The sequence below is a fragment of the Schistocerca cancellata genome, chromosome 7, assembly GCF_023864275.1.
Source record: "Schistocerca cancellata isolate TAMUIC-IGC-003103 chromosome 7, iqSchCanc2.1, whole genome shotgun sequence".
Lineage (NCBI taxonomy): Eukaryota > Metazoa > Arthropoda > Insecta > Orthoptera > Acrididae > Schistocerca > Schistocerca cancellata.
In genome coordinates, this window is record NC_064632.1 from 390075924 (window position 1) to 390364281 (window position 288358).

The 288358-nt window shown below is 42.8% G+C and overlaps 1 protein-coding gene across 1 annotated transcript; it reads right to left on the reverse strand.

Moving 5' to 3' along the window:
- Window positions 1–14231: 14231 nt before the first annotated feature.
- On the reverse strand, window positions 14232–232541 carry LOC126092144 (ATP-binding cassette subfamily G member 4). The gene is made up of 11 exons (XM_049907611.1): window positions 232290–232541; window positions 135378–135495; window positions 102677–102866; window positions 86138–86311; window positions 76864–77074; window positions 47113–47244; window positions 40679–40794; window positions 35638–35806; window positions 31684–31784; window positions 26914–27069; window positions 14232–16276 (listed from the first exon to the last, which is right to left on the reverse strand). The coding sequence occupies exons 1-11, from the start codon at window positions 232492–232494 to the stop codon at window positions 15932–15934; spliced, it is 1917 nt and encodes a 638-aa protein (XP_049763568.1). The 5' UTR covers window positions 232495–232541; the 3' UTR covers window positions 14232–15931.
- Window positions 232542–288358: the final 55817 nt, after the last annotated feature.

A 288358-nucleotide genomic window follows, 5' to 3' on the forward strand; every position in this document is an offset into this window, starting at 1 on the left:
GGGAAATTAAGGCTGGTAGGGAGGCCTTATGACAGACTTTTTATCTGTCGCTCTATTTGTGAAGGAAACAGGAAGGAGAAAGTGCTACAAGGTACCCTGCGACATGAAATTTATGGTGGCTTGCGCTGTATGTACCTGGATCCAGAGACAGTTGTAACAAAACTCACCTGGTCCTGCTTATATACGAAGGTGGTTTCGTATGTAGCCGGCAACCAACCCACCCAGACATATGTGGCACTTATTGATGTGCCACACTTGTATGACACTGTCTTGCCGTGAAGACACGGCTATATTTTTTAGTGTTCTACTCTCTTTTTGTGATGTGTCCATTAGGATAGTACGAAAACAACAGTACGGTTTGTCGCACAGCATGATTTCATAACCTGTACACTGTGGATGGCAGCTTTGTCCTGTCGAAAAATCCAGAGCACATATACGCGATCAAGGCAATAAAAAACTTCATTTCAGAAGCTTTCTTTTCACTGAATTAATTTACTGCTCTCCAGCCGACAATGGAAGGTATTTATAATGTTTCACCTTGCTTTCATTGTTTATCGTTTCTAAATATCATTAGAGAAGTATGCCTTCTCGGTTTTTTTAGTATAAGACATAGTTTCGAGATCCACTATGATCTCAACTAAAAAAAACAAACAGCGTACACGCTTTGTGAGATATTGTGACCATTTTCAATGCACTCAAAAACTGATATTATCTTGACCACAGTATTTATTATTTTTATGCTGCCTCACGTGTTTCACCCTTACGCCATTCTTAGAGGCCCAGGCCCAAAGTACCTTCAACACATTCTTAGATAAAACGAAACATGGAGATCAAGTATCTGGTCGGCATTGCTTGATGACATTTGAGTGAAAGGCCAAGAAGCGTAATGCAGACAGTGCTAGATTTGGAACTAATATAAGTTTCTGGGTCATCAAAAATATATTAAGCCGAAAATGATAGAACTGTATACAGTTTAGAGGCTACTAACTTCCACACTGAATATACAAGCAATGAACTCTGGAACCCCTTCAGAGAGTCTAAAATAATGTAAATGAAACTTTTTTCCTGGTCGATTCCCACTTTTTCCTGGACGTTGTAACAGTACATACTACAATGTACCCCACATTAAATGTATGATAGCCACACATTAAATAACAAGTTACAGTATCCGCTGTGGTGTCTTGTGATTGTCAACAGGCAGTATTTCCCGAGCGAATTCTGGCAAACAAATGGCGTCCGCCTGTGCATATTACCTGTGGTGTAAAGAACATTGGTCACTCTCTTTCTGTATACAGGCTTTCTAGAACTACACACGCAGCAGCAACATAAACAATGTGCTTTTTGAAGTGAAAAGAACAACAAGCGAGTGGAGGTTCTCAAACACATTGTAAGTAGGCTGTTTAGATTTTTATATGGGTAATGCCACGTAGCGCTCTGTATGAAAATCACTGGCTGTGCTGTGTGCAGTCTGTGGCTAGTTTGCATTGTTGCCTGCCATTGTTGTCATGAACTGCTATAGCTGGATGTGAACAGCGCGTAGCGTTGCGCAGTTGGAGGTGAGCCGCCAGCAGTGGTGGATGTGGGGAGAGAGATGGCGGAGTTTTGAAAAATGTCATGAACTGCTGTATATATTATGAATATTGAGGTAAATACAGTGTTTGTTCTCTATTAATATCTTTAATTTGCTAACTATCCCTATCAGTAGTTAGTGCCTTCAGTAGTTTGAATCTTTTATTTAGCTGGCAGTAGTGGCGCTCGCTGTATTGCTGTAGTTCCAGTAACGAAGATTTTTGTGAGGTAAGTGATTTGTGAAAGGTATAGGTTAAAGTTAGTCAAGGCCATTGTTTTGTAGGGATTATTGAAAGTCAGATTGCGTTGCGCTAAAATTATTGTGTGCCAGGTTAAGCACAGTCATGTACAATTGTTCTAAGTGGACGTTTCATATGTATAAGTTGTTCTAAGGGGACGTTTCATATGGCGACCCTGCCAGGATTCGAACCTGGAATCTTCTGATTTTTTCTTGTAGTTTGTGTATTTAGTGTAGCTTTTGTTTATTGCTAGTGCGTAATTGTAGAGAGAATCTCCTTTGTAGTTGCAGTCTTTCATTGTTGTACTGTAAAACAGTTGTGGCATGCATGTAGATTTGCACCAAGTATTTCGCAGCTGCAATTAACGAGATATTATTTTCGGTGCTATATTAATGTGTTCTCTTATTTTTGCTCTTCAAATTGTGTTTTTCTGTGTTATCGTGTGAAATATTGTCTCAATAATGGCGTGTGAAAAACGTAACACTCGGCTCCAAAGTAAACTGAGAAACGACAGTGAAGACGAAAGCAGTGTGTTAGCGCCACTGTGTAATGAGTTAACTAATGTTCAAAGTAGTAATTTGGTAACTGTGCATAGGGAAATGGAGCGGGCGTCAAACAATGGCATAGACAGTCAAACAGGTAGTGAACAGGGAAGCATTATCGATCGATCGGTCGGCAACAGCTCGCCTCAGGTATCCGAAATGATAGGACACAATTTTGCAGATTCAGGTTTTGCGTCCTCACCGTTTTCTCAAATAAGTCAAGACACATTTTCAGCTTGTCAAAATGTGAATGTTGCCGGTGCAAATGCACTGCTGAAAAGAGTAGAGGAACAGATTCCAGACACTAATGCATTGTTATTACAACTAATGCAACAAATGGAACAAAATCAGAGACAAACACAGCAACAGTTAGACACAATGGGACAAAATCTTCAAAAGTTAGACACAATGGAACAAAATCAGAGACAAACACAGCAAAAGCTTCAAAAGTTAGACACAATGGAACAATACCAGAGACAAACACAGCAAAAGCTTCAGAAGCTAGACACCACACTTGAACAAACACGTGAAGATTTAACTACTGAGTTACATAACATCGAATCGAAATGTCAAAAGGTCTGTAATGACGTAAAAACACAAATTTGTGAGCATTTCCAACCTATTTTTTCGCGTCATGAGAATGCGTTACAGAATCACGAAGCAGCCATAAAAGAACTGCAAACTATTGTTCATGAAAATCATGAGACCTTGCAAGCTAAAATGGACTCAGTTGCATCTACCGATTCGGTTACGCAACTTGCAAAAACTCAGGAAAACTTAAAGGACACAGTAGAAAGACACATGGAGGAAATTAGTTCATTATCAGAGAAAGTAGCCGAACTTTCGGATCAGGTCACTAACTTATCTACAAAGGTAGATGATGATCTGAATGACACAAGACCCGTAGCCTTCACTGACACAGAAGAGTATGAACAAATAAGAAAATTCAAACAAAATCAGAATCAAATTAATACGCAATACAAAAGAGAAATGCGGGAAGTACAAGATCAGCTGACACAGGTAATACAAGAATTACGTATTTCAGAGGACACTCGCGCCCCAATAAGGGAAGAGGGACATAGAAATACGGAACTAGACACTAACAATCACTCTGTAAGTACTGACAGGGATGACATCGACGGCATATTTGAAATTAATGAGTTAATTCAGAATAAAATTCAAACAATTGAGAATTGTAATGACACTGATAGGCAGGACCTTTTTGAGATTTTACAAGCACATTCCACAGTTTTTACTCACAAAACAGGAACAATCAAGGGATTTCAATACCAATTTCGTGTTCGTGAGCATACTAAATTTTGTGTTAGACCATACGTAATTCCGGCGCATTATAGGGACCGTGTTAGAACAGAAATACAATCTATGCTTGATGAGGGCATTATTGAGCCTGCAGTAAGCTCATACAACAATCCGTTACATGTTGTTGAGAAGAAAAATGGATCGATCAGACTTGTCTTAGATTCGAGACAAATTCCTGAAACAGACAGGCCGCAGACGATGGAAGAACTTCTTCAAAATTTTAATGGTGTAAAAGTGTTGTCTTCCATTGATCTCAGATCCAGCTTTTATCAGATCGAACTTCATCCAGAATGCAGAAAATACACAGCTTTCCTTTGTTTCGGCGTTTGTTATCAGTTTCGGAAACTTCCTTTTGGTTTGAACATTTCTTCGGCAGCATTCATTCGCGGGTTAAATTCCATATTACCCAAGTTCTTAAAACGTCACATCACCTTATATGTGGACGATATCCTAATAGCAGAAGCTTCATGGGAACAACATAACCGCATCCTCGACAGTTTGTTACGTATTTTTGCAGAATCTGGAATTACAGTTAACTTGGAAAAGTCTGAATTCGGTAGGACAAAGGTGAAGTTTTTGGGACATATTATTTCTTCTGAAGGCATTCAGCCGGATCCTGAAAAAGTTAGAAGCAATCAGAGCCATTCCAGTTCCATCCACAAAAAAACAAGTCCGCAGTTTTCTAGGTCTCGTAAATTTTTACCGTCGTTTTCTGAATATGCAAATTCTAGTTACACCAAAACTTTGTTCTCTCACTGGAAAAAATACTATTTGGAACTGGGACGAACAAGCACAGTTGGAATTCAATTCTTTGAAAGAAGCGTTACTTCACGCGCCAATACTAGCTCATCCAGATCTGTCACAAGATTTCTGCCTTAGCACGGATTCTTCTAAAGTCGGTCTTGGTGCCCATTTATTTCAAGAAGCCATAGAAAATGACACTACCATTCAGAAAACCATTGCTTTTGCTAGCCGAGTGCTAACAAAATCTGAAAAAAATTATTCCGTTACTGAATTAGAAGCTTTAGCTATCGTTTGGGCATTTAACAAATTCCGTTTCTTTCTTTCTGGTAAGCACGTAAAAGTATACAGTGATCATCGTGCATTACAATTTCTTATGTCTTCAAAATTAAATCATGACAGGCTAAAACGTTGGGCATTGTTTCTGCAAGAATTCCGCTTCACAATAGTCTACATTCCCGGCAAGGAGAACATTGTTGCGGACGCGCTGTCACGCGCACCGGCTGGGCTTGAGAAAAGTAACACAGAAGGCAACCTCGAGAAAAATTTCAGTATTCTTTACATTCAGAAAGTCGCCTTTGAAAACTTCATCACCACATCTTTAAAGGACATTGCTCATGAACAAGATAAAGATCCGATTTGGAAAGACATCAAAAGTAAATGGCATGAAAAGACACACACTCAGATTCGGCATTATTACCTGGTTAGAAACAACATACTGTTCAAACGCTGCACTGTTGATGACAAGCTATGGGTACTTTGCATTCCAGACGATTTTGTTAATAAGCTCATTTGGTACATTCATTTCAGCTACGCACATTTTGGTCCACGAAAATGTTATCATATTCTTCGAACGACTTGTTATTTTAACAATATGGAAAAGAGAATTCGAAGAGTCTTGTCTATTTGTAAACTTAGTCAAAAGGCGAAACCATCTACTGTCTCCCATCGTGCTCCGCTGTTTCCTATCATTCCTTCTAAATTAAAAGAATTTGCTGCTGTTGATCTCTTGGGACCGCTTGTCAGAACATCTAATGGATTTGCGTACGTTCTAGTCGCTGTTGAACTTACTTCAAAATTTGTTTCTTTCACTCCGTTACGTAAAGCCACTGGACGGTCTGTATCCAACGCCTTTGTTAAAAATTTCTTACGTGAAGTTGGACACGTTAGTAAAGTCATTTCAGATAACGGACCGCAATTCAGATCTGCTGTTTGGTCACGCATGCTTCGGAATCATAAAATCAAACCTGTTTTTATTTCATTGTATTCACCACATTGTAACCCGTCTGAACGGATTATGAAAGAAATCAATAAGCTTTGCAGACTTTATTGTCACAGAAAGCATCAGCATTGGGACAGATATTTACACTTATTTCAAAATGTGCTGAATGAAATGCCTCATGATTCCACTGCTTTACCACCTACTCTTGTACTGAAGAATGTAGAACCTCCGAACAGAATCAGAGAGCTTGTACCTTTCCCGAATACACGTAAACTTCGACACAAAGACATAATTGATTTGGCTCTTAAAAATATAAAATCTGCAGCAGACAAAAGGAGAAAACTAAACGGTAAAGCAAATGCAAAGAAATTATGTATTGGTCAGAAAGTTCTCATTAAAGCTAATTCATTGTCACATAAGAAGAAACACTTGAGTCACAAATTCTTTCTAGTTTACAATGGACCTTACAGAATCCGACGTATACCACATGATAATTGCGTTGAAGTTGAAACTCTGCGTACTAGGAAGAGTAAAGGTTTACACCACATTTCTCATGTAAAACCATTTATTGACAGATAATCTGCTTTTTAACTTAGTCTTTGCAATTTTCACTTCACGCTACTTGTACAATTTGTCACACTGAGAAACTGTTAACATGCAACTATGTTTTAAAGCTAACTAACCATCCAGTCAAGAACATAGGTAACTTAGACAAGTAATTGCGAATGCATTGTTAATGCGAACAGACGACACAGTGTGGTTATTTATACATTCCTCCTTGTTAGTTGCACGATTACGTAACGAATATACGGCTTACATACTTAGAACATATACCAGCACTGCTAATGAAATTTTCATGCAACATTTTGGTTTGCTTGAGAGTGGATTCTGGATTTGAGGTGCTTTCTGTGAAATGCCAGATGACACAGTGGTTAGTTTATGTGACAGCTACACGATTTTATCACGACGCTGCTAATGCGTGACAATTTACAATGTTGCTTTTGCGGTGTATCTGTTTTATATCTGCACAGTTTTTTCTGAATTCTTCTATAAAGTGAGACATGTTTTAGTGGTGACTTTTGTGGTATAGCTACAAGGAAACAGCCTTTTCTGTAGCACAACAATACGTTACAGCACAGTACTTTCTTCATCACGGCAATAAGCGTAATAAGTATGATATCTATACGCAAAGCATTTCACTTTGTTTATCATGAGGTAAGTACATTGACTTCTGCAGAACTTAGCTTTCGGAGGACAATAACTACGACACTTCCCAGAGATTATTTTACAGCAAGACGCACATTTAGCGCTACAGGACATTTATTCGAGTGATTAATTTTGTACTTAAAACATTTATTTTTAGAGATTTTTGAATTACAAAGAAAGTTTTTCGTGATACATTTTATTCCATTGCTGTAAGCTGTAACACCTGAAGGTATAATTACAATAATCCTCAGGGGGGTACACGTTTACTTTGTGTACCATGTGTCTGGCAAGCACAAGGAGCCCTAGCTAATATGGTATTTGCTTATACAATTTAACACATCGGTACCATATTTCTCTAACACATAAATTACACAGCTATCTGATCATTTAACAGAGAAACAAACATCTTTTTTACTACGTCAGTGACACATGTTTACGCAATTACAGAGTTGTATTACTTCACACTTAAGAAATTGTATTTTGTCTGTACTGTGTGAACTCTCCATATTTTTTCGGAACCATTGTGATACTATGAGAGCTTTGAATGATGTATTTGGTATGGGATCATGATTTTTAAAGAACGTTTGAGGTAGATGACACTTTTGACATGAGCAGAGAATTTTTTTAGATTCTGAAATTATTGCAGAAAGCTACGACGTTTTTGAGATTTGACTGAGGTGTTATGATGTTACTATTACGACGACGATGTGTATTATGCTGCTGAGGTATGTTTATGATCAATAAGCTAATGCTATATGAGTTATTTGATTATGCTACGTATCTCTTATGATGAAATATTGAAGAAGTGTTGACGAATAAGGTAAGGAATAATGAATAGAAGTTAGGGACTCTTGACTTGTGAAAAAGGATGTTGGAAACCGAGAATCGTACTTTAAGAGTTATGAAATGTGTGTAAATGCGTGAATGTATCACAATGCCGGCGAAAATTTTTTGGACACTGTTATATTCATAAGATTTTGATTCTACAGATTTGTAACGCAAATTCTTGACCTGTGAAGACTGTCACTGTAGCGGAAACTGCTGTCGTAAATATTTCCGTAAGAAAGTTAATTGACCACCTGCACGTGCGTCGTCGGGACACAGCTGTGTCAAACACCTGGAGAACAAGCCATTAGGGTGTGCCTTTCATCGCTAATGCGACACCCTCGTTACTTGAAAACATATGATTTTTGTAATGCGTTGTGGGCACACAGCTGTGTCAAACACCTGGAGAACAAGCCATTAGGGTGTGCCTTTCATCGCTAATGCGACACCCTCGTTACTTAAAAACATATGATTACTCGCACTTTGTGCTAATTATTGAAATGCTTATGAATTGATGGGAAATATTCGTACATCTGTACACCTGATTATGGCAAGTGTCTTTCTCCGAGAGTTGAGTGCTACTGACTTACGAAATGCCACATGACTATTGAATGATATTTTTATGCTTTGCTTTTCATAGTTGCTTATTTCATTTAATATCTGGTTTCCAGCTGTGTTGCAGCATTAGTTTTATAAAATAAACTTAGATGCATTTGCTAATGTGAACTCTTTCTGTCAACAGATCTATTAAATAATTATTTTATGATCCACATTCTTTAAAAAAGGAGCACTTGGAAAGGAAAGAACAATAAGAAGGAACTAGTAACAGTAACACATAATTTTCTTTTCAAGTACATGGTAATATTTTTTTACAATCAGTTGTTATGGTGCACCACTTTAATTACATAGACATTAAGATGTGAATAGACATTTACCTTGTCTGCATTGTTGTTTTTACTGTAATATTTTTTCTGCTTGAGCTATGTCATGTCTAGGTATAAGTTGCTGCTGTTTGCCAGGCATAGTGTTATTGAATTTGACTTTTGCTAATTTCTTAATGCTGCTTGCTTCGCAAATCTGCGTTTTTTTACATTGCTGTTTATATTAACTGTTTTATGTGATGCTGCATTGCCTCGTCCCTTAGTTTAGCATCTGAGCTCAGTAGATTTAAGTTAGCTTAAGAGGGGGTAGACTATATAAGAAACTGACTATGGAGAATAGGTAAAGAATGCAATGCGAAGTTATATGAAAAAGATTTGGGCCCAAATGAGTATTGTACAATCAGAAATAATTATTTTGAAAGAAATATGAATAGAATACAGGAAGGAGGTATAGATAGGACTTTTTGGGAATAATGATGAATGAAGGGCGATCTCCGAGAAGTAAAGAAAGTTTTGTTTGCAAAATACTGCAGTAAAACAAACCCTGTCCTTTCCTTTGGTGTTATCCCACTATATGTTTGTGTACCCTTGTGTATTTGTGTTTTTCCTGTCTTTGTGTGTTTAGCTGATGAGAGCTATCTTGTAGAATTTTTCTAGTACTCTGTTATTTTCTTTGTAAAGATGCTTAGACATTATTTATTCTGTTTTGTTTTAATGCTCATGTGTAAAGTTGACGTTTCAAAAGTGATTCTGATCTTTTATGTATGTACTCATGTCATAATGCCTGTAACATTGATGTATATGTTTATTTCTATTCTTTTGTAAAGCCTGTACTACAAATATTATCTGTATTGTTATGTTTTTAATTATGTATTTTGTACCTTTGTCATTGTATTCTTATGTTATAAAATTGTAATTGACAGCAGTTCATCAAATTAAGTAACTTGTAAGTTCCATCTCACTGCACACATTTCTGTTGGTCATAGTATATGGACAATATGTGAGAAGTAGGGACTGATAGTGTTTGCACGTGTGTTAATAATTCAGCAAGGGACTGGATAACAGCATTGCTGGTTCTAAAGACAATTCCAAAAACTTTGTGAGTGCACAAGTGGTGGTTATGGACTTGTTATATTAACTGCAAGACTCTTCACTGGTGATTGTGCACCCGCACAGTCGCAACAGATGGCTGCTGGCCATCTCTACAAGGACTACAGTGGGTCTGCATCTCTGGTGGCCCACCAATACCACAATCTCTACCAGGACTACAGTGGGCCTGTCCACACTTTCTACAAGGACTGCAGTGGGTCTGCACCTCTGGTGGCCCACCAATACCACAATCTCTACCAGGACTACAGTAGGTCTACTCTGTGATGACCTATCTACCAATCTTCTTCAAAATGTCGAATGACTCTGCTGTGGGTTTGCTCTGTTGTGGCCCATTACCTGTCTGCATGTCAAGAGTCAGCACTGTCTTTCCGTTGGAAGGACCACACTACTTCTTCAAGACTGCATGGAAATCCACTACTTCTGTGTGCAATTTTTTTTACTAATGAGACAATCTGAAAAAAACTGTAATTACTATTGTGATGAACGATCAGGACTGTCTTTATGGACTGTGAGAAAATTTTAGCTTTTGACCAACATTGTATCAATAAGTGTGTGCATTGGATATCTTTGTTAGTGTAATTATAAAAAATTTTCTCAAATCATTATTGGCCACTGGCCAAAAAAATTTGTAAAATTTTTTGTGGGGAGCATGGGGGCTATGTAAGTAGGCTGTTTAGATTTTTATATGGGTAATGCCACGTAGCGCTCTGTATGAAAATCACTGGCTGTGCTGTGTGCAGTCTGTGGCTAGTTTGCATTGTTGCCTGCCATTGTTGTCATGAACTGCTATAGCTGGATGTGAACAGCGCGTTGCGTTGCGCAGTTGGAGGTGAGCCGCCAGCAGTGGTGGATGTGGGGAGAGAGATGGCGGAGTTTTGAAAAATGTCATGAACTGCTGTATATATTATGAATATTGAGGTAAATACAGTGTTTGTTCTCTATTAATATCTTTAATTTGCTAACTATCCCTATCAGTAGTTAGTGCCTTCAGTAGTGTGAATCTTTTATTTAGCTGGCAGTAGTGGCGCTCGCTGTATTGCTGTAGTTCCAGTAACGAAGATTTTTGTGAGGTAAGTGATTTGTGAAAGGTATAGGTTAAAGTTAGTCAGGGCCATTGTTTTGTAGGGATTATTGAAAGTCAGATTGCGTTGCGCTAAAATTATTGTGTGCCAGGTTAAGCACAGTCATGTACAATTGTTCTAAGTGGACGTTTCATATGTATAAGTTGTTCTAAGGGGACGTTTCAACATGTATCGTGTTTCTGCGTGCATTCCTCCAACAGAGGAGCGTGCGAATCTGGACGGATACTTCGAAAATAACTGTAAGTACTTGCAAAATACAGCAGCGAAATATTTTCGCGCAGCAAACTTACGTTTGTAGATAAAATTACTTGTTAATTCGCCACGCAAATACATAGTAAGATCATAACCTAATGCACTGAGTTGCGACACATACTTCTGTGAAAATTGTTAATGTCTGGTAGATGGAACGATATTAGTGCCCCTAGCGGCGAGAAAGTCAGCAGTAACATTAATGTTTGTTTTTAATTATTTTTCTACTTAATTAACAAAATAGTTACTATATTTTTGCGTTACGAGCATTAATAAATTATTTAGAGGCATGAATGACCGTGGAATGTAAAAACAGTGAAATCTCACAGATTCAGTGGGAAACCTAAAACTTATTCGTGAAGAAATACTTTTGAGTATCCGTATAAATGCAGCTTACATATTTCATGCCTGAGAATGGTATACTTCTGTTGTTGTCTTTTCTTATTAAGACAAGTATTTTTCTTGAGACGTAACAATTTTGTATAAAGTCTAATGATTCAGGCATTTAAACTTCACTTGTCTTTGTATATATGTAATTACCTTTGCTTCAAAACCAAGTTTGTTTAAGATTCTTGCCGTTTGTGGATCTAATACAGCAGCTAATGTGGAATTGGTTTCCTCGACGTTTTATTGTCACATCTCTTTGATTTCTCTTTGAGCTTCAGTTGCGGTGGCTTATTTGGCACGTTACATAATGTAGGTACTGCATTCCATGCGAGTTTCTTATGTTCCACTTACAGTGATTTGACTGGAAGTGGAATGACCAAAAGTTCACTTTGATGGGTAGACATACGACGTCTTTCTGCAAAATGTCAGGTCTTCTGCTGTTTACCAGCCTTTTATTTTTTGTTCTTCAGTAAATATCTGCAGGTTACAACACAACAGTCAATAAACTGTCCTGTAATGTACCGTTGTGTACCTCCCAGGATCCTTTGGAAATTTAGGAACGACAAATGTGGCGTGAAATGGAGATAACCAAGTTTAGGGCTGTTATTAAGCTTTCTTCTTTGAAGAGTTGGACTGCCACACATGTCAAAATAGAATTGGATGAAGTTTACGCCGACTCTCCACCATCATTGAATACCAATTACTTTTGGATTAATGAATTTAAACGCAGTCTGAGAAGCACCAAAGCCGAAACACTCTCCGGTCGTCCACTTGAGATCACCACAGGGGAAACCATTCAAAAAGCTCGTGATATGGTAATAAAAGACCGACATATAAAAATTCGTGATATTACTTACATTGTAGGCATTTCTACTCAGCGAGTGTATGATACCCTGCACGAAGAATTTGCTGTGAAGAAGCTGTGTGCTCACAGTCGACTAAATCGCATCCGGCACAACATTTCAGCGCAGTGTCTGGTGACGTTCAATCGCAATCTGTAAGACTTCTGGCGTCGCTGATGAAACCTGGATCCATCACTACATGCCAAAGTCAAAACGGCAGTGAAAACAATGGGCGAAGGCTGGTGAAAGTGCACCAAAGGAGGCAAAGAAAATTATATCATCCAGCAATGTTATGGCTACTGTTTCGTGACATTCCCAGGGAATAATCCTCATAGATTACTTGGAAAAAGGCACAACCATAACTGGGTTCTATTATTCCTTATTGTTGGGTCGTTTGAAACTTGGCGTTGGCTTAAAAAATACGAAGATTACAGGAAAAAAGTCCTCTTTCACCAGAATATTGTACCAGCCGATACATCGGCCATAAAAATGGAGGAAGTGCATGAACTGGGCTTTGAATGTTTTCCTCTTTCATCTTATTTAGCCCAAAGTGAATTCTTCCAATCCCCTGATCTGAAACTTTGGCTGGCTGGGAAGATGTGTTTATCAAGTGAGAAAGTGATAGTAGAAATAAAGGAGCATTTTTCAGAGTTTGACGGAACTTATTTCTCCAATTTTATGAAAAAGCTGGACGACCTCTAGACAAAATATATTTTCTTCAAAGGAGACTGTGTCGAGATGATTTATTTATGAAACAAACATTTTTTTATACTTTTTTATCAGGCTTATCAAACCACCCTCGTATGGCCGTTCGCTGTGACCGAGTGGTTCTAGGCCCTTCAGTCCGGAACCGCGCTGCTGCTATGGTCGCAGGTTCGAATCCTGCTTCGGGCATCGATGTGTGTGATGTCCTTAGGTTAGGTAGGTTTAAGTAGTTCTAAGTCTAGGGGACTGATGATCTCAGATGTTAAGTCCCATAGTGCTCAGAGCCATTTGCACAATTTTTTGTATATAATGTAGTCTGTACTGTCCGATTGATTATTAGAGTATCATCTAAAAATTGTAAGTAAATCTGTCAAGAAGTACCCAACATTTTTGGTAAAAATGCTAAACAAAGACATATATGGGTACATAAGTAGATCTTATGTATCTATTTATGTAACATATATATTTGAAAAAGATGTAGCTATATATATAGTCTATGGCTGTCTGAATATTTATTAAAATCTCGTGTAAAATTTACTGATACAAGCGTAACATATTGTTACTCATAGGCCTGCCACAATTCTTCATTTCGTGGAAATATTAATCATAATTTTTTGTATGTTGAGAATTGAGTACAAAGAGTGAGTGAAGGAATCATTGACATGCTCTTCCTTTTAATTGGTATTGTCAGCTAATGGTTGGACGATTTTTTTTTGTATTTGTGTTTCATGTTTAGAATAATGTAAGAGTCTTAATCATAGCAATGCAATACTGAAAATATTTAAGAAATTCTTCTGAATAATGGGATATGTTCGGTATGTTAAAATGTACTCATCACCAATACCTAAAGAACGAGTTGAGTTGCTTGTGAAAACATATTTTTAGAAACATTTCTTGCAGCCACATAGTGGCTTCAGTTACATACTTCTTGAATTTAAAACAACAAAAGATGTATGTCATCTTTATCTCAGTCAGAAGCAGTAATATTCCATAGCTCTTATCATATTCATGTCATGTCTGTTAGCTACAAACGCTTATTACAGACGTGAATAACTATTCCTCACTATTTGTACTGTTTATAACAGCATAGGTTTCAGTTAAATAAAAGTGAATAAGTCTAAAAAAACACATATAGGAATGATATTTATTATTATGGAAGCAATGGAGGAAGGAAATTCCTCAGATTCCGAGTCTGCCAGACCTATCATGTACAGAACAATGTAACATTGTCAGGAGTTGGGAATGGGAGATGTGCAATAGGGAATTACTTAATAGTTTGATACTATTTTATGCAAAAATAATTATACAGAGTACTTTTTCATGTTATTATTTGATATAAATGAACTGCCCGGATCCTATTTACAGAGTGTTAAATACATAAAAAATTACTTAAAATATTATCACACAGTTCATTTTAACAAAAACGAAGTGAAGAGGAAACTACAAACGACAAAGTTCCAAGATTTTACAATCTGATTCTTTACAAGACATCTAGCCATCTTGTTTTTATCGACAAAATCCTAAATAATTTGGAAATTATTTCAAATCAGATTTTCTATGCTATGAGAGTTTTAATGAAATAATGTCATGTAAACCAGCTTCTTTGTTTAAGAGCGTTTGCACACTATTTTACAGCTTGTTTATTTTAGAACGTCAGGAATGATTTGTACTGCAGTCAGTCTCACAATATCTTCATATAAATGTCGAGGAAACTGAAAATACAGAACTTAACGGGACATACTACACAAATTGAGTAGCAACATTATTTGTCATGATTCACTGAACTTTAAGTAGTCTTGGCAGGCTCTTTTTAAATTCAACTTTGTGCACAACTCAGACACATTAAAGTGACGTTGTGTGAGTGCTCAAATACCTGTTTTCAGTAAAGTTTCCACATTTAACAAATTACGCCAATTGTTTGCTATGAAAACCATTAATAAGCGTTCATAGAGTTATGTTTGCTTGTGGTTGTAGTTTATTCCCGTAATTCCTAGAACACAACTGAATATCGTGGATGCAAGAATTTCACGTGTTCTTGCTTTTCTAACGGCAATGTCAAAACACAGTGAATTTTTTGTAATGCTCTTAAACATAGTTGCATTGATTTTGGGTATGTAAATGCTTAACATCATTTTATTTTGACAATTATGTCGAACTAGATACGCTCATTAATCAGTTTTAATCTCGAAACGCATTGCCTGACGTTTCTTACTACTTTCAAGAGAGGAAAAGGGACTTCTCGCATACCTCGTCGTTTTATTGTCTTTAGTACTCACTGACGCTATTTAACAGAGAAGTATTCTGATATAAACTTTTCTATCAGTCTATTATGATGGATGCTCCATCACAAATATACAGATAAATTCTCAGGTACATTTAAAATCTGACCGGAGTAGATAGTGATGTAGCTGTTCGATATATACAAAATACATCGAGTTGTACATTCTTCCGCTAGCATACACTTATGAATTACAAGAGAAAGTTAATTTTATGGATTATGAGAGAAAGTTAACTGACTATGCGTCACTGATCTCAGTAAAAAAATTGTAGTGTTTTTGCGTTTTCATTTACAGAAGTCCTCAGTTCCTAAGAGCATCTTATGTGAACAAAAGGATGTAATAAATAGTAGAAGACCAAAATAAAATGGTTTAAAATAGTATTGTAGAGATCCAATGCGCATTGTTGAAGAGGAGACGAAGTGGTAACAACAGTCTTATGCCACATTTTTTAAAACAAGCTTTCGTATGTGAGATTGTCCGAAACGCAAGATTTTATTTTTGGTATAGTTTTACGTATAGCAGCTAAAGAAATTTTAGGGTTTAAATTTGACTCAGATGGGTCGTAACACGAACGCGCTTGAACAGTAGTTATTCATTGTTGGCGTTAAGGCAACGTGTGTCATCTTTGCTGGTGCCGAACGCCGTTAACAGCGTTGCTTCGTAGGCGGCTGAGGTTGGTTTTCGAATGTGTCGCGGCGTCGCTGGCGGCGTGAGGAGCATGCGCGGTCCTCTTCACCGGACGGCGTAGAGCTTCCAGCGCAGCAGGAAGTAGGCGGCGACCCTTAGGGCCAGCAAGATGCCGCAGAGTGCGACGACGTCGACCCAGAACGGCGTCTGGCCCATGGCGATGGTGTCGAGGAAGACACTGGGGATGCGGTAGTGGCAGTAGAAAACGGAGCAGTCCAGCTTGGGCCGGTCCATGCCGTAGATGGCAGTCACGTAGCCCTCGAGCCCATAGCGCAGGTAGCTGATATATGAGCCCCAGTACAGGTATGGGGGCAGGTCTCGCAACGTCACACCGAAGCCCGCGAACATCATCATCGGCACCGACAGCGTCGGTCCCAGGAACGTGCCGTTCTGCAATAGTAAAGAGGAACGTTACATAGTGCGGGTAATTTTTTGGCAACAGAAAACGCTGATAAGCGCACCTATGAGAAATAACTGCGAAACCTCATTTCTCACAGTACTTTATTACAGATAACAGCGTCAACTGGGGCAAGTCTGAAGTTATTACACTACTGGCCATTAACATTGCTACACCACGAAGATGACGTGCTACAGACGCGAAATTTAACCGACTGGAAGAAGATGCAGTGATATGCAAATGATTAGATTTTCAGAGCATTCGCACAAGGTTGGCGCCGGTGGCAACACCTACAACGTGCTGACATGAGGAAAGTTTCCAACCGATTTCTCACACACGAACAGCAGTTGACCGGCGTTGCCTGGTGAAACGTTGTTGTGATTCCTCGTGTAAGGAGGAGAAATGCGTACCATCACGTTTCCGACTTTGATAAAGGTCGGATTGTAGCCTATCGCGATTGCGGTTTATCGTATCGCGACAGTGCTGCTCGCGTTGGTCGAGATCCAATGACTGTTAGCAGAATATGGAATCGGTGGGTTCAGGAGGGTAATACGGAACGCCGTGCTGGATCCCAACGGCCTCGTATCACTAGCAGTCGAGATGACAGGCATCTTATCCGCATGGTTGTAACGGATCGTGCAGCCACGTCTCGATCCATGAGTCAACAGATGGAGACGTCTGCAAGACAACAACCATCTGCACGAACAGTTCGACGACGTTTGCAGCAGCATGGACTATCAGCTCGGAGACCATGGCTGCGGTTACCCTTGACGCTGCATCACAGACAGTAGCGCCTGTGATGGTGTACTCAACGATGAACCAGGGTGCACGAATGGCAAAACGTCATTTTTTCGGATGAATCCAGGTTCTGCTTACAGCATCATGATGATTATTCCGTGTTTGGAGATATCGCGGTGAACGCACATTGGAAGCGTGTCTTCGTTATCGCCATATTGGCGTATCACCCGGCGTGATGGTATGGGGTGCCATTGGTTACACGTCTCGGTCACCTGTTGTTCGCATTGACGGCACTTTGAACGGTGGGCGTTACATTTTAGATGTGTTACGACCCTTGGCTCTACCCTTCATTCGATCCCTGCGAAATCCTACATTTCTGCAGGATAATGCACGACCGCATGTTGCAGGTCCTGTACGGGCCTTTCTGGATACAAAAAATGTTCGACTGCTGCTCTGGCCAGCACATTCTACAGATCTCTCACCAACTGAAAACGTCTGGTCAATGGTGGCCGAGCAACTGGCTCGTCACAATACGCCAGTCACTACTCTTGATGAACTGTGGTATCGTGTTGAAGCTGCACGGGCATTGTACCTGTACACGCCATCCAAGCTTTGTTTGACTCAATGCCCAGGCGTATCAAGGCCGTTATTACGGCCAGAGGTGGTTGTTGTGGGTACTGATTTCTCAGGATCTATGCACCGAAACTGCGTGAAAATGTAATCACATGTCAGTTTAGTATAATATATTTGTCCAATGAATACACGTTTATCATCTGCATTTCTTCTTGGTGCAGCAATTTTAATGGCCAGTAGTGTATTAATATCGTCTAGGAGGTCGTTAATATACACTAATGAAATAAATCGCAATACCAAAAATTAATTAATGTAGAGTAACGAAATTTTGAGATTTCTTTTATCTATGTAACATATCTAAGTGACTAACATTGCAAGATTACAGGTTAATGTAAGTGCGAGATAGCTCATTGCAAATGTGAGGTACTGGTACGTTAATAACCGTTGTAACCGCCAGGATGTTGAATACAAGCATGTAAACGTGCATGTATTGTGTTGTACAGATATCGGATGTAAGTTTGTGGGATGGAGTTCCACGTCTAGTGCACTTGGTCGGCCACTATAGGGACAGTTAATGCACTTTGTGGTAGGTGCTGGAGTTGTCGTCCGATGAGTGATCGATTGGAGACAGATCCGGTGATCGAGGAAACCAGGGTAGCCCGTCGACAAAGTGTAGAAAATGTTGGGTTACAACAGCGGTATGTGGGCGAACGTTATTGTGTTGGAAAACACCTCGTGGAACGCTGTTCAACAGTACAACAAGTCGAATTTCCAGACTGATGTACAGTTTTGCAGTCAGGGTGCGTTGGATAACCATGACAGTGCTCCTGCTGTCATACGAAGTCGTACCCCAAATCTTAACTCCAGGTGTAGGTCCAGCAGACAGGTTGGGTGCAAATAGGTTGGGTGCAGGGTCTCAACTGGCCTCCTGCTGACCAACTCTCTGCTATCACTGGCACCGAGGCAGAACCAGCGTTCATCAGAAGACACAACTGACCTCTACATCTACATCTACATTTATACTCGGCAAGCCACCCAACGGTGTGTGGCGGAGGGCACTTTACATGCCACTGTCATTACCTCCCTTTCCTGTTCCAGTCGCGTATGGCTCGCGGGAAGAACGACTGTCTGAAGGCCTCTGTGCGCGCTCTAATCTCTCTAATTTTACATTCGTGATCTCCTCCGGAGGTATAAGTAGGGGGAAGCAATATATTCGATACCTCATCCAGAAACGCACCCTCTCGAAACCTGGCGAGCAAGCTACACCGCGATGCAGAGTCTGCCACTTGAGTTTGTTAAACATCTCCGTAACGCTATCACGGTTACCAAACAACCCTGTGACGAAACGCGCCGCTCTTCTTTGAATCTTCTCTATCTCCTCCGTCAACCCGATCTGGCACGGATCCCACACTGATGAGCAATACTCAAGTATAAGTCGAACGAGTGTTTTGTAAGCCACCTCCTTTGTTGATGGACTACATTTTCTAAGGACTCTCCCAATGATCTCAACCTGGTACCCGCCTTACCAACAATTAATTTTATATGATCATTCCACTTCAAATCGTTCCGCACGCATACTCCCAGATATTTTACAGAAGTAACTGCTATCAGTGTTTGTTCCGCTATCATATAATCATACAATAAAGGATCCTTCTTCCTATGTATTCGCAATACATTACATTTGTCTATGTTAAGGGTCAGTTGCCACTCCCTGCACCAAGTGCCTATCCGCTGCAGATCTTCCTGCATTTCGCTACAATTTACTAATGCTGCAACTTCTCTGTATACTACAGCATCATCCGCGAAAAGCCGCATGGAACTTCCGACACTATCAACTAGGTCATTTATATATATTGTGAAAAGCAATGGTCCCATAACACTCCCCTGTGGCACACCAGAGGTTACTTTAACGTCTGTAGACGTCTCTCCGTTGATAACAACATGCTGTGTTCTGTTTGCTAAAAACTCTTCAATCCAGCCACACAGCTGGTCTGATATTCCGTAGGCTCTTACTTTGTTTATCAGGCGACAGTGCGGAACTGTATCGAACGCCTTCCGGAAGTCAAGAAAAATAGCATCTACCTGGGAGCCTGTATCTAATATTTTCTGGGTCTCATGAACAAATAAAGCGAGTTGGGTCTCACACGATCGCTGTTTCCGGAATCCATGTTGATTCCTACATAGTAGATTCTGAGTTTCCAAAAACGACATGATATTCGAGCAAAAAACATGTTCTAAAATTCTACAACAGATCGACGTCAGAGATATAGGTCTATAGTTTTGCGCATCTGCTCGACGACCCTTCTTGAAGACTGCGACTACCTGTGCTCTTTTCCAATCATTTGGAACCTTCCGTTCCTCTAGAGACATGCGGTACAAGGCTGTTCTCCAGTGAGCTCTCGCGTTGACACCACTCAAGTTGTAAATGACGGTGGTTTGGGCTCAGTGAAACGCACGATACAGGGGCTCTGCCTACAGGGCGTCTGCCTCTTCTCGGTAGAGCGACGTGGCCGCCCGCAGCCCGCTCTTCTTGCGACCGTACGTTCTCGTGGCCACCGCTGCCAGCAGTCGTGTACAGCGGTTACACTCCTGTCCAGTCTTTCTGCAGTATCGCAGATGGAACTTGCAGCTCCTCTTAGCCCTATTACACGACGCTAATGACCGTTATAGCACGTGTTTAAAGCAAACCTGACTTGCATTCTCATAGTCGCGTTACTTGGGCCACTCTTATGCGACTTGAGCGAAATCTGAATGGAAATCGTCTTTCAGATGTAGAAACACGCCTATCAGTTCTGTTTCCTTCATTGTATAATGGATGATCAAAAAATTTCCGTTTGAGGATGTTGCTGCAGCATTTATGCAACGAAGCGCGACTTCGATACGCGTAGTCCGATTCGCAGCCTGTGTGTTGAGACTGGTGAACCACCACTTGGCAGTGCAGACTCCATTCCAGGTTCTCCACTGGACCGACCTTTTAGAAATAGGCCACGAGCAACGGACCATTGGGGATTCGCCCGCGGTAGGACAGTGCTCTTGGTGCAGACGACATTTCTGTGCTTCATCGAGTTGAAGTCGTTCGCCGCTCTGGTTACTACGCATACGGAGGATTACAGGGTGGTCCAAAAGTCTGGAAACACCCTGATAAAATCCAAATGGAGCAGCAAACAAGGAAACAGAGTCCCTACACACGAGGAACGGGAAGGGGGAAACTTTGTAGGGTATGCCACCAACATGGCGGCCATCTTGAAAGCCGCCATCTTGGATTCAAAATTTCAAATGGGAATGTGCTCATCTGACATACCAGACAGATAGAGAATTTCACCAGAAAAACCATGCCGTTGTTATTTTAAACATAGCTTTATTCATTCTAGGGTTATAGCCAATTACTTCCGGCAGCAGTGGGACGCTCGGAAGCGTGAATATTACGTACTGAGAAGTCATAAAATGGAGTCTGAAACGGTGCAAAGTGACTATCCCATGCCTGATACGTTACATGTGTTTAACTGTTAGGTATAATTCACTCATGCTAACGTTTTAATCAACGGTTATCTGAGGTTATTGGATGAAGAAGTGTTTCCCTTGTTGTTAACGGAGGACGGACATTTCCGGAATTCTTCCATCATGTTGAGCCCCACCACATTATGGGCACAATGTGCGAGCATACCTCGCTGTGCAGTTCCCTCAAAAGTGGATTGGTCATAGGGAGTGGCTTCCACATTCACCAGATTTGACTCCGTTGGATTTTTATCTTTGGGGTCATGTCAAAGCAATGGTCTATTCTGTGAAAATACGGGATTTGCATCATCTAAAGCAGCGCATTGTTGATGCGTGTGGTCAAATTCAGCCAGATGTGTTGGTCAAAGTTCATCAGGACTGGGTTCGGAAGATAGCATTAACAAGCCAACATAATGGACAACATATCGGGCCATTCCTATGACTGTTGATGATCTCTCAGGACTGTGTAACTTCGGCGTAATGTCTCGTCGGCACATAACACACATGCTGCAGAGCGTCCCACCGCTGCCACATGTAACTGGCTATAACCCGAGAATGAATAACGCTATGTCTAAAATAACAACGGCATTGTTTTTCTTGTGAAATTATCTATCTGTTTGATATGTCACATGACCATATTCCTATTTGAAATTTTGGAGTTGAATCCAAGATGGCGGCTTTCTAGATGGCCGCCATGTTGGTGGCATTGCCTATAAAGTTTCCCCCTTCCCGTTCCTCGAGTGTAGGGACTCTGCTTCCTTGTTTGCTACTCCATTTGAATTTTATGAGGGTGTTTCCGGACTTTTGGACCACCCTGTATATTATATCTATCAGTGTGGAAGAAGATTTTTACTCCGGCCTCTTTTTTTAAATCGATCTGTTACAGAATTGTAGCCGAGCGCTACGACTGTGCGTTCGTTTACTCTGATGGGTCTAAAGTAGGATGAATCCTTAGGCTGTGCTGTGTTATTTCCTGACTGTGTCATCACGCTTCGCTTATGATACATTCACAATGTATGAAGCTGAATTATATGCGATCTTGAGGGCACTGGAGTAGACGCAAAGGCTTCCTGCTATCAAATTCCTCATACGCACCGACTCCCTAAGTGTTTTCAGGCTATCGATCACATGTATCCACTTCAAAAGTACCTTCAGGTGATTCAAGACACCCTTTTCCACTTACAGCGGCAGGGAGAGGAAGTGTCATTGCGGTGCTGGGGACCGCGGCACGAGGGCACTCACGGAATTGAAGTAGCTATACTGGTGTCCAAATTGAAAGCGAGGAACCACTATTTCCCTGTCTTGCCTCTAATTCACCGTACAATCATACAAACTGTCAACAGATGTCCGTATAATCGTTACCTGCAAGGAAAATGGCATCCCGATTAATGGACAAAAACGTCAACGATGACGTCAGGGCACCTATTAAACAGGGTAGTGTTTGCCGGGTAGTCCCACATCCTCAATCGCTGTGTATACAGTCATCGACGGTACAGAGTGGCACAAAGAAGGCGCCTACCAGACTCTCTGCGTGGATGGCCCAAAAAGAATGGAAGCAGGACAGTCGCAAACCGATGAGGCCTGATGGCTTAATGTGAATCGTTCTGTTGTTTCTCTGATGTGGCAAGAATTTAGAAAGACCGAAACAGTATCCCAAAGACCAGGGAGAGGCGGACCACGAGTGATATCAGAAAGAGAGGACCGCTATTTGGATGTAAGGGAACCATAATACCTCATTAGTACTGCATGGCAACTGGCATCTGACCTCGCACCAGCCACTGGATTTCTTGTATCGAGATAAATGTTGCCCAGAATGTTTCGGCAGAATGCCCTTTATTGTTAGGGACTTGCTGTATGTGTACCTCTGATGCGTCTTCACAGAAGGGAACGTCTATAGTGGACTCGTCAACATGCCACATGGGCGGTCGAACGTAGGGCCAAAATTCTTTCCAGAGATGAGTCCTGATTTGGTCTGGAGAGTGAGACTCGACGTATTCGCGTCTGGACGGACCCAAACATTATGGAAAGAGACCTATATCGACGAGGATCCCTAATGCTGTGGACAGGAATTATGCTGAGCACATGAACACCTCTTCATGAAATTGTATGGGTGAATCAGCAAGGCTTAACTGCTGCCAGGTACCGTGAGGAGATCTTGGGACCTCATGTGTGGTTGTGTGCGTGCCTAGACTTGGACGACAATGATCGACTTCATAGAGCAAGACCTGCTGATGTTTACTTGGAAACGGAGGATATTGCACGCATGGCGTGGCCTGCTCGCTCTCCCGATTTGAATCCCATAGAGCATGTCTGGTATGGACTAGGGAGTCACGTTGCATCATTGCAGCATCCACCAACCACTCTCCAAGACTTGTGACTAGCTCTGGAGGAAGAATGGGCGTTATTGTATCAACATGAGATTGACGATATTATTCACAGCATGCCCCGTCACTGTCAGGCCAGAGGTGGTAATACCCTGTACTTATTAGCGCTTTAACCAGCTGTCGGAATGTTTGTGCAAAACCGTTAAGCTGAAAAAAACGAAGAACATTTTTGTCTACCGTTATGCAAATTTCAGTTGTTTAATTTGTGTGTTCTTTACATTGTTTTTACTTTACTATCACCTGTTTATACTGTTCTGTGGCAAAATGAATAAACATTTCCAAAATTTCCATTTGGTGCTTTAATTTGGCACACCTGTGTATAATTCCTGAATGTGCTAACCCTGTCCATGGTGTCTGAAACAAAACATTCTGTGTCTGTGATAGGAGGAACTGTTAGAGTTGGAGGACAGAAGCTGAGACCCGTGAAACCAATGATACGGCCGTGGCGTTCCTCCTTCCGGCCTCTGCCCCGGGAACACTGTCCTCTGACCCATGGATTCCTCCTTCGACAGGAAGACCAACCGGTATGGAGTACTATGGTGTACAGGTTTCTACATGATACATTTTACGTGGATGTGTTTCATTCCAAGCCGCGAGGGCTGCAACCCATTTACTAGTTGACCCGCCCTCTATTTTAGGTGATAATGAATAGGGTGTGGTTCGTCTTTTAAGATTCTATGTGATGTCTGATTTTCTCAGTAGTGTCTTACATAGAAGGCTTTAACGAGTTTCTAGGGTGGTTATTTCATATTTTATTTTCCAATTGATCGTATAGGCTCATTTCCTTGCTCCGCTATTTTACACATTGGGCGGCTGTAGTCTGCGTATTTTACTCACACACTGCCTTGAGGCATACGTCTTTTGCTGTTTTGTGTTGCAGTGTGATTGAGAGAATGCCAAGATGGCTGTGAGTTATATTTTTTAATTTACATTTTGTAGCATTCTTCTCACAACCCGTAACCACACTTGTATTCTTTAAGTTGATTGCGGGCGCTGATGACGCCGCCGCTGAGTACCTATACATACCACCAACACGTATATGATCACCGACATCTAGGCAAAGAATTAGTGTATCATTAATGTATTTCCGACGTTCGTGTTTTAAGCGCGGGAAGCTGAACTACGGCACGGAAACGTGCACTAGGGCGAAATTATTGCCAAATGCGCCCAAACAGGACCAACCGGTAGATATCCATATGAGAATGAAGAATGAATGTGTAGCAGCATGTCTGTCGAAATGCACAACTATGGAATGGTGTGTCAAGTTCTGGGTGATGCAGCTTCACGATAACAAAACACGTCCCTGCATCGCAAATATCGGAACGCAGAAATTGAACCAACTCCAGTGGGAACACTCGAGCACCCATCCTATTATCCTGACCCATCCGCATGCAATTATCACCGCTCCGGTCTCTTAAAAAAGGCCTTGTAGGGTCAACGATTCCTGTCAGAGGAAGATGTGTAGCAGGCAGCAGGACACGGAGTTTTACCAAACGCTTATCTTCAACCTGTTGCGTCAATGAGATACTGCCTGAATGCTCAGGGTGATTTTTCCTGATTGGCATACCGATTCGGAACTGTATGGCCTTCGAACGGAAAGCTTTTGATATTGAACAGCAAGGGCCCCAACACACTTCCCTGGGGCACATTTGTAGACGACTCTCGGTCCAAGATAATACGCTGTTTCCTTCCTACCAAGGAATCCTTCATCTAGTCACAAATTTCGCTTGATATCCTTCACTATCGAACTTCCGATGATAAGCACACGTAGGCTTTTATTTGGATGTCGAGAAATACTGCATCAATCTGACTGTCTTGATCCGTAGCTTTCAGGATGCCAGGTAACAGTAGTGGGTTGAGTTCCACCATTTTGATGTTTTCGGAAATACATACTGGCTGGCATGAAGAAGGTCGAACTGATACCTCATTACATTTGAGCCCAGAATATCTTTTAACATTCAACAACTACAGATGTGAAGGATAGTAGACAGTAGTGTTGTGGATTCCTTCTACTGACCCTCTTATAGATGAATCTAACCTTCGCTGTTTCCCAATCAGTGGGCAAAGTTTTTGTTCGACGCATTGTAGGTATATTTGAGCCGATGTAGAATGAAACTGGGATTCGACCAGGCCCCGGAGCATTGTTCAGTTTTAAAGATTTCAGCCGTTTCTCAACGTCACTGGCCCTGATACATAATTGAAGTAGCGTGACAATTAAATTGAGACAATACCCATGGATTTTCCTTTATAAAGGGACATTTGATGACAGAGATAAGCATTTCTGCTTGTGCTTGGCTACACTCAGTTCTAGTTCCTCTCCCATCCATGAATGTCTGGACACTAACTTTGGTGCCATTAACAGTCTTCATACACAGTCCAATCACATTAACGTAATCGGTCCCTATGTTCGGCGTCATCGTCCAATAAGCACTAACAGACGACAGATGGCAGCGCTAGCAGTGGAGGGTACATGAAGCGTGTCGGGGGAAGCGGGAAACAATGCGTTCGGTGTCGTAATGCAGAAACGGAACGATTTATCTGACGACCAAAAGGGCATAGCGAACTTTACTGCTTGTGGGTCTCCTCAGTAGTCGCCTGGTTGATGCACCGATGCTCACTACTGTTCATCGACGATGAAGACTGGAATTTGTATTCCAGTACCGCAACTCAACATCGACTGAATGGGGAAGGGTGGCCTTTTCAGATGAATCACGTATTAAGATGGGTCCTTCCTAGAGGGCATTCCGTCGGTGATCTTGTCATTCTGGAAGCCACAATGGACCGACACCAGTATGCCTCTATCTATGGAGATCATGTCCACCCCTACATGCAATTTCTTTCTCCTCAGCACGATGGGACCTATCAGAAGCTCGCAGTGTATGTGCACTGCTCGAAGAGCACCAGAATACATGTACCGTACTACCCTGGCCACCAGACTCCCCATATGTAAACCCAATCAAGAATCTGTGGGACCATCTCAAACAGGCTCTGCGTGCCATGGGGCCTCAACCGTGAAACCTAGCCGGGCTAGTCATAGCACTGGAGTCGACATGGCTCCACATCCCTGTTGGTATCTTCCAGAATTGGCTCTCTACCTGCAATTCTCGCTCTGCAAAAGACGGTTATTGAGGCTTTTGACAGATGGTCACATTAAAGTTGCTGGACAGCGTATTAAGTGTACTATGACCAGAATTTTTTTGGACTTTATGAGAGATCATTCGATAACATTCTGCTAAGATAGCCGTTGACGTTTTCACGCATTCCTCTGTAAACATCCAAATGTTGTTCATTCGGCATCGCTCTCTACCTGTAGACCTTCCTTTTTTGTTATACGCCTATGGCGCAGTAATCTCTGTTCCTTTAGGTCTTTTTCATTTGCGTGATGTATCCAGCCACATACAAGTCACGTATCTCACTGACATCCGGCAGCTGACACTCACCACGACGCTGAAGACGGCGCCGATCATGAGACCAAAGCTCTGCGCGACGAAGACGACGAGCATGCTGATGGCGAAGAACATTCCGAATCGCTCCCACACTAGCGGCTGCGCGCTCATGAGGTATACCAGCACCGAGAAGATGGCACAGCACAGGACCTGTGGAAAGACTCCAGTCAGGATTCAGACATTCTCTTACTTCTTATATCTAACAAAGCACTCCGTAAATTAAATGTTTCGTGTCTGTGGAACAGGAATTCAAACGATAGTTCTGTACTCATATTTATCAAACTAAGAGGAACATGCATATAAATACACTCTATCATCAAAAGTATACGAACACTCATACGTAATGCAGAATCGAGCCCTAGATGTCACGAAATGCAGACTCACCAGTAGAGAAGTAGGTGGGCGTACTGGAGAAGCAGTAACGGTAGATAGGTCACTTGGAAGAGTCATTGGGTCTCACGTGAGTGGCAAATCCATCAGGGACATTTCATCCCTTCTAAAGCTGCCTAAATCGACTGTTGATGATGTGATTGTGAAGCTGAAACGCGAAGGAACATCCACAGCTAAAACACGACCCGACAGACCTCAGCTACCGACAGTCAGGAACCGTCGAGCCATAACAGCTATATGATACGTCAATGCCATTCTCTGATCGATAGTGCAACCATATCGGCGGCATATTGGCGAGACATTCGTCTTCATGGACGAATTCGCTCCCCCATCGTGCACATCTTGAGAATGACTTCTTCAGGATAGCGATATCGCTCGACTAGAGTGGTCAGCATGTTCTGCAGACATGAACCCTATCGAAAATGCCTGGGATGGATTGAAAATGGCTGTTTATGGACGACGTGACCCACCAACCACTCTGAGGGATCTACGCCGAATCGCCATTGAGGAGTGGGACAATCTGGATCAACAGTGCCTTGATGAACTTGTGGATAGTATGCCACGACGAATACAGGCATGCATCAATGCAAGAGGACGTGCTACTGGATATTAGAGGTACCGGTGTGTACAGCAATCTGGACCACCACCTCTGAAGGTCTCGCTATATGGTGGTACAACAACCAATGTGTGGCTTTCATGAGCAATAAAAAAGGCGGAAATGATGTTTATGTTGATCTCTATACTAATTATCTGTACATGTTCCGGATGTCTCGGAACCGAGGTGATGCAAAACTTTTTTTGATGTGTGTACTTAGCTATAGATATTAACAACAAGAGAAGCCCAAGAGACACGAGGAGCTGTCAACTAGGCGACATCATGCTTGTACGAAGGATTAGGACCCATATACAGACTTGCACCCGGAACACCCCCAAAACATATGCTAAAAACACTAAAGGAAAAGACAACCGCAACAAGACATGCTACACGGCAAATTAAGTTGGAAAGATAAAGTGGAAATTCACTGACGCACAAGCTACTAGCGAGGGAACCTCCCCATCGCACCCCCCTCAGATTTAGTTATAAGTTGGCACAGTGGATAGGCCTTGAAAAACTGAACACAGATCAACTGAGAAAACAGGAAGAAGTTATGTGGAACTGTGAAAAAATAAGCAAAATATGCAAACTGAGTAGTTCATGGGAAGATAAGCAATATCAAGGACTATATGACCTTAGGAGCGCTGTGGTCTCCTGGTAACGTGAGCAGCTGCGGAACGAAAGGTCCTTGGTTCTAATCCTCCATCGAGTGAAAATTTTAATTTTTTATTTTCAGTTTATGTGACAAACTCTTATGTTTTCATCACTTTTTTGGGAGTGATTATCACATCCACAAGAAAACCTAAATCGGGCAAGGTAGAAGAATCTTTTTACCCATTCGCCAAGTGTACAAGTTAGGTGGGTCGACAACATATTCCTGTCATGTGACGCACATGCCGTCACCAGTGTCGTATAGAATATATCAGATGTGTTTTCCTGTGGAGGAATCGGTTGACCTATGACCTTGCGACCAAATGTTTTCGGTTCCGATTGGAGAGGCACGTCCGTTCGTCTACTAATCGCACGGTTTTGCGATGCAGTCGCAAAACACAAACACTAAACTTATTACAGTGAACAGAGACGTCAATGAACGAACGGAAAGATAATAACTATGCAAAAATAAAGAAAGCAAAATTTTCACTCGTGGGAAGACTTGAACCAAGGATCTCTCCTTCAGCAGTTGCTCACGCTACCACGGGACCACGGCACTCCTCAGCCAATGTTCTCCTAGATGTTGCTTATATGGCCCATGGACTACTCACTTTGTAAATTTTGCTTATTTTTTCACAGTTCCATGCAACTTCTTCCTGTTTTCTCAATTGATCTGTGTTCAGTTTATCAAGGCCTATCCACTGAGCCAAGTTATAACTAAATCTGAGGGGGGTGCGATGGGGAGGTTCCCTTGTAGGCAGCTTATGTAAGGATACTTCGAGTACTTCCGGGAAGAAGCAGGTAAGATAAGTAAAGATGGAAACAATAGTCGTTGGAGAGAACAGGCAAGACAAAAGCACTGGGGTCAAGGATAACTGAAGGACCCTCCAACTTATCGAAAATCTAGTCTGTAATGTCACTTCATGTGTGTCCACAAAATATATAATTTGTGAATAATAAAACCACTTTAAATGTCCACAATGGACTATCATATTCTTTATACAAGATGTACTTTATCTCATCATGTATTGCATTAAGTTATTGGGTAGTTTCTGTTTCTGGCCATTGTCCAGTGCCTGTAATAGCAATACAACTCACTTTTGTATTACTTACAATTGCGTCAGTGATATGTGCTTCATATTTAAAAACTATTAAGACATACGTGGGAGAACGATCACACACACACACACACACACACAAACACACACGTCGAAAATCCGCGAGTATAGTCTTACTCAACACCACGTATTGCTTACAGGAACAGATTTTGTAATAAGTCATGTAACTAATATGCTCTTCACAGGCTACTAGTGAAATACGTGACGGAATGGAGGTCATATTGTGTAAACACTTCCACATCCTAGGTGGATATTTAAAACGGTTTTATCACTCAAAAAATATACTAATGATTAAGACAGGAATGTGAGATCCCGTAGAGCAAATGAAACTTGTGCTTAATGTTAAAGAAGTTAGTGTATCATCAATCAGCTTAATTCTACAGACAATGATGTACACTACTGGCCATTAAAATTGCTACACAACGAAGATGACGTGCTACAGATGATGCAGTGATATGCAAATGATTAGCTTTTCAGAGCATTCACACAAGGTAGGAGCTAATGGCGACACCCACAACGTGCTGACATGAGGAAAGTTTCCAACCGATTTCTCATACACAAACAGCAGTTGACCGGCGTTGCCTGGTGAAACGTTGTTGTGACGCCTCGTGTAAGGAGGAGAAATGCGTACCATCACGTTTCCGCCTTTGATAAAGGTCCGATTGTAACCTATCGCGATTGCGGTTTATCGTATCGCGACATTGCTGCTCGCGTTGGTCGAGATCCAATGACTGTTAGCAAAATATGGAATCGGTGGGTTCAGGAGGGTAATACGGAACGCCGTGCTGGATCCCAATGGCCTCGGATCTCTAGCAGTCGAGATGACAGGCATCTTATCCGCATGGCTGCAACGGATCGTGCAGCCACGTCTCGATCCCTGAGTCAACGGATGGGGACGTTCGCAAGACAACAACCATCTGCACGAACAGTTCGACGACGTTTGCAGCAGCATGGCTGCTGTTACCCTTGACGCTGCATCACAGACAGGAGCGCCGGCGATGGTGTACTCAACGACGAACCTGGGTGCACGAATGGCAAATCGTCATTTTTTCGGATGAATCCAGATTCTGTTTACAGCATCATAATGGTCGCATCCGTGTCTGGCGACATCGCTGTGAACGCACATTGGGAGCGTGTATTCGTCATCGCCATGCTGGTGTATCACCCGGCTTGATGTTATGGGGTGCCATCGTTTACACGTCTCGGTCACCTCTTGTTCGCATTGACCGCACTTCGAACAGTGGACGTTACATTTCAGATGTGTTACGACCCGTGGCTCTTCCCTTCATTCGATCCCTGAGAAACCCTACATTTCTGCAGGATAACGCACGACATAATGTTGCAGGTCCTGTACGTGCCTTTCTAGATGCAGAAACCGTTCGCCTGCTAACCTGGCCAGCACATTCTCCAGATCTCTCACCAACTGAAAACATCTGGTCAATGATGGCCGAGCAACTGGCTCGTCACAATACGCCAGTCACTACACTTGATGAACTGTGGTATCGTGTTGAAGCTGCATGGGCAGCTAGCTGTACCTGTACACGCCATCCAAGCTCTGTTTGACTCAATGCCCAGGCGTATCAAGGCCGTTATACGGCCAGAGGTGTGTGTTCTGGGTACTGATTTTTCAGGATCTACGCACCCAAATTGCGTGAAAATGTAATCACATGTCAGTTCTAGTATGATATATTTGTCCAATGAATACCCGTTTATCATCTGCATTTCTTCTTGGTGCAGCAATTGTAATAGCCAGTAGTGTAAATATAGCTGCTGTAACAGTGGTAACAACTATTTATGCTAACCGATGCAGGACAATTCATTCGGAACAGATTTTATTTTCGAAAAGTACGGTAGAAAACTCACAAGACATGTAAATAGTCATCAGGAGGGGAACACGTAAACACAATGTACGAATTTTATCCAAAAATACCTCTGGCTGAGCAGTAATGGGATGAATAACTCTTTGACAAGCGTATTATCAGTAATTGGTTTGACTGCTTATGTACTTACTGCGACAGGAATATCGACGATGGTTGTGGACACGTAATATGACTTGAGTGAGTACCACCGATTAAAATGTTCTTTCTTCAGAATATTCATTTCCATTGGAACTGAAAGAGAAACATCAAAGTTAGATACAGCTTAGGATGTCGTCATGTTTACAAATGTAGTAGATATGATACGATCGAAAGGCATTTCTTCGCTACTACTATGTAGCTATACACCTCTCTTCAGACTTATTTTAATAGTGTGTATATAAAGAGATGCATATTATTGAGGAATACAGGTTGTAGAGTTATTAGAGGAAATAAAAAAGAACACTTTTGTTACGTGACACAAACGTTACAGATGGATCGTTTACCCCAGCCACAATAACAATGTCTGGCAATTTGAAAATCCTGAGTTAATTCACGTGTTCCACCATCAAAAGAGATTCATCATTAAGTAGCCGAGTACCCGACGTTGCGCATGTACTCATATTCCAGTCTGCTATTAAGTCATCTCCTCCTCCCACCCCTCTCTGTCCAACTCCTCTTTTCTTCCTCTGTCCGCCTAATGTGTGTATCAAACTTGGCTGATATTTATCCAGGGGCTTAGATTCTACCCATGGCTTTTCCCGCGTACGCAAGCGTCACAGATGTCTAAGATATTTCACACATATACGAGGGTTGGAACTGTAATAGTGGCAACTATTTATTTACAGCTCGTACAAAATAGATACGAGTTTCAAAGTTTTACTGACCTTCAAAGTAGTCACCATCATTGCGTATAACTCTTTGCCAGCGATGTGGAAGTCGTAGGATACTCTTAGCGGTTCCATTTGTGTTCACAGTTCGAGCGGCGCGGTCTATTTCCCGACGATTTTGTAGCAGTTCTGAAGCGAACACTGTGAAGTGTTCCTTTCAGTTTAGAAATCGAGTTGAACTCACGAGAGCTTAAGACAGGGGAGTGCAATATGTGGTATAGCACTTAGCAGTCCCATCTGTCAAACAAATCAGTAATAGCTTGCGCTGTACGTGCTTGAGCATTGTCCTGCAAAATGATGGTCAGGTCCGGCAGAAGGTGTCATCACTTCTGTCTCTAAGCTGGTCGTAGGCTGTGTTCCAAAAATGTCCTCTTTGTATATGGTTCAAATGGCTCTGAGCACTATGGGACTTAACATCTGAGGTCATCAGTCGCCTAGAACTTAGAACTACTTATACCTAACTAACCTAAGGACATCACACACATCCATGCCCGAGGCAGGATTCTAACCTGCGACCGTAGCGGTCACGCGGTTCCAGACTGAAGCGCCTAGAACCGCTCGGCCACTGCGGCCGGTTCCCCGTTGTATATCAACGCCCGTCAGCAGCTGATGGTATTGACTTAATTGTAATTTCATTTAGAGTGAGGTGGCAAGTCATGGAACAGCGATATGCACGTATACAGATGGCGGTAGTATCGCATACACAAGGTATAAAAGGGCAGTGCATTCGCAGAGTTGTCATTTGTTCTCGAGTGCTTCAAGTTAAAAGGTTTCCGAAGTGATAATGGACGCACGACGCGAATTCACAGACTTTGAACGCGGAATGGTACTAGGTGCTAGGCGCACGGGACATTCAGTTTCGGAAATCGTTAGGGAATTCAATATTCCAAGATCAATAGTGTCAAGAATGTGCCGGGAAAACCAAATTTCAGGTATTGCCTTTCACGATAGACAACGCAGTGGTCGACGGCTTTCACTTGGTGACAGAGAGCAGCGACGTTTTCGTAAAGTTGTCAGTGCTAATAGCAAAACAACATTGCGTGAAATAACCCAAGAAATCAATGTGGAACATACGACGAAAGACCTTTTGCAGACATTCATGGATTTCATGTTCTCGAACGACGAACGCAAAGCCACTGGGCCACAATTGTTCGCGATTGATTTGAAGACCATTCTGGACGATTTGAGTGAAAGATTTGGCACCCATATCGCCCGACATCAAGACGTTAGTTCGTGCACAAATATCTGCACCAGCAACACTTTCGGAAATGTGGACACCTATAGAGGCAGAATGCCTTAATATTTTGCAGGGGACTTCCAACGACTTGTTAGGTTCATGCCAAGTCGAGTTGCTGCACTCCACTGGGAAAAAGTCTGTGTGATACGATATTACGAGGTGCATTCAAGTTCTAAGGCCTCCGTTTTTTTTTTCTCCGGACTGGAAAGAGATAGAAACATGCGCATTGTTTTAAAATGAGGCCGCGTTCATTGTCAATACGTCCCAGAGATGGCAGCACCGTATGGCAGATGGAATTTTACCGCCAGCGGCGAGAATGAGAACTGTTTTAAATACTTAAAATGGCGACGTTTTCCTTACTTGAGCAGCGTGCAATCATTCGTTTTCTGAATTTGTGTGGTGTGAAACCAATTGAAATTCATCGACAGTTGAAGGAGACATGTGGTGATGGAGTTGTGGATGTGTCGAAAGTGCGTTCGTGGGTGCGACAGTTTAATGAAGGCAGAACATCGTGTGACAACAAACCGAAACAACCTCGGGCTCACACAAGCCGGTCTGACGAGACGATCGAGAAAGTGGAGAGAATTGTTTTGGGGGATCGCCGAATGACTGTTGAACAGATCGCCTCCAGAGTTGGCATTTCTGTGGGTTCTGTGCACATAATCCTGCATGACGACCTGAAAATGCGAAAAGTGTCATCCAGGTGGGTGCTACGAATGCTGACGGACGACCACACGGCTGCCCGTGTGACATGTTGCCAAGCAATGTTGACGCGCAACGACAGCACGAATGGGACTATCTTTTCGTCGGTTGTGACAATGGATGAGACGTGGATGCCATTTTTCAATCCAGAAACAAAGCACCAGTCAGCTCAATGGAAGCACACAGATTCACCGCCACCAAAAAAATTTCGGGTAACCGGCAGTGCTGAAAAAATGATGGTGTCCATGTTCTGGGACAGCGAGGGCGTAATCCTTACCCATTGCGTTCCAAAGGGCACTACGGTAACAGGTGCATCCTACGAAAATGTTTTGAAGAACAAATTCCTTCCTGCACTGCAACAAAAACGTCCGGGAAGGGCTGCGCGTGTGCTGTTTCACCGAGACAACGCACCCGCAAATCGAGCTAACGTTACGCAACAGTTTCTTCGTGATAGCAACTTTGAAGTGATTCCTCATACTCCCTACTCACCTGACCTGGCTCCTAGTGACTTTCGGCTTTTTCCAACAATGAAAGACACTCTCCGTGGCCGCACATTCACCAGCTGTGCTGCTATTGCCCCAGCGATTTTCCAGTGGTCAAAACAGACTCCTAAAGAAGCCTTCGCCGCTGCCATGGGATCATGGCGTCAGCGTTGTGAAAAATGTGTACGTCTGCAGGGCGATTACGTCGAGAAGTAACGCCAGTTTCATCGATTTCGGGTGAGTAGTTAATTAGAAAAAAAATCGGAGGCCTTAGAACTTGAATGCACCTCGTAGGAGGTATCTCATTACTTTTTGTCGCCTCAGTGTGTGTTTCCTTCGTTTGTCCCTCTTTCCAAGAGTTATTAAGGAAGCAATTGAAATCAGATTAGCAACTGACACTTCAAATATAGGTGGAGTGTTTCGCTTAAATTCTGCTTGAATCCTGCTCACTCCCAGGGCATACACGAGACGGAGAGAACTAGTGCCACTAGCTCCCCCATTGGTTATTAATTTTTGGTATGGATAACTTCTAACATCGGTCATTTTTGACTGTGTGGTGGCACTAGTCATTTACGGTGTTTTTGTTGTCATTCTGCTTATGTCGTATTGTGGTTCTTGGTTAGGGTAGCCCACATGCCAAAGTTTTCAATTTTCCTGATCAGGGCTCTCTTATTTCATTTGTGCCTTGAAAATGGCGGTGTGTGTCGCATGTCGAAATATCGGAGTTAATAGAAAATGTCGCTTTGCTGCATTCCTATAAGTAGTTAAAAAATTTGAGTACAGAAGGCGTTACTCACAGGTGAGGATGGTGAGCATCATGGTGGTCATCATGTGGTGCATGAGGATGCCGAACAGCAGGTTGTAGTTGTCCAGGACGCGCGCGCCGTCGTCGCCGGCCTCGATGAACAGCACGCCCAGCATGATGCCGGTCAGGATGTTCACCAGCAGCCGCATGTGCGTCAGCGTCTGAAACCAACAACCAGCACTGGTACAGACCCAGCGTTCCCAGAGCTGAACGAAATGATCGTATGGCATTGATGGCCGGGAGTCCCTACCTGAAGAAGTTGTAGGTCTGTTCAGTTGATTCCACATTGGGCGACTTGCGTGTCGATGATGAAATAATGGTGAGGGCAACACATCACTCAGTACCCTACCGGAGAAAATCTCCGACACGGTCGGGAATCTATCCCGGGCCCACTGCGTCGCAGTTAAACTCGCTGACCACTCAGCTAAGGAGGTGGACATTCTAGAGTTGTTTTCCCCCTACAAAGTGACCTCAACGATGCAGTAATGTTCATATCAGCCAGTTACTGGCAGGGGGCATCAGTGAACATATTGCTCTTGAAGAGTAATGTCTCGTTCATTTAAATGCTTACGTCGATTCTTTAAGAGCTAAACTGTTATCGATTTATCAGTAACTTTTGATAACTCGTAATCAATTTAAAAGAGTTTTTGAAGACTTCAGATCAAATAATGCAGAAAGATTTCTAAAATCAGTGGCAGTGGGATCAAAACGACTATCCACGTTTGTGTGTGGAATGTATGAGTTTCCAGTATACTATCTGACTTTCGGAAAAACATCATCCACGCAGTTCTGAAGCCTGCAAGAGCCGACAAGTGGGAGAATTATCGCACAATCAGCTTACCAGCTCATACATTCAAGCTGCAAAAAAAGAACGATACACAGAAGAATGAAAAATAAAACTGGGGTTCTGTTACATGACGATCAGTTTGGCTTCAGGAAAAGTGAAGGAACCGGAGAGGCAGTTCTGACGCTTCGTTTGATAATGCAAGCAAGACTACAGAAAAATCATAACATCAGAATACCATTTGCTGACCTGGAGAAAGCGTTCAGCAATGTACAGTGGTGCAAGATGTCCGAAATCTGAGAAAAATAGGCTCATGCTGTAGGGAAACACAGGTTATGTGCAACATATGCAGGAGCCAAGAGGGGACAATAAGAGTGGAAGACCAAGAACGAAGCTCTCGCATTAAAGAGGTTGGAAGACAGGGATGTAGTCTTTCCCTTTAGTGTTCAGTCTCCACATAGAATAAGCAATGAAGGAAATAAAACAAAGATTTAAGGTGAAAGGATACCAATGATTATGTACGCTGATGACATTGCTATCTTCAGTGACAGTGAAGAAGAATTACGGGATCTACTGAATGGAAATGAAGAGCCTAATGCGTACAAAATATACTCTCAGAGTGAATCTAAGAAAGACGAAAATAATGAGAAGTTGCAGAAATGAGAACAACGATAAACTTAACATCACAATTGCTGATCAGGAAGTAGATGAAGTTAACGAATTGTGCTAAGTAGGCAGCAAAGTAACCCATGGCGTACGGACCATGGAGGACTTAAAAAAGAGACTAGCACTGGTAAAAAAGGCATTCCTGGCCAAAAGAAGACTACTAGCAGCAAACATAGCCTTAATATGAGGAAGAAACTTCTGAGAATGTACGTTTCGAGCTCAGAATTCTATGGTACTGACATATGAACTGCGGTAAAACCGAACTGAAGAAAATCGAAGTATTTGAGATATAGTGCTACGAACGAAAGTTAAAAATTAGGTGGACTATAAGATAAGGAATGAAGACGTTCTTAGGAGAATCGTAGAAGAAAGGAACAAATGGAAAACACTGGCAAGAAGAAGGGACAGGATGGTACGACATCTGTTGAAAATTAGGGAATGACTTCCACGGTACTGTAGGGAGCTGTAGAGGATAAAAGCTGCAGAGGATGACAGAGATTGGAATATATACAGCAAACAACTGAGGATTGAGGTTGCAAGTGCTACTCTGACAGTGACTTGAATAGTTTTGCATAGAAGAGCGTTTGTGGCGGGACTCATCAAACCAGTGACGAGACAAGGATAGCGATGACTCAAGAAATGCCCTGCTTTTTATGTGAGTGGGGCAACCGGGGAAAGGAACGGCACTGGAATGTAAATGTTTAGCCCCACTGGACTCATTTAACGCCTGAAAAAAAGATTTTGGTTCCATTATCACATACCAAACTGAGGTTAATGATGTTTTACAAGATGGATGCTGTACAAGTACCTTTCTATGATATCAGCCAGGAAATCGTGAAAGTTGTAGTTTGTTTGGTCCTCAGACTAAGAAATTTTTGAGTGTTCACTAATTCGAGAATACAATGAATCTTAGAGAACAAAATGCATTGACGATCTTTGGGACACCTACTGGAAACCCTCTACGGAATAAAAACGATTCAAGTTACAATAACGTGATTCAAATCGAATAAGAAAATTTCAAGATATTTTGTTGTAAAGTGAGTATAAAAGTGCGCGTCCTACACTCTGATATTAACTACTTATCTGAAAATCTGGGACGTTATGGAGCAAGCAGATTTTTTTCCACTAGGTCATTAAGGAGCTGTAAAACAGGCATCAACGCAGACGATATGAAAGCGTGGTGGCCGATTATTGCTGAATGTAAAAGAGGGACAGTAGAGATGACGGTCCTGCGAGGAAATCAAGAGAGAGGAAGTCTGAAAATTAAATGCATAAGAGTACTCATAATCTCGCATAGACTTTTGTAACATATGTAATGTATGCCAAAAATGTTAAACGGTAATTACAAAATATGATCTTCATTGAAATTTTGTTTACAATTGTGCTTTATTATGAGATCATATTTTGTGAAAAATCTCGACTTGATAGAACAAAATGAAAGTAATTTTCAGGATCAGCATTACAAATTTATTATTTTAGAGGAATCACCCGAGAAAACTTTAAAAATGCAGGCTTGTTTTGTTTATGAGCTACTCAAAATGAGTAATCTCTCGGAACAGATTTAGTCATTAAACAGTTAACGTCAGAATTAGACTGAAGTGGACTTTATCGTTAAACGATACAATCACACCGATTATACTCGATATACAAGAGTCGGGCACAATACGAGGGCTAACCGGAAGTAACTTTCGTTTTCATGTAGCAGAGGGAAGAGGACAATTAACACACTGACCTACGCAGTGGGAAACCTTAGAGCTAAGATAGCGAGGAAGGCCACACTGATTCCAGTTCGCCTATAAAAGCCGCTCAGATTGAAAGTCCATCCAAATGTGGACGCTTCCATAATACGGATTTGTTGGGCAAAAAATGTCAAAGGTATAGGACATTCATACTGAAATTTATGCTGTGTAAGGACAGAATGTATCGAGTGAAGACGTTCTTCATAATGGAGTCGTGGGTATAAGACATACCAAATGTCGTAAAATTTTGCGATCTGAGTATTTTGCATGACATTGTGAAGAAACGGTCTGGGTGATACAATTTGTCCGCTCATGGGGTTCCAAAGCTGCGGTGACGGGAAATTCAAAATCTGCCCAGCAAATACAGTAATCATTGGTTCAATGAAATGAGACGCTTGTCAACATCCACCCTTAAGTCCATTCTTGGTGCCAAGTAATATCCACGTCTTCGTTCACGTGAGGAAGTTACAAGGCTCCTAACGGTTTAACTGGAACGCAAATAAGAAAAAAGATTGGGCCAGCGCATTTGGCTACAAATGCTTAGGTAGTGGAACAATTCAAGGATCTAAAGGAATTTTGGACCACGCAATCTCTTTCCTAGATTTTGCATGATTTAATTACCATGTCTTCTCAAATATAAAGAAATTTGTGGCAGCAAAACGTTTTGAGTCTAATAAAGAACTACTGCTAGCCACATTATTTATATTTTGCAAAACTTTCTGAGTGGTACGTCAGGGATAGAATCTATCCATCGGAAAATGGACACAGGTTATTTGCCCAAAAGGTGACCAGTTGAAAAAATGAGTGCATTATTGACCCAGATAATGCAATATTTCGTTTCCTGGCCAAAATTTTTTGACCTAGTCCTCACAGGTCTGTCATCGACATAAATGAATTCTTTTGAAAATTTATGAGTTATTAACAATAAATTATCTCAGGGAATACATGTTTCTGTGGCTGTAGTTAGTAAGAATAACCTCTCATTGGGTGACACAAGACAATTGTTGAAGAGCACCTCGTACTGCAATAGTACCGTGTCTTCCACGTTGAAACTGAAAAAATTGAGTGTATTTTATGTGCCAGGAGGAAATATAAGATCTTTGAGTAAGAGTGTGATGAAACGGGAAACACTGTTGACTTTGGACGAAGGCGAGTACGTGCACATAGAGTGTGACACTTGGTTGGTGGACACAGAAGGAGGTAAAATGCGTACTTGTAATTTCAGAATTCGGAAATTTTTATTAAAAATCCTACATTTCAACTGTTCGTCGAATAGTTGGTTGTACCAAGAGTAGTAGTTTCTGCCAAACTGCAGTAAGTGAAGGGAGATATCTGAGTTGCAAGTTAAAAAGCTTAAATCAATAGTATTTAAACTGTTGTTGCAGAAATTTCACTCGCTTTAGAGCAATAATATCAAACGTCCCCGGCTAATATTACTGGTGTGACGTTTTGTATTCTCACAATGGTCTTACGAGAGTAAAGGTAAACCATGACTAAACGGTACCTGCAATTGGTTTCACTGTAAAGACTGTAATAAAAAAATAATGTTTAAAGTAACTCTCAGCTGTTAAGTTTATTTCAGTAACTTAGTGCTGTTGGTTATAATACAGTTAAACAACAATCAAGATATGGGCTACAGGATCCAACCATCTCGCGCTAATTTCTGCTGCTCATGAGCTATAAGTCTCACTACATCAACGAGTCTTCCAGGGAGAATGTCACGACCACAAACGTAAATTGCGTAAATGGGCAAAATGTTTTGAAGAGCTATGAAGTGAACGCCTAACCAGAGTATTATATTAAAATTGTAGTACTCTGCGTTTACCGAAGCTGAGAACACTTACCTGATCTCGTTTCACCTTGATAAAACCTCGTCGTAGCAGCACCTTCAGTTGATTCAACTGCGAAGTCTCCTGGAGATTTCGGGAGACCTTCTGGAAGCCGAGAGATTTCGATCTCGCTGTGGAAATCAAAGAGCAACATTTTGAGAATCAATGTATCACTGTTTTGCTTTCTATCTTATTACTTAAAGATGTTTAAAAATAAAGATAAACGCCTGGTGAGGAGAGTTTAATTATCAGAATGTTATCCGAAGATAATGCAGAAGAAAATGGAAAATTGTGTTTACTTCTTTCTTGAAAATCGGACAGTGAGTTATACAAAGCCTGTTTAGTTGCGCAAGGCATATGATTTTACGGTTTGAGCATCCGTAGCTCACGTATACAGTAGCAATATTTAATTAAAAGAATTATTAAAATATTCTAAAAATATTTTGGTAGCTGCATTAGCTGTTAGTAGTTGCCTTATTGCTGGATCATACACAGCCGATTTCACGATGATTTTATCGCAACATCAGGTGTATACATATAACTAATTTAACAACGATTCGTTAAAAATACACGGTCTACCAACCTTTGGATGGCATTCGAATTACCAGAGCCGCCTAAATTGGATGGTTACAGGATGAAACATAAAAAATTGTAGTGGGTAGCAGGTGCAGGCAATGCACATGTGCACTGGGAGCCGTGGGTATGGACCAGATATGAAAAACCAACAAATGCTCGCGAAAGCCACATGGTCGAGTCGTGACTATGCCTGAAGTAGGAAGGCAAGGCCACCAAATAGTCCAGGTGACGTAGTGTTAATGAAACATTTTTGATGTTTAATTTTACAACCATGCAATTTAGGCGGTTCTGGCAATTCGAACGCCATCCGAACGTTGGGAGACCGTGTATTCTTAACGAAACATTGTTAAATTGGTTGTACACCAGAGGGTGCGATAAAATCACTGCGAAACCGGTTGTGTATGATACTGTAATAAAGGATTTGCTAACAGCTAACGCAGCTACCAAAAGTTTTTAGAAGATTTTAAGATTTACTCAAAAAGTGTTTTAAAATATCAGCCAATGAGGTTTTCAAATGAACTGAACGAAGGCAGTAGGTACCTCATTCATTTTACAATCTCGACAAGAAAGGTATACCCTGTAGCAGCAGGTAAAGAAATTAAGCAAATTAAAAACATTTACAACACACAGAAGGATATTTTCTAATTTTTGTGAGTGTAACCCACCGCGGTAGTCCTACCGAGGAAAGGGACCCATAGTTAAACGTGGGATCCGAATAATGTGTTGTTTCTGGTGAAAATTCGCATAACTGAGAGGCGAAAGCTAGGTTAAAGACATACTCAGATATATCATCGTCCGAACGGGATTCGAGTGCACTTTACCACAAGACCACCAAACTGGCCCTCTTCACAACAAAGAATATACACAGAGACATTTGATAGAGAGTTGACACATGAAAATGGGATATACGCCCAAACAGTGAGCATGAAATAAATAAATAGAGTAAAAGACCAAATGAAACATTTGCTGTTTCTGAAATATTATATGGCTGCAATTAGCGCACACAAAATAGTAAATACTGAAGAAAGCTACCAATTTTAGTGGCCAGAGATCAGTTCTCGTCGTTGAGATATCTGGGCGTAGTGCGAAAAAACTCGCTACTTTTACACGTCCCTGAGAAAAAGGGGTCTTAACAATTGGACAGACAGACAGACGGACAACAAAGTTCATAAATTTGGACAATATGGGCCACAGGAATAACAGCGATCTGGTGATGCAACTGGGTTAAAAGAATTGTGTTGCCGCATGAGCATCCGACGAGCCACCAGCAGCAACCAGATGGTGCTCATTTTCTGAAGATGACTTCTACATGAAGTCGAAATAGGTCATTAATAAGATACTATTGCGTTCCAGGCTATTGTTTTAACCCAGGAAAGAGATCCAATAAGAATTCCGATTGAGGTATGGAACCCTAAAAATAGAAAGAAAGAGGAAAGGCTGCAATTTAGGCTGTGCTGTAGACGTCAATCACAAACGCTTTCAATAAGAAATCACTCGTTTCACCGATACCGGCTTCAGGTCACTGAAAAAACAACACTATGGAGTGAAGTGCTGCATACGTCTTATAATCTGCAAGCGGCTGATATCGGCCAAAACCGATAGTTTCTTATTAAAATCACGTGCGTCTGCGCCTGAAAACTGTTAAAAATTTGTTTACCTGTTTGCTATCAGCTTCAGGTACTTATCTGCGTACTATCGTTTTGGAGGACAGACACGATATCAATCAGGTGCATAACTTGGAAGGAATAGAGGCTACAAACTAAACTGCGAAATCTTGGATACCAATAAAATGGTTTTCGATGTCACATTGTCACAGACGGCAGGAAACAGCTAAAAATTGGATGACCAATGTAGCGAAGTAAACAATTTTAGAAGTGTTTTCGTACCTATTACATAATCTGTTCTCTCAAGTTGTTTACAAGCATGCTATCGTCTTTGACGGCCTTGGTATTAGATGCTGACTTCATAAGAAATATCAGGAGAGTGCAACTTTCACAATTTTTTTCCATTCTTAAATATAAGCGTGTTCTACAAAGCAATGACGAATTGATCCATTAATATCAAGTTAACATTTTAAACTCTAGGATAGAACTCCCTGGCTTTCACTTAGTAAAAGTGCAAGCTCTAAAGTCTGTTTGGAGTTCCAATCTAGAGACCGTCGTTTCACGGAGAGTAAGTGTTCCGTATAAGGAGAAAGTAACTGGAATTGGTACGTCTGAGTTGCTATGTGAGATGTCCAAGGATAACCAGTTCACAATAGAATTTTCTGGAAAAGCCAAGCGTTCAATTTGAAGCTTTGGTCACACACCCACACAGATCGAATTTGTATCAAATAACAGTATATATTCTACATATCAGAAGATATATAATTAAAAGTGCCCCACCAAGTTTTTCTCTGTATATGTGAAGTCTAATTTCACGAACTACTGTAGGGATTTTGGTACGATTTTCAGTAACAGACTGACTGGTTCACTAGGAGGGTTTGTGTGTTTAAATTTATTGCCTCTATTCCAAATTAGTCATCCAGATTTAGCTACCTAGTGATAGCCGGGCGATGCCGGGGTGGGTCGTTAGTGAGCAATGCATTTGAAATAACCGACAGGAAGCAATGGTTAAGTCAAATTCTCTTGTACAGTCTTCCTGCGAACACGATGGAGAAGCTTAAGTCGAGTTTGGACTATACGGTGAGGAACCTGTAGCAAATTAAAGCTTTCAGTCTGTTTGTGACGTGTGACACCAATGGCATCCGGAGAAGTGCAGGCTACAGCCGTCAGGTTGATAATGTAATATTTCTCTTTCGGAAGGCTTTCGGTAGAGATCAGCACTCTCGCACTGAGAACAATATATGAGCTTGCGATATATCTGACCAGCTTTTTGTCTGCATTCCGGACTTGATAGGAGAGAACACGTCGTTCTTAACGGGGCAAAGTCATCGGATGTAAAAATGACTTCGGGCGACCAGCGAGGGAGTGTTACAGTGTCTTTATAGTTCAAGATAGCAATCAGTGATCTGGTGGATAACGTCTGACGCTCTGTGAGGCTTTTTTCGAACAGTGTTGTTGCTTATAGAGACGTTGAGACACAAGAAACTATAGTGAAATGGAGGGTGAAGTTCCGAGGATCGACAATTGGTGCAGGTATAATCAGCTGATACTCAAGATCAATAAATGTAATTTATTATACGCGAGTAAGCGGAAAGACCCGTTATTTTGCGATTGAAGGATCAATAATTAAAGGCCAGAAACTGTAACAACAGTTAAACAACCAACATGCGTCTGAAAGTGCAATGGGTACGTAAAACTAGATGTAGTTCAAATGGCTCTGAGCACTATGGGACTTAAGAGCTGAGGCCGTCAGTCCCCTAGAACTTAGAACTACTTAAACCTAACTAACCTAAGGACATCACACACATCCATGCCCGAGGCAGGATTCGAACCTGCGACCGTAGGAGCCATGTTGTTCCAGACTGAAGCGCCTAGAACCGCTCGGCCACACCCGCCGGCTAGATGTAGCTGAAGCAGGTTCCATGAAGGGACACATTGGAATAACAGAGAGGTAATTCACCCATCGTAGAGACAGCTTACCAAATCCTCGTTCAACCGGTCCTTGAGTACTGCTCGTCAGTCTTTGACTCATACCACGTAGGACTTATGGAGAAAAATGAAACGATCCAAAGAAGAGTATCACGTTTCGTCACATGTTTGTCTGATAAGTGCAGGAGTGTCAAAGGAGACGCTTATCAAATTCCAGCAGCAGACATTAAAAGAGAGGCGTCGTGCATCAAGGTGACGTCTACTGATAAAATTTCGAGAATGTATATTCCAAGAGCTTTGGAAGACTTGAGATCAAATAAGGCAGAAGGGATGGGTAACGTTCCACCAAAATTTCTAAACTCATTGGGGGAAGGTGGCAACAAAACGATTATTCATGTTGATGTATAGAATGTATGAGACACCATATGACTTCCGGAGAAACGTCATTCACGCAACAGTGGACACGTGCGAGAATTATCGCACCAACAGCTGATGCATCCAATTTTCTGACAAGAATAATATACGAGAGGATGGAAAAGAAAATTGAGGCTTTGTTAGATGACGATCAGTTTGTGTTTAGGAAAGGTAAAGGCTCCAGACGGGCAGTTCTGACGTTGTGTTTGATAATGAAATAAAGACTAAAGTAGATGAAGTTAAGGAATTCTGCTACTTAGAAAAATAACCCATGACGGGCGGAGTAAGGAGGACATAAAAAACAGGGTAGCACTGGCAAAAAGGGCGGTCCTGACCAAGAGGAATCTACTAGCACCAAACGTAGGCCTTAATTTGAGGAAGACATTTCTGAGAATGTACATTTGGAACAAAGCACTGTGTATGGTAGTGAAACGGGGACAGTGGGAAAACCGAAACTGAAGAGAATCGAATCATTTGAGATGTGATGCTATAGATGATTGTTGAAAATTAGGTGGACTGGTAAGGTATGGAATGAGGAGGTTATCTGAAGAATCGACAGGGAAAGGGATATTTGGAAAACATTGACAAGAAGAAGGAACAGGACGGTACGACATCTGTTAGGACATCAGGGAATGGTTCAAATGGATCTGAGCACTATGGGGCTTAACATCTGAGGTCATCAGTCCCCTAGAATTTAGAACTACTTAAACCTAACTAAGGACATCACACACATCGATGCCCGAGGTGGAATTCGAACCTGCGACCGTAGCAGTCGCGCGGTTCCGGACTGAAGCGCCTAGAACCGCTCGGCCACCGCGGCCGGCCATCAGGGAATAACTTCCATGTACTAGAGAGAGATTTAGAGGATAAAAGCTGTAGAGGAAGACAGAGACTGGAATACACTCAGTAAATAATCGAGGACATAGACTGCAAGTGCTACTCTGAGGTGAAGAGGTTGCCACAGGAGAGGAAATGAGGAATTCGTGGCGGGTCGCATCAGACAACTCAGAAGACAGACGACTCAGAAAAAAAGAAAAAAAAGCTTTCCAATGAGAGTCAAGTAACATATTACTACCAAACACATCTAACAACGTTTATAGACAGTTTTTCTTCCCGAGTTTGCGAATGATACAGCCATAGGGGGCGGGGTAAGTACAAGAAGCGAAAATCTCATTTAAGAATCTTTGGAAGGGGACTCCCAGGCCGGTATTCGTCTTAAGACCAAGAAAGCCTCCAAGAAATCCATAATCTGCCTCGGGGATTGGGACTATTTTTATTTATTTCAGGGCAGTCAATTGTTTTGATTGTCAGAAAAAATTTAAGTTACGTGCATGCATTTTTATATACATGTGTGTGTATGTGCAATCATCTATTTGTCACTTTTTTATTTTTGCTCTTTCTATTCGTTGCCCCAAGGGGCAGAGCGAACTGTTTTACCTCAGAATAGCTGTTATTCATAAAGGTTCATTCAATAAATCGCCCGCAGCTCGTGGTCTTGCAATAGCGGTCTCGCTTCCCGCGCACGGGGTCCCGGGTTCGATTCCCGGCGGGGTCAGGGAATTTTCCTGCCTCGAGATGACTGGGTGTTGTTGTGTCGTCTTCATCATCATCATTCATCCCCATTACGGTCGGAGGAAGGCAATGGCAAACCACCTCCGCTAGGACCTTGCCCAGTATGGCGGTGCGGGTCTCCTGCATCGTCCCCTTCGCTACTCAGAGTATGGGACCTCATCATCATCATTCAATAAAACTGCTTCAGTACTAACAATCTACAGTAAGAGACAGGCAGGCTTTATGCTGTAGTTCCTCAGAAAACTGTTTTCATCATTAAATAATAGGTAAAGTTATCAAGATTTCAGTAATTTAGTCGGTGAAGCGTAACAGAGCCACGGAAGAACGATGTTGTACCTCAGTCCGTATACTTACACCTGCGCGGTGGTTTCTGGTAGGCCAAGGCCTCGGGTTCCGCAAACCACTGCAGAGTGCGGCCGTTCTCGGTGCCTTCCACCAACCTGTCGATTTTGTCCTCGCCGTAGTCACCGCACGCCAGTTCGATCACTGCAACACACACAACAGTAACCCTATAGTCATAGCAGCACAGGTGATCCAGCCATTCACCTTACTGTAAGATAATTATGCGTAATCGTTTAGGTACTGTATTGATCGTTCTTGGTTTTTAGGAAAGCTTTCGACGCTGTTGACACGTTACTTGCGAAAATTAAGGAAAGCTCTGTTAAAGGTGTACAACAGCATACGGCACACGTGACATTTAGCGCTCCTCGGAGACAACTACGAGGACCACATTTATTTTTTCTGTATACAAACAAAATATTTTTATCACGCACTCACTGTAATTACTATGTTTGTACACGATCTATAGTTGTATCCGGTCAGTCTAGCATTTCTAAATGTATTTAATAACAGTCTGTTTACAGCAGATCAAACAAATTTTATCTTAAGCCAAACCCACCCAAACTGCACTAAAGCATCATAAATACTCAAAGATTTCTATCATGTTTATGCTCCGCCCTTCCACTCATATTTTTATATCAGGGATACTCAAAAATGTTTTACCTAAGAGTGCATTCTAAAATATCATACAGCCAGCGAGCACCATTTATTTTTTGAAGCTAAATTTCTAGGTGGACACAAGCAATAATATAATAATATTTAAAATATTTAATACTTAACCATAATTTTACTATCTAAACATTCTTATGTAGAGTACGTAATTGTTTCATGCTACATACAGTAGCTAAGATGGTACAAAAATCCATTATAAGAAACTCAAATCTCAAAAGTCAGTGAGTTTTTTGGCACTGCATTTCGCTGGTCATTGCTTCGTAATTAGGAGATTGTGAAGTATCCCCGCCCGTAAGCCAGCATCAATAAGTTCATCAGTATGTTTGATACGTCTGACACGTGAATCAGAAAAAGACGTTACATGCTGCTCTTTTCAAGAACGAAAATTTGTTTCTGTTTTGTTTACTATATTCCAGAAGTGTTTCTTCTTCACTCTAAGTTCGGCTCACTGCAACAGAAAAGTCTTGTTTCTATAACTCAGTATTGACGCTTCTCAAGAAACCCTCCGTTGAGTATGGGAACGCAACTATTATAACAGGTTGTGCGTTAGATATTGGCATATTCCATACCATCACTTTTTTACTTAACCAAATTTAAGTATAAAATTTTATGGTGGTACGTTGTTGTTGTTGTTCTTGTAGTCTTCAGTCCGAAGACTGGTTTGACGCAGCTCTCCATGTTAGTCTATCCTGACGGAAGCGTCTTCATCTCTCCATAAGTACTACTACCTACATCTATTTGAACATGCTCTCGGTATTCAAGCGCTGGTCTCTCTCTACAATTTTTACCGCCAAACTTTCTTCCATTTCCAAACTGGCGATCCCTTTATGATTCACAATGGCCCTATCAACCGATACCTTCTTTTAATCCACAAGTATCTTTTTTCCTCGGATCGATTCAGTACCTCCTCGTTAGTTATCTGATCTACCCCTAAAATTTCAACAGTATTCTGTAAAACCACATTTCGGAAGATTCTTTCTTAACTACTTATCGTCCACGTTTAACTTTCGTACATGCCTACAATATATACCAATACCGTCAGAGAAGACTACTTAGCACTTAAATTTATATTTGATATTAACGAATATTTATTTTTTCGGAAACGTTTATCTTGCTATTGCCAGGCCCCATGATACAATGAAGTGACGAAAGTCATGGCATAACTCCTAATATGCTGTCGGACCTCCTTTTGTTCGTGGTTGTGCAGTAGCATGGACTCGACAAGTCGTTGGAAGTCTCTTGCAGAAATATTCAGCCATGCTAATTTTATTGCCGTCCCTAATTGCGAAAGTGTTGCCGGTGCAGCATCTTTTGCTCGAAATGACTTTTCGATTAATTCCATAAATGTTCGTCGGGATTCATGTCTGGCGACCTGGGTAGCCAAATCATTTGCTCGAATCGTTCAGAATATTCTTCAATTCAATCGCGAACAAGTGTGATCCGGTGACATGGTGCGTTGTCACTCATAAAAATTCCATCGTTGTTTGGGAGCATGAAGTCCATGAAGGGTTACGAATGGTCTTCAGGTTGTCGAACGTGACCATTTCCAATCAATGACAGGTTCGATTTGACCAGAGGACCCAGTCCATTCCATGTAAACACAGCCCACATCTTTGTGGAGCAACCGGTAGCTCGCACGGTGCCTTGTTGACAGCTTGGAGCCATGATTCCGTGGGATTTGCCACACACTCGAATCCTACCATCAGGTCTTACCAACTGAAATCGAAATTCGTCTGACCAGGCCACGGTTTTCCAGCCATCTAGGGTCCAACCGATATGGTCACAAGCCCAGGAAAGGCACTACAGGAGATGTCGTGCTGTTAGCAAAGGAACGCGCGTCGGTCGTCTGCTGCCATAGCCCATTAACGCCAAATTTCGCCGCACTGTCCTGATTGTTCGTTGTACGTCTCACATTGATTTCTGCGGTTATTTCACGCACTGCTGTTTGTCTAGTGGCACTTACAGCTCCACGTAAACGCCACTGCTCTCTGTCGCTAAGCGAAGCCCGTCGGCCACTGGATTGTCCGTGGTGAGAGATAATGCCTGAAATCCGGTACTCTCGACACACTCTTGACACTGTGGGTCTCCTAGTATTGAATTCTGTAACGAGTTCCTAAATCGAATGTCCTATGCGTCTAGCTCCAACTTCCATGCAGCTATCAAAATCTAATTCCCGTCGTGAGGCCATAATCACATCGGAAAAATTTCCACATCAATCATCTGAGCAAAAATGATATGTCTGCCAGTCCCATGAGTTTTGCCACTGTCTGCTTCGGGGATCATCAATTACTTTGCTGCCTAAACAGCAATACTCATATACTACTTTTATTTTTCATTTCCTAATCAAATCCTCTCAGCATCGCCTGATTTAATTCGATTGAATTCTGTTTCCCTCGTTTTAGTTTCGTTGATTTTCATCTTACAATCTCTTTCCAAGACGCTATCCATTCTGTTCGCCTGCTCTTGCAAATCCTTCGCTGTCTCTGACAGATGAAAATGCCATCGACAAACAATAATGTTTTTATTACTTATTCCTTGACTTTAATTCCGTTTCTAGCTTTGTCCTTAGTTTCCTTCACATCTTGCTCTACAGAATAACGTCAGGGATAGATCACAACCCTTTTGCAAAAGACTGCACTACCATTAATTAATTCTAAAAAAGGAAAATATTTGTTATAAATTTAAGAAGCTTTCACGCCACATCCATCTATACGTAATAAATCTGATTTCTGAAATACCATTTTTAAAAATAAGCTGTACACCAGGTGCTGTCGAAGTATTTTCAACATACCTAATTAAAATACCCAAAGGTTAATTGTTCAAAAATGGCTCTGAGCACTATGGGACTTAACATCTATGGTCATTAGTCCCCTAGAACTTAGAACTACTTAAACGTAACTAACCTAAGGACTTCACACAATACCCAGTCATCACGAGGCAGAGAAAATCCCTGACCCCGCCGGGAATCGAACCCGGGAACCCGGGCGTGGGAAGCGAGAACGCTACCGCACGACCACGAGCTGCGGACGGTTAATTGTTATTCTGATTATTCGTTCTCCGAATTTTTTTTAATGTTTTACATTGTAATTTTACGTTTTACATTCGGGTTTCTGTTTTGGTTTTTAGGTTACCTTTTCACATATATGTATTTTGTTACATGTTATTTTGTTTAAGTAAATCATTGTTATGATACAAAATCATTGCAATAATGATAATGTATAAAGAAATGCTTAACACACAACTTTTCTACACTATGCACATAAAACGAACGAAATTTCATCACATAATACGCACAAAGGACAACACAATATAAAACAAAATTCAGCAGGATTTGAAATTATGGCAGCTGACCGTCTGAATATCCTGATCACTACCAGGAATATGTCAGTACGATGGAAAACCTTGCCGTAGAGAATTACGTACTGGTGCCTGCTGTTTGATTATGTTGTTTCGCATGTGGAGATCAAAATCATGATCATTCAGTAGAACTAACCCAAAAATCGTCTTACAGAGTTCTTCCAACATCAAATAACATACGTCCCACGACTCTACCTATCCTGTCGAGCGTTTTGTGATCAACAGATGAACAAGTTCCATGTCCTCAGGTATAATGCTCGAAACGGTTGTTTCACATTTACCACATCAAGAATCTAAAAATAATACAGATTTTTCTACCGCACTGGGCAAGGAAATCTTCTGTTAACTATCTTTTGGCGTTGTCAGACGTTACTATACCAGATTCTGAAGCCGTCTCAAGAACAGATGGGGATTCAAAAAGTGATTCTCCAATTCTCGTTCCAAACTCTCCATTATTTTCTGCAGGTGGCAGGACAATCCGAGGAAACCGTTTTGAGTGTCGTACCTGAGGTCAAGTGGCTTGCTCAACTCGTGAAATCACAAAGCTCGACGACACAGGCTGAGCAATTGGACGTATACGATTTTCGATGTGGGAAGAACTTTGTGAGAAGATTTTTCAGATCTAGTTCTGAATCATTATAATATAGATCTGCACTTGAGAAACAATGTAACCAAGGTGCAGTCACTAGTACACAATAAATTATCTTCGCCAAGGTTTTCAGTTTACTGAAATATGCCTGGTAAAAATCAGTATATTTAGAGGATCAACTGCCATTTATAAAATACTGCTGAATTTTGTTTTATGGTCTATTGTCCCTCGTTGTAGTACGTGAAGTAATTTCCTTCATATTGTGTGCATGGTGTCAAAAACTTTATGAATAAGCATATCTTTTACAGATCATAATTACTGTAATGATTTTGTATCGTAATAATGGGTTACTTATTATTATCAACTACACTACTGGCATTAAACATTAAAATTGCTACATCACGAAGACGACGTGCTACAGACGCGAAATTTAACCGACAGGAAGAAGATGCTGTGATATGCAAATGATTAGCTTTTCAGAGCATTCACACAAGGTTGGCGCCGCTGGCGACACCTACAATGTGCTGACATGAGGAAAGTTTCCAACCGATTTCTCATACACAAAAAGCAGTTGACCGGCGTTGCCTGGCGAAACGCGGTTGTGATGCCTCGTGTAAGGAGGAGAAATGCGTACCATCACGTTTCTGAATTTGATAGAGATCGGATGGTAGCCTATCGCGATGGCGGTTTATCGTATCGCGACATTGCTGCTCGCGTTGGTCGAGATCCAATGAATGTTAGCAGAATATGGAATCGGTGGGTTCAGGAGGGTAATACGGAACGCCGAGCTGGGTCCCAACGGCCTCGTGTCACTAGCAGTCGAGATGACAGGCATCTTATCCGCATGGCTGTAACAGATCGTGCAGCCACGTCTAGATCCCTGAGTCAACATATGGGGACGTTTGCAAGACAACAACCATCTGCAAGAACAGTTCTACGACGTTTGCAGCAGCATGGACTATCAGCTCGAATGCACGAATGGGAAAACGTCATTTTTTCGGATGAATCCAGGTTCTGTTTACAGCATCACGATGGTGGCATCCGTGTTTGGCGACATCGCAGTGAACGTACATTGGAATCGTGTATTCGTCATCGCCATACTGGCGTATCACCCGGCGTGATGATATGGGGTGCCATTGGTTACACGCTCGGTCATCTCTTGTTCGCAATGATGACACTTTGAACAGTGTACGTTACATTTCTGGTGTGTTACGACCCGTGGCTCTACCCTTCATTCGATCCCTGCGAAACCCTACATTTCAGCAGGATAATGCACGACCGCATGTTGCAGGTCCTGTACGGGCCTTTCTGGATACAAAAAATGTTTGACTGCTGCCCTGGCCAGCACGTTCTCCAGATCTCTCACTAACTGAAAACGCCTGGTCATTGGCGGCCGAGCAACTGGCTCGTCACAATACGCCAGTCACTACTCTTGATGAACTATGGTATCGTGTTTAAGCTGCATGGGCAGCTGTACCTGTACACGCCGTCCAAGCTCTGTTTGAATCAATGCCCAGGCGTGTCAAGGCCGTTATTACGGCCAGAGGTGGTTGTTCTGGGTACTGATTTCTCAGGATCTATGCACCCAAATTGCGTGAAAATGCAATCACATGTCAGTTCTAGTATAATAGATTTGTCCAATGAATACCCGTTCATCATCTGCATTTCTTCTTGGTGTAGCAATTTTAATGGCCAGTAGTGTAATAAAATACACGTACGTGAATCTGTGAACTAAAAAATAGAAACAAAACAACGTAAAACGTAAAATAACACTTTTAAAAGATTAAACAACAAAAAGTAAAATAAATAATTAAAATAATTATGAACGTTTAGATATTTTAATTAGGTATGTTGAAAATACTCGATAGCACGTTGTTTACTGCTTATTTTCTAACAATGGTATTTCACAAAGCAACGTTATTACATACTGATGGATGTGGCGTGAAAGCAACAAAAAATGGTTCAAATGGCCTAAGCACTATGGGACTTAACATCTGAGGTCATCAGCCCCCTAGAACTTAGAACTACTTAAACCTAACTAACCTAAGGACATCACACACATCCATGCCCGAGGGATGATTCGAATCTGCGACCGTAGCAGCTGCACGGTTCCGGAATGAAGCGCCGAGAACCACTCGGCCACAGAGGCCGGCTTGAAAGCTTCTTTAATTTGTGTTGTAACAAAGGTTTGTATTTTTGTAGCTTAATTAAACGGGGGGCTATATTGTAAAATTTCAAATTATTGCAAAATTTTATTTTACAGTTTTCAAGAACGTTATTTATTTCATTTTAAACTTCTATGTGAAACACATTTTTTATGTATGATGGTTTCGAAGATATTCCTTCTAAACCTAATATTCCAAATTATCTTTCAGGCTGTGTTTTAACCCTGAAAAGTGAAATTGGCCAAAAAGGAAATAAATGCGTACTGCATTGTTTTGACCCCTCTACCTGCGGGCCAAATTCTGACACGACCGCCTACCTACACCTGGGACCCTTCTCTTTTCAGTGGGACCCGCCGGCCGGCGTTTCGCTCGTCGTTGCCAGATCCTGAGGTCAGTCCAGCAGAACTGGCGCCAGGTCGAGGAGAGCGCCGGTCGCCTTATCACTGACGTCACGAGGCGCCGGAAAAATAGCACGCGTTACGAAAGTTCGGACACGGACGTGCGTCACACCAAGCAAATAGCGACCTCGAATATTCTCCCAGATTCCTAATTAATCTGTTTGTCTCGCTATTAATATGCGTTTCATCCGCATAGGTTATCTCGACGGCCAACCGTATACGGAAGTTTTGGGTCATTCGCGGCACATACGTACACGTGGTGGCACCGTCACTCTTTCGGAACACTGCTTCATTTCCAAGGTACGATGCATAAGGTGCTCGTTTTCGCTCGATGACTCAGCCTTCCACCGCCTCCTTAGGCGAGGGGACTCCAGAAAGTAAGTTAAACATTACTACGGCACGCCAAGTAACTTTCATTTACTACAGAATCATGCTTCAAAGCGGAACAGATTAATTTCTAAATACACTTTTTTTAATTTTATTTTTTTTGAGTAATCAATCTTCTGATTGGTTTGTTGCGGACCGCAGTGGATGTCTTACCAGCGCTAACCTCATCTCAGAGTAGCGACTTGCACCCTGCGTCCTCAAATGTTGTTGGGTATTTTAAAATCTCTTCCTTCTACTATAGTTTTTATGCTTTACAGTTCCAGTGCGTACCATGGAGATTATTCTCGACGTCTTTCTTAACACATGTCCTATCATCCTGTCCCTTCTTCTTGTCAGTATTTTCCATATTTTCCTTACTTCGCCGATTCTGCGGAGAACCTCCTTATTCCTTACCTTATCAGTCCGCCTACACTCCTGGAAATGGAAAAAAGAACACATAGACACCGGTGTGTCAGACCCACCATACTTGCTCCGGACACTGCGAGAGGGCTGTACAAGCAATGATCACACGCACGGCACAGCGGACACACCAGGAACCGCGGTGTTGGCCGTCGAATGGCGCTAGCTGCGCAGCATTTGTGCACCGCCGCCGTCAGTGTCAGCCAGTTTGCCGTGGCATACGGAGCTCCATCGCAGTCTTTAACACTGGTAGCATGCCGCGACAGCGTGGACGTGAACCGTATGTGCAGTTGACGGACTTTGAGCGAGGGCGTATAGTGGGCATGCGGGAGGCCGGGTGGACGTACCGCCGAATTGCTCATCGCGTGGGGCGTGAGGTCTCCACAGTACATCGATGTTGTCGCCAGTGGTCGGCGGAAGGTGCACGTGCCCGTCGACCTGGGACCGGACCGCAGCGACGCACGGATGCACGCCAAGACCGTAGGATGCTATGCAGTGCCGTAGGGGACCGCACCGCCACTTCCCAGCAAATTAGGGACACTGTTGCTCCTGGGGTATCGGCGAGGACCATTCGCAACCGTCTCCATGAAGCTGGGCTACGGTCCCGCACACCGTTAGGCCGTCTTCCGCTCACGCCCCAACATCGTGCAGCCCGCCTCCAGTGGTGTCGCGACAGGCGTGAATGGAGGGACGAATGGAGACGTGTCGTCTTCAGCGATGAGAGTCGCTTCTGCCTTGGTGCCAATGATGGTCGTATGCGTGTTTGGCGCCGTGCAGGTGAGCGCCACAATCAGGACTGCATACGACCGAGGCACACAGGGCCAACACCCGGCTTCATGGTGTGGGGAGCGATCTCCTACACTGGCCGTACACCACTGGTGATCGTCGAGGGGACACTGAATAGTGCACGGTACATCCAAACCGTCATCGAACCCATCGTTCTACCATTCCTAGACCGCGCAAGGGAACTTGCTGTTCCAACAGGACAATGCAAGTCCGCATGTATCCCGTGCCACCCAACGTGCTCTAGAAGGTGTAAGTCAACTACCCTGGCCAGCAAGATCACCGGATCTGTCCCCCATGGAGCATGTTTGGGACTGGATGAAGCGTCGTCTCACGCGGTCTGCACGTCCAGCACGAACGCTGGTCCAACTGAGGCGCCAGGTGGAAATGGCATGGCAAGCCGTTCCACAGGACTACATCCAGCATCTCTACGATCGTCTCCATGGGAGAATAGCAGCCTGCATTGCTGCGAAAGGTGGATATACACTGTACTAGTGCCGACATTGTGCATGCTCTGTTGCCTGTGTCTATGTGCCTGTGGTTCTGTCAGTGTGATCATGTGATGTATCTGACCCCAGGAATGTGTCAATAAAGTTTCCCCTTCCTGGGACGATGAATTCACGGTGTTCTTATTTCAATTTCCAGGTGTGTAATTTCCAGCTTTCTTCTGTAGCAACCCATCTCAAATGTTTGGATTCTCCTCTGTTTCGCATTTCCTACAATCCATGTTTCACTACCGTGCAATGCTGTGCTCCACTGGTACAATTTCAGAAACTTTTCCGTAAAGTTAAGGCCTATGTATTTTGGCCAGGAATATCCTGTGCTCTCTTTGCTTCGACTGTCATGTGTTTCTTTCCTTTCAAGGTAGTGGAATTCTATCACTTAACTACTTCGTGGTCAGAAATTTTGATTCAGAATGAGATTTTCACTCTGCAACGGAGTGTGCGCTGATATGAAACTTCTTGGCAGATTAAAACTTTGTGCCCGACCGAGACTCGAACTCAGGACCTTTGCCTTTCGCGGGCAAGTGCTCTACCAACTTTTTTTTTTTTTTTTTTTTTTTACACTTTATCCATCTTTTTTTTTTTTTTTTTTTATACAAACGAAAAGAACAACATCCGCTAGGATTCTTGGAGATTCGAACCCGGGTTCTCCAAGTCGTAGCCAGTTACCTTGGCCGTTTTTTTTTATTTTTTTTATTTTTTTTTATTTTTTTTATTTTTTTTTATTTTTTATTTTTAAATTGTAAATGATGGAAAAAGGCGTCTTTCAGTTACGACAAACAAAATTAGAATGGACATCCATATCAACAACAGAACAAGAGTTCCTTCTAAACTATGAAATAGAATTTTGAAACCAATAGTGTGATGAGAGATAATAAAGAAAGAAAAATGTAACCAAATCCCGCACGCCATTCCATGTGCATGGCCCATCTGCATACAGATTCCATGTTCCAAATTGGTACAACATTTCTCAGCGTGTGGAGCCCCATGAAGGCGATCATCCTCTGCCCGGTACTCCCCAACTGTGAGGGGGGTTATCGAAGACACTGCGCAAATAGTTCGCAAATAGTTGTCGGTATCGGGGTGTACATTCAAGTGTGCTATGACTGTTCTGGAGAAATTGCCAGTAATCAAGCACCATCTTCTCATCATCTTGAAAGAGGTAGTATATGGACATGCCTTTAAACCATGTGAGAGCATGAGTCTTCGCAGGTGGGAAATAAGTATCCTCTGGACAAAGGAGGAGCCGTGGCTCAATTGTGCGAGGCGCGATACGTAGGTAGCAGGCGAGGATCTTCTGCACTAGCAGCCATACCTCTAACGCCGATCCACATGTTAAACGGTGTTCGTCAGTATCCACGAGGTGGCAATGTGGACAAAGGGGGGAATCCGCCATCCCAATAGCGTGCAGCCTTTGTCGTGTTACAACCTTCCCGTTCACCACCTGGTACCACGCGGCTCGTACCCGTGTGGGGAGGAACGACTTCTGGACCGCTCTCCACACTGCAGGCCATAGGGTCGTAGGGCTCTTCCTCTCAATCACATTGCGAGGGGTGGACCTTAGCAGCAGTCTGTAAAAGTCTCTCGCCTTGGGAGTGCGAGTGTTGGGAAGATCTGGGTGCACGTAACTATACTCAAGAATAAATGCCGAGAGGTGCGAGAGTGAGGGTGTAATGTGTGCAACCGTGACAGGTGGCATAAGAGACGCCGGCAGCAATTCCTCTAACAGACGACCCGTAAGGGAAGCATCTTGGTGGGTCCACAATTTCAGCATTGTGCACAAGTATAATGCTGTAGCCCTCGCTCGTACATTTATAAGTCCCAGTCCGCCATCAAGCGTAGGGAGGGTGAGTGTTTCGTAGCGGACTTTGAGTAGGTGTCCGGCGGTAAGGTAATATCCAAACGCTGCTTGCAGTCTGTGTGCCATCGCTGTCGATATCGGTAGGACCTGGGCCATGTGGATCATCTTAGTCGCCACGTGAAGGTTGAGGTATTCCACACGCTGCAGGAGGTCCGTCCGTCGAAGTAAGTTCCGGCGAACTTCTGTGCGTATTGCCTGTAGTAATCGTGCATAGTTCATGGCAGCCGTGCGGCGCACATCCTGTGTAAATGTTATGCCCAAGAACCGGATCTTGTTAACTAGTGGGAGTGGGGCTAAAGCGTCCTCCTGTAGACCTCTCCCAATGGGCATCGCTGCCGACTTGGCCACATTCATGCGGCTGCCCGCTGCCAAACCATAGCGATTGACCCATTGTATCACCGAGCGTACCTCGTCATCAGATCGGACAAGTAATAGAAGGTCATCAGCATATATTCGGCACTGAAAGGTATGATCCCTCAATGAAATGCCCGAGAGCCTGTTTTTCAACCCTCCGACAAGTGGTTCGAGTGCGATCGCGTAAAGAATCATGGAGAGTGGGCATCCTTGGCGAACTGACCGTCGGATCGGAAAGGGACCCGCAATCCGTCCATTCACCAGTACACGGGATGCAGCTCCACGGAAAAGGCGCTGAAAGATGTCGATAAAGTCAGGCGGGAAGCCCATGCGGGCCATTACGGACAGAAGGAACTTGTGGTGAACTCTGTCGAAGGCGTGGTCGAAATCAATGGAGATCAGAGCAGCTCGAAGGCGACAGGATGTGGCGATGGCTATTAATCCCTGCATTCACTGGTTGCCGTTTGCATGTTGGTCACTCCGCCCTGTGTCGTTTGCTCCATTGAGAGGAGCAGGGGCAGAACCTTCTTTATGCGGCTGGCGAGTAATCGGGCGAAGATTTTATAGTCCGAGTTAAGCATTGTAATGGGCCTGTAGTCCTCGACCGTCCGACCTCTGGAAGGCTTGTGTATCGGTATAAGGAGACCTTCCACGAATGCAGGTGGCACGTGGGAACCAGGGGTCATCAGTTCTTGGTACATGATGATCCATCGGGGCATCATGAGATGGCGGAAAGTACGATAAAACTCGAGCGGCAGTCCGTCTGGCCCGGGAGATTTGTTGCGTGCTCCCTTGTTAAGCGCGTCCTCGATGTCGTCTCGTGTAATTCCACCTAAAAGCGTCGCCGCTGCTGCATTGTCGAGGGTGTGCGACACATGCTGCAGTATGTCGTGATCGTCCGCTTCCTCGTCCTCTGTATTCACCTCGTCGTAAAACCGGCGATAGTGATCTGCGAAGGCTTCTGTAACCGCCGCCTGAGTCGTTACGACCCTACCACCTGGCAATACGAGGTCCGTGATCAGCTGCTGTCGGCGTCGGCGGCTGTCGAGCACGATGTGATGCATAGACGGGTTTTCTCCTTCCACTCGGTCTTGACGTCGCGATCGCACTACGACCCCCTCCAAACGTTTCCTCGTAAGAGACAATATTTTACCTTTAATTCGGCGGCTTTCCACTTGTCGGTTTGGAGATGGTGGTTGGCTGTCGAGTTCGCGAAGCATCGTGTAATAAAAGTCCAATGTGTGACGATGCCAAGCTGCGGTATCTTTTCCGAATTGAGTTAGCACACGCCGAAAAGCTGGTTTTGCACAGTCCACCCACCATGCTAGAGTCGATGGGTATCGAGGAAGACGACGTTCGCAATCCAGCCATGTGTTGGCGATAATCTGACGGCATTCCGGGGCTTGAAGATGTGCCACATTCAGCTTCCAGGGTCCTCGGCTGCGCCATATCCGCTGCTGTTGTAGAGTGAGTGTGCATATGAAAGCGCTATGATCGGAGAAGGCAAGCGGCCAACGTTCGGCGTCCAATACTCCCGGTGCTAGAGCTCGTGAGACATAAATGCGGTCTAGGCGACTGGCTGAGTGACTAGTAAGGTATGTCGGACCGGGACGGTCACCGTGCACTGTCTCCCACGTGTCGGTGAGAAGCAGGTCTCGAACCAGGAGCCGAAGTTCTTGACAAGTCGAGAAATGTGGGACTTGGTCTTTGGGGTGGAGCACACAGTTAAAATCGCCGCCGAAGATATATTGCTCGAAGCTGCTGATAAAGAGGGGGGCGATATCCTCCGAGTAGAACAGCGATCGTTCGCGGCGTTGGTCAGTTCCTGATGGAGCGTAAATGTTAATGATGCGCGTGCCCAGTGCTGTGATCGCCAGCCCCCTTCCTGACGGAAGGTAAGTCACTTCTTCGATGGCAATTCCGTCGCGCACTAGTATTGCCGTACCGCTGCCATTCCGGTCCGCCGGTGACACATATGTCACATAACCGTAGAAAACTGGGAGGGCCGCTATATATACTTCTTGCAACAGGGCAATGTCAACATCCGAAGAACGAAGCATCTCACGCAACAACTGGATCTTCACTGCCGTTCGTATCGTGTTGATGTTAAGCGTGGCGATACGATAAGCTTGTTGACGAACCGCAGGTGTTAAGTTATCCATTAAGATTGGATTGACCTATGACGCTTCTGACTGTATTGACACCTCCGCATCCCCCCAAACCTCACCTGCAGGCCGTTCTAGAGAGCCGGCGCCAACGCCGCGGGCCCTGTTGGCGTAACTTGCATGGTTCCGTCATCGTCGTGGTCATCCGCCCACGTCGGGGAACTGAAAGCAAGATCGGCTTCCCTAGCGTCCTTAGGACACGGCGCTGGCGCCTGCACTCCAGAAGCTGGTGGGCAGCAGCTGTCCTGCATCTCGGCATCCGATTGTGCCACTGTAGATATATGTGGTTGGTCCTCATTATCGTTCGATGGTGCCACACTGCAGCAAATGGCGGCTGCCTCTGTGGTAGCGTCGTCATTGAAGGTGGAATCGTCATCCTCTGGAGGCGGTGTCGCATCCCGTTCGGAAGTTGCTCTACGCCTCCGCTTCCGTCGCTTCGGAGAGCGTTGCTTCCTGGTGTGTTCTTCTGCGTCAGACGATGGCAAAGATTCACGACGTTCCGGCACAAAGGCAGCCGTAGGCACAATAAGCGAATCGACGGCCATGCTATCTTCCTGTATGTTGTTATCCGTCGACGGAGGCGGCGGCATCGGAGTTGAATCCGTAGCTTGTGGAACGGGTGTGGCATCATCGCCCTGTATTGGAGCATGGAGCCGCGACACAGCAGTGGATGTCGGCTGTCGTGGCGAAGTGGTAGCTGTCGTGAGGGCTGCTACATAAGTCACAGGAAGCAGCGTCGGCTGCGATGGCGGGTCCGCTTCAGCCGGCGGCAGTTGCGTGATTCGACGTTGCATACATTCTGATCGGAGGTGTCCCTCCTTCCCACAACCAGAGCAGGTCTTCGGTTGTCCATCGTAGATGACGATGGCACGGCAGCCACCGATAGTCAGATATGAAGGTACATGTCGTTTAAGTTCGATTCGGACCTGGCGGACGCCGTTCAGCACAGGATATGTCTGGAATTGCGTCCATTTTTCCGCAATATGATCATGGACCGTGCCGTAGGGGCGCAGCGCTGTCACGACGTCCTCCGCCGGTAGTTCGAAAGGAAGTTCGAAAATTCTGATCGTGCGAAGTCCCATGCCAGAATAATCGACGTGCACAGTCCCCACATTGCCATCAGCATGGCAGAAACGGAGGCCCTGTTTCGTGTCCCGAAGGATCCGTTCACATGTTGCGTCGTTGATGATCTTGACATATACGATACTACTCACAATGGACAAGTGAATGCCGAGAATGTCGCTCGCCGGGATTTTAACTTCTTCTCGTAGAAATCTTTCGACTTCGAGTGCTTTAGGCCGTGCAAATTCGTTGCGGAACGTAAATTTGAGCGTCGATTTTCTGTATTGGTGCGCCATAGTGATCTATATGCTGAGTACGGCACGCGCGAAACGGCCGAATGCTATGTAAACAACACGAGCGCTCGCTCCGCGGCAGGAACACAAACAGCGCGTCCTCACCGCAACACAGCCAAAGGCCAACTGCCAACTGAGCTAGCTAAGCACGACTCACGCCCCCTCCTCACAGAGCACTAGCCCCCAAAAAGGCAAAGGTCCAGAGTTCGAGTCTCGGTCCAGCACACAGTTTTAATCTGCCAGGAAGTTTCATATCAGCAATTTTGAAGTTAATTTTACTGTCAATTTCATTTCTGCTACTTTTCATTACTTTCGTATTTCTTCGATTTATCCTCATTCCATTTCTGGACCCATTAGACTGTTCATTTCAATCAGGAGATCCTGTAATTCTTCTTCACTTTCACTGGGAATAGCAATGTCATCACCGACTCTGATACATCAGATCCTCACCTTGAATTTTGATCCCACTCTTGAATCGTTTTGTTATTTCTGTAATTACTTATTCGGTGTATAGTTTGAGCAGTAGGGGCGGAACACTGCATTCCTGTCTTACATTTTTTTTTATCCGTGCTCTTCGTTCCTGGTCTACCACTCTTATTGCCCCCTCTTGGTTCTTGCACATATGATATACACTCCTGGAAATTGAAATAAGAACACCGTGAATTCATTGTCCCAGGAAGGGGAAACTTTATTGACACATTCCTGGGGTCAAATACATCACATGATCACACTGACAGAACCACAGGCACATAGACACAGGCAACAGAGCATGCACAATGTCGGCACTAGTACAGTGTGTATCCACCTTTCGCAGCAATGCAGGCTGCTATTCTCCCATGGAGACGATCGTAGAGATGCTGGATGTAGTCCTGTGGAACGGCTTGCCATGCCATTTCCACCTGGCGCCTCAGTTGGACCAGCGTTCGTGCTGGACGTGCAGACCGCGTGAGACGACGCTTCATCCAGTCCCAAACATGCTCAATGGGGGACAGATCCGGAGATCTTGCTGGCCAGGGTAGTTGACTTACACCTTCTAGAGCACGTTGGGTGGCACGGGATACATGCGGACGTGCATTGTCCTGTTGGAACAGCAAAGTTCCCTTGCCGGTCTAGGAATGGTAGAACGATGGGTTCGATGACGGTTTGGATGTACCGTGCACTATTCAGTGTACCCTCGACGATCACCAGTGGTGTACGGCCAGTGTAGGAGATCGCTCCCCACACCATGATGCCGGGTGTTGGCCCTGTGTGCCTCGGTCGTATGCAGTCCTGATTGTGGCGCTCACCTGCACGGCGCCAAACACGCATACGACCATCATTGGCGCCAAGGCAGAAGCGACTCTCATCGCTGAAGACGACACGTCTCCATTCGTCCCTCCATTCACGCCTGTCGTGACACCACTGGAGGCGGGCTGCACGATGTTGGGGCGTGAGCGGAAGACGGCCTAACGGTGTGCGGGACCGTAGCCCAACTTCATGGAGACGGTTGCGAATGGTCCTCGCCGATACCCCAGGAGCAACAGTGTCCCTAATTTGCTGGGAAGTGGCGGTGCGGTCCCCTACGGCACTGCGTAGGATCCTACGGTCTTGGCGTGCATCCGTGCGTCGCTGCGGTCCGGTCCCAGGTCGACGGGCACGTGCACCTTCCGCCGACCACTGGCGACAACATCGATGTACTGTGGAGACCTCACGCCCCACGTGTTGAGCAATTCGGCGGTACGTCCACCCGGCATCCCGCATGCCCACTATACGCCCTCGCTCAAAGTCCGTCAACTGCACATACGGTTCACGTCCACGCTGTCGCGGCATGCTACCAGTGTTAAAGACTGCGATGGAGCTCCGTATGCCACGGCAAACTGGCTGACACTGACGGCGGCGGTGCACAAATGCTGCGCAGCTAGCGCCATTCGACGGCCAACACCGCGGTTCCTGGTGTGTCCGCTGTGCCGTGCGTGTGATCATTGCTTGTACAGGCCTCTCGCAGTGTCCGGAGCAAGTATGGTGGGTCTGACCCACCGGTGTCAATGTGTTCTTTTTTCCATTTCCAGGAGTGTATTATCCGTGTTTTGCTATAGCTTACCCTTACTTGTCTCACCATTTTACATTGTCGAACGCTTTTTCCAGGTTGACAAATTTATTTTTCTTCAGTCTTGCTTCCATTATCTATCGCAAAGTCGGAACTGCCTCTCTGGTTTTTTTCCTTTTGTAAAGCAAAAACTGATATTCTTCTGACAGAGCCTCAATTTTCTTTTCCATTCCTCTGTATATTATTCTTGCCAGCAACTTGGATGCATGACATGTTAAGGCGACTGTTTGATAATTCTAGCGCTTACCTATCATTGCCATCTTCAGGATAATGTGGAGGATATTTTTCCGAAAGTCTGATTCTATGTCTCCAATCTCATAGATTCTACACACCACCTTAAACACTTGTTTGCTTGCCACTTCTCTCAATAAATTTCGAAATACCGAAGGAACATATGTTCCTTCCGCCTTATTTGGTCGCAAGTCTCCGGAAGCTCTATTAAACTCTGATCTCTAATATTGCGTCTCCTATATTATCCATCCCGAATTCCATTTCTTCTTCAGGAAATTTATATCCGTAGTACAGGAGTTCAGTGTGCTCTTCCCACTTGCCACTCTCTACTATGCGTTTAACAGTGGAATTACGGTTGCAGTCTTAGTGTTCACATCCTTGATTTTAATTTCACCGAAAGTTGTTTTGCTTCTTCTACTCGCTGAATCAGCTGCTTCGACGAACATTTCTTTTTCGATGTCTTCACACTTTCCGGCAGCTACAGTATTTCTCCATGGCTTCCTTGATTTATTTCATTTTTTGTGACTGTTCTTCTGTATTCCAGTCTTACTCTCAATTTTTTTTTACCCCTTCCATTCATTGATCAAGTAATTTACCTGTCGCCCAAGGTTTCTTCGCAGTTGCTTTCCTTGAACCTATCTTTCTCTGTCAGACTTCTGTGACTGCCATTTTCTGAGGCGTCCGTTGATCTTAAACCGAGCTGCCTATCGTGGTATTCTATATCACAGCGTGTACAGCTTCAGGTAACTTTATACGAATCTTATCTTTCCTCATTACTCCAGTATTCCACTTGTTTCTACAATGATTCCTCAGGAGAGTTCTCTTGAAATTCAGTTTATTCTTGAGCATTACTAAATCGCGGCTGGAGTTTGTATCTGCCCTGGTTACACCTTACAATCCGGTTACTGATACACGGGGAACGAACTCATCGATGAGCCGAAAAGTAATTACCTCTGCCGACCACGACGTAGACTCTCGCCTGGTGGCATTTCGAACAATGATGTGGTATCGAAAGTTCGCAAGCGGCTGAGTGACGACCGGGGAATCGTTCCAGCGTCGATACGGGCTGCAAATAGGGAAATCCACTGACATGGGCGACATTGATGAAGGCCAGACTGTTGCGACATGGCGCTTAGGAACAAGCATCTCGGAAAAGGCGAAGCTAATCGACTGTTCTCCTGCTGCTTTCGTAAGTATACGTGGTAAGTGGTTGAAAGATGGTGACACACGTGAAGGCAAGGAAGTGAAGGACGTTCGCGCCTCTTCACAGAATGTCGAGGTCAGAGGCTTACCCACCCTGTAAAGCGGAACAGGCAGCTATCGTAGCAGATGTGACGACAATGAACAATGGGCCTCCGCCTAGACGGCGCTGCGTGTTCCCATGTTGTCCGACCGACACCGTCAGCTGCTATTCCAACAGGTTCAAGATAATCGAGATAGGACCTCGGATCAGTGGAAGGGTGCTGCCTGGTCGAATGAATCATTGTTACAACACGTCGATGTATTGCTCGGATATGCTGTCATCTTGGCTAATGGCTGCTTGAAACATGCCCCGCACCATGCCGATGGTAAATATTTGACAGACTGTAGGGGCCTGATCTTGTCTTGTATTCACAGGACCACATTAGGCATCCCGTCTTCTAAAACGTGACGGAAGCATATATTTGTATAAATTATTTTTCTTGCACATAACGAGGCCAATTTATTTTTGCCGATGTTTTATCATTCATATCAGTAACTGGCATATCAACTTTTATCGGCCATCTGAAGAAGCCTTGGACGAAATGCGCATTATCTCCTTAAGACCATCTCCTCTTCTCCCCGCTATCTCTTCCTCATTCCTCTAAATCTTCTCTTCTCCCCTCCCTTTGCCCATCTCCTCCTTCTCCACTCTATCCATCTTTCCCTCTTCCCTTTCGGTGTCCATCTCCTTCTTTCCCCTCTATCTCCTCCTCACCTCTTTCTCTGTCCATTTTTTCCTCCCCTCTTTCTGTCCGTCTCCTACATCCCCCTCTGTCCATCTCATTCTCCTGCTGTCTAACTCCTCCTCTTTCCTTTGTCCGCCCATCTCCCCTTGCACCTCTGTCTGTCTGCTCGTTACCCCTCTGTCCATCACCCCTCTATCTCTTCCTCTCCCTCCACATCCACCTCACTCCCTCTAATCCAACTACTCCTCCCCGCTCTCTGTCTATCTGCTCCCTCCTCCTGTCTCTCTGTCCATTTTCTCCACCCCTTCCCTTTCCTTTCTATGTCCATCTCCTCTTTCATCCTTTTCCCTTTTCTCGACGCTACAACCCTCACTTCAATATGAGTTTTCTGGTTCTTGCCCACATATTATATCTTTCCAAGCACTTGTAAGTAGGCTGTTTATAATTTCTTATTGGCAACGTTACGTAGCGCTCTGTATGAAAATCACTGGCTGTGCTATGTGCAGCCTGTGGCTAGTTTGCATTGTTGTCTGCCATTGTAGTGTTGGGCAGCGGCAGCTGGATGTGAACAGCGCGTAGCGTTGCGCAGTTGGAGGTGAGCCGCCAGCAGTGGTGGATGTGGGGAGAGAGATGGCGGAGTTTTGTAATTTGTCATGAACTGCTATATATATTATGACTATTAAGGTAAATACATTGTTTGTTCTCTATTAATATCTTTCATTTGCTAACTATCCCTATCAGTAGTTAGTGCCTTCTGTAGTTTGAATCTTTTATTTAGCTGGCAGTAGTGGCGCTCGCTGTATTGCAGTAGTTCGAGTAATGAAGATTTTTGTGAGGTAAGTGATTTGTGAAAGGTATAGGTTAATGTTAGTCAGGGCCACTCTTTTGTAGGGATTTTTGAAAGTCAGATTGCGTTGCGCTAAAAATATTGTGTGTCAGTTTAAGCACAGTCTTGTATAAATGTTGAAAGGGGACGTTCCATATGGCGATTCCAGTATTCTTTACTGACGGATACCACATGATAATTGCGTTAGAGTTGAAACTCTGCGTACTAGGAAGAGTAAAGGTTTACACCACATTTCACATGTAAAACCGTTTATTGAAAGATAATCTGCTTTTTAACTTTGTCTTTGCCATAAAACGTTTCACTTCACATTTCTAGTATGCATTGTCACACTTAGAAACTGTTATCATGCTACAATGTTTGAAGTTAAATATCCAGTCAAGAACCAAGAGAATTAATTTAAATAGAAATTACGAATGCATTGTTATTGTGAACAGACGTCACAGTGTTATTGTGTGTGTGCATTCTTGCTTGTTAGTTGCACAATTACGTAACGACTATAAGGCTTGCATACTTAGGACATATACTGGTACTGCTAATGAGATTTTAATGCAACATTTTGGTTTACTTGAAAATACATTCTGAATTAAAGTACTTTCTGAGAGATACCAGATGACACAGTGGTTAGTTTATGTGACAGCTACACGATTATATCACGACGTTACTAATGAGTGACAATTTACAAAGTTGCTTTTGCGGTGTATCTGTTTTATATCTGCACAGTTTTTCTGAATTCTTCTGGAAAGTAAAACATGTTTAATAATAACTTTTGTGGTATAGCTACAATGAGACAGCCTTTTCCGTAGCACAACAATACGTTACAGCACAGTAATTTCTTCATCACAACAATAAGCGTAATAACTAAGAAATCTATACGCAAAGCATTTCACTTTTGTTTATCATGAGGTAAGTACATTGACTTCTGCAGAACTTAGCTTTCGGAGGACAATAACTACGACACTTCCACAGAGATTATCTTACAGCAAGAAGCACATTTAGCACTACAGGACACGTATTTGAGTGATTAATTTTGTACTTAAATCATTTATTTTTAAAGATATTTGAAGTACAATGATACAAAGGTTTTCTGTAATACATTTAATTCCATTCTTGTAATCTGTAACACCTGAGGGTATTATTACATTGATCCTCAGGGGGGTACACGCTTACTTTGTGTACCATGTGTTTGGCAAGCACAAGGAGCCCTAGCTAATATGGTATTTGCTTATACAACTTTACACATCGGTACCATATTTCTCTAACACACAAATTACACACCTATCTAATCGTTTAACTGAGAGATATACTTTTTTTTACTACATCAGTGACAGATGTTTACTCCATTACACAGCTGGATAACTTCCACTTATGAAACTGTATTTTGTCTGTACAGTGTGAACTGTTCATATTTTTTCAGACCCATTGTGATATTATGAGAGCTTTGAATGATATATTTGGTATGGGATCATGATTTTTAAAGTACGTTTGAGGCAGATGACACTTTTGACATGAGGAGAGAATTTTTTTAATTATTGGAGGAAGCTACGACGATTGTGAGAGTTGACTGAGGTGCTATGATGTTATTATTACGATGACTATGTGTATTATGCTGTTGCGGTATGTTTATGATCAATAAGCTGATGCTATATGAGTTATTTGATTAAGCTACATATCTGTTATGATGCAATATTGAAGAAGTGTCAACGAATAAGGTAAGGAATAATGAGTAGTGTTTAGGGACTCTGGTTTGTGAAAAAGGTTGTTGGAAACCAAGAATCGTACTTTAAGAGCTATGAAATGTGTGTAAATGCGTGAATGTATCACAATGCCGGGGAAAATTTTTTGAATACTGTTATATTCATAGGATTTTGTTTCTACACATTTGCAACGTAAATTCTCGACCGGTGAAATTTTTTATATGAGACTGCCACTGTAGCGGAAACTGCTGTCATAAATATTTAAGTAAGAAAGGTAATGCGTTTTGGGCGCCCAGCTGAGAGGTAGTCATCTGACAAAAGAAAGCCATTAGCGTGTGCCCCTTTCAGAGGTACAGGTGGAGAAAAAAAAAGGGAGGCCATTATCCTCGCTATTGAGGTTCCTTTGTAGAAAGCATCGCAAAAACGACATGGTCGAACTTGAAAATATATGATTACACTGTGGAGCTCTTAATTTATGATATTTACTGAAATGCCTAATGAAATGATGAGAACTATTTTTTTGTCTATACACCTGATTATGACTACTGTCTCTCTAGTTGAGAGATTTTTCTACTAACTTATGAAATGCCTCATAACTACTGAATGATGTTCTTATGCTTTACTTTGTACATAGTTGCTTATTTCATTTGATATCTGGTTTCAAGCTGTCTTGCAGCATTGGTTTCATAAAATAAAATTAAATGCATTTGCTAATGTGAACACTTTCTGTCAACAGATCTATTAAATAATTATTTTATGACCGACATTGTTCGAAAAAGGAGCTCTTGGAATGGAAAGAACAATAAGAAGGGACTAATAACAGTAACTGCATATATCATTTTCTTTTCAAGTACTTGGTACTTTTTTGTAGAATTAGTTTTTGTGGTGCACCACTTTAATTATGTAGACATTAAGATGTGAATATACATTTTCCTTATCTGCATTGTTGTTTTTACTGTAATATTTTTTTTGCTTGAGCTATGTCATGTTTAGGTATAAGTTGCTGCTGCTGTTTGCCAGGCATAGTGTTACTGAATTTGACTTTGTATTACGCTGTTAAGCCAGTTTACTACTGATTTATTTTTCTTGTTGCTGCACATTGGCTCATATTAGTTGTAATTTTGCATTCTATCTGTTAATTTAGATTTACTGCTGCTTGCATTGCTGTTTGTGTTAATTGTTTTGTGTTGCTGCATTGCCTCGTCCCTTAGTTTAGCATCTGAGCTCAGTAGATTTAAGTTAGCTTAAGAAGGGGTAGACTATATAAGAAACTAACTATGATGAATTGGAAGAAATGCATTAAGAAGCTATAAGAAAATACACTCCTGGAAATGGAAAAAAGAACACATTGACACCGGTGTGTCAGACCCACCATACTTGCTCCGGACACTGCGAGAGCGCTGTACAAGAAATGATCACACACACACGGCACAGCGGACACACCAGGAACCGCGGTGTTGGCCGTCAAATGGCGCTAGCTGTGCAGCATTTGTGCACCGCCGCCGTCAGTGTCAGCCAGTTTGCCGTGGCATACGGAGCTCCATCGCAGTCTTTAACACTGGTAGCATGCCGCGACAGCGTGGACGTGAACCGTATGTGCAGTTGACATACTTTGAGCGAGGGCGTATAGTGGGCATGCGGGAGGCCGGGTGGACATACCGCCGAATTGTTCAACACGTGGGGCTTGAGGTCTCCACAGTACATCGATGTTGTCGCCAGTGGTCGGCAGAAGGTGCACGTGCCCGTCGACCTGGGACCGGACCGCAGCGACGCACGGATGCACGCCAAGACCGTAGGATCCTACGCAGTGCCGTAGGGGACCGCACCGCCACTTCCCAGCAAATTAGGGACACTGTTGCTCCTGGGGTATCGGCGAGGACCATTCGCAACCGTCTCCATGAAGGTGGGCTACGGTCCCGCACACCGTTAGGCCGTCTTCCGCTCACGCCCCAACATCGTGCAGCCTGCCTCCAGTGGTGTCGCGACAGGCGTGAATGGAGGGACGAATGGAGACGTGTCGTCTTCAGCGATGAGAGTCGCTTCTGCCTTGGTGCCAATGATGGTCGTATGCGTGTTTGGCGCCGTGCAGGTGAGCTCCACAATCAGGACTGCATACGACCGAGGCACACAGGGCCGACACCCGGCATCATGGTGTGGGGAGCGATCTCCTACACTGGCCGTACACCACTGGTGATCGTCGAGGGGACACTGAATAGTGCACGGTACATCCAAACCGTCATCGAACCCATCGTTCTACCATTCCTAGACCGGCAAGGGAACTTGCTGTTCCAACAGGACAATGCACGTCCACATGTATCCCGTGCCACCCAACGTGCTCTAGAAAGTGTAAGTCAACTACCCTGGCCAGCAAGATCTCCGGATCTGTCCCCCATGGTGCATGTTTGGGACTGGATGAAGCGTCGTCTCACGCGGTCTGCACGTCCAGCACGAACGCTGGTCCAACTGAGGCGCCAGGTGGAACTGGCATGGCAAGCCGTTCCACAGGACTACATCCAGCATCTCTACGATCGTCTCCATGGGAGAATAGCAGCCTGCATTGCTGCGAAAGGTGGATACACACTGTACTAGTGCCGACATTGTGCATGCTCTGTTGCCTGTGTCTATGTGCCTGTGGTTCTGTCAGTGTGATCATGTGATGTATTTGACCCCAGGAATGTGTCAATAAAGTTTCCCCTTCCTGGGACAATGAATTCACGGTGTTCTTATTTCAATTTCCAGGAGTGTAGTTTGCCCAAAAAAGTAGTGCACAGTGGAGAAAAACTATTTTTGAAAGAGGATGTGAACAGAATACAGAAAGCATGCTTGGATAGGATGTTTTTTTGGTGGAAGCAAAGGTTGAAATAAGACGAACGATGTATGGAATGAAGTTTTGGGTTGGACTGCAGTACCAAATGTTACACTAAAAACAAATCCTGTCCTTTCCTTTTGTGTCATCCCTCTATATGTCTGTGTACCCTTGTGTATTTGTGTTTTTCCTGTCTTTATGTGTTTAGCTGATGAGAGCTATGTTGTAGAATTTTTCTAATACTATGTTATTTACTTTGTAAAGATGTTGAGACATTATTTATTCTGTTTTGTTGCTCATATGTGAAGGTGATGTTTCAATAATTATTCTGATCTTTTATGTATTTACTTATGTCATAATTCCTGTAACACTGATGTATTTGTCTATTTCTATTCTTTTGTAAAGCCTGCATTACTACAAATGTTATCTGTATTGTTATGTTTTTAATGATGTATTTTGTACCTTTGTTATTGTATTCTTATGTTATAAAATTGTAATTGAGAGCAGTTCATAAAATTAAGTAACTTGTAAGTTATATTTCACTGCACACGTTTCTGTTGGTCATAGTATATGGACAATATGTGAGAAGTAGGGACTGTTAGTGTTTGCACGTGTGTTAATAATTCAGCAAGGGACTGGATAACAGCATTGCTGGTTCTAAGGACAATTCAAAAAACTTCGTGAGTGTACAAGTGGTGGTTTATGGACTTGCTATACTGTCTGCAAGACTTCTAAAGACAATTCCAAAAACTTTGTGCGTGCACAAGTGGTGGTTTATGGACTTGCTGTCTTCTCTGCAAGACTCTTCGATGGTGATTGTGCACCTGCACAATCGCAGCAGATGACTGCTGGCCATCTCTACAAGGACTACAGTGGGTCTACACCTTTCCTGACTCACCAATACCATTTTTCTCTACAAGGACTACAGTGGGTCTGCATCTTTGATGGCCCACCAATACCATACTCTCTACCAGGACTACAGTGGGTCTGCTCTGCGATGACTTACCTACCAATATTCTTCAGAACTTCGAATGACTCTGCTGTGGGTTTGCTCCATTGTGGCCCATTACCTGTCAGCATGTCAAGAGTCAGCACTGTCTTTCCGTTGGAAGGACACCACTACTTCTTCAAGACTGCATGGAAATCCACTACTTCTGTGTGCAATTTTTTTTACTAATGAGACTTTGTGAAAAAACTGTAATTACTATTATGATGATGATCAGGACTGTCTTTATGGACTGTGAGAAAATTTTAGCTTTTGACCAACATTGTATCAATAAGTGTGTGCATTGGATATCTTTGTTAGTGTAATTATGAAAAATTTTATCAAATCATTATTGGCCACTGGCCAAAACAATTTGTAAAATTTTTTGTGGGGAGCATGGGGGCTATGTAAGTAGGCTGTTTATATTTTCTTATTGGCAACGTTACGTAGCGCTCTGTATGAAAATCACTGGCTGTGTTGTGTGCAGCCTGTGGCTAGTTTGCATTGTTGTCTGCCATTGTAGTGTTGGGCAGCGGCAGCTGGATGTGAACAGCGCGTAGCGTTGCGCAGTTGGAGGTGAGCCGCCAGCAGTGGTGGATGTGGGGAGAGAGATGGCGGAGTTTTGTAATTTGTCATGAACTGCTATATATATTATGACTATTAAGGTAAATACATTGTTTGTTCTCTATTAATATCTTTCATTTGCTAACTATCCCTATCAGTAGTTAGTGCCTTCTGTAGTTTGAATCTTTTATTTAGCTGGCAGTAGTGGTGCTCGCTGTATTGCAGTAGTTCGAGTAATGAAGATTTTTGTGAGGTAAGTGATTTGTGAAAGGTATAGGTTAATGTTAGTCAGGGCCATTCTTTTGTAGGGATTTTTGAAAGTCAGATTGCGTTGCGCTAAAAATATTGTGTGTCAGTTTAAGCACAGTCTTGTATAAATGCTGAAAGGGGACGTTTCACACTATATAATATGTGTGCCACGTCTGACTGAAATCGATGGAGTAGAGACATGAGGAACATGCACTGATCAGCCAGAACATTATGACCGCCTACGTGATAGCAGGTATGTCATCCTTTGGCACAGATAACATCGGTGACAGTCGTGGCTTTGAAGCCATAAGGCCTTGGTAGGTCACTGGAGGGGGTTGGTACCATATCTGCACACACCGGTCACCTGATTCTCTTAAATTCCGGGAAGGTGGCCGATGAGCTCCGATGCCACACTCAATCACATTCCAGATCTGTTCGATCGGGTTCAGATATGGTGAGTTGGGGGGACCAGCACATGAAATGGAACTCCCCACTGTGTCTCTCGAAGTACTCCAACACACTCCTGGCCTCGTGGCACAGCGCATTATCTTGTTGGAAAAACGTCATTGCTGTCGGGCAACATGACCATCATGAACGGGTGTACATCGACTGCAACCGGTGTACGATACTTCTTCACTATCGTTGTGCCTTGCACATGAATATTCCCCAGAGGGTAATGGAGTCGGCGTCAGCTTGCCTCCATCCCACAGTACAGGTGTCAAGGAGATGTTCCCTGGGGAAAGACGACGGGTCCGTGCCTCCCATTGACATGATGAAGAAGGTATCCGGAATCATCAGACCATGCAACGTTCTGCCACTGCGTCAACGGTCAGCGCCGATGGGCACGTGCCTATTTGAGTCTTAGATTCCGATATCGTGGTGTTAACAATGCCACATGCATGGGTCATCGGCTGCGGAGTCCCATCGTTGTACTCTGCCTAGCATTAAAGTGTGATTTTACTTCCGCCACAGTTCGTTGCCAGTCCTGTTTTGCCAGTCTGATCAGCCTACGACATCCGAAATCTGTAATGAGGGATGGCCACCCAACACTACGACGTCTGGACATGGTTTCTCTTAGGTTCCACCACGTGTTGATGACATTTGCCAGAGCACTACTCGAACAACCGACAAGTCCTGCAGTTTCCGAAATGCTCGTGCCGAACACCCGGGCCATCACAGTCTGCCCTCGGTCCGATAGATCGAGCGCTTTCCACATTCTACACACGGACAGCACACTCACTGACACACCGTGCACCGTGCGTGTGTGTGACTAGCAGCCATTCCTTGCGAGGTGTCGCCACTGTCGCTTGGACTGATTTATATCGATAGTAGGTCGGTGGTCACATTTTTCTATCTGATTAGTGTAGATACATGGATATATCCACTTTTATGATATGTATACATTATGGAACTGAGACATGATCACAAATGTTTTTCTAAATGTTTTGAATGTCAAGTTTCTTCTACCCATTGCGTTATATTACAACAATGTTTATTTACGTTCATATTCCTTGCTACAGTAAGTAACGTATTTGAAGATGACTGTCTCCGTAATGCGCATTCACGAACCGATGTTACTTCCGTGTCAGAAATAATACCATAGCAGCTTCACATTATGAGTAGCGCACACCTGTGAGCTGTCAGTACTGGAACGTAAGCAATAAAACGTTCCCTCCTCTCATATCTTCTAACCAAGCAGTTGCCATACTATTTACTCCTCTGCCCCTGAGGTAAGCGGTCAACCTTCATTAGCTCACGCCCGAATTCACGAGCGTCAATTAAAATTAAGTAAATCTTGAAATATTACTTCCTCTACAAGTGTTTTTGTTTGTCACTGAGCAGGAAAACTGCATTCTTTGCGTTAGCTGCTGGATACAGCGGTATTATAAAATAAGGCTAAGAACAGCGGGTCGTATGAATACTTCATTCGGGCCGCAATTTGACAGCCACTGGCTCTAGGCAATAATCAGTCTTTCTCCATGTCTTTTCCAGTATCTCTTCCGTCACCGTCGCTGTCACTGTAGCATCTTATGGTGGTGTCGTAAGACATTGTACACCTGGAGCCTGTGAAGTGAACGCTTTTTCCTTAACGTAAACCCGCAAGAAGGTCGAGAGGACTAATGTACAGTGAACGTGGTAGCCATGATGCTGGACCATCTCTACACATCTGTCCAGAAAGGTTCCACCCAAAAACTGGCTAACAAATAACCCTGACTATGACAGTCGACCATTTTGTTGAAACAACAGAGGAAAGAAATCAGATGTCAGACCAAATGTAGAAGCGTATCCTCAAAAACTTACCCACAAAAACTGAACAATTTGGAAAACGACGCGTAGACATGTGGAAGTGACTAACCAGAAAACAATATTCATGAATTAAGGTACCATTTACTGCAAATCACATAGCTGTAGCTGGCATATTTCTTTACAAATACATTTTGGAATTAGAGGAACACTTTATGCTCAGCCGGTATTTTTTGCTATAGCATCTCGTATGCGATCTTCTTTACAGATTTTTTCGATGAAACCTTCCATCAGACCTAAGTCTTCCTTCCGCGTTTCGTAATACTGACTTCACGCGGACGTCTCAAACACTTATACGATGCGATGCGCTCAAGCTGATCGTCAGTAATCTTGTAATCGCCCGTCCGGTTGGCCGTGCGGTCTAATGCACGGCTTTCCGGGCGGGAAGGAGCGCCTGGTCCCCGGCACGAATCCGCCCGGCGGATTTGTGTCGAGGTGCGGTGAACCGGCCAGTCTCTGGATGGTTTTTAGGCGGTTTTCCATCTGCCTCGGCGAATGCGGGCTGGTTCCCCTTATTCCGCCTCAGTTACACCATGTCGGCGATTCCTGCGCAAACAAGTTCTCCATGTACGCGTACACCACCATTACTCTACCACGCAAACATAGGGGTTACACTCGTCTGGTGTGAGACGTTCCCTGGGGGGTCCACTGGGGGCCGAACCACACAATAACCCTGAGTTCGGTGTGGGGCGGCGGAGGGGTGAAGTGGACCGCGGTAGTCGTCGTGGGGTTGTGGACCACTGCGGCTGCGGCGGGGACGGAGCCTCTCCGTCGTTTCTAGGTCCCAGGTTAACATACAATACAATGCAATACAATCTTGTAATCAGATACAACTGGTTCTCCAAGAAGATGCAGGTTCAAATGGCTCTGAGCACTACGGGACTCAACATCTTAGGTCATAAGTCCCCTAGAACTTAGAACTACTTAAACCTAACTAACCTAAGGACATCACACACACCCATGCCCGAGGCAGGATTCGAACCTGCAACCGTAGCAGTCAAGAAGATGTAGGGTACGTACTGATTTGACAGTCGGAAATGAAAGTGGAGGTCAATGTTACCTTAGGAATGCAGGGGAGACTCACCGTAGTCGGCGGGGTTGTGGTACATGGGGCAGGGCAGCTGCACGGCCGAGAGGTATGGCACCAGGTTGTCTGCGGAACCCTGGTAGAGGCACTCGCCGCGCGCCAGCACGTACACGTGGTCGAACAGCTGGAAGAGCGACGCGCTCGGCTGGTGGATCGTGCACACGATCGTCCGGCCCTGCCGCGCCAGCAGCTTCAGGAGGTACACCACCTGCCAACAGGGGCGCGACTCTCTAGACATAGCTGACAGCGCCTGCCAACAGCTGCACACGCGATAACTACAGGTGGTGGATACAAATATGGAAACAACAAAAACACATGACCATGCCTTACACGGTTCAGGGAAACCGTTAGCAATCAAAACAGCTGCGAGTCATCTCTGAATGGGTAAATAATGGTCCTGTACAGTTTTTAGGGGAATCTTTCATTATGCTTTCTGCTGAAGAGTGACGTGTGCAGGTAACGTAGATCGAGGTGGATAGCGATCGCGCACCCTTTTCTGCAAAGTAGACCACAAAGGCTCAATAATGGGTATACCTTTGTTCAAAATGGTTCAAATGGCTCTGAGCACTATGGGACTTAACAGCTGTGGTCATCAGTCCCTTAGAACTTAGAACTACTTAAACCTAACTAACCTAAGGACATCAAACACATCCATGCACGAGGCAGGATTCGAACCTGCGACCGTAGCGGTCGCGCGGTTCCAGACTGAAGCGCCTAGAACCGCACGGCCACACCGGCCGGCCTATACCTTTGTTTTGCTTTGCTTTTGCTGTTATGGTTTTCAGGCGGGCGTATTGTCGAAAAGATTTAGGTACCTTCAGGTCAATGAATATTGCATATTGTTGTTCAAAAGAAGTTATTAAAAATGTAGAAACTCGCCGAAAAGCGGCTTGCAACTTCGTTTTGTAATATTAAGAAATATCTACAAACACAAACATGGATTTTTAGTCTTAAAACGGGAAATATACCTCGAGGCGTACTATGACAAGGAGAAGCATCGAGTAAACGATGAAGAAGAGAACGAGATAAAAAAGAAAAACTGGTACATATTTTGAGATTCTTTTTATCAAGAAACTAGCTAGGTACCTGGCGTTGAAAGGGTATGTATTTATTCTAATCATCTATATGTACATCTCCTCCTTTCCTCTTTCTCCATCATCTCCTCCTTCATCCCCTCTATGTCCTCCTCCTACAGCTCCTCTCTCTGTTCTCCATCTACATCCCGTACTCCCTGTCTGTCTCCTCCCATCCCCCTTACTGTCTATCTCATTCTCGCCCTCTCTCTGTCCACCTTCGTCTCCCTCACTTTCCGTCTGCTGCTTCTCACTCTGTCATTGTCCTTTTCTCCCTGTCTAATTTACTCTCCGCCTGATCCCTCTGTTTGACCACCTCCTCCAACACCCTCACTTCATCCATCTCCTCATCCCCCTCTCTCTGTTCATCACCTATCTTTCTGTTCATTCCACCTCTTCCCTCTCTCTGTCCATTTCCTCTTCTCTCCTCTCTCTATTCATCTCCTCCTCTTTCCTTTCTCTGTCCACTTCCTCCTCCCCGCCCTCTGCCTATCTCTTCCTCCCCCTGTATCTGTTCGACTCCTATTCTTTCCTTTCTTGTCCATCTCCCTCTTTTCCTCTCTGTGTCCATTCCGTCCCCTCTCTGTCCCCCTCCTCTGTGTCTATCTCCTACTTCTCCTGGCTGTCTGTCCATCTCCTGCTCCCCCCTTTTCTTCTGTTATCACGCTCAACCCAACAGGAGGCTGATGGCTTTTACCCCCGCAGTATTTCTGTCCAGAGCGTAACTAATATGTGTACAAAATAATCATCTTGTTGTGTTGCAGCTCTGCTTGTTGTGTCTGTGGGAGCCGGTCGGGGTGGCCGAGCGGTTCTAGGCGCCACAGTCTGGAACCGCGTGACAGCTACAGTCACAGGTTCGAATCCTGCCTCGGGCATGGATGTGTGTGATGTCCTTTGGTTAGTTAGGTTTAAGTAGTTCTAAGTTCTAGGGGACTGATGACCACAGAAGTTAAGTCCCATAGTGCTCAGAGCCATTTGAACCATTTGAACAAAATGGGAAGACGATTTCCGCCTTATGCAAGACACCTTTTTTCTGTTTTGTTTCACCCAGACATGTTTCAGCACATTCTGTGCTATCTTTAGTGGGTTCTTTTTTATTTTTTAACTGTAAAATTGATGTTATAAATTAACATTTAGATAAACATTTGGTACATAATATTTACAATTGTGAATGAATAATGGTTGTGAAATATTATACATCATTTGTTCATAGTTCACAGTTGAGATATTTGTAGGCCACCTGATAGCACACAATCATCACCTAACGAACACTGAAACGGACTTACACATCCTTAAAACTAGTAACAGCTTATACCAAAAATTAACTATAGAAGGAAACTATCACATACAAAAAATTCTTTCTCCCTCCCTCCCTTCCTCTCTCTCTCTCTCTCTCTCTTTCTCTTTTTCTGCCCCAGTCCCGAACATCGCTCCCTCCCCACCCCCGCCCCCCACACACACTCAAACAAAGCAAACACCACAGATGCCAAATACACCTTAAACTTGCGCGCCTCACCCAGCCAAACACGCTACGAAACAAATGAACACCACACAGCCACAAAAACAGGTAATGGTGGCGAAAACTTGGCCTATGTTTTGAAAAATCGGAGAAAGTGCAGTGTCAAGCGAACATAGGCCACCAAATCTGCCTATTCACTTCGCACACAACAACATATGAGAGAGTACTACAATATCAAAACCGTAAGTTACACACGAAAAACGTGATATATATTCTTTTCAGGCTGTAAATGCTTAATAAACAGAAAAATAAAAATTACGTTTTGCTGTTTTTCAGATGAGAAGTTGTAGCTTGTGTAGCAGAATAGCTACCAAAATGTCCAATAGTATATGTAAGCTATGTAAACTAATGCATACATCCACTTTTTTTTACCATTTAGCTACAAACAGAAGTTTGACATAATGTTATAAACAACACATAGTGCATCAGGTCGTTAATAAATATCTCAACTGTGAACTATGAACAAATGAAGCATAATAATTTACAACAATATTCATTCACAATTGTAAATATTATGTACCAAAAGTTTCGCTAAATGTTAATTTGTAACAAAAATTTTACAGTTAAAAAATAAAACAAGAACCTACTGAAGATAGCACAAAATGTGCTGAAACATGTCTGGGTGAAACAAAACAGACAAAAGGTGTCTTGCATAAGGCGGAATTCCTCTCCCCATGTGTACCAAATTTGTTTGAAATCATTTCAGGTGTTAAGAATGAGTTTTTACCCATACGCACATGTCAAATATATATCGCATGTATCTTACATATTTCACATATATTTCTACATTTATTGTGCCAAGGTTGGCGCTGTGTACAGACGCTGGCAGTACTTCCGCCTCGTGGACTCGTGATATCGCTGTGAGGCAGGATGTTGTATGAGAGAGTGGCAAGGAGGAAGGCGGGGTCATTTACGGAGCGGTGACCGGGAAGTGCTGGCTGTTGATGCCCTGGCGTTGGAACTGTTCGGACGGGTCACTGGTCCAGCGGGTCATAAGAAGGACGAGTGTAATGTAGACGATGTGGAACTAGCCGTGCTCTTCCTACGTTCGGTGTTAAAGGTACACATATTTGTGACGTTCTGCGAGGAACGGTAGTGGGCTGTAGCGAGTTCACAGATGAGCGTTTCGGCTGTGTTAAGTTCTGTAATCGTTGCTTGCGGCAGGCATTTCTTTTGGAAGTCAAGTAATTCTCTGTAATGCATATTAAACTGTACGCTGTTATTATCATAATTAGAAGAAAACTGAACTGCTTTGATAATAACAGTTGTCATTTCTGCTTATTAGTAATAATGGTGGTAAATTCCTGTGGGACCAATATTAGTAATAGTCTATTCCAGTTTACTGTTAATTAAACATTTGAATTTCAAGTTGCCATGTGCTAAAAATCTACACCATGTGGGAAGCAACTAGCGCGACACAGTTCGCAGTTAACCAGGGATGCAATACGTGGCATACGCATCACTATTTGATAGTTTGGTGTAGGCCTGTGTGTTACAGAAGTTACTATGCATCTAAAAAGCTCATATGATCATGTTACCTTCCGAAGTTGGAACTCCATCTGTTGATCAGAAAAGGTCCTAACTTTGATTAATCTGATTTTTAACCTCTGTATTTTAAGTAATGATGTGAAGATGTATAATTGCAAGTTCCTTAGTAAGATCCCGTTACAGATTACTGGCCAGTTTTCTTTTTGGAATATAAGGGTAATTGTGTTCTCTGTTGGTACCAATTCCGTTGGTGTAAGTGAATGAACGTTTTGGAGAAGCCGCTTTAAGGAAAGTCATTTCCAGATCGGTGTCATTGTAGTTAGTGATTACAATCTTGAGCTCACACAACCTTACCTGTTTCAGAACATTAGTTACACATGTGTGATGCCATGTTACGTACGGAATCGTGGAGAAATATAATTCACACTGGTGACTGTAGTCTGATATCGAATCTTTAAAACTAATTGTCTCACTAAGGTATTCCTGGTTAAGGTATGTGCTTGGGATATCGTACTTAAGGACATTTATTTATTTCTGGTTTAGCCAGACACTGTTGAGTAGTAATGATTTATTGTGCATCTTTTTAATAATGTTAAGTTTATTGTCTCTTAATACACTTCAAAGCTTTTAAGTTGGAAGCCAAGTTTTCCCTTAGCTGGACTGATACAATGAAACCGATTGTGATACAGAAATTTACGTCATTGTTAAATTTGGGAATTATTGTAATAAATGCTTTGTTTAAGGTGTAACCTAGAGCTCACTATCCCCCCTCAGTATTTCAGCTGTATCTCTAGCGAATTTCGCCCTGTAGTTTCATTTTCACGCAGCAGACGTAGTGTCTTCTGAACCATGAGCTGTACAATGATAGAATTCTGCAGGTACAGCCAGTGGTATACGTGGATGCTATCTGCGAAATGTGTTGTGAATGCAGTCGGTGGTAAAGCAGTAATAAATTAAAGCGTCACCCATGATCAAGCATTTTTCACGCATCTCTATATTTATGACATGTCTCCTGAACTATGTCTCTTACAATGACATGTTTTTGGAGGTACATTCAGTCGTACATGTGAATACTGTCTGAAAAAGTGTCACAAATAGAAATATTACTGAAGAAACCATAAATTGAAACATGATGCAGTTTTACTGAATGAGCAATGAAAATGCAGCAAGAGATAAACTTTTTTCTTTTCATTATTTTGTGGAGGTCGTCTTCGGTAAAGGGTTTAAAATTATGTGTACAGTCTGTTGTAAGTCTCTAAATCCTCTTATTCTCATGTACTGGATGATTAAGGTACACGATCGCGTGTGGTGGGCTACGCTGCTTTTTCACCCCTATCCCCACCGCTTTGATAGGTCGGTGGTTCTTAGCCCACAGCGATACTTTGCTGACGGTAAGTGATATGCGTACCAAGTATGGTTGGAATTTGTCCCCTGATTTATCAGTACATACAGAAATACACTGAAGAACCGAAGAAACTGGTACACATGCCTAATATACACTCCTGGAAATGGAAAAAAGAACACATTGACACCGGTGTGTCAGACCCACCATACTTGCTCCGGACACTGCGAGAGGGCTGTACAAGCAATGATCACACGCACGGCACAGCGGACACTCCAGGAACCGCGGTGTTGGCCGTCGAAGGGCGCTAGCTGCGCAGCATTTGTGCACCGCCGCCGTCAGTGTCAGCCAGTTTGCCGTGGCATACGGAGCTCCATCGCAGTCTTTAACACTGGTAGCATGCCGCGACAGCGTGGACGTGAACCGTATGTGCAGTTGACGGACTTTGAGCGAGGGCGTATAGTGGGCATGCGGGAGGCCGGGTGGACGTACCGCCGAATTGCTCAACACGTGGGGCGTGAGGTCTCCACAGTACATCGATGTTGTCGCCAGTGGTCGGCGGAAGGTGCACGTGCCCGTCGACCTGGGACCGGACCGCAGCGACGCACGGATGCACGCCAAGACCGTAGGATCCTACGCAGTGCCGTAGGGGACCGCACCGCCACTTCCCAGCAAATTAGGGACACTGTTGCTCCTGGGGTATCGGCGAGGACCATTCGCAACCGTCTCCATGAAGCTGGACTACGGTTCCGCACACCGTTAGGCCGTCTTCCGCTCACGCCCCAACATCGTGCAGCCCGCCTCCAGTGGTGTCGCGACAGGCGTGAATGGAGGGACGAATGGAGACGTGTCGTCTTCAGCGATGAGAGTCGCTTCTGCCTTGGTGCCAATGATGGTCGTATGCGTGTTTGGCGCCGTGCAGGTGAGCGCCACAATCAGGACTGCATACGACCGAGGCACACAGGGCCAACACCCGGCATCATAGTGTGGGGAGCGATCTCCTACACTGGCCGTACACCACTGGTGATCGTCGAGGGGACACTGAATAGTGCACGGTACATCCAAACCGTCATCGAACCCATCGTTCTACCATTCCTAGACCGGCAAGGGAACTTGCTGTTCCAACAGGACAATGCACGTCCGCATGTATCCCGTGCCACCCAACGTGCTCTAGAAGGTGTAAGTCAACTACCCTGGCCAGCAAGATCTCCGGATCTGTCCGCCATTGAGCATGTTTGGGACTGGATGAAGCGTCGTCTCACGCGGTCTGCACGTCCAGCACGAACGCTGGTCCAACTGAGGCGCCAGGTGGAAATGGCATGGCAAGCCGTTCCACAGGACTACATCCAGCATCTCTACGATCGTCTCCATGGGAGAATAGCAGCCTGCATTGCTGCGAAAGGTGGATATACACTGTACTAGTGCCGACATTGTGCATGCTCTGTTGCCTGTGTCTATGTGCCTGTGGTTCTGTCAGTGTGATCATGTGATGTATCTGACCCCAGGAATGTGTCAATAAAGTTTCCCCTTCCTGGGACAATGAATTCACGGTGTTCTTATTTCAATTTCCAGGAGTGTATGTAGGCCCCACGTGTACGCAGAAGTACCGCAACGCGATATGGCATGGAATCGACTAATCTCTGGAGGGAACTGACATCATGAATCCTGCAGGGCTGTCCATAAATCCGTAAGAGTACGAGGGGGTGGGGATATCTTATGAACAACACGTTGCAAGGCATCCGAGATATGCTCAATGATGTTCATGCCTTGGGAGTTTGGTGGCCATCGGAAGTGTTTAAACTCGGAAGAGTATTCCTCGAGCCACTCTGTAGCAATTCTGGACGTGTGGGAAGTCGCATTGTGCTGCTGGAACTGCCCAAGTCCATCGGAATGCACAATAGTAATGTATGGATGCAGGTTATCAGGCAGACTGCTTACGTGCGTGTCACCTGACGGAGTCGTATTTAGACGTATCATGGGTCACATATCACTCCAACTGCACCCCCACCCCCACCCGCCCCACTCCCCTAACTATTACGGAGCCTCCGGCAGCTGCAGAGTCCACGGATTCATGAGCCTGTCTCCATACTCGTGCACGCCCATCCGCTCGATACAATTTGAAACGAGACTCGTCCGACCAGGTAACATGTTTCCAGTCATATAAATTCCAGTTTCAGGTGTTGACGGGTGTTGGCTAGGCGTAAAGTTTTGTCGTGTGGTTATCAAGGGTACACGAGTTGGCCTTTGGCACCGACAGCCCATATAAATGATGTTTCGTTGAATGGTTCGCACGCTGACACTTGTTGATGGCCCAGCATTGAAATCTGAAGCAATTTGCGGAAGGGTTGCCCTTCTGTCACGTTGAACGATTTTCTTCAGTCGTCGTTGGTCCGGATCTTTTTCCTGCCGCACTGATGTCGGAGATTTGATGTTTTACCGCATTTCTGATATTCACGATACACTCGTGAAATGGTCGTATGGGAAAATCCCCACTTCATCGCTACTTCGAGGATACTGCGTCCCATCGCCACGTTCAAACTCACTTAAATCCTGGTAACCTGCCATTGTAGCAGCAGTAACCGATCTAACAGCTGCGTGAGACACTTGTCTTATATAGGTGTTGCCGACCGCAGTGCTGTATGCTGCCTGTTTACATATATCTGTATTTGAGTATGCATGCCTATCCCAGTTTCTTTGGTGCTTCAGTGTATACAGAGTGAGTCGCGTAAGACGTAACACCCACATTATTCCGGGGGCGATTGCACGCATCGACAAGCGGTGTTCGGCGAATCATAGCCAACTATGGGGTACATACGTTGGTACATGCACAATAATCACAACGTTTATATTGACCGAGATAATGAGACAATGAGGCAGGTACATGTTTTTTAAATGGGACGCTATACTTTTTTTACCATCATTCGAACGCTCTGGAAGAGACGCGTATAGTGATGTAACGCATGTTGCTATTTTGATTCAAACCGCTTAAAAGACGCTGGGAAATATTGTATGATTGAAGGTCGAGGCGGTCGGAAGCGGCTGCAGACTGTAAACACGGCTCGTGCGACCCGCGGGCCGAGTTGCCGTGCTCTATGCAGCATGCACGGCCTACGCTACGTAGGTAAATCCTCATTCGCCCTTTTTTAAGCAATGTTTGAATCACAATAGCTACATGTGTTACATCACTATACGCGTCTTTTCCAGAGCGTTCGAATGATGGTAAAAAAAGTATAGCGCCCATTTAAAAACATGTACTTGCCTCACTATCTCGGACAATATAAACGTTGTGATTATTGTGCATGTACCAACGTATGTGCCCCATAGTCCGCTATGATTCGCCGAAAACAGCATACCGATATATGCAGTCGCCCCCGGAATAAAGGGGGTGTTATGTCTTACGCGACTCACCCTGTATATGAACATAATTTTTTATAATATGTGTAGATAGGGATTTCTAATTACTTATCTTTTATCTCTCAAGGTACTGAGAACTGCTGGAGGGAACCACATTAAATTGTCTGTGAGGTTTTCTGAACATCATTAAATTTTATAATTTTTTTGGTGATATATAAAAGAAAAGGTTAGAAACTTGTCTATCCTCGCTTCACTGATTGCTCAACTCTATTTTGAAGGTAGATTAGTAATACGTCAGGAATAGCGTGCGGCACCTCAGTCGGCTACGAACGGAAGGTCGGGACCTTGAATTAGTGCGTTGGTAATCAAGCGTCTTTCTCTCTCTCTCTCTCTCTCTCTCTCTCTCTCTCTCTCTCTCGCTCTGTGTCTCTCTCTTTTTGTGGGCCACGCGGGAGACCTGCCATTAGGTGCGTTAAGTAAGCGCGGGGTACCGACCTGGGCGCACGTGGAGCTGTCGAGGCCGGTGGTTGGCTCATCGAGGAACATGACGAGCGGGTTGCAGATGAGCTCCAGGGCGATGGACATCCGCTTCTTCTGGCCGCCCGACAGCCGCCCCGCCAGCGTCTTGCGCGCCTCCCACAGGCCCAGCGTGCGCAGCGTCTCCTCCACCTGCACAACGCCCAGCCGTACAAACACTTGCGCACAGCTTACGTATATACTCACACACCAGGTAACATAAGTGTCCCGGGTACTCATTAATATAGGGTGTCCCAGGACGAATGGCCATTTTAGGGATATGACAGGAACGATGATAATTCGAAGCAAAAAATTCTCTTAAACAGGGGCTGCAAAATGCATTCCTTTACGCCAGGGCTTCACAACATACGTGCTCGCGGAGCAAGCTGTGAACAGTAAGGTGCGGGCATGGAGCAGCGCGAGCACGCTACCCCCACTACCGGACCAGAGCGGAGAGTGGGGAGAGTCATTTGGGGTACACAACAGCTGCCGCCAGCCAATGTGAATTCGCGGCTACCTGCAGGGATATCACTCACGAATTATTACTGCCACAAATGAAACAAATAAAGGAGAATGTACACGTGCCACATAATTTTATTAGCTTTGTGTATGCCTCTACCATCTGTAGACACTGAAACTAAAGAATTCCACGACAATCTTATATTTTCAACACTTTCTTCAACACTACTTAAAATATGACCTCCGGTTGTAGTTCATGGCTACTACATCGAGGAGCTCCTCCCTCACCTGAAGATCTCTATTAACACCTCTAATAAATATGGCAAGCTGCGCTGTTCCAGCGATATCAACACTTTCGTCCAGAGCTAGAGAACACGCCATAAAATCTTTACAGATATTTGCAAGCTGGCTCTGGACGTCGTCTGCCATGTCCTGTATGCGACGCATAATGGTCATGTTAGATAATGGCACAATCCGAAACTGTTCAACTTGAGATGGACACAAATGTTCCGCTGCAACTACCAAGCATTATTTTATTAAATCGCCATCAGTGAAGGGGCGCAGGGATTTTGCTAAAAGCAAAGCAATTTTGTAACTCACTCTGAGAGCTGCCTCAGTTGATTTTTCTTCGTCGTCCAGATCTTCTTCGGATAGCTTCCTTTTAAGTTTAACAACTTCCTGCGCACGATCTGGTCCATCACATTTTCCACGTCCGTAGTCTTTCGCGTGGTACGACATATAATGTCGCTGCAAATTGAATTTCGTAAAAGAATTCAGCGTTTTGTGACATACTAAACATTTTGCAACACCATCTTTTTCTGTAAACAGATAAAATTCCTCCCAATTGGGGTTGAACTGCGAAAGCATGGTTGGGGTTACACAACGGCGACTTGACATGATTCTTAACCAGCGAAGTGACTGTTAGAGCTGATCGTAGTACTTTAAACGTTACACAGTCGGCGCCAATTCAATAGGCACGCAGCGGCCCTATTCAAACGTGCGCGCGCATTTCCACTCCCTCCCCTCCCTCCCTACTCCGCGACCTTGCACCTGCTCGCGAGCACGTGCCTGAGCAGACGCGAGTACTCGCGCTGAAAACCGGCCAGTTGTTAAGCCCTGCTTTAGGCTATGAACACTACATCTTCGACACTGTGAAACATATGTATTCTACTTCAAGCTCCTTGCTTTCCATATTTGGAAAGGTGGTAACATGGACCAGAGCCAATGGTCTTGCCGCGATGATAACACCAGTCCCCGTCAGATCAGCGACGTCAAGCGCCGTCGGTCTTTACTATCATTTGCATGGGTGTCCGTCCGCGTTTGCCGTGCCTTGTTAGCAAGTGGAGCCCTTATGAGGCCAGTTGAGGAGGTCTTTGATTGAGAAGTAGTGGCTCCGGCCACGAAAGCTGACAATGGATGGGAGAGCAGTGTGCTGACAACGTCCTCCTCCATATCCGCATATATACTGAGCTGACAAAAGTCATGAGCTAGCGGTATGCCCATAAACAGATGACGGTAGTATTGTGTGCACAAACTATAAAAGGACAGAGCATTGGCGGAGCTGTCGTTTGCACTCAGGTGATTCATATGAAAAAGTTTCCGACGTGATTACGGCCGCACGAGTTTGAACGCAGATTGGTAGATGGAACTAGGTCAGGGCTTCACAACATACGTGCTCGCGGAGCAAGCTGTGAGCAGCAAGGCGCGAGCACGGAGCAGCGCCAGCACGCTACCCCCACTACCGGACCATAGCGGAGAGTGGGGAGAGTCACGTGGGGCACACAACAGCTGCCGCCAGTCAATGTAAATCCGTGGCCACCTGCAGGGATATCACTCACGAATTATTACTGTGACAAATGAAACAAATAAAGGACAATGTACAGTGCCACATAATTTTATTAGCTTAGTGTATGCCTCTACATTCGTATTAATTTGTGAACTGTTACACAATAAAAGGTATCACTGAAGTGTGGGATTATCTGTTATCTTGTACTTTTTGCCCTTTACAATTGCGTCTATGTTCGGAGTAATTGTTCTTGTGCATCGTAGGCGCAGCGTGCAGTTTAAATTTCGATCAGACAATGCGTTACTCAGGCACATCTTGTTACATTTCATTGCAGAGAACAGTTATTCACAAACATTCATGGAACCGAACACTGATATTATTGTAGCCGCCAGTTTGTGCAAATGAGGAAATCTATCCCGAGGGAAGTGTCTGTAAAATTCCAAAATGTTTTTCTTGTTCTGAAATTTGTCTCTGTATTCTGTCACACTGCAGGTCAATAATTTCTAGTTGCAGCTCAGGACGAATTTCTTCAATATTCGCTGAATATGGACAGGATAACAGATCAGAATCACTGTCTAGTGCTGTCAGATCTTGAAAGCGTTGATCTAATTCTTCCTTAAGGGCAACTAAACTATGTGAATAACGTTCACAGTCTTTGTGAACATCTTGCATGGATGATAATTTAGGAAAATGAGCTAGATTTCCTGTTTCCAGCTGACTCACCCAAAGTGTCAATTTCATTTTAAAAGCTCGTATTCGATCTATGAAATGAGTAATTAACAGATCTTTACCTTGTAGTGAAATGTTCAAAGCATTCAGATGGCTAGTTAAATCTGCTAAGAACGCGAGATCACATTTCCATGAAGGCTCTTTCAATTCAGGAACACACATGTTATTTATTTCCATGAATATATTTATCTCATCTAATAGACAAAAATTCGATTTAATAATTCGCTACGATTAAGCCAGCGGACCTCGCTGTAATAAGGCAGGCTACCATACCAGCTTTCTACATCCTCAAAAAAGCTTTTAAATTGTCTGTGTTGTAGCCCATGCTTCCTTCTATAATGGGCTGTACGAACAACAACACTCATCACATTTTTTAGAGTGATACTCTTTGCACATAAGTTTTCCTGGTGAATCACACAGTGAACGCCCCTTATTTCATTCGGCACGGTCAGTTTTTGCATTTTCTCCTTCAACAGCGCAACGAAACCTAATTTTTCCCCTGTCATCGCTGGTGCACCGTCTATAGACACTGAAACTAAAGAATTCCACGACAATCCTATATTTTCAACACTTTCTTCAACACTACTTAAAATATCACCTCCGGTTGTAGTGTTCTTCATCGAGGAGCTCCTCCCTCACCTGAAGATCTCTATTAACACCTCTAATAAATATGGCAAGCTGCGCTGTTCCAGTGATATCAACACTTTCGTCCAGAGCTAGAGAATATGCCATAAAATCTTTACAGATATTTGCAAGCTGGCTCTGGACGTTGTCTGCCATGTCCTGTATGTGACGCATAATGGTCATGTTAGATAATGGCACAATCCGAAACTGTTCAACTTGAGATGGACACAAATGTTCCGCTGCAACTACCAAACATTATTTTATTAAATCGCCATCAGTGAAGGGGCGCAGGGATTTTGCTAAAAGCAAAGCAATTTTGTAACTCACTCTGAGAGCTGCCTCAGTTGATTTTTCTTCGTCGTCCAGATCTTCTTCGGATAGCTTCCTATTAAGTTAAATAACTTCCTGCGCACGATCTGGTCCATCACATTTTCCACGTCCGTAGTCTTTCGTGTGATACGACATATAATGTCGCTGCAAATTCAATTTAGTAGAGGAATTCAGCGTTTTGTGACATACTAAACATTTTGCAACACCATCTTTTTCTGTAAACAGATAAAATTCCTCCCAATGGGGGTTGAACTGCGAAAGCATGGTTGGGGTTACACAACGGCGACTTGACATGATTCTTAACCAGCGAAGTGACTGTTGGAGCTGATCGTAGCACTTTAAACGTTACACACTCAGCGCCAATTCAATAGGCACGCAGCGGCCCTATTCAAACGTGCGCGCGCATTTCCACTCCCTCCCCTCCCACCCTACTCCGCGACCTTGCACCTGCTCGCGAGCACGTGCCTGAGCAGACGCGAGTACTCGCGCTGAAAACCGGCCAGTTGTTAAGCCCTGCTTTAGGCTATGAACACTACATCTTCGACACTGTGAAACATATGTATTCTACTTCAAGCTCCTTGCTTTCCATATTTGGAAAGGTGGTAACATGGACCAGAGCCAATGGTCTTGCCGCAATGATAACACCAGTCCCCGTCAGATCAGCGACGTCAAGCGCTGTCGGTCTTTACTGTCATTTCCATGGGTGTCCGTCCGCGTTTGCCGAGCCTTGTTAGCAAGTGGAACCCCTTATGAGGCCAGTTGAGGAGGTCATTGATTGAGAAGCAGTGGCTCCGGCCACGAAAGCTGACAATGGATGGGATAGCAGTGTGCTGACAACGTCCTCCTCCATATCCGCATATATACTGAGCTGACAAAAGTCATGAGCTAGCGGTATGCCCATAAACAGATGACGGTAGTATTGTGTGCACAAGCTATAAAAGGACAGAGCATTGACGGAGCTGTCGTTTGCACTCATGTGATTCATATGAAAAGGTTTCCGACGTGATTACGGCCGCACGACTTTGAACGCAGATTGGTAGATGGATCTAGGTGAGGGGACATTCTATTCCGGAAAAATTTTGCGAAGTCAGTATTCTGAGATTTACAGCGTCAAGACTGTGCCGAGACTACCAGATTTCACGTATTACCTCTCGCCACCGACAACGCAGTGGCCGACGGCCTTCACTTAACGACCGAGAGCGGCGTCTGCGTAGAGTTGTCAGTGCAGATAAACAAGTAACACTACATGAAATAACCGCAAAAACGAATGTGGGTCGTATGACAAACGTATTCATTAGGACAGTGCTGCGAAATTTAGCGTAATGGGCTATGGCAGCAGACGACCGACGCGAGTGGCTTTTCCGAACGCCTGCAGGGCCTCTTCTGGCCTTGTGACCACATCGGTTGGACCCAAGACGGCTGGAAAACCGTGCCCTCGTCAGATGAATCCCGGTTTCAGACGGTAAGTGTTGACGGTAGGGTTCGAGTGTGGCACAGATCCCATGAAGCCATGGACCCAAATTGTCAACACAGCACTGGTGGTGGGACCGCAATAATGTGGGCGGTGTTTACATGGAGTGGACTGGGTGCTCTGGTCCAACTGAACCGATCATTGACTGGAAATGGTTCGGCTACTTGGAGACCATTTGTGGACTTCATGCTCCTAAACCATTATGGATGACAATGCACCATGTCACCGGCTCACAGCTGCACACAAATGGTTTGAAGAACATTCTAGACGATTCTAGCGGATGAGCTGACCAGCCAGATCACGTGACATGAATCCCGTCGAACATCTATGGAGCCGGCTGGAGTGGCCGTGCGGTTCTAGGCGCTTCAGTCTGGAGCCGAGCGACCGCTACGGTCGCAGGTTTGAATCCTGCCTCGGGCATGGATGTGTGTGATGTCCTTAGGTTAGTTAGGTTTAATTAGTTCTAAGTTCTAGGCGACTGATGACCTCAGAAGTTAAGTCGCATAGTGCTCAGAGCCATTTTTTGAACATCTATGGGACACACTCAAGAGGTCAGTTCTTGCACAAAATTCTGCACTGGTAACACAGTCGCAATTATAAGATGCTCAATATTTCCGCAGGCCACTTCCAACCACTTGATGAGTCCATGGTACGTCGAATTGCTGGACTGCACCGGGCAAAAATAGACCCAACAAGATATTGCGAGGTATCCCATGACTTTTCACACCTCGGTGTAGTGAGGCCTACCGGCTAAGAATGACTCGGCGGTCGGCCGGTAACGGTTGGGCCTTCCGAAGCCTGTTAGCACGGATTTCTCATTTTTATTGAGTCTGGGCCAAAACAACAAAAAAGTCTAGTAAACGTGGGCTCTATGATGCGTACCATAAGGGCTACGAGCACTTGTTTACTAGAAATGTGTTTCACATTAGCGAAGTTGAATGAGGGTAGCCGGTCGCGGTGGTCTAGCGGTTCTAGGCGCTCAGTCCGGAACCGCGCGACTGCTACGGTCGCAGGTTCGAATCCTGCCTCGGGCATGGATGTGTGTGATGTCCTTAGGTTAGTTAGGTTTAAGTAGTTCCAAGTTCTAGGGGACTGATGACCACAGATGTTTAGTCCCATAGTGCTCAGAGCCATTTTTTTGAATGAGGGCAACAGCTGTTAAGGTCTGCACTTTAGATGCCATGTTTACTGGGTATATTTTTTTTTTTTTTGCTATGGTCCTTACTATCACCTCTCAAACAATGGAAATCAAACAACTTGCAATAGAACAGATCTCTTTCTAGTATCGAAAATGAAAAAGTGATATATACATTTTAGACACACATTTACTACACTTTCTTGCTTCGAATGATCGTTCATGTCACATTCCTGGATATTGACCATTCCTTCTGGGACACCCTATCTACAGTTACAGCGATGGCCATTAAAATTGCAATACCATGAAGGATACGAAATAACGTAAGTATCATAACTTTGAATTCACACACACAACTAAAAACCTGTATTTTTAAAAAGATATTATGTTCGCCTTTGACTGTAGCGAATATTTATTTTCACTATAGCAGTTTCGGCCTGAAGCTCATTATCAAGTGGCATACTGCAAATGATTGTGCTTGAGCACATGTCAAGCTTTAAAAATCCTTTGACGTGTACACGTAACATCATCGTATCTGAGCCTCTTAACTGTAAAAATACAGCAACATTGAACGAGTGCGAGACTACAGACTTCACGAGTACAGTTAAAAGGGCCAGATAATACGATGACATTAGCACATTTCGTAGGATTTTCGAAGTTCGACATGTGCTCAAGTACCATCTTTTGCCGTACGCCATTTGATAATGGCCTTAATGTCGAAGTTGTAACAGTGAAAATAAATAATTTCTACAGTCGGTGGCGAATATTATGTCTTTTAAAAAGTTCTACGTGATTGTGAACCACAACCACAACCTGATATATTGAAGCACAGTATGTTCATGAATTACTTTTGAATTTCATGTATTACCAATTTCTTGCTTAGGAGATTGTTGACTATCTTTCTACGAGAGTACAAATCTCCATTCTTAACTCTACACAAGGGGAAAAGATCTACAAGAGAATTATTTTTATGTCTTATCATTGTATACCAAGTAGTAAATGTATAGGTAAATGTATGTAAAAATTCTAGGATCTTTAAAAATATTACCGTAATAAATATGATTATTTACTTTCTACAATATTCTCATCTGTTCTCTTCACTGAATAAACACGTTGCTTGGCTATACTGTCGCAGAAAAGAGAACAAAAACTAAAACTACGCAAATTAAGCAACATTTTTGTTTTTGTACCAGCACAACAACATATGTTTTTAAGGTTAGAACATGCTAAACCATATTAAAACCTTGAAGCCTTTGTGGAGCTATTTTATGGTTCTAGTACTATATTCAATCTTTGCGCAATTTTTAGAGAAAAGTGAAGTATCGTTAACCAAAAGTGCGTTAATGAATACACGTATTCAGGAACAGTCCTCATAATATTAAGTTCTTTGACGATGTCTATACTTTTTTATTCAGAAAAATACTATCCTGTTAGCTGAGATGAAATAAATATGATTCAGTAACTTATTAATCACTGGAAATATGCTGACTACATTAGTTTCTCATTTGTACATAGCAATATTCGAGCGTACTGGGAACGTATCTATGATACAGCGCTTCATTTCTACTAGGATGTGAATTACCCAATTCAGGATGTGATGTATCTGTAGTCTTAAACACTTAATAATTTCTAATTCTTGTAGTTTCTTGTTTGAGCATATTGTTTTTATAGCCTGTCGAGTATTATCAGAAATACTGAATTGTATGTACTGAGTCTTTGCAAAATTTAACGGTAATTCACTTGCCTTGAACGGTCTGCTAATGTTTTCGATCATTTTGTAATCTGCCTTTCCAGTAATAGGACTTCACTACTTTTTATTTCTTTGTTTATATGTGCCATGTAAACCGGCACCTACCAATTGGACTAGGTGCTTAAAACATTTCATTTGCAGAGCACATTTTCTTACGTGTCTTCAATGCAATAAATGGCCATTGTCCGCAGACCAAGTATTGCGGTAAATCAAATAATAACAGCCTCTTATTAAGAAGAAGTTTTGGTTTTAAGAAATAGGAGTTTTAAGAACAATTTAATTAATTAAGGAAGATACGAGTACAGGTGAAGGAAGGTGGTCGATGGAGGTGTTATCTAGCGAGCGTGAGAACGGGCTGTAGGGGTGGATGGATGTCAAAAAATAAAAAAAGAGAAAGTCTTAGCGCCACACTTTCGGCTGCTTATTGTCGCATACTACTAGAGACAGCACTCGGTACAAAAGTGACACGAAGGTAGATGCATAAATGAAATGTTCACTGCTGGGCAGCATTTTCCAGAACTTTCTATAAACCAAATGAATATAAAGGAGGCTTCGTCACTACACAATATTCGGAACAGCGCTAAATGGAAATATGTAGTGTGATCATGTACGAGTTTAACAGGAGGCAGAGGAATGTTTTGCAATTGTTCTGTAATATGGATGTACGATGATGAGCAGTTGCAAAAGAAAAAAAAAACGTTAAAGAAAACAGGGTAGAATCATAGTGTGTTGAGAACGTGAACATTACAGACTGTTGCACTTAAATGAAACATGAAATTGGCTGTGGACTATTCAGAGGAAACACATAAGCATGCAGCAGAATTGACCCAGAAAAAGCAACCTAAATCTGCTTACCAAGATAAAGATTTGAAACACAATCATTCCGAATGCGAATCTCGCACCTAAACTGAATAAAACATAGCTTCCAATTCAGGAACGATAGCAATCCTACCGCATTATTGATTCGAACAGAATGTCGTTGCACTTGGCCTTGGTGTCGCTTAGCGATGTGATCGAGTGGCAGTATCTTACGGTATGGAAAAGGCACGACCATAGCATCCTACATCATTTGATCGTAGCCATGCCATCCCACGATACGTATTAGAGTCCACATCTCCATGAGTGCACGCACCGGTTTTCTCACGGCCTACAGTGTCTTGGGTCAGCAGTGATTGCGTCCATTAGAGGTATTCAACTTCTCCAGGGTCAACTACGCGGATGTTAGAGGCAGCCGTGAGCTGACTGGGATTATAACTGCTCATGTACGAGAGCAAGCACTGCGGTTCAACAACAGATCACCGGTGTCAATGATGCACAGAAGTATTGCTTGTGAGTAAGAACTATACGATACACCAACGAAAAAGAAACAAAAAAAGTTTAGACGCTTCACGGAAAGAGGGCGCCATCGATTTTTCCCTGTTAGGATAAATGACGATATGACGACAGGAGCGTCCTTAAGCAACGAAGTTAAAATAAATTTTAAAAATCATAAGAAACAGAGTACTGTACGACAGGATAAACGTTAGGAAAGAGTGAGTCGCACTGCCGTGACCTGCCTCCTCGATACAGAGCACAGGAACTACTGCACTGTGCGACATGTCTAGTAACAGGATACCGGGTTTACAGTAGTTTCAGAAACCGACGTTGACCGGTCGAAGCATGAACCAAGGTATACAAGTGACTTGCATTGTGTGCATTGACGGATGCGTTTACAAACACTGTATCATTAAAGTTTCTGATGGTAACCACAGGTGGACAATTTTTCAGTTCGAATATCGAAATGTGCCATCGCTAGTAATATCCCCCCCCCTCCTCAAGTCACGGATTGTTTAATGAATCGTGCTTCCATATAAACACCCGTTTCACGCATCAAATGTTTATGCCATGTCCTGAGCAATGTGTCATACGATTATATGATGTTGCAGGTACATTTAGTGGTGTAAGTAGATTCTCCAGAACATGTTGCCGATAGAAATGGAAATAGAAAATAAGTGCGAAATTAAAAGAGAGACCCTGATGGTGAAGTTTTATTGCATGAACAGCGAAAATGAAAGTTATATTTTTTTTCCTTTCATTGTTTCGTGGGAAGTGTTAGCAAGATAAAGCTTCTAAAATGTTTGAAATTATGGGTAAAGTATGTTGGACATTCTCAAATAATCGATGAATGTAGTCAGTGTAATTCGCGCGCCGTGAATTCCGAGCCTCAAAATATATACAATGTGCAAATCAGCTGAAGGATCACTGTTTTGAAACCGAGTAATTGTTTCCTAGTGCGACGCATAAGTTTGAAATTTGCCTCGAAGGTGCCTACAAACCTCTGCTGTAATGGTGAAAAAGTGTGGAACCTTGCGATGTCGCTTTCGGGCTTATCGACGCTTCGAACAGTAAGGGGTCCACACATGCGAGAAAAAAAGGTCAGATCTCAGAAGTTCAAGTAAGGTGTTAGGTCAGGTAATGATGTTACTTTCGCACCAAATTGCACCACCATTGTGTCCAACGCCACTATGGGCGTGTCACACAATGTGAAGGTCGCCACACATCCTCTTACCCACGTTTCACCTCTTCTTTTGACGCTCCTGTCATGGAGGTTAGAATGGTGACGTCCAGCATTGAAATCGCATGTTTTTCTTATGGGTGGCCGAGGGAAGCATTTCAGATACACCGCCGCTCGGAATCGAAACGAAAAGGCCGCAGGAGGTGGCATAAAGGGTGTCAATGGAACCTCCGCTTCTCGAGAGGATTTCATTTACACACTTTTGCAGTCTAATACGACAGTTTGCAGTGCGATGTGCAACGGAGCGACGTTCTTAACAGTCTTTGAGACATCGTGGGGTTGCAACACCATCGAGTTAACTGACCGCTTTGGAGTTCATCGCGGACACAATTTTTGTTCCAGCGTGCAAGGTGGAACCACTAGGGACCGTTCAAACCCATTACACGAAATCTGAACTTGATTCGAAGCAGCGAAGGGTGTTTGTGTTCCTACAGCTCTCCTGTTTCGCGCCCTTATGTGACGTGACCACGGCGGGTGTAGTGTTACATTGACACGTGCTTGAATAAAACGGCAAATGATCTTTCTAAAACCTCCCAGTTTGGCAACACCCTCGGTGTCACTCTCGCACCTTTGTTGAGCACGTTAAAAATGTACCTGTATTGAGATTACGTCTCTTCTATCTCAAAAAATGGCTCTGAGCACTATGGGACTTAACTTCTGAGGTCATCAGTCCCCTAGAACTTAGAACTACTTAAACCTAACTAACCTAAGGACATCACACACACATCCATGCCCGAGGCAGGATTCGAACCTGCGACCGTAGCGGTCGCGCGGTTCCAGACTGAAACGCCTAGAACCGCTCGGCCACACCGGCCGGCCGGCCCTTCGATCTCTATGCACTTTCGGGCAGCCAGCTAGCCCAAATTTTTGCCCTAATACTTACTTCTTTTTCCTTCCTAAAGTAGGAGGTCGAGTAAGTGTGTTGCCTTATTCGAGAAAATTTCTGTTTGGTATAATGAATGGCACCTTGCTCTATCTGCAGAAAATGTAAGTTAATGCACATCAGTACGAAATGTAATTCTGTAAAATGATATATCTGGGCATAACGTTGTAAAGCGTTATGAAACAAAACGAGTTCGTAAGAAAGGTCGTAGGTAAAGCGACTAGTCGAATTCGGTGCACTGGGAGAATTTTATGAGAGTGTAGCTCATCTATAAAAGGGGGCCGAGTACAGAACACTAGTGCGAGATATTGTTGAGTACTGATCGAGTTTTTGGGATCCCCAAAAAGTCGGATTAAAGAAAGACATCGAAGTAAATGAGAGACGTGCTGCTAAATTTGTTACCAGTGTGTTCGATCAACAACGAGTATGACGAATGTTTCGTGAGTTCAAATATGAATCTTTGTAGAACAGACGACGTTTTTTTCACGAAACACTATGGAGAAAATTTAGAGAACCGGCATTTATAGCTGACAGACGAACGATTCTACTGCTGTCAAAGGACATATCGCGTAAGGACAGCGATGAGAAAATAAGAGAAATTAGGTGTTCTACGGAAGCGTATAGATAGTCGTTTTTCCTTCGCTTCATTTGCGAGTGGAACAGGAGACGAAACGATTAGTAATTGTACACGTACCTCCATCATGCTTTGTGTAGTGGCATGCGGAGTATGTATGTAGATGTCTTTCATGTTGTCGTGGTTACCCAAAAATTTCCCTTGCATCTGTCAGCGAATCAGATTTCGTTCCAAGCAGCAGTATCCATATGGAGTCTGTCATGTTGTGCTTTACCAAAAATTTCTCCTGCATCTGTCAGCGAATCAGACTTCGTGCCAAGCAGCAGTAGCCATATGGAGTCTGAAGTAGTATCAGTTCCTCGCGGTTCCGCAGACAGTGCATGGCGAGAGTACAATGGTTAGGTCGGAGGTGATACAAGCCAAGCATGACGTCACTATATTAAAACCAACATCTCGTTCAACATCTCGATCTATTTGCAGACGGCTTATGGGATACTGTACAATTCATTTCTTTATTCCTGTGGTGAAATGTTGTTCAGCAATTGGTTGCAGTGAAATATATTTTAAAAGAAGTAATATTTCGTTCTACAGGTAAAGTTGTTTAAAAGGATTACACACTTTTCGAAAGTAAGTTAGTGAACTTAGAGGCTCGGTTGAGGTGTGATGTCGTTACGAACCAGATACAAACAGTCTTATACTTGAGAGTGTTTACTGTGTCTAAATATTAGTATATGAATGATAAGGGTCATTATATGTGTATACTGACCCTCATATCTAAAACTCAATAAATGATGAAGATTTTGAGAAGATAGCAGGATACTATCCAACTTAAGGGTTTTCTCTGCAATTAACATTTTTTAATAAGTTATGCTTCTTATCTTGATATTTTTTCTGTGTGTGTAATGCATTAAGAAAAAGACACAGAACATCAACCCCCATATTGTGTAAAAACCGGACGCTATGGGTAGAACTGATGTTATTTCTTGTGAAAGCACGATAAAACATTCCACTTATATTATTCAGAAATCTTCAGAAAACTAAATGCTATCTGCCAAACTAATATATTTTGTTTTTTGTTCAGTGGAAGGAGTGAACTATGTGAAAATTTCGGAAAAATTGGGTTAACTGTACCGCTACATGTGTAATACGAAACAAATAGTGCACCTGTTAAAATCGTTGCTGGATTCCAGCTGTAAATGAGAAAAGTTATAAGCCATCGGGTCTGATGCCGTGGGAATAATTTTGGCTCACTTCAGTAACGTAATCTAGGACAGAAAGGGGACTGATGACCTCAGAAGTTAAGTCCCGTGCTCAGAGCCATTAGGACAGAAAGAAGGTCAGCATCGATTTTAATATGAGCTGTATTGTATTGCAGAGCATATTATAAACATTTTACTGTTTTTGACTTTCACTTGGCAGGCATAAAACTGATTTCAAAATTTCTTTACGTATTCTCTACGTTCATTTGTAACGGTGATTATATTATAGTTTTAGATTATAAAATAAAATAAAGAACGGACAATTACAATTTTTACACCAGGTTGCTACTCTCGTTTTAATATTTTATGGGACTTAAAATTTTTAATGCACCGTAATGTACTTCACCATAATTAAAGCAATATTTGTCACAATGCTTATTTTAGTTTTTATGCCTCTTGGGGAAATTATATTTTACTATAATTATTTTGAATTCATGTTATTCTTAGGGTGTACAAAAAAATTAAAAAATCTTAACCCACTTTGGAATATCCCGATAATGTAAACAGAGAACGTTGGACGTCAAATATGGCATAAACCTAGGTCAGCTGTACGGATTTGTAAAGAGCAGCAGCTACTGTTTGATTGATGCTAATTTATATTGTAATATGTGTCGTCATACCTATTCTGAGTCTACAAGACTACCTATAACGGTATATAATTGTGCAAACGGTATTTTGTACAACTGTTTCATGGTTCTTTGTTAGCGTGCATTTTCCGTGTCTAGTTCCTGTGCTATATTTGTATGTATAGTACTGACGACAGGAGCGCTGTTAGCTGACACCTAGGTCTGCAATAAAACAGAGATGACATTACGGCCATTGCTGAGCTTCTTTCTGTCCTGAAATTGTAACTGTCAGCTCCTCTTTACAGATCGAGTAATGAGAGACACTCGACCTTTTCCCTTCGTCAGGTGGCTTTGATGTTGGTTTCGAAACTTGGCCCGGCAGCGACAGGGGCACGCATTGCCTGTGTGTACCAATGGGCTAAGGCCGCAGTTATCAAACCATTTTTCGTTTCTTTGGGACACAGTACAGTATGTTTCAGGCTTTCGCGACACCCCTAAATATGATTTTTTTCTTAGATGCAAATAATAAAACTCATAAAGTACATGCAATACATTTTAAACACTTTTTATTAGGTCGCTATCTTGTCTCTTTGTTCGGTACAAATTTTGCAATCGATCTTAGACTTCTCGGTGAGCTAGAGCCTAGCAACTTTCAACAATACTCAGAACTGGATGATAATGCAATACTAGCAAGCTTTCTTGTCTGGTGTGTGGCGGAGGCTACTTCGTGTACTACTGCTATTTCACCTTTTCCTGTACCACTTGCGAATGTTTCTTGATAACAACGATTGCTAATAAGTTCCCGTGTGGCATCGATTCTCTCTTACTTCTTCCTTAGAGATCTTTGCGTGAGTTAATCGCAGAAGGAAGCGATGTACTGACTGACCCAGGTGACGAGAACATGAAACAAGCCTGAAATTCACCATATGTCCTGTTGTAATTTAATCAAAATGTTTCAGATCGATTGAAAGATTTGACACACATGAAACTGAAAAGTAGAAAGTAATTATTAAAGTAATTTTTTAAAAGTGTAACACGTTTTTAAAATGGACTAAAAGCTGAAAATAATTTCTCCTTGCCCAACACAGAATCCTAACCCCAGACAGATAATCCAGAAAATCTGTGCTTCTGAATTTCTAGTAGCTTCGAAAATAGTTGTAGAATTTAATACGAAAAACGTGGGGCAATTACAATAATAAAACACCCAACATTCCACATAACACCTTCACACTATGTTTTTCCTTCTTTTTTGCTTTTCTAGAAATATCTACCCCCAAGCTACACACAGTACAATACTAACACCTCTTCCTCTTTCTGAGCTCAACATCTCACTCATTATAGAGGGACAATGACTCAGTTTTTCAGGACTGCAAGTGGGAAGTTGCAGTACTGAAAATGGCCCAGAGATCAACAGTGTGTGTGTGTGTGTGTGTGTGTGTGTGTGTGTGTGTGTGTGTTGGTGTGTGTAGTGAGTGAAGTGTTATGACACGATGTGTGTATAGTGTGTGCAGTGACTCATAGTGAGATATGAGCGAACAGTGTGGCATTACATTATTTAATAAGTTTTTTTAAAAAAACGTACTGTATAACAGGAGTAAATCTAATGATTGCCTCTAACTGGAAGTCTGTAACTGTATGTGCATACGAATTAGCTTATTTCAAATTGGTCTTAACTTATAAATACTTTGCCTATTTCCTTGTAAAAAGAGATCTACGGATGAACAAAGCTACTACTACTACTACTACTACTTCTACTACTACTACTAACACGTAAATGATGCATTAATAGTTCATCTCTTTACTGTTATGTACTGCATGCGGCCGACATTTATCGTTTTAAAATCTACAAGTATTTTATAACTTAAAAATACACAAATTTTCAGGACTAAATGTATGGGGTTAGGAATCTGTATGGTGCTAGGACAAATTGTTTTATAGGTTTTAGTTCATTTTGAAAACGTGTTATATTAAAAAGTCCTTATTTAAATTTTTTTAAATTATGGAACGACTATGAGAGACAAGTTTTACAATTTATTGCTCCAACAAACGATTTGTCGATAAATTTTTTATGTTCTTAATATTTTATCTGAGGAACTTTAGAAGACATGAAAAGTCTCGTGATACACCTTACATGTATTCGCTACACATCAATGTGTCGCGGACACGGCAGTTCAGAAACGCTGGTCTAAGGTACAACGTGTGCCCCTTCGTCGAAGTTCAGCGCCTTCTTACGCGCACTTACAGACGTTCGCCTGTTACCTGTTGCTGACCACAGTATCTCTGACCCGATACTGCTGCTTGGCGGCGAATACGAATCATTGTCGGACAAAGGATTATCGGTGCCTTGTAGTGTTCATTCCGCAATGCCTGACTGCTGGTATTGGGGCGCGGTACTCACGATCTGCGCCTTCTCGCTGAGGTCGGTGTCCTCGCCCAGCTTGAGGTCCGCGGCGACGAGCATGTTCTCGTGTACGGTGAGCAGCTCCTGCAGCCGGTCGTCCTGCGTGATGTAGCAGGACAGCCTGCGGAACTCGTCCAGCTGACGCTCCACGCCGTTCACCAGCACCGAGCCCGTCACGCCCGTCAGTCTGCAACACGAAGAGCGGGAGTCGAACCCGGGTCCCCATCTTCCGAGCATGTCACGAGGACAAAGAAAAAAAGATGGCATAAAACTGGCCAGCGTTGAGTGAGACTCACGCACCGAGAGTTCCGTACAAAATCAATTATTTATATATTCTGATAAGCTAAAGCATTTACGCCCACTCCCCATCGCGACATTGGTTGCCGCCTTGTAGCGTTGCGGGCACGTGACGCGATAAAAGAAGTACACTACTGCCCGTTAAAATCGCTACACCAAGAAGAAATGCAGATGATAAACGGGTATTCACCGGACGAATATATTATACCAGAAATGACATGTGATTACATTTTCACGCAGTTTGGGTGCATAGATCCCGAGAAATCAGTACCCAGAACAACCACCTGTGGCCTTATTAACGGCCTTGATACGCCTGGGAATTTAGTCAAACAGAGTTTGGATCGCATGTACAGGTACAGCTGCCCATGAAGCTTCAACACGATACCACAGTTCATCAAGACTATAGACTGGCGTATTGTGACGAGCCAGTTGCTCGGCCACCATTGACCAGACGTTTCCAATTGGTGAGAGATCTGGAGAACGTGCTGGCCAGGGCAGCAGTCGAACATTTTCTGTATCGAGAAAGGCCTGTACAGGACCTGCAACATGCGGTCGTGGATTATCCTGCTGAAATGTAGGGTTTCGCAGGGATCGAATGAAGGGTAGAGCCACGGGTCGTAACACATCTGAAATGTAACGACCACTTTCAAAGTGCCGTCAATGAGAACAAGAGGTGACCGAGACGTGTAAACAATGGCACCCCATACCATCACGCCGGGTGATACGCCAGTGTAGCGGTGACGGATACACGCTTCCAATGTGCGTTCACCGCGATGTCGCCAAACACGGATGCGACCATCATGAAGGTGTAAACAGAACCTGGATTCATCCGAAAAAGTGACGATTTGCCATTCGTGCACCCAGGTTCGTCGTTGAGTACACCATCGCAGGCGCTCCTGTCTGTGATGCAGCGTCAAGGGTAACCGGAGCCATGGTCTCCGAACTGGTAGTCCATGCTGCTGCAAACGTCGTCGAACTGTTCGTGCAGATGGTTGTTGTCTTGCAAACGTCCCCATCTGTTGACTCAGGGATCGAGACATGGCTGCACGATCCGTTACAGCCATGCGGATAAGATGCCTGTCATCTCGACTGCTAGTGATACGAGGCCCTTGGGATCCAACACAGCGTTCCGTATTACCCTCCTGTACCCACCGATTCCATATTCTGCTAATAGTGATTGGATCTCGACCAACGCGAGCAGCAATGTCGCGATACGATAAACCGAAATCGCGATAGGTTACAATCGGACCTTTATCAAAGGCGGAAACGTGATGGTACTCATTTCTGTTTCTTACACGAGGCATCACAACAACGTTTCACCAGGCAACGCCGTTCAACTGCTGTTTGTGTATGAGAAATCAGTTGGGAACTTTCCTCATGTCAGCACGTTGTAGATCTCTCCACCGGCGCTAACCTTGTGTGAATGCTCTGCAAAGCATATCATTTGCAGATCACAGCATCCTCTTCCTGTCGGTTAAATTTCGCGTCTGTAGCACCTCATCTTCGTGGTGTAGCAATTTTAATGGCCTTTAGTGTATGTAAGTGAAGCAGACACGGAGAGGTGATCCCCCTAGTGAAGATGTGAGCTGCTAATGGAAAAATCTAATTATATAACCGACTTTGAGGAGGAGCAGAGCCTGTGAGGGAGTACCTCGGAAACGGGAAACTGGTCGAGTGTTCACATGTGTTTGTGGTGAGCACCTACGAAAAGTGGTAGAATGACTACCACTAGGCGCTAAATGGTTGCAAAGCTCTTCACAAAACGTGGGTTTGGAGGCTTGTCTGCTCTGTAAAGTAGGATAGATGGTGTTCTGTTTAATGTCCGCCGAAAGAACACAATGCTGGCGCACGTGCAAGTGTTTCGGACCACATCGTTGAACATGGATCTCTACAGCAGAGCACGATACTTGTTCATATGTCGACACAACGACATCGTCAGTTACGATTGCAGTGGGCTAGGGACAATCGGGATAAACCTTCGGTCAATGGAAGCGTGCAGGCTTACTAAATTAGATCGATTTGTCATCTCCACAAAAGCCGTTATCGATGTGAACTGTGGCTCGAAACGTGCAGCGTGCCTCGGACGCAGGCTGGAGGGAGCAGTATTGTGTTACGGGAGACTTTCTCCTGCGCTTGCAAAGGACCTGCTGACAGCTGCAAATCACCCGCTTCCCTTCATGCTTGATGTCTTCCCCGTTTGCGATGTCATCTTTCAGCAGCCTTTGAGCGAGAACCGTGCTACAGTGGTTTGAGGAGCATTTAGTAAACTCAAGTTTATGTCTCGACGACCAAATTCGCCTGACGTAAATCCTATTGAATCCATATGGGTCGCTATCGTGCGCCATCGCTGCGTACGCAAACCAGTGGCCCGTTATTTACGCAAATTACATGACCTGTGGGTAGACTTGTAATGTCGCATACCTCCATATACCTACGAACAACCTGTCGGATCCCTGATGCGCAGAATGAATAATGTGTTTCGTTCCAAAGACGGAGAAACGAGCTATTAAGCAGGTGGTGATGTTTTGGCTCATCGGTATATATATTTCATCCATCCCGGAAATGGAGAATCTCTTCAATTTTTGCCTGTTATCGATACCGATATTGGCAAGTTATCGGTTCCGGAAGTTTCGAGTCCGTATCATGGGACGTCAGTTTATATACACTAAGGAGACAATACTCATGTGTTACCTCGTAATATATCGTGTAAGACCTCCTTTTTCCTGGCGTAGTGCAGCAGCTCGACGTAGTATGGGCTCAACAAGATCTTGCAGATATATTGAGCCATGCTGACTTTATAGCCGTCCGTAATTGCGAAAGTGTTTTGTGTGAAATGAAATGAAATGATCATACGCCATTGTTGGCCGGGAGACCCCATGCGGAGTGTTCGGCCGCCGAAATTGCAAGTCCTTTTTAGCTGACGCCACTTCAGCGACTTGCGAGTCAATGATGATGAAATGATGATGAAAGACACACAACACCCAGTCATCTCGAGGCAAAGAAAATCCCTCACCCGCCGGGAATCGAACCCGGGACCTGGTGCGCGGAAAGCGAGAACGCTACCGCAAGACCACGAGCTGCGGACAGTGTTTTGTGTAAAAACTGACGTCTCGATTACGTCTCATAAATGTTCGATGGTATCCTTGTCGGGCGGTCTGGATGGCCAAATCATTCCCTCTAATTGTTCACGATGTTCTTCAAACCAATTGCGAACAGTTTTGGCCCGGTGTCGTGGCACCTTGTCATCCATAAAACTGAAATCGATGAATGGCTGGAAATGGTCTCCATGCAGCCGAACCATTTCCAGTCAATGATCGATTCAGTTAGACCATAGGATCCAGTCCATTCCATGAAACACAGCTCGCATCATTACGCGGCAACTGACTGCGTAGCAGGGAGGAGAGCTCCGCCTACCACCCTAAGGGAGCCATGGGTCTGATGATGGTTTTGTAAAAAGAACCGAAACCGGTTACCTATATCATTAAAACATAAATGATGTGATCAAGACTGAACTTTAGTCAAAACATAACGGATGCAATGCTTGCTCGACTGGACGAGGCGCCTGGAATCAGCACTCGACCAATTGCGTCTGAAGGGAATGTTTTGCAAAGTACTGTGTGGAGAGTATTTAGGGAAATGCATCTGCCCCCACAGAAAATGGTTGCTTTCACTCCTGCTAACTTCGGACCTCGTATCTTGTTCAGCCAATTGTTCTTGCAGTGCAACACAGTCGATGTTCACTTCCCTACGTATGTACCTTTTGCGGATGAAGCTTGTGTTACTAGAGACGGAGTGCTAAATAGATGCAATAGTCATGTTTGGACCGATGAGAACCTCACGCTACAGATGTGAAGAGCCCTCAACACAGATCGTCAGTCAATATGTGGGTAGGCATAGTTAGTGATTACTTGCTAGGCTCTCTTATTCTCCCTCCCCAGCTAAGTGCACCATTGCAACCGGTGTTTGTCAGAGACGTACTACCCAAGTTGCTTGAACGTATCCCACTAGTTATCTGTCAATGAATGTGGTTCCAGCATGATGGAGCTCCACCTCACTTAGGGCTGATGGTTCGTGAAAATACGGATTGCATTCCCTGAAAAGTGCGCTCACCTGATCTCACTCCACTTGATTCCTTATTATGGGACTATGTGAAAGTCTTGTGTAGGCTACGAGACGCCCGTCGAGACTGAAGAGCATCTGGCAAGAATTCTAGCTGTGATACTAGAACGGGCACAGCAGAACTTTGTGCGACAATACCATGCCTGCATTGACGTTGGGAGATGCCATTTTGAACAAATTTGTAAATGTAGCAGTTTGTGAAACTTTCGCATATAAGTGGATTTCATTATTAATGTGCTGTAGACTTACGATTTCCTCTCGGACGTCAAGTTACGTGCTCCGGTACTAGTCCAACTTCATTAACAGAAGATATCATTTGAAGGAGCTCGAGAGTATTCAACTGGAATTCTGTCCATCAGGATCAGGGTTCAGGAGATAGGGCCCTTAGTTTGACTGCTTTGCGAGGCTAAGACGAAACTTGAGTAGGTTCTAGCTTATACCTTTCGATGTGGTCGTTTCTGAAGTAGAGTCTCTTGCGCTCTCCATCACTCCTGGAAGTTTTTAACAACATGGAATCCTTCTATATGTAATGCCGCCTGGTAATGTTGCAGGCAGAGCAGTGTTGAATGGAGAATCTTCCTAGCGATGATACGGGCCACAGATGGGAAAATCCACTGACATAAGTGACTTCAAAAATGGCTGATTGTTATGGCCCGAAACCTGAGTGCGAGCGTCTCGGAAACGACGAAGCCGGTCGGCTGTATTGTATGCTTGACTCGTGGGCATCTTATGGAAAATGGCTGAAGGACAGTGAAACTAAGAGTGGGCGATGACGTGTTGGATTTTAGCAACACAGAATATGGACATACGAGGCCTTCTCGCAGTGTAAAGCAGTATAAGTGGCGATCTGTGACAAATCTGATGATTGAGTGCAATGTTGATGCAGACACAATTGTTTCGGAGCACAGCGTTCGGCAGATATTATTGAATATTGGGCTCTGAACGGAGAACCCCTATGTTGAACCAAAGACATTGTCAATTCCGACTGTGTGGGCATCGATATAGGACAGTGAATCAATGGAAAAGTGTTGCCTGGTCGGATGAATCGTGTTTGTTGTGAAACAAGATTGATGGTCGTGTCCGCATACACTGTCATTCAGGTGAACAGATTCCAGATAGACAGCGATGGCATATTCCAGCAAGATAACTGTTATTGTTTCAAGGCCAGAGTCGTGCTATAGTGTTCTGAGGGAGATGATAATGAAATCCAGTTTTGATGTAATTTGGTGAGCTAGATATCAATCTGGACCACAAAATTAGCCTGATCTGAACCCAATGGATTAGTTATGGGACGCTATCGGGCGCCAGTATCGCTTCCACGAACTACTGGCTAATAACTGATACGAATTGCGTGAATTGTGCGTAAAACGCTGGTGCCAAATGGCTCGAGAAGCCTACCAAGGACTTGAGGAATTCATCCCACACTGAATAGCTCCTTTTTAGCTCTCCAAATGTGGACTAAAACTACTATATTAAACAGTTGGTCATAGTGTTGTGAGTCGTCAGAGTAACTTATGTTTATGACGTCCATAAGCAGCGATATGAATGGCCGCGAGACCTAACTAGATCAGATGCCAGTATTGCGGTGTTGATATAATTAAGACAATCAAAGAAAGTAGCTTTGAGCCAAGTGCACGCAGCTCAAATATAGGTGAATTCTGAAGGGTTTGAAATTAACAGCTTATATTACAAATGGATGAATACTGGACACTACCCGGCTATGTTCAAATGGTTCAAATGGCTCTGAGCACTATGGGACTTAACATCTAAGGTCATCAGTCGCCTCGAACTTAGAACTACTTAAACCTAACTAACTTAAGGACATCACAAACATCCATGCCCGAGGCAGGATTCGAACCTGCGACCGTAGCGGTCGCACGGTTCCAGACTGAAGCGCATAGAACCGCTCGGCCACTTAGGCCGGCGCCTGGCTATGTATGTATTCCAGTCTTCTTATGGTTCATCTCCTCTTCCCCTCTGTAATTTCATTTCTTCTGCCTCCCTCTCTCTGTTCATCTCCTCTTCCTCCTCTTTCTGTCCATCTCCTCTCCCATATTTCTCTGTCCCTCTTCACCTCTTCCCTTTCGATATCCATTTCCCCTTACCCTTCTGCGTGTTCTCCTCCCCCCTCTGCCTATGTCTTCCTCCTCCTGTCTCTGTCCATCTTCTGCTCTTTCCTTACTCTCTCTGTCGCCTCCTCTCCACTCTTTCTGCCCATTTCCCCCTTACACTCCTCTCTCCACGTTATCAAGCTCACTCCAATATGAGGCTGTATCTCTTTCCAGAGCGTAACTAATACTTGTACCAAAATTGGTCGAAATCGTGGCTTTGCCAGCGTACGTACATATCGAATATATTTAACATAGATCTATATATACGTATTTTACACATATTTGTACAGATATGCCATTTTTTATCTCTAGCGAATTTCACCTTGCAGTTTAGATTTTCACGAACGTCGTGTCTCCTGTACTATAATCTGTATTTTGAGATAATTTCGCAGGTACATCCAGTGATATATGTTAATTTCTGCGATATGTGAATCGAGGTAGTAGTAAAGAAGTAAGAAATTAAAACGTCATGCATCATGCGGCAGGTTTTCACGTTTCTCAGTATTTATGACGCCATATCTTCTGAACTATGTGTCACAATGATATAATTGTTCTGGCACATTCAGTGATATAAGTGAATACTGTCTGAAAAATATGTCTCGAACAAAGTTACTAATAAAGAATTAAAAATTAAAACGTCACGCCTGATGCGGCAGTTTTACTGCATGAACAGCGAAAATGTAATAAACGATAAACATTTTTCTATAAGTTACTAAGTCCTCTCATTCTCAAATACTGGATGACTAAAGTACGGGTATTCTGGCGTCATGGGCTACACTGCTTTTTCACCCCCACTCCCACCCCTTTGACGGGTAGGTGGTTCTTGCAGCGATAGCGAATTTTTCCAGACAGTAAGGGATATGTGCATGAAGTTTGGTTGAAGTCGGTGCAGTGGTTTAGGAGATGCTGGAGATACATACACTCACATATGTACATCCGTTTTCATAATATATATGGCTACTGTTGAATGCTGTGGACGACAACGACCTGAATCACGGGTAGGAGTATTGCGAGAGATTTTGCTACGGGAAGTTACGTAGGCTGCTGCGGCTGAACGGTACCTTGTCAGTAAACCGCCTTTATGTGTCGAACTCATTAGAGCCTCTCTTTCCAAGGTGTGAGCCAGCGGAACGAATCCGTCCACGTGGCCGACAGTGTCCTTGGCCCGCTGCTAAAAGTTGCGTTTTTGGTCACTGCGGGTTCGATGGGGACTGAGTGTCGACTGGGGCCGTGAAGACTGCTCGCTGAAACAGCTATCTCTGCGCGATCCACGGAACCCGACTTGTTCTCGACATTTGCGTTTGGAAGAAGCCTCTGTCCACTGTGGTGCCGGGTTGGGTTCCTGTCTGACAGTTTCAAGAACCGGAAGCCGGGGCATCCGGTGAATAGCATCTGTTGGTTCCTGATTCTTAACAAATTCGTCTAACACCTACTTTGAGCAAGCGCTTGGTCGAGCGGTTCTCAACGCTTCGATCTGCAAGAAATTATGGTGAGGTTCCGATTACCGTGTGCATGTTCATACTGCTATTCTAAATCACCATCCTGATTAACCATCGTGAAATGTAAACATCTTCATTCACGAATACTTAAAATGATCTCACTTTTTCTGTGAATATGTGTGACTAACTAATGGTGCTCGAGCTGTTTGAATAAGTTTGGTCGCACCTACAATTAAAATTTGTTGTCTGTTTTGAAATCAGGCCCTTCTTGCCCAACATTCGTCTCTTTAAAAAGTTTTTACAGTGTCTATTTGTGCTGTAAACGCAGATTATTTATTAGTGGTTCGCATGTTACAGTATAGCTTGACGTATCTGTTGTTTACATTGTGGGTGTAGGTGAAGAGGTCTGGGAATGATAAATACCTTTACTGAAAATGCGTCTCTCTAGTGGCGATCGTCATCCACACTTAAGTGAAGAATTGCCTACCGAGCGAGGTGGCGCAGTGGTTAGCACACTGGACTCGCATTCGGGAGGACAACGGTTCAATCCCGCGTCCGGCCATCCCGATTTAGGTTTTACGTGATTTCCCTAAATCGCTTCAGGCAAATGCCGGGATAGTTCCTTTGACAGGGCATGGTCGACTTCCTTCCCCAACCTTCCCTAAACCGATGGGACCACTGACCTCGCTGTTTGGTTTCTTTCCCCCAAATCAACAAGCTAGAAATGAGAAATTGCTTGGCTCTGCAACTCCCACTTGTATCATACTTTGGATTTAATGTTCTCTGGTGATTCTGCTTGCTTGGAACTATCTGCAGTCATGTGACAGTGGATGGCTGATGTTAATGACTTGTTAGCTATTTTCGATATGATTTCGGAACTCCTAATGTGAAATATGCAGGTTCATTTAATATACTTGCGATCTGATTACACATCAGTGCTAAGCATCTATCATTTTTTTAACTTAATGTTGTTCTCAAAATATAATTTTTTGTTTAATTTCATTCACCGGTTTCTGAAAGTTATGTAGTATATAGCAACAGTTGTGTTCTTGGAAATTAATTTCATAATTAAGGGGATAGCTGCTCAGATTGTCTCGCATAATTTTCCGTGTTTTACTAAATTTGAACGTGTTTTTAATAAATATATTAATAAATTTATGGTCCAGTATTCTTCCACTCAATACCAGCACGATACCACATTGTAATGACATAAGAAATGGTGGGACTGTCGGCAGTACTGGTAGCATTGGTTGGGAAAGGAACATAAATGAATGTGTGAGAGAGTAACTGGGATCCGACGACTTCTTTTTGTTTTATGATTGTTTATTTGTTTATTTTGCGCGTAATTAGAACCGCATATCCTTCGGTGATACTCCATTCCGTCATTCATATCCTTACAAGATATAAATTGCGTTATATAAGTAACAAAAATTAGCTGCTTGCGTAACTTCTGCGCTCTTATGCAACCAAAGCAATTATTTTGATGCCAGTACAGTTAACATGTACTAACACAAAAAATCTATGTGACTATTGTTGTTATTTTGCACTCAATGGACGTACGGTAGTTTTCAATCTCTACTGCAGAAAAGTAGCTAGTACGAAATTTGTAACGTTTCGTTTTTTGACGATAATGGCTCTGAGAGGATCAGTACATTGTTTTCCGCAAAAAGCGACCGGTATACATGATAATTCAACACCGTCAATTTCCCGTTTACTGCAAACAGCGGTATGTAGGTGAAGGCGCGGCATAATTCGGTGGAAGCTGAAGGAGGAGATACTATATAGTGGGCGACGTTGTTGAACTAATAAACAATCCTCAAGAAAACGATGTCTAGCTTTCCATTGTTCACATGATGGTGGACACGTTTATCGACTACAGTTCCTGCTGGCCTACGGTCTACAAAAAAAACCTACCAGAACGATGATTCATGCAGTAAAGTCGTTCTAGAGTTCTAAAAAGGGTTCTCACTATTTAAAATAAGATGAAATTTCAGCTGAGAATCGACGTAGTGTGACGTGGAACTTGAATATTGCTGACTTCAAAAATGGTTCAAATGGCTCTGAGCACTATGGGACTCAACATCTTAGGTCATAAGTCCCCTAGAACTTAGAACTACTTAAACCTAACTAACCTAAGGACATCACACACACCCATGCCCGAGGCAGGATTCGAACCTGCGACCGTAGCAGTCCCGCGGTTCCGGACTGCAGCGCCAGAACCGCACGGCCACCGCGGCCGGCGAGCTGACTTCATGATGGACATTTTTACGCTGACGAAAGCTGTACGACCTCTGAAACTCTCTTTAAAGAAACCCTACATATCTGTACTGCCTATAAATAACAATAAAATGGATAACATGAAGAAATATTTGGTCTATACCCCTTAGGAGAAGACGCAGTTTTTATAATTCAATCACATCATGGCCGCCAACAATGGCATCTCGTGATGTAGATGAAGGTAACTGAGTAATGCAACCAAGAAAAACGTTAAATATTATTCATAAATATGTAACAAAGCATATTTATAACAGTTTTGAAGATGCAGTGTACTACAGAAAGGGAACATGTCCAACGCCAACAAAGTGGTGTCCCTCTTTTTCCTCACGTCATACTTGACTTATATTTATATAACAAGCAAGTGCAGCTACCGAGAAACCAGAGGCAAACTTCATCAACGGTTTCATTCATTTATTTGTTTCTACTGTAAAAGTAGGGAATGTGCACGTGTTGCCTTTCTGTAGTAAGTGGTTCGTTTGTTGGGGCGATACTAGGTTATAAAACGAGACACTAAAAGCGGTAGATACGTTTCTTTCATAGCAGATAAATTAACGATGATCGAAATAATGTGGATATAAAAACAGTGTCTTGCTTAAGGCAGAATTCCTGACCAATTTCTCTTAGCAAGCACTGACGTAAGATGAACTGAGACGTTGGAAACATGATTACAACGAAGCTTTTCTGAAAAATATAACTGAAGTGTTAAGAAGATTTTCTGGAAATATTTGGAGCCTGGCCTTAGACAACGCCTTGCAGGTGAGGCATGTCTGCACTTCATGGCCTTTTGGGGGTAACGCTGTCTTCCCTGATGGAAGACGTGTGTGTCTTTGGTGGTACATCATAATGGTCCAGCTCACTTACAAACTTCCATGCCGAGGGACCCCTATAACATCTAACCCGTACGATGGATGCGTTGCACGCACGATTGCTGCTGCACATGGTTAGAGATTCGAGCGGCCGCCACAGAAGAATGATCGGTCCCACCTGGCGCAGCGTATTCCATTCTCGCTATAGGGGACGAAACGTGAGTGCAACATGCGACACCAGAGAAGAGGAGAGCATCAATATAATGGATTTGTCCTCCCCCCCCCCCTACCCCATAAAATGCTCAAAACAACGGTATCCGCGAAGAAGTAATGATCACAGCACTTTCCTTTACCAGTGGAGACACCGTGAATGCTGCCCGTTATCAGCGACGCTGAAATAGTTGCAGAAGGTGATCCGTAGGAAACGAGAGGTATAACTTTCGAAAGATATCCTGTTGTTCCTCGATAACTTCCAACCGCACACGTGCCTCAGCTGCGCATTATTTGGTGATGCGTTTCCAGTCGACTTTTATGAATTTGCTAGTGGTATATCTTTTGGTCACAAATTAAGAGAAGGCAAGGAATCCTGGTACCTTGGAAGCAAAATAACTCATGACAGACTAAGCAAGGAGGACATAAAAAGCGGACGAACACAGGCAAAGAGAGCATTCCTGGGCAAGAGAATTCTACTGGTATCAAACACAGGTCTCAATTTGAAGAAGAAATTACTGAGAATGTATGTTTAGAACACAGCATTGTATGGTGGTCAGCGATGGACAGCGGGAAACGCGTGAACAGAAGAGAATCGTAGCGTTTGAGATGTGGTGTTACAGAAGAATGTTAAAAATTAGGTGGGTTGATAAGGTAAGGAATGAGGAAGCTCTCCGCAGAATCGGTGAAGAGAGAAATATATGGAAAACACTGACAAGGAGAAGGTATAGGATGATACGACATATATTAAGGCGTCAGGAATTTATCTACATGGTGAAACTTTCTGGCAGATTAAAACTGTGTGCCGGACCGAGACTCGAACTCGGGACCTATGCCTTTCGCGGGAGAGTGCTCTACCATCTGAGCTACCCAAGCACGACTCACGACCCGTCCTCACGGCTTCAGTTCTGCCAGTACCTCGTCTCCTACCTTCCAAACTTTACAGAAGTTCTCCTGCGAACCGTGCAGAACTAGCACTCCTGAAAGAAAGGATATTGCAGGAACATGGCTTAGCCACAGCCTGGGGGATGTTTACAGAATTAGATTTTCACTCTGCAACTGAGTGTGCGCTGATATGAAACATTCTGGCAGTTGGGAGAGCACCTGGCCGTTAAAGGCAAAGGTCCCGAATTCGATTCTCGGTCCGGCACACAGTTTTAATCTGCCAGAAAGTTTCATATCAGCGCAAGCTCCGCTGCAGAGTGAAAATCTCTTTCTATCTACATGGTACTAAACGGAAATGTTAAAGGTAAAATCATTAGAGGATATTCCTACAAGAGGTAGTATTGCCCAGAACTAGAAGAAACGTTCTTACAGTTGTATTTCCAGAAGCCAGTACCCTTTCAGATATGGACTGTTGAAGATCCGCTGTTCACAGCCTCCATTTTATTTAGAGATTCACAGCAGGTGGTATAGCAAATTACTACAATACGCTGATGCTAATCCTCGGACAAACATGGCGGTGAGTATATGGGCAGGAATTATCTGTGAGAGACTCTTAGGGCCATAAACTTGACCAGACACATTAACAGGTGCTATGTATCACTGATTTATAAGCAATAAAATGCTATCGGTATTCGAGATCGTTACTCTAACAAAAAGACAACAAATGTGAAACAGAAGAGGAATTCCACCCTACGCAAGACACCGTTTTTGTAGTTTTCTTTTCACCCAAACATGTTTCACTACTTTTTGCGCTATCTTTATTGGGTTTATTCGTTTATTTTCTTTCTGAAATGAAGCTGTTAGTTGTCTATGCTGGTAGCTTTAGATTTACTACAAAATTTACAGCTTGTCATAGTTTTTACTGTCGTGTGTTTTTCCTTTATTTTTGTCTTGGCGAACAAATTGCAAAAATGCACGTGTAACGATAACAGCGAAAGAAATATTCATGTTATCACGACGCAAACAGAGGAAAAAACCACGGAAACATCGAGAATTATGACAAGCTGTGTGTGAGCTGTGTAGTTGATCTAAAGCTACCAGCATAAACACAGCACAAAAACGGTGTCTTGCATCAGACGGAATTTCTTTCCGATTTTTCTTAGAAAGCACTGAAATAAGAAGAGCTGCAACATTCAAGATGATTACAACGAATGTTGTTTATACCCGACGAGGTGCCCCCCCATTTTTTACTGATCGTGCGACCGTATCTCACCCGAACATTTCATGGACGATTGAATTGGTCGAGGACGTCCGGTATCATGGCCTCCCCGTTCACCAGACACGAATCCTTTGGACTTCTGGCTGTGGCGACATTAAAAGACATTGGTGTAGAACCAACCCACCGAAAATGTGCAGGCGTTAGAGGAGCAGTTGACGCCGTCCGGACGGAGCCAGGTGTATTTGAAAGGATGCGTGATTCACTGCGAAGAATATCTGAAAGACATGCCAGTATGTGTGGTAACAACATGCAGCAATGGCTATAGTGTCTGCTTCTACGTTACAGCTGGAAACGAGAGGATATATTGTCCCATATCTCAACGTGCGTTCGTTTCCTGACATATTATTATAGGAACCAACACTACCTCCTGTCAGAATTCGTGTCTCTTTTTTAAAATAACATGTGTTGCTGTAGAAATTACGGCAGGGTGTAACTCTTCATAGATGATTGCAAGTATTCTTCGATAATCTTATTTAATACAAATTTTCATAGAAATAACATTTCCCAGTAAATTCCCAAACGACTGCAATAAAGTTGCTTCTAAAACAGAGTAACTGCATGCTACGTTGACTACACTGAGCAACAAAATTAAAGGATTGGTTTTTTCAAACTCCATTATTGTCTCTGATTGCGCATAAGTTTGAAATTTGACTCAAAGATACCTACAATCTCCTTTTGTAACAGTGCAAAAGCGTGGCTCCTTGCGACATCATACTCGATCCCGACGACGCTTCAAGTAGTAAAGTACCCAAACCTAGAAGAAAAATGGCCCACAGCTCAGAATTCATGTGAGCTGTAACGTGGGTTAATGATGTCGTATTGGCACCATATTTCACCACAATTCTGTCCAGCTCCACCACACATTCGTCACACTGCATTAAGGCAGTCAAATCGCCTCTTACCCACATTTCACCCCTCCTTTTGTCCCTTGTGCAGTGGGGGTCAGAGCTAATAATTTTATCTTGGAAATCTTCAATTTGGTCCGTGTTTGCATAGAAAAACAACAATATCAGAAATCGAGTCAGCCTTGACGCAAAAACCCTTGTTATTCGTTTATTTCTTTATTCTCCCAAACTAGTTTCGGCGACAAATAGCACCCACTGATGATGGTGATATTTTTCGCCGAAACTAGTTTTGGAGAATAAAGAAACAAACGAATAGAGCGGTTCTAGGCGCTACAGTCTGGCACAGCGCGGCCGCTACGGTCGCAGGTTCGAATCCTGCCTCGGGCATGGATGTGTGTGATGTCCTTAGGTTAGTTAGGTTTAAGTAGTTCTACGTTCTAGGGGACTGATGACCTCAGAAGTCCCATAGTGCTCAGAGCCAAATAAACGAATAACAAGGTGTTTTGCATCAAGGCGGTGTTTCTGATATTGTTGTTTTGGGGTCAGAACTGCTACAACCAGTGTTGAGATCACACCGTTTTGTTATGGGTGGCCAACGAAAACATTTCAGACACACCGTCACTCAGAATCGAAATGCGTCAGGGGATGGTATAAAGGGCGACAATGAAACCATCTCTTTGCTTGGGGGGTTGACTCCCACCCATGTCGCGGTCGAAGACGACAGTTCGCGGTGCGATAAGAACCAGGACGAGAATCTTGACATCGATAGGCACTGTTGTTACCCCCTGGGCATTTCATCCCTGATTTAAGGACATCGCGTGACTGCAACCATATTCAACATGAGATGACCCCTTTGGAGTGTACTGAGACCGCAATTTTTCTCTGCTGTACTGACTGAAATCACGAGGTACTGTTAAAAACCATTCGATGAAGTCCGAACGTATATCCGTAGCAGCAAAGGATTTATATGCTATTTCATCCATCCTTTTTCACGACCACCTTTGGCATAACCTCAGGGGGTGCAACGTTCAGATATGCGTGAACAGAACAGTAAACGGTCCTTCTAAGACTTCCCCGGTATGGCAACACCATCGATGCCAGCCACGCATCTTACTTGAACATATTGCATGTGTACCTTCGACGCACACTCTTCCTTGCGACTGCTCTAGCGCCTCAAGGTTGGCAAACACCATTCTTCCTTAAATTATCTAGAAATAAGCCTACGGAGCGATTTGAAGTGGAAAGAACACGTAAGATTAATCGCGATTAAGGCAGACGCCGGACTGATATTCATTGGGAGAATCCTCAGGGAATGTAGACATCAACAAAGAAATTAGCTCGACCAATACTTGAGTGTTACTCGTCATTGTGGAATCTTTAACAGAAAGAACTGATAAGAGCTAATACAGAAGATCCAAAGAAAAGCAGCGCGATTCGTTACAGGTTCATACTGTAAGTCAGAGAGAAGCTCAGCCAACTCCAGTGGCAGCCGCTGCCAGAGAGACGTTCTACATCTTGGGTGGTCTACTGTTTAAGTTCCGAGAGCGTACATTACTTGAAGATTCAACCACTATGCTGCTTCCTCCTACGTATAACTCTTGATGAGACCATCGTGGTAACATCAGAGAGATTTGAGGCCACACGGAGAGTTGTCAGTGATCGTTTTTCCCGCGAATCGCACGCGACTGCAACCGGAAACGGGAGAAAGTGACACTCGTACACAAAGTATCCTCCACCGCTAAGCGTAAGTTGACTTGCGGAGTATAGATGTAGATGAAGGTATAGAAGAATGGAAAATATCTTCGCTAGCTAGAGGCAGACTTTATAGGGAAACACGTATTGACATATCTGTGAAGAGGGATGCTTCAAGAAGGTTACGTACAATAACTGTGTTGAGATTAACAGGGGGACATGTCACTCAACAGTAGGCTTGAGATATACTGAAAAAACTGTGTAATATGAATAGTATTATTTCCAGACCTTACGGTTATCCGCATATGCTCACCAGGAAGAATACAATCTTATACCGAAATCTGTAATCGTAGAATAAAGGCAAGTAATAGGAAATGGTAATAGAAAATGACTGACATATTATTCACGATAAAGGATGACAGCCAAAAACAGTTGCAGGATAAAAATTTATTAAAATTCTTGGCCAAGGTTTCGGTACATATAAATATACCTTCATCAGAAGTAAAAAATCCCGAACAGGAAGACACTTTCATTAGAAAAGCCTTAGCATCGGAAGTGAGAAACACAGAAGCTTAAGTAATAGTGAAATTACCAGAGTAATACAGGCATAAAATCTTTAGTTACTTACTAAAATTGCAGCTGTTGCAGCCATGTTTAAAATCTTTAAAATCTTGACTGACATATCCATTTTTCGATTTAAACAGCACTCATTTTATCAAAAATGTCAAGAAACAAAAAAAGAATAGTATTTTTTCATGTAAAACATTCTTTTTAATCATTTCATCATGTTCGTACACTTTCCTATTACCTATATAATCATTCATAATGCCCTTGAAGATCTATTCAGATACTACAGCACAAACCAGCTTAAATCAAATCCTCCAAAGGCCCAAGTGTGTGCTTTTCATTTGAGAAACAAGGAAACCACTCTCAAGTTGAATATAGTATGGTCAGCGGTCCAACTGGAACACTACGAGACTTCAAAGTACCTAAGCGTGACACTTGAGAGATATCTCACTTTCAAGAAGCACTGCATGAAATGCAAGTCGAAAGTTTCCACCACCTACTAAAACTGGCCGGATCACAGTGGGGTAGTCAACCTGAAACAACGCGAACTTCTGCAATGGCACTATGTTATTCTGCGGCAGAGTATGCCTGTCCTGGTTGGTATAATTCAACTCATGCCAAGCAGGTGGATGTAGCTCTCAACGAAACCTGCAGAATTATAACAGGCTGCTTGAAACCCACTTCAGTGGAATGGCTTTACCACCTCGCAGGAATAGCATCACCACCTGTTCGAAGAGAGCTGCGAACAAGGAAGGAAAGGCAGTGGAACAGGAAATTACCCATCCTCTGTATGGGCATGAACCGCATCCGCAACTACTGAAGTCAAGGAAGGGTTTCCTCAGGGCATCAAAGGAACTTAGAACCATTACTGCAAAAGCTAGGTTGCAGCTAGGGAGGGCTACGACCTACCTTCCCCGTGATTGGAAAAGAGTTGTTGAAGCTTTACCTCCAGGCCATGACGTGGAATGGACAACTTGGAAGTCCCTAAACATACTGAGATCTGGAGTTGGAAGATCAAAAGTGAACTTGGCAAGATGAGGATACACTGATCCAAATGATATTCGGTATGACTGTGGGGAAGAACAGACAGTACGGCACATGCTTCGGTGTCGATTGTGCCCAACCTCCTGTACAGAAGATGATCTTCAACAAGCAACAGAAAATACACTGGAAGTGGCTAAGTTTTGGTCAAAAGTAATTTAATCATAACTGTGTAAAATGTATGTACATGTCCCTGTATGTTTCTGACACAAGAATAATAATAATTCATAATTAAACAGTACATATCGATAAAGACAATACAATGTAAGTCAATATTGTGTTTAGTGCCTTGACTTATAACATGGGAGAGTTATAATCTCAAATCACAAAACCTGCAGCTGTCTAAATTTCCCGTTGTATTTTATTATTGCTACCAGTTTCAGCTTTACAAAACGCCACCTTGAGGCCCCCTGACCTATTTGCAGGAAGGGTCCCACCTCCTGTATAATCGAAGTAGGGCCAGCATTCAGTCACTGATATCCGTAGGCTTCTTTTTAACACAGTGATCCCTTCGATCATCACTTGCAGACTCAGCAGTCAACTTTCTGGGGGCTACATCGGTTAGTAATGTGTCAACATATCACATCTGCAATGGCTTATCTCGAATGCAGAAACCTGTGACCTTGCAATGTTAATCACTTAAATATGTTTCTACACAGAAATTTCGTTACATTACGTTTATTACTTTTTGGTACTGAAATTTCTTTTCCGTCCATGTATTCTGTACAAAGGACATAAACAATGAACACTATATGGCTATTTACCTCCAGTATGCACCTTTTTCCCTTTAGGAACAATGTTTCCTTTCCAGTAGAATATCTCCCAATCCATGACCCTATTTTATCACATTTCTCTTGGACAATTCAGGTCGTGTCGTTTCTTCCTTCCAAATTAATGTAAATCGTCTCCGGACACGTCTGACGGTTCCATCACCGAAGCCAATTTAAAATCTCACAGCTGCTTATTGCGTCCTTATACAGGGTGATGCGAAATTCGCGCACTCGGGCTTCGGAGCGCGACTCCTCACATGCCAGAGATAAAAAATATTTGTCATAAAGTTTCGTCCGGTGAGTACATCCGGCAGAAAAAAGACGTTAAAGAGTGGCAACCTGGCAACACTGTAACAACATTGTAAGAGGTCCATGACTAAAGAATTTGTTGTTAGCGCATTCGAGCAGATGTAATTTGGATGGATGCTACCTGCGATATGTAAGCTATAAGAGAATCTGAGGCCAAAGAGCAGTGTTGACTGCAGTAGGAACTGTGTAGCAGTAGTAGTAAGTTGTTGCTAGCGAGCAGTCTGGTTTAGTGTATCGTGCTGGCTGGGCCGGTCGTGGTGCAGCGATGCCGGAGCCTGAGCATTATTGTATAAGGCAAAAAAGCAGCCTCGCGCATATGTAGTATTGTTATCTCAAGTCTCATGTAAATGTTTTAAAAATCTCCTAATAATAATCTTTGTCATAAAAAGTAACTTTTAACAAACATTCATTTCAATTTAAAGAATTTACTAACTTCTCCAATCCATGATCATCCCGATTATTGCAAAAGAAAAATCAGTTGTTTCCTTTCATAAATGACAAATCTATCGGCCAGCATTGCACAGGGCTGTGCCAGAAAAATTTATTGTGTCTCACAAGGCACGTTCCTTACCGTGCTGCACGAGCATGGCTTCACTCTATCATAATGCTTTCACGTAATACACGCATCCTGCAGATCATATCAGCAGATGCAATTCTGTGAATGGTTCCAACAACAGGACGCCAACGATGACACCGTAATATGGTCGGATGAAGCAGCATTCATTCGTGAGGCTGTCTTCAATATGCACAATGTCCATCATTTGTGTGAGGTTAACCTTCACGTCACCCGCGACCGTGGATATCAAGTTCGCTTTGGTATCAGCGTCTGGGCCGGAATATTGGGCGACAGGTGTTCGGGCCCCTACACGTTGCCTGATAGGTTGACTGCGTGAAGGTATCATGCATTCCTCTCAACCTATCTGCCTGATATGCTGGAAGATGTTCCAATACATGTTCGGCAGAGGATATGATTACAAAATGATGGTGCACTTCCACACTCTGGAATTAATCTAAGACAGTATTTGGACAGAACATTTCCAGGGAAATGGCTCGGACGTGAAGGTCCAGTTGTATGGCCACCTGACGCAAATCCCCTGGATTCTTTCCTGTGGAGACACCTGAGGGAGCACGTCTACTCTACTCTGCCGACGATTGTGGAAAAATTGGTAGCGCGTGTTCATGCTGCTCTTGTTACTGAGGACCCAGCTTTGCTGCGATGAGCCCAGAGCTGTAAGATCCGGTGCGTTCAGCAATGTTTGGACATGCAGGGATGTCGCTTTGGCATCTGTTGTTCTGAGGAAAACGTATTCTGTAATGGAGGTCATGCGGTCATTAATATGGATGTTATTATTGTCACTGGTTGCTAATGTGCGACATCTGAGCGCTCATATTACATGTAGTATAAATGACAAGTAGATGTTGTGTTATTGTACAGTGCTATCATACTTAGAATGCCGAAATTGATATTGTTTTTGTAGTTATTCTGTCCTATGACAGGTCATTTGTTTCAACTGTCTATTTCTTATATGTCTAACCACATATTTGTTATGTTCAGCGTTACAAAATGTTGTAAATTTAGAATGCATGTGACGTACGAAACGGTGTATATTACAGTATGAAATGTCAGAATGAAATTAGTAAATAAATACACGCGCCCCAACCCAGGATCGAACCCTCGACCTCCTGTATGCTAACCTAAAACACTATCCACTGCACCAACTTTTTTTTTCATAAAAACATTTATTAAAAAAACAATGTTACACATTCCAAATACATACTAAGTTATACATACATGAAGTTATTTAGAGAAAACGGTTTGATCATTTCAGTTACGCTGACGTTAAAGAAAGACAACAGAAGATTGTGTTACTGACTAAATTACCAGAAAGAATGACGTTAAACACCAAGAATTTTTTTTTAAAGTCATTCAAACTTCAACCTGAAGAAGTAAAATCTGCACTTTGAATTACATGAGCTGCAATCTTTACAGAAGCATAATTTCTTTATGATGGGTATCAGCAAGTTGGTGGGATAATTTTAAATATAAAAAAATTTAATAATCATATTAGGCAATTTCTGATATACTTGAGAATGGCGTAAAGGAGATATATAATAAAGTTGACTAGCCTTCCAACTACACTTTCTGGACATTAATTGAATCTTAAGTATCTGAAGTCATCAGATCTATATAATCAGTCTTTCACTGCGAAACTGACTTACACATCACAGTGCAAAAATGAACAGGGCAATGTGCCAGCCATTGAATATTACATTTATCAGATAGAATCTTATGGTTTTAACCAATCGATAAGGACATTTCTATAAAAATTGTCTATTTCCAAATTTCTAGTATAAGCCAACAATGCACCTTTAATGTTTTCTGTTTTGACACTATTAGACACACAATCTCAATGTCACATAAGTTCTGTACATTAGCTTATAAATTCCAAACACTACTCTCTGAAGTAGAAAAAGCACACATCATAAATATACTGTAAAATCGTAAATAGTATCCTTAAGGTAACTACAATACATCATTGTCAACACAGTCTTCTTTTTTATATTAACCAATGCCCATTCTTTCAAATACAATTTTTAACATGTTACCGAACTTTAACTGGACACTCAACCGAAACCTGCTGATAGAGGTTGTTGCCATACATGTGGTGCGAAAGAACTTGCCCCCTTCTAACAGCCGTGTACCTCAAGTCTCTAGAGGAACGGAAGGTTCCAAATGATTGGAAAAGAGCACAGGTAGTTCCAGTTTTCAAGAAGAGTCGTCGAGCAGATTCGCAAAACTATAGGCCTATATCTCTGACATAGATCTGTTGTAGAATTTTAGAACATGTTTTTTGCTCGCGTATCATGTCATTTCTGGAAACCCAGAATCTACTCTGTAGGAATCAACCCAACTCGCTTCCCAGAAAATATTAGATACAGGCTCCCAGGTAGATGCTATTTTGTTTGACTTCCGGAAGGCGTTCGATACCTTTCCGCACTGTCGCCTGATAAACAAAGTAAGAGCCTACGGAATATCAGTCCAGCTGTGTGGCTGGATTGAAGAGTTTTTAGCAAACAGAACACAGCATGTTGTTCTCAATGGGGAGACGTCTACAGACGTTAAAGTAACTTCTGGCGTGCCACAGGGGAGTGTTATGGGACCATTGCTTTTCACAATATATATAAATGACCTAGTAGATAGTGTCGGAAGTTCCATGCGGCTTTTCGCGGATGATACTGTAGTATACAGAGAAGTTGCAGCATTAGAAAATTGTAGCGAAATGCAGGAAGATCTGCAGCGGATAGGCACTTGGTGCAGGGAGTGGCAACTGACCCTTAACATAGACAAATGTAATGTATTGCGAATACATAGAAAGAAGGATCCTTTATTGTATATATGATAGCGGAACAAACACTGGTAGCAGTTACTTCTGTAAAATATCTGGGAGTATGCGTGCGGAACGATTTGAAAAGGAATGATCATATAAAATTAATTGTTGGTAAGGCGGGTACCAGGTCGAGATTCATTGGGAGAGTCCTTAGAAAATGTAGTCCATCAACAAAGAAGGTGGCTTACAAAACACTCGTTCGACTTATACTTGAGTATTGCTCATCAGTGTGGGATCCGTGCCAGGTCCGGTTGACGGAGGAGATAGAGAAGATCCAAAGAAGAGCGGCGCGTTTCGTGACAGGGTTATTTGGTAAGCGTGATAGCGTTACGGAGATGTTAAGCAAACTCAAGTGGCAGACTCTGCAAGAGAGGCGCTCTGCATCGCGGTGTAGCTTGCTGTCCAGGTTTCGAGAGGGTGCGTTTCTGGATGAGGTATCGAATATATTGCTTCCCCCTACTTATAGCTCCCGAGGAGATCACGAATGTAAAATTAGAGAGATTCGAGCGCGCACTGAGGCTTTCCGGCAGTCGTTCTTCCCGCGAACCATACACGACTGGAACAGGGAAGGGAGGTAATGACAGTGGCACGTAAAGTGCCCTCCGCTGCACACCGTTGGGTGGCTTGCGGAGTATAAATGTAGATGTAGATATAGATGTGCAGTGTTGCCAGATTTCCACTCTCTAACGTCCTTTTTCTGCTGGATTTATTCGCCGGACGAAATTTTGTGAGAGAGCCTTGTTTTATAGCTGGCATGTGAGGAGTCGCGCTGCAAAGCCAGAGTGCGCGAATTTCGCTTCACCCTGTATAGCGCTTCTTTCGTGCAGTACAGGGACTTGTCTCTGTGACAAGTCCTCTTTCTGCACGAAACGAAATTTCAACACTGGTTTAGAGAGGGGAAAATATCATTCAACAAGCCCCATTTTAGAACGAACTTACATATCCAAAAAATGATGACAAGTCTCGTTTTTCGATCTCAACACCTCAATTTCCTGGGAGCAGTCCAGCTACGGCTGTTAGCAAAGGAGGATGTAAGAATCCTCCGTTTCTCAATGGTGCAGGTGTCTTATTGTAACATCGCACGGGCCATCTTCTAGAGAGGCAATATGTGCCGAACATATTTGTCGTCTTACTTTTGGATCCACTCCTGTATAAAAGAAAGTTCGTGATATATATGTCAAATGCCCTACTTTCGTCTCTCTCTAGTTCGTGGTATGTATCAAAAGCCGTACTTTCGTCTCTCTCATTACAGGTCAATGTCAAAGCTGAGACTTATGCAAGTCTCAGCAAATAAAGGCTACACGGCGACAATAACATGAACGCAAAACCTGTTCGCGGTACTGACTCTAATGCTTTGCAGGCGCGAGAGGTCGCGTAACGTATGTCTAAGCAGTTCCTTAGTTAGGTTAAGGTCGCTGACGCTGCGCGCTGACGTCAAGGTGAGTGGCTGTGATTTCCTTCTGCGGCACGAGTCTCGGCAACCAGTGAAAGACGTTCGTCATTACAGGTGAAGCCCTCCTGTACGGGAGACAGAAATGCGATTTCCCTGTTCATAATATTGTTGAGAAGTGCTATCGGTCACCGATGTTTTAACAGAAAGCACTGAATGTCTTCGTCATTTCGTAATCAGTTGCTCCGTTCCACTTCACGTAACCTTGCAGGAATTCATCAATTACTGGCATCTGCACTGAAAAATGTATCCCAGCTTCCAAACGATAATTTATTCCACAGTAAATTCTCTGCCTAATTCTAAATCTAAAATAGTATTTTACATTTTTTCCTGATTAACTTTTACTGTTAAGAGCTACACACAGATTTTTAATACCCACCTGCGCAACTGAATTTAAGATAGTTGAATTCAAGATACCACAACAATCAAACTAAATGACAGTGTTGTGACTGATTAATCCATAAGCTGCAAATAATTGAAACAAATACTTTGTAAATGTTGCAGCAAACACAGGATTACATTGTTCAGTTGAAGAAGCAAGAGAATATACTAAAATGACATTCCACAAAACTTTAAGCAACTAGAAGTAACACCAATATTCTTCATTAAAATGAATAAAACTATAAAAATTCTAAGAAACAAAAGCTCATGTGGTGTTGATGAAATTTCAAACAGAATTCTGAAAAGTTGTTCCAACTTAATAAGTAATCTACTTAGTGAGTCACGCAATTTGTCATGAGCCAGGGAACTGTTTGAGAGAGGTTAAAATGTATAATTGTTAACCGTTTTCATGAGAAAGGTGACGAGGTAGATACAAGCAGTTGTCATCCTGTTCCATTACTGATGCGTTTTCGTAAAATATTGGAAAAAAAGTACTCAAGAGTAATCTGACACTTAGGTTGAAACAATTTACTTAGCATATTACAGTTTGGATTCTAAAAGGGTTGTTCGACTGACAGCGCTATTTATACATTCATTCATCAAATAGTACAAGCCTTAAATAATAAAATATCGCCAGCCGGTATTTTTTGTGATCTTTCCAAGGCGTTTGATTAATGATCATATTACTCTCTGATAAAAAGCTCAAGTTTTATGAAAGTGATAGTTTTACACACAACTGGTTTGAATTATACTTAACGGACAGATTACAAAAGGTTGTACTAAATAATTGAAACAGCAGTAAGGGTAGAAAATTTTATTGACTGGGAAAAGAAGTCACAATGAGAGTCCCACAGGGTTCAAATTTAGCCCCACTCCTATTTCTTCTATGGTTCAATTACGTTCCACTTAACATTCAACAAGCACAGTTGGTACTTTCTGCTGACGATGTAGTGTTATAATGAATTCGATTAGAAGGAAAGCAACAGAAGAGATGGAAAATGATATTTGTGCCTGCAGACACAACATCTCTGTTACAGCAGTCTGCGGAAACCAGTTCATAGATGTTGGCCACTGATGGGATCATACGACTGAAGTTCATGCCCTCAGCGTCAGTTAAGGCCTAAGATGGTCAACCGTATCACTGAAACTCGCAGCTATATAATAAATTACGTAGAAAGGACGGCAGCATTTTATTACGTAAGTGATCGGCAGAAGTCACTTAAATCTTCAGCCAGAAGAATGGACGTACAAAAGGCATCGTGCATAGTGGCTCCGATGACGACGAACTTTGCCAGACTCCTTTCACCACCGTCATAACTGGCTTGATGATATGGGGAGCCACTGGGTACACTACACGATCACCTTTGATTCGCACAGCCAGTAACTGGGACAGTAGGCATTACAATTATGACATATTGAGGCCGGAGACAGTGTCCTATCTTCAACGTCTCTGTGAAGTTACCTTTCATGAAGGTAACGCAAGACTGCATGTTGCCCGTGCTATCCTGACCTACCTCGAGCCTGTAATCTTTCCACCGTTTCCCCCACGAGCACGTCTCCCAGAGCTCTCAACCACCGAAAACACCTGTTCATGGGTTGCCGGCCACTACGATTGGTGAACTCTGTCATGTAATTGAAATGGTTCAAATGGCTCTGAGCACTATGAGACCTAACTGCTGTGGTCATCAGTCCCCTAGAACTTAGAACTACTTAAACCTAAATAACCTAAGGACATTACACACATCCATGTCCCAGGCAGGATTCGAACCTGCGACCGTAGCGGTCGCGCGGTTCCAGACTGTAGCGCCTAGAACCGCTCGGCCAATTCGGCCGGCGCATATAATTGAAGCAGCGTCTCATGATGTACCCGTATCTGTAAAATGCAAGCTTTTACCACGGAAATTCAAATTAATAAAATATTCCGGGATATAATGCCATGGTCGGAGGGCTTTCACTTTAAAGCCCAACGTCTCGTCTTCGTCTGTGGAGGACATCTTCAAGGGGAATCGTAGCTTCTTTGAGTGTCAGATTCACTCCCTGGATCGTTACTGATTGCGTCAAAATTTCGTTTACGCGCGTTCACAAGCAGGGGCGTGACGTCACGTGCTTTCAATGTCCGAGAACAATGTTGCCGTCGTCAGCTGTTGCTGTCATCCTTCGGTGGAAGGCTGGTACACATCTTCTTCAGCACCAGGATCCAGATGTCATTGAGTTTCACGCCCTCCGCCTTCCTACTGAAATTCTTGGGGTATTTCACAGTCTCAGTGGCCCTCTTTACAGCCTTTCATGGCATCCGCTTGTGGCTGCCTGTGCTTGAGTTCTACCAAAAGGTATATAGTGGACTCCTGGCTGCAAAAGATACTTCACAATAGGTGATCCCTCCCTTGTACAGTTGCAGCTGCGGATTCCGTGTAGTTGTGGGGAAGTGTACGCGGGTAATACAAAAAGCACGACCAGAAAATGATTAGAACAGCACAAGAGCAACTGTAGAAGGGGAGAGATTGACAGACCATCTGCTGTGGAATGTGTTTTGCAGCCAGAAGACGATCATATTCATTTTGATGGGACTCAAGTATCAGTAACCACAAGTGGATACGATGAAAGGCAGTATAGAGAGGCCATAGAGATTGTTTAACACCCTAGGAATTTCAGTAGCAAAGAGGAGGACATTAAAGTGAATGACATCTGGATACCGGTGTTGAAGATGTGTACCAGTCTTCCACCATATGGTGGCAGAAACAGCGGACGACGACAACCGACAACTTCCAGTTGCGCTCGGATATCCAAAGCGTGTGACATCACACCATTGCGCGGGAGCACGCTTAAAAGAAATTTTGCTGCAGTCAGTGACGACTTAGGGTGGGAATCTAACACTCAAAGAAGCTACCTTTGAAGATGCCCTCCACAGATGGGGAAGAAACCTTGGCTTTTAACGTGAAATCCATTCGACCACGCCACGATACCCCAGAAGATTTTCATAATTGTGCACCCATATCTGTCGTCATTAGGTTCATAGGGCAGCTGGGTTAGAGGCATTGTTCCTGTATACCACCAAATAACCAACAAATTTAATAATCTATTTTTCCTGTAACGGTGTACATGCAGAATATATAAAATTTAGTGATATACTATGCTTCCTACTGTGGCAGTTTTAGTGGCCAGCAGTGTAGAATACCAGTCAAGAATCTATAGATACTGTGCGATATCCTTCAGAAATGCATGCCTGTCTGAAGGACACTGTACAACACAGACACTGCAAATAGCATTACATGCCTAGACAAGACCGCGATAAAGGCAATGGAAGTCTCAGCGGGAATCACAGCAACTCGACGATGTAGGACGTAGACGCGCAATGACATATAGGAGTTTGCGTCTGTCAGTGAAGTGTGGTCGGATAGCCGAACGGTTAAGCCGAACGCGGGAAATGCAGTTTCCAGTCCCGGTCTGGCCCAAATTTTCATTGTCACTAATCAATTGTGCAGCTTTTTCTTTCAATTTATAGATAGACTGACGGAAAATTATATACGACTGCAAAACTTAACAACCAAATTAACTTTCGTATGATGAGTCACTGCCATGTGACATACACCGATGTAACTTAGACCATACGGACGAAGAACAGTCACAGTGTAGTACAGAAGGGAGCTGAAAGAAATACGGAGTAAGACGAAGAGAAATGACACTTCCGCTTAAAGATAATAATTACTGTGAAGTCACCGCGATTCATATTGGTCCAATGGATGTTACAAAGGGCGGGACATGGTTCTTGATACGGTATGTAACAAGCAGGGACGGTAGTGCATGCTCTGCAACGTGCTTCTATGCTGGTTACAAGGTTGGCAAGGAATTCTTGCGGTAGGGCGTTCCATTCTACGACCAGGCCAGTTGACAAATGCTGGATGGTCGTTCCTACACGTGGACGTTCTGCAAGACTTCTCCCCAACGCATCACAAGCGTGGTCGATGGGATTTCAGTCAGGAGAACGAGCAGGCCAGTCCATTCACCGAATATCTCTCGTTCCGAGAGCAACTCTACCTGCTGTGTTCGATGAGATCGTGGATTGTAATCCGTCACCTTGAAGCTGGGGCTAAATGCACTCCTGGAAATACGCACATAAAGAAGGAGTAGAGGGCGCCAATGACGTAGACTGTTGAGTGTACCGCGTTCAAAGATTTGGAGGTCAGTACGCTCATGCAAATTATGCCTTCCCACTACATAACACCTAGACCACCAGATGGTCATGTTCGACGATGCTGGACATCTCGAGCGATGGAAATACGTAATACATCCAGGAAGAGTGTCCAACATGATCGTTTGGTGGTTCAGGTGTTACTGTGGGACCGGCATAATGCTGCATGGTCGTACTGACCTCCAACAGTTAACGTTATTGTGACATTGTACTCCTTCCTCATATTCGTGTTTTTAGGGTTGCATTCGGCCCAGACTCCATTTTTATGGATGACGATGCACAACCGCATCAAACTGCACAGATGGAGGAACTCTTGGAACGAGACAATGTTTGGCGAAAGGACTGATCTGCATGTTCTCACGACTTAAATCTCTTGGACCACGCGTAGGATGTGTTACGGGCAAGTCTTGCAGCACGTCCACCAGCAGCAACGACCATCAAGCATTTGTCAACCGCGTTGATGTAGAAGTGGAATGCCTTACTGCAGGAACTCCTTGCCAGTCTTGTAGCCAGCTTGGGAGGACGTTGTAGAGCATACACTGCCGTTCGTGGTGATCACATACCGTATTACTATTATTTAGCGTATGATACATAACAATCACAATAACACATAACATATAGTACCATAGACACATCAAAATACAATTTAGATCTTTATATCTAACCCATTGATGCAATCCACCACTTCGGAAGTAACCAGGTTCGAATCCACTAGATTTCCAGGGAAGGCACGGAGGGGGCAGTCCACTGCTGTATGCTTCATTGTTTGTGGAACGTCAGCACAGTCACAGTATGGGGTGTCCACCCAATCCCATTTATGAAGAATCGGAGCGCTTCTTCCCACACCACATCTGAAACGGTTAAGCCTGCTCCATGTGTATGTTGGCAAGCTGGAACCATTGAGCCTTACTGTTGGATCTTCAACTTTCAAGATGCCCTGTGGAGTAGAAGATGTCCATTCTTTCCGCCAGCTGTCTTTGGGGTCGAAATGATTGCTTAACAATTCCATGACCGTTTTAACATGCCGGTTTACGGGACTTCAACCTGCATGATTGTAACTGTCTCACATCTTCGTGAATTGGGAGTGACGTGTTATTCCGTATTCTTGACCACAGATCACCAAGATGTTTTTGTCTTCTGGTGTGAGGAGGTGGTATGTTACACAACGCCGGCAGCCATTGGAATGGAGTAGTAAGCAATGTTCCAGATATGATACTCTTAGTGTGACGACGTTGAATGCCCACAAGGTGAGTATGGCAGCTATTAAGCCACACTGCAGAGCAGTATTCTGCTGAGGAATGGACGAGTGCTAGAGCAGATGTTCTCAATGTGTTGGCGTCAGCTCCCCATGATGTACCAGCTAGACGCTGAAGAAGGTTATTGCGGCTCTTCATTTTTACAGCAGATTTACGTAATTGGGCTTTATATGTTAGGGTCCTTTCCAAACTCATACCCAGATATGTAGGGGTGCCAATGAACCGTAATGCTTCCCCTCTAAAACTGAGTCGTGGCTGGTAATTTCAGAGCCTATTGTCTAGGTGAAAAGCAGATACCTCACTTTTGCGAGGGTTCGGTTTCAAACGCCATTTCTTAAAGTATTCATCCAGGATCATCCGCATATATGAATTTGCGGGAGAGTGTGTTAGGCAGATCATGAGTCTATAAGTTGAAAAGTGCTGGAGAGAGGACCGAACCCTGTGGTAGACCATTACTCAATTTGCGAAATCGGCTTCTGCTGTTTTCTGAGTAAACTTGAATTAATCTGTTACTTATCATATTTTCGATTAAAGTTGATATCTTCACATACCGTATGAAGAACCATGTCTCGTCCCTTGTAAGGTCCAGGGGAACATCATGAATCGCAGTGACTTCAGTGCAATTATTGTCTCTAAGTAAAAGTGTCGTTTTTGTTCGTCTCATTGTGTGTTTCTTTCACTTACCTAATGGATTATACTACAGCAGTTTTTTCTATGTGTGATCCCAGTTTCATCGACCTTTGTTACCTGGCAATGGCACATCATACCAAATTTACTTTCGTCCTTAAGTTTTGCACAGAAGTGCATATCATCTTCCTTCACTCCAGTAATATCCATCACACCATTTTATTTTTGCAGCATAATTTCTATGGTGCCATCTCCTTCGGTAGTAGCGTAGGTTATGCCTCTGCTTTGTGGTGGTTCGTTACTGTCGTGCCGTATGTGTTTGCATCAGCCACCTGCTAATACAGAGATACAACAGCAACCTGCTAAATGCGAAGTTATGTTCGACTGGCTTGTTACTTCAGAGTCCGAAGTTGAGGTCTAGCCAGTCGATAAATTTTGCTTGGTATAAATTATGAAGCCAGAACTGTAAAAAGCAGAAAGGTTACTCCATAATTTGCCTTATTAAAGCAGGTTCTTGACGTATCCTTGAGACGAATTCATATAGGAGATTTGTGTGTGTCCTTGTGCCGGTCACGAGGAGCTAGGTATTCGGAGAATATCATTTTGTTCTTTTTCCCGCAGTGAAATAGACGTCAAATTATAGCTTTTATCTTTGTTAGCCTGTCATTTAATGTACTGAAGTAAGCGCAGTGGTCGTAAAACGTTTCCTTGGTCGACCGGTTAAAAGGCCAACGTTCATTAGCGAATGATCCCCCGTCTTTAGCAGATGTTTCTAAAGCATGGTTATTCACCAAGGCTGTACACGACCGTATTGATCAGGAAGTGAAATGCTCACATAACTAATTTAACATTATGCCACTGAATTACTACTGTCTGCCAACGTTCAGATGGCATTTGTCTTCAGCATTGCCAGTTGAAATGGAAGTTGAATAGCCCGGAAAAATAGAACCAAGGCTTAGCGGTTGTAGGCCGTGTAACTGAACGCGTAAAAGTCGCGTTTATAGACCCTAAAAAGGTTGCAGCGTAAGAAACCTGAAAAGGTATGGGGAAATTAAGTGACGCTGAAGACTAAAGGAATGATGGCTCACAGTGCTGCAAAGCCAGTGAAAACAGCAAAAAGCCACTTGTAGTGACCGTGGTTATGTCTGCAGCAGAAAGATCGCACCGTCGTATGAAGGTGTACACACGACCAAGTGTTGGAGAACATTGACGTTGGGCAGTGCACCGCGAAAGAGCAAGTGAGAAGTAGTCGGTTTCTAACGCTGTGTCCCTTGTCTAGGTCTATAAGCGCGACTTGCAGTATTCAGTTACATGGCCTACAACCACTAAGTCTTGGTTCACGTTTTCTGCGTTAAAACTTTGGGTGACCAGGCCTAATATTAAATTAGCTGTGTGAGTACTTCACTCCTTCTTTTTCTGGTTAAGGTACTCAATTATTTGGTATTATTAATTTGCTCCTAATCCACACTGTATGGTTTTGTAGATTTCTTCAATCAGTATTACGAAACGGTCGGTAGAACTATGGAATAAGGGCTTATCAACAGATAATGCGGTATCCAGAAGTTTTTGATAACAGTTTAGTAAAAATTTTAAAGAATTTCGTTCAACAAGTAGCAGCTAAGGTGTGGATGTCCACACTGTAAAATCGCATGCTCTTCCGGTATGGATGTCGACAAATTTTGCGCTGTCGAGTTGAATGACGTCAAGCTGTACAACGGAACGAGAAAAACAGTGCAATCATCGTCAGATTCTGTAGTTTGAATAACCAGTAAAAAAAAGGAACCACATCATAGTATGAATTCTATTTTGCGACACACTGTCGTGCTTCATGTACCTTGTATTGTCCCTCTCTGAATCTAAAAGTAGCTAAAATTTAACTAGAACAGTGGGGGATGACACAAAAAGGTTGCCATTAATCTATTATACAGAGAATAATATCAAAACTGTAAATAAGTTGACAAACAGGCCAATATTCAGGGATATTAACGTGATATATCTCTCCACATGAACACGTAATTTAATAATAAAATTTACCCAGTACATAGCGTTAATTTGGTTAAATTTAAAAAAAAGGGGGAGGGGAAAATGCCTGTGTTGCAGTATCAGCGTTGGGTCTAAGTGCACTGTCACACGACGTTGTCCTGCATAGCTACCTTCGATAAGGGATATACTCATAGCATTCGTAAAAGCAATGCCTAAGAAAAATGGAGATCAGGAATCTAACCTTTGTAGTGTACAGTTCCATTTGTCAGGAAGTTTGTTGAAGTGTACCCTCATGTGTTGAGTAAAATGATTACTTTGGTAAGAAGACGTCAGCTTGCTGTTTTGATACAGTTATAGTCTCCATCTACAGGTATATCACAGCGCTGTTGCAAATTTGTAACCCCTTTGTGTGTGTGTGTGTGTGTGTGTGTGTGTGTGTGTGTTTGTGTTTGTGTGTGTGTGTGTGTGTGTGTGTGTGTGTGTGTGTGTGTGTTTGTGTTTGTGTGTGTGTGTGTGTGTGTGTGTGTGTGTGTGTATGTGTGGAGGGGGATGCACGGGGGAGGGCGGGTGCGCGCAAGTGAACGACATATTTACTAAACGAGTTCACCTACAGCTGTTACAAACTCGCTTGCGTTGCAACACTAAGGGATTTAAATACTTTGTTTTTATTTTGATCGTAATCGTCTTCGCCGCCATGCCGACTAAAGTAGTAATTGTTAGCGATTGTATAACTGTGTCGTTTCGCACACTTTCCGTTATGCATCGTAGGATCTCACCTGTAGCCAGAGAGGATGTCGAGGAGTGTGGATTTGCCAGCACCGGACGGCCCCATTATGGCAATCAGCTGCTTTGGAACGAACCGGCCGCATACTTCGTGTAGGATCTTTTTCTTGCCTGAAACAGAAAGAAAACGGTCAGACAGAACTGTGTCAAACTGCAAAAGAAACCGTATTCCTACGGCAAATTTGGCATACAGCCTAATGCGCTCCAGTTGTATCTAAGTACAAAACAAATAAACCTGGGTATAGCTATCGAGAATCTCGATACAGACATGTGTGCACCATTAAAATGGGCACAAGATATCGGGAAAAAGCTCAGCCAGTCCAAAACCCAAGCGTTACTGATTGGTTATTCTAGGCTTGTTAGCTCGAAATATCGGGAATCCCTACCACTTCAATCGTAAAAGGAGCCAGTATCAGCTTCTCTCCCTCAGCAAGAGTCTAGGAGTAATAATAGATGAAAACCTAAATTCGACTGAGCACGTAACTACATTATGCAAGAAGGCATCAGTATCTCTGCATGACCTGAAATGAAAAAATGAAGTCCCATGCTTCTTTACAGAGCGTAGGAGAACGATGCGGGAGACCCGCACCGCCTTACTAGGCAAGGTCCTAATGGAGGTGGTTTGCCGTTGCCTTCCTCCGACCGTAATGGGGATGAATGATGATGATGAAGACGACACAACACCCAGTCATCTGGAAGCAGGAAAAATCCCTGACCCCGCCGGGAATCGAACCCGGGACCCCGTGCTCGGGAAGCGAGAACGCTACCGCGAGACCACGAGGGGCATGACCTACAAAAATATAAAAAGCTAGTTCGTGTTAACCTGAAAAAAGAAACTTGTAGAAACACTTATACTTTCAATAATTGATTACAGCGATGTTACGCTGCAAGGTCTTTCTCTGTAAGGCTCACGGCACTTGGAAATTGTTATGAACGCGTTTGTTCGTTATATATGTGATGTTCGACTTTATGATCATATTTTACCATCATACATACAGCTATCCTGTCTATATATACACAAGCGCAGAGATTTCCATACTCTCTGTATTCTCTACTGTTTTATCATTGAATACTGCCTCTCACATGTCTCCTCCATCTTAACACTCCTATCCGAACAACATGCCAGAAACACCCCATCAGTGCAAAAATCTTTCTGTTGCACCCCATCGTTCAGCCACTTTCAAGAAGTCCTTCCTAGAAGCAGAAGCTCGTCTGTGGAATACTCTCCCGCGTCGTATTAGGCAACTGAATAAATTATTTACTACAACAACAAAAATAACTACCATTGTCCCTGTACGCACTAGTTACCCCTGTACATCCTTCTTTCCATCTTCCTCTTTTCCCAGTATCCTTAGCTGGTGCAGTCTCCTTAAATTTCTTTTCCCAGAACTCGCTATATCAGAAAACATCTATTTTGTAAACCTATAAATTCTTTTTATTTCTTCCATTAATATTGTTATTCTGTCATAATTATTATTATTAGTGGCAGCAGCAGCAGTAGTCGAAATAGTGTCAATATTAACTTTACTATTTGACAGTTAGTATTATTTCCTCACACTGTCTCTGTAGACTCTCATATCATTTTAATAATATTTATCACATCAAAATCTTTTTAGGCAACTATTATCTAAGGAAGGTACTGTATGTTTGAAACCCTGTTATGGTGTAAAAGAGCGCTTCATTGCCCTAATCGGATCCGGTTAAATAAATAAAATAAATAGTTCTCAGAACGGGGAACAACTCGGGCTATTCTTCAAACATGTCGAATGTCAAAGTTTTTTCTTGACATCTCGTAGACAAAGTCAAGAAATTAAAGACACGTGGTTTTATACAGTTCATTACGTTTAACCTAAAATGTACCCTAACTCTATCAGAAAGAAATCTATGGTTGTTCAGAAGCATTTTTTGTGTATTTTCCTTTCAGACATCCATGTTTTGCAGTAGGTCGTCTTTGTCTAACAAAGCAGTTGTGGTTAATTAGTTTTGTCACCCCTATTATCTTTGTTTCTGGGAAAATATCTTCACAACTGTGAAAGAAAATGTAATATGCGATCGTCAAAATGTACAACACAAAACACAGAGTGAAACAACAACAATCAGACGAGACACATATGCGATGCGACGTAGTATGACGGATGTTCTGCAGCTGGGATGTATTGAAAGTAAAACAATTAGATTCGAGGTGGACTGAAGCAGCTCAAAGTTTGATATGATATACCCTTAGTGGCGTGTCTACAAACGAAATCTTGATTAATGGATTGATCTGCATTAGAGTTAGGTAGAAACTGTTCCAAGTTACCGAGTTCAGCACTGCAAAGCTCTTTAAACCGCTTGAAATTTATTTTGGGCCTATTTTCATTGATTCCCCAATACGACACGTTTCTGGTGAAAAAAAATTCAGGTTTGTACATGGCAGAAAAAGATGAACATTCAGGCCTTAATCCGGAAATTATTTTATAATTCATATACAGTCTACTGATGTAGTATTTCGAGTTCGATATGTCTATAACGTACAACACCTCTGGAAGTATTCGGCGTCGCCAGTGTCTAATGATTATACTCATATATCGTTCTCATAGACTGCCAATGATAGTAGATTGTTGACATTTATTTACTTTGGCCATAGGAGAAAAAACAGACAAACCTGTTAGACTTACTTTTGCGAATAAAGCTATCTAGATCGTCCCCTATGAAGGGAACTACCCAGGCATTTATTTTAAGCGATTTAAATCAGGATTTAGACAAGGATTACCACGCTAGTACTTGAACCGCCGTCCATCCAAATACTAGTAAAGTGTCCCATAGTAGAGCCAAAATAGTAGGCGAGCTGTGAGTGGGGTAGAGAGGGCCCCAATTTGGAGTATTTGGGAGGGACTCCCAGTTGCATTAGCTGCGGTACAACTAAGGGAAACCTTCCGGTATCCTTCGCTGGAACCCGGATGTAATGCCACACTCTGCAAGAGGGTAGCAAACTACTACCACCACAGTTGGTGAATAGAGGCATAGCAGTCAGCCAGAACTTGTGTTTATTGTAATAGACCCAGATTTCGGTCACTGGGTGATCATCTTTAGTGCAGCAGATAAAGTTGATACATTTCAGCCGTTATTTGGCATAGTCCCTCTTGGACTGTATAAGTCAAGAGTTCAAATTGCAATGCAAAGTAAGAGCGACTACGCCAAATAAAGGCTGCAGTTTGTTGACATTATCTACTTCATTGAAGATGGTCACTCAGTAAACGATATCTAGATGTGGTACAATAAACACAAGTTGCGACTGATTACTGTACCTCCTTTCACCAACTGAAATAAGTACAGTCTCTGAGAACTTCCAGGTTCCAGATGGAGTGAAATTTAAAAATATATTATCGTCACCCGTGGATTACGAAAATTACAGCCTAACAAACCTTTGAAGCCATCAAAGTTATTTCTAAAGTAAAGTAAACACCACACATGGATTAGACCTTAGAACTGTTTCGACGAGCCAGCTGCTGCCTACAAGGCAGCATGAGGAGTAACCTGTCATCGTAAGACATGCGATCAGCGTGTCACCAATCCCTCTAGCCGTTATTGTCAGCAGACGAATCCTGATGATGCAGCTGCTTCTTTATTTAAGTAGCTCCTCATGTGGCCCCACATGGGCAAATTGGACACCATATCACACCTCCCTATGCCAGAAAAACCTGAAGAGGTATGAGGAACTAAAGATGCGTTCTTCTGCAACAGAGGCAATGACCCATTTGTCTATGAAGGTTGTTATTTCTATGCAGAGTTATCGATATTAACTAGCCTCTTCACCACGACTTCGCCCATGTATGAGTTTGACACTTATATTGAACACACCTCCTACTTTTCCTCTCTGTTTCCACCTCTTCCTCTCTTTGTGTATCCACCTCATCCTCCCATCTCTGTCTGTATATCTCCTTCCTACTCTCTCTGTCTCTTCTTCTCCTCCTCCCTCTATCTTTGTCCATTTCCTCCACCCACTCTCTTCGATCATATCCCCTAATTTATTCATCTCATCTCCAGCCATGCTCATTGGGACATGTAGCTCCTGCAATACAGTACAATAAAGTAGGCGGTTACTACTCTCACAGCCGCGTGGGGTAGCCGCGTCGACTGAGGCGCCTGTCACGGTCCGTGCGGCTCCACTCATCAGAGGTTCGAGTCCTCCCTCGGGCATAGGTGTGTGTGTTGTCTATAACGTAAGTTAGTTTAAGTTAGCTTAAGTAGTGTGTAGGCTTAGGGACCAATGACCTGAGCAGTTCGGTCCCATAAGACCTTACCACAAATTTACAAAATTTTACTACTCTCACAACATGCCTGCCGTACAAGTCAGGGTACATGTCGGGGCCCAGGAAACTGTTTTTAGCCCCTGACATGTAGACTGCACTGTAAATTAGTTTTGATTTGGCAGGCTGATAAAGTTGCCAAACAACATTCCTGTCATGCAGGCAGCCTACAGGCCAGGGGCGGGAAAAACACGTTTTTGTCCATATTTCCGGTTCTATTGGAGTGGCGATACTGCTGTTTCTGTACCAAATTTGGTTGAAATCGATGAAGGGGCTTTGAAGAAGATCCAGGACATACATACATACAATCTGCTTTGTTTATGAAAAACAGAGTATAATTTTGTTATTATTTTATGTATTAGGAGGGTAAATGAGAGATACTAAAGAGATAGTGATGATGAAATGGGAGAGAATTTGTGGCAAGATGACGATTTCCGTTGTAAGAGGGCCCTTTGTGCCTAGTTTATAAGGTCCTTTGTGGGGGGACACAAGAGAGAGGCGCCATAGAAGCGACCGTTACCTTTAGGAGAAGGCAATGCCAGCTAGGCTAGATTTTTAACCTCTCCAAAACTGTACCAATGAGAACTGTTAGGTTGGCTATGAAAAGTAGAGCATTCTTCGCGATCAGCAGTTTCCTCTGAAATCTCACGTGTAAGATAACTCCCACAGTAAGACCTCTGCGTCATTCGGATTGGTTTCCTCCGCAGTCTAGATGCTTTACAGTGGCTGGTATAGTTAGCCTCAAGACTGCCTGGTCCTGCTTAGGGGGCGTGTGGAGTTGGAGTGCTACAATTGCCAGGAGGTCGACCTAATACTACCAGTTAGTAGGAGAATCCATATATGGCCTTGTTGCGTGCTAGATGCGGCAGTCAGAGCCTTTTAAATTACGGTGGCGACTCGTAATTACAATCACAGCCGGAGTACCGACGCTTTATACTGGCGCTAATGTAACTTGTCTCGTTTTACTGCCGTATGGCATCATTAGACCAGATCTCTCTCGCTCGTTCTCGCTTATTTATTTTTGTAAGGGCACTCTAATAACTTATGTATGCATATTTTACCGACTAACAGGGCGTTGTCTCCTCGTCCAGTGATCGCTTTCTTGTATCCAGGCACTTTTGCCACGGGTTCCAGTGGCCTTTTCACTTTGTATAAGTTACATTAATCACGTAACCCTGGTGTTTTCAAATTTTACCCGTTTGAAATAGTCTTTAGTCGACCATTATTGCAGGAAGACTAAGCTATACGCTTCTGATCTTAATCTATTATAGTGTCAGACCTATTTCCCTTTGATCGTCTAGTCACTGTTGAATTACGCCTGTACTAGGAAGTGAAATCTATGCCTTAGGGTAGGTCAGGACAGAGTGTGACTGCTTATTTCTACTTTGTCACAAGGGTAACTCTTTCGCTTTGCTGTTTACATCGAAATTTTGCATGCTAATATGTGTCTCTGTTCATCCTGGTATTTCCTTTCTAACACATGTTGATCTGTATCTATTTCAGTGTTAGGCGTCTGTAGCTTCAAGCGACTTTTAAACAGATCTTTCAACGTTAAATGATGTTTTATGTAGTGGGAAATATTAATTCTGTGGCGTGGTTCTTTCTCAACATTAAATAATGTTTTGTGTACTGGGGACTGTTAATTTCGTGCCGTGGTTCTAAGGTAGTACAGTGATCAAATTTAAAGAGTCTGTTTCAAATGCATATCCACAGTCACCATCGATGAATTGGAAAAATAAAGTCTTTGTCAGTTACGAAGAATTATTTTACACCACTTTTCCTGGTTCATCTATTGTGATAAGTGTAATTGCACTCATGGTGGAATTCTGAAACTTTCTCGCGTGGGACAACATATGCGTTGAATATACGCTGCTGTTCCTTTACAAGTTATTTTTGGTAAATGGTAAGCTTCGTTCGGTGTTGATGCAGAACTCCCATGGTAGAAACGACAAATTTTCAATTGACGACTTTCGTCATTGGGAATTATGCTCTCATCTTATTATGTGGTTATAGGCAACTGCTAATGAGGTTCAGTAAAGGAGCTAGTTCGACCTATATGCTGCACTTTATCACCCTTTGAGTTCGTGTAGAGAAGAACTTTCAGTCTCAACTACATATTCAATATTCAAAAAGTATTACGACCGAGTGACTTACCCCCGCTGTTTCGCTTTGCGAAAGTGTGCCGTCTTCTTATTACTAGTCGAAAGTCAAATCGCAATATTCATAAATTACATTTTCAGTTTGGTGGTACGTATCATGGCATGAAAATTGCTCATATTCTTTATGAACACTTGCGATTAGGTCAAGCCCCGTGGAAACACTCAAATTCTTAGCATTAGTCAGTAGCACTACATTTAAAAATCTTCAGAAATTTACATTTGATGTTAACAAACATTTTTTTTCGGAAGCTGCGATTGCTAGTCGACATTAGATATCCTACCTCGTCCATCCTCAGTTATTTTGCCGACCATCTACTACTTCATTTGAGCCGGCAGTTGTGGCCGTGCGGTTCTAGGCGATTCAGTCTGGAACCACGCGACCGCTACGGTCGCAGGTTCGAATCCTGCCTCGGGCGTGGATGTGTGTGATGTCTTTAGGTTAGTTAGGTTTAAGTAGTTCTAAGTTCTAGGGGACTGATGACCACAGATGTTAAGTCCCATAGTGCTCAGAGCCATTTGAACCATTTGAACTACTTCATTTTCATCACTGTGACATTAGAGACCTCACCACCGTCGCTGCTCATCTTGCTTTTAACTCCTTATATGGTTTTCTAGTCACACAGAGGTCAACGCCCAGCTGAGATCCTGCACGGACACTGGCACATCTCCTGCCGTTGTTTTCTTGTCGGAGAGCCACGCCGTTTTTCTAAGACATACTTTGGAAAAGTGCTGGAGCACTAATAATAGTCACGAATCGAGGATGCGCTTACAATGAGCGGCCCAAATACAGCTGCCGTTTCTTGTTGCAAGAGTAATATTTTATCTGCAATTGCCGATGGCGGCTCCTTAAAAGGCCACAGAGATACACTTATTATCAACGTGCACTGCTTCTACGTCAAAAAAAAAATTCTCAGATAAGTAACATCAAACTAGCTACGATGAGATAAAGAGACGTCCCGTCCTTGACACATTATCAGTATTCACGTGAAGAACTGATAAAAGCTATGACTAGCTGATCATCACCTTTTCTCTGACATATTTCGAAATTCTATGTCCTTGTCATATTCAAGACCATAGACAGCACGTTCTAAGAACGAAGGAAGTTTAGGATTGAACATTCCGTCAACGACGAGGTCATTAGAGACGGAACGCATAGTTTGCGCAAGGAAGCTCCTTCGCCCCCCCCCCCCCTCCTCCCCATACACATAAAGAGAAATACTCTATGAAGGAATTATGAAAGTATGTTATAATAAGTGTAGAAATTAAGATAACACCATCTTCTTTAAAATTAAATCCGGGGCAGATACTGTAGTAGAAGAAGCGAGATAGAGAAAATAACTGAAGCAAGGGGACATCAGAAGTGGTTGGAAAACTGAAGAAGAAATTTGAAGTATTTCAATTTTACTGCTAGGTACTCGTTCAAAATAGATAACGAAGCGAAGATAGCGATAAAATAATTGTACAGCAAACGCTCTATAGAAAAAGGTATGAGACACACTGGACTTACTGGAACAGATAATTAGCAATGGAAACAGCAGGAAGAGGCGAATCATTTTGGAAGCGTTAGAACGATGATTTATTACCGAAATAGTATCCACTAACAACAATACATTTCTTCCCAAAAAATATAGTGAACTATTATAGTCGGCTTTTAGGGGTGATAAAATCCTGATACATTTCATATTGTAGGACAACCCAGTGCGAATCTACAACTCAAGTTTAACAACGAAATGTAAAAAGTATTATTGTCTTTCAGCGTCGATATCGAAAACAGTTTCGTTAAAATAAACTGGAACGTTAACATTGCTGCCTTAATTTCAGTAACAAATGATACATATCGTATCGTGATTTTAAGTTTTGACAAGATAACTCACGTGAAACAGATAGTACGTAATATCAGTATCAAAAAGTAAACATTTATTACTAAAAGCTAACACAAAATCTCCTTATAGAACAGGAAATTTTTACAAAAGTTTAATTTAGAGATTTGAATTATGACAAAAGACCGAAAAAGTTCAGAATTATCAATAACAATGATATTGCATGGTTTGTTAACTTTAAGTAACTAGTAATACTACTACTGTGCTTAATAAATGAAAAGCACCAGTTTGCTTTTGATCTACAAAAAGCAAACTGGTGCTTTTCATTTATTATAGTGTTGTTCTACCAAGAACCGATGGAAGATTGTGTTAATTTCTGTGCTTAACACGGAGGCAGATGAGATGTTAAAGGAACAGTAGACGGAATACGTTTACAAGGAACTTTTTTCTATAGTGCTCTTCCTTCAGTTATATTACGGATATATACATTTCAGCAACGATATTACTGTTTCATTTAAGTTCTCAAATTATACACTTTCGAAATGTTACTCATTTTCATTAATTTATAAAAAAATCTTTATTTATAACATTTCCTCTATTCTGTTGGACTCCATGCATTAAATTTAAGAAAATCTTTCTGTGGAGTACTTTACATGTAAAATCTGAGATAATAATAAATGCAAAGTTTCTAATTTGCTATAGAGTGGGTTATTTGCAAACAGTGGCAAGTAACTAAAAAAGAAAATTAAAAATTGTAAGACATCATCAACGTAATCGGTTTCTAAGAATAAAACGGTTAGCAACAGGTAAGACTAAAGACTGTTTTTGGGTGACAGTGAACGCATGCACGTAATGTGGCTAGCACGCAGAAAGACACAGTTGACTGGCGGATGCTGAAGCAAGAAGCAAATATAGATGCTGGTACATTTAGAACTCTGGAGAGGACTAGCCTACTTTTGAACTATTCATTGAACAGAAAACGTGTACCGAGAACATTTTCCAGTAAAATTTGCGGTAGTCAGATGAAATAAACGAGCTAGAAATTAAATAACTTCAACGTGCAATTGTTATAAAATGGACAGCCTCGCTAATTAGACACTGTTGATTTAAAAATTTACTAAAGAGTCAAATTAATTTAGGGTGACCTTTAAACAAATACCTACTTCTAATACTTTTGCAGTTGATGATTCATACTCTCACAGTGACAGGTATTACGTGAGTGAATGTAAACAATGATTAACACACGTGTGTGTTTGGTTTCAGTACAGGGACTGTTATTTATATGTTTTGAACGAAAATAAACAAAAAAAAACTTAAAGTAACTTTCAGTTATCACATATATTTCACTAACTTGGTACTGTTAGTTATATCGAAGCTGAGCAACAACAGTCGTGTGCAATATATTCAAACAACATGGTGCTAGTTTGTGTTGCATATGATCTATGACAATTAACTCCATTCCAAAGTTATTGCGATATAACATACGTAGAAAAGCGCGGTCAACAACTTAAATAAGCTAGATATAGTAAAAGTTATAAAATTCAGATCGGAATTTATAACAAAGATGAAAAAGAGCACAGCCGGCCGTTGTGACCGATCGGTTCTAGGCGCTTCAGTTTGGAACCGCGCGACCGCTACGATCGCAGGTTCGAATCCTGCCTCGGGCATGGATGTGTGTGATGTCCTGGATTAGTTCGGTTTAAGTAATTCTAAGTTCTCGGAGACTGATGACCTCAGAACTTAAGTCCCATAGTGCTCAGAGCTATTTGAACCGAAAGAACACATAGCATGGACTATTATTGTGCAGCCGAAACGTGAAACAACTCTCATAGTGGGTGAGAATTTCTGTTTTCTGTCCCATTCTAAGAGAGAAATGTGTATTATTGGTTAATGACAGCAGATTCTTTAGAAGATCTGCAGGGAGAACTTCTTTGTCTTGGATCATCAGAGGGAGAGATGCCTCTCCTTAGAGCTGCTGAGAAGTAGGACATCTTCCTGGAGCTAATCATAAAAGCTGAGGCTTTACTTATGACTCTCAGCTGCCACAGCAGCCACCGCCTGCACCTGCGTTTTAGAACAATGGAAAGCAGGAGCCACATCTGTGTGTGTTGTAAAGAGACACGCAAAGTCGTTAGTTCTGAGTTACAATCTTGCTTTTCTAAGTTAATTGTTCAAAACAAAAAGTTCAAATGTGTGTGAAATCCTATGGGACTTAAGTGCTAAGGTAATCAGTCCCTAAGCTTACACACTACTTAAAGTAAATTATCCTAAGGACAAATACACATACCCATGCCCGAGGGAGGACTCGTACCTCCGCCGGGACCAGCCCTAAATTAATTCACTTAGTTGAATTCAGCGTGTTCATAGCCATTGGTGGAGATGCTTATAGGTATTTTTCTGTGACTTTTTCTGTAGCTTGTTGAGTAATACAGCAATCAGTTGGAGGTTTACATAGGCATAGCTATGCGTATCATTTCATTTCCTGTCACACCCACCAATGCCAAGAGACTATCGTGTATCTTTTATAACTCATTTGAACATTTGTGAAGGCATAATTATTTGTTTTGCCTATGGTATGATTGGAATCAAGTCATTTCAAATTAGTAATAAAGAGGATTTCATTCTATAGTTAAAGAAACCTGTTTCTCATTATATATATGTGTCTGCTATGAAACCCATTGTTCATGTTTTATTGGACCACAGCTCTTTAAATTCAGATGTTCATTAGTATCCGTCGCGCGACTTTTTCTTAATACTGGCTGTTTATAAATGAATGGTGCGGTTTTAAATATTGGTAACTCGATTTATTACTTTATATAGGCAAAACTTACAGGAGAAGAAGTTGCAACTGTCTAAGTTTTTGATGCGCTACCCGTTGTTCGCTTGTCATGCCTACTGCGTTTGTGTAACGTCTGTTTCTAAAATGGCATCGTAACAGGAAAAAAGGCCTTCTCTGAGGTGTGCAGATCTGTGGTTACAGTACAGTTTGAGTTACGTTCACTGTTTAGGAAAGGCCCACCACACAAGAATAATACAGGTAAGTGGCACCGACAGTTCGTAGAAACCAGATGCCTTTGTAAGGGGAAAGAGTCCTGGTCGACCTCGTGTACCTGATGCAAACGTCGAAAGATTGCGCGAGGCGTTTCACCGAAGTCCTCGCAAGTCAACCGGCCGGGGTGACCGAGCGGTTCTAGGCGCTACAGTCTGGAACCGCACGACCGCTACGGTCGCAGGTTGGAATTCTGCCTCGGGCATGGATGTGTGTGCTGTCCTTAGGTTAGTTAGGTTTAAGTAGTTCTAACTTCTAGGGGACTGATGAACTCAGAAGTTAAGTCCCATGATGCTCAGAGCCATTTGAGCCTCGCAAGTCACTTGTTAAAGGAAGAAGGGTATCGTTCATGCAGGAGATTAGTGTGGAAGGTGTTGTGTAAGAGGCTATGTTTTAAACCGTACAAAGGGGGTTAGTGCAAGCCCTTACATCAGCACAAAAAGTTAAAAAGAGCTGGAGCCTTACCGATCCATGGATTTAACACTCTCCGATTTTTTTCTGTTGGGGTTTGTGAAAGAGCGAGTTTATGTGCTGCCAAAACCAGTGTGCCTTGAGGAAATGTGCCGAAGGATAAATCATGCACTGCAGACCATCACGGAAGACATGCTACACCGAATATGTCAACAATTTGACTATCGTCTAGATGTGTGTCGTGTGATCAAGGCTGGACGTATTGAAAGACTATGATTAACGAATCAAAAACTTCGGCAGTTGCCGCTGCTTATGCCGCAAGATTTTCCATATAAAATAATAAATCGGTATATTATTTACTTTTAAAACTCTACCATTCATTTATAAACATCTCTTACTCCACATGATCTTATGAGAAACGGTCTGTTTGTTGTATAGGACACCGGGTTCAGATTTTGCTAGAGTGTCAAGGGTATGCTAAACTCTCAAGCATTGTCTCACACTACCCCACGTGATTAGAATAGGCAGTAGCAAAAATCCATAATATTTTTTGCGGTTCCTGCTTGTAAAGACTGGGGTAGGTCAGGTTGGCTCAGGAGAACCAACAGAAGAGTGATAACATGCAAAAAGTCAGCCTGGGGACACGTGATGAGGTCGTGTTTACTGACTTGACCAGCGTCAAACACTGCCCTTTTGCTCTCCTTTCCGTTTGCGAAACCCTTCATGCGACGGAATAAAAACCAGTGCGCCGCACTGATGTCGCGACTCGGCGATAAGCGAGACGTTCAGGCGAGCCTTCACGTGACCGTCTGGTGCTCCATTCTTCAGTTTCGCTACGGAGGGCCGAATAAGCTGCCCTCTTTCCCAACTCCGCCTGCCCTTTTTCTCCCGCAGGCCGCGCGAGGAAGACTGTGTCGAGAAGAGGCTATCGCCATCCCACTTGGCTTGCGGACGTGCGGACTGGAGAAAGCAGAGGCGATATCTGCCCGCTTGACCTCGCAGTTGTATCAGCTGACTTTTTAAGTCTGCGGAACGGAGCAAGGGGAGCTCGACATTGGACTAGCAACTCACAGGGCGGGCCAGATGTCAACACAAGTGCGCCTCTTAGCCTGTTGCCTCATCAATGCAGCCTGAGTCTGGCTCTCTGTTGTCATCTGAATGGTTCTGCACACGAGCAAAACAGAGTATGAGGATCAGAAGGGATAATAATAAATCAAGGCGACAGGCGGGGATGTAGCTTTTCCCCGACACTCTTTGTTTAACATCTATATCGGGAATCTCTCAAGAAAATGGAGAAATGAAATATATGAAGGTATACAACCCTGAGAAAAAGCTATCATCCGAACACCATACAGACACTGTCTTAATACAGAATAAGGAAGTACACTTACAACATTCCTTTGCAGATTACATGAACTGGTAAATCAAGGCTTCAATTTGAAAATATCCAACTATGAGAGAGGAAAACACTCAGTCCTATCAAGAAATGGTTATTGAAGACAAAGCTCTGAAACAAGTATCCAGTCTTACACTTTTAGGGTATGATGTCAAGTCAAATAACAATAATGATGCACAGAATAAAATCAATAAATTTCAACACAAATGTGGAATTATGAATAAAAACTTAAAGAACAGGGCAAGGAAAGACACAAAATCAATGTTTTACAAAACAATGGCAGCGCCTGTCTTGCTCTACCATAGTGAATCTTGGATTGACGAAAAGAAAGACGAAAGCTGCATACAGTCGGCGGAAATGAGATTTTTAAGGTCTGGCATAGGTTGCTCAACGGGGGATCTTACAAGAGGAATTTGAAATATTTAATCCAAATGATGAAGTTGAAGGATGTAGAGAGAAAAGAAGGCAATATTTTTAATCGTATGGGAAAACACAGATTCCAGTCATTTTGAACAAGCCCTCTGGAAAAAGAGTCGTTGGAAGATCGAGAAAGTAATGCTATTGTAAATGTGAAGCCGAATAGACGTATTACATAAGGCTTGAAGTGAAAGAGTAGAAGGAAAAGAAGTATCGGACTAAAATAATACGAATATGTACACAATAACATTATTTGCTTATTTGCTGTTTTCTTTATTATACAGACACTAAAACAGACCAAATGTTCCACATAAAGTTGTACATACAAGCATAACACATAATATCTCTGCATAAAATTTCAAATGTATTAGTATCTTAGCGTTGTGGAGTTTAAGGAACGTATAAATAATTAGAAAATAAGAGAAATCTAGTAAGAGAGAAAGAATAATTACATTTAACTGATATCAGTTTCACACACTTTCTGTCACTGTTGGAGTCAAACCATCCTTTTATTTTATATTTTCACTACTACGTAGTTTCACCCGTCTAGCCATTTTCGAATGGCTGGAATACAGATCAGATAGAACATAATGAAAATATGAAACATAAAGCAACCATTCGTTGTTTAATCGACAGAGTAAAAAGAGAACTTGGAGAGTTTGGGTTATAGGCCAGTGTACTCGTCTCCGTCACACAATTTTAGTGGCAAAGTGTCAATAACCTGAGGATACCATACAATAAAATATTTAACTACGTTAATTTACTTAAAAAATTATAATCATGACACCAGGTGTTACGAAAACAATAGAAACTTAAAACTGTAAAGCAATCCTGAGCTATGACAGCGGCATTTCGTGGATTTTTCGTCAGAAATGCTCAGGTTACGGCACGGTCCATGCTGCCGATGTTCAGCCTTCGAGTAAAACATCAGTACAAATAAAAAGACAGATATGAAGCTTGATATGATGTTGTGATGAACAGTATGTAGTCTTATGAGTATGATAGAGCTATCAATTCCTGGGATCATTTACTAGGTGAAGGTTATGGATGTAAGTGGGAACTGAGTGGAAGTTTTATGAAAAAGGATGTAATATGGGTATTGGGAAGAATCAAGAGATGGTTCGTATTAGGTAGGAGGTGGGTAGGAGTACAATTACAAAGAGAAAGTGTGGATTTGAAAGGAAAGGGGTAAGTTAAATTATAGTTGATAGGCTGGATAGAACTATGCCATAAATTAGGGATTCATAGTAAAGTTGAAGTTCCACTCCATTTGGCGGTCAACACTAGCACTTATGCTCCATTCTCACTGAAGCAGAGTGCACGCGAATCTAAAATCCTGGTTGGTCGGTGATTCGGGGGAGGGGACCAATCAGCGAGGTTATCGGTCCCATTGGATTAGGGAAGGGTGGGGAAGAAAGTCGGCATTTACCTTAAGTGATTTAGCGAAATCACGGAAAACCCAAATCAGGATGGCCGGATGTGGGTTTGAACCGTCATCCTCCCAAATGCAAGTCCAATGTGTTAACCACTGCGCCACCTCGCTCGGTAATCTAGAATCCTGCCAAGCACATCGCCATAGCGAGACGATGAGCTGAGTGAGAGTGGAGAGAAGTCTGGTGTGGGGCAAGGAAGAAGCAACAACTTGGAGTCAGTGGAGAATACCGTGGGCAGCAGGGCAGGACAAAACTGTGTGTGGTAGCTGGCCGCGGATGGTGCGCCAGCCGGTCTTCAATACGTCCAGAAGAGGCTGGTTTAGGAAACTGGCCAGTGAGCAGAGGCACCAGTGAGGACAGGTGGCAGTAGCAGCTTGCTGCTGGCCACTGGTGATAATGGCCCCGTGTGTATGGAGGACATAGCGTCCGCTGCCATCACGGGGACTGGAAGCTAAACGAGACAAGGACAGTCAGCACAGCGCCGACAAGGAGAAAGTACAACAAGGGGGCAACCAATACGGGTGTCAGCTGCACTCAAGGAGTGCCAAGTCCGTGTGGGCAGCAGTGACAAAAGCCGGATGGAGTCTGCACCTGAGCTACACTGACTTGTCAACACGAGGTGTCAGGTCCAGTTACAGGTGAGCAGACGGCTTCCTGGCTCCAGGGCAGATTTTACTGAGAAGAAGCAAGCAGAGGTTAAATGTGTGTGCTCTTGGATAGCAGTACGCAACAAGGATAGCGCTCCGAGTATATGCAGTGGAACAGGAAAAACCAATGAGTGTATGCCAGTGTGTGGCTATGTTTCAGCTTAGGGTGTGCTAGTTATTTTATGGTCACAACGATGAGACTGTTGCATGCCTAGTGTTGTTGTTTAGAATAAATTTCAATAGAAAAATATTCTGTGCGAATCAAATCTCGAGGGTGTACTTTATTTAATTGTCAGTTCACATTAAATTGTTCTACCCTCCTGACTTCGACATTGTTGGCCTTGGCTGAATTATTGGTCTGATTTGTTTTGTCCTGTGACCAGCATTCTGTAGACTGTTTCAATGTTCCTTAATTGTCTATTTACAAATCCTCTTGTTTATTAGTTGTATTTGTACTATATTTTGACTAAAGTTCAGTCTTGATCACACCAATTATGTTTCAATGACATAGGGAACCGGTTTCGGTTATTTTTACATAACCATCATCAGACCCATGGCTCCCTTAGGATGGTAGGCGGAGCTCTCCTCAGCTGCTACGAAGCAGCTTCGTAGCAGCTGAGGAGAGCTCCGCCTACCATCCTAAGGGAGCCATGGGTCTGATGATGGTTATGTAAAAATAACCGAAACCGGTTACCTATGTCATTGAAACATAAATGGTGTGATCAAGACTGAACTTTAGTCAAAATATAATAATCTATTGATCACTGTATTCCAAAAATGTTTATCAAAATTGTATTTGTACTAGTTTTGGGGCTTGGTGTGGCGGCACCAATTGGTTTAATTTTGGATGTTATGTGCTGAGCTAGAACCTTGTCATTTTATTTGTCTTGTCATTCTTTCCAGCTTGTGTAATTGTTAGTGGTGTGATTGCCTACTGATTTGCGCCGTTCCTGTCACTGTAAAACTTAAATTATTTTCACAGGCATGAATTTTACTTTCTGGTAAAGGTATTAGTTATTATATATTAGGTATTAAGTTAATATGTACTTTTGGAGAGCATCATATTAAGAGAATATGGTAAAAACTTCGACAGTCTGCCATGAATGGAAATTATAGAAGTGGTTATGCCAACAATTGGTACTTTTCGTACCCAAAAATCATGATTATTTGGCGTTTTCTTAGGAACCAGTTTTAAAAATGCTACTTTTATAAGCTGCCTAAACTCCACTCTAGACCACGCCTCACGCCTCATGCAAAAGAAGCAACCGATGTGCTCAATTTGCCTGGGCTAGAGGAAGTGTGTAATGTATACAACTCGTCGCTAGGCTAAATGCTATCGAAAATACATGACATGTTTATCTCTATGATTGATAGAATCCGAGACATAATGCACTGAAAAATCTCATTTTCCTAAAATGAGATCTCCACAAACACATAGAGATGAACTGCGGCTCGAAACATGCAGCACGCCACTGACGGAGGCTGGTGGTAGCGGTATTATGCTATGGAAGACATTCTCCTACGCTTGCATGGGACCTGTGGAAGACAGGCTGACAGCTACGAACCAGCTGCATCCCTTCATGCTTCAAGTCTTCCCCGACGGCGATGTCATCTTTCAGCAGTACAGTTGCCCATGTCTCGGAGCCAGAGCCGTTCTACAGTAGTTTGAGCAGCACTATATTAAACTCACGTTGATGTCTCGACGACCAAATTCTCCTGATGTAAATCCTATGGAACCTACCTGGGTTGCTATCGTGCGCTAACAACGCGTACAGAAACCAACGGCCTGTTTTTTACGCGAATTACATGACATGTGCGTAGACGTCTAATGCCACGTACTTTCACAAACCTACCGACAAACTGTTGGATCCCTGATACGCAGAATCAGTTATGTATTTCTTTCCAAAGACGGACGAACAAGCTATTAACCAGGTGGCTCATCAGTGTAGATGCGTGTAGAAGTAGATGTTCATAGATTTTCGACATTAGTTTCTAATCCAGTGTACGTGTCTCGTGAAACGTTTTACAACTTGGAGCTGAGTGAGGCTCTGAAGTTGAAATTGCTCTGTCCTGTGAGCGCAGTTGGGACAGAGTGTGTGCTGCAGACAGCGCGTGGCGACGCGCCGGCTGGTAGCCCTTCCGAGTATTCGTCCTTCCTCAAGGGACGCAGCACGGCGTGGCCGGCCAAAGGGCGAAGTCTGCGGCCCTTATCGCCGGACTCAGAAGGCAGCAGGCGGCAGCTGTCTCATATCGCCTTGTGCAATCTGGCCTGCCGGCTCGTCCACACACTGACGCGCCTCTTCCGGCCGCAGCTGGACGCCGACCAGCGAGAAACACTATACGGGACAGATAGCGAGCAGCGCGGCCCACCCTGCAGTACACAACTGCTCATTACGTTATTGCATAGCGACCAGTTTAGCCTTGCGCGAAACAGCAGTCGTTCGAATGACACCACTCATATAAAGATCTGCGTTGCGACGGCAAGTAACGGTACCTTCAGTGCTGACGCACACTTCGTTCGACCTCTTGCGGGAATCAGGTGAGGCTGTGAGCAATGAGGGTAATGGACAGCGACGTAGTATGCGACGTACTAGAATTTAGGTTGTATGGAAAGTGTGCTTGGGTAGGAGCGGATTGGTCCTGATAAGTGGGAAAGCCCGGTTCGAGTCCCGATTTCCACTTGTCGCCATTGGCCTTATGCTATCCGGTTCAAAAATGGCTCTGAGCACTATGGGTCTTAACTTCTGAGGTAATCAGTCCCCTACAACTTAGAACTACTAAAACATAACTAACCTAAGGACATCACACACATGCATGCCCGAGGCAGGATTCGAACCTGCGACCGTAGCGGTTGCGCAGTTCCAGACTGTAGTGCCTAGAACCGCTCGGCCACCCGGCCGGCTATACTATCCGGTCACGTTAACGTGACGACCTGTGAAAATCCTGAATAACCTCATTTTGCATTGCGAATCGCTGCGAGATGTGCAGAAAAAGGGTCAGTGAGGTTCCAGAAGGTACTGACAGGGATGTGGAGCCACGCTGACTCCGTGGCCAGCTGCGCTAGGTTAATCGGTTCAGAATCCATGGCGCAGCAGTCCGATTGAGGGGGTCTCACAGGTTATCGATTGCGTTCATATCTGGGGATGTTGGTGGTCAGGGGAGTACAGTAAACTCATCATGGTTCTCTGCACCTGCGCTGCGAGTGTGTGACTCGTTGCTTTGTCCTGCTGGTAGGTGACACGATGTCGAGGAAAAGATCCGTCTAAAGCTTGCCAAACTAGATTTCTGGTGATGTGCATGTGGAATGGAAACGCGAAGGAATAGACGTACGAAAGGGAATGGAATGGAATCACTCGTGATTTTCAAAGTGCTACTAGTACTACAGCTAACACAATGACTGTGCGTAGGAAGTTAAAAAGAATGGGACGCGATTGTCGAGCAGCTCCTCGTAAGCCACACATATCTGTTGTCAATCCTAAACCACGCTTCAGGTGGAATGAAGGGCGAATGGTAACGAGTGATGCATCGTGCTATATATTCCGCGGGCAATCTGAAGGAAGGGTTTGGGTTTGATTATTGCCTGGAGAACGTTATCCGCCATCACGTATAGTGCCAACAGTGGGGAGTACAGAAGTATCGGGGTAACCACATGGGGGTGTTTTTCGTGATTAGGCTGTAGTGCCCTTATTGCACTTGAGAAGGGTATGAACACATTTGAAGGGGTTGTGTTCTGTATAGAGTAGAGGAATAGTCAGGAGATGATGATTGTTTCTACAATGCTAATGCGGTCAGTGATAAAAATAAATAAATTATTATCATTATTGTAATAATAAATGTTGGCCTGTTATATAATTTTTCTAAAGATATTGTTATTTCTTGATAGTGGATCGAGTTATCGATATTTATAGTTTCGGTATTTTTGAAGAAGTCTATAAATATTATCATGTCTAAAATAATAAGTGTTGATATGATAAAGACCAATATTGTTAAAGCGATGATTGTAGTAATTGATTTAGGTTGAAATATTTCATTTGATGCAATTCTTGTGATATAAATAAATCGAACTAATATGCCACCAAGAAAGTGCTACTGGCCTAAGGCAGCGTTTGTGTGACGATGGTTTGTGTACAATAACATTCCTCAAATGAATTAGCTAACCCAGAGTCCCAACCTAAACCAAATGGAACACTTTTGAGATGAGTTAGTTTCGCTTCAGACTCCAGTGTCCAACATAACTGTCTACTCTGGTTTCGGCTTTTGAAGAAGCAAGCGCTACCATTCCTCCACAGACATTAAGAAACCCCACTGAAAGCTGAAGTCGTCATAAAGGTGGAGGGTAGGCGCAACCCTTTATACTATCTACTAATTGGTGTCCGGATATTTTTGATCAGGTGTCGTGTGTGAGGAACGAAATCAAAAGCTGTTGCGATGTGTATTTATTCCCAGACAGCTACTTTTGTCAAGCGTCCAGATTCCAGTCACAGATTAACATTACATCAAGTTCAAGGAAGATTTCTTGCCATGAAATAACATTATTGGTTTTTGATTGCAGCCTCTCTCACAGATACATGGTTTATTATATTACACTTGTTCCAGGCAGGCAGGCAAGGCAAACACTGCCTCAGTAATGATGAAAGTGTAGTAATCACACGACAAACAATAATTAGATGAGAAAATTGTTAATAATGCCATTCAGAAAACTATTATGTGGTTCTCTGCCAAAGGGCTCTCATAAAATCTTGATAAAGCACAGTTTATACAATTCTGTACAGTAAATGGCACAAAATCATTAACAAATACAGGGTTTGAACAGAATTCTGTAGCTAAGGCAGAATATTCCAGATTTTTGAGTGTGTGTATTGATGTGAGAACACGTTGATGATCTGCTGAAACGTTTGAGTTGAGCTACTTATGCTATTAGGGTTATTGCAAATTCTGGAGATAAACGTGAAAGTAAATTAACTTACTATGTCTGTTTCCATTCACTGCTTTCTTATGGCATCATATTATGGGGTTATTCATTATTGAGGAAAAAAAGTATTCATTGCACAAAAGTGTGAAATCAGAACAATAGCTGGAGCCCAGCCAAGATTATCTTACAGACATCTACACATATTTAAAGAACTAGGGATATTCACAGTAGCTTTGCAATACATTTATTATTGATAACTCGCCCCAGTTCAAAAGCAGTAGCAATGTGCATAGATTCAACACTAAGAGAAAGGCTGATCTTCAGTACTGTGGGTTAAATCTAACTTTAGCACAGAAACGTGAGAATTATGCTGTTACAAAAGTCTTTGGGTCACTTACCAAAGAGCATCAAAAGTCTGGCAGATAGCCAGCCAACATTTAAACACAAATTAAAGAATTTCTAAATGACAACTCCTTCTATTGAACAGAGGAATCTTAATTAGCAATCATGCAACTAGAAAAAATGAAAAAAAGAAACTTCGCTTACGACATGTAAAGAACCATTTTGTTAGACTGAGATGATTGACATCATTACGAAGTGCCGTATTCATGATCTATGGAACAAGTTTTAGTCTGATCTAATCTAATCCAGTCAGGGGTGTCGATGGAGTTCCTTACCCTCCGGCTCATTAGCAGCCACGGGGCTTAATATGAATCGAAGTAACCGGCAGATTCATTTATAACGTGCCGAACTAAGTTGCGTGGGTGATAACGCAGAGCGTTGTCGAACAGGGGGGGGGGGGGGGGGGCGGGGGGAGCTCAGAAGAACTAAAAATGGTTCAAATGGCTCTGAGCACTATGCGACTTAGCTGCAATCGTCATCAGTCCCCTAGAACTTAGAACTACTTAAACCTAACTAAGCCAAGGACATCACACACATCCATGGCCACGGCAGGATTCGAACCTACGACCGTAGCGGTCGCGCGGTTCCAGACTGTAGCGCCTAGAACCGCCCGGCCACTCCGGCCGGCTCATAAGAACTCTTTGCCGTTTTATTCAGGTTGTAACGGGACATCCTTCTCTAGCATCACTTTTCCCCAACAGTAGTTGTCGATATCAGTATTATTTTTCGAATTTTGGTCAATATTATCTCAACTGAATTTCTGAAAAGTTGCATATAATTTTATACACAATATTTCAAGCCAAAATTTATGAAAAGGAATTACTTTATTTTCGATGTTACAATCGATAAGTACTAGCTCTGATTGTACTGTTAAAATTGGTTTTAGAAACTTTTGAAATTACGAATTATTTGGCACACTTAAAATTTCTATTATTAATAAAGCAATCTAGTACTGTTTACTATGTTTATTTCTGGATTCATTTACGAAATAGTAATTGAAATTAATAGAAATTCATTTGTAAAGAAAAATTGTTAACTCTTTGGAATGTGGTTATTACCGCAGAGCGAGGTAGTGTAAGTATGCCTCTGGTGTGATTGGACGTATTTTGGTATTTTGGGCTTTGTCAATGTGAAAATTCAAAAGACTTTATGATGTACTAAAATGTGAGAAAATATATTAACGTAACAACAAAAATTCTGCAGCAACAATCTTCAAATTTGTTTAGAGCAATTCAACCATGAGGACCTAAAATGTGAGAATTTCAGCCTGAAGAATCAGACTCCTAGACAAAAAGAACTAGAGCCAACTGTACACGAAAATCCAAGTACACTTGAAAGTTTATTGTAATCCTCGTTTATCTCACATTTTTCATAAAAGACTTTGCATATTGTGGACAATAGCTGGAAATAGGAAGGAGGGGGGGTTCAAAGTACATCTCAATATTTCACCCCCCGCCCCGCCTTCCATGATCCCGCCGTAGAAGGCCGCGAAAAAGGAGGGATGAAGATGAATAAGTAATATTTCCTGCACGGATCACGTTCAGTTTTCGTCGAGTGGTTCTGAACGGTGCCTTGTCGTTCCAACATGTACATACGAGCAAAAATTGCCGTCACACTGCCCTCTAAAGCAGTCAGATCACGTTTAGTGGGGATGCAGCTCCACAGTGTCCTTAAAGAAGGGTTGAAACAGGTTAGCAGTGTCACAGGTTGCCAAGAACGTCTCCCCGATGCTCTCCGTACTTGCAACTGTTGTTTTCGACCGCGAAACGTTTGAGAATCAACGCCCCAGGGAAATGGGTAGTTTCACTGACACCTTTTATATGACCCCATAAGGCCTTTTCGTGCGACTCTAAAAACGTTCAAATGTGTGTGAATTCCTAAGGGGCCAAACTGCTGAGGTCATCGGTCCGTAGACTTACACACTACTTAAACTAACTTATGCTAAGAACAAAACACACACACACACACACACACACACAGACACACACACACACAGACACACACACATAAACTCCACACCCATGACCGAGGGAGAATTCGAACCTCCGGCGGGAGGGGTCACGCAACCCATGACATGGCGCCTCGAACCACGCGGCCACTCCACGCGGCCGTGCGACTCTGAACAGCAGTACGTCTGAAATCTTTTCCTCGGCCACTCATAAGAAGACTGTGTGATTTCAACTCTGTGCGTCGCGGTTCTAAAAAAAATGGCTCTGAGCACTATGGGACTCAACTGCTGAGGTCATTAGTCCCCTAGAACTTAGAACTAGTTAAACCTAACTAACCTAAGGACATCACAAACATCCATGCCCGAGGCAGGATTCGAACCTGCGACCGTAGCGGTCTCGCGGTTCCAGACTGCAGCGCCAGAACCGCGCGGCCACTTCGGCCGGCTGTCGCGGTTCTAACTTCCAACGCAGAGGCATCAAAAGAAGGGGCAAAATGTGGGTAAGAGGGGCTGTGACGACGTTGCCATCGTATGGCACGTCCACTTTGGCCTTGGGCAGAATTGTGGTGAAGTTGGGTGTGACATCATTAATCCACATTACACATCACATAAACTTCGGAGCTATGGCTTCTTTTTTTTCATGTGTCGACACTTTGCTGTTGTATTGTCCGGAGCCCGAGGTTGATGTGGCACGGTTCCATGGTTTTACACCGTTAGAGAGGTAGGTTGTGCACATCTCTGAGCCAAATTTAAAATTTGTGCGTCACAATGGATGGGAATTACCGGATTTCGAAAATGCGATCGTTTAATTGTGTTGCGTTGCGTACATGCATAGACGCTACAAGAGAGGCATCGTACATTCAGTGCGGCTTACTTTGAAGATTTAGAGAGTGTACGTTAGTAAAAGAATCGAACTATATATTACTTCCCCCTATATATACACTCCTGGAAATTGAAATAAGAACACTGTGAATTCATTGTCCCAGGAAGGGGAAACATTATTGACACATTCCTGGGGTCAGATACATTACATGATCACACTGACAGAACCACAGGCACATAGACACAGGCAACAGAGCATGCACAATGTCGGCACTAGTACAGTGTATATCCACCTTTCGCAGCAATGCAGGCTGCTATTCTCCCATGGAGACGATCGTAGAGATGCTGGAGGTAGTCCTGTGGAACGGCTTGCCATGCCATTTCCACCTGGCGCCTCAGTTGGACCAGCGTTCGTGCTGGACGTGCAGACCGCGTGAGACGACGCTTCATCCAGTCCCAAACATGCTCAATGGGGGACAGATCCGGAGATCTTGCTGGCCAGGGTAGTTGACTTACACCTTCTAGAGCACGTTGGGTGGCACGGGATACATGCGGACGTGCATTGTCCTGTTGGAACAGCAAGTTCCCTTGCCGGTCTAGGAATGGTAGAACGATGGGTTCGATGACGGTTTGGATGTACCGTGCACTATTCAGTGTCCCCTCGACGATCACCAGTGGTGTACGGCCAGTGTAGGAGATCGCTCCCCACACCATGATGCCGGGTGTTGGCCCTGTGTGCCTCGGTCGTATGCAGTCCTGATTGTGGCGCTCACCTGCACGGCGCCAAACACGCATACGACCATCATTGGCACCAAGGCAGAAGCGACTCTCATCGCTGAAGACGACACGTCTCCATTCGTCCCTCCATTCACGCCTGTCGCGACACCACTGGAGGCGGGCTGCACGATGTTGGGGCGTGAGCGGAAGACGGCCTAACGGTGTGCGGGACCGTAGCCCAGCTTCATGGAGACGGTTGCGAATGGTCCTCGCCGATACCCCAGGAGCAACAGTGTCCCTAATTTGCTGGGAAGTGGCGGTGCGGTCCCCTACGGCACTGCGTAGGATCCTACGGTCTTGGCGTGCATCCGTGCGTCGCTGCGGTCCGGTCCCAGGTCGACGGGCACGTGCACCTTCCGCCGACCACTGGCGACAACATCGATGTACTGTGGAGACCTCACGCCCCACGTGTTGAGCAATTCGGCGGTACGTCCACCCGGCCTCCCGTATGCCCACTATACGACCTCGCTCAAAGTCCGTCAACTGCACATACGGTTCACGTCCACGCTGTCGCGGCATGCTACCAGTGTTAAAGACTGCGATGGAGCTCCGTATGCCACGGCAAACTGGCTGAAACTGACGGCGGCGGTGCACAAATGCTGCGCAGCTAGCGCCATTCGACGGCCAACACCGCGGTTCCTGGTGTGTCCGCTGTGCCGTGCGTGTGATCATTGCTTGTACAGCCCTCTCGCAGTGTCCGGAGCAAGTATGGTGGGTCTGACACACCGGTGTCAATGTGTTCTTTTTTCCATTTCCAGGAGTGTATAAAGGCAAACGCCACGAGGGTAAAATTAGAGAAATTAAGAGCTTTCACGGGCTTAACAACAGTCGTGTTCCCGCGCACCATTCGGGTCTGGAGTGGGAAAGTGGTGACCCTGTTACAGCAACTACATGTAGCCTAACTCCGTTATGTGGTTTGAGGAGTATAAATGAAGATGTAGATTTAGAGAACACCGAATTTATTAGTCGAAAGGGCCACTTCAGTTCGGGATCTAGGTGGACAGAGGAATGAGGGGAATTGTGAAGATGTTGATGACCTTGATAAGCGGCTGTGACGCCGCACGAGATAAAAGTGTTGTTCGCAGCTGAGCGACAAAGGTGTGACTGCGGCCACGTGCCTCGCGTGGGAAAGGAGGCGACCGTCGCCCGCGGACTTCTGTCCCTCCAGGTGAGTTTATCTCTGGCCGCTCGTGTGTCACGGCGCTGACAAAGGCCAGCGATCTGTGCCGGGCACCTTCTCTGAGTCAATCTGCTCGCACCCTATTGTTCTTAGTCTGGAGCAGCTACTTTTTCTTACTGTTGTCTTTGTGAATCACAGCAAGAATAATGCCCCGACCTATTAAAAAAGAACTAGAAATTTCCACTCTTACAAGTGCGTTTGAATTCCACCAGACATCTTACGGTGCATAGCAGAGGGTGTTACTGATAGTGATGATTATGGTGGGAATGGCACTGTTGGGGGGGGGGGGGGCGGCGGGGACGAACATATGAGCACATCGCCATGCCTGGGATTTACCCGCCTTCACGATATATTCTGCGGTATGTTACCAACGTCATTGGTTTATGATTGTAATATCGTTATTTTCTATACGTATTACAAAGCATTTGGGTTGTTTGTTCGATCATCAGTGACAGTATTGGCTACAGCTGATATTATTTCTTTTGTTCCTTAAAAGGAAAGCACAACTCGGTTTCGGGTCCTTTGTTCCGTCTTCAGGTGCATCTAGAAAGACGTAAATACGAGGGTAATCCCAAACGTAAGGCCTCCAATTTTTTTATAAGTACATAGACCTGTTTATTTCTACAATGGTTTACATCAGTTTACAGCTTGAACATTTAGCTATTTTTCGACATAATCACAATTTCTGTCGATGCATTTTTGTAGACGCTATGGCAGTGGCAGTTTTTGTATGCCCATATCATACCAGCTCGTCGTCATGCTGTTCAGAAAGTTATGAACCTCTTCTTTCATCTCGTCTTCGGAGCTGAATCGCTTTCCCGCCAAATGTTCTTTTAACCTACGGAACAGGTGATAGTCACTGGGCGCCAAGTCAGGACTATAGGTTGGGTGGGTATTATGTTCCACTGAAACTGTTGCAGGAGAGCAACGGTTTGCCGAGAGATGAGTGGGCGAGCGTTGTCATGGAGAATGTGTACGCCCTTGTTCAACATTTTTCTTTTCCGGTTCTGACTTGCCCGTTTGAGTTTTTTCAGTTTCACAGTACGTGTCAGCGTTAATTGTGGTCCCAGCGATTCAGCTCCGACGACAAGGTGAAAGAAGAGGTTCATAACTTCCCGAACAGCATGGCGGCGAGCTGGTATGACATGGGCATACAAAAGCCGCCACAGCGTCTACAAAAATGCATCTACAGAAATGGTGATTCTGTCGAAAACTAGCTAAATGTTCAAGCTATTAACTGATGTAAACCATTGTAGAAATAAACAGGTCTATGCACCTATATAAAAATAGGAGACCTTACTTTGGGATTACCCTCGCAAATAATGACGCCTCTCCAGACTGTTAGCATTAAAAAGATCCTTGTAAATACATAAAATGTTAGTCCATAAAAGTCGAATAACAGAGGTTAAATTACGTTAAAGAAGCGCAACCCCGGACATGACATAAAACAAAAGCTCCTCTCAATTCCTAGGCCTGCCAGAAAGCCTCTCGCAGAGCAGCACCTGCAAGATACAGGTTCCCAAATTAAAAGAGTCGAACCATCGTAAACAAAATCAAATTACAAATTATTATACGACCCAGAAACCATAATCCACTTTCCAGAACTTACAAAGGTCCGTACGTAAGGGCGTGCCGAACATGGATTAGTATAGATAGACGATCTTTCAAACACTGGAACGAACAAAAAGGGCGCATAAAGTCTGTACACCTGCAGGCATGTGTGAACACACAAAGGGTGAGACTTACAAATGCTGCGTACGCACCTATCAGGCCCGTGACAAGCACACATCAAACTTGAAATGCGGGCGGGAGACGCTGTGTAGATGTAACGTAAACAAGAGCTCTGCTCGCGACAATTGATGTTCAAAATCTGAGATATTATAACCTTTATCTTTGGGTATTAGAACTCAAAGACTAGAAGCACCTGCAGTGAAAGTTAACTTCACTCATGTACCCAAGAGGCACTAATAGTACAAAGTACAGCGTCTGCCGTAAATCCATTATAAACCAGCGAATAACATTGGCTATGCATTCGAAGATGGGGCACAGGCCCCGAAACCTGGTTGTGATTCTCTTTTGCGGAAAAATGAAATGAAAAATTTAAAAAGTTACAACCGAAGCGGATCTTATTATTGATGACGACTACCAACAGTCGTGGGTGTCCCATCAAGAAAATAAGCCGAAGGAGATATGTGGAAAGGCGGACAGTTAAACTTCGCGCATCGCCCGGCTTGAGCTAGATAAGTCACACGATATAAATAGCATTTGGTCGACAGAAAAAAAAGGGAAACCGAACCTAAGCGATACAGACAGTACGACAACCGAAGTGTTGTTGGATATAATGTATAACTGTAAAATTATGTTCACTCTTGCTTTGAGTTTTGTATTATAGTACAGACATTTATTCTGCGAACTCTACTCCTGGCCATTTTATAGTTCACAGTCCAATACGTTTTATTCGGAGTCCAGGTACATGTACAAGGTACAGTGAATAAACAATGTTCATGTGTTTTACTGAAAACTGATCAACTGGTTTACGAATGTCATTTCATTCATTTTATGTTATTAACGGAAGATCGATACTAACTTGAATATTCTGATCAGAAGTCAGTTTAACTGAAAGTTATCAAAAATGCAACATCATCTCGAGTACAAAAATGTTAACTGAAGCGTAGAGTGGATTTATCAGACGAAAGTAGCCATTCTAAACTGATAAAAAGATAGAATGAAACCACCCTGACTAAATATTTGATGAGGAAATATTATTTCCTGTGAAGTTATTAAATAGGAGATTAACGAAATATTAACGCTGCACTGGCAGTTCTAAACATCTGACAGAGCGTCCTCTCAAACATTACGGTTGTTGAGTGGATAACGGCGATAAACAGTTGCGATTGCGACGATTAAAGGAAGTTATATTCAAGTCCTTTCTTTGTATCACTTTATACAGGGTATTACAAAAAGGTAAGGCGAAACTTTCAGGAAACATTCCTCACACACAAATAAAGAAAAGATGTTATGTGGACATGTGTCCGGAAACGCTTCATTTCCATGTTAGAGCTCATTTTAGTTTCGTCAGTATGTACTGTACTTCCTCGGTTCACCGCCATGATTTCATACGGGATACTCTACCTGTGCTGCTAGAACATGTGCCTTTACAAGTACAACACAACATGTGGTTCATGCACGATGGAGCTCCTGCACATTTCAGTCGAAGTGTGCCTACGCTTCTCAACAACAGATTCGGTGGCCGATGGATTGGTAGAGGCGGACCAATGCCATGGCCTCCACGCTCTCCTGACCTCAACCCTCTTGACTTTCTTTTATGGGGGCATTGGAAAGCTCTTGTCTACGCAACCCCGGTACCAAATGTAGAGACTCCTCGTGCTCGTATTGTGGACGGCTGTGATACAATAGGCCATTCTCCAGGGATCAGCGCATCAGGGATTCCATGCGACGGATGGTGGATGCATGTATCCTCGCTAACGGAGGACATTTTGAACATTTCCTGTAAGAAAGTGTTTGAAGTCACGCTGGTACGTTCTGTTGCTGTGTGTTTCCATTCCATGATTAATGTGATTTGAAGAGAAGTAATAAAATGAGCTCTAATATGGAAAGTATGCGTTTCCCGATACATGTCCACATAACATATTTTCTTTCTTTGTGTGTGAGGAATGTTTCCTGAAAGTTTCGCCGTACCTTTTTGTAACACCCTGTATATTGCCGAAGGAGTCTAATCTACATAATTATGAAAAATGTGGAATATATAATCATTAATATTATTCAGATAACAATATTGCCAAGTCTGATACAATAATTGTTTCGACCTGAATTGTCGACGGCGCACGTTATTTGCGGCTTTCCGTACAACAAGCAAGTTTTACCCAGCACTAAAGTGTCAGACGCGCTTTTTTTTGTGATTATGGAAAAGCACGCTAATTCAAGTTACATTCAGTCCAGCTAGTTCAGAGGTGCGAGGTATTACACTAATTGGACCTAGAAAAAAAATTAATGTTCGTGCACGTCGGTGTGGGATCGATCCGTAGGGAGTGTTCTTATCATTAACTGTAAACTAGTTTGTGTACTTTTACCGAAAGATATTGAACAACATGTGATACTAATCTGGGGAGTGAACAGGCACAACAAAATACTTTGGAAGATAGCAAAAACACTTCTTTCTTGATTGACTGATAATGTCAACAATGTTCCCAAGGAAAAACTGTGATATCACAACCAAAGGAGCACAGAATGGAATACGCGTAAATTTTAATTTTGCATAATGAGAGTATGAGTAGGTATAAGCAGTATGCAGAGGGCTGAGTTATGTGTCAGCTTTAGCAGTTTTCAGTACAGCGACAGTGAGCGCACGCGCGATTCGCTAAATATCTGGGACGACACGTCGGTCTAACAGAGTTCACTACTACACATATGAAAATAATGTCAGAGCATTCATTCAAAGGACACAACGCTGATGAAACCTCAGATCTTTGTTCGTGTAGTATCTGAATTATGCCATTTCTAATATCTCTGTTTACGAAATAAGAAGGCGTCTACATAATATTTGGCACTGGTACATGTACCTGAAAGTAGACTTGCCGTTTATACGAGTGCATAGAAGAGGGAGATTTCAATGCATGATTTTCAGAGGCTAGGCAGTGCAAGCTGGAAGTGTCTCGAGTATTTATTACAATTCTGGTTGTCTCAGGCAATCTGGCGTAAAAATCGCTAACTATTCGTCAGCGTTGGAAACAACAATGAATAAACAAACAAACTACAAGAAGCAGTAGTTTTTACACATTGTAATTCTATATCATCAACGTTCATGTTACAGGTCCTATTCACCAGAATGACTAGAATCAGAGCAAATATTATTTTCCGCCTTTTCACAGTCGTTTGGACAATACTGGAATGTTATTTCTAAGTTTCTCTCGATATTCTGTTTGCGTCGACATTCATTCCATTGTGAAATGAACGGCCGTTTTATAAATTCGCGGTTCGTCTTCTTTGATTCCCAATGAATCAGCAAAGTGAGTAAAACAAAGTGACAAACAAGAAGAACGAATAAAGGAAAGAAATAGAAACATGATAGAGAGCGTTCCTTTACTGTGCACTTGGCTCTGCAAATACTTCCTTTTTCGCCTCTTTGTCTCATCCAGTGATGAGCTCAGTCATTGCGACGGCTCCTGGTCTAACCTGTTAATGCCAAGTGTTTTTACACGTTTCGAAATTTGTTGTTATCCTATCCTCATTATGTAGTTGGCTACGTTTCGTTACTTTGTTTCTTTCTTTTACGTGGTATAGGGCTAAAGGAATTTGCTCTGGACCAACAACGAAAGGTCCCTTTTAATGTACATGGCTTAGACCACGAAGACTGAACATATACAAAGGTATTCAGTTTGTGAGTCATACTTTTCACTGAATTTTTATAATTCAGTTAAGATTTTTTTTAAATAATTAGCAGTAGGCAACTCAGATCATACAAGCTTGTGATCAGTTTTTCGTTGTCACATCAGCCTAAGGTAAGGCTACTGGATTAGAGACACGTACCTCCGAGCGCAGAGGACAGTGTGTACGTTTCTACGGACACCTTAAGGACTCTCATGTGTATTTATTCAGTCTTGACTGATTCGTAGGTTTACGTATTCTCCGCAACATACGGTGTAGCACGTCCCTTCCACGGCTGCCTTGGCCGCTGCCTCACTTCTGCGTTGGAGCACGTACGGATCCCTGTTCTCGCACGCACTAGTAACGCTGACGGCAAAGCAATCTTTGGAACCAGCTGCAGTTTTTATTCAACGAGCGAAAATTTGGCTGTGGAGGCCCTTTCAATAAACTCTATACACAGTCCTAAAAATGTCCGTAACAAACAAGTTTTTGCCGTGAACACGTAAGGGAAACATTGTACTCTATGATTTGTGGATGAGCACTATAGTCAACGTCACCTTGCAGCCTGCCCTCGGTATGTCTGCTCATTCAATATCCATACGTACTGTTTTTAGAGAACGTGAAGTCAAGAGAGTTTTCTTTATGAAATCGAATTTATTCGTATATTATCGCTTCACTTTTGCTATTATACACTGCCTGACAAAAAATTACAATGATTAAATAGTGAGTCAGATTTACAAAGATCTTTACAGCACGACCCCACTCATCAGTAAGACGCTACACTGCATATGCTCTGGATGACCTCACTGATTCGGTTGGAAGGATGCCATGGTATTCTCTCCTGAGGTTAGCTGGCCCACTACTGCTGTAAGTGATCCTTGATACCTTGGATACTTGCACTGAAACGCGGTTGATGTCCAACCTGGTCTCACTGAAGTTATGTCAGGGACGGATCTGCGTATTTGCTGCCCCGAGTACCGCTACAGCATGCAGACGGTTCATAGACACACGTGATACTTCTGGACGAGCATTGTCATATTAAAAATGGCTCACGAAACTGTCGAATGAGGTGTTATAACTGAGCAACTGAGAACGCAGGACACGCGTGCCATACCTCTGTGTTGTCAGAGCACCCCCAATCACTACCAACAGTGGTCTGAAATCATACCTGATGGCTCCCAATAACATGAGACCAGGAGTAACACCACTGTGTCTCTACAAAACATTGCAAGAGAGGGACCTCTCCCCAGATCGCCACCACTCTCGCCAACAATGGTGTTTCGTGATTGTGCAGAACTTCGATTCATCGCTGAACACAGTAGGACGCCATTCATCAACAGACCATGCTCCCTGCTCACACCACGACTCCAGACACAGCCCTTTGTGTTGCTGTGTTAACGATAGCCTCTGCATGGGATGGTAATTCCCTAGTCCGGTTGCTGCTAGTCTCGGAACAATGGTTCAATGTTCTTGGATGGCAGGCGCAGATTTGAAGCGGAGGGTTATGATGTGTTTGGTACACAATACTCTGATCCCCAATCCCGGTGGCCAAACGCGGTCTATTGGTATCGTGACGACGGGTATGCTTGCCGTCACGTTCCCATACAGTCCAACAGTTGACCACATTCTCCTCCGAGTTCTCCACAAAACTATATATTGCGCTGTTCGACCAGCAGGTCAAGTGAACTGTGGTAGGTATTGCTGATTCTGTCTCATCAAGCGGCATCTCTGTGTTCTTCACAGCGGTCACTCAACATCTGACGCTAAGCACGCCCTTTGTGTACCGTACCAGGTCTGATGTCAACGTTTTAGCGACGAACAGTAATGCACTCTGGTGACCATTCGGCGTGTCACAGAGAACTGCAACTTAGTGATTTAAATACGCGCTGTCAATGTGAATGCGTACGATGTTACATTGATATCCGGGCAAGTCTCCTTTGTGTTTCTTTTTCTGCCAGGCAGTGTATGTGAAATATAATAATGTTAAAAATTACGTGAGCATATCAAGTACGAAATGAAGAAATACTGGAAAAAGTACATGAGGAAAGAAGAGTAGTTAAGGAGACAAGTTTACGATGGGACTGATTAGTGAGGCTTTATCTACGGCCTACAGGAGCAGTAAAAGTAGCGTTGGAAGTAGCAGTAGTGGGGAACAGCAGGAGTAGCAAACGAAGGTTAGAATAAGCCAAAGAGGTTGCATAGGTTGCATAAGAGTTTGGGTGCCGTAGTTAGTAGAGATGAAAAAATTAGGATAAGTCAGGAGAAGATGCAGAACACCATAAAACCACTCGAAAGACTGATAAGTAAGGAAAAAAAGAAAAGAATAAAAATCAACTTATAGAAATGAGCGAAATCTAACGTTACATTTAAATTACATCATCCAGTCAGATATCACAGCAGTTACTTGTTGTTCGACATCCTATTCAGGTTCTAATTATGAAGTAAAAACGTCAGGAGTGTATTTAACTCAATCATGATTCTGCTGTTCCACAGAAATTAGCTGATAGTTGCCCTCAAACTATAAAAGGTTGAAAGGCAGCTGCTTAATGACGTGCATCTTTTCATTCCTCCCAAATCTGCGACAAGCACTGTGCTTGTCACTGGTTTGCTCAGATGGTCAGCGTGTCGAAACAAAAGCGCATCTGATATGCATCTTTTTTAGTGTATGCGGTGGTCTCTACTGAAACGCTACGGTATTTGAACTCTAGTCAATCGGATGAGAGACTGTAGTTCTGGCTGGTTCAGGTCTGGCGGCTCACAGCACAACGCAATCTAATCTAGTCCTCGAATTCTGACTGGTCGTTCGTTCGGTGGGGCAGGGGCGCAGACTTGGAGCAGGCCGTATTGAAACAGTTATTCTGACCTTAAGTCTAAAGCACAAGATGGAAGGCTTTCAGCAGTACATTCAGATGTAACATGGGAGGACGGGTATTGCCATGCGAATTGCATTTTAGTCTAGTTTCAAATGAGCTCTTGTTTCTCGGATTATCGAATTTGTGATGTCCAGTGCTACATGTGGCGCTTTGTCCGACTTAGCGCTTATTCTCTAGCACATGAATCCAAAATCTATTTCAGTGATAGGCATCCTAAACGGCAAGTGACTCTCACGTCCGTATCTCACTATAAACGGTATATCAAACAATCGGAGGTGCAGGTTGTAGTATCAACAATATTATGAAACGGATAGATCGTTACTCACCGTTGATTTTTAGACAGGCAAAACGAAAAGACTGTTTGATATTTAGTTTTAGACCAACACTTATCACCACATCCACACAAGCATTCACACCTCACGCACACATGACGACTATCTCTGGCCGCTTTGTTTCTACCTGACACAATCATTTTTTGTTACTCAGTCATAACCGGTTTCTGCCCACAATGGCCATCTTCAGGTACTACAACAGTAAAAAATAAAAACCCTCTATTAAGCCCTTAAAAGAAGTGAAAATATTTTTAGTAGGTCTACTTGTGAATTAAGTAATGTTTAATTAAAATACATGTTGATCATTCCTGTGGGCGCCATTAAGTAAACACACATCGTGCGTTGTCCAGCGTGTATTGAAAAGTAACAATCGCGATTTTTAACGTCAAAACTATTAAAGCTTTTCAAATATAATAAACTTATTAACAATCCAACATAGGCACCGTGGTAAAAAAAACATTTCTGCCAACGAGAAACCAGATTGTTGATACCGTCACTGTAGAATGTGTGACTTTGTTGACGCAGTCATAACTTCCCCTCTGCTTGCATCGCTTCATCAGTATCAAAGTGAAGTACTAGAAGATGTTCTTTAATTTTTGGACACAGGTGAAAATCCGAACGCACCAAATCGGGACTGGCTGGAGGATGATGGACGACAGTAAACCCAAGACGCTGGATTGATGCACATGTCACAGCGCTCGTGTAACATTGGAGAGGGTGCTCTGTTTGTGGAATGTTAGAAATTAGATTACCACACGCTGTTTCACACGCGCCGGCATGGTTACGTTAGAAACCGCTATGTTACACGCTACGATATGGTGCCTTCTGGAGGCTGAGTATTGTAGCTTGCATCAGCGAAGCAGGAAGGTCGACCGAGTAATAGGCGTGACATGTGATAGCTCAACATATATTGTGAGCAGAATAAAACAAATATATTGAGAACAGAATAAAACATTCTGAAGCACTGCTTTTCATCACATTGTCGTAGATGCAATGAACAGTACTTTTCTTTCCTTGCTCTAGATGTGCGTATTCTCTGTAATATAAATATTTGATTGTGAAAAACCATGAAATATATGAGATTTGCAATAAAAGTCCAATTAGTTACCCGTCACTACTTTAACGACTGGTACTCTATTTTTATAAATTACGAATAACTTGTCTTTTATTGTAAATCTGACATATTTTCTGGTTTTTCACAAACAAAGGTTTGTCATACAGAGGACATGGGAATCTAATGCGCAGAGTAGGTACATGAAACTGGATTTACGTAATTCGATGATTTTGAGGACTGTGTTCAATTTGACAACGAATGAACGTCTGTTCACCAAATTTCGCCAAAAATATTTTAACTGCACGTTACTTATTTCAGAAGTATACCTGATAAAATATTTTACTTATTTTGTCATAGTATAGGTTTATTTCCTATTTTGGCACTTTAACATTGTCATTACGGGCCGAAACAGTTTATAATTGTGTTATAAAAAGTGGCAACGTCAAGAATAAACAATACTCCATAACTACGAAACCGTTTGGTTCATCCGAAGAGCACAACCGACAGTCGACCAAAACTCCGACATTTATTTCGTAGTTATTGTTTAGAATGACGAGGCCTAGTGGGTGAAACGATCTGGATTAAAAATATGAATCACTGGTCGCAACGAATGGGACGAGATGTCATTGTTTTTGGACGGACTCGCAGCTTGGATTCTGATGCTGAAATGTGAATGCTGAAGGATGTTTCAGGAGAAAAGCAAGGGCCGTAGCAGAGCGTGGCCGGTATTGCGAAAGAGACCAACAAATAGTTAAATGAAAGCATTTAGGAAATAAGGCAGACTACGTAGTTGTAGCCTGGTGAGCACATGCCATCTTACAACACAGTACTGCTGGACGAAGAGCCATTTTGATTGAGACAGAGGGGACTAGAGACCTTAAAATTATTGAGGGTGTAATTCGCTTCGGCCATTAGTAAACCATGAATTATATTGGTTATATTTCTTGTTCCCTATAAACCTCGTAAGAACAGAGTATGAGGAGATAGTAATAAGGCCACTATTTCAGCAGAGAAGTATTAAGGAACTGTGTTTTAACAAGCGCGTTAATATTTATAAAATGTACTATCACTCTTTGTGTCGACAATGCGGCTCAGCATCACTTTCCTCCCCCTCTCCTACTACCCTCCGCCTCTCTAATCCCTCTGCCTTTGTCCATGTTTGTTCTTCATTCTGTAATAGCCTGAGAATGGCTTACCTTTACTGTTTGACTTACTATGTGGATCTTGCATGGATGCCTGTAACTTCGCGTGTCTACCTTCAGCCGGAGCGAAACATTTTGCAAACACTTTTTATCTTTCTTGCCGCACGCATGGGTGTGGCTTTTCCGAGTACTGCCTCTGACATAGCGAATTTGTTATCAATTTCTAGGTAATCTCAGTTCCACAAACTTAGCACGCTTTCGTAAATGCCAGAGTGACTTATATCTTCAGTGGTTCAAATAGCTCTGAGCACTATGGGACTTAACATCTGAGGTCATCAGTCCCCTAGAACTTGGAACTACTTAAACCTAACTAACCTAAGGACATCACACACATCCTTGCCCCAGGCAGGATTAGAACATGCGACCGTAGCTGTCGCGCGGTTCCAGACTGAAGCGCCTAGAACCGCTCGGCCACGACTTATATCCTTGAAGTGTAAGAGTTATTGTGCTGGCCTCAATTACGATGTTCGACGTCTACTAGGAAGAAGTAGTAGTACTTTTTCTTTGTGGACTTAACGGTAGCAAGTCATTGAGATTGTGCCCTTAATCATGGTGCAGGTAGTGATATTGTGTTTCTTGGGTAATATCGCTTTTTGCCAGAAAATATCTCACATTTATTTGCTATTGTCAGTAGCACTCGTAATAACATTTAATAGTCGGTCTACTTTAGTGGGCGATGGGAAAAATGGCGGTATGTCTCTTGATATTTTGTGTGGCACCTGATCCCATTATCCATTTCTAGGTGAGGGATTTCGGTATGTTTCCAGAATCGTTAGACGTTATCCTTCCTTCTTGTGGTTTTACCACTCAGTGGTTTGCTATTATCTTGTTCTAAGCAGAGATTCCTAACAAAATCTGTATCAAAATTTTTAACATAGTGCTGTTTAAGAAGTGCGAACAATTGAGTAAAAATTTCAAAAAAATGTTTAAACGTTTTAAATCCATTGGTTTCTTAATATTTTAGTGCAAGCGCCGATAAGCACTATCCGAATGAAAGCTATCTTTATCGTTACCTTCCAACAACAGTTATGCATAGGGACGAACTTGGATATATTTGCACGTAGCGGTATGTGTCAACGTGCGCCTGCTAGAGGAACAAAGACACTCAATACTTCTGGCAATCGGAGTTCTGGTGAACTAAAATTTGAGACTGTTGCCTGAAGATTTAATTAAAGTATCGAAACGCTCAGGGACTAATACTTAACGTAAAATTTTAATAACTGGTTCCGGCCCGTTTTTCCTGCTTTGAAAGTCTACAATAATAATGCGCTGAAGTCACGCTACACAGCAAGGCATTTGCGGAGGTATGAAGGCCAAGTTCTTGGCGAAGTATTGATGCAGCTTCTTTTTATTTTTTTCATTCTGTTCACTTAAGCGCACGTGCATATACACATAAACACACACACACACACACACACACACACACACACACACACACACACGGGGGAGGGGGGGGGGAAGAGAAAGAGAAAAAGAGAGAGAGAGAGACTGACAATGAGAGGGAAGGATGGAGGGAGGGAGAGATGGCTAGTTATTACTTAACAGCTGATCTTCTTAAGCTTGTTATTTGACCAAGAGAAAATATACCTGATGTACATAACTACCATGTATTCTGCCCGAGAGGGAACCAGATATGCAGCACGGACAACAGTAACGAAGGACATGGTGGATTTTAATAATTAGGGAAACACTTGATGCATGTGCACGTGCTGGCTTCTAGTCCTTTACGCATGCCGGAATGTGGATACTGAATGTACACAGATGGGAAAAAGACATATGTCACGGTAACATATTTAAGTAATTAACGTTGAAAGATCACAGGTTAATGTAAGCACGAGGTAAGTTACAGAAAATGTGAAATGCTGGTACATTAATGACCGCTGTAACTACCAGGGTGTTGAATGCAAGCATACAAATGTAGCATACAAATGTGCCTGCATTATGTTGTAAAGATGACGGATGTAGGTTTTTGGGATGGAGTTCCATGTATGTTGCACTTGGTTGGTTAATAGAGGGACAGTTAATGCTGTTTATGAATGGTACTGGAGTTGTCATCCAATGATGTCCCACATCTGCTCCATTGGAGACAGATCTGGTGATCGAGCAGGCCAAGGCAACATATCGACATTCTGTGGAGCATGTTGGTTAACAATGGCAGTTTTACACGGTTTATATACGCTCTACTGCTAGTGCTGTCACCTCCTGTGTGTAGTGGTTATTGCACGTTGACGTCGAACATAGGAAGTGGTCACAATCACGTGACAGGATTGTTTATTCGAAGTGGCCTCAAGCGACCTAACCTCATTTTCCTATATGACTTACGTATTATGAAAGTTTGCACTGCATGCGCTTGTTATTTTTCGTAATATTTCAGCAATCGGGTAAGGAGGCCTTGACGCATATGCTGCGATGCGGACTGGAGAATTTTGATAATTTTCTAGACCCCTACAGTTCACTCTATAGAAATTTTTGTAGGTTGGTTGATTGGGCTGGGAAGAGAGGGGACCGAACAGAGAGGTCATCGGTCCCATCGGATTAGAGAAGGATGGGCAAGGAAATCGGTAGCGCCCTTTAAAGGAACCATCGCAGCATTTGCCTGAAGCGATTTAACGAAATCACGGAAAATCTAAATCAGGATGGCTGGACGCGGATTTGAACTGTCGTCCTCCCGAATGTGAGTATAGTAATTTTTGAAATGATGTTTATAGTAGATAGCAAGCACATTTGTCTTGCACGAAAGTAGCCTATAAGGCAAGATACGTTGCACATTTGGTCTTTGTTTGGGCGGCGAGTACACGTAATGTTCAGTTTGTGCTAGTTAAAAATGCTTTACAGAAAACAACCTAGTTGTGCTTGCGACCGGTTCTATCAGTTTATTACGTAAATTTCTCAAGCCACGTTGCGTTATCCATTGTTCCACATCTGAAAATACGGTATAAAATTCTGGTTCAAACATGTTCAAAAATTAATTCAACTTGTAATTGAAGTTTTACAGGACATGGTGGGCTTTAAAACTGTTTGACTTGTTCTACGACTATACAATTATCGCGTGTCTTTTGTTCGTATAAATTACTTGTTTTCACAAATCGGTATGGAATAAGAAGCCTGGGAGTAGAATACAGACAGAACTGATAGTAGCTTAATAAAAACTGAAGGTTAGGAAAGAAAATTGGTGCTAAGAAAGGTGCAAGGCAGATTTACTGGTTGTCACTGATGTTGTTCAACTTGGGCGTCAAAGAAGCAATGAAAGAAGCGAGAGAAAATTTCTGAACAGCAGTTAAAGTTCAGGGGAAGCAGATGCCAATGGTAAGGTTCGGAGACGAAAAATTCCTTGTGGTTGGAGTTATGGAAGGCCAGGTGGAAAGAAGGGCACCACATACTCTCTTTAGCACGGAACGGGCTTAGGGATAGACAGCTCAAAGACGAAGGTGATGTAGATTAATAGAAAATTTGGGAACCACAAAGCAGAAGTAAAAGAATTCTCCTTTCTACGAAGCAAAATGACGCAGAAGCGCTGAAACGAGGAAGGCATCAGAAGTAAGTTGACATCTGAACAAAACTCTTCAATAAAAGAGCTCGTATTAAGTACTGATGTGGAAGAACTGAGAAATGTGAATCCTGGGGCATAGTATGCTGTGGAATAAAAAGGTGGACACCTCAGAAAATTTCGTACCTTCCCCTCCTCCCCTCCTCTCCTCCCTCCCCCGTCCCACCCCAGTACTAATTATTCCCCACCCCACGTTGGGAACCATTTCTTTAGTCAGAGAGACTAGCAAAAATTCGTCAGCAGAGTTATGTCCTACTGGAAGATTAATTTACGAACAAAAGTTTACAATAATTATTGTCTTATCTTCTGATATTGTATTTGGAGACAATAGTTTCCTAACAAAATTTGGCAGGATTTTCTTTCAACGTCAGCAGACAAAACAGGTGCAATGGAAGAAAAGGAGGTCAGCAAACAGGCTTGTTCTTCGAGTTGGCAACAAGCCTACAGTGAAAATTTCCCAGTCAACGAGAGTGCATTTGGACTGCTTCTCCGTAACTTCTTCCTCTCCAATTGTTAATTTATCACATACGCGGATATACGCAGAACATCTCAGAGGATTAACCATTGTGACACATCTTCACTGCTGAAGGTACCGCTGGAGAACCTTTTAATGGTTTGTGGGAAATGTACTTGAAGGACTGGGATTGTTGTTGTTGTTGTGGCCTTCAGTCCTGAGACTGGTTTGATGCAGCTCTCCATGCTATTCTATCCAGTGCAAGCTTCTTCATCTCCCAGTACCTACTGCAACCTACATCCTTCTGAATCTGCTTAGTGTATTCATCTCTTGGTTTCCCTCAACGACTTTTACCCTCCACGCTGCCCTCCAGTACTAAACTAGTGATCCCTTGATGCCTCAGAATGTGTCCTACCAACCGATCCCTTCTTCTAGTCAAGTTGTGCCACAAACTCCTCTTCTCCCCAATTCTATTCAATACCTCCTCATTAGTTATGTGATCTACCCATCTAATCTTCAGCATTCTTCTGTTGCACCACATTTAGAAAGCTTCTATTCTCTTCCTGTCCAAACTATTTATCATCCATGTTTCACTTCCATACATGGCTACACTCCACACAAATACTTTCAGAAACGACTTCCTGACACTTAAATCTGTACTAGATGTTAACAAATTTCTGTTTTTCAGAAACGCTTTCCTTGCCATTGCCATTCTACATTTTATATCCTCTCTACTTCGACCATCATCAGTGGGACTGTGGTTTTGAAAATAAACTAAGGCTGTTTCGCTGTCTACGAGTTTCGCTTTGCAGCGGAAGAAAGTGCTCAACTATTGATTAGTTTGCTAAAATAATTTCTTTCTTTAGTGATCATGCGGTGACAGGACGGGAAGCCTGTCTATGAAAGAGACCGACAGATTGTTGCTGTTGTGGTCTTCAGTCCGAAGACTGTTTGATGCATCTCTCCTCGCTAGGCTACACTCTGCGAGCCTCGCCATCTGATTAACCACTGCAAGACGCCTGCTATAGCCTGCTTATTGTAATCAGTCCTTAGTGTCTAACATTTTCTCTCCCTTCCACCCCCCCCCCCCCCCCCCCCACACACACACCTCTGTCTATTATCAAACAAGCGCTTCCTTCATACCATGGTATATCTCTCCTCAACCGATCCCTTCATTTAGTCAAGTAGAGCCAAAAATTTCTTTTTTCCCTAGTTCCAGTCAGTACCTCATCACGTACTCCCTACTAATATTATCTTTAAAATCCTCCAGATTTCAAAAGCTTCTATTCTCTTCTGATCTGAACTGTTTATTGTCACGTTTCACTTTCTTATCAGGCTGCAGTCCAGACAAATACCTCGTGAAAAAGCTTCCTAACGTTTAAATATAGCAAATTTGACAAGATGTCTCTTAGGAGACCTGCGACAATCTTCAGCACTAAATGGAAGTACGCTAGTCTTGGTAACCAATATAATTTTTATTAACATCTCACCATTACCTGTTTCGGGATTTCACCATCATCAGATGTATGGCATTTGTATAAAATATAAGACAACAAATAAAATTTAAAGAAGCGTATTTCAAGAATGCAGTAAAGCTGACAACCACATCTACCACTGTTTGCACATTAGATGTTTTGTCAATGTTAGGCGCTTCCTGTTGTTATCTACGTTCGTTCCACTGAGATGAGGTGCAACATCCTTTTGATGTCACTAACAAAACCTGTACGCCATTTTATATTGGGTCCTTGTGAAATGTTTCTATGTAGTTTCTTTCAACATATATTTTATTACCGTCTGCCGTATGCGCTGTTACCCGTAGTTGTCATGTCACACAGGTGACTTTGTTTTTGTTCCTTTGAGACGAGGTACGGCATCCCTTTGGCGCTGTTAACAAAATTGGACGCCATAATTTTCTATTGGTTCCTTTTACCTGCAATGCATGTTCTTGCTTTCTTCTTTCCACATATCTTCAGATTTTATGTCTCGGCTTTTATTGTTTTGGTACCATAATTTCTATGGCTCCTTTTAATTGTAGTTGTAATAATTGGAATTTGACTGCTATGAACTATTATTTTAAGTTTGACTGTCATGTATTATTCTACTATTATTTAAAAGAAAAAAGGTTTTGTTGTTTGTTGTTATGTGCTATTTGGTCTGCAGGTATCACATTCTGTCCGTTAATGTATTTAAAATTACTGATGTTACCTCTCTTTATTGGAATGGCTGATGACCAAGATACTACGAATGCAACGTATTAAAAATTAAAAACTTAACTCCTCCCGAATAGGCCATGAAGGCCCAGTGGTACTGACCGGCCGCCGTGCCATCCTCACTCATAGGTTCAAATGGTTCAAATGGCTCTGAGCACTATGGGACTCAACTGCTGAGGTCATTAGTCCCCTAGAACTTAGAACTAGTTAAAACTAACTAACCTAAGGACATCACAAACATCCATGCCCGAGGCAGGATTCGAACCTGCGACCGTAGCGGCCTTGCGGTTCCAGACTGCAGCGCCTTTAACCGCACGGTCACTCATAGGCATCACTGGATGCGGATATGGACGGGGATGTAGTCAGCACACCGCTCTTCCGGACATATGTCAATTTCCGAGACCGAATGTAACGTATTGCTAGTCAAAAATGTTTACTAAAATATTAAGGGCGATCAAAAAGTTTCCGTTTGAAGGTGCAGCGTACATGGACGTAGCACGCCTCCGATGGGGGTATATAACCACTGACATATAGTCAAGGGATTAGTGTGGCATTCGTGTCCTTCCGAAGCGCGTGCGGTAAATGCGGGAACGTGAATTGTGGCGGCGTTATTTCCAAATGCGTCCAAACAGGACCAACATGCTATTATTCTTTTCTTGGCTGCCGAAGGGCAAACACCAGTAGACATCCATTAGAGGTTGCCGCATGTGTATGGGGCAGTACGTGCGTCGAAAACCACCGTTGTGGAATGTAACGCCAAGTTCTGTGCTGGTCTTGGTTCGACACTAGACACCAGAGAAAAGTCCTAGACACTCGGGCACCTGCTCTATAGCCCTTCTCTCTCCCCAGGCGACTATCACGGCTTCGGCCCTTGAAATAGTCCTTGAAGGGTCGACGATTCCTGTCATAAGACGATGGGCGGCAAACAGACACGAACTGCTTCAAACAGCAGCATGCAGTTTTAAGGACGAATTTTCACTCTGCAGCGGAGTGTGGGCTGATACGAAACTTCCTGGAAGATAAAAAGTGTGCGCCGGAGTGAGACTCGAACTTTCGCAGGCGAGTCCTCTACCAAGTGAACTACCCAAGTACGACTCAGGACCCCTCCCTAGAACTCTACATCCACCAGTACCTCATCTCCTACCTTCGAAACTTCACAGAAGCTCTCCTGCAAACCTTGCAAGACTAGCACTCCTGGAAGAAAGGATGTTGCGGAGATGTGGCTTAGCCACAGCCTGGGGAATTGTTCCCAGAATGAATTTTCCCTCTACAGTGAAGTGTGCGCTGATATGAAACTCCGCTGCAGACTGAAAATTCATTCTGGAAACAATCTCCCAGGCGGTGGCTGAGCCATATTTCCGTAATATCCTTTCTTCGAGGAGTGCAAGTCTTGCAAGTTTCCCAGAAGAGCTTCTGTGAAGTCTGGAAGGTAGGAGATGAGGTACTCGGCGGTGTACAGCTGTAGTGAGTGACATAAGTCGTGCTTGGCTAGCTCTCTTCGTAAAGCACTTGACAAAGGTCCCGAGTTCGAGTCTCGGTCCCGCAGACAGTTTTAATCTGTCATGAACTTTCAGCAGGTTGTGGTGTTTTACCAAACGTATAGCTTTGACCAGGTGCGTCGGTGGAACGATTAACTCAGTGCCCACTGCGATTTTGCCTGATTGGCGTACCGATTCTTGACTGAACGGTCTTCTAACACGCCTTATCAGTCCCTTACCACTGCCTGATGCAGTTCGACTACATCCCATTGCCTTTGTTTTAATTTTGTTGTTGTTTTTATAACGACTTTGCTAGACAACTATCCATTCCGTTCATCTTGTTACCAAAGTCGTTGTTGTCGTCGCCAAATTTCATTTCTTCTCCCTGAACTTTAATTTCCTTTCCGAATTTGACCTCCTTTTACTCCACAACTGTGTCATTGTACAGATTGCTAAAGAAGCGTGCTTACAGACACTACACCAGAGGTTTGATATGGAATAATTTGTTGCAGGCTCACCACATTCTGATCCCATTTGAGTGTAGTTACACAATGACCTGTTACCTCATCACGTATGACGTCAAATCCATTAAGCATTCACCGGAACATTGTCTAGCAACTGTAGCGTGATGTCGACGTAGCCAATTTGACTATTATTGCTGCGGATAGTAGTATACGATGTATGGAGGAAAATCAACATGACCTCTTGTAATACGTATCAGGTGTTTATTCGCAGGTGCTTCAGTGAATAATATGGATGGTTCAAATGGCTCTGAGCACTATGGGACTTAACAGCTATGATCATCAGTCCCCTAGAACTTAGGACTACTTAAACCTAACTAACCTAAGGACATCACACAACACCCAGTCATCACGAGGCAGAGAAAATCCCTGACTCCGCCGGGAATCGAACCCGGGAACCCGGGCGCGGGAAGTGAGAACGATACCGCACGACCACGAGCTGCGGACAATATGGATGGTCTTCCAGACGAGTTCCCTCATGTCTTGACAGGATTGATGCTGCTCCTACTGTCAATATGAGTAAGAATGTCCACAAGTTTGCTCCCTGTTCTGAAGTTAAAGAGAAGCGGTGCTATCAATAATTATTTGCCAATTTCTCTCCCCGTAATCCGAGAAAGCAAAACGCTCTTAATAAAACACTGTTAATAGGTCAGAAATTTATTTTTCAGTACAGCCAGTGTCCATAGATAGTGAAAATAACTGTCAGTTAGGAGAAAATTTGGCAACTGATTGGAGAGGTTATACAGAACAAGAAGGACTTAATATGATGGCTTGAGTTTTTGGATACGAAGAATCTGATGTTGTCCAACATTTTTTTTGATCTCCTCAGGATACTGAATGGAAAGAGACATATACCCTGTAGAGCCTGTAAAATGGGTGAGCATGTTATTTATCAAGTAGTGAAGGTGACAGCAATCGGTCGCAAATAACGTTTATTGGATATTCAGATTTCGTTCATTGTGTGGCCATCTTCTGTACTGTAAATATTAGTTAAACTGACTGAAGGTGGTCAAGAACGAAAAGCATACCAGTGGAAGAAATTTGGATATACAATAAACGTTATTTACGACTGATTTCTGTAGGATTTACAATTTGAAACCTTACGTAGGTGTAAAAGGTTGTAGCGTTTGTGTTTTGCATGTTGATATTACGATTTCTATGGGTTTATTTATCAATTATAGTTTTTCGTTTGTAGTTCACTGTTGCTATTCGAGTTTACATGTCATCGTTTTTTTCATTAGGAGGTAGCGGGTGGAGCTGTGGGCTCTAGAAAATGGAGTGCCAAGTGTAACAAACGGAATATTTACGACATATTCTTCTGTTTGAGTTCAGTAGAGTGCTGACAGCAGAAAAATTTGCACTGTGTACTGGAGAAATGACGCTGGACAAAGCACGGCAAGAAAATGTTTTAGTTTTAAGGAGGATCATTTTGACATTAATGATTCCACGTTCAGAAGGATCTTCGGGATTTGATGAAGATCTTTTAAAAGCATTAATCCACAATGACCCACAACATTGTACTCGAAAACTGGCAAATTTGATGAACTGCTTTCATTCCACAATCAGACGATATTTGCATGCAGTGGGGGAGGTTCAAAAATCGGGTGTATGGGTACCGCATGCTTTAAGAAAAAATCACAGAAATCAGTGGGTGCCCATATGTGCATCTCTGCTTGTTCACCGGCCGATGTGGGAGAGCGGTTGTAGGCGCTTCAGTCTGGAACCGCGCGACCGCTACAGTCGCAGGTTCGAACCCTGCCTCGGGCATGGACGTGTGTGATGTCCTTGGGTTAGTTAGGTTTAAGTAGTTCAATGTCTAGGGGACTGATGACCTCAGATGTTAAGTCCCATAGTGCCAAGAGCCATTTGAACCATTTTTCTGCTTGTTCCTCATCAATTGGCTCTCGAACAACACCGACCATTCCTATACTGTAGCGCTACTGTTGACGAGGAATGGTGTCTTTATGCTAACATACGGAGAAGAAAGGAATGACAGAGTTTAGTCAGAGCAGCAACTTAAAAAAAAATGGTCAAATGGCTCTAAGCACTATGGGACTTAACATCTGAGGTCATCAGTCCCCTAGACTTAGAACTACGTAAACATAACTAACCTAAGGACATCATACACATCCATGCCCGAGGCAGGATTCGAACCTGCGACCGTATCAGCAGCGCGGTTCCGGACTGAAGTGCTTAGCACCGCTCGGCCACCGCGGCCGGCTAGCAACTTCCCTTACAAAGACCTGCGCGCATACACAGAAGATGAAGTTATGCATCTGGTAAACCAGCGACGGTGTGATGTGCTACGAATTGCTTCCCCGAGATGTAAACATCACTGCTGATATTTATTGTCAACTGACACATCTTGCAGACGCAATCCGGAAACTGCGACCAGGAAGACTGCGTGAAGTGATGTCACTCTACAACAAGGCGCGCACGCGTTCTGTTAGACTGACGGAGAACGCTATACGGAAGTTGGGTTGGGAAGCCATTCCGCAGTGATCTTATTCATCTGAGCTTCCGCCCTTAGATTTTCACCTTTTCCGTGCTCTATCGAACAACCTTCAAGGAACTTCCTTTCCGGATGAAAATGAGCTCCAAACATGCCCCGACGAGTTCTTCGCCTGAAACCTGCGTGATTTCTACAGCCCCGTGGAATCAGAAGTTACCCCAGCGTTGTCAGACTGTTGTAAATAGTGAAGGAGAATATATTATTGATGACTAAAGCCTCTGTTATGTGTATCTGTTGTGTTCATTGAACTAATAGAAAGACGCTACGAACTTATGCACTAACTTAATAAACACATCTGTTGGGCACAACATTCTTCCCATAGATATCAATTTTAGTCATAATTTTCTTTTACTAGAAGCAACTGGTGTATGCATTGACTTATGTCTCTCTCTCTCTCTCTCTCCCTCTCCCTGTGTGTGTGTGTGTGTGTGTGTGTGTGTGTGTGTGTGTGTGTGTGGTGATGGGGGGGGGGGGGGGCGGGCGAGCGAGCTAGAGAGAGAGAGAGAGAGAGAGAGAGACAGACAGTCAGAGAGAGAGGGCGGGAGAGAGACACCTAACTACATACACGTCTGCAAATTTTTTAAATAAAATTAGAAAAAATGGTTTTCTCACAATTTCTCTCTTTTCAGACGTGTATAGGATGGCAAAGTTCCCTGTCATGTGAGATATAGTCCTACCAAGGTACCTTATTTCCAATTTCGCCGCACTAGGAAAAAAGTTAAGAGGAATTACTGAAAAACTTGACTTATATCCTGCTACAAAGTGTATCGTGTGAGTGCGTGTGTATGTGGACGCTCAGCGACGAGGTTATGAGCGCACATAGCGTTCCCGAAAAATAGAAATCTCCATCTTCTGCAATTCCAGCGCCATATGTAGCTTATAACAAAGCATTTATATGAAAATTTGTTGGAACACTATAGCACACCATGTCAGAAGAAAGCTTGTACGTGCTTGCAACATCATAAAATAACCCTCCGGTATCCTGAAAATAATCTTCAAGCCATATCTGGTATGGCGCCTATTATTTGTTTGAAAATTAATGCGAGCATAGCGGTTCTTTTCTTTCTGTTTTAAAATGCTCAGAGCTTTTTATCAGCACGCCGTGTCCCAAGCGGAACCGGCTGAGCCCGGTGTTTCCGGAAGCCGGTGCCACGGCTTGTCGGACGGGAGCCGATCTCGTGGGAAAGCAGTAATCGCGCAGAAGAAACATTGACTCAGACGTCTGGCGCCAGCTATTGTTTCCGGTGGTGCCGGTATCAGCGCGTAACAACACACGGGGTCGTGGGCGCCTACATTCAGCGTCCACTCGGGAGGGTGCCGGCGGTCGTTCCCAGCAGTGCGTGTGAGACAGTCTGTGCAGGTCACTAGAGGTGAATGTTCTCGTACTTTACTTCGTGGCACTAGCCACTGAGTGAAGTGTGCAGAGTACTGCCAGACTCGTACTAAGCTTTGTGCACGGTGCAACAGAGCTGAAAATTCTCTAGAGATTTTGCTCAATCGATAATTCCGAGTGGTGCTACTTGATAACTCTATGGACGGTGTTCCAGGACCTCACCTGCAAACTGTAAGGAACAATAAGTCATTTACAATAAGAAATAACAGACAGAACAATAAGAAACAACAGATAGAAGGCTACCTAAGCAGAAAAAAAATACCAAGTGCAACACAGACGTGACAAAGATAAATGCAACACTGCATGACACTTCAAACCATCAGCGATAGATTAATTAATACAAGACCTTAGAGATTTTTTGGTATCCACAAAAAAACTTAATGAAGCTGCAATCCTGTTTTCTACAACTAAGATGGGGAGCTGAAAAGTAGTGCCTCCTAATCTTTTATTTTGTTTTCAATATCGGTTGAGGTATTACAAGTCATGCATATTACTCAGTCGACTTTCCGCTTCGCTACCGCAAGCTGCAAACTTCTGCCGTCAGAGGGCTTAGAACTTAACGTGGCGGTGTGTGACGTAACTACGTCGGTGCGTGAGGATCAGCTTGCTGTAATCGAGTTTCGAACTCTAAGAGTTCGCCTACACTTGGAACACGATCTCCTTCACCGTGACGATGCCAGACCGCGTATGACGTTGCGACATCTGCAACAATCAGAATCACGCAATGTTCTACATCTATATTTATACTCCGCAAGCCACCAAACGGTATGTGGCGAAGGGCACTGTCTACTGTCATTACCTCTCTTTCCTGTTCCAGTCGCGTATGGTTCCCGGGAAGAACGACTGCCGGAAAGCCTCCGTGCGCGCTCGAATCTCTCTAATTTTACATTTGTGATCTCCTCGGGAGGTATAAGTAGGGGGAAGCCATATATTCGATACCTCATCCAGAAACGCGCCCTTTCGAAACCTGGACAGCAAGCTACACCGCGATGCAGAGATCCTCTCCTGCAGAGTCTGCCACTTGAGTATGATAAACATCTCCGTAACGCTATCACGCTTACCAAATAACCCTGTGACGAAACGCGCCGCTCTTCTACATCTACATCTACATCTACATTTATACTCCGCAAGCCACCCAACGGTGTGTGGCGGAGGGCACTTTACGTGCCACTGTCATTATCTCCCTTTCCTGTTCCAGTCGCGTATGGTTCGCGGGAAGAACGACTGTCTGAAAGCCTCTGTGCGCGCTCTAATCTCTCTAATTTTACATTCGTGATCTCCTCGGGAGGTATAAGTAGGGGGAAGCAATATATTCGATACCTCATCCAGAAACGCACCCTCTCGAAACCTGGCGAGCAAGCTACACCGCGATGCAGAGCGCCTCTCTTGCAGAGTCTGCCACTTGCTCTTCTTTGGATCTTCTCTATCTCCTCCGTCAACCCTATCTGGTACGGATCCCACACTGATGAGCAATACTCAAGTATAGGTCGAACGAGTGTTTTGTAAGCCACCTCCTTTGTTGATGGACTACATTTTCTAAGGACTCTCCCAATGAATCTCAACCTGGTACCCGCCTTACCAACAATTAATTTTATATGATCATTCCACTTCAAATCGTTCCGCACGCATACTCCCAGATATTTTACAGAAGTAACTGCTACCAGTGTTTGTTCCGCTATAATATAATCATACAATAAAGGATCCTTCTTTCTATGTATTCGCAATACATTACATTTGTCTATGTTAAGGGTCAGTTGCCACTCCCTGCACCAAGTGCCTATCCGCTGCAGATCTTCCTGCATTTCGCTACAATTTTCTAATGCTGCAACTTCTCTGTATACTACAGCATCATCCGCGAAAAGCCGCATGGAACTTCCGACACTATCTACTAGGTCATTTATATATATTGTGAAAAGCAATGGTCCCATAACACTCCCCTGTGGCACGCCAGAGGTTACTTTAACGTCTGTAGATGTCTCTCCATTGAGAACAACATGCTGTGTTCTGTTTGCTAAAAACTCTTCAATCCAGCCACACAGCTGGTCTGATATTCCGTAGGCTCTTACTTTGTTTATCAGGCGACAGTGCGGAACTGTATCGAACGCCTTCCGGAAGTCAAGGAAAATGGCATCTACCTGGGAGCCTGTATCTAATATTTTCTGGGTTTCATGAACAAATAAAGCGAGTTGGATTTTCTCTATCTCCTCCGTCAACCGGACCTGGTACGGATCCCACACTGATGAGCAATACTCAAGTGTCACTATCGATCATCCTCCATACAGTCCCGACTTGTCCCCGTCAGACTTTCATCAGTTTCCAAAACTTAAGGAATATCTACGACGACTGTACTTCGAATGATGAAAGAATATCTTAGAGGACTTTACTTTGAGCGATGAAGTGCTGCAAACACAGGTGAGGTTGTGGCTCCGTGAACAAAGTCAGACATTCTATAGTGACGGTATCAACAGACTGGTTTTCCATTGAGAAAAATGTGTTGGTCGCCAGGGTGAATACATTGAAATATAAATATGCAGACGTAAAGAATAAAGATGTACGAGAGTGAGTCAAATGAAAACCTTAAATATTTTTTTAAAATATTATTTATTGTGCAGAAGTGGTACAGAGCTGTATCACTTTTCAACATAATCTCCCCCACGCTCAATGCAAGTACTCCGGCGCTTACAAAGTGCATAAATTCCTCTAGAAAAAAATTCTTTTGGTAGCCCGCGCAACCACTCATGCACCGCGTGGCGTACCTCTTCATCAGAACGGAACTTCTTTCCTCCAATTGGGTCTTTGAGTGGTCCAAACATATGGAAATCACTTGGGGCAAGGTCTGGTGAGTATGGTGGATGAGGAAGACACTCAAAATGCAGGGCTGTGGTTGTTGCAACTGTTGTACGGGCAGTGTGGGGGCCTTGCATTGTCATGTTGCAGAAGGACACCTGCTGACAGCAATCCAGGATCGCTTTGATTTGATTTTAGGCCGCAGATGATTTTTTAGGAGATCTGTGTATGATGCTCTGATGACAGTGGTCCCTCTAGGCATGTAATGCTCCAAAATGACGCCTTTTTCGTCCCAAAAGAGAGTCAGCAAAACCTTTCCTGCTGATGGTTCTGTTCGAAAGCTCTTTGGTTTTGGTGATGAGAACTGGCGGCATTCCTTGCTCGCTCTCTTCGTTTCCGGTTGGTGGAAGTGAACCCAGGTTTCGTCCCCAGTAACGATTCTTGCAAGGAAGCCATCACCTTCTCGTTCAAAGCGCCAAAGAAGTTCTTCACAAGCATCAACACGTCGTTCTCTCACTTCAGGAGTCAGCTGCCGTGGCATCCATCTTGCAGACACTTTGTGAAACTGGAGCACATCGTGCACAATGCGGTGTGGTGACCCATAACTAATCTGTAAACATGCTGCAATGTCATTCAGTGTCACTCGGCGGTTTTCCTTCACTATGGCTTCAACTGCTGGAATGATCTGTGGAGTCACAACTCGTTGTGCCTGACGTGGACGAGGAGCATGTTTCACTGAAGTCACACCATTTGCGAACTTCCTACTCCATTCGTAGACTTGCTACTGTGACAAACATGCATCACCGTACTGAACCTTCATTCGTCGATGAATTTCACACCTTTACTACGCAAAAACCGAATAACAGAACGCTGTTCTTCCCTGGTGCAAGTCGCAAGTGGGGGGGCCATCTTTATACTGACACTGCGACGGTATGTGTGCATCTGCACTATGCTACCACCTACAAGACATTCTGCGCGCTGTTTGTAGCTCGCTTACCAACTTACAGGATAAGGGCGCGAAATTTCGATTTGTTATTACAGATTTAGGGTTTTCATTTGACTCGCCCTCGTAGAAAGTTCATAACGTCAGTTTTATTTTAAAACTGTATGAATTTTCACATAAAAACAGTGGCATTATTTATCAGCACGTCATCATACGTATTTGACAGGCCAGCTTAAGGTGGTGGAGGGTACCACCATATTTTTGCCCCGCCCCTCTCCCCCCCCTCCCCACTCTATCGTGTCCCGTTCTCGGATGGAACGTGGGATGAATAATTCTCGCGAAACTTCGTTTTCCAGGCCGGGTCATTCCGCGAGACTTTGTGGGAAGAGAAGTAACATTGTGTTCGATTCTTCGTGGTAAGTACGCTCTCTGAATCTCAACAGTAAACACCTCCATTAGGAATATCGCCTCCTCTGCAGCGTATACCACTGGAGGTTTTCGTTAATCATTAATAAAAACCACCTCAGCTGTGTTATTACACGTTCATTTGTGTTACGACCGGTCTCGTTCTTCGAACATCTTCAGATTGCCGGGATATGCTGTCGTAATGACGTAAATGGCTTGGTTATCGTAGGTAATGTTAAAGAACAAAGCCAGAACTCTGTTGATAAACATTATGGTGACCGCCTAGCGGAAGTGTGGCAAGCAGACAAGGCATGCTGCGTACAGTCTGTGTATGTCTTCGTAACGCTCTTATGCTGATGAAACGATCCCATGACGAAACGTGCCTCACTTCGACGGAGCTTCTCGATTTCTTCTACGAGTATTACGCGAACCTGGTAAGGCTCGTAGTCTGATGAGCAGTATTCACATGTTTTGTGAGCTAATTATTTTGTGCATGGATTACATTTTTTTAAGATTGTGCCAATAAATATCTGCCTAGCATCAGTCATTCTCATCGGCAAACCAAAAAGTTTTTATTTTTCTCCCGGAACTTTAATTCCCATTCAAAATTTCTCCTTGGTATTGTTTACAGCTTGGTCAATATAAATATTGATCAGCATTGCGGATATGCTAAAATCATGTCTCACTCCCTTGTCAACCACTGCTTCCCTTTCATGTCCCTCGACTCTTGCAGCTGCAGTATGAAGTTGGAAAACCATAGCTCTCTGTCTCGTTTCTCTGCTAACTTCAGAATTCCAAAGATTGTGTTCCAATCAACATTGTCCAAAGTCATACAATGTTGGCTTTCACGGCCGGTGTTGTCTTCAGTTGAAGCCGGCCGTTGTGGCCGAGCGGTTCTAGGCGCTTCAGTCCGGAACCGCGCTGCTGCTACGGCCGCAGGTTCGAATCCTGCCTCGGGCATGGGTGTGTGTGCTGTCCTTAGGTTACTTAGGTTTAAGTAGTTCTAAGTCTAGGGGACTGATGACCTCAGATGTTAAGTCCCATAGTGCTCAGAGCCATTTGAACCAATCTTCAGTTGAAACTTCCGGGCTGAGAGGCCGTGGTCGATGTATAAAATTTCCACCTGACGTTTCGTCTCCATCCGCGGGAGACATCTTCTGAGGTCGTAGCCGGACGACCTTACAAGGGAACCTCCCCATCGCACCCCACTCAGAATTAGTTTTAAGTTGGCACAGTGGATAGGCCTTGAAAAACTGAATCCAGATCAATCGAGAAAACAGGAAGAAGTTGAGTGGAATTATGAAAAAATAAGCAAAATATACAAACTGAGTAGTCAATGCGCAACATAGCCAACATCAAGGACAATGCGAGCTCTAGAGCGCCGCGATCCCGTGGTTAGCGTGAGCGGCTGCGGAACGCGAGGTCCTTGGTTCAAGTCGTCCATCGACTGAAAAGTTTAATTTTTTTTATTTTCAGACAATTATCTGTCCGCCCGTTCGATGCGAGGTAACTGCGCTGTAGTATGGGGACGCCACACCTAAACAAACATCGAAACAGACGACGTCAGTCGACTACAGCGCACGGAAGAGAGAGTATTGCTGCTAACGAGGCTCCCAGCTGGCAGTTGACTGTTCGCTACTTTGGACGAGAGTGCATTAAATACGTGAGATGTATCCCGTGGGCAATATGAGTGCAGCTAATATAGCTCGCAAAACACAGGCGCTAAACTTATTACAGTGAACAGAGACGTCAATGAACGAATGGACAGATCATAACTTTGCGAAAATAAAGAAAGTAAAATTTTCACTCGAGGGAAGACTTGAACCAAGGAATTCTAGTTCCACAGCGGCTCACGCTAACCACGGGACCACGGCTGTCCTACGCTTACAATGTCTTTCATGTTGCCTATCTCCCACATGGACTACACAGTTTGTATATTTTGCTTATTTTTTCATAGTTCCACACAACTTCTTCCTGTTTTCTCGATTGATCTGTGTTCAGTTTTTCAAGGCCTATCCACTGTGCCAACTTAAAACTAATTCTGAGGGGGATGTGATGGGGAGGTTCCCTTGTTAGAAGCTGTCTCCCACAGATGGGGACGAAACGTCAGGTGGAAACTTTATACATCGACCACGGCCTCTCAGCCCGGAAGTTTCAAATGAAGATTGTCCAAAATTTTCTCTAAATCTTCAAATGCTCTAAACACTGGTGTACCTTTCTTTAATACATCTTCTAAGATTAGTCATATGGTCAATAATGGTTCGCGGTTCCTCGATTCCTCCTGAACCAAAACTGATCTTTCATTAGCCTGCTTTTGTCGTGCTTGCCTTCAATATACACTGATTAGTAATGTACTAGCATCTCACATTTGCAATGACTTATCTCGCGCTTGTGATCTTGCAATGTTAATCACTTAAATGTGTTACCTAGACAAATGTATTTCTGAAGTTTCATTACTCTGCATTAATTATTTTTTGATGTTGCAAATTTTTTTCTGAAAGTGTCTGTAGACCTGAAGAATAAAGATGTCGAACGTTAATAACGAGTGTTTTATTTGAAAGTGTTAAGTATATTCTCATAAAAAAATTGGAGGCGTTATTTTTCAGCACGCACTCGTACATGCAACGTAAGACAAAAAGCAGACGAGACCGCTCGCATTAGTTAGGAAGTGTTTATCATAGCACAGTCGCGCGCGACTGTATTTAGGTCTTGAACTGTGCCCTCACGCTGTCACAAGCTTCTCGACAAGTGTCACGGCGATCAGATCGGTGGCCTTGTGCGAGCATTTTCGTACAGACATGTTATTTCGTTAGACTTGGAAGGGGAATCAGCATTGGTCGTTTTTCTTTGTTTTATTATCCGCAAAATCGATTTTCGGTCACTTAGTGCCCATCCTCAGTGCTGTAATATACAATTAAAATTGGTATAAAATTGTATATTACAGCACTGAGGATGGGCACTAAGTGACCGAAAATCGATTTTGCGGATAATAAAAAAAAAAACAAATAAAAAATACGACCAATGCTGATTCTCTTTCCAATTCTATCCACTATTTGGTTGTGGTGCACAGAACACTCCGTGGAGTCGCCAATAAATGTTATTTCGTTCCGTCACAAGTCAAGGAAATGACGGAAAGCATGCGCAGCCGAATCACATGCAGGAAGGTTTTCAGCACGAGAAGAATCAAATACAGACGTGTGGAAACGAATGGGGTCCGTGCCTGAAAACTAAAACCTCCTAACTGATCGTATTTGATAAGTAAACAAATTTGCAGCATCTATGGGGTTACTAGCTTTTTCTAGGTGGTTGTAACTGGTAGTATCCTCCACGATTTGAGCTCCTTTATTTCTCTCGCACACTGTCCCAAAATTTTCCGGGACAGGAATTACTTATGGCCCTATTACAAGGCAACTAGTGGTTCTTTGATATACCAAGAACAGATTAACTACTGAAAGAAAAGGTTCGACACTAGGCTTTGTTAGCTAGAAAAGAATGAAAGAAATTCAGATGACTTTAATGTCCAAATCCGAACAGTGAAGCTGCATATCTCTTCAAGTGTTATTGTGATGGTTGTACCGTGAGACGCAGTAAAACATTTGTTGTCAGTGAACAAAACGCATTTTTATTGCTTTAACAGCATATGACATTAGCATAAGTTTCCGAGTAAGATTATCGTAATACATTCATATTTACTCCCGTGATACTCCTGTAACTGAATATCTATATTGGCAAAACATCCTTTAAATAAGTCATATGCTTTGGCACCTCACCTTTCGGACGACACAACAGTATGATTTGCCCACCTGCCACAGTGTTTCCCGAATTTTGTAGTATATATCTAGGGGAGATTGTTACAAATTAAACACTTGTTGTCACTCCACGGCGACGCTGTGTGTCCATCAGTATTCTGTGGACCTGAGATGACGGGATTCCACAGAATTAGCAAGGTCTACTAATGAGGTGTGATGCATATTCAATGCCATAGTAAAATAACCGAGTGACTGTCACGAAGAAATGAGTGTCTCTAAGATGAGAAAGATATTTTAGAAACGAATCTTCTTGTTTTTCTCTGGAACAGCGCGACCGCTACGGTCGTAGGTTCGAATCCTGCCTTGGGCATGGATGTGTGTGATGTCCTTAGGTTAGTTAGGTTTAAGTAGTTCTAAGTTCTAGGGGACTGATGACCTCAGAAGTTAAGTCCCATAGCGCTCAGAGCCATTTGAACCAATTTTTTTTGTTTTTGTTTCTCCTCCTTTCTTCCAAGGCTAAAGCCTGTTTCCTGCAGTACGCCTCAGTCTAGCGTGAAGTTGTCACTCCATCTTTTCCTTGGACGGCCTTTATTTCTTTTAACAGCTAGTGATTTATTTCTTACGAGTTTCACAATCTCCTATTCGTCCGTTCTAAATGTTCGTTCCATCTATGCTTCCTTTTGTGCAGTCACCCATTACTGCAGTCTATGTTACATCGTTTCCTAGTGCTTCCACTTCTCCCTGTATCTCCTAGAGTCTTCCCTGTAGTCCGTCGCAGAGATTTCATTCTCATTTTTTCCAAGTCTTCTAGTATTTGATGCTTCCAGTGTTGTCACAGCCGTGTGTATAATAACTGGTCTCACTATTTTTTTTTGTATATCCTTGCTTTGCATCTTTTCCTAGATGCATTTTTCACATTGTTTCTGTTATACTGGACGAAAATACTCTCGTAGGTATGACGGTAGGTTCTTCGGTTTGCTCCTGGAGGAGACACATAAAATATTAGTTCTCTTTATTATTAGAAAAGAAGAATTACTTAAATTTATCAATCCATTTCCACAATAATGTCGTGAGAATTTACAACCGTGTCTGAAGATTAACGCGTCATTTGATACAGATAAAGTACAAGTCTCCCACTCAGAGTGCGTTTTACAATAACTTTCACTTTTAGTTCTGCCTAATACACTGATTACACTGCTGGGCTACTAGAAGACGATGCCGTAGTCTTATGCTACGCTCGTGCACTGGGCTGCACGGTACTGTGCTCTGCCGTAAGTAGAAGTTCCGTTGTGTTGGCGCAACGGAACGTTTCTGGGCGTAGCTACGCCGCTGTCGCTCATACGTGTATGCGGCTTGCAGCGGATAGCTTCTATTGTGGTAGCGTTGTGAGGCACCCACCTTCCTTTGGCACCGCGCACTTCGGACGACACCACAGTATCATTAACGCAACTGCCATTTTATTTGCTTTTGCTACATGTTCTCTGTCCTCCTTTTCGACATTTTCACTGCTGGGCAAATCAATACCAAGATATATAAATGTCATTACCAGTTAAATAATTTTTCCGTCTACTTACAATTTGTACTAATTTGTTGCATTGAAATGGGCATGTATGTATTTGTTTTTTAATTTTATTTTTTTATTTTGTTTGAGTGGATATGACCATGTTTAGGTTTTTGGCTGTCACTTTAAATACAAGCTGAAGTTTCTGCAGCTGTGAAGCATATTCTTAGTATTCGATAGCAGAACTGCATCGTCAGCGAAACAAATTATTTTTATTTCTACGGCCCTCATTCTAAACCACTACTATCCGATACCTTATTTATTACTTCGTCCAATACTATACTAGAAAAATTACGGGCCAATATCATTGATCCCTCCGTACTTGCATGTGTCTTTCTTATCTACTTCCTTGTACATGAGAATCCTGATACTAGTTCTCCATTCATTCGAAATTCTATTACGAGTTACAACAAAGCTAACTAAGTTGGCTATTGGTTCATTTAATGGATATTCTGCATACTTTAAGAATTCGTTGGGAATTCGGTCTTTCCCAGGAGAGATCCTATATTTAGCAGACTTACAGTTTCTTCTGCCTCTGCATGTGAAACAATTACACCTTGGTTTACATGTATGCTGTTCTCTGATATCTTCCCGTTTTCTGATGTTTTTTTTAACATTTAAACAACAGTTAGATACTAAAACGATGATTCCTCATCTATGTCGTACATTTTCAAAATTTAATTTAATTCTTTTCTTTACTGCGGTATCGTTTCCAGTTTCCTTTCTGCAGCCCATAGAATATGGTCTATACTTTTAGAAAAGGTTTCCAAGTATTTCTTCTTAAAACGATTAACAAATGATTTTATCCCATTTCGAGTTCTTTTCTGATCTTCATAAGATTTTTGTAGTTTGGATATTTTGTATTTCAAGTAGTCACGCTTCTTTCTTTTACACATTTCTTTTATCTCTGTGCGGAACCGTAGTGTTTTGTTTGTTTTCCTCTCATGCTTTGTGAGCTCTGTGTTATTTATCAGGATGCAGCTAAGAGTGAGTTCCTGTCCAACGGTTCTTAGCCGGCTGGGGTATGTATTGCACCTGTTCTTGTTGTTGTGGTCTTCAGTCCAGAGGCTGGTTTGATGCAGCTCTCCATGCTACTCTATCCTGAGCAAGCCTCTTTATCTCCGAGTAGCTAGGGCAACGCACATCCCTCTGAATCTGCTTACTGTTTTCATCTCTTGGTCTCCCTCTACGAATTCTCCCCCCCTCCCTTCCTCCCCCTCCCCACGCTTCCCTCCAGTAATAAACTGGCGATCCCTTGATGCCTCAAATTTGTGCTACCAACCGAACCCTTCTTTTAGTCAGGTTGTACCACAAATTTCCCTTCTCCCCAATTTTGTTCAGTACCTCCTCATTAGTTATGTGCTCTACCCATCTAATCTTCAGCATTCTTCTGTAGCACCACATTTCAAAAACTTTTATTCTCTTATTGTCTAAACTGTTTATCGCCCATGTTTCACATCCATACATGGCTACAGTCCTCACAAATGCTTTCAGAAATGACTTCCTGACAGTTAAATGTATACTCGATGTTAACAGATTTCTCTTCTTCAGAAACACTTTTCTTGCCATTGCAAGTCTACATTTTATATCCTCTCCTTTTCGACCTTTATCTGTTATTTCGCTTCCCAGATAACAAAACTCATTTACTACTGTAAGTGTCTCATTTCCAATTTAATCCCCCCAGCATCACTCTATGTAATTCGACTACATTCCATTATCCTCGTTTTGCTTTTGTTGATGTTCATCCTATATCCTCCTTTCAAGATACTGTCCAATCCATTCAAATGCTCTTGCAAGCACTTTGCTGTCTCTGACAGAATTACTATGTCATCTGTAAACCTCAAAGTTTTTATTTCGTCACCTTAGACTTTAATTCCTACTCCAAATTTTTCTTTTGTTTCCTTGAATCACGTCGGGGATAGGCTACAACCCTGTCTCACTCTCTTCTCAACCCCTGCTTCTCTTTCGTGCCCCTCGAGTCTTATAACTGCCATCTGGTTTCCGTACAAATTGTAAATAGCCTTTCGCTCCCTGTATTTTTACACTCGCCAGCTTCAGAATTTGAAAGAAAGTATTCCAGTCTACGATGTCAAAAGCTTTCTCTAAGTCTGCAAATGCTATAAACGTAGGTTTGCGTTTCCTTAACCTATCTTCTATGAGAAGTCGTAAGGTCAATATTGCCTCCCGTGTTTCTACATTTCTCTTGCATCCAAACTGATCTTCTCGAAGGTCGTCTTCTACCAGTTCTCCACTCTCCCGTAATGGATTCGTGTTAATATTTTGCAGCCGTGACTTATTAAACTTATTTCTGCTTTCTCCGCAATTTGGATCATTATATTCTTCTTGAAGTCTGAGGGTGTTTGCCCAGTCTCATACATCTTACTCACCAGATGGAAGAGTTTTGTCATGCCTGGCTCTCCCAAGGCTATCAGTAGTTCTAACGGTATGTTGTCTACTCCCGGGGCCTTGTTTCGACTTAAGTCGAAATTTTTCACGCAATATCATATCTCCCTTCTCATCTTCCTCTACGTCCTTTTGCATTTCCATATCGCTGCCCGCAAGTACATGTCCCTTGTATAGCCCATCCATGTACTCCTTTCGTTGTTCGGCTTCGAACTGTGCCGATAGGTGGTCCTGAAATGCCCCGCTACAAGCCGGCTCTCGTCCCCTTGTTGCAAAACAATAAAGTAAAGGGTAAATTAAAAGTTTCGATTTGAAGGCCGTACGGCTCCTAATAGGTCTGCCAATCAGGCAACATCACTGTGAGCATTGAGGCAACATCCTACCGATGCACCAGCTTGAAGCTACCCGTTTAGTAAAATACCGTGTTCTGTGGCCTGAAGAACTTCGTACCTGAAACTTCCTGGCAGCGCTCACTCCGCTGCAGAGTGAAGATCTTATTCTGGAAACTTCGTACCTGCCTGCTGCACAGTTCGACAGGAATTGTTGACCCTTCATGAGTACGTAGACACATTTGATATATTTTCCTAACCCCCTTCTAATTTAGCATATAGTACCACGTGCAACAATCGTAGCTGACGTAGTATTTTTGTGGTGTACAGCAACGCTAAGGATAAAGGTTTATCTTCTTCCTATGTATAACGACAGAATATGGCATGGGACCACCAGTTGCTGGCGCTTACATTACAACAGCTGGTTCTGACCGTCTTTGCTTCTAGGTTTAGCTCATTTCTCTCATAGTTAAGTGGATCAAACACGCAACAAAATTTCGTGCCCTTCTGCGTACTGACGCCATTTGGAACATTTATAACAATCATTATATATCCTTCTTGTGTTTGTAGTAATACGAATTTCTACACAGGGTTTTACTGTTTTTAATGACGTCAGCATATGCATCATAGCTCGTTATTGAACACATCTGTGCCGGCTGAGTGGCCGAGCGGTTCTAGGCACTTCAGTCTGGAACCGCGTGACCGCTGCTGTCGCAGTTTCCAATCCTGCTTTGGGCATGGATGTGTGTGATGTCCTTAGGTTAGTTAGGTTTCAGTGGTTCTAAGTTCTAGTGGACTCATGACCTCAAATGTTAAGTCCCATAGTGCTCAGAGTCATTTAAACCATATGAACACATCTGTCATGTACTATTTTAGAATGATTTACCGGAGTCAGCAAGTGGTATGTGCGTTTATATACCTATTTCACGTCTTTATCTAACGTCTGATGTGAAGTAACTGTATTTGTCTGCATTTGATCTTCTTTCCCTGAGTTTATTTCCTGCTTTCGAAATTGGATCAAGCTTTTTATGATTTTTGTATAGAATTTATATATTAAGTTCAGGAGATCTGTATAATGAATGTAGTCTTTCCGATCGCCACTCCTGGAATTTGTCTTGTTTGGTAGTATATTACGTCGTTCAAATACGAATGTAAGGGTCACTATAAAATTTGGTGACGATATGGCTAAGGGGATCCTCACACTGTGTAAAGGTAAAAACTAGAGGCTTCATTGGTGAGTAAATTCGGCGAAACGCCGTCTGAGAAGCAATTTTTGTGAATATAAAGTGGGCTCTGAAAATAGATTCAGGCTTCCTGTGGAGTGAGAGCATCGATACAAAAGACACAAATTCCTCGTACTACGAGCACACTACGCATTCTAATGCTCAGAGGGCAATTCCAGCGACCACGTATATCGGTGCGAAACCTCTTATGGTGTTCAGAGGACACCTCTTATGGTGCCCAAAGGGCACTGAGACTTGGTGTGCAGTGCGAAGCTGCACAGCAGCGGCGCGATAAACGTGTGTGTGTGTGTGGGTGGGTGGGTGTGGGTGGCGGGGAGGTGGGGGGGCACCCTCGTCAGCAGTTCCGCCGGACCGCAAGCGTCTTCCAGGACAAGGACAGCACAGTAACAGGCGCCGGCCACGGGCAGCAAAAACGTGCCGCTCTTTAGCTGCAGTACGAGGCAACCAGCGGCACGTTTTATGAACACTACTGCCTCGACAACAGAACTAGATTTTCTTGTGCCTTCAGGGGAGTTTGCAAGCAAAGATCTGAAAGTCTTGGCATTTTTCAAAAAATTATAATCCAGAATGAATTTTTCCCCCTGCAGCGGAGTATGCACTTATGTGTATCTTCCTGGCAGATTAAAACTGTGTGCCAGACAGAGACTGGAACTCGAGACCTTTGCCTTTGGCGACCAAGTGATCCATCGATTGAGCTGTCCAAGCACACGTTACGACGACCCTCCTCCCTCCCCCTCACAGCTTTTACTTCTGAGACTACCCCTTCTCCTACCATTAACTCAGTCGGTAGAGCAGTTGCACGTGAAAGGGAAAGGTCTCGAGTAATAATGGGTAATTTATCTCTCTATGATCCTAACCGAATCGTCTTCTTCTTCTTCTTTGGCTATTGCCTTCAAAAATGGTTCAAATGGCTCTGAGCACTATGGAACTTAACATCTGAGGTCATCAGTCCCCTAGAACTTAGAACTACTTAAACCGAAGGACATCACACACATCCATGCCCGAGGCAGGATTCGAATCTGCAACCGTAGCAGTCACGCGGTTCCAGACTGAAGCGGCTAGAACCGCTCGGCCACACCGGCCGGCGCTACTGCCTCGATCGCACTCCCAGATATTTTACAGAAGTAACTGCTACCAGTGTTTGTTCCGCTATCATATAATCATACAATAAAGGATCCTTCTTTCTATGTATTCGCAATACATTACATTTGTCTATCCGCAGCCTTTCCGCTGCAGATCTTCCTGCATTTCGCTGCAGTTTTCTAATGCTGCAACTTCTCTGTATACTACAGCATCATCCGCGAAAAGCCGCATGGAACTTCCGACACTATCTACTAGGTCATTTATATATATTGTGAAAAGCAATGGTCCCATAACACTCCTCTGTGGTACGCCAGAGGTTACTTTAACGTCTGTAGACATCTCTCCATTGAGGACAACATGCTGTGTTCTGTTTGTTAAAAACTCTTCAATCCAGCAACACAGCTGGTCTGTTATTCCGTAGGCTCTTACTTTATTTATCAGGCGACAGTGCGGAACTGTATCGAACGCCTTCCGGAAGTCATCCCGAATAGATCAGCCACTTTCTCTGAAATTGTAATCGTTTCTTTGTCCGTACATATACATCACATCTACAGCTTTCCGCACCATTCGAATAATTCCTTCGTGATGCTTCGTTTTTCTTGTGTTATAATGAATTACTGATCAGGTAGTAATAATGTTTTAGTTCATTATCGTAAGTAGAAGGATGGAGTGATGTGTGAGATACAGTACGTGCCACTGGCCGAAGAATTCACTGTTTGCCTTGGAATACACAAGTACAGTAGAATAACTTTTCAGCTCTTGTCCGTATGCAGATTTTTCGAGTCGCAAAAGGCACCTAATCACAGACTCATTCTGATCTGCACTATAATGAAGAAAATGTTCAACCTGTAGATACCCGAGATACCTTTCTGTACAACCTGCTCACGTAACACACTGATTATACGTTCCACGAGAGCAGGAAAGGGAAAACGCGGACCGGTCCGGGAGGTTTTTGTGTGATGTCAGCGGCGGCCGCTTAGGATCCCACGCGCCGAGCGCGGGCGAGCGGGTCCGCGTTTCGCGGCGCTGCGCCTCCGGCAGGCGTCCTGGCTCGTTAATGACGGGGCTGCTGCACGCGACACACTCTGCGGCCGCGTCTGCTAGGAGGCATGCCGCCGGCCACGGGCGGCAGGCGATGACCTCAATTAGGCCTCGCGGCCCGGAAGCTGTCGTCCGCAGCCGGTGCAGCACTCCGCTCATCAGCCGTCCTCAGCAGGCAGCGGAGTACGGCTTTGCTCTCAGTGTCTGCGTCACGCAGTGGTGAAAACCTTCTGACGCCGTACTCCAGTGCATGCTGTTAGCGAAGGTACGAGCATACGGGATAGGCTCCCAGGTATGTGAGTCGCTCGAGGAATTCTTAAGGGGCTCCGGAAAGGCTCAAAATCATGAAAAGTTCAATTTTTACTTTTTTGCGTTTTCTGAATCTGCAGACTATTACCTTTTAATAGATGTATAATTTATTCAATTCCGAAGACTACAACTATTTTTAAATTTTTTTTTAAAATGTGTCCTACATGGGCGTGACCCACTGTGGCGCTGTTAAACTGCTGTCAAATGGTGTTACTATTAACGTCCGTGTTCATCAGGTACATTTTAGTGATGTGAGATAAAGTATGTGTTGTGGATAAACCTATTTTCAGAGACTTAGCAGCACCTGAACTGTTGAAAAAGTGTATTCACGGAAAAACTCAAAACCCCAATGAAAGTGTAAATAGTGTTATATGGTCGAGAATCCCCAAGACTGTATTTGTTGGAATAGAAACACTTCACTTTGGTGTGTATGATGCTGTTGCGACTTTCAATGATGGCAACATTGTAAGGTGCAAGGTATTTAGAAATATGGGAATGAAGATAGGTTCTAACATGGTATGAGCGATGCTTGCTTTAGACAAGCAACGCCTTCGGGCTGCAGACAGGGCTGTAACGAGTCTAGAAATACAAGCAAGAGTAAACAGGAGGAGGAACAAGAGGAAGCTGGAGGAGGAGTTTGCAGAGGATGAAGATAATCCATCCTATGGACCTGGAATGCACTAAAAAGTTAATCCAATCTTTGTCGCTCGATTCCCAAAACTTTTATTTTCTCATACTAATTACATGTTTTCTAAGGATCTTCCAAACATATTTGTTTCAAACTTTCAGTAAATGTTACACAGTACCTTCTGCATAATTTAACACAGCCTTTTTCCAAAAAACTGTATCTTTTTGAATATATAAATAAAAAATTGCAAAAAATGTTGTGAATTTTCATTACAATTGAAAAAAAAATCATCTTTAATAACTGAACTAAAATTTTGTAAAATCCCTGTGTTAAGTTGTAGTCCATATTCCAATAAATAATCTGTAAAAAGTTCAACTTCCTACCTCAAATATTTTGTGAGGAAAGATGTAATTTATAAGCGTTATTTTAACATTGCAAGTATAGGGCGTTCCGGAGCCCCTTAAGCAATACGATCCAGTATTTTGTCCTCGACGGCGAGTGAAATCAGGGAGGACGGTATCGTCGGGATAGCTCCAGGGAAACGTTGTAAGACCACTGTTATTTACACTACTGGCCATTAAAATTGCTACACAACGAAGATGACGTGCCACAGACGCGAAATTTAACCGACAGGAAGAAGATGCTGTGATATGCGAATGATTAGCTTTTCAGAGCATTCACACAAGGTTTTCGCCGGTGGCGACACCTACAACGTGCTGATATGAGGAAAGCTTCCAACCGATTTCTCATACACAAACAGCAGCTGACCGGCGTCGCCTGGTGAAACGTTGTTGTGATGCCTCGTGTAAGGAGGGGGAAATGCGTACCATCACGTTTCCGTCTTTGATAAAGGTCGGATTGTAGCCTATCGCGATTGCGGTTTATCGTATCGCGACATTGCTGCTCGCGTTGGTCGAGATCCAATGACTGTTAGCAGAATATGGAATCAGTGGGTTCAGGAGGGTAATACGGAACGCCGTGCTGGATCCCAACGGCTTCGTATCATTAGCAGTTGAGATGACTGCACAAGAACTAGTCAGTTACAGAACGATATTTCTATATGGGCCGGCCGCGGTGGTCTAGCGGTTCTGGCGCTGCAGTCCGGAACCGCGGGACTGCTACGGTCGCAGGTTCGAATCCTGCCTCGGGCATGGGTGTGTGTGATGTCCTTAGGTTAGTTAGGTTTAAGTAGTTCTAAGTTCTAGGGGACTTATGACCTAAGATGTTGAGTCCCATAGTGCTCAGAGCCATTTGAACCATTTGAACTTCTGTATGACATCAGAGGAAGCCCGTTAGCTACAGCTGAATCATCCAAATACTGTCACTAGTTATGGGACTAGAGTATGTAAACATTTCCTTTCCAGCGTAGACGACTTAGCTTGAAGCAAAAAAGCAAAATGTTTTTCTCAAAGCTTACTAACGGTTCTGCTAATAATTGGTACGGTGATGTTTCAACCAGTTTTGAGACCGTCTTTCTTTTCTTCCTGTGAAACTCACTTCATTGTTGTGTACCTGTTGGACGAAACACACACGATATTTTCCCTCCTCCGTTCGCAACTCCTTTATGCAATGTCACGTTAAGTACTCTTGATGCATTTCAGGTACAACTTTCGCTGATTTATCGTTCTCCATCTAAGGATTCCATCGACTAAAGCGATAATTTTTTTAATTTCTGTTGGTATTCTTCGGCATAGTAAAAGTTTTTCCGTTTTTACCGTACTAGTGCAGTCACTGTCAACTTGTACACGAACGCGACCATGTAGTGTCCCAAGGGCAGAGGAATGACCATAACTTATGTAAATCCCTCTGCGTTATTCTGTAACCGGCTACTGGTGTAATAAGGGCGGCCTCTAATACTGAAAAATCTATAGAAGTAAACACAGGGGTTTCAAAAGTTGTGCGTGCGAAAATTACAAGACACTCAGAAAGATGACACATGTCCGTGAGCAGTACATCTCTTTTCTAAGTAACTAACGCTTTTACTGAGGCTGGTATGAAGAAAAACAGCTGAAAGAAATTACTTTCTTTCATGGCACGATTTTGTTGAACCAAAGACATCTTATTGTTCACACGTTCAAAAAAATGGTTCAAATCGCTCTGAGCACCTAAGGACATCACACACATCCATGCCCAAGACAGCATTCGAACCTGCGACCGTAGCGGTCACGCGGTTCCAGACTGAAGCGCCTAGAACCGCTCGACCACAGCGGCCGGCCGTTTACACGTTCCTCCAGCAGTATTTACACTGACTAATGCAACGATTCTGCAACACATCACGATAGAGCACGTTCATGGTAGCGCGTCTGGGAACTATGTTAATGACACTTATGCCTAGACCACCCAGGTTTTATACATTATTAATACATTCCCTACCACTAAGGGTGGTTGGCTGTTTCCAGCCTGGCCCACTGTATAGCCTTGGTTCTTCAGTGACGAATCTTAGTGTGGTTATCACGAAGCAAAGCGTTCCCAATTCGGAACTTTTGAGGAGGTGTTGACAGTCCCGACAACTAGTTTCTTACGACAAGGAGAACCTGCCATAAACCTTCGTTGGTGGAATGAAATATTTCCATTTTGCTACGAATCTCTGGTTCAACACACTATACCAGCAGCGATGATTACGTAGTGCCTGTAATTCATCTTCTCCGCCCTTTTCTGTTACCCTATTTCTCTCCCTCATTACTGAATGAATCCCGTGAATCCAAGTATTAGATTCTCTTCTCTTATTTCTTCTTCCATAAAGTGCCCAGTCCACGACACATTTTTGAAGTCTTTCTTCTTGCATTCTTTTAACATGCTCAAACCCCCGTAGTTCTTTCTGTTAAATAAAAATCAGTAACTGAATTGTCAATATTCATTCTGTCACTGAGAACTTAGTTTCTTATTCTTTTTTCTTGATATCATTACTGAACGTCTCCAAAAATGCAACTCTGCAGCCAGATCTTTTGAATTTATTTGTGGCTTCTTTGTCCAAAATCTGAACCATCAGCAATGATGCTCGTAACTGTTGTTTTAAATTCTCAAGCTTCAATTTACGATCTTAAGGGCAAGCAGCATGATATAAATCTTGTAATGACGCTATAAATATGAATCCACTGAGAGACAGTGAAAATTTTTCCGTAGGTGAAACAGGACGCACGCAAGAGAAAACAAGATTAATATTTCTTCTTTTTTCAAACGCTTAAAATCCGAGAACAACAAAGCAGTATGCATAGCACAAGCAATGAAACTTCTGCACACAATACCAGAGGGACTGGAAATGATCATTGTTGAAGAAATGGAAGGTATATGCACGGATTTAAGCAACCACAGAACATACTAAACGAATAAACAGATTTGAACCGTAAAAACGGTGTAGAAAGTTTTATTCAAATCTTAAATTATCATAGCGGATAAACATAGACGTAAGAAAAACACTTCACAGTCGAAGACAAAACTATCAGCAAAGATCAAACTGTTAATCAACAAACTTCGTAGACTATATGAAGCAACTTTGTATATAGCACCGTTGTTGCAACTGTCAAATGAGCTATCAGAAATACGTTACCACATAAATATGAAATAAAATACATTGGACAGCATACACTGATTTAAAAAAGGGCCGCGACGCGGGATTAGCCGAGCGGTCTGTGGCGCTACAGTCATGGTCTGTGCGGCTGGTCCCGGCGGAGGTTCGAGTCCTCCCTCGGGCATGGATGTGTGTTTGTCCTTAGGATAATTTAGGTAAAGTAGTGTATTAGCTTAGGGACTGATGACCTTAGCAGTTAAGTCCCATAAGATTTCACCCTCCTTGAAAAAGGGCCAACGATCTGTCACAAATTCGCTAAAATACAGAGATAGTCGTAGACAGCAATTTAATGAGAATCAGTACTCGTCGATGTGTAATGGAAGTGAGACGTAATTACCAATAAAAAAAATTCCCAAATTTGTTGTTGATACAATTAATGTGTTATTCTCCATTATTTGTAACTTTCAACACTAATTTTCCTATTCGTTCTTACAATCGGAAATGGTCATTAATTCCACCAGTTAAGGGTCAAACAGTGTGTAAGTATATCTGTATGTAACTTGTTCGAGGTGAGTTTCAGCATGTGTTATCAGCATTCCGGAAGAGCAATTTCCTCTAGTTCGTAACCTATCAGCTGTAAAGAAGTAGGAAACTGACTTCCGTCTTTGGTATGCGTCTAAAGTACTTTTCCGCTTTGTGTACACGGCTGGGTGATCAGTTTAAACGAATTATTCTGGGAAGACGTCTCCCGCTTGAAAGCCGTGGGGAACATTGTGACTGTGGAAATATTGCAAGTTGGGAACTTGTAAACGATAAGGTTGTCAACGTCTCTCTCGAGCATTCAGAGTAGTATCTTCCCAAAAGACAGCCTCTTTCTTTAAGCCATACTAAAGATACAATGACTGCAAGAAGAACTGCAATTTGTGTGTCGTACGTTATGTTTCAACAGCTTTTGTATTGTTGTTATTTAATAAAATTAGTATCTTCATTATGCTGTGAACTATTCCATAAAACTAGACAAGTTAAACAAACTTTAGGATGTAACAGGATAAAATTTTGCAGCGTAATTGCAGCTTTTGATTGCTTAGTTATAGAAACTCAAATGTTTCTCTAGAAAGGCGATTTAATTTTATAAGCGTTAGCCGAGAGCCCTTGAAATGAAGACGGCAACGAATATACACGTTAATGCTTACGACGAAATAACTCGAAAAATAAAGCAGAAAATGTGTTACTTCTTAATGTCCAGTCTACAGCACAACGCAGTTTCGCTGTATTGTCATTTTTTGGTGCCCTTGTATTCATTTGTGATTTTCGAAGAACGTCAAACGCTAACGGTGTATACGCTCTTGCGCAACTCAATCACAGCACTTTCGCTATTATGTCGAGAGTAATGCACCGTTGCATGGAAGCTACGGTACATAGAAAGCTTCATGAAGTTATCCAGATCTCAGAAATTAATGTACATAACAGGACTGAACTCAAGTAAGTATACGAGCAAGTTCGCGTCAGTGGAGTGTTCCTCAACGAAGGAGATGTTCAAATGTGTGTGAGTTCCTAAGGGAGCAAACTGCTAAGGTCATCGGTCCCTAGACTTACACACTACATAAACTAATTTATTCTAAGAACAACACACACACCCATGCCCGAGGGAAGACTCGAACCTCCGGCTGGAGGAAAGAAGAAGAACTAACACTGCTGGTCGTAGGTGTCTGTACTAAAATCATTATTCTACTGCTGTTTTCCCGATACTCAGCAATCTCGACGATATATCTGCATTCTTTCAGATACAAGATGACAAGGTAAGAAATGATTACATTTATCTCTTGTTAGCCACCGATAACACTATCAAGATTAGGACACGCGACCATGGAAGTCGTTACGAAGAGTGTTCTGCACCTTTCTTTGGCACAAATTGAATTCACGTAAAAACTTGTTACAAATTCGCAGATAGCCATCAAACTTTTATTGACTTAATAAACATTAGGGTAGGTCATACAAATACGCGTGTGTAGCTATTTGTAGGGATATGAAATGAAATTACATTAATACCTTCAGCTGCTGACAGCCGTTGATTTATATCAACGGGGACAGGTGAAAATGTGTGTTCCGAACGGGACTCGAACCTGGGATCTCCTGCTTACATGGCAGACGAGACTATCTCGCGCATGCCTCCCGTGAGACCAACATTCTCACCTTGTGTGTCCACACACTACATTCGTAGTGTCCCACCCCAACTGACTCATTATTCGTGGAAGACACTCTTCCCATGTCCCGTAAGAGTTCGGGGAATATGTGTGCATCCGCACAGAAGAAGGGCATAAGTATAGTTCTGGCAATACCGGCCATGACCTCCTTCTTCTGTGCGGATGCACACATATTCCCCGAACTCTTACGGGACTTGGTAAGAGTGTCTTCCACGAATATTGAGTGTGTTGGGGTGGGACGCTACGAATGTAGTGTGTGGACACATGTGAGAATGTGGGTCTCGCGGGAGGCGTGCGCGAGATAGTCCCTGCGGTCGCACTCACCTCTGTGTCCTCGGTGGCTCAGATGGATAGAGCGTTTGCCATGTAAGCAGGAGATCCCGGATTCGAATCCCGGCCAGGGTACACATTTTAACCTGTCCCCGTTGAAATATATCAAGGCCAGTCAGCAGCTGAAGGTATTAATGTAATTCTAATTTCGTTCTAGACGGCTGAAGGTCATCAGTGGTGTCTGTCCGAAAGAACAGACACCACATCCACATAAATGTATATCAAATGGAATCGTCACATAGGTTCAACCGCAGTGAAAGCAAGTGAAAGACTTAAGTCTATCGGTAGGATCAGTCAACAAAAGAGATTGCCTACAAATCACTCGTGATAGAATATTGATCAAGTTTCTGTGTGACTCATACCGTGATACGGTTGACAGGGGTTAATCATTACTTACAAAGAAAGGCAGCACGAGTTGTCACAGGCTTGTTTGACCCACAGATGAGTGTCACGGAGGTACTGAATATCCTGCACTTGGCGACACGTCAATATAGATGCCGATTCTCTCGTGAAAACGTCCGTACAAAGCTTAAAGATTCAAGAAACATTAAGAAGCCAAGAATCTAGCAATATACTACAACCCCACACGTATCGTTCTCGTAGGGATAGCGAAAACGGTATCAGATTATTACGCCGCGGACAGATGCATTGAAGCAGTTGTTCTACCCGCGCTCCCTAGATGAGTGGAGCGAGTACATACCTTGTGCAGAACGTGAAGTACACTCTACCGTGCACATCACAGTGGCTAACACACAGGGTGTCCCAAGAGAAATAGCCGATATTCAGGCAAATGACAGGATCTAGCATTCGAAGCAAAAATTCTAGTAAACGTTAGGTCTAAAATGGATACCGTCAGAGCTATGAGCACTTCTTCATCTTTGATACTGTGAAACAAATTTCCTCTACTGCAAGCCTTTTGTTTTCCATATTTCGATGGGTGTTAGAATGGATCAAAACAAGAAAAAATGTTCAGTAAATATGTGCCCTGATATGTATACTTGTTCGTCTTTGTCACGGTGAAACAGATCTCCTCTACTAAACAAGTGCTCATAGCTCCTAAGGTATGCATTTTAGAACCCATGTTTAACTGACAGTTTTCTCTTGTTTGCTCCGTAGAGCCTCATAACAAAATATGGGAAGCAAAGAGCATGCAGTAGAAGAGATTCGTTCACACTATCGAAGATGAAATAGTGCTCATTGCTCGTAAGGTATGCATTTTAGAGCTCATGTTTATCAGACTTTTTCCTTAGGATGGTCGTTCTTGTCATATTCCTGGATATTAACATTCCTCTTGGGACTTCCAGCAGATGTAGATGTCCGCTGTCAAGTGTCCAGAACTGAAAACGACGTGATTTCAAATTAGCTGTACCTCGGCAACTATTCAGAAGATAACGTATATTTATATGACATTTGTCCTTCCATAGTATCATCACTAAATATTTTCTTTTAAAAATCCGGCACATGTGACTAACAAATGGAAGTAAACAGGAGGATGGGAGATGATGGGGCTACTGATAATTGTACATTACACAAACTATGTTTAATTATTATTTGACTCTTGCATATACGTCAATGTTCATCGTATCTTACGAAAATATGTTTCATGCTTTTTCGTTCAGTAAATAGATCAACAGAAAAAGAGAATAGAATTGCCCTCAGAAGAGGTTTATGCTATATATCTCGTCCATAGCTCTACAGATATCTGATTGTAACACTATGTAGGGATATAAAATGGGGTAATCACATAGGCTCAGCCGAGGGTAAAGCAGATTGGAAATTTCGGTTTATTGGTAGAATACTGGGGAAATGCAATCACTCAACAAATAAGATTGCTCAAAAATCACCTGTCCGACCCGTTCTAGAATATGACTCGGCGCATGGGACCCTCACCAGATAGGACGTTGAACATAAACAGGGGAGGTCAGCATGGATGGTCACAAGTTTGTTTGACCCATGGCAGAATATCACAGAGATGCTGAAGAAACTGAATTGGCATACAGTATATGATAGACGCAAACTACCCCGAGAAAGCATGTATAAAAATTTTCAAGAACTGCAACAAAATGATGACTCCAGGAATATGTTACAATCTCCTGCTTATTGGTCCCATGGGAATCGTGAGGTGCAGATTAGATTAATTATAGAGTGCACAGAGGCATTTAGAAAGTCATTTTTCCCGGGCTCTATACATGAGTGGAACGGGAAAAAGCCTTAGCAACTGGTATAATAGGACATACTCTGTGCCATGCACCTGACAGTGGCTCGCGGAGTGTGGATATAATAGTAGCTGACTGATGCGAGACTGCTGTCCACGCGATACGGAGTCTAGGAAAAATGGTTCAAATGGCTCTAAGAACTATGGGACTTAACATCTGAGGTCATCAGTCCCCTAGACTTAGAACTACTTAAACCTAACTAACCCAAGGACAACACACACATCCATGCCCGAGGCAGGATTCGAATCTGCGACCGTAGAAGCAGAGCGGTTGCGGACTGAAGCGCCTAGAACCGCTCGGCCACAACGGTCGGCGGAGTCTAGGAGCTGAGGAACTTGGAAACTCTGTGCCAGATCGGGTCGAACCGGGACCCTTGCCTTTTGCCGGCATAGTAGTCACTGACTGGCTCTTCAGGCACAATTTACAACACTCCTTCGCAGTTTCAGTTCTACCAATACTGCTCTCCTATTTCCCAAAATATCTGAAGAGCTCTCCTGGATGTGTTGCCAGACTGATTCCACTGGAAGGCATGGCATCATAAAGAAATTTTCTAACAGAACAGAGTTGTGTGTGGGAGCGTTACTCGAACTCGGACCACTGCTTTTGAGCTATTCACGTACGACTCAAGGCTACTTTAGGAAAATTTCGCTCTCGTGTTTCTGATATGCCTTGTTGTTTACCTTTCTTCTGCGAATTCGCAGCTTGTGACGTCTTCACGGTTCCACTGAATGTTACGGGTCGAAAAAGTCCACTTTGATGACCTTCTACCTGCGACCGGTGGATCGCTAGACGCGCTGTGATTGCTCCACGAAGAACGCAAAGGTTCTCGCAATGGAAAAGTCTGAAGGTAAACCACTGCCGCTCAACGGGACGTGACGGGTTTGCCAGCTGGTGCGGTGCTTTGCAGCCACTGCCCTTCCGGACGACGGCTCGCTTCTGGCGTAGCAGCCAGTCGCAGCTACTGGTTGTGGAAGGTCAGTTGTCGATTAATGCCACCTAGCAGACACCAACATACGAGGGCTGACTATAAAATAACGTGACTGTTGCCGTAGAACGTTGTGTTTCAAAAGCATACACATTTAGTCACTCTCAATATACTCCCAACCTCTATCACTACAACGTTCCATGCGAATTTTCCATTGATGGAAACGGTGATGGAAGTCTACCTCTGCGAGCTCCGTGATGACACCTGCCGCTTTTTCTTTCACTGCTACAACGAACTGAAATCTTGTTTCTTCTAATCCAGATTTGACGCTGAGGAATTGATAAGTCACATTGTGCCACACTGGGTGCTGTACTTCGCTAGAACCCCCTTAAGAGACAATGCGGTATATTTCTTGATGAAAACCCATGACTTGTTCTTCCACGATTAGGGGCGTTATCCTGTTATTTTCTCACGTCGTTGACTAAGAATCTCAAGGTAGCAATGTACGAGGCGTGTTTTTTAAGTAAGTATCGTTTTGAAATAAAAAAAAAAGAAGTGCAAAGATATCTCAATATTTTTATTTTTACATGAAAGCCGGTACCTTAATATACTTTTCTACATAATTTACGTCAATATTGAGGCACTTGTCATAACGTTGTACCAGTTTTTGAATACCCTCCTCATAGAAGTCTGCCGCCTGACTTGTTAACAACTGCATCACCACTGTTTTGACTTCGTCATCGTCTTGAAGACGCTGACAGCCCAGGTGTTTCTTCAAGTGCAGGAACAGATGGTAGTCACTGGACGCAAGATCGGGGCTGTACGCCGGATGATCTAGAGTTTCCCATCGAAAAGATGTGATGAGATCTTTGGTCTGATTCGCCACATGCGGACGGGTTCCCATAGAAAAGATGTGATGAGATCTTTGGTCTGATTCGCCACATGCGGACGGGCATTGTTGTTGTTTTTGGGGGAGATTACAGACAACGAGGTCATCGGTCTCATCGGATTAGGGAAGGACAGGGAAGGAAGTCGGTCGTGCCCTTTCAAAGGAACCATCCCGGCATTTGCCTGGAGCGATTTAGGGAAATCACGGAAAAACTAAATCAGGATGGCCGGAAGCGGGATTGAACCGTCGTCCTCCCGAATGCGAGTCCAGTGTGGTAACCACTGCGCCACCTCGCTCGGTCTCGGGCATTGTCTTGCAGCAAAACGATGCCCTTGCTCAACTTCCATGGACTGTTGTTTTGATTCTGGTGTGACGTAGGCCACTCATGTTTCATCGCCCGTAACAATTTGGCTTAAGAAATCATCACCATCGCTGTGGTACCGCTCAAGGAAAGTCAATGCACTGTCTAAACGTTTGGTTTTATGCACATCCGTCAACATTTTCGGTACCCAACGTGCGCAGAATTTTCGGTAGTTAAAGTGCCATACAAAACACTACGAGAAACATTAGGAAAGTCATCCCGCAAGGAGGAAATCGAAAAGCGTCCGTTTTCTCTCTCAACTTATTGTCCACTTCTTGCACCAAATTTTCATTAACGACCGAAGGACGCCCACTCCGTTGTTCATCATGCACATTTGTGCGGCCATCTTTAAATGCTCTCAACCACTTCCTTACCATTCCATCACTCACAATGTTTGCTCCGTAAACTGCACAGATCTCACGATGAATATCGATCGCTTTTAGGTCTTTAACACTAAGAAATCTTATAACAGCCCGTACTTCACAGTCGGCGAGTCTCACTATTATCAGAGACATCTTAAACAGTCAGTACACAACGTAAACAAGGAAGAATCAGATTGTAATGGCGTCAAAGGGTAGATTAAGGTACAGGCTTTCATGCAAAAATAAAATTATTGAGATATCTTAGCACGTCTTTTTTAAATTTCAAAACAGTACTTACTTAAAAAACACGTCTCGTAGATCAATAGACGGACCTTTAGGAACCTACTGGAGATACACAGTTCCGTGAATGATTTGCTTGTTCGGGCTCTACTCGCTCTGGGTGAAATTCGGCCGTTACGTGGATGGACTGACGCTTAATTTCTGTATCACAAGTGAAAAACCAATAATTCTCATATATTATCAATCCTTCCAAGAAATTAGGATCATTTTCAGCGGTGTTCAAAGCGTCAGTACAAACATTTTCACGAGCTTCTTTTTGTTGTATAGTGAGAATCCGGCACGTATCACACGCACTTCTCTCATGTTAAACTGATTATGTAAAATTTGCCTTACACAATCTTTATCAGTTCCAAAAGTAACAGCAATCGATAGAATACACAGCAGACGGTCAGATCGAAACAGATTACCTAGTTTTTCGATATTTTCATCTGTTCCTGATGTTGAAGGCATCTCGAGCGTGGGTCATCTTCAACGTCTTTTCGGCCATCCTGGAAACAATTCAACCCCTCAAAAGCTCGCGTATGTGATAAACAGGAACATATAGGTTTCCGTAACAGTTATTTTTTCCAAGATTCATGTGAAACTTCCGGACAGTTCGTTGCTCTGTTATTACACATATCATTTTTCCGACAAAACAAAACATCAGAGGCCAGAGCCAAACTGATTTGTCTAAAGACAACAGAGATGCTGCATTTGACTGAAGAGACTTCATGATTCACAGCCTCTGGTGGTTCATCTTTGGCGCATGCGTACATACTCTGAGACATCAGTCCCGTTATTTTACAGTCACATCTCGTACATGGATACGACGATATCCATTACTATTTGATCGGTGCATAAATTCGAAGCGTTTTTCTTTTGCATGTTACTTTTCCGGTTGCCATGATTTTATTTATCAATTGGCTTTTTTTATTCGTACTTCACTGTTGCTATTTGAGTTTACTTATTGTCATTTTGTCGTTTGGAGATAGTGAGTGGAGTTGTGGACGATAGAAAATAGAGTGCCAAGAGGAAAAATCGGAACGTTTTCGACACATTCTACTGTTTAGTCCATACAGTGTTGTCAGCAGCGGAGGCAGCCAGAAACATTTTCACCGTGTATGGGAATAATGCCGTTGGACAAAGCAAGACAAGAAAATGTTTTCGTTTTAAGGAGGATCGTTTTGACTTCGTGACTACGTTCAGAAGGACCTTCGGGATTTGCCCTAGTGTAATAGAACCCATGGTCAAATGACAAAAAATTTGTGCAACCGATGTTTACATTCTGTAAATAATATGGAAAATTATATTACACATTGTCACCTTAAAAGTTTGTTTGCTATTACGTAAATTATTTTACAATGCGTATTGAGATCTTTTAAGATGTGTTTTACTTGTCGTACAAATTTATAATGATCATATATCTTTCAAGTGGAAACAGCGGGGAAGATACACAGAATTATTATAACAAGGAAAGTTGTTTACAAGTTTTGGAGTTATAAATACAGAATGTGCGCACGTAACGCTAGGAGAGGGAGGAGAAACTGTGTGTAGCTTATGTCTAGCTACATTTTTGCCATTTTTGAGTTGTACTGCCGTAAGATACACCGAGCCAAGATCTATTTTACTATCAAACAAGCGTAACTCTGTGTTAATTGGTTTTTGTTTTAGCTACCAACAGATCTACATTTTACAAAAAATAAAAAGGATAAGCCAGACATGCGATTTGGTCCATTTTCGGATTGCAAGATGTAGTGTTAATTTCTTAAACGAAACAGTTCTTACGTTTATCTGATCCTGACAGAAATGTTAGAAGCTGCTTTTCCTGCTACTTCTTTGTGCAGCACTGTCGTCGCCGCTCAGTTACAGCGAGGAAATGCGACTTTCTGGAAAGGAAAATAAATATTTATTGAATCATGAATGGGTTAGCGAGTAGGCCGGCCGGTGTGGCCAAGCGGTTATAGGCGCTTCGGTCTGGAACTGCGCGACCGCTACGGTAGCAGGTTCGAATCCGGCCTCGGGCATGGATGTGTGTGATGTCCTTAGGTTAGTTAGGTTTAAGTAGTACTAAGTTCTAGGGGGCTGATGACCTCAGATGTTAAGTCCCATAGTGCTCAGAGCCATTTGGGTAGCGAGTAAATAAGAGCGTAATGGAGTCCAGAGGCAGAATGATGCTGAAAATTGCCAGGAGAAGGAATGAAATTTTTTGAGGTATTTTCCAAGTATTGTAAACTCTTTCATAGTGTATATTTTTCGACGGTAGGTGTTATTAGTGTTGTTGTTGGTATTATTACAGTTGTTCAAAATGGTTCAAATGAGCACTATGGGACTTAACTTCTGAGGTCATCAGTACCCTAGAACTTAGAACTACTTAAACCTAACTAACCTAAGGACATCACACACATCCATGCCCGAGGCAGGATTCGAACCTGCGACCGGAGCAGTCGAGCGGTTCCAGACTGTAGCGCCTAGAACCGCTCGGCCTCTCTGGCCGGCATTACAGTTGTTATTGTTACAACTGTTGCAGTTGTTTCTATAGCTGAGGAAGAATTGTAACATGAAAACGAGCCGGCCGCGGTGGTCTAGCGGTTCTAGGCGCTCAGTCCGGAACCGCGCGACTGCTACGGTCGCAGGTTCGAATCCTGCCTCGGGCATGGATGTGTGTGATGTCCTTAGGTTAGTTAGGTTTAAGTAGTTCTAAGTTCTAGGGGACTGATGACCACAGATGTTAAGTCCCATAGTGCTCAGAGCCATTTGAACCATTTTGAATCATGAAAACGATGAAGAGGTGGTTAGGATCAGTTCGTGGATCAGTTTAGTTAGAGCTCACAAGACAGTTTACTGTCAGTCGTCTTTCCTGCGCACCAGTCATGACTGGGACAGGGAAGTGGAGAGTGAATACTGGTACCACAAAATGCTCTCCTCCAAATGCTTCAGGTGGTTGCAAGAGTACAAGTGTAGAAGCGTAGCGGTCTCTCTTGCTCTGACCGTGAACCCGGTTGCGACACTACTATCGGTGTCTGTGTGCTGCACAGCGAACCGGCGTTACGGCGAGAAGGTCCCACTAGCCGCATAACGCGCACAAGGCTAACAAGATTTCACTAGACGTTCGATAACAACATACCGCCAGTAAACAGCCTGCCTCTAAAAACAGCAAAACCCAGGTAAGGCAGTATTTTGTCTGCAGACACTGATTTTTCAAATAACTACGCTACTGGCCATTAAAATTGCTACACCACGGAGATGATGTGCTGCAGACGCGAAATTTAACTGACAAGGAAAAGATACTGTGATATGCAAATGATTAGCTTTCCAGAGCATTCACACAAGGTTGGCGCCGGTGGCGACACCTACAACGTGCTGACACGAGGAAAGTTTACAACCGATTTCTCATACACAAACAGCAGCTGACCGCCGTTGCCTGGTGAAACGTTGTTGTGATGCCTCGTGCAAGGAGGAGAAATGCGTACCATCACGTTTCCGACTTTGATAAAGGCCGGATTGTAGCCTATCGCGATTGCAGTTTTTCGTATCGCGACATTGTTGCTCGCGTTCGTCGAGATCCAATGACTGTTAGCAGAATATGGTTCAAATGGTTCAAATGGCTCTGAGCGCTATGGGACTTAACTGCTACGGTCATCAGTCCCCTAGAACTTAGAACTACTTAAACCTAACTAACCTAAGGACAGCACACAACACCCAGCCATCACGAGGCAGAGAAAATCCCTGACCCTGCCGGGAACCGAACCCGGGAACCCGGGCGTGGGAAGCGAGAACGCTACCGCACGACCACGAGATGCGGGCAGCAGAATACGGAATCGGTGAGTTCAGGAGGGTAATACGGAACGCCGTGCTAGATCCCAACGGCCTCGTATCAGTAGCAGTTGAGATGACAGGCATCTTATCCACATGGCTGTAACGGATCGTGCAGCTACGTCTCGATCCATGAGTCAACAGATGGGGACGTCTGCAAGACAAGAACCATCTGCACGAGCAGTTCGACGACGTTTGCAGCAGCATGGACTATCAACTCGGAGATCATGGCTGCGGTTACCCTTGACGCTGCATCACAGACAGGAGCTCCTGCGATGGTGTACTCAACGACGAACATGTGTGTACGAATGGCGAAACGTCATTTTTTCGGATGAATCCAGGTTCTGTTTACAGCATCCGTGTTTGGCGACATCGCAGTGAACGCACATTGGAAGCGTGTATTCGTCATCGCCATACTGGCGTATCATCCGGCGTGACGGTATAGGGTATCATTGGTTACACGTCTCGGTCACCTCTTGTTCCCATTGACGGCACTTTAAAAGTGGACGTTACATTTCAGATGTGTTAAGACCCGTGGCTCTACCCTTCATTCGATACTGCGAAACACTATATTTCAGCAGGATAATACACGACCGCATGTTGCAGGTCCTGTACGGAAATGTTCGAATGCTGCCCTGGCCAACAGATTCTCCAGATCTGTCACCAATTGAAAACGTCTGGCCAATGGTGGCCGAGCAACTGACTCGTCACAATACTCTTGATGAACTGTGGTGTCGTGTTGAAGCTGCATGGGCATCTGTACCTGTACACGCCATCCAAGCTCTGTCTGACTCAATGCCCAGGTGTATCAAGTCCGTTATTATGGCCAGAGGCGCTTGTTCTTGCTACTTATTTCTCAGGACCTATGCACCCAAATTGCGTGAAAATCTAATCATATGTCAGTTGTAGTATAATATATTTATCCAATGAATAGCCGTTTATCATCTGCATTTCTTCTTGGTGTAGCAATTTTAATGGCCAGTAGCGTATTTTATAACGTTTTGTGATGTCACCGTATCCCAACGTGCTCGTATCGTTAGTCTCCCGTTACAACGTACAGCCATACGCAGATGTCTATTTCTACATCAACACTCCGCAAGCCACCTTATAGGTGTGGCGGATTGTTCTCTGGTACCACTAGCAGATCTGTCTTTGCTGTTTAATTTGCGAATGACACAAGGAAAGAATGATTGTCGGTAAGCCAACGTATCGTTAGTCTCCCGTTACAACGTACAGCCATACGCAGATGTCTATTTCTACATCAACACTCCGCAAGCCACCTTATAGGTGTGGCGGATTGTTCTCTGGTACCACTAGCAGATCTGTCTTTGCTGTTTAATTTGCGAATGACACAAGGAAAGAATGATTGTCGGTAAGCCAACGTATTACATCCAGTTTCTTGTACTGGCCATTTCGCGAGATGTATGCGGCTGGAAGTGAGACGGCTATTCGGATACGAAAGTCCGACCGGTCGCGAAATGGAAACCACAGTGAAAATCTTATAAAGCTTGGCACAGATGTGTTGGCCAGTGTCTCTAGTATACCTGCCGGTGGCGTCGCGTCACTCTTTTCAGTTCTGAGCACACAGTGAGCATGCAAAGATGTCTGTAACAGTAACATCTCCCGCCAAGTACAGGTCCTCACTGCGAAGATTTGCCTGATTTCATGTAACCCTACATAACGTAACCGTCATACATGTTCTTCTTCATGACAATCCTCGACCACACACTTCACGGACAATGAGGTCGTCCCTGCAGTGTACTGTGGGAAGTGTTTGATCACCCACACCATACAGACTGGACTTAGCACCCTCCGATGTTAATCTCTGCTCACATGAACTGCTGGCTGTGAAGACAGCGGTTCAGTACAGATAATGACCTGCAGATCAGCGTGCAGAAGTGGCGGAAAGCACAGGCGGCTGACTTCTATACCGAGGATACAGCAAAGTTGGTACAACGCTACGACAAACGTCTAAGTCGGAGGGCCGACTACATAGAGACGTAGCTGGGAGGTATAGCAAACTTCTGGAAATAAAACGTTTTTGATTTTCACTGTGGTTTCCATTTCGCGACTGACCGGGTCTTCCTTTCCGTATAGTGTTCATAGTATGTTGTCCGCCTCTTCCCGGCACGTACTCTGTCGGCGTTTCAGTGGTAAACCTCTCCGTGATGCACAACGCCTCCCTTGTAGATTTTGCTGAGCAACTTCAAACGATCCCCTGACGGAACGCACCGTTCTTCGTTAGATCTTATCTACTATTAATCCATCCTTATAAGGATCGCATATTAATGAGCAATAATCAAGAGTTGATGGCAGTTGTAAGAGTCGAGGGGCATGAAAGAGAAGCAGTGGTTGGGAAGGGAGTAAGACAGGGTTGTAGTCTCTCCCCGATGCTATTCAATCTGTATATTGAGCAAGCAGTAAAGGAAACAAAAGAAAAATTCGGAGTAGGTATTAAAATCCATGGAGAAGAAATAAAAACGTTGAGGTTCGCCGATGACATTGTAATTCTTTCAGAGACAGCAAAGGACTTGGAAGAGCAGTTGAACGGAATGGATAGTGTCTTGAAGGGAGGATATAAGATGAACATCAACAAAAGCAAAACGAGGATAATGGAATGTAGTCGAATTAAGTCGGGTGATGTTGAGGGTATTAGATTAGGAAATGAGACACTTAAAGTAGTAAAGGAGTTTTGCTATTTGGGGAGCAAAATAACTGATGATGGTCGAAGTAGAGAGGATATAAAATGTAGACTGGCAATGGCAAGGAAAGCGTTTCTGAAGAAGAGAAATTTGTTAACATCGAGTATAGATTTAAGTGTCAGGAAGTCATTTGTGAAAGTATTTGTATGGAGTGTAGCCATGTATGGAAGTGAAACATGGACGGTCAATAGTTTGGACAAGAAGAGAATAGAAGCTTTCGAAATGTGGTGCTACAGAAGAATGCTGAAGATCAGATGGGTGGATCACATAACTAATGAGGAAGTATTGAATAGGATTGGGGAGAAGAGAAGTTTGTGGCACAACTTGACCAGAAGAAGGGATCGGTTGGTAGGACATGTTCTGAGGCATCAAGGGATCACCAATTTAGTATTGGAGGGCAGCGTGGAGGGTAAAAATTGTAGGGGGAGACCAAGAGATGAATACACTAAGCAGATTCAGAAAGATGTAGGTTGCAGTAGGTACTGAGAGATGAAGAAGCTTGCACAGGATAGAGTAGCATGGAGAGCTGCATCAAACCAGTCTCAGGACTGAAGACGACAACAACAATCAAGAGTTGTTATGACAAGTGTTTTGTAAGCTACTTCTTTCGTTGATGAAGTGCCTTTCGTTAAGATTCTTCCAACAAAAATCAGTTTGGTATCTGCTTTTCCTGCGTTGTTAAGAGCTCATTCCACTTTAGATTGCTCCAGATGATTACACAAAATTATGTTACGGTAGTTAGGGTCTCCAGAGATTTGTCACCAATAGTGAAATGGTACAGTAGTGGATTTCTTCACCCATTTATGCGTAGTATCATACATTCATTTTAGTTCAGGGCGCATTGCCAGTTCCTGCGCCGGTCACGAATGCACTGCAGATATTCTGGACTTGTTAACTTCCTATAGACAACTGTACTATTTGCGAACGGCCCTTTGGAGCTCCAGAAGTTATTCAGTCGATAACTTACGTGTATTGTCAACAATAGCTGTCCTATCACACTCTCATGGTGCATACTTCAAATTATCTCTACATCTGTCGATTTTGTTCCGTTAAGAGCGATGTGTTAGGTTCTAGCTGTAAAGGAAATCCTTAATCCAGCCACAAATCTGGTCAAAAACTCGATGAGCTTGGTTTTTCACTAAGTGAATGTGCGGGACCATATCAAATGCCCCCATGAAGTCAAGAATGGACTCGCACATTCAAACAAATACGTTATATATTATACCGGAATAAATGTGAACCTGTTGGTGAATATAATTTAAGAAAGGCCGACTACAGGACTTTCTGGTTGTATGAGCAGCGAACTGCTGATGTAATGGGTAGGTGACAACAAGACGGAAGATTCAGGTTTGTCCTTTTCTAACTCACAACCGTTCTGCAGCCAAGAAACGGATACTATTTTAATATTAACAAGTTCTCATTCAGAGCAGGCTTTAAAAATAGACGAGGCAAACTACAGGTTTAGCTGGGTGGTTAGAAACACAAAAACAGGTATTTTAATTATACTACCGCGTTGCAAGTATTGTTACGGCGTGCAGCGTTAAGGGTAAGGTTGACGTTTTCGCTAAGTAGTTAGCGCAAGCTACACTACATAATTGTGTTTACACCTTTGTTATGAGCACAACGTCTGCCTGTTATGCAAACATAGTACCGGACCTTCCGATAAGTTCGTGAAATGTCACCGGTAAGGTTCGTAGGAACTTTCTGGTCACAATTTACCCTCTCAGTTTTAACCATGCAAAGTTCATACAGCATCTTCGTGGTTTTTAGCTGCATGCGTGCGTGTTATACTAAGTAAGACATCAGCCAAAATGGCGGCCGCCATTTCCGAATCCAAAGAACAGCTGCTTATTGCATTCTTTCGTGGAATCTAGACGAGCTAGAATAAGGATGCTCTGGAAGCGAATGACATTGCGATGTACAAATGGATGTATAGTTACTTAGCATCTGCCAAACGAAATATGATGCACTTTATCAGTAATCACCCGATTATATTGTAGGCCGGTCTCACTAAACACACGAGGAATAACTGCACACTCACAATGTGCAATGTTACAAAATTTTAGTAGGCCCATTCTTCGATGACACATGTATTGGATAAGCTCAGATTGTCAGCGAAAAACACAAGAAAATATTAATCTAAGTAAATGTCGTTGCGACGGACACCAACTTTTGCCCTGATCACTAACGAGAAGGGTTTCTGTGGGAAACTGAAGAATATCCAAGTGCCGATGTGGCAGCCATAATATGCTTACAGTGAGTTGAGAACGTCACAAGTTTCAAAAGAACTGTGCTCGCTAGGGCCTAAAAAGGAGCCCATTTCAAATCTCGCCTTTGTGTCACATAAGCCTCCAAGTGTTCGTCCTCTTCCGTATCAACAATCAATAAGTCAAGGTAAGGCTAGATGTTGATTCTTGTGGGTTTCATTCTCACTGCAACAATTTGTTTGGCAGTAGAAGGAGAACCGAATGATCAAAAGTCATGAATCCCTATGTTAAGTTCCACGTTCCCTCTCCGCCCCCTTCGTTACGTTATGTCTTCGTCTTTTCCAAACTTCTAAATTTCGTCCGGTTTTATGCCGTCATCTGTTCGTTCATTTCTGTTGTTTCATCTGTTAACACTCATTCTACCGGTCCTTTGTAGTGCACACCAGTCTAGCAATTTTTCTCCACTAGTACACCAATCCAAGTGCATACGCACGATCTGAGTTTCGTGTGGGGTGGGGGGAATTGGGCAGAATCGCGCTATTTTTGTGGAAGGGGAGAAGTGGTGGTGGATACGAAGCACAATTTCTTAGCAAATAAACTGCTCGACTACTGATAAATTGTGTTTTTCATGGGGATTGCCACATTTTAAGTATAAAATTCGAGACTGGAAATCAGTGTGCACTTTACCCCACTACATATATTCTCTCAGATAGGCGAGCACTATCGTTCATTTTGTGCCTTGGTAAAACTTGTAGTAGTCTCGATAACTTGAAAATGTATTACAATTTGTATGTTTTAATATAGTTTCCCTCCTCTTTTTCCCTAACTATTGTTACAGAAACTGGCTATGGTGGTCGTAGTACATACTCAGGTGAAAAGTCCCCTCTTCAGGTCTGGATGTACTACAATCTTTGTTCCTCACCAGACCTACAATTACCACTTCACTTTCCCAATTTATGATAACGACGTTGAAATCCGCTTATGTCCAATGGTGCTACGTTAAATTCACGGGCTCCCACTTCCTGTCTAACTCCTCCCCTTGCAACACTCGTCTCTCCTCGTCCGCCCCCCTCCCCCTCCTCAACTTCTTAAAACTGCACACTTATATGCCAACAAGTTATCCGCGTTTTTTTGTTTAAATCGTTCACGAGAATGTCAGGTCACGGCCGACTCTTTCTCTAGTTTTTGTCCGACTGCGATAGCGTGCCATCTCTGGCGACCTCCTTATCAGCAGGACGTAGCCATAACCAAGGGACAAAGTCGCAAATAGTTGCACTGCGGTTGGCAGCACTGCTCATCCTAGAACAACTGCTAGTAATGTCCACTGCAGAAAGGTGCTCAGTCTGTAGTAAAATCATCTGTAATTTATTACTGATCTAGATTTGAGCTAAAGCGTAGCTATCACCATTGCGTTACAGGTATATGCCAAAGTTGTATTGTAATTCGTATCGTTATAATTACACTCAGTGCATGACTACCTATAACGCACTCATGATACCTGCGCTGTTAGCTGAAATCTAGATCTGCAATAGAGTACGAATGATATTACGACCGATACTGACCTTCTTTCTGTCCTGAATTACATCACTGTGTGGGGCACAATTATTCCCATGGAATAAACGTGATGCTACAAATACTATTTCCATTTTGGAAGCTTCAATATCATGCGCATCATAAACGAAGATTCTCATCTCGGTACTTCAAACAGGTAGTTTGAGAAGTGGACCTCTAAGCTTAGTTTAAGGATGCCCACTTTTTATCTTCATTCATAGTGGCCGCAGGATCAACATGGGGTCTGTTGTTTAGGGCATGTCCGGCAGAACAGACACCACATATGTACAGAATTAACATAGTTTCATGGATGATGAAGATTGAGCCATTAGCTGAGTATTCGGCCAAAGGTGGACAACACCGATGTTACTGGCGCTGAAGTATTAGAGAGACATCGTTTCTCGGGAAAGCATCCCTTTTCTGTGAGCGCTTCTGCGGACCCTTACATGCTCAGAGATAGTACACGTAACTTTTCAAGACAATAGCTGTTGTCTGATGACGCGTCGGTCCCGTTCAGCGAGCATCCACACCGAGAACTACAATTCCAGCTGCTACGTGCAGGCATGGCGAATACTTAGCAACTGATTCAGTGTCTATTCCGTCCAACTAATCAAGCGTGCAGCATATCGTTAGACTTCATGCTTTCAGACAGAAACTGGAAATTTGTGGTAATTTCCTACGGGACCAAGCTGCAGAGGTCATCGGTCCCTAGGCTTGCATACAAGTTAATCTAATTTAAACTAACTTACGCTAAGGATAACACACACACCCATGCCCGAGAGAGGACTCGAACCTCCGACGGGGGGATCCGCGCGAACCTTGACAAGACGCCACAGACCACGCGGCCTTTCAGACGGCTTTGGGTTGTCGTAGCTCTCTTAATCGCCTGGTCTACGTTTCATAAAAGTCACACTTAAAATCGAGTTTCGTTTTATATGGGTTCCTGCATAGATTGTCGAAAAATATTAACAAACGAGATCTTGGAAAATATTTGTAATATTTGTATGTTTTTCTCAATAACTCAGGAGAAGACAAATGAAGGACTGTCAGAGCGAAATTTGGAGATGACGAGCTACCAGTGCGTGATAATGTTCAGAGTATCCTGCAGTACTGTATAACGTTAAATTAATATTTGAACAAAAAAAAAAATCAAAAACACTGATAATGGCACAAAAGTGCTGAAACAGGTGTGTGTGTGTGTGTGTGTGTGTGTGTGTGTGTGTGTGTGTGTGTGTGAGTGTGTGTGTTTTCCTAAACATGTTTGAGCACCTTTATGCCGTCATCAATGGGTTTTCTTTATTCAAATCTTAATTTAACACAATACGGTACTGCAGGATCCTCTGAACATTATCACATAGTGGTAGCTCATCATCTGCAAATATATACCCAAACGGTGTTTTGCATAGCAGGCGGGTCTTATATCCAAAAATAATATCTGTAGAGTTTTGGTAGCTGAAAATTTCCGATAACTGATGTCTATCTTCAAACCTCTGCTTGACATTCAGATTTTTCAACGGTTCCGTGGCACTCTTCAGTGAGTCAAACAAACGAGTGACGATTCTTGCTGCCCTTCTCTGCATACGATCAACATCCCCTGTTAGGCCTTCTTTGTCTGGGCCCCACCTGCTTGATAAATATTTTAAGATGCGACGCACAAGTGATTTCTAATAGTATCTCCTTTTGAGTAACCTTACTATGGACCAAATTCTGCCGCCTGCTCTGCCTGGGTAAGCCTAAGTGAACATTTCATTCCATGTTCATACAAGATGTTACCGGCAAGTCTTTCTGTGAGTGTACTGATTCCAATAGTGAATCGTTGATGTAAGCGCAGGATAACACTATTCTGCGTTATGGGAACTATATAATTTTACATTTTTGAAGATTTAAGAGAAGTTGCCAATCTTCGTACCATTTTCAAATCTTATTACGGTTTAAATGGGTATTTGAGCAGCTTTTTTTTTTTCAAATAGTAATTCAACATAGATAGAAGTGTCATCTAGAAAAAGATGTGTAGATCTCGTTAAGAGTTGGTTCAAAATATTCTGAGTTCCAACATTAACACGGAGTCCTAACACCAAATATGAACTAGTAAACCAGAAAACGGCTTGGTTTACTGTATTGTCAGCTGTGTGCAGTAGTTGACTATGGACATTTTGTGTTGTACCTATAAAGAGTGCCCGCCCGGTAGGAGCGCCTGGTCCCCGGCACGAATCCGCCCGGCGGACTTGTGTAGAGGTCTGATGAGACGGCCAGTCTGTGGATGGTTTTTAGGCAGTTTTACATCTGGTTCGGCGAATGCGGGCTGGTTCCCCTTATTCCGCCTCAGCTACACTATGTCGGCCACCGGGGGGGATCCACCCGGGGCCGAACCGCACAATAATCCTGAAAGAGTGGTTCGGTGTGGGGCGACGGAGGGGTGAAGTGGACTGCGGTAGTCGTCGTGGGGTTGTGGACCATTGCTGCTGCAGCGGGGACGGAACCTCTCCGTTGTTTGTAGGCCCTCGGTTAACATACAATACAATATAATACAATACCTTTAAAGAGTACGTAATTTGTAACTACGGTCATATGCGATCTGAGCAGAGAAAAAATTACCAAACATCTTTCTGATCAAATAATGTGCGAAGCTGGACTCATTCCTTAACGAATCACGCTTTCAAATTGTATACGATTCGCGTCACGTCGATGAGAGAGAGGGTGGCCTTCGAATTATTCACAAGAGTTGCCTTAGAATAAAATAACGTTCTCTCGCACTGTTAATCAATAGACTGAACACGAAACATCTTCTTTTGAATCAACAAAATTGGCTAAAAAATATTGTATGACCCCGAAATTTAAAATTATAAGTACGTCAATTTCTGTTCCCACTTGCACATCGGGCTTCGTCAAATAAAAATTTTGCAGGTTCTATGTGACAAACATAAGTTGTCCTTATCTCAATAAGATGCTCTCAATGGCGGCTAACACAAATGGCGACCAAGCCGGCTAATTCTGTTCACCAAAAACTCTCCACTTTTTCCTTGATATGAGCTAATAAAACATAATAATAATATTAAAATGATGTATCACAACACAGTATAGGAACTGCATTACAACTTATTATTTAACAGAACTTACATGGGCTGTATGTCTCTTCACTTACAAGCGACAGGGAAAGATAAGAACCGGTCACACGAGAGAATAAAAAACAAGTGATACAACGCCAACAGAGATTCTCCCTTCTTATTCGCGGATATAATAAGTCAGCATTATTATGCTTTAGGTCCAGATAGTAACCGAGTCCTTTGCTCGTAATAGCAGCATTATTTCCACTTCAGTAAAACATCACTGTCTTTTCAAATTGAGTTTTGCAGACTAGAAAACAAAAAATTGCAGACAGTGTTCATTACGCCAAGGTCAAACATTAAGAACTGTTGATTACGAAAGGACTGCTTATGTCATCCATGGCTCTACAGTCACGCTATTTTATGTGAGAAAAGCTAAACTAAACTCCACCCGAACAGGTCATGAAGGTCTCAGCCCAAAGGCATCAATGGGTGTGGATGTGGAGGGGCATGAGGTCAGTACACCGCTCTTCCGGCCGTTGTCAGTTTTCATGACCGGAGCCGCTACTTCCCCATCAAGTAACTCGTCAATCGGCGTCACAAAGTCTGAGAGCACCCCGCTTGTCAAAAGTGCTCTGCAGACCGGACGGCCACCTATCCACGTGCTAGCCAAACCCAACAGAACTTAAATTTGTGATCTTACGGGAACCGTTGTTACCAATGCTGCAGAGCCATTGGCTCTATTTTATGTGACAGCTGGTCTTCTTGTCTTCTTACGCCAAACATTGCTTTTTCTTATCATGGAGAATTAAAAACATTATTTCAGACCCAGCCTTCTAATATCTGTACTGACGTTTCATGTGGGACATTGTGGGATGGAGTATAATTACATGACTGTACAGTGCTGTAAGTTAGTTTGCATCTTCTCTACTCTGGAAAAAAATATGGTGTATGTGATAGTACGGTGTTAATTCTCGAAAACAAGGGGTAATAGCTTGCGAATATGTAGCTACTCACTGTTGACTGCATTGTACAATGACCACCACACAGAGTATAAATAATCGTTGGTATGTACTGCGTACTTCTTTCAGCGTTTATCGATAACTATGACGGCGGAGCTCGTCCTTCGTTCTGAAAGGCAGCGAGCAGCACGCGGAGAAACCAGAGACCGCATCCCAATCGCTCTGTGACAACATTTGCGTAACGATGGCTAGCGGGGGCCTTGCGCTAACGCTTATCTGACAACTGCTTGCCTTATCTTCGGAACAGAAAACTTTTGTTCGTTCTTAGCTTTGATTTGGTACTATTTCAGTTTATGAAAAATGCAAGAATCACGTATTTCCCACCTCTCTCTTTGACGTATGTAGTCTCAAGAAACTTGGATAGCCAAACGAAACTCACTAAGTTGCGTTCGATTGAAGTTTTGATGGTAAGAGGCACGGCATTTTCTCTCATAGCTTTTAACGAAAAAGGATATAGACGTTGAAAACATTTTTACATAGAAGGCTCGAGACGAAGTGTTTTGCAGAATTGGATGACTAACTGTGACGCATGAGTGGAACTTGTTTATCTACAATGTGAGGGCTACATACACTAGCGCACAATTGAGCTCCGTAAAATAGCGCAAAACAGGAAGGCTCATTCACATGACCACTGTCTTAGGAAATACGACGCCAGTGACATAAGAATATCCATGATCCTGTTGTGGAAAGTTTTATGCTGTAAGTAAGATTGTGGCTGTCCTAAACAGCCTTAGTGATAGTCCAGGTTAGTAGTTTCAGACAAGCCATGCTCAATACTTTCCCTCCCCAGACTGTAACTGAGCTGGTATTATATTTGTAATGCCATTAGTAGCAATAAAACGCTATTCTGTAAAGAAAAGAAAAGTATTTTTACATAAGTACTGAGCATAATTTACAGTGAGATTTCCTGTGTTCTCTAAAGTGTTATCTTCCTTTAATACACATCGTGTTAAAGGCGCTGCAGTCTGGAGCCGCAAGACCGCTACGGTCGCAGGTTCGAATCCTGCCTCGGGCATGGATGTTTGTGATGTCCTTAGGTTAGTTAGGTTTAACTAGTTCTAAGTTCTAGGGGACTAATGACCTCAGCAGTTGAGTCCCATAGTGCTCAGAGCCAATACAGATCGTGAAGGAACTGTATTTACCTTTTTTCATGTTACACGTGGAACCTCTCGAATCTGTAGGTGCATGTAAGAATTCCAGTAAATGAGTACAACGCTTTGTACATTAGATACTAGAAAATGGAGTAACTGGGTACTCTGGTCACTTTTATCTTCAGATACCTTAGATCGTATCTGACATGGAAATGATTTCAACTGATACAGTATAAAATAGAATTTAACTGAAAAATACAGTCCATACTACAAGATATTGACAGTATGTAACAGGTTTCCTCGGTGCACCAGAAGGCGGTGGCGCACACAACCAGTAACTACCCGACAATGCTTTGCTGCACAGTAACTGAAGACAACGCTACAGTGTTGATGTTGAGCGTAATTTCTTTCCCCTTTATAATATGCTGGAAAACAGATTACAGCTTACCAGTATCTTGGGAATATAATTAAAATAACGATAAATAATCAGTGACTGTTTTTTCGACAGTAAAGAGACATCATTTGCAACAGTGGTAAATTCTCAGGTAGAGAGTGTCGCGTATCCATCACAGCTTAATCCCACCCGCAATGCCTATCAATGCTGTTGTTATCATTCCCGTTAATGGCCGTCACTTTATTGGAAAATAATTCACTTTCAAACAATTTAGATGGCTATATTGTTTTGAAGCTCACAATCGCTTCGTGCTAGTGCACAATGTATGCTAACCTTATACATTACAGAAAAGAAACATTTTTATGTGGCGATTACCTGTTTCAGTTTGATATAAAGGTCGAAATTGGCTGATAGTGCACTTTTTTTTAAAAAAAGAGACATTAGCGGAAAATCGCTACATTCAATCTGTTTTCAGAGACTTTTGGACCATCTATTAAGAAAATATCCTGCACTCAATATTTTCAATAGAAAGAAAACTAGGAGATCTACAAAATGCAAGTTCCACCGACGCAGATTTCTGTTTTTGTAGGTTACTAATTAGTAGCAGACCTCGCATAGTGATCTTGCATGGAGCGAGTAATGTTTATGTAGACACTTGATGATGATGGTGGCTGTCGAAAGTCATTTTACTAATTTTCATGGTATCGAATGATAATTACTGAGTACCATATAGCAGTTTTCATTACACAATAACTTCATTGATTAACAGTTTGCACTCTCACACAGCTCTTATGATCGAGAAGGTCATTCGAAAATGTATTTCGTTGTAGAGCGTAGTTATGTCATACAGTAGGCCTACTAATGTTTGGAACGAATTGCACTGTGCAGTGACCTTGTTGATCTGAAGGTGAATCTCTATGAGAGTTGAAACCAGCAATCAATAAACGTGTTTATTCACGATGGACTAAAATTCGGTATTAAATTACAATACGTACGTGATTTCCCATAAATGTACTTATGCTGCCAGTGTTGTTGGTCCTACAACAACAACCACTACTAGCGGGGTATGTTAGTGGCACTCTTTTTGTAATCTTCACCAGCATGCCATTATCTACTAAGTGTTTCAACTGGATAATGGTGAATATTTTCCGGAACATTGTCCAAGGGAAACAGCGATCAAATGTATATCAATAAAATTTTGCTAAAGCTGAGATTACATCTCTCTAGAAAAGCCCGCTAGGCCAGCCCAGCTCCTGTTACCATCTTGGAGCACGAGGTCTGAATATGACATACGTACAAAAGATCGAAAATGGTCACCGGTTTAAATAAAAAAAATATGCGATCAAGACTGTTTTTAGCAAAATTTTGCTGACAATGTTGAGTAGTCTAGTGGATCTATAGACATGGTTTAAAGAGACTAAGGAATTTCTTAAAAGATGGTACTCTTAGTGCAAGGAGCACAGTTTCGTGAATACTGAAGACCGATTGATTGGCTGATCAGTCTAGTGCGCTCAACGCTGATGTTATTAGGCGTCGAGTGTTAGAGAGGCGTGGTTTTTAAAGAAAACATCCTTTCTCTGCAAACGTGTTTGCTGACTGACGTGTTGGGAAACAACAGACGTAATTTTGTGACGAATCGTGGTGCATGAACCGTGGCTTAGTAGTTAGCGTCGTTGGCTGGGTAGAGCGTGCCTCCAGTTCACACCCGACCACGACGAATTAGTTACCCGTTATTTAGCATCATTTCTGGAATGTTCTGGAAATATGTTTGTAAGGCGTGTATACACTCCTGGAAATGGAAAAAATAACACATTGACACCGGTGTGTCAGACCCACCATACTTGCTCCGGACACTGCGAGAGGGCTGTACAAGCAATGATCACACGCACGGCACAGCGGACACACCAGGAACCGCGGTGTTGGCCGTCGAATGGCGCTAGCTGCGCAGCATTTGTGCACCGCCGCCGTCAGTGTCAGCCAGTTTGCCGTGGCATACGGAGCTCCATCACAGTCTTTAACACTGGTAGCATGCCGCGACAGCGTGGACGTGAACCGTATGTGCAGTTGACGGACTTTGAGCGAGGGCGTATAGTGGGCATGCGGGAGGCCGGGTGGATGTACCGCCGAATTGCTCAACACGTGGGGCGTGAGGTCTCCACAGTACATCGATGTTGTCGCCAGTGGTCGGCGGAAGGTGCACGTGCCCGTCGACCTGGGACCGGACCGCAGCGACGCACGGATGCACGCCAAGACCGTAGGATCCTACGCAGTGCCGTAGGGGACCGCACCGCCACTTCCCAGCAAATTAGGGACACTGTTGCTCCTGGGGTATCGGCGAGGACCATTCGCAACCGTGTCCATGAAGCTGGGCTACGGTCCCGCACACCGTTAGGCCGTCTTCCGCTCACGCCCCAACATCGTGCAGCCCGCCTCCAGTGGTGTCGCGACAGGCGTGAATGGAGGGACGAATGGAGACGTGTCGTCTTCAGCGATGAGAGTCGCTTCTGCCTTGGTGCCAATGATGGTCGTATGCTGTTTGGCGCCGTGCAGGTGAGCGCCACAATCAGGACTGCATACGACCGAGGCACACATGGTGTGGGGAGCGATCTCCTACACTGGCCGTACACCACTGGTGATCGTCGAGGGGACACTGAATAGTGCACGGTACATCCAAACCGTCATCGAACCCATCGTTCTACCATTCCTAGACCGGCAAGGGAACTTGTTGTTCCAACAGGACAATGCACGTCCGCAAGTATCCCGTGCCACCCAACGTGCTCTAGAAGGTGTAAGTCAACTACCCTGGTCAGCAAGATCTCCGGATCTGTCCCCCATTGAGCATGTTTGGGACTGGATGAAGCGTCGTCTCACGCGGTCTGCACGTCCAGCACGAACGCTGGTCCAACTGAGGCGCCAGGTGGAAATGGCATGGCAAGCCGTTCCACAGGACTACATCCAGCATCTCTACGATCGTCTCCATGGGAGAATAGCAGCCTGCATTGCTGCGAAAGGTGGATATACACTGTACTAGTGCCGACATTGTGCATGCTCTGTTGCCTGTGTCTATGTGCCTGTGGTTCTGTCAGTGTGATCATGTGATGTATCTGACCCCAGGAATGTGTCAATAAAGTTTCCCCTTCCTGGGACAATGAATTCACGGTGTTCTTATTTCAATTTCCAGGAGTGTATATTGTGGAATATTCGGTGTTTGCAGAAGTACTACGATTCTGTAATATTCGATGTTTGTATAAATGGCTGCACACTCCGTCCAGGATGTCAGTTCAGTTTTGACTGTACTTTGTTGTACACAGTAAACGTGCTTTAGGTGCTGTTTTACTGACGACCCTTATTTTGGATTTGGACTTGAGTGTGGTCACGACGTGAGAATAGGATTGTCAGGTTAAGAAATAACAATCGAGGAAGTGTGTGTAGGACTCCCTCTCTGAGGGTTCCGGACAAACTTAATTGCTTGTGTAGGTATTCGATGTATATACGTTTTGATGATTGAGTTTGCGAGTGCGCAAATATGTGACAAAAATGACCGTAGCGTTTGATTACATTTACTTATGAACTTCTTAAAACGCCAAGGGATCGTAGACTTTGCCGGCCGGTGTGGCCGAGCGGTTCTAAGCGCTTCAGTCTGGACCCACGCGACCGCTACGGTCGCAGGTTCGAATCCTGCCTCGGGCATAGATGTGTGTGATGTCCTTAGGTTAGTTAGGTTTAATCAGTTCTAAGTCTAGGGGACTGATGACCTCAGATGTTAAGTCCCATAGTGCTCAGAGCCATTTGAGCCATTTGATCGTAGACTTTAGTAGTTGACGTAAATTTCAACTCGATACCTCTACCCAGTGCTGAGAAAAAGGGGTCTTAACAGACGGACAGACAGGCGGACAACGAAGTGATCGTATAAGGCTCCCTTTTTAACGGCTGAGGTACGGAATCCTACAGAATTATTTGGAAATTAAAAGATGCGGTCATTTCTGTCACGTCCTTCGCTATTCGCAATCTTCCCATCAAAACCTATAGGATACTCACTGCTGGCCCATAATCATGAAATTTGGAAAGATACAATGTCTCACGGTACAAGTGAACGAAAAAAAAATCAGAAGATTGTTAATTTGTAATTATATCACACGAAAAAAATTAATTTATCATTTGCTGTCTGATTTGAAACTTAAGACTTTCTCGAGGGTTTTGGAATTCCTGAGATCGATATCTTGCCACAATCAATGTCGATAATAGGCAGAAATCGTCGAGACTGTCGATTTCCGGGATGGATGACTTGTCTATATACATAATTAAGTTTGTGTCGAAAAATCAGAGCGTGAGTTCTTACTCGCACCTGGCCAGTTGTTTCGTTTTGCTGAGGTAACACTTTGAAATGCATAAATAAATGTATGAAATCTTCAAGGAAGTGGTTTGGAAGGAAGGTAAAAGTTTGACATGTTTTGCCGTCTGTGACGTAACGAGGAAGGATTGGAGATTGGGGTTTTACGTCTTGTCATCGACCGGATGTTTAGAGAGGGAACAATAATTCTGACTGAGGAAAAGAAATCGCCGTGTCCTTGACTAAGAATCCATGTCGGTATTAGCTTTGGACTGTTTAGAACAGCTACAGAAAAACCTAAATCAGGATGGTGAGACGGGGATTTGAACATTCCAGTGTCTTTTACACCACCTCGCTCGCTGTCAGTTGGACGCGATGTGAAAGCTGCCAAAACCTCTCGGAGAATCATACTGGCATTCACCAAATGTAGAGGAACCGCAGTAAAAGAAACTGAATCTAGACGCACCGACGGGTATTGGAATCCCGCTCGTCCAGAATCCACTGTCTCACTCACGTCACGGCCTCAGTGCCAAACTTTCACCAGTCGCCGTACGAGGAGCGCCAACACTGACCTTTGCGAAAGCCGAGCGACGCGGTGTAGCCGACGTTGTCGAAGCGTATGTCGACGGGCGGCTTGGTGGGCAGGCGAGTGAAGACCTCGTTGGGCAGGCGGCTGGTGTCCCTCTTGAGCTCCCTCTTCCGGGCCGGCACCACCTGCGTCGCCTCCTGCGACTGCGGCTGCGGCTGCGGCTCGCTGCTGATGACGGACAGCTCCATGGCGGCGGCGGCGCGGCGACTGTGTGTGTGTGGGGACCGCGGCGGCCGTCCGGCCCGCACTGCCGAGCCCGGCCTGCGGACTTTGCGCGACCGGTCTCCGCCGGCGGCGAGTGGTGGGGGGCGGCGGGGGCCGCGTAGCAAGGTACCAACCGGGCACCGGTAGCAGCACGCCGCACAGTGCCGTCAGGTGCCGCAAAGCCGGTGAAGAGCCAAACCCGCCATGAATTGAGCCAAAATGCAGCACTCGGGGGTTTTCAGCGTCGCTGATTACGGATCCGAAGTCAAAATGGGGGATCTCATTTGAACCGATTTACACTCCTGGAAATTGAAATAAGAACACCGTGAATTCATTATCCCAGGAAGGGGAAACTTTATTGACACATTCCTGGGGTCAGATACATCACATGATCACACTGACAGAACCACAGGCACATAGACACAGGCAACAGAGCATGCACAATGTCGGCACTAGTACAGTGTATATCCACCTTTCGCAGCAATGCAGGCTGCTATTCTCCCATGGAGACGATCGTAGAGATGCTGGATGTAGTCCTGTGGAACGGCTTGCCATGCCATTTCCACCTGGCGCCTCAGTTGGACCAGCGTTCGTGCTGGACGTGCAGACCGCGTGAGACGACGCTTCATCCAGTCCCAAACATGCTCAATGGGGGACAGATCCGGAGATCTTGCTGGCCAGGGTAGTTGACTTACACCTTCTAGAGCACGTTGGGTGGCACGGGAGACATGCGGACGTGCATTGTCCTGTTGGAACAGCAAGTTCCCTTGCCGGTCTAGGAATGGTAGAACGATGGGTTCGATGACGGTTTGGATGTACCGTGCACTATTCAGTGTCCCCTCGACGATCACCAGTGGTGTACGGCCAGTGTAGGAGATCGCTCCCCACACCATGATGCCGGGTGTTGGCCCTGTGTGCCTCGGTCGTATGCAGTCCTGATTGTGGCGCTCACCTGCACGGCGCCAAACACGCATACGACCATCATTGGCACCAAGGCAGAAGCGACTCTCATCGCTGAAGACGACACGTCTCCATTCGTCCCTCCATTCACGCCTGTCGCGACACCACTGGAGGCGGGCTGCACGATGTTGGGGCGTGAGCGGAAGACGGCCTAACGGTGTGCGGGACCGTAGCCCAGCTTCATGGAGACGGTTGCGAATGGTCCTCGCCGATACCCCAGGAGCAACAGTGTCCCTAATTTGCTGGGAAGTGGCGGTGCGGTCCCCTACGGCACTGCGTAGGATCCTACGGTCTTGGCGTGCATCCGTGCGTCGCTGCGGTCCGGTCCCAGGTCGACGGGCACGTGCACCTTCCGCCGACCACTGGCGACAACATCGATGTACTGTGGAGATCTCACGCCCCACGTGTTGAGCAATTCGGCGGTACGTCCACCCGGCCTCCCGCATGCCCACTATACGCCCTCGCTCAAAGTCCGTCAACTGCACATACGGTTCACGTCCACGCTGTCGCGGCATGCTACCAGTGTTAAAGACTGCGATGGAGCTCCGTATGCCACGGCAAACTGGCTGACACTGACGGCGGCGGTGCACAAATGCTGCGCAGCTAGCGCCATTCGACGGCCAACACCGCGGTTCCTGGTGTGTCCGCTGTGCCGTGCGTGTGATCATTGCTTGTACAGCCCTCTCGCAGTGTCCGGAGCAAGTATGGTGGGTCTGACACACCGGTGTCAATGTGTTCTTTTTTCCATTTCCAGGAGTGTAATATGATAAATTCATGTATTATTCTGTATACAACAAGGCAGGTACTGAAAGCTTTCAATTAAAGTGCAGCTACTCACAGACGTCCAGCGTGGGCTGTAATTATCGTATGGCAGCGAAAACTATTCGAAAGCGTTAATGTTAAACCGATTTAAGTTGGAAATAAATTAGTTCCAATTTTGGCCACCATGTGCAAGTATGGCGCAGTGAACGTATGAAAGACGTATAGAGATGTTTCTGTATCAGGAACAGGATAGCGACAGAAAAGGTCAAACAAGTGAGAAGGCATGATACTGATTTTATTATTAACCGCTTCTTACACGGGAAACGCCGACGAGGTGTTGTAGAGCGCCAGATTTGCGTCCGGTGACCAAAGTTGGAACTAATTTTTTCCGGCTTAAATCGGTTCGGCATTAATGCATTATCATATCTATCATATTCTGCAGCCATACTATAATTATAGCGCACACTAGACCTCAGTGAGTAGCTGCACTTTAATTACAACCATCCGACGAATACTCCGATTCACATACGGTTGATTCAAAATTGAGACCGCTGGAGCTTTCTGTACGTACTGTTATATGTGGCGCAAGACGGCTTCTGGGAGCAACAACTTTGAGTTTTTTCGAGGATTGTAGCCTATCGCGATTGCGGTTTACCATATCGCGACATTGCTGCTCGCGTTGGTCGAGATCAAATGACTGTTAGCAGAATATGGAATCGGTGGGTTCAGCAGGGTAATACGGAACGCCGTGCTGGATCCTAACGGCCTCGTATCACTAGCAGTCGAGATGACGAGCACCTTATCCGCATGGCTGTAACGGATCGTGCAGCCACGTCTCGATCCCTGAGTCAACAGATGGGGACTTTTGCAAGACAACAACCATCTGCACGAACAGTTCGACGACGTTTGCAGCAGCATGGACTATCAGCTCGGAGACCATGGCTGCGGTTACCCTTCACGCTTCATCACAGACAGGAGCGCCTGCGATGGTATACTCAACGATGAACCTGGGTGCACGAATGGCAAAACGTCATTTTTTTCGGATGAATCCAGGCTCTGTTTACAGCATCATGATGGTCGCAACCGTGTTTGGTGATATCGCGGTGAACGCACAGTGGAAGCGTGTATTCGTCATCGCCATACTGGCGTATCAGCCGGCGTGATGGTATGGGGTGCCATTGGTTAGACGTCTCGGTCACCTCTTGTTCTGACTGACGGCACTTTGAACTGTCGACGTTACACTTCAGATCTGTTACGACCCGTGGCTCTAACCTTCATTCGATCCCTGCGAAACCCTACATTTCAGCAGGATTATGCACGACCGCATGTTGCAGGTCCTGTACGGGCCCTTCTGGATACAGAAAATGTTCGACCGCTGCGCTGACCAGCACATTCTCCAGATCTCTCACCAATTGAAAACGTCTGGTCAATGGTGGCCGAGTAGCTGGTTCGTCACAATACGCCAGTCATTACTCTTGATGAACTGTGGTATCGTGTTGAAGCTGTATGGGCATCTGTACCTGTACACGCCATCCAAGCTCTGTTTGACTCAATGCCCAGGCGTATCAAGGCCGTTATTACGGCCAGAGGTGGTTGTTCTGTGTACTAATTTCTCAGGATCTATGCACCCAAATCGCGTTAAAATGTAATCACATGTCAGTTCTAATATAATATATTTGTCGAATGAATACCCGTTTATCATCTGCATTTCTTCTTGGTGTGACAATTTTAATGGCCAGTAGTGTAGTACATGATAAATCCATATATTGTACTATATAATACAAGGTAGGTGCTAAGATATTACAATTAAAGTGCAGCTACTCACAGAAGTCCAGTGTGGGCTGTAATTATTGTATGGCAGCGAAAGTTGGTAAATATTCTAAAGCGTTAACGTTAAACCGGTTTAATCTGGAAAAAAATTAGTTCCAATTTTGGCTACCAGGTGCAAATACGGCGCAGTGAACCTTTGAAAGACGAGTAGAGATGTTTCTGTATCTAATGGATCAGAAACGGGATGTGGACAGAATAAGCAGAATAAGTCAAACGAGTGATAGAGGAAACTTCCTGGCAGATTAAAACTGTGTGCCCGACCGAGACTCAACTCGGGACCTTTGCCTTTCGCGGGCAAGTGCTCTACCATCTGAGCTACCAAAGCACGACTCACGCCCGGTCCTCACAGCTTTACTTTTGCCAGTGCCTCGTCTCCTACCTTCCAAACTTTACAGAAGCTCTTCTGCGAACCTTGCAGAACTAGCACTCCTGAAAGAAAGGATACTGCGGAGACATGGCTTAACCCGCTAGTGCAATGGATTAGTTATAAGTTTATGCGTAGTCATCCGACGAATACTCCAGTTCACATACGGTTGATTCAACATTGAGACCGCTGGAGTTTTCTATACATACTCTTATATGTGGTGCAAGATGGCTTCTGGGACCAACAACTTTGAGTTTTTTCGAGGTAATGCAGGCAAACTAGAAATAAACGGAACTGATGTTAACAGTAAAAGTGAAATAATGTCTCCCATTGTTTTGACTCTCGAACGTTTTCTTGCGAAATTTTCTGGAATCTTCTTAATATAATTATTGGTAGACTCTTAAATGTCTACAGATAACTGCCCTATTGGCAATACCAAAACTGGTTCAAATGGCTCTAAATACTATTGGACATAACATCTGAGGTCATAAGTCCCCTGGACTTAGAAACTACTTAAACCTAACTAACCTAAGGACATCACACACATCCATGCCGGAGGCAGGATTCGAACCTGCGACCGTAGCAGCAGCTCGGTTCCGGACTGAAGCGCCTAGAACCGCTCGGCCACAGCGGCCAGCTATCGGCAATACCGATGAGTTTATTACGTCTGCACCTTGAATTAATATGCTATGTACCGAAGTTGTAGAACTACTGATGGAACTGTATGAAGCAGCGAGCTGTCTGCTTTTAATCGCATGAAGATTACTGTGTACGGTCGGAGAACAGTTCAGAGACTGTGGTTGAATCAGCATGACAATACACCCTGTCACAAAGCAGCTCCAATGAAGCACAATTTGAGAACACTAACGTTTGTGAGATGGAGTGACCTGTCCAGAGTCCCGAGGTTAACCCAATGAAAGACATCGACTTCGCTGCAAATCGCAGCTCCCAATATCAGTACTATGTTTGGTTTCGGCTCTTGAGGAATAATAGGCAGACATTCCTCCACGACATTTCTACGCCTCGCTAAAAGTGTCCCCAGCAGATTTCAAGCCTTCATAAAGGCTTAGAGTGGACACATCTCACATTTCCTCTAATAGGTCTCCTGATATTCGTGATTTGATTATGTTTTGATTTATTTTTACTTTTTGATCATTTTTTCTAATCATTTTGTGTGTTAACTGTAAATCTAATTAGAAAGAGGGCAAAGTTAAACAAGGTGCGTAAAACTACATATATAAATTTTTGGAGTTATTAGAGGAGATGAAAAGAGGTACTGTTTTTATGTGAAAAAAAGGTCACAAGTGCACCGCTTCCCCGCTTATGGTACATGAAGATTTAGACTGAAGTGATGTCCAGAGGCGGTTAGACTGCATTGTGATAAATATTGTGTCAGATATAATATACAACTGGCATCTGAATGTTAATAATTGCCTAACACACTCAAAACAAGCAGCTGTTTCACGAATAGAGGCTGCAATTTAGTCAAACGGGCAGCCAGCTCTTCTCGGTTACCAAACACTTCAGCTCTCCCGGCAAAAAGAAATCCTCAATTGTGAGGGTGGGAGAGCGTGGTGGCCACGATACTGGACCACCCTTCCCAATACGATAGTAAGGAGAAACCTGTATAAATGTTCTTCCACATAAACGGAAAAGTGTGCTGGGGCTCCGACATGCTAGAACCTCAATAGTTGTCTGACTGTTAGCGGGGCATACTCTGTCATTTCCAATAGTTTTTTACGGAGAGAGGTATGGTAACTTCTTCCACCGAGCATGATAGGTAACGGGGAGAGGTATGGTAACTTCTTCCACCGAGCGTGATAGGTACAAGATGCGAACCAATCAGATGAGCGTGAACAATTGCAGTGCACATTTTTACCGTAAATTTCTGTTGATACCAGACCACATGAATTGTCTTAGAAGTTTCGATGGTTATTTGGCTGTTGAACATATAATGTGTTGCAGACACCATTAACCGGATACTATGCGCTGGGGAATGTCATCATCTGATAGGTCTTGTACCATCAGATATTTGAACGGGTGCATGCCCGTCTCGTGAAAGACGTTCCACACAATGGTGTTGGAGATATTTAGTTCCTTGCCTACGGAAAGTGTGCTGGAGTAGGGATAGTTCTCAATTCACTATAACACAGCTTCCTCAGACTAAAAAAATTCGCACACTGCGAGGTCTACTAGTTTCCCATTAGTGTCTCGTCTAACGAATGCTATTTGACGAAGACATCCATCAAGTATTTGCAGTGTGACATGAGTTGTTAGTTTTCCCGCCGGAAAGCGTTCTGCACGCATATAATTTTAAAACTAGGGCATCCACAGTAAAATAATTATACATGATTGACTGACTAATTCATACACTACATCTGGTATTTAAATGAAATGCCAGTGTTAAAAATATTAAAATATAAAATGAAATGAAAGGTCCAGTAGTACGCTGCAGCTGTATTTATACAGGCCGATTAAAGACCCACACAACCGGTTTCGCAGCTTTTAAGTTGCAGCTTCTGGTGTATAAAAATACTAAGTCATATAGTACAGAAAGTTGTTACAGAATGCCGCAGAGTAACAGCTGGCGTGGCTTGGGAAAGTTCTCAGCCATCTCAGCCTTCCTTAATTGATAAAAATCATCATTAACGATGAATCTCCAGTCTGTGTTAAAATCAAGAACTGTCATCACTTTACCGATTAAAATATGTTCCCGTGGGTCTAAGCCAAACAACAGACGATGCCTCTTACAAATGTTATACAGGAATGGATTGGGTCTAGAAACTGACACGCTTATATGTGTTGTCATCAACATAATAGGTTAGTGACAAAAGCACATAAACGTGTCAGCTTCCCGACCAAATACTTTTCTGTATACCATTTATGAGGAGCATCGTCTGTTGCTTGACATAGGTCCACGGGAACATATTTTAATCAGTGAAGTGATGACCGTGATTTTAACACAGACGGGACGTTCATCATTGATGACGGTTTTTATCAATTGAGGAAGTCTGAGAACTTTGCCTAGACACGACAACTGTTACTCTGTGGCACTCTGTAATAACTCTATGTATCATAGCATATATGTGCACCAGGAGATGCAACTTAAAAGCTGCGAAACCGGTCGTGCAGACATTTAGTAGACATAAATAAACAAATAAATATGCTACAGCGGACTACCGCAGTTTTCATTCAGTTCTATATTTAACAGCTGTTGTGTATATGAATATTTGTCAGTCAACCATGTTCTGCACATAGGCACCATGCTGATAAGTTGTTGGATTGTGCCTTACTATGTCAGCTGACTCATTTATAGTTTAATTAGCCACCAAGAACTTGTAAGCATCAGTTGAAACTTTTATGTGAACAAAAGTTAACATAAAAAATAGTAGTGTAGAGGTGCTGAATTTTAACTAAGGTCTGTCTGGACTCCAGCACTGGCAGGCTTTACACTAAAACAGGAGGAACAAGCACCTCCGATTTATGACCCGACGCAGGGTATTACAGAGAGTTAATTCAGCTTTTAAGCCCAGGAGCCTCCACCAGCATGGTCATTGCCCACTGCCCAAGTGCGGAAGGTCTGTCTTCGATTCCCAGCAGGGGCACTACGACTGCTACTTTCCTCCAACTGTGCCTTTCCGCAAATGCGAGATTCCTGCTTTTGGCCCCAATAAATTGTAACGCAACCGTACGAGTATCGCCAGTAACGTCTCACAGAAATGACAACAGCAACTGCCACCACCTGGAGACGTCGAACAGTTGCTTCGGCGAAATATCCTGCGACTTGCAGAATGTCATCCGGCAGCAAACCCGAGAAGCGTATTTGTAACAGATCTGTTGGGAGAGCGGCCCGCTACGAATTCGTTTCCTGTGGCACCTTTTTCATTCCAAAGTAGCCATTGCATCCTACGTCATCAACTGTTTGCTGGATGTATTACAATCTCTGTCTTCCTCTACAGTTTTTACCCTCTACAGCTCCTAGTACAACGGAAGATACTCCTCGAGTCTTAACAGATGCCCTATCATCCTGTTCCTTCTTCTTGTTAGTGTTTTCCATATATTACTTTCCTCGTCAGTTCTGCGGAGAACTATCTCATTGCTTACTTTATCAGGCCATCCAATTTTCCAATATTTTTCTGGAGGACCACGTCTGAAATACTTTTATTCTCTTCTAATCCGGTTTTGCCACAGTCCATGTTTCACAATCATACAATGCTGTGGTCCAAAAGTCCACTGTCAGAAATTTCATTCTCATATTAAGGCATGTGTTTGATACTAGTAGTCTTCTCTTGACCAGGAATGCCCTTTTTTCCAGCGGTAGTTTAACTTTTTAATATCCTCCTTGATCCGCCCATCATTGGTTATTTTGCTGGGTATGTAGCAGAATTTCTTAACTTCGGCCACTTCGTGGTCCCCCATATTCGCTGTTCTCATTTCTGATACTTCTCATTACTTTCATCTTTGCTCGATTTACTCTCAATCAACATGCTGTACACATTAGACTGTTAACTCCTTTCAACAACTTCTGTAATTCTTCTCCACTGCGGATAGCAGTGCCATCAATGAATTTTATCATCGATATCTCCTCGCCGTGAGTGGTCTAGCGGTTCTAGGCGCGCAGTCCGGAACCACGGGACCGCTACGGTCGCAGGTTCGAATCCTGCCTCGGGCGTGGATGTGTGTGATGTCCTTAGGTTAGTTAGGTTTAACTAGTTCTAAGTTCTAGGGGACTAATGACCTCAGCAGTTGAGTCCCATAGTGCTCAGAGCCATTTGAACCATTTTTTCCTCGCCGTGAATCTTGATCCCACTCTTGAACCTTTCTTTTATTTCCGTCCTTGTTTCTTCGATGTATAGATTGAACAGTAGAGGCGAAAGACTACATTAATGTCATAAACCGTTCTTAATCCTAGCACTTTATTCTTAGTATTCCACTCTTACTGGTCTCTCTTGATTCTTGTACATACCATGTATTACCCGTTTTTCTCTGTAGTTTACTATTCTTCTCAGAATTTCGAACATCTTCCACATTTTATATTGTCAAACGCTTTTTCCAGGTCGACAAATCCTAAGCAGGTGTCATGACTTTTTTTTCCAGTCTTGCTGCTATTATCAACAGCAACGTTAGAACTGCCTCTTTGGTGCCTTTATCTTTCCTAAAGACAAACTAATCGTTATCTTACAGATCCTCAAATTACTTTTCGATTCCTTTGCTTATTATTCTTGTCAGCAACTTGGATGCGGAAGCATGAGCTCTAAAGCTGACTGTGCCATTATAATAATGCTGGCTTCGGAATTGTGTGGAAGATGTTTTCCTGAAAGTCTCATTGTATACTGCCAGTCTCACACATTCTACACCCCTCCGTGAATAGTCCTGTCGTTGCCACTTCCACGAAAGGTTTAAAAATTTCTGTGGAATGTTATTTATACCTTCTAACCTATTCTAACTTAAGTTATTCAAAGGTCTTTTAGATTCTGATTCTAATACTGGTTCCCTATCTCATCCGTGTCGAGTCCTGTTGCTTCTTCTATGATGTTATCACACAACTCTTCCCTCTTGTAGAAGTCTTCAATGTACTCTTCCCCCTATCCGATCTCCTCTTTGAATCTAGCAGTGGAATTCCTGTTGCATCTTTATACTACTGCCCTTGCGTTTGATTTCACCGAAAGTTGTTTCGACTTTTCTATATTATGCTGAATCAGTCCTTTCGATAATCATTTCGTTTTCATTTTTTCACATTTTTGATGCATCTATTATGCCTTAGCTTCCGTGCCTTTCCTACTTATTCCTCTCCTAAGTGATTTGTATTTCAGTATTCATGAATTTCCCTGCACATGTTTGTACTTCCTTCTTTCGGCGATCAACTGAATTATTTCTTCTGATATCCATGGTTTCCTCGTAGTTACCTATTTTGTAACTATTTTTCTCTGTGATTGCCTTTTTAGAGATGTTTATTCCATTTCAACTGAACTGCCTACTGAGCTATCTATGGCCTCAGAGAACTTCAAGCGTCTCTCTTCATTCCTTACTACTTTCGTATCCCACTTCTTGCTCATTGATTCTTCCTGATTAGTGTCTTAAACCTCGGCCTACCTTTCATCATTACTAAATTGTAATCTGAGTCTACATCTGCTACTGGATATGCCTTACAATCCAGTATCTGATTTCGGAATCTCTGCCTGACCATTACGTAATGTAACTGGAATCTTTTCATCTCTCCTGGCCTGTTCCAGGTGTACCTCCGTCTCTTGCGATTCGTGATCCACCATCTTTACTATATTTTCGTCATCCTCCGCGTACTGAATAACTCGTTCAATATCATATAATTTCTCTACCTCTTCATACTCTGCTCGTGACGTCGACTTGTATACCTGCACTATCGTTGTCGGTGTTGATTTGCTGTCGATTCTGATGAGAACAACCCTATAACCGGACTGTTCACAGTAACTCTGCCCCCTCCTTCTATTCATAACGATTCCTACTCACGTAATACATTTTCTGCTGATGCTTACATTATGCTATACTCATCTGCCCAGAAATTTTTGTCTTCTCTCCATTTCACTTCACTGACCCCTAATATGTCTAGACTGAGTCTCAGCATTTTCATTTTCAGTATTTCTAGCTTCCCTACGACTCGTAGAACGCTACGTTTTCGTTATTTGTTGAATGTTTGTCTCATGATAACTTCCGTATTGGCAGTACCCTCCCAGATATCCGAATGGGGAACAGTTCACAGTCTTTTGCCAATGGAGAGTTCACCATGGCACTTTTTCAATTACAGGGAAAATATCGAGTTGACATACATGCCTTTAATTCAGTGATTTCCATTGCCTTCCGTATTCTCATCCCGTTCATCACTGCTGATTCTTCCGCCTTTCAGGTGCAGTTTTTCACCCCAAGGGCAAGAGTGCGCCCTGAACATCGGTCCGCTCATGTGCCGTCTTTGACAAGGCTGTTGGTAGAGCGAGGGTGAGTTCGGCCGCCATTGCTGATGATTTTTATTCAAAATTTATGCAGTGGCAACGTATGTTTTTATTACTAGTCAAAAATGCTGCCCCTAGATTACTAGCAGTATTAAAATCTACTCTTCCTAGCAGTAAGAATACACTGGTATGAAAACGTAAGGGTGAAAGAAACTTTTGCATAATGTGTCGCTGCGAAGTAACATAGTTCGATGAAACTCGTACCATACATAGAAAGAACATCTACGATATGGTTCTGAACGAAATATACTATGAGACGAATAGCAATGACACTTATATTCATTCTCAGTACTTACACTGATCGCTCCTTCACGGAAGAAGAGCCATGACGTGTGACCAGCACGGACAGCAATTCATGATTGTCAACGTTCTCCCATGCTGGTCACAAGTCTAATGAGGAGTTCTTGTGGTACGGCGTTCCGTTCCTCTACCAACGTTGTTCACAAGTGCTCGATGATCGTTGGCGCATGTAGACGTTTGCAGAATGTCCCTCGAACGTGTCCCCACACGTGCTCGGTGGGATTTAGGTCGGGAGAACGGGCAGACCAGTCCAATCGCCGCAGATCCTGTCATTCCGAGACCTCCTCCAACGGTGGAGTTCAGTGTGATGGCGCATTGTCATCCACAAACATGGGGAAGGAATGCAGAGTTCCAGTGAGGTAAGCAGGAGAGTATACAGTGTTCAAAACTTACAAGGTCAGTACGCCCATACGGTTATATGCCTCCACACACCATAAAACGTGATATAATGGGGAAACCTCGGTGCCCCAAAATCGCCGATAAGGATTTCAGTTGAAGGAGGGGACCCAAGGGTTTTGGATCGTCATTCATCATTTACTGCACAGAAAATATTTTACTCATAAAAAGTTTCAGAACTGAGACAATGAACCTCACAAGAAAATATAAAGGTTCTCTAAACTCAAACGAGTGTACGATTTTAAAACAACAGTTCGGCAATATAAATCTGTGAGACAGAAAAAACAGTAATTTAATTTAAGGGAATTTCGAAATTTCTTTGAATGACTTGGACAGCAACCATTAAATGAGCAAGAGATCAGTAAGTAACAGTTCTTTTCACATGAACCAATTAGTTATAACAATTTTAGCAGTTAAGAAATGATCGAAGGAATAATAACAATTCTCAAAATTTGTCTACAACAGAGAACAAGCTCCTTCGGGTGGCAACCATATTAATAATAATTTACCCCTGGAAAGAACAAGATGACGGCAATAAAGGGCAAGAACTCGATCCAGGAAAATGGAGGCTCATAACACCTGTTTATCGAAATAATTTTGAACAATACGTGATAATCGCTGTTAGTGGGGCCAAGACACCCCCATACTCTTAGTGAATACCACGGGAGAAAGGGAGAAATTCTTCCTGCTCACTAACATTTTAGCAAAGCATTAACATATGAACCTCTTTTCTTTTAGGAATGTAAAAATACATCTACATCTACATCTACATCCATACTCCGCAAGCCACCTGACGGTGTGTGGCGGAGGGTACCTTCAGTACCTCTATCGGTTCTCCCTTCTATTCCAGTCTCGTATTGTTCGTGGAAAGAACACACTATACAACAGTAAAAAATATGCCAGCCTCAATATAAAAACCAAAAGTATGATAATATTAAAAAATGAAAATCCTTTTCTTTAGCACAAAATTTGGTGACCGCTTGGAAACCGCAAGTAATTAAAGCAAACACTCTGTAATTCTGTCAAAGAGTTTGAGAGGTGGTATAAAATGAATACAAGTTATTTTGTATATGAACCCCGTGAATGGAGTGGGCTCCGGTGACACCGTCGCACAACGGTAGACACAGTCAACGCCTCGCTACGCGACAGATCGACAGCCACCGCAGGGACACACCATATACCGCTAGATTACAGGCTTGCGAAGCAGGGAACAGAAGCCCCAACCAGGATAGAACGCTCACGCCCACACATAGCATTACAAGGCCCACAAGCAATGAAGTTGAGAATAAATACCTGGAGCACGGAGGATGTATTAGTAATTATTAAATTACGGACTTTCCAGCAGCGTGCACACCAAATTAATTCAGCTAAGCTTAGAACACCCCAATGAATCCCTATGTGCTCACATAATCTCAACTGAGTGCACAAATTATAAATTGCGAATACATAGTTGGTTACAGCCAAATCAAGTAAAAATGAAATTTAAATCTTAGACCGCTTGGGTAGTAAAACATCAACATTGCATGCAACTAGTTTACCAAACATCCAGTTATTAAGCTGCCTTACAGTCATTGCTTATCGGGTGCAGAGGCAACACCCAAAAGTCCCCAGAAAAAATCTGGTGGGATGGGACTTCTGCTCGGCATCTCACAGCGCTGCCTGGAACAGACTAAATGTCAATGTCAGCCCGCCCAGCTAGCCATGCGGTCCAACGCACTGCTTCCCGAGCGGGAAGGCGTGCCGGTCCCCAGCACGAATCCGCGCGGCGGATTAGTGTCGAGGTCCGGCGTGCCGGCCAGCCTGTGGATGGTTTTTAAGGTAGTTTTCCATATACCTCGGCGAATGCGGGCTGGTTCCCCTTATTCCGCCTCAGGTACACTATGTCGGCGATTGCTGCGCCAACACTGTCTCCACCATAATTACTCTACCACGCAAACATCTGGGGTTACACACATCTGGTATGAGACATTCCTGTGGAGGAAGGGTGGGGGAGGGGGGGGGGAGCAGGGTCTACTGGGGGCCAAACCGCACAATAACTCTGGATTCGGTGTGGGGCGGCAGTGAGGTGGGTGGACAGCTGTGGCCTGTTGTGGGGTTGTGAACCACTGAGGGCTGCAGCAGGACGAAGCCTCTCCGTCGTTTCTAGGTCCCCAGTTTAATACACAATACACAAATGTCAGTGCCGAGATGGGGTAAAACAAAAATACCCACAATGACCACAGACTCAAGGTAACAGTGTCAGTGAAACAATTCAAGCCCTGGCACGGATAATTAGAATTACTATTATTACTCAACGGATCATAACACCGAGCTGCGCAATAAATCGTGAATATTGGTACAGTGTTCAAGAGAAAACATCAAACTGCACTTAAAACAACTTCAGGGTAGTCACACCTGCAGGTGTAGAGGCTGAATAAATACGACGTGATCACAGCAAAATCACCTTAAAACGTTCTGCACTATACTTTAGCATTTATTTTTACGTGTGGTCCAAGTTTCTTCGAGCTATGTTAGTTGACAGTGACACATGGAAAGTTACTTTCGGCCTTAAGTTCCACACACGAGAGTAATTGCGTTGGAAATCCACGTGTTGCATCAAACGTAGCAGCGGAAAAAGGAGGAAAAAGCATTGAACGTTGGCCCGAAGCAAGTAGCGTAAAAACAGAGTCCACGTCTGACAGCATAAATTCTCTCATTCGCAAATAAGTGAACGAGGTCCACATAGCAACAGCCGTCAACGGCTTCAAAGCGCCTAGGCCCCCAGATAGTCCACAATACACTGCAAGTACTGTTGTTTCCGGCCAAATCGACGACCACTTCCCGAGGCACTTGCTAGTCTCGCGTTGGCTTCACCTGTCCCCAGCGCCACCTCACACTAGTTGCAACCGACGATCAAAGATAAAAACAGAGAGCAAGGATCGATATCCGGAAAGCTGCTACGGCTCAACTGGACCATCAAAACTATCATGTTCGATACTGTTCCAAGGTGAATTCTGTGTTCCCACCTCCCGCCTTGTGAGGGTACGTCCCAGCATTGTCGAACATCATCGTTTTGAAGGTCCAGCCGTTATAGTGTGTAGAAGCGTAATATTGCATCGGCGCACTGACTTACAGATCTTTGAATACGGTACAGTCACCAGTCTACGTTATTGGGAAACTGTGTTTCTTACCCATGTGCGTCTTTCAGGGGTACACCCAGCCTCGATTACAGTGCACGATCCCATCAAACTACACAGGTGAAGGAGCTCTTGGAAGGAGAGGATTTTCGTCGAATGGACTGGCGTGCTCGTTCTCCCGACATATGTCCCATCAGGGATACGTGGGAAACGTTGACGAGACGTATTGCAGCTTGTCCACATGTATCAACGATCACCCAGCACTTGTAAACCTCGCTGGTGGAAGAATGGAATGCCCACCACAAGAACTCCTCACCAACATTTTGGTCAGCACGGGAGCACGTTGCAGAGCATGTGGCGATCACACATCCTGCGAGGTCACTCCAAAAGAAATGCACGCCATTTTTATAAAAATACCGTTTTCATTCTGCTTGTGTGAAAGTTTTACAGTGTGTAAATACATCCTTCCCGCTTGTTTTCAAATTTAATTCAACCTGTTCCCGTGAGTGGCGCCGTCACAGCATGTCTTCAAGATGGCTCCTACACTTGACGTTCGTCAGAAGCAATGTGCTGTCATAGAATTCCTGTGTTGGCGTTAAAAAAGGTTTGTACTAGGTGGGTTCCTATTATGTTGACTGTGCTCACAAAGAAACAAGAAAAACGGTGTGCAGCGAGCTTTTGGAACAGTACGAGAATGGTGGAGATGAATTTCTTGGAAGAACTGTGTCAGGTGATGAGACATGGCTCCATCATTTTTCGCCAGAGACGAAGAGGCAATCAATGGAGTGGAATCATACTAATTCGCCCAAGAAAAAAAAATCAAAACCACACCTTCTGCTGTAAAAGTTATAGCTACGGTGTTTTTCGATTCCGAAGAACTCTTGTTTGTGGACATCGTGCCAAGTGGAACCACCATAAATTCTGATGCATACGTGACGACATTGAAGAAATTTCAAGCTCGACTGAGTCGTGTTCGACTACATTGGCAAAAGCAGGATGTCTTGCTGTTGCACGACAATGCACGGCCACATGTCAGTCCAAAAATCATGGAAACGGCACAAAAGTCGGATGGACAACACTGAAACACCCATCTTACAGTCCTGACCTGGCTCCATGTGACTATCATCTCTTTGTGAGACTGGAAGACTCTCTTCGTGGAACAAGGTTTGAAGATGATGACTCCCTTGTGGACGCTGCCAGAATTTTACAGTGCGGGTATACAGACACTGGTTCCAAGATGGCTTAAGGCAGTTGAGAGGGATGGAAATTATGTGGAGAAATGAAAATATTGTTCCTAAAGGATGTATCTACACACTGTATAACTTTCAAACATGTAGAATAAAAGATGGATTTTTTAAAAAAATAGTGTGCATTTCTTTTGGAGAGACCCTCGTATTAAGAATCATGCCCCATCTTTTGTAATGTGCAGAGGACAGTGATAAATTGTGGTGAATTCAGTGTAATTATTTTATTTGAATAAAAGTGCCATATCTGTTCGTCACATTGCGTACCTATTTCAGATACCTTCTGTACTATACTGTAGCATTTACTTTTATGTGTAGTCCAAGTGTCTTCGAGCTATGTCAGTGGACAGTGACACACCATGCGAAAATTACTTTCGGCCTTAAGTTTCACACACCAGTGTAATTGCGTTGGAAATCCACGTGTTGCATCATACGTGCAGCGGAAATAAAAGAAAAAAACATTGAACGTTGGTCTGAAGGAAGCCGCGTAAAAAACTTCCTAGCTGGGAAGCTCTGCACGTGTGACATTCGTGTTACATAAGAAACGTGTTTCTTCCAATCTCCTACAACAAAATTACAAATTTGTGTGAGTAAGTTTTTTTACCTTGTATATGATTAAACTAAAATGGCCACAGTAACCTCATAGACTAGAAATTTTACTGGCAGTCGCGCTTGAGACTCACTGGAGGGCTTTCGACGTGAAAAGAGGTTGCGAATTGGTTTTCGCGAGGGAAAATTAAACGAGAGATATCGATTGCGCAAAAAGCCCATTGTAAATGATGGAGGTTTTAACGAGGACTGGTCATTAGATGAGCAGATGTTTCCGAAACCAATCTGAAACCAGAAATGGAAGAGGATTACGGATTCTTCACGGTGATTTGCGAGCTGCTCCAACAACTGTGCGAAATGGAATGAGTAAAAGTACATTGTAACTGACTTCTGTGTGAAATTAACTTCTGTTGGCGCAAATTAATATCCCTCTTGGCCAGCTACTATTCCTAATTGTTGCTGCCCATAATATTTTTAATAAACTGCTTAGAAGTTGAAATGCAACATAAAGTAAGAGCATTATTCTTTCAAGAAACTGTATGAAGTCCATGAAGCCGTAATTTACTAAATTCTGTACTGTGTGTGTGACATTTTATGTCACACTGCACTAGCTTTGTATTATGACAGTTCTTTGTCATATGCAAATGAGCTACACAATAGTGATTTTTAGTAAATTCCTCACTTAGCAAATTGCTCAGAGTGTCAATGATTTAAAACCGTTAAACTTGCGGATTAACAGAAGCCTTCAATACCACTTTGTCAACGCACAACCAAACATTCATCTTTCAGTCTAAAATCTAACACAGACCTTGGCTACAACACATACATTGTAACTGAAGCACAGTGACTATAACTGTTTAAGTTATATGATGTGTATGAACTGGCACTAAAACAGTAAACTAGATAAGTATCTTGATGTATCATGCACTTTTGTGAATTTTTACTACTTAAGAAATTGAGGAATCGAGCTTCTCCAAAACGCAGAATTTGTATGCTACAACGTAAATCATGCATTTATTACTCTTAAATAACATACCATTCGCTGTAAATAAGCTGACAAAGGGAAGGACAAACGAGTGGGTTTGTTACAGCAGCCGATACCGAACATCGGATTCGATTCGTCACGAAATTATGTTGTGTATGACACATGCGCAGACCGAGAGAACAAAACAGTATTTGCTTTGCTTCTATTTTCCTCTTTGAAATGTGGTTTGTGGTGACGGGCTAATCTATACGTAGCCTGAGGTCTTGGTGAGACTGAAAGATGACAGTTTGGTTGAGAGTTGCCAAAATCAATGGTTATGAATACAAATGCTTAGCTGTTTTGAGCCCGAGGTCTAGGTTAGCTTGTAAGGTCATTGTTTTGTTTTGCGTTGGCGAAGCGGTATCGAAGGTTTCAAGCAGTCACCTTTTACACTGGCATCTACACTCAGCAAGCCACCTTATGTTGTTGCCGCTCCCCCATTTCCTCTTCTACTCGCGAATGCTCCGCTGGAAGGACGACTCTGAACTGGAATCTCTCTAGTGTATTCATTTTTTCGCGACTAAAATAAAAACAGGTTTCATAATAGTGTCGAATCAGGGCAGGGTGCGCAGAATCAAGAAAAATTTTCCTGCTAATCGCAGGTCGAAAACATACCTATGTGGAATTACATAAAGAAAAACAGCCAATCAGCGACATGCGTTGGAAGTCAATGTCTATTAAGGGCTGGTCGCGGGAGGTTTTGTGCTCTAGTTTCAACCGGCATGGGGACCCAACGTGAACGAGTTTCAGAGTTTCATAAAAACTCAACCACTTGTGAATGATGCTGTACGCCGTTACGTGAGAATAACATAGGAGACGTCTCAAATCACAGATTGTCATGCGACCATCTTCACGCCTCATCCGTTCCACACGTTGCAACGTGAAATTACCGAAACACTGTACAGAGCGGCCAGGACACTTGCTGTTTTTGATACTTTTCTCGTCCTTTATTTGATTTCAGTATGCAGCTGAGCCAATCTGTCCTAAAATATAATTGTACCATAATCTCCTGTCTCAATAATCGGATTTGAATGCATGACTGGTGGTTAATCATCTTTTCTTAATGAATACCTTCAAACGTCGAGTTCACCAACCTGAAAAAAGGTCGCGCTTGACTTTCTCTTATCTTTTATGTATGAGCTAGCTGTCGTTTACGAGACTGCGGTCGGTGGTATATCGCTGTCAGTCACCAGTTTCAGTGGGTTGACAATAGAACATAGGATAGCGCACGACGTGATACATGGATACTCCGTGGCATGTTTGATTAGATTGTGAACTAAGCAGGAGAGCAAAGTACAGAATGTGTTTGTTCCTCCAAGAATTCGAAGAACAGCAATATCGGTATTAATCCGTGATATTATAAATAGATTTCCTTCCCTTGTTAACTTTTGCGATATCAACATTGACATCAAACACCGTCACACTTAATTCTCTGGAAAAATACGCTCAGAACGACGAAGCGAGATAAGAGTACAAAGACTAGCATACAGCATGTTCTGCAGACATGGAGTCAGCGATTATATATCGACTTCGATAAGCTGACGTCTTGCCCAGTGAGTGTTGTACTCACAAACACTAGACTGGCCAACACACTCGTTTCTAGAACAACTAAAAATAGAGGCTCACTACGACAATAAGCTGTATTTATAAGTTGCAGTTGCTTGCTATAAAGTGTTGTAGTTAAACTAATTCCTCCACAATCTTTTAAATGAATGAGGAAAAGTTAAAGAACTCTTGAATCAAAAAACCTTCATTAGGTATTGAAGATGCGGTCTTAAATCTGACAAACTTCGTAAAAGTCACATGAAAAACACCTCAGACGTGGCCAACCGATTCGACTAGTATTTGGCAGATCGCCTGTGCACAACCGAAAATGAAAGATTAAGATATTTCGGCCCGACACGTCCCCATTTTGAAGAAAAGTATCCCTAAACTTCATGGCGTGCAATTGATCCAGAATTGACGGGACCGATAGTTAACTGAAAACTGAGCATTCTTCATTAACGCATATGGAGTCCGCAAACGCATATTTTTCTATAAATCGAGGAAAAAACTTTTTCGACTGAGGCTTAGGCACCCATTAAGCAAGGGCTGTTCTACGGAAGCGCCGCTGACTCAGCGACTAAGGCACCTGCGTGGGAAGTAAAGAATCTGCCTTCGATTCCCAATGGTACTCTGTATTTTTTTCATCTGTATTTTTGTCTTTCGAATTTGGTAGGCATAGGAGGGTTAAAAAGGCAAGTAAATCAATAGAGAGTAGGAACAAGGTAAGAAAATAAATTTCTCATACGACTTGAGGTAAATAATTAAAAATTTTATCTTGCTCGATTTACAACGTCTCTTTCACTCATTCTGTTACAAAACCTCAATTTCCTTCGAATAAGTAGATAGAGGGTGCTTGTCAGATATAATCGAAGCTCCAAGAACATCTAATGAAAGCAATCTTCGCACAACTACCAGGGGTTGCAGAAAAGTATTTCCTCCGAATGTTTTTAATGTGAAATCAAAGCTTTTTGAAATAAACCAAAATTACCCACATTTTATATCTTCATTCTTCATGTCTACAGATTTATTTCTCAACACAATCACCCTGATGAGGAACACATTTCTCCCAAAGAAGTACCAGTTGTGGAATGTTTTGATTTGGTGGACGGAGCCACAACCTCACCTCTGCTTCAACCGCTTCATCATTACCAAACTGAAGTACTCGAAGGTGTTCTTTAAGGGGAGTTAGAACGGAATTTTTTTTCATATTTTCGGATTTTATCTCATTACAAAGTTTGGAATTTTCCGAATAAAATGATATATATATATATATATATATATATATATATATATATATATATATATATATATATATATATATATATATATATATGTATGTATGTATATAACTTATAAACTCTCATGGGAAGTATTCTATTTTATTTTTTAAATGTAATCTACACCGGTTGAAAATGTTAAAATTTTGACGTGCATTACTTCAAGATCTAATAAAATCGATGATATTTTATGTAGAAGGCTGTGGATTGCTGTGTCATAAATTTTAGATTACGTGTTTGTATTGGTAGCACTGTCAAATAAAAGAGTATCGTATCGTTTTAGTGTATAAACACGCGTTGTATATCGAAGTGCTAACGTTTTTCCAAGGAAAAGTGATGAACAGATTGGTAAATCTCTCAAAAAGTAAAGTATGACGCCAAAACGAAGTGTTTTTAAGAAACGTGCGTATCATAGTAATAGATTTTCGAATAAAGGGAAACATTGTGTTCAACATGTGGCGTCTGAAGTTACAGACAGTGAAAACTCGTCAGTATCTAGAGAAACATCCATTAGTGCTTCCAAGATTAAAATAAAACGTTGTAATACACAGCTTTTTCAAAATGAAAGTGATGTAAATGGTAGGTTAGGTCATATTCTAATAGACTTACACATCCTAACATTGGTGTTAGGTGAATGCGTATGTTGTAAAGTACGTGGAGGGCCAGTGAGGTATCAAATGGACTAGCCAGGAAACTTATCATTAATTGTGCCAGTTGTAAATATAATCACCCATTTTAAAATTCTGATAAGTGTAAAGATAATTATTTCGAAGTAATGTTAGGTGGCTTTGTGGATTGAGCGCTATTGGAAAAGGACACACTGCAGCAGAAACAATGTGTGCCGTAATGAATATGCCACGCCCACCTACAAAATCGACAAGTATGCAGGATTTATAAGAGATGCTGTGGAATCTGTTGTACATGAGTCCATGAAGGGTGCTGCATACGAATATGTTGAAATAAATCATGGTATGACTGTCATACCAGTAGTTGTGGAAGCGCTGCTACAGTTCTAAGAATTCTGTTGCTATGGTGTCCAGTGTGGATACTGGAAAAGTAATACATTTCCTGATTTTAACCAAACATTGTTATAAGTGTAAATAAGGGAATTAAGAAGGCCATATATGTGACAAATTATGAAGGAACAAGTGGTGGTGTGGAGGCCTCTGCAGCTATTGAAATTTTTAGTCGATCTGCGAAGGAAAGGGGAGTGTGTTGCACTAAGTTCTTGGGTGATTGAGACTCAAAAGCATGTAACAGTGTAATAGCCGCCCAGCCTTATGGTGAGAAGATTATCACAAAACTGGAATGTGTTGGTCATGTCCAGAAGAGGATGGGCACCATGTTGAGGAAGTTGAAACACAGTTTTAGAGACAAGAAACTTTCTGACGGTAAAGCCGTAAGAGACAGGCTGACTGACAAAATGATTGATGAATTACAGCAGTATTATGGGACGGTCATTAGAAATAATACTGAGGATTTGTTGAAAATGAAGCAGGCAATATGGGCTACCTTCTTCCACAGTCTGTCAACTGATGAACAACCAGTACATGACCTTTGCTCTCCTGGACCTGATTGAGGGTGCAATGACCGCAATGCACAGCACTCGAACAGTTCATACAGCCACAAACATCCATTCCAGCAGCAGTCATGGATATCATAAAACCTATTTACAGAGACCTGGGAAATCCTCTATTACTTAAGAAGTGTCTGCGTGGTCAGACTCAAAATCCCAATGAGTTATTCAATAATCTTACAGGTACTCGCTCACCAATTTTTTTTTTTTTGAGTGAAGGCACTAAATTTGGGGGGAAGGGGGCAGTGATGCTGTTATTGCTTTTAATGATGACAACATTGGTAGGGTGAAAGTGCTACAGCATGTGGAAATTAATCCTGGAGCAAACTGCATCAGAGAACTTGAACAGATGGACAAGGTTAGCATTGATAAAGCAGAGTTTGCAGCGCAGTTGGCCTCTAAGGAGTCCAGAAAGAAGAAAAGAAGAAAAAAATTAGTAAAAGATCAAGAGGATGACATTCAGTATGTTACACGGTGCTTCTGAGTGATTAAAAAAAATTTAGCTTCTATCAAGTGAGTTACAGTTTTTTGAAACTTTAGAAGCCTTTCATGACAATTTACATTTTCTGTTGCATTTTCCGTAAATCTCAGAAGTCACTTCGGGAAGAGTATTCAAATTTTCAAGGAGTAATAACATACATATCCTGAGTCTACTGAATTAAAAGAAGTACGTAATGTTATGTATAATTAAAATTATTTAGGATAGCTTACAAAACAAGTACACAAAATTTTAACCGTGTAATTTGTATTCCCGAAATCAGTGGCTGAAGTGCAATTATTGTAGTTCAGTAGACTGAGAACATAGAGGTTAATGTCCTGCAGAAGATTCATGTCAATAGTTACAGTGGTTCCTGAAATACAGGGAAGCCAAGTCTCTAAATTTAACATTGTCGGGATAGGACGTCCCAGTACCCCTTAAGTTTTGGAAACAGATGAATATCGAATGAGGCAGTGTATCCAAGGAGTCGGATTGTTGCAGATGTCGCGGCGCTCTTGTGTGGCCTAGCATTGTAATACGGAAAGAGAATGGTTCAAGTGAGGAGAATCTCTTCGAATTCGTGCTTTCAGTTTTCTGAGCTGTATCTCACCGACATAGTTACGATACACACCGCCATGTTACTCGCTGCGATTTGGAGCATTCTAGGGGCAGAGGGTTATAAATTGCGTCAGCGAAGTGGGAAAGTCGACCAAATAATAACCATGACATGTTATACGTCAACCGACACTGAGAACAGAATAAAAATTTGGTGTTATTGATTTTCAGCACGCCCTCTCACATCATTTCGAAGATTCGAAGGGAAACAAACTTGATTTACATTCAAAAATATTTCTGTTTTGGCAGTTAACTGTAGTGCACCCCACGCATACGATAACATTGTCTGAAAAATCTGTGCAGAAAGTTGGTCAAGAATTATGTTGTGAATCATTATTGAATCCACTCGGTTGTGCAGCTCCCGTTGGGTTTTCAGAAACAGTTATACATAATTGATTGGCAATTCATACAGTACAACAGGTGTTTAAAACATGTGTTAACGCTATTAAAATATTAAACTTAATGAAAAGTGCAATAGTACGCTTACGCTGTATTTATCTAAGTCCATTAGAGACGCACACAACCGGTTTCGGAACATTTGAGTATCATATTTCGAAAAGTTGCTAACAGATGGTGCTGTGCGCTGTGCAGCTCGCAAAGAAATTTTTTTCTATTAATGCTTTAATAATGGGGAATTGAAGTTATCTGAGATATCTTAAGGTACTGAAGGTCTGTTCCAGAAGCAGAGCAAATCTGAAGCTCGTAAAACAGCTTTCAAATTGGCGATAAAAGTAAACAACCCTTCGCAGGCACACAGGTGTTACTTCTAATGTGGAATTCGGTTGACCCACTTCATCTATAAACATGCTATTTTACATGACCATGTTAGTTTTTCCACCTCATGAATCCACTGCAAGACAAAACTTGTTACCAGCAACGTCTGGTTTTAAAATATTCTCAAGATATGTTTTGTTAATTGAATTCTTCTACTTCTCGGGTATGAAGTAAGGGACGTAAACATTCTTCAGAGAATTGGATAAACGATTGATCTCTTCGGTACAACAACGACCGTATTGATTATTAGTTTCTTACAGGGTGTCCAGTGAAATAGTACCTGTTTTCAAAATAAAATATCTCGAAAATTAAGATGGATAGACGAGTTCAACAAGAGGTATCTTTATTCTGAAAGCTGTAAGAAACTTATACAGAAGTTTAGGAAAGTTTCGAAAAGTTGCTAACAGATGGTGCTGTGCGCTGTGCAGCTCGTACAGTATCAACGTGCGAAATTAAACATGTCCTCTGCAAACAGTGTTTGCAGTCGCAATACAGCCTTTTCGAAATCTCCTCCATACGCAGTACGGAGGTGGCACAAACGAACAACGAAATTTGCCGTCACGTCCTGCAGTGTTTCACTGGAAATGGATTCATCATACGCACGAACCACGTGGTGCTTGGACGATCCTCCAAAGCTAGCTGTGTGACGACCACTTGCTTCAAAAATGCGACGTAAAGGTCACTAGTAGTTGTTTCTCGCATGAAAAAAGGATCAATAATGCCTCTGCTGCGTAATGCAGCCTAAACAATAACTTAGGGAGAATACAGTGATTTCTTCACACAAATGGAGAATTTTGGAACCCCAAAATCACCATTTTTGTTTATTCACCACTCGATTTAGGTGGGAGTGTGGTTCGTCTGTGAAACGGATGCAGCAAACACCATATACTTCGTTAAATCATTGTGAGAATCTCGTTCGCAAAGTCAGCCTTCTCTCGCACAATTCGTACAGGTGGCCTGGTGGTTTTATCTTTTTAAAACATGTGTAGGCTCTTTCTCAGTATTTTCTTCGTGCTGGCAGTCTCCGCTGCAGTTTTTCGGACGGATTTACTTAGACTTTGCTGAATGATTCCAGAAACGCAAGCAACATTTTCAGGGTTAACTACAGTTGGACTGTGGCAAACATTCCGCGCTAGATCGTCAGTCAAGCTGCCGGTCCGTTGGAATTTGGCGATGAGCTTGAGGATGGTTTCGGATCGTGTCATTTTGGAACATTAAATGGTGCTTGAAACTGCGCCTTGTTCCCAGTAGGACTGTGTCGTAACCTATAGTATTCTAGTACCAGTAAAACACTTTGTTTAATGCAATACCTGATTTCAGCCTCTTTCTTCGGTACGCTAACCTACTTTTATATTTCAACCTTGGATCTGATAGCTCTAAGCTGCGGTACACTATTTACAAGCACTACGTGTTGCACCTGAAGTGCCATCTGTTAACAACTTTTCGAACTATTTCGAAACTTCTGTATAAAAATATTACAGCTTTCACTATACACATACCGTTTGTTATACTATTCTGTCCTTATTAGTTTTCGAGATATTTAATTTTGAAACCAGAGACTCTTTCGCTGGACAACCAGTATAAGCACGTTAAAACTTTAGGCTTCGGTTTTCCAGACGCTGTGATGTGATACTGCGCCGTGTTGGAATGCGTTAGTTTGTGTACACTACCCTGTGAAAAGGTTAGTTTTACTCCCATATACCATATTGTGAGTCGAATACTCGTCTTCGCAACAATCTTACTCGGAGTTGATTCCATACGACGAGGCTTAAAACATTAATTCTTTATTAATCCAAGTCGTTAGAGAAATTTATTTTTCAACTTTATTATTATTCCCTATTGATTTTTCTCATCTTATCAGTCCTCCTATTCCTACCAGTTTCGATGCGGAAAAAATACAAATGAACAAAGTACAGAATGCAATTGGGAATCGAAGACAGATTCTTGAGTTCCCAGTCAGATGCCTTAGTCGCTGTGTCAAAGGCGCTTTCGCTTAGCGTGCCTACCTTATTGGTACATGACTGGCAGTCGAATACGTTTCTTTCCTCGATTTATAGAAACATATGCAGTTGCGTTGTGGACGAAAAATGTGCAATTCGCACGCCGCAAAGAACAGTGCCACAAGCCGAAAATCGGCATCATTAGTTTACACGTGAAAGTGTCCCAAAGTGCACGAAAAACCTAATGGAGTTCTCACCTAACAATACTTACTTGAAATTTAAATTAAGGTTATTATATTTCAGTATAGTTTTGCAGAATGAGTTCTTTAAGTCGAGTTTCCTCAGGTATTCCATTTTTGACTTGCGTCATTGTTCTTGTCGGGGTGCTAATTTCAATTATCTATCGCTCCCGTCAATTCCGTTGATTGCATGTCATTAACTTAGGGGCAGTTTTTTCAAAAACTAGAATGTTGAGCCAAAATGTCTTACTGTTAGACTCTTTCATTTCAAGTTGTACACAGGCGCCCTGTTAAATATGAGCCGAATCCGTTGTTAGTAGTGTCTAAGTTGTTGTGTTTTAGTTCACACCGCTGGCTCCAGAGATGAGTCGTAACTCCTTATATATACCTTCATACTGCTACTGCATCGAGGTAAAAATAAGGAAGTCGGCATGAAGTCAAAAACTTGAAGCTGACATCCGCCATCTTAATTGCCTCAGAACATTACCTTATGATATTTTGACTGTTACGAAACGTGAAAGTCGTTTGGTCAAAAATGCCAGCTTGCGTCCCTTAGTGTGTAAAGTGTGAAGACATTACATATTATTTATATATATATATTTGGAAGAAAGCAAATGAATATTGGTGGTACAACATGCTAGTTGCTTGCGGTAATGTGCTTCATTGGTTAAAATATTAGGAATTGGAAGATTCTTCTGGTAATCCGTACAGAGTGCTTTCTTAATCACACATTTTCTTGCCCTCTTACTTTCGGAATGTTTACTCTAGTAAGACCTGTCGGTTTTCCTCTTATGTAGTCCATTTTGCATCAGTAGATGTTTATGCTTATTCAAAGTTTGTCAAAATGGCTCTGAGCACTATGGGACTTAACTTCTGTGGTCATCAGTCCCCTAGAACTTAGAGCTGCTTAACCCTAACTAACCTAAGGACATCACACACATCCATGCCCGAGGCAGGATTCGAACCTGCGACCGTAGCAGTCGCGCGGTTCCGGACTGCGCGCCTAGAACCGCTAGACCACGGCGGCCGTCAGTTTGTGACTGAATAGCGTACTTCTCGTTGTTTGTCTATAAATCAAGTTTAGAACAGTCGGCGCTAAAGTTTCACATACTGAACTTGTGTCAATTCTAGGGTACCCAAAGCATATACTGCAGGCTAATTAGATTTGGAGGTTTCTCTCCTCTTATAAGCAGTGTAACTTACGAAACTTCAATTCTTGTGGTCAATGTAACCATTTGCTATCATGAATGTTATAACGTGGTCTACGAACTCCTCGTGAATGTGTATATGTTGGTGCACTGTAGTTACGGCTTATTGAAATTTGTTTCGTCTAGTGTTATATTTTCCTCTGGTTTATGCATGCGCTTTCCCTGTAGTAGCCAGTGCCTATTTAAAAGTAATAAGATATAAGTTGGTGATGCCATGCAGTACTAAGAATGCTGGTTGATATAACTGAACATCTGTATTTATCCATCTCTGTTAATATGTACCTTACACACGTAGGAAAAATCAAGGCATACAGCTTCATCTGGACTCTTCTTCAACGTTCTTCACATCACAGAAATTGAACATAAGTCCAGTCAGATGAATTTTGCGTATCATAGGAAGCCATTGATGGAATACATTGAGTAATCTATTCTTTATTGTGAAGGAAACATTCTGAAAACATCTCAAAAAAAAATATGGTTCAAATGGCTCTGAGCACTATGGGACTTAACATCTATGGTCATCAGTCCCCTAGATCTTAGAACTACTTAAACCTAACTAACCTAAGGACAGCACACAACACCCAGCCATCACGAGGCAGAGAAAATCGCTGACCCCGCCGGGAATCGAACAAAACATCTCAAACTTAAGCACTTAGAATCGTTACCTGTAACGTGACTCATGGACCACAATCTTCTTGAAAAATCGTAAATGCGCCTTAACACTTTTCTCTTTCTTGTATTTTAATCCTGCCTATGACGGGAATGTTCACCTTTATTCTCCGACTTTTCTGACGCTTTCATTTCACTTGGCGCATACTCTCGATGACAATAAAACATGAATGTTTCTGCTCAACTTACCGAGAAAAATTCGTTTTCCAACCTAATTTGGATGTACAATGTGGTGCATTTTTATGACTGTTTTTGCTGTTTTATTAAACAATGTAACAGTTCGAACTTCGTTACTGGTGTAAATGACTGGCAAGTATTATTGAATCTCCAACACTATGACATGGAACACAAAAGAAGAAGAAGCTCTTAGCAGAAAATGGATCTTGATCGTTCTTCCTCAGTACCGAGAGGATCTTGATCGTTGTTCTCAAGTATCAAACTTTAGCATAGATTTTAGAGCGCCTTGATGGATGAATGAGTAAATAGAAACAGTAGTTGCACGGTATCCTAGTATTATTAAAGGTTTATCACACAACTTGGTGCAGGCTTATGTAGCCTGAAAAATTCAAAATGAAATTCAGAAATAAAATGAAGCAGGCTATTCCTGTGAAATTGATACAGGCAGGTCCTCGCGAAAAAGTATTCTGGAAAATGAAGAAAATAGGCCACTGTTGAAAAGATTCAACAATTTAGTATGAACAATAAGTATGAAACTGCATGCTAGTAATAAAATGTTTATTAAAGAAATGTGAAACACATGTTTAAGAAGCATGTATATGTTACATTACTAAAAAACCGAGTTACATACTTAAAGAAGCAATGCATCCATATTACAAGACCTAAGCTACTGGGACAATTACTTTGTTCATATTGCAATCTTTTGCACAAACTAATGTAGGAGGTACTAGTTTAAATATTCATTAACATCATCAGAATTGAATATTTATTGAATTGTAAATTGCTGGAACATGATTTAAAAAATGAATTTATCGTTTTTTACTATTATTGACCACGCTCTGAATGGGATTTCATACGCAAGTTTCCAGAGTGAGAATATGTGAAAACTATAGTGACGTCGATGCAAAGACAGTGTAATAAAACAAGGTCTCAGTTCTGTATGGTGATATACCTCCAGGCACTTCTGTTCTTTCGATATATCAAGAATATTTCACTTTGTTGACATCGACAAGTCATGATAGCACGTCTTGCTTACTTTATCCTCATTACATGCGTTTGTGTGCCAACAGACATTACGTACGTAATTTTTTTGGCAAACGTGATCATTATACACGCACATATGATTTGAAAGTTGAAAATGTAATGAGTAAGAATAAGTACTAGCAAGGAAACAAGCATTCTTTTCGGAGTTCCAGCTTAATTAGCTGTCCACGCAATTACAGTAAAAGAGGATTTAACTGGATTACGAAAGAATTATTTTTCGTCACATACTTCTCTTCTTGGTTATCAGAAACGCATAAACAAAAAGGAAGTTAGATTTACTGTATCAAATACGCATTTAAGACCAGAAAAACGTTTGAAAATGCCTTCCCGACACTGTTTTACTAGCGTAAGCACTGCAATATTTACCATTTAAGACTACTGCCATGTGGACATGATAGAAATTACGAACAAAAAGGAATCGTAAGCAATCTCCATGTATACGATTGTCAGCAAATGTTTTGGGGCACCAAACATGGCACTGTCGGATTCAAAACAACGTACAGAATAATGATATGTCTGTGGTCTGTAGCACCATCTCCCCTTATTTTTACCTCCGCTGTTCGTAGCCATCTCTGAGACGCTGCAGTAATCCTTGGCTTTGCAGTCAGCTCTCTGATGCTGCAATCATCTCTTCTGCTTATGCTGGACCATAAAAAATAGCGATCGAAAACAATAACGAATTTCTTCTTGCTGTATTGTGATTAATAGGCAATGAAATTTAGGTTTTGGCTTTATACTCTGTAAGGACATTAATTTAATTCTTCTGATGACACCTCACGTTTCTGTGGCAGCAGTAAGTACTGTGATGGAAGTCTGAAATGCAGGTTGAACACTATGCATCTGTACATAATGTGTTGAGGAACGTTTTAGTTTATTCAGTGTATCGTCACAAACAAAACTAGCGAATGGTCGTTATAATTTTGCATGTAATGTCTGTCTGTTCCTACCGTACCGCACCGTACTCGAAATCGTAATATGTCTTCCGTTCTTCTACAATGAAGTTCTGACGGTGTTCTATAGTCGGATACCTTTAAATTGGGCTATACCACCTAGATCTTCTTCACATAGTTCTTATACTAATTTTTTATCTCTCGCAAGTGCCAGATCCGCAGTGCAAATTACCAGTGCTGCTCTCCTTTCATAACAGAACAGGCCGCAATTAACTTAACGATGCATCACGCTGAATCGCGTTTCCGCAGGCTATAAATTGACTGCTTTCCAGAAAACACTTCTAAGTCTTCTTTTCCATGTCTTTGAAGATAGTCTCAGTCTCTTATTAGGTCCTGACTTCAAATTCCCTCACAAGATTGAAGTTTGCGAAATTAGAGCGCACGGTTTCACTCCCGATTTTACGTACCACCACAGCTACCCACGGTCTCTTGTTTTAACAAAGTAATCCCTCGCTTTAACATCTCCTACAGACGTTATTAATGTACTTAACTGGCGTGGAGGTAAAATAAGGGCAGTTGTCATGACGTCACGAACTTCAAGCCCACCCCGTTATGTATGGCGTCCCAAGTATTAGCTTCTGGTGGAAGTATTTTGATCAAAAATGACAGCGTGCAACATTTACGGGGTTTACTAATAGTTCTGATTATAGTATAAAGTGTAAAGTAATCACATTTCATTCGTTACTGAACTCGTTCATGCGTCAATTTCTTTTACGTAAGTGAATTTGTTATGCCTTTTACTTTTACTGTAGGATTTTATTTCTGTCATTTAACTTTAGAGTTCCTATCAGTCCAACTCCGAAAGCTGTCTGCGTGAACGCTGTGAGAAGGAGCGACTGCAGATCGACCCACCAATGCGAAATATATTCTCAGCGTTTTCGGCGCGAGGATATAGCCCGAACATCTCACGCTTCTCTTCTTGATGAATAACAATAACAAAGCTACGTTAACGTGGATAAACGGATCAAATAGACACTTCAAACCAGAGAAACGTCTGAAAATAGCTTCCTGGCACTGTGTTATTCACGAAGCACTGTAACATGTACAGTTTAACACAACTGTTTCATGAACACGATAGAAATTAAGAACAATAAACAATTCTAAGCAGTAGTCTGCAAATGTTTTGGGGCGTCTAACATGACGACGCCACCTTCAAAGCACCGTACAACGTAAGACTTTAGCGCCATATCTCCTAATGCATCCATGTTAACTGAGACCGTGTCTACATAAAAGACAGAGTACATCTTTTTGGATTATACACTGAACAAAGTCTTAACAGAAATTAACATTAATACAGTTAGTATACAGAATAAAACTTTTACCCATTGTTGCTAATTCTGTTTATGAGTCACGGCAGAGAATTACCAAAAACATCGGATAAAAACGTTAGATAACTGAATATTAACTCCAAATTAAAGTAGTGATCATATTTGCATAGAGAAAAGAATAAAATATTTAGCCTCCAGAAGAAGCGCTTTAACACTTATTATTTATGTTTGAACTGTGGGACAGCAGATTTTTCTATGTATTTGAAATATTTCTTTGCGTTATAGACTAAGAATCTCTACAGTATTAAGTGCAGAGACTAAGAATCTCTACAGTATTAAGTGCAGAAATGAACATATTTATTGATGTCACATATGACCATAACTACGTGAAAAACACTGCACGCTTTGTTCAGTTCCAGCAAAGTTCATTTTCTGGCGCTGTGCTCTGTTAATCGTCACATCAAAGGCGAGTTTAATGGGGAATGAGAACTCCATGAACTAGTAATTCTGTGAGTATCATTGGTATTCTTGGTATCAAAGGAGTTTGTCACTCCCATAGTCAGTTAGTATTGTGCATTCGATCAAAATGTTTTTGAGATGTGTTATTCGGTGTTTTGTTCTCTTGCAAAGTCAGTTTGTTGTTAAATTTCATAATGAACTAATTTGTGCACCTACTTTAGTATCAATTTATACAGTGGAGTTCCAAGCGGCATCAATGAATTTAGTATTTTAGTAGGGCAAAGTGCTGCATTCCCTTCGTGAAAGACCGTGTCAACAGGGTACAAAATTTGTGATGGGAACTCATCTTAATTAAGATATTTACTTTACTGACTTTTTCACTTGAAGATGACACCATAGCCGTTAGTTGCGAATATCTGGATATACTTTTACAGTTAGTTCCATGACGTTTGGTACCGAAACTAAGACCTTATAAACATTTATTTTACAGTTTGTGCTTGAAATTCGCCATTTATTATTCTGAGCAAGATATTAGCAAAGTGTATATTATCTTGTCCGGAAGATAGGACTCTCATATTAGTTGCCATTGTCAGTTTTGTTATATGCGGCCACGGGTACCCTACTTACAATGACTAGCCCCAGCTAGTCCTTTAGTAGGAGTCTCATGGGAAACATTAGTCCTAGCAAGCTCTGATATAGTCACTGACTCAGAAACAGTTATGTACCACTGATAATGACTAGTCAATCTAAACTGGTTCATCCGCTGAGAAAGTTACATGCGCATTTGACTGAAACTTTGTAGTTGAAAGTATGTATGCCTAGTAAAGATACATTAATACACAACTTTATCCACATTATATGGGCATTATTTGAGGGCTACGACTCTATTGTGAGATTTTTATGAAATAATACACAGCATACTGCTGCAATCACTTGTTACTAATATTTATTAGCATGATGCGATCATCAGGTTACAGTTATTTCACGTTAATTGCAATGTAAAAGTAATTGTAAATCTACCTAATATTGGGAACATACTGCCAAAATGCGTCGTGATAATCAAATGTAAGTGACCGTTACTGTATATACTATTTCATAAATGCATTAATATTAATTCTGTTTCAAATGGGACGAATAAACGTTTTTAACATCCAGTGAGGGTCTCTGGTCAGGGTTAAGACGAAGACTGCAATGATCGACGAGGCAACGTGGCACCAAGTGCTCACTACAATGATTCAAAGGGCAGAAGCAGAAAACCCCTCTGCTGGTATTTAATTAACAGAGAAGAAAAAGGGAGGTAGATCTCTTAAGCTCTGGTCGGCTTTCTACCTAGGAGAAGGTATACCGATTTAAACCCAGAGCCCAGTGGTAGCAGTTGTGCGATGAGATGATTACCCATTCACATAAAAGAAACCATAGCTCATAAGACTCAAAGGAATAAGCCGGTTAGTTTTCAGAGGGGACGACAAAATATGATAAAGAAAAACGAGTTGGTGTTAAATATGTATTGTGTGTGGGTACCTGGAATTTAAGAGAAGGTTTTGATAAAATGGAATTAGAGCTTATAGAAAACTTGAAACAAAGAAGTATAAACTTCGATGTAATAGCAGAAACAAAGAAGAAACTGAGAGGAACAACAGATTAAAATAATTACACATTAATTTACGATGGAGCCTAATAAACGAAATTCTTATATATGAAAAATGCAAAAGAAAGACAGATTTTATTCAATACAGAGTGGAAGGATAGTAATTCCTGGATTCAGAATTGATAGAGGATATTTGTGTGTCATAAGAGCATGTGCACCTGAAGAAGAAAACACGGAGGTTCTGAAATATTTTATGGAGAGCTGCAAAAACAAGTAAATAAATATAATGAAACTGAATATTGGTTAAAATTAGGAGACTTACATGCAAAGGACTGGAACGGCACCACTACTAGATATGGTAGGCATATTTGCTGAAATAGCTTTAAATGAAAATGGCAAGACATTGGAAGACATTTCTTCATTTAACCAGCAAAAAATTACAAATACATTCTTCAGAAAGAAAGACGTAAATAAATACACCTGAAATGCGAGAGGTTCACACTCAAGATTTGACTATGTTATGGCTAATAGAAAAATAAGCTCTCAAATTCGAGATACTCATCTGTTTAGAGGTAATGATCTAAGCTCTCATCACTTCTTATTTACATCGAAGATTAAAAAATGAGCAAGATGGAGGAAAAAAAAATGCAGAGAAAACCTAAAGTGAAAATTTGGAATATAAAGTGCATCTTCTATAGGAAGAAAGCATAAGAAACTTGTATTCAAAACAAAGACTCACAAAGGAACTGCATATGGGTAAAACTAAATACAATACAGAAGATGAATGGGGAAGAATAAAAACAATTTAGAAAATAGCTAATGAGGTACTAGGGAAAGCAACGTAACAAACCATAAAAGGGCCTGAAAATATGGAGTGCAGAAATACCTAACAACGTTAAAGGAAAACAAAATGCTCATAACACCTACTTACAAATTCGAATAAAGAAAGCCTGGGAAATATATGAACAAAAAATAAATAAAATGAAAAAGATAATAGAAAAATATCATATTGAATCCTGGGAAAGGTTCATTGTTAATGTCGACTATGACATTCACAGAAGGCAGAATATAGCGTTCAAACTTACGAAGCATGTGATTTAAAATGGAATAAGACACTGCAAATGTTAATATAATAACAGAAAATCAATGGATACGCAGTTACAAAGATTTCTGGTATGATGAAGATAGCAAAGAAAGTTAAAAACTAGTAATAACTCTGTAGATCAAGTGGACAATTAAAAGCAGCCTTAAATGTGACAAATAATAGAAAAGTTACTGGTCTAAATGTCAATACTGCTGAATTAATCAAATGTGATAGAACCATTTTAGAGTTTTGCACCCTACATTTTTAAATATGTGTTAGCAGAACTATTATATACATGAAGAATGGAACACAATTAAAGTTATTTCTATAATTAAAAGAAAGCCAGTAGGAAAGACACAGGAAATTATAGAGGAATAGTGCAGGATACAAAAGTCATGGGAAAATTAACAATAAGTGTGCGAAAATTCTTAATCAAAGGCAGCAAACTACAACTGATACGACAATCTCAGAAGAACAATCAGGCTTCAGAAAGGAGTGTTTGTGTAATGATAACATGTTTATAGTAGGACAAAGTAGTGAAAAAAGTTGGGAATTTGGCTTAGGAACGCATTTAGCATTTATTAAGTTTGAGAAAGCCTTTGATAAGATAAAAAGACCCTTCTGCGGAAAATATTGAAAATAAAAAGTTTTCCAAAATATAATATAAATGTGGGGTTTGCTAGTCCCCCATTGGGCCCCTCCCTAGGTGGCGGATAGGGGAATGCTCTCTAGATATAGAGGGTACCGAGGAAATAAAATACCCAGGGTGGACCAAAACTAGCATGGGCAGGAGAGGCTCACTCAGCTGCGGTGAAGACAACCCTCCTAGGGATAGAGTACTCCAAAATCAAGACTCCTGGTCCTCCAGGTTAGGGGTTGTGCAGAGGGCTACCAACCCACTCATGCAAAAAAAAAAAAAAAAAAAAAAAAAAAACGAAACGGTCAGGATACTCAATGCCAGCCTCAGAAACAGGACAGGATTTACTGGAACAAAAACTGGCAAAGCTACAAGGATTTATCGTTTGGATCATGGAATATTAGAAGTCTCTATCGTCCTGGAACTGCCCAAATACTAGCAAACGAATTAACAAAATATAGAGTGCAACTGGTAACTCTCCAAGAAGTAAGATGGCAGGGAACAGGTTCACTGAAAGTAGCAGACGGGACAATAATGTATAGAGACTGCAGTCAGCGCCATGAATTTGCAACTGGTTTCTACATTCATAAATCAATAGATGACTCAGTAAGGGAGTTCAAACATGTTAATAACCGTGTATCTTACATCACTGTTCAGACGCAGTGGTTAGACATGACATTTCTAAATGCACACGCACCCACAGACGATAAGGATGATAACACCAAAGAAGAATTCTACAGTCAACGGGAACAAACCTACAACTTATTAGGTAGGCACAATGTGAAAATAGTGTTAGGAGATTTTAACGCCAAAGTAGGAAAGGAAGAAATCTACAAGCCAACCATCGGAAATTTTAGCTTACACGAGGAAAGTTCAGAGAATGGGGTTCGACTTATAAACTTAGCAGTGACAAATGGTTTCACGATAAGCAGCACAAAATTTCAACATAAACGCATTCATTTAGGAACATGGATATCACGAGATGGAAAGGTAGTCAATCAAATAGATCATGTAGCTATCCAGAAACGATTCCAAAACAGCATTAAAGATGTCAGAACCTTTAGGGGAGCGGATTGTGACACAGGCCACATGTTAATAATATCAAAAATGAAAGTGAAACTCAAAAGGAAAGTAAATAGAAAGAGAGAAGAAATTACAAGATATACCATAGAAAACATGGCGAAAGTAGATATAAAAGAAAATTTTGCAAAAGAAATTAAAAGCAACCTAACAAAACCGAGACTGACCAACACAGAAACACAGGATGTCGAAACCAGATGGAGACACCTGAAGGGCTGTATTCAAGAAGCAGCTTCCAAAATCATAGGTGAAAGAAAAAGACCTAATAAAATTTGATTTAACAAAAAGTATCAAGAAAAAGTGCTGGAAAGAAGAATTGTGAGGAATGCATGGATTAAAGAAAGTGACAATATGACATTGAAGGAAAGATACCATAAACTCCAAGAAACGCAAAGAACCCTAAGACAAGAGAAAAGGGAATACTATAACAATATGATCAGAGAAGCAAAGGATGATTTCCAACATCACAGGGCAAGGCAGATGTATCAAAATATAAAAAATTCCTTTGGTAAATTCAATAAAAGGGAACAGTTTATAAAAGATCAGTATGGGAAAATATTGACCAACAAAAGTGACATACAAAACAAATGGAAGACATACTTTTCACAACTTCTCAACTACAATGACCCACACTCTTACTTTAAATTGGAAGAACCTGATACAATTGATACAGCTGATACAGTTGCTACCCCATCAGAAAATGAAATACAGCAAGCAATAAAGAAATTAAAGAGTAACAAGACTTGTGGCGAGGACAAGATATACGCTGAGTTATTAAAGAATGGAGGCCCACAACTGTAATTAGAAATACAGGCGTCAACAGAAACAATTTGGGAGACGGAAACCATTCCTACAGATTGGATAACTGCAATTGTGTGCCCCATATTTAAGAAGAATGATCCACTAGTTTGTGATAATTACAGAGGAATTGCCTTACTGGATGCCACCTACAAAATCTTATCGAGCTGCCTATTAAACAGCTGATACCAATAACAGAAGAACTGATTGGGGACTACCAATGCGGTTTCCGCAGAAACAGATCAACATTAGATCACTTATTCACCCGAAGACAAGTAACTGAGAAGGTGTGGGAATCCAATGTAGATGACCACATATTATTCGTAGATTTTAAAAAGGCCTATGATAGCATACACCCACAGACACTCCTAAATATAATGAAAGAATTTAAAATACCATCAAAATTAATCAGATTAGTTAAAATGTGTATCGCTGAAACTTTATGTCGCATAAAGACACCCGGTAGGAGAAACTGAAGATTTTAAGGTGTACACTGGACTGAGAAAAGGGGATGCCATTTCACCTATTTTATTTAACCTTGTCCTAGAGAAGATTGATAGAGAATTTTCTAAAACCAGTCCACAAGGGATCCAGCTACAGGATGTGAACGTTACAAGACTTGCCTATGCAGATGATGTAGCACTAATAAGTAGTTTCAAAAGAGAATTAATCAGAATGATGCAAAATTACTACAAAATTGCTGAGAAAACAGGATTACATGTTAATGAAGAAAAGACAGAATACGTGCCCATATGTAAGAAAACCAAAAAAAGATGCACCTCTGACTGTAGATGGATTCAATGTCAAGACTGTTGACCACTTCAAGTACCTAGGAAGTATTTTTGGTAATAACAACAGAACAAATATAGAAATAGATGCCCGTTTATCAACAGCAAACATGACACTTTTTAGTTTCATCAAAATTCTAAGAAAAAGATCACTTAGCAGTAACTTCAAAATCCGCTTATATCAATCGACCATTATACCTGTGATGTTATATGGATGTGAAACATTGATATTTAGAAAGAAATATGAAGAAAAACTGTTAATATTCGAAAGGAAAGTAGTAAGGAAAATTTTTGGACCTGTATACGACGAAAAAACATGGAATGGAGAATAAGAAGAAATGAAGAATTAAGAGGGCTGTACAAACGCCGTAACATCGTCGCAGTGCTCAAGTGGAGAAGGTTGAATTGGGCAGGCCATATAGCAAGAATGACAGAGAATAGACTACCTAGAATGGCATTCAGCAGAACAATAAAAGGAACGAAAAGAAGAGGGAGACCCAGAATCAGATGGCGGGATAACATTCGGGAGGACACAATGAGGATGAACAGCAGCAGCAACTGAACAAACAGCGCACTGGACAGGCAGAAGTGGAAGAGGCTCATAGAGCAGGCGTATGGTCGATAAGGCCCTTACCACATGTAAAGTAAAAAGTAAGTAATATAAATGCCAGAAAGAGCCTAGATGTAAACGCAAAACAGTTATAAGTTCATGTTCGCAAAGGCAGATGAAATTTTAATACATTAAGGTGTTTGACAAAGGGGCAATCCAATACACAATTTATTTAATTTATGTAGTGATGATCCAGTTATGATGTGGAAAGATGAAACACATTTAGGAATTATAGTAGGATCTAGTGTGCCATTAAGTAATCTGGTATATGGTGATGACCAGATAACTGCACAGGAAACACAAGATAGTTTAGATAAGTTAGAAAGAGCAGTATTAGATTAAGCCAAAACGCAATACATGATAACTTAACCATATCTGCAAATAGGACAAAGATAATGGCTTTAAAAGGAAAGAATCCAGTCAGATCGAAAATAGTAATAAATGAGAAAATTTTAGGATAAGTTTCCCCCTTCACTTACCTAGGATGCGATACTAGTTTTAAATATGACATAGACATTGAGAAGAAAGTTAATAAATATCAAGCTATATGCAGAACAATTGGAAGAACTTTGGGGAAAAAAACAAGAAAAGAAGCACAAATGGAATTCTGGAACGTTATGGTTACGCCTATTCTTGTATATGGTTCCAAATTAGGAACAGTAACAAAAAAGAAAAATTATGTATGCAAGCAGCAGAGATGAAGTTCATGAGATATATAAGAGGCTGTAATAAAATGGATAAACTTAGGAATGAAACAATACGATTAGATTGAAAATGTTTTCACTTAATGACAAGATAAAAGAGAACAGAATGAGATAGAAGGAAGTGTTGATAGAAGGATAGGTAATGAATTATCAGCCGAATGGAAAGAGAGAACTAGGTAGACCTCGTAACAGATGGAAGAATGGATGATAGAGACCAGAACAGGTGATTACATCTTATACTTGGAAGGAGATGATGGTGATGAACATCTAGTCCCGTCAGCTCAATACTTTTTACTTGTCTTCATCTGGAACAAAGTCCCTCGTTTTATGTTCTGGAAAATCCGGTTACGCGATAACTTGTTGTACTTGTACTGATAATTTCACAGGTTATAATGAATTGCCATTTAAGGCCATTAATGTAAGTGTAAATAAACAGCCAGTGCAGTGTGTTTAAGAGTAAGGCCAAAGAAAAAATACTTTTCTACTAACACAAGAAATTCACTAATAGTTTTGGTACCAGCCATCGGTAGCGTGGAAGGTAGAGGAGAGATGAATAAACAAAAATGAGTTCAGAACTGAGATAATATACAAAACAGAAACAGCATATGAAATCAGGAAGAATATGCGCAGCAAAAAGTGCATTTCGGCACATGTAAAAATAAGTATGTAAAATCAGAATACTTTTATTCCTGTAAGAAACGTACACTGGATTATAAAGCAAAGAAACTAGAAGTACTGGAGATAAGAATTATGATAAATATTTTTCCTCAATAAGAAACACAAATGTCTTGAAATTAAGAAATAGTGGGAGAATATATTAACACATAGAAAAATTAGCAGTAACAAGAAGAAACGTGAGTATTTGTTGAACATTTATAAACAAAAACGACTGCAGGCTTACAAGCCGGATTTGATAAGTTACAAAAAAAATTAGACTAAAAAAATTGCTGCTGTTTACAAATGACCTGGCATATAATTAGTAAGATAGGTCGTGGTTTCACAATATTATATTTTAAGAGTACATAATATGGAACTTATTTGGTTTCTTGTTATTTTAACGAAGTTTTAACAATATTACAGCTTTAAATACTGGTAAAATTAAAGGTAATTAGGAGATGGAAGTGCTGGAATTTAATAGTTAATGCATTAAGAGTATAGGAAAACAGAAAAATAGCAATGAGCTTAGATCTGTCCAGGAGAGAGTACTTCAGAGAGACATTGAGTCTCTTGTTGCTGGGCAACCACTGCCCGATCTATTACTACTCGCTATACAAAGGCGTGGATATTAGCAACACTGTGAGCTTCTCGCTCTCAGGTAACGTGATTCTACATATAGCCACTATCGTCCGATCCGCTACCACTACTACTGTTGTCAGTCTTGCTGGTAATGTCTGAGGAGTCATTCGTCGCATGTACTCGTAGCTAGTTCTACCCTTGTCGCTGCAAACACTCTTCATGCAACGCTCTGGATATCTTGTCTGCACGGTCGTTGAGATCGATCTGGTATCTAACTGATTGTGTTACGTCGTCGTGTCAGTGCTGGTTGCCTTTCCTGTGACCAACGGTGACAATATAGAAATATATGTTCTGGACTCCCCCTCACCCCACAGACAGAACCAGCCTCCTGACCGACGTTTACACGCAGCAAATACGTGGTGTACAGCCAATGTCTGGTTAGGAAAGCAACCATGCTCCGGCTGGGATTTACATATTTTATTCTCAGTCGTTTCCTGATATTGGGAAACAAGGAATATACACTGCAGGCCTTTTTTCACTTGTCCACTATCTTTGCCATGTATTTACTCTTCAGTTCTGAGCTTCCTCAGGGTCTGTATTTCCTCCCCTATGAGGCTGAATGTTGCTCATCAGAAATGATAAATTTCAGCTTATACTTTTTTCCGAGTCTGCTAACTTGCAATTGCATAACGTATTCTATGCAAAGTAATCTATGAAGTGAGGTCAGTCTTTGGCCAGTCATGAAGAGAAGTCTGGGTCATGTTCTTAGACAAGAAGGCTCTGCATCTTCAAACAGGACAGAGGTAGACCAAAGAGAAAGACTTGCTTGTTGTTACTGTTCGGTCCTCTGTGCAGCTCTGTGCTGACACTTTCTTAGTGGACGAGACTGATGTGCAAATTTGCCTTGATATTGCTTTCTGCTTACTCTTGTTGCGAGTTACTAGTCACACTGAAGTGAAACCCAGCACCGTGCAATTTAGCCCGTTAATTTAGAGCAAAGATTTCAGGTTTGTAATGAGCCATTACGAATGAAATGGTTTAACATGCGTTGTTCTGTGACAAAGTCGTGATGCACGTGGGCCGTAAATCAGTTTCCGAGTAGCATCGTAGGCGACTACATGACTTTTCCTGACGTTTTTGTAAGATTCTTCAGCAATTTTTGCGTAAATTCCTCATTGTGTGGTAGCAAGGTGCACCTATGATCTAGGTAAGACAGCACGGTAGTTCAGCGTGTTCTGAGAGAGAGGAATCAACGATACTCTTGAAGGGGTGCCTTCTGCCGTTCGAGCAGACCAAGTGCAGCCACCAGTAACGAACAAAATGAGCAGAGAGGGAAATAAAGGGGAGGCAGCGTCTTTGATTAGTGATCACAAGTCCTCAGTCCCCGGTTCGAGCCCCGCCACCTCTTAAATTCTGAATAAATATCAGCATTGACGGCCGAAGACTTCCGGCTTAAGAAGTCACCCTCATTTTGCCAACGGCCTTGTCAAAGAGGTCAGATGAACGGACAGGGGTTCAGGGCACTCTCTTGCCCATGGGGTGGGAAACTGCCCCTAAAGACGAAATATTCAGCATTGATGACATGAGAATGCAGAATACAACGCAGACCACTGCATTAAAGACACATAATGTGTATCCCCGGGACATGTGGCCTGTAACTGAAAAAGTGTCATGACGATCTCTCCATTGGCAAAAGATTCCGAAATAGCCTCCACTCGGATCTCCTGGAGGGGACTGCCAAGCGGGAGGTGACCACGAGAAAAAGATCGAATAACCAACGAAAAGAACACGTTCTACGAGTCTGAAGCTTGAACTTGGTCGGGAAGCTAGAAAATCTGAGAAAGGAAATGCGAAGGCTCAATCTAGATGTAGTAGGGATCAGTGAAGTGAAATGGAAAGAAGATAGTGATTTCTGGTCAGATGAGTGTAGGGTAATATCAAAAGCAGCAGAAAACGGTATAACGGGAGTAGGATACATTACATATAGGAAGGTAGGGTGGAAATTTTGTTACTGTGAACATTTCAGTGAGAGGGTTGTCTCCATCAGAATCGACCCCAAACCAGTACGGACAATAATAGTTCAGGTTTACGTGTCGACGTCGCAAGTTGAAGATGAAGAGGTACAGAAAGTATATGATTATAATGAACGAGCAATTCAGTAAGTAAAGCGAGATAGAAAACTAATAGTGGGGGAGTGAATTGCGGTTGTAGGGGAAGGAGTAGAAGATAGGGTTACGGGAAAATATGGGCTTCGTGCTAGAAATGAGAGAGGAGAAAGACTAATTGAGTTCCGTAATAAATTTCAGCTAGTAATAGCGAATGATCTGTCCAAGAATCACATTAGGAGAAGGTATACTTGGAAAAGGCCGGAAGACACAGGAAGATTACATCATAGTATGGCAGAGATTCCGAAATCAGATACTGGATTGAAAGGCGTACACAGGAGCAGATATAGACCCAGATCACAATGTAGTGGTGATGAAGAGTAGGCCGAAGTATAAGAGACTAGTCAAGAAGAATCGATGCACAAAGAAGTGGGATACCAAAGTACTAAGGAATGATGAGATACTTATGATGTTCTCTAAGGCTACAGATACTGCCATAAGGAGTAGCTCAGTAGGCATTACATTTTAAGAGGAGTGGATATCTCTAAAACGGGCGATCACAGAAGTTGGAAATAAAATAATAGGTACAAAGAAGGTAATCGCGAAGAAACTATGGGCACCAGATGAAATACTTCAGTTGATCGATGAAGGAAGGGAGTACCAAAATGTTGAAGGAAATTCAGGAGTACAGAAATACAAGTCGCTGATGAATGAAATAAATAGGTTGCGCAGGGAAGCCAAGACGAAATGGCAGCATGAAAAATGTGAAGAAATCGAAAAGGAAATGATTATCGGAAGGACTGATTCAGCATATCGAAAAGTCAAAATTAAAAGCAAGGGTGGTAACAATAAGATTGCAATGAGAATTCCACTGTTAAATGCAGAGGAGAACGTGGATAGGTGGAAAAAGTACACTGATGGCTTCCATGTGGGGAAAGATTTATCTGGAGTGATAAGAGAAGAGACAGCAGTAGGTTTAGAAAAGATGGACGATCCAGTATTAAGATCAGAATTAAAAAGTACTTTAGAAGACTTAAAATCTAATAAGACAGAAGGGATAACATTCCATCAGAATATCTAAAATCATTGATGGAAATGGCAACAAAACAACTATTTGCGTTGATATGGAGAAAGTACCTGTATGACTCTTTCTAAATGCCGTCTGACTTCGGAAAAATATTATCCACACAATTCTGAAAGCTGGAAGAGTTTACAAGGTCGAGAATTTTCGCACAATCAGCGTACCAGCTAATGCAACCACGTTGCTGACAGGAATAATTTGTAGATGAATGGCAAATAAAACTGAGAGTATGTCAGGTGACGATCAGTTTGGCTTTAGGAAAAGTAAAGGCACCAGAGAGTCATTTCTGACGTTGTGGTTGGCAATGGAGGCAAGACCGAACACAAATCAAGACACGTTCATAGGATTTGTCGTCTTGGAAAAATACACTACGTGATCAAAAGTATCCAGACACCTGGCTGCAAATGACTTACAAGTTCGTGGCGCCCTCCATAGGTAATGCTGGAATTCAATATTGTGCTGACCCACCATTAGCCTTTATGACACCTTCGACTCTCGCAGGCATACGTTCAATCAGGTGCCAGCAGATTTCTTGGGGAATGGTAGCCCATTCTTCACGGAGTGCTGCTCTGAGGACAGGTCTGGCACGAATTCGGCGTTCCAAAACATTCCAAAGGTGTTCTATAGGATTCAGGTCAGGACAATGCAGGCCAATCCATCACAGGGATGTTATTGTGCATTATGAACAAGTGCTCGATCGTGTTGAAAGATGCAATCGCCATACCCGAATTGCTCTTCAACAGTGGGAAGCAAGAAGGTGCTTAAAACATCAATGTACGCCTGTGCTGTGATAGTGCCACGCAAAACAACAAGGGCTGCGAGCCCCCTCCATGAAAAATTCGACCACACCACTGCCGTCTCCGAATTTTACTGTTGGCACTACACACGCTGGCAGATGACGTTCACCGGGCATTCACCATATCCACACCCTGCCATCTGATCACCACATTGTGTACCATGATTAGTCACTCCATACAAGGTTTTTCCACTGTTCAATCGTCCAACGTTTACGCTCTTTACACCAAGCGAGGTGTCGTTCGGCATTTACTGGCGTGATGAGTGGCTTATGAGCAGCCGCTCGACCATGAAATCCAAGTTTTCTCACCTCTCACCTAACCGTCATAGTACTTGTAGTGGATCCTGATGCAGGTTAGAATTCCTGTGTGATGGTCTGGATAGATGTCTGCCCGGTAGCGTTCTCGCTTCCCACGCCCGGGTTCGATTCCCGACGGGGTCAGGGATTTTCTCTGCCTCGTGATGGCTGGGTGTTGTGTGCTGTCCTTAGGTTAGTTAGGTTTAAGTAGTTCTAAGTTCTAGGGGACTTATGACCACAGCAGCTGAGTCCCATAGTGCTCAGAGCCATCTGAACCATTTTTTTAGATGTCTGCCGATTACACATTACGACCCTCTTCAACTGTTGGCGGTCTGTGTCAGTCAACAGGCGAGGACGGGCTGTACACTTTTGTGCTGAACGTGTCCCTTCACGTTTCCACTTCACGATCCCATCGGAAACAGTGGACCTAGGGATGTTTAGGAGTGTGTAAGTCTCGCGTACAGACGTATGGCACACGTGACAATCAATCACCTGAGCACGTTCGAAGTCCGTGAGTTCCACGCAGCGCTCCATTCTGCTCTCTCAAGATGTTTAGTGACTACTGCGGTAGCTGATATGGAGTACAATGCACTTAATACGAAAAACTTATATCTTGGGTGTGTCCGGAAGCTTTTGATCACATAGTGCAGGTCGACTGTTTAGTGACTACTGCGGTAGCTGATATGGAGTACAATGCACTTAATACGAAAAACTTATATCTTGGGTGTGTCCGGATGCTTTTCATCACATAGTGCAGGTCGACAATGTCAAATGATGCAATATGTTCGAAATACTGAGAAAAATATCGGTAAGTGATAGGGAGAGACGGGTAACATACAATATGTACAAGAGCCAAGAGGGTATAATAGGACAACTAACAACGAAGTGCTCGGTTTAAAAAAGGTGTAAAACAAGGATGTAGTCTTTCGTCCCTACTGTTCAGTCTATACATCGAAAAAGGAATGGAAGTAAAAGATAGGTTCAGGAGCGGAATTAAAACTTAAGGTGAAAGGATACTAGCGATACGATTCGCAGGTGACATTGCTATCCTTAGTGAAAGTGAAGAAGAATTATATGATCTACCGAATGGATTGAATAGTCTAATGAGTACAGGATATGGACTGAGACTAAATCGAAGAAAGACGAAAGTAATAGAAGTAGCAGAAATGAGAACAGCGAGAAACTTAAAAAGCAGGACATCAAAAACAGACTAGCACTGGGGCTTTCCTCGCCAAAAGATGCCTGCTAGTATCAAACACGGGCCTTAATTTTAAGAAGAAATTTGTGAGAATGTACGTTTGGAGCACAGCATTGCTTGGTTGTGAAACTTGGACTGTGGGAAATTTGGAATAGAAGAGAACCGAAGCATTTGAGGTGTAGTGCTACAGAAGAATGTTGGAAATTAGTAGTTGAATGTTGTAGTGATAAGTAGGGAATGCGGAGGTTCTGAGCAGAATCGGAAAGGAAAGGAATATGTGGAAAACATTGACAAGGAGAAGGGACAGGATGATAGGACATCTGTTAAGACATAAAACAGTAGCTCCTGTGGCACTAGAGCTGTAGGGGTAAAAGCTGCAGAGGAGGAGAGAGACTGGAATACATCCAGCAGATAATAGAGGGAATAGGTTGGAAGTGGTACTCTGAAATGACGAGGTTGGCACAGGAGAGTAGTTCGTGGCGGGCCGCATTAGATCAGTCAGAAGACCGATGATCCCCACCTCCATCTCCCTCCCTCCCCCTCCCCTAAAAAAGAAAAGGTAGTACCATATAATGCCACGTGGTTTATGTATGAATGATTTTATTCAACCGTTCTAGGCGCTTCAGTCCAGAACCGCGCTGGGGCTACGGTCTCAGGTTCGAATCCTGCCTCGGGATTGGATGTGTGTGATGTCCTTAGGTTAGTTTGGTTTAAGTAGTTCTAAGTCTATGGAGCTGATGACCTCAGATGTTGAGTCCCATAGTGCTTAGAGCCATTTGAACCATTTTATAGGAGTTGCTTTAACATTCTAAATTTATTTATTCAAAACCACGATTAGATCCTGCTTCTCTGATTAGTGATTTAGGTTTCTGAAAACAAGTTGCATCGACATCTTCGCCCGTCGTACGTAACGGTTTCATTTTAAGACAGCAGACTCAGCGGCGTAAGCTCATTGCACATATGTTTATCTACAAGACAGAGCTGCTGACAAATTTGATCATTAGAATTCATTTAAATGTTCATTTACTCTAAGGGGATAGACAGAGTTGAATAAAATTTCATGGGTCGACGTTCGTGCAATGAGAGTGCATTTCAAACAGGGCGGCTTTCTTTAGACATTCTCTTATGTTTTCTGAATTTACCAACCAACCGGAGCTCACAAGGTCTCTGAATGTGTTTAGTCTTCTTGGTTTCAACCAAGTGATTGTCACATGATACTTAATAGTTATGCCCATCGGGTATATCCCGAGTACCATGCATGGCCACTTCACCTTATAAAAGACTCCACATAAAAGTCGGCAAAGAGTCAGATACACCTTTTTCCGGAAAGAAAGTGGCAAAATTATTAGGGTTGTTTGTTAAAAACAGTAACGAAACAGATGTGAAGGGGTATGGAGAAACAAAGGGGATGATATTGAGAATATGAAAGAATATATCAGATGACAAGGAAATGAAACTAATCCGTGGATCCTAACTGACCCAAAAGATAAGATACAGAAAAAAAGCTTAAAATTTACAAGGATGAGATTTAAGTAGTTACAAAGAAGATCTGTTAGTGCTCCTTCTATATGAATATACTTCTTTTTCATATCCTTAAGAATATCAAGACTAATGCGCTACATGAAAATCGCTAGTGTAGTCTTGCTGTGTGTCAACTGAATTAATGGCATTTCCTACGATTCATGTACACGTATCTTCGCAGAGAGACTACAGATACAATCAAAATTAAAGCACTTGTTAACAAATAAATTCTGGAGAGTAGTTGAAACCTGAAGAAGCAATAGATGACACGTGGTTATTAGGTCTAAAACTTTGCTCCTGCCTTTTTACAATAAATTCAGTCGTCTCATAGCTTAGGTATTTATAAAAAAAGCTATCAAAATATTAATCGATTTGTAACTGCATCATAAAGTTATTTTCGAATGAATACGTCGCCATACGAGCCCAGCTCTCGTCATTTGCTTGAAGTTTTAATTTTTTGCTTTAACGTGAAGAAATATTGAGCTTTGAGGCTCATAAAATGCTAGGTAAGATCTATGATATAGCACCTAATAGTGAAAGAACTTACAGAGAATGGTTTGAACGCTTCAATTAAGGTTATTTTTAAGTCGGAGACCAGCATGGCGGTGGAAGAGAGTATGGCTTCGAAGCTACGGGATCCGAAAGATAAAATTAGCGGAGACCGTTATCGAAAGCAGTTGATGCGCTTCAGCCAGGCACTAAAAAACAAAAGAGAACAGTACAGCGATAGACATGAAAAGGTGATTTTACAGCATAAGAATAGTCGACATCATGTCGCAAAAGCCATCAAAACATACTTGGTAACGTTGAAATAGGAAACCCTACCCAACAGGCGTATTCTACAGACATTGTTCCCTCCGACTACCACATTTTCCGATCAATGACACACGGCCCGACTGATCAGCACCTTCGGTCATTTGAATAAGTTCAAACTTCGATCGACTCAAGGATCTCCTCAAAAGACGCCCACTTCTTCCGCCGCGCTGTACGTATGCTACCCGCAAAATGGGAGAAAGTAGTACCCAGTGATTGCAAGAAATTTGAATCGTAAATTTTTAGGAAGCCTCGAAATTTCGAGAAAAAACGGCGCAAGCGAAGTTGTAGACCTAATACTTCGACTGTGTTCCAACAATCAATAGTCGAGTTTTCGACCATCTGCAGCAAAGCATACAGATAAACTGTAAAGTCGTAAGAAACTGATGTGGAGATATTTTTGTTTGATCGTAAATTTGATTTTGCACATCAGTATAATACTATCCACCGACACCTGGATATTTAACTCGTTCCACTTATTGATGAGAACTACACTCCTGGAAATGGAAAAAAGAACACATTGACACCGGTGTGTCAGACCCACCATACTTGCTCCGGACACTGCGAGAGGGCTGTACAAGCAATGATCACACGCACGGCACAGCGGACACACCAGGAACCGCGGTGTTGGCCGTCGAATGGCGCTAGCTGCGCAGCATTTGTGCACCGCCGCCGTCAGTGTCAGCCAGTTTGCCGTGGCATACGGAGCTCCATCGCAGTCTTTAACACTGGTAGCATGCCGCGACAGCGTGGACGTGAACCGTATGTGCAGTTGACGGACTTTGAGCGAGGGCGTATAGTGGGCATGCGGGAGGCCGGGTGGACGTACCGCCGAATTGCTCAACACGTGGGACGTGAGGTCTCCACAGTACATCGATGTTGTCGCCAGTGGTCGGCGGAAGGTGCACGTGCCCGTCGACCTGGGACCGGACCGCAGCGACGCACGGATGCACGCCAAGACCGTAGGATCCTACGCAGTGCCGTAGGGGACCGCACCGCCACTTCCCAGCAAATTAGGGACAATGTTGCTCCTGGGGTATCGGCGAGGACCATTCGCAACCGTCTCCATGAAGCTGGGCTACGGTCCCGCACACCGTTAGGCCGTCTTCCGCTCACGCCCCAACATCGTGCAGCCCGCCTCCAGTGGTGTCGCGACAGGCGTGAATGGAGGGACGAATGGAGACGTGTCGTCTTCAGTGATGAGAGTCGCTTCTGCCTTGGTGCCAATGATGGTCGTATGCGTGTTTGGCGCCGTGCAGGTGAGCGCCACAATCAGGACTGCATACGACCGAGGCACACAGGGCCAACACCCGGCATCATGGTGTGGGGAGCGATCTCCTACACCGGCCGTTCACCACTGGTGATCGTCGAGGGGACACTGAATAGTGCACGGTACATCCAAACTGTCATCGAACCCATCGTTCTACCATTCCTAGACCGGCAAGGGAACTTGCTGTTCCAACAGGACAATGCACGTCCGCATGTATCCCGTGCCACCCAACGTGCTCTAGAAGGTGTAAGTCAACTACCCTGGCCAGCAAGATCTCCGGATCTGTCCCCCATTGAGCATGTCTGGGACTGGATGAAGCGTCGTCTCACGCGGTCTGCACGTCCAGCACGAACGCTGGTCCAACTGAGGCGCCAGGTGGAAATGGCATGGCAAGCCGTTCCACAGGACTACATCCAGCATCTGTACGATCGTCTCCATGGGAGAATAGCAGCCTGCATTGCTGCGAAAGGTGGATATACACTGTACTAGTGCCGACATTGTGCATGCTCTGTTGCCTGTGTCTATGTGCCTGTGGTTCTGTCAGTGTGATCATGTGATGTATCTGACCCCAGGAATGTGTCAATAAAGTTTCCCCTTCCTGGAACAATGAATTCACGGTGTTCTTATTTCAATTTCCAGGAGTGTATAATTAAAGTCTAAAGTAGACATGTAAAGCATGCATTGAAATTAATGCCCGTTTAAATGGTAAAAATAAAGTAGCCCAACTGAAAGCTATTTGTGAAATGCAACATATACATTTTCAGCTTATTTTCTGGGAGATTAGTTAAACTGTTTTTTAAAGTTCTTCATAGAGAGGTCCGTTATTTGGAATTACAGTCAATCCAGATGTTTTGGGTACTCACTTGCTTCACAGCGTTGATAAACGCGCCATTTTTTGAACTATAGGCAAATACACTCATCAGCCAAAACATTATGACCACCTGTTTAATAGAGTGTGCTTCATATATGGAAAGCAACACAGTAGCGATCCTGCGTTTCATGGATGCAACAACTCTTTGGTAGGTTTCCGGAGGTTAGTACGTTTCCGGAGGTACGTTGCACACCAGATTTCTATACAGGTCGTGCCATTTTCATAATTTATCGACCGACAGTTTGTGAGAGCGGAGCTCCAGCATACGTCCAATTGAGTTCAAAAAATGGTTCAAATGGCTCTGAGCACTATGGGACTTAACTTCTGAGGTCATCAGTCACCTATAACGTAGAACTACTTAAACCTAACCAACCTAAGGACATCACACACATCCATGCCCGAGGCAGGGTTCGAACCTGCGACCGTAACAGTCGCGTGGTTCCGGACTGAAGCGCCTAGAACCGCTCGGCCACCACGGCCGGCCAATTGCGTTCAGATAGAGAAGATTTGGCGGCCGAGACACAAACCTGAGCCCACTATCACCTTCTTCAAAAAACTGTGGCATAATTCTGGCCTTGTGACAGTTAACCCACTGCAGATTGCCATCGCCATCGGCGAAGATGTATGGTATGGAGCGACGCTTTTGATCGACAATAACGTTCACGTTGTCGTGTTGACAGGAAGAGATGAGGGATGCACAATTAGAATCAGAATTTAAAAGAACTTTGTACGACCTAACATCAAATGAGGCAGAAGGGATAGATAACATTCTATCGGAATTTCTAAAACCAATTGGCGGAAGTGGCAACAAAACGACTATTCACGTTGATTATGTAGAATGTATGAGTCGTGCGACATACTATCTGAGTTTCGAAAAAAAGCCATACATGCAGTTCCGAAGATTGCAAGAACCGAAAACTACGAGAACTATCGAGTAGTCAGCTTAACAGCTTATGAATCGAAGTTGCTGATAAGAATAATATACAGAAGAATAGAAAAGAAAATTGAAGATCTGTTAGATGACAATCAGTTTGGCTGTAGGAAAGGTGGAGGCACCAGGGAGCCAATTCTGACGTTGCAATTGATAATGGAAGCAAGTCTAAAGAAAAATCAAGACACATTCACAGAATTCGTCAACTTGGATAAAGCGTCAGGCAGTGTCAAATGGTGCAAGACGTTCGAAATTCGGAGGCAAATAGAGGTCAGCGATAAGGAAAGACGCGTGTTATAGTCGTGCTATATGTACAAGAACCAATAGGGAACGATAAGACTGGAATAACAAGGACATAGTGCTCAGATTAAAAAGGGTGTAAGGTACGGATATAATCTTTCGTCCTTACTATTCAATCTCTACAACGAACAATCAACGAAATAAATGAAGGGAAGTTTCACGAACGGGCTTAAAATTCAGTGTAGAAGGATAACATTGATACGTTTCGTTGATGACACTGTTGTTCTCTCGGGAAGCGAAAAACTGTTGCAGGATCTGTTGAATGGAATGGACAGTCTAATGAGTACAGAATGTGGACGGAGAGCTAATCGAAGAAAGACGAAAGTAATGAGAGGTAGCAGACTCGAGAATAGCTAGAAAATTGTACGGTTAGGGGGATTACAAAGTGGACGAAGTTAAGGAATTGTACTACCTAGGCAGCAAAATAACCGGTGATGAACGAAGCAAGGAGGGTATGAAAAGAAGAAACGGCATTCATGGCCAAGAGAAGTCTACTAGTACTAAACATGGAGTTTAATTTGAGGAAGCGGTTTCTGAGAATGTGAGATTGGGGCCCTACGATGTATGGTACTGAAAAACTGTGGGAAAACCGTAACAAAAGGAAATGGAAGCATTTGAAATGTAATGCTACAGAAGAATGTTGAAAATCATATGTCCTGATAAGATACGGAATGAGGAGTTTCTCTGCAGAATGGGTGAGGAAAGGAATATATGGAAAGACTGACAAGGAGAAGGGACAGGACGACAGAACATCTGTTACAAGAGCAGGGAAAAACTTCTACGATACTAGAGGGAGCTGTGGATGGTAAAAACTGTAGAGGAAAACAGAGATTGGAATACATCCAACAAATAACTGAGGACGCAGGTTGCAGTTGCTACTCTGAGGAGATAAGAGAGAGAAAAAGTCCTGTAGTGGAACAGGTGGTAAGCGGGTCCAGGCAAGTGTCCCTCACAGAACAGGTGTGACCCCACCAGACTGTGTCCGTGACAGCTGTGCGTTTTTTGAGGTGCCGTTCGCCTGTGTTGACGGCGTACACGGACACTACAGTCGACTTTGAGTAACTAGAAACCTGAGTCATCCGACGAGGTGATTCGTTTCCATTGAACCACGCCCCAATCTTGATGATCACGTGCCAACCGCAATTTTAATTGATGATGCCGCTGAATTGGAATGGGATGACGTAGTAATCGTCTGCAATGGAGCCAGATGTTCAACAATGTGCACGGAAAGGCCTGCTTCGAAATTCTTGTGCCTGTACCAGCACTGTGCTCTGTCGTCGGATCTGTGACGGTTCGCAGCCAATCCTGCTTAATCCTGCAGCCCATACGACCTCCAGTTTCTCAGGCGCGGCGTGTGCGTCCAATGCATCGTCACCAACTATGGTTTCGTGGTCCTTCAATCGTTTTCCATGGACCCCACAGAATCCAAGACGAATTTCGATTAACTACATTGGCTACGCAGCATGACAGCCCTTTCAACGGAGTGTGACGGAACGAGAAAGTAGCTATTGCTGAGAAAACTTGGCCTGCTGGCACACAGGACATCTGTTCCTCCTACTGTGTAAACAGAACCTGATCACTGCAGACACTGAACTTTTTAGCCAAGGGGACTTTTGAGGTGGACCTGGTGCGATTACGTTTTGGAAATGTGCTGCATTTGTGGTCGGGTTTAAAGACTTGCTACTGTTTGTCAGAGTGAATTTGGACAGTCTAAGGGAACTAACGTTCTTACATAACACATAATCATCTGACAGAAAGAGAGAGAGAGAGAGAGAGAGAGAGAGAGCGGGGAGGGATGGGAGGGAAAGGGGAATGTTGGGGAGGGGAGTGGTGGGGAGCGGAGGGGAGGAGGAAGCTGCTACAAATGACTTCTCCACTCAGTTCTTCGCCTCTGCCTGTATCACTTTTTGTCGAAAGCTATCCAGGAGCAGTGCAGGCAGTGCCATTCGCGCTTGATCCAAGGTCTACGCGGCCATCAGTGTTGGTCGTAATTCGAAAAGCAATCTCACGCTCTTACATAGGGGCCCGAACAGGGAAGCCATTTTCAATGTTAGGAAAGGAATTTCTTAGGAACAAACCAAGCCTCTCTCAGACAGCTTTCGGAAGACGTATTATTTATTAAGTTCATCGGCTGTCCTTGTAATCGAGAGCACCGGTAATCTTAATAAATACTGCGTCAACCAATGAACCGAATCCAGTAACACATCCTAAACAGCGAAAGGTATCGTCTGTGGTCTAACCTTTCTACCAGCTCCACGCTACCGCATTGCCGTCGCCTCCCCGAGATGTAGCATCCTTAAGCTTGCAGAAAGTTGAAAGTCGTCTGAACTACAACTAAACTACGATTTTATTACGACTAAAAACGTGTAATTATTCGTATTTTCATCTCCTCCCACCTACCTCCATAGCCAAAGGCGATGACGCATTTTAGTTCTTTGGTGGCACTCTGTAGAAGGGACCCAGTTCTAATCCAGATAATGAACGAAATTTTCATAACCAAGTCTTAACGCAAGCATTCAGTTCCTTTTGATCAATTACTCAAATTAGAAAACTTCTCATGTGGAGTAATCGGGTCTACTGCCGGATGTTTGTGCCGCTCTGGCACAATATTTCGGCCACATAACTCGTTGCCTTCTTCAGGTGCTACCTGAGACTGGCAGAAGGCAACGAGTTACGTGGCCGAAATATTGTGCCAGAGCGGCACAAACATCCGGCAGTAGACCCGATTACTCCACATGTCAAGATCTCGCCGGGAAAGCCTGAAGAGCTACATTAGAAAACTTCTTGCAATTTTTCATGGTCAGTAGCGTATAAATACCCAAATCATGCAGTACTAGTTGGAGGCGACTTCAACCTGCCGTGTGTAGACTGGGACGTCTATGGATTCATTGCGGAGGTTACAGACGAACAGTCAAGCGCAACACTTTCTGAAAATTGTATTGAGGAGCTAGCTCGACAGCCCACACTCAATACCATATCTTAGACGTTGCAGCTACAAGTAGGCCGGACCTTATCAACAATGTCAGTATAAAAACGTGGATTAGCGATCACGATGTCATAATAGAAACTATGACTACGAAAGTTAATAAATCAGTCAAGAAGGCTAGGAGAATGTTTCAGCTAGACAGAGCAGACAAGCAGCTATTAGCATCTCACTTAGACAGTGAATTGACATCACTTAGTTCCAGTAAGATCGAGATAGAGGAATTATTGGCACAGTTTAAGCAGATTGTAAGTCGTGGTCTGTGGAGTTATGCGCCTAGTAAATGGGTAAGAGACGGAAAAGACCCATCATGGTATAATAACGAAATTCGGCAGATGCTCAGTAAGCAGACGCTGTTGCACTCTCGATTCTAAATGGAATGCATATATGACGGTACACAAAGGTTAGTAGAGATTCGTGAGTATTTGGCGAAGCCTGAAACAACTACCACCGTCACACCTTAGCAAAAGATCTGGCACAGAAAATTCTGGTCTTACGTAAAATCGCTAAGCTGTTCTAAGGCTTACGTCCAGTCCCTTGTTGTGGTGTGGCAGTTGAAGACAGCAGAACGTAAGCTGAGGTTTTAAATTTCAACATCAAGAAATCGTTCACACATTTAACCATCCTACAGCCTTCCTTATGGACGACAAAGTAATAAGCATACCTGACATAGAAAAACAACTGAGGGATTTGAAAGCACATAAATCACCGTGTTGGGATGGAATCCGAGTTTGATTTTACGAAGAGTACTCAATGGCAATGGCTCTTTACCTACTTTGCATTTATTGTGAATCTTTCGCCCAGCACAACGTCCCAAGCAATTGGAATAAAGTGCAGATGACTTCTATATGGGGAGGGTAAAAGTACTGACTCTCAAAATTACGGACCAATATCCCTAACTTCTGTTTGCTGCAGAATCCATGAACATATCCTCAGATCGAATTTATTAAACTTTCTTGAGACTGAGAAGCTTACATCCACGAACCAGTATGTTTTTAGAAGGCATCGCTCGTGCGAATCTCTACTTGTCCTTTTCTCACACGATATACTGCAAACGTTGGATGAAGGGCAGCATGCACATTCCATATTTCTACACTCCTGGAAATTGAAATAAGAACACCGTGAATTCATTGTCCCAGGAAGGGGAATCTTTATTGACACATTCCTGGGGTCAGATACATCACATGATCACACTGACAGAACCACAGGCACATAGACACAGGCAACAGAGCATGCACAATGTCGGCACTAGTACAGTGTATATCCACCTTTCGCAGCAATGCAGGCTGCTATTCTCCCATGGAGACGATCGTAGAGATGCTGGATGTAGTCCTGTGGAACGGCTTGCCATGCCATTTTCACCTGGCGCCTCAGTTGGACCAGCGTTCGTGCTGGACGTGCAGACCGCCT

Bases quoted from the DNA above. Each gene is read 5' to 3' on its own strand.
- LOC126092144 (XM_049907611.1), bottom strand. From the start codon at position 232,494: ATGGAGCTGTCCGTCATCAGCAGCGAGCCGCAGCCGCAGCCGCAGTCG. The intron at 102,867-135,377 runs GTGAGATCCTAC...TTCGTGTTGCAG, and splicing joins GACATCCTCTCTGGCTACAG to ACTGACGGGCGTGACGGGCT. The intron at 31,785-35,637 runs GTGAGTAACGCC...TTTCTCTTTCAG, and splicing joins GATGCTCACCATCCTCACCT to TTCCAATGGAAATGAATATT.